Source organism: Notolabrus celidotus, chromosome 20, assembly GCF_009762535.1.
Source record: "Notolabrus celidotus isolate fNotCel1 chromosome 20, fNotCel1.pri, whole genome shotgun sequence".
NCBI classification, from domain to species: Eukaryota; Metazoa; Chordata; class Actinopteri; order Labriformes; family Labridae; genus Notolabrus; species Notolabrus celidotus.
In genome coordinates, this window is record NC_048291.1 from 20,738,093 (window position 1) to 21,024,651 (window position 286,559).

General features: G+C 40.5%; 16 protein-coding genes and 2 long non-coding RNA genes across 42 annotated transcripts; 11 read left to right on the forward strand and 7 right to left on the reverse strand.

The window, feature by feature from the left end:
• Positions 1-10,455: 10,455 nt before the first annotated feature.
• On the reverse strand, positions 10,456-12,456 carry LOC117831988. Its single transcript, XR_004635119.1, has 2 exons — positions 12,372-12,456; positions 10,456-12,267 (listed from the first exon to the last, which is right to left on the reverse strand). It is a non-coding gene; the product is annotated as an uncharacterized LOC117831988 (long non-coding RNA).
• On the forward strand, positions 11,912-31,253 carry LOC117831987 (collagen alpha-1(I) chain-like). Of its 2 annotated transcripts, none has more exons than XM_034710919.1 (49): positions 11,912-12,157; positions 14,145-14,336; positions 14,707-14,729; positions 15,093-15,128; positions 16,429-16,521; positions 18,029-18,097; positions 18,202-18,246; positions 18,754-18,807; positions 18,894-18,947; positions 19,056-19,109; positions 19,209-19,262; positions 19,356-19,409; positions 20,287-20,331; positions 20,450-20,503; positions 20,616-20,660; positions 20,823-20,876; positions 21,322-21,420; positions 21,513-21,557; positions 21,763-21,861; positions 22,064-22,117; positions 22,229-22,336; positions 22,954-23,007; positions 23,134-23,232; positions 23,322-23,375; positions 23,468-23,566; positions 23,689-23,742; positions 23,847-23,900; positions 24,065-24,172; positions 24,261-24,305; positions 24,761-24,859; positions 24,953-25,060; positions 25,372-25,533; positions 25,645-25,698; positions 25,808-25,915; positions 26,037-26,090; positions 26,189-26,242; positions 26,326-26,487; positions 26,646-26,753; positions 27,031-27,138; positions 27,238-27,291; positions 27,524-27,631; positions 27,749-27,802; positions 27,911-28,018; positions 28,111-28,164; positions 28,279-28,386; positions 28,489-28,768; positions 28,885-29,075; positions 29,189-29,431; positions 29,664-31,253. In XM_034710919.1, the coding sequence occupies exons 1-49, from the start codon at positions 12,076-12,078 to the stop codon at positions 29,808-29,810; spliced, it is 4,344 nt and encodes a 1,447-aa protein (XP_034566810.1). In that variant the 5' UTR covers positions 11,912-12,075; the 3' UTR covers positions 29,811-31,253. The 2 variants fall into 2 exon arrangements, with proteins under 2 accessions (XP_034566810.1, XP_034566811.1); XM_034710920.1 differs by lacking the exon at positions 11,912-12,157 and adding an exon at positions 13,456-13,661.
• Positions 31,254-31,994: 741 nt separating this feature from the next.
• LOC117832209 (transcription factor 7-like 1-C) lies at positions 31,995-40,189 on the forward strand. 5 transcript variants are annotated; one of them, XM_034711247.1, is made up of 9 exons: positions 31,995-32,184; positions 35,485-35,763; positions 36,837-36,923; positions 37,482-37,546; positions 37,737-37,802; positions 37,931-38,066; positions 39,203-39,310; positions 39,429-39,475; positions 39,713-40,189. In XM_034711247.1, the coding sequence occupies exons 2-9, from the start codon at positions 35,551-35,553 to the stop codon at positions 39,714-39,716; spliced, it is 726 nt and encodes a 241-aa protein (XP_034567138.1). In that variant the 5' UTR covers positions 31,995-32,184; positions 35,485-35,550; the 3' UTR covers positions 39,717-40,189. The 5 variants fall into 5 exon arrangements, with proteins under 5 accessions (XP_034567138.1, XP_034567136.1, XP_034567137.1 ...); XM_034711245.1 differs by lacking the exon at positions 31,995-32,184 and adding an exon at positions 32,373-32,620; XM_034711246.1 differs by lacking the exon at positions 31,995-32,184 and adding an exon at positions 34,437-34,616.
• Positions 40,190-40,475: 286 nt separating this feature from the next.
• lrrc71 (leucine rich repeat containing 71) lies at positions 40,476-49,571 on the reverse strand. 6 transcript variants are annotated; one of them, XR_004635168.1, is made up of 18 exons: positions 49,268-49,297; positions 49,121-49,192; positions 46,914-46,952; positions 46,722-46,841; positions 46,408-46,490; positions 46,251-46,326; positions 46,100-46,174; positions 45,921-45,989; positions 44,175-44,334; positions 44,006-44,089; positions 43,693-43,872; positions 43,548-43,611; positions 43,331-43,430; positions 42,870-42,943; positions 42,751-42,777; positions 42,544-42,646; positions 40,979-41,076; positions 40,476-40,740 (listed from the first exon to the last, which is right to left on the reverse strand). XR_004635168.1 is itself a non-coding variant. In XM_034711238.1 (17 exons), the coding sequence occupies exons 1-17, from the start codon at positions 49,283-49,285 to the stop codon at positions 40,621-40,623; spliced, it is 1,467 nt and encodes a 488-aa protein (XP_034567129.1). In that variant the 5' UTR covers positions 49,286-49,568; the 3' UTR covers positions 40,476-40,620. The 6 variants fall into 6 exon arrangements, 4 of the variants coding, with proteins under 4 accessions (XP_034567129.1, XP_034567132.1, XP_034567133.1 ...); XM_034711238.1 differs by lacking the exon at positions 43,331-43,430 and having other exon boundaries at positions 42,544-42,649; positions 46,401-46,490; positions 49,273-49,568; XM_034711241.1 differs by lacking the exon at positions 43,331-43,430 and having other exon boundaries at positions 42,544-42,649; positions 46,401-46,490; positions 49,268-49,568.
• On the forward strand, positions 48,922-54,479 carry LOC117832212 (hemoglobin embryonic subunit alpha-like). Its single transcript, XM_034711251.1, is given in 6 exon segments — positions 48,922-48,984; positions 53,717-53,945; positions 54,028-54,214; positions 54,216-54,236; positions 54,350-54,457; positions 54,459-54,479. Coding segments are annotated over 5 exon segments (495 nt in total). The 5' UTR covers positions 48,922-48,984; positions 53,717-53,787.
• Positions 51,961-52,907, reverse strand: LOC117832210 (hemoglobin subunit beta-2). Its single transcript, XM_034711249.1, has 3 exons — positions 52,553-52,907; positions 52,251-52,473; positions 51,961-52,166 (listed from the first exon to the last, which is right to left on the reverse strand). The coding sequence occupies exons 1-3, from the start codon at positions 52,642-52,644 to the stop codon at positions 52,038-52,040; spliced, it is 444 nt and encodes a 147-aa protein (XP_034567140.1). The 5' UTR covers positions 52,645-52,907; the 3' UTR covers positions 51,961-52,037.
• Positions 54,480-60,901: 6,422 nt separating the features above from the next.
• LOC117832211 (hemoglobin subunit alpha-2-like) lies at positions 60,902-62,355 on the forward strand. Its single transcript, XM_034711250.1, is given in 5 exon segments — positions 60,902-61,739; positions 61,820-62,027; positions 62,128-62,170; positions 62,173-62,199; positions 62,202-62,355. Coding segments are annotated over 5 exon segments (429 nt in total). The 5' UTR covers positions 60,902-61,641; the 3' UTR covers positions 62,255-62,355.
• Positions 62,356-64,213: 1,858 nt separating this feature from the next.
• Positions 64,214-83,240, forward strand: nprl3 (NPR3-like, GATOR1 complex subunit). The gene is given in 15 exon segments (XM_034711740.1): positions 64,214-64,651; positions 65,856-65,925; positions 70,979-71,001; positions 71,004-71,107; positions 73,906-73,961; positions 74,720-74,735; positions 75,981-76,134; positions 76,254-76,335; positions 76,420-76,557; positions 77,228-77,384; positions 80,195-80,301; positions 80,497-80,626; positions 81,330-81,519; positions 81,611-81,803; positions 82,845-83,240. Coding segments are annotated over 15 exon segments (1,779 nt in total). The 5' UTR covers positions 64,214-64,458; the 3' UTR covers positions 83,011-83,240.
• Positions 83,241-84,794: 1,554 nt separating this feature from the next.
• On the reverse strand, positions 84,795-87,883 carry mpg (N-methylpurine DNA glycosylase). 2 transcript variants are annotated; one of them, XM_034711329.1, is made up of 3 exons: positions 87,713-87,883; positions 85,659-85,863; positions 84,795-85,480 (listed from the first exon to the last, which is right to left on the reverse strand). In XM_034711329.1, the coding sequence occupies exons 1-3, from the start codon at positions 87,860-87,862 to the stop codon at positions 85,014-85,016; spliced, it is 822 nt and encodes a 273-aa protein (XP_034567220.1). In that variant the 5' UTR covers positions 87,863-87,883; the 3' UTR covers positions 84,795-85,013. The 2 variants fall into 2 exon arrangements, with proteins under 2 accessions (XP_034567220.1, XP_034567219.1); XM_034711328.1 differs by lacking the exon at positions 87,713-87,883 and adding an exon at positions 86,656-87,309.
• Positions 87,884-108,320: 20,437 nt separating this feature from the next.
• On the forward strand, positions 108,321-156,218 carry rhbdf1a (rhomboid 5 homolog 1a (Drosophila)). Of its 4 annotated transcripts, none has more exons than XM_034711575.1 (19): positions 108,321-108,892; positions 143,846-143,990; positions 144,089-144,228; positions 144,680-144,787; positions 147,161-147,374; positions 147,980-148,186; positions 148,360-148,482; positions 148,598-148,761; positions 150,279-150,530; positions 150,652-150,763; positions 150,853-150,927; positions 151,019-151,180; positions 151,286-151,386; positions 151,478-151,541; positions 152,585-152,679; positions 152,784-152,859; positions 152,950-153,050; positions 154,869-155,022; positions 155,162-156,218. In XM_034711575.1, the coding sequence occupies exons 2-19, from the start codon at positions 143,874-143,876 to the stop codon at positions 155,579-155,581; spliced, it is 2,685 nt and encodes an 894-aa protein (XP_034567466.1). In that variant the 5' UTR covers positions 108,321-108,892; positions 143,846-143,873; the 3' UTR covers positions 155,582-156,218. The 4 variants fall into 4 exon arrangements, with proteins under 4 accessions (XP_034567466.1, XP_034567467.1, XP_034567468.1 ...); XM_034711576.1 differs by having other exon boundaries at positions 108,405-108,892; positions 144,683-144,787; XM_034711578.1 differs by having other exon boundaries at positions 108,417-108,892; positions 144,570-144,787.
• Positions 156,219-157,032: 814 nt separating this feature from the next.
• LOC117832458 lies at positions 157,033-161,703 on the forward strand. Its single transcript, XR_004635186.1, has 3 exons — positions 157,033-157,649; positions 157,799-158,713; positions 161,593-161,703. It is a non-coding gene; the product is annotated as an uncharacterized LOC117832458 (long non-coding RNA).
• Positions 161,704-162,455: 752 nt separating this feature from the next.
• On the reverse strand, positions 162,456-173,364 carry mgrn1b (mahogunin, ring finger 1b). 6 transcript variants are annotated; one of them, XM_034711584.1, is made up of 17 exons: positions 173,008-173,364; positions 170,171-170,289; positions 169,941-170,029; positions 169,708-169,854; positions 169,004-169,121; positions 168,020-168,116; positions 167,178-167,221; positions 167,048-167,095; positions 166,638-166,706; positions 166,387-166,546; positions 166,168-166,277; positions 165,450-165,655; positions 165,034-165,145; positions 164,886-164,931; positions 164,695-164,799; positions 164,372-164,417; positions 162,456-164,214 (listed from the first exon to the last, which is right to left on the reverse strand). In XM_034711584.1, the coding sequence occupies exons 1-16, from the start codon at positions 173,093-173,095 to the stop codon at positions 164,377-164,379; spliced, it is 1,599 nt and encodes a 532-aa protein (XP_034567475.1). In that variant the 5' UTR covers positions 173,096-173,364; the 3' UTR covers positions 162,456-164,214; positions 164,372-164,376. The 6 variants fall into 6 exon arrangements, 4 of the variants coding, with proteins under 4 accessions (XP_034567475.1, XP_034567476.1, XP_034567472.1 ...); XM_034711585.1 differs by having other exon boundaries at positions 168,050-168,116; positions 173,008-173,363; XR_004635184.1 differs by having other exon boundaries at positions 164,372-164,799; positions 168,050-168,116.
• Positions 173,365-178,360: 4,996 nt separating this feature from the next.
• On the forward strand, positions 178,361-186,015 carry cdip1 (cell death-inducing p53 target 1). 2 transcript variants are annotated; one of them, XM_034711595.1, is made up of 5 exons: positions 178,361-178,492; positions 180,694-180,843; positions 181,078-181,221; positions 181,493-181,769; positions 184,041-186,015. In XM_034711595.1, the coding sequence occupies exons 2-5, from the start codon at positions 180,768-180,770 to the stop codon at positions 184,150-184,152; spliced, it is 609 nt and encodes a 202-aa protein (XP_034567486.1). In that variant the 5' UTR covers positions 178,361-178,492; positions 180,694-180,767; the 3' UTR covers positions 184,153-186,015. The 2 variants fall into 2 exon arrangements, with proteins under 2 accessions (XP_034567486.1, XP_034567487.1); XM_034711596.1 differs by lacking the exon at positions 178,361-178,492 and adding an exon at positions 178,734-178,856.
• On the reverse strand, positions 186,005-190,317 carry polr3k (polymerase (RNA) III (DNA directed) polypeptide K). Its single transcript, XM_034711598.1, has 3 exons — positions 190,051-190,317; positions 189,808-189,895; positions 186,005-186,380 (listed from the first exon to the last, which is right to left on the reverse strand). Exons 1-3 carry the CDS (start codon positions 190,159-190,161, stop codon positions 186,253-186,255), a joined length of 327 nt encoding a protein of 108 aa, XP_034567489.1. The 5' UTR covers positions 190,162-190,317; the 3' UTR covers positions 186,005-186,252.
• Positions 190,318-190,524: 207 nt separating this feature from the next.
• Positions 190,525-193,842, forward strand: snrnp25 (small nuclear ribonucleoprotein 25). The gene is made up of 5 exons (XM_034711597.1): positions 190,525-190,953; positions 192,888-192,978; positions 193,181-193,286; positions 193,381-193,455; positions 193,552-193,842. The coding sequence occupies exons 1-5, from the start codon at positions 190,744-190,746 to the stop codon at positions 193,607-193,609; spliced, it is 540 nt and encodes a 179-aa protein (XP_034567488.1). The 5' UTR covers positions 190,525-190,743; the 3' UTR covers positions 193,610-193,842.
• A 3,571-nt stretch (positions 193,843-197,413) lies between these two features.
• On the forward strand, positions 197,414-199,981 carry LOC117832453 (cell death-inducing p53-target protein 1-like). 2 transcript variants are annotated; one of them, XM_034711593.1, is made up of 6 exons: positions 197,414-197,431; positions 198,597-198,746; positions 198,880-199,014; positions 199,083-199,160; positions 199,345-199,492; positions 199,634-199,981. In XM_034711593.1, the coding sequence occupies exons 2-6, from the start codon at positions 198,605-198,607 to the stop codon at positions 199,740-199,742; spliced, it is 612 nt and encodes a 203-aa protein (XP_034567484.1). In that variant the 5' UTR covers positions 197,414-197,431; positions 198,597-198,604; the 3' UTR covers positions 199,743-199,981. The 2 variants fall into 2 exon arrangements, with proteins under 2 accessions (XP_034567484.1, XP_034567483.1); XM_034711592.1 differs by lacking the exon at positions 197,414-197,431 and having other exon boundaries at positions 198,582-198,746.
• A 5,501-nt stretch (positions 199,982-205,482) lies between these two features.
• Positions 205,483-223,035, reverse strand: mrtfbb (myocardin related transcription factor Bb). 3 transcript variants are annotated; one of them, XM_034711572.1, is made up of 14 exons: positions 222,272-223,035; positions 218,519-218,584; positions 213,951-214,006; positions 213,791-213,866; positions 213,401-213,607; positions 212,763-212,932; positions 212,240-212,374; positions 211,130-211,374; positions 209,547-209,679; positions 208,595-209,434; positions 207,574-207,684; positions 206,919-207,050; positions 206,760-206,820; positions 205,483-206,675 (listed from the first exon to the last, which is right to left on the reverse strand). In XM_034711572.1, exons 1-14 carry the CDS (start codon positions 222,369-222,371, stop codon positions 206,224-206,226), a joined length of 2,784 nt encoding a protein of 927 aa, XP_034567463.1. In that variant the 5' UTR covers positions 222,372-223,035; the 3' UTR covers positions 205,483-206,223. The 3 variants fall into 3 exon arrangements, with proteins under 3 accessions (XP_034567463.1, XP_034567465.1, XP_034567464.1); XM_034711574.1 differs by having other exon boundaries at positions 213,401-213,562; positions 222,287-223,034; XM_034711573.1 differs by having other exon boundaries at positions 213,401-213,562; positions 222,272-223,034.
• Positions 223,036-260,971: 37,936 nt separating this feature from the next.
• shisa9b (shisa family member 9b) lies at positions 260,972-279,218 on the forward strand. 2 transcript variants are annotated; one of them, XM_034711587.1, is made up of 4 exons: positions 260,972-261,632; positions 264,152-264,258; positions 274,903-275,043; positions 277,676-279,218. In XM_034711587.1, the coding sequence occupies exons 1-4, from the start codon at positions 261,121-261,123 to the stop codon at positions 278,056-278,058; spliced, it is 1,143 nt and encodes a 380-aa protein (XP_034567478.1). In that variant the 5' UTR covers positions 260,972-261,120; the 3' UTR covers positions 278,059-279,218. The 2 variants fall into 2 exon arrangements, with proteins under 2 accessions (XP_034567478.1, XP_034567479.1); XM_034711588.1 differs by having other exon boundaries at positions 277,679-279,218.
• The last annotated feature ends 7,341 nt before the right edge of the window (positions 279,219-286,559 follow it).

Genomic DNA, 286,559 nt, shown 5'->3' on the forward strand with positions numbered 1-286,559 from the left:
TCACAAAGTTCATAATGCTGCAAGTCACAGTTTAGGAAAATATATTTTATTTCTGCCAATCCCTATGAAGGTTTCCAAATGCAAAAAAAATTAAATGAAGTTTGAACTAAAGGAAATGATGTAAGATTTAGGAATTATTCTTCTTAATGGGGATTAATACAGATAAATGTGTTCAAGTAGTCCAAATTCCTGTGAGCTAAACCCTCCATTTCCCTCTCCATGCACCCACCCACACATGTACCCATGTGGCTGTGTGCTACATTATTCTCAAAGTCTTGGATTCAAAATAGAAGGATAAAAATGTATTTGTAAGGAATTTTATACGTTTGAACGACGGTTCAACTTTCTCTTTAGACGAGCCAATGGAGTCGCAGGGCCGAGTTGGAGCTAATTTAAGGGTGTTCATTGTGTTGTTTGTGAATTGTAGAGAGTTTGAGGCACTCTTTAGCTCCTAAGTTTCGCTTATAAAAACAGACTGGTTCTGAATGTAGTCTGGTATTGTCAGCTTTCATCTCAAATATCATCAATCACTTCACCCCCTCATAGCACATGAAAAGTGCAGGGGGGAAATGCTCATATGGAGACGTACATAACAGGTTATTACATCCAGCCAATCAGATTAGAGGAGGGGATTCAGTAATATTTTTTGTACATGGCTAGCTGTCTCCTGTTCAAACATCTTCATCTATAACTGTGATTTATTGAGAACAATTGTATCTTTCCTCCTCTCCGTTCCTCCCTTTCCATTCCTCCTCTCTGCATCCTGCTGTCATCCCTCATTTTCACATTCTTCCACCCACCTTCCTCACCTCAATGCTATCTGTTTTTTAACGACACAGTCGGGGACTAATGTGAAGACGAACCCCTCTCCCAGGGGGAAACAGCTGGGAGGAAGACAAGATGAAGGTTTAGGACCCTCCGTCCACCTCACCACTTCCCTGGATCCCCCTCCTCATCTGAGTCTGCTGAAAGATGAAGTAGAAACCAAAAAACACCAACACCTGGACCGACAGCTGCCCATCAATTACGGCTTTGTAGGTGTTTTTCTCTGTTTCGCAACATTTTAGAAGCTTATCACACAAGAATACAAACAAACAACAATATAGTACATATCACATACATATATATCCACCACACAAACCTTCGTCCAATTTTTGCTTTTTACTCCAGTTTGGTCGATATCATCCTCAGAGATAAATATCAGACTTTTCAGCATATAGACACTCCAGTTTGTTACCCAACTGTGTCACTTGATTCTGATTGGTCAAACCCCAAACAACAATGATCAATTCCCAACAGCAATCTCATGGACAACCTGATCACACACATATAAAGGAATCTGGCACGTTTCAATCCTGCCTGTTGACACTGGCAAAAATATTAGTTTCCTTTAGCATTTGAAATCATTAAATATCCAAGCAAAAGCATTAGTTTGCATCTTAGGCTGGTCCTGAGAGTTGGGAAATAATTACATTTACTGGGCACAGATAAGAGCATTCACAAGAACTATTGGGCCCCAACTACCCCTGATAGGGAAAAGTGGAGCAACAACCTGTCCTGCAATTCAGGTAACAGCAGCAGATCTGGACTGCTGATTGCTGTAAAGTAACTTAAACCATAAGAGGTGACGAAGAAAGTGAAATGTTATAAGTTGGCTCCTAACTCCTTCTGAGAAGAAGGAGAGCTGGATGATGACAGAAATGACATCATAAATATTGCTGCGGGAGTCCTGTTCACCTTGTCTACCTCTGCTTCACATCAGGGTCCTGCTACCCTTGTCGTGGTTCTAATTTGCACCTATTCAATTCATATTATCCCTAAGATACTTCACCAACTGGTCACTGACTTTTTCTGTCTACACAGCAGAGTTTGCAAAGCTCTACTAACTCTTTACTCAAGTAGAAGGATAAAGATATTCATTTGGGATGAAACAGGTCTAGGTTCATAAAGATGATGAATAAAAAAGAAGTAATTAGCCCCCTTAATTCCACAAGGAGCAAAATGAAAAAACCTCTCCTGAATATGTAAGAATGAGAATATATTTATGTTAAATTGAGGGGTACAAAGTGGCCAGAAAATTATACTCAAGTAGAGTACAGGTATCTGAAATCCGTGCCTAATGTTAATACAGTAAAATTAAAAGGATTTGTAATTTCTCACTGTGAACTCTCTTCAACAGTCAAAAATAACAGGGAGTGTACACTTGGTTTGTTCATTCTTGTCTATTGCAATCACCGGCCTCTCAAAATCGATTGATGAGAGCAGAGAGACTGAACCAAGACTGTGAATTGTTCTGGGCTGATAACCAAAATAAAAAGCTTAAAGACACCAAAACTGTCATGAGTTGATCTTGGATTCTTGATCCCTTTGTTTCATTTTAGTGTTACTTCATGCCCTTGTGTGTTTCCCTCCTTTTTGATTAACCTCATACGTTTCACCTTTGTCCCGTCTCCACACCTGTGTTAATTCTGTGTATTTAGTTCCTCTGTTTCCCCTGTCTTGTGTTGGGACACGGCACATCTTCATTGTGTTCTGTGTGTTGCTTTCTCCCGGTGTTTCCTCGTGTTCCCTGTGTTTTATTTTGGAGTTTTTGGATTTAGCCTCTCAGAGCTTTGTTAAGTAGTTTTTGTTTGTTCTTTTATTTTCAAAATCTTGTTATGCACATGGGTCCTCCTCCATGTTTCCCCTATGTGACAAAAACACTCAATAGAAAAAAGAAAGGATCAGAGAAAATGAAATGTTTCTCTCCAATTGTAACACTAATTTGCTGTATTTGCTGATTCTATAACGTAATAAGGAGGACTCAAATGTTGCTTTGCAGCGATTTAAAATCAAACAGCACACTGAAGGGGGTTTACATTTGTCCCAAAACAGCTTCCATGGAAAAGGTCAATAACAGTGCTCTTAAACCTACACTACACTCCATTGTAAACCTCCAGATGCTCTCAGATGGTCGTGTGGCCCCTTTAAATTATTTTTGCTTTGATGGTTATTATTAACACTATTGGTACTATTACTGTTATTATTCTCTGCTCAGCAACAACAACCCCTCATCTACCAAAAGTTTAGCATTTCTGGAATTCTGAAGCAGGGTCTCGTATTCAGATGTAGAAGTGAAGAACTCTAACATAACTTACATAACAAGCTTTGGACATGATTTATAGTCCATAAGGTTTGTTTCAAAGAAGATTAGACACATGCTTTTGGGGGGGAATTCTGTCCCCTGTCAATCACCTTTACTAAATTAAATATGGAGTACCTGTGGGAAGAAGTAAAACAGGTCTGGGTACTGTGCATGGTCAGAAGGGCTTAGGAGGCTTTTGGACAAGCATGTCTGATTCAAGTGACTCTTCAAATATATTTTCCAAAATCAGGTAAGTGATGAAAGAGAACCAAAGAACCCTTTTAATGACATGAAAAGATAAAATACAACTCAAAATGACAACAAAATGGACATAATTCAGATTTAACACAACTCTGGGGAGACAGAAAACAACCAAAAGAGACACACAAAGGACCAAGAGACACCAAACTAACCAACAGAGACATTGAAAAACTCAAAAGAGACATTAAACAACCCAAACAAGACACACAATTAGCAACTATTAAATAAAAAAGAAAGGAAGTAGAAAAGGACACACAATGACCATAAGAGAGATTCTGAATAACCAAAGAGACAATCAAATATTTTTTTTCTGCTACATTTCCTTACATCTATAAAACTGGAGTGGCTCCCTTAAAGTTTCATGTTTGAGCCTTAAATCGGTTACAATACCAGCTTTTCCCAAGTGAACCATTTTCTAACCTCTTGACCGAGACCAACAGGTGTCCTGTGAGCAGAGCTGTACTTTGTCATAGAGTCCCAGCCATTTACCTTCTGTCACCAGTTATTCTGATATTATTTACAGGAATGTTTTTAGGATTTTGAAAATGACATCATATGAATGTAGAATTTTGGGCTTCATCTTCAATCCTCCCACACTGAGTTTTAAACTTGTGCCAGGACAGGTAGAGACCAATAAACAACAGGCACAGGAAATCACACTGACCTGGTTTATGTCCATTAAAAATAGACAAACAAACAAACAAACAAATACAAGGGTTGATCTACCTTTGCTGTGATCTTAAATGTGTTTTGTGTTTCATGAAATGTATTGTGGTTTGAACTAACAAAATACAACTAAAATCACCCTGAAATTCACATCAGTACATACTGACAACCAGATAATACTGGGCACTGACTTGGGTGTTAACTACATACTACTGTGTGTGTTTGTGTATGTGTGCGAGTGAGCAAGTTAACGTTTACGTGTCAACTGTATCACAGGTACAAGTGAAACTACATTCACAGCTTGTTAACAGTTGTCTCTGTTTTTCACTTCCCTCCGCTGTAGACTGACGATATACTTTCACATGAGAAGTGCAAACAACGTACATCACTGGGCTACCTAGGTGCTTTTATTTTTGAGAAAGTGTTCAAGAAAAGTTCTAATGAAACCTTTGACTTGTTATTAAAATAAATAATGATTATATGATAAATGAAGTCTTGGCACAAAACAATTTTTTCTTCATGATGCTCTTTTTCTTGGAATTCCTTGATATGAATATATAACTACTTCACAAAATTCAGATGAATGCAGTAGCTTTTAATCATGTACAACTTTAATATTGAGGACAACATATAGTGAGTTATTTTTCACAAGCATATCAGCATTCAAGTGTGCTTAACTTTGCCCCAGTGTTCTTAAAAGAGCTGACAATTATTATTATTTTTTAATCACAATAAATCGCTGAATGTAAATAGTTAATCCATGTTTAAAATTCCATTATTTTGTATTTCAAGAGTTTTAGAGTCCATATTAACAATGTGAACCAATGCACCATTAAAAAGCAGAGTGGTGTTGTAATTTTTCATCACAGCAGGAAGCAGAAAGACACTGCGGCAGCTCAGCTATGGTGCACCAAAAGGGAGAAAACAGCATGTGATTGAAAAATAATGAATGTATTGATATCAGACCTTAATTGTAAGTAATTAACAGCTTGTATGGCTTTATTCAGAGACAAAAGGTCAAGGACTATAGCCTCTGAAAATTGGGTGTGCAACTAAACCACTAGGCCAAACCATTGCCCCACAGCCCTAGTTCCTAACCAAAAACAAACCTATAGGGTTGATATCAAGAACTTAAGTTCAGAGTTCATTCTGTCCCTGCATGATGGTTTGACCTTTACCAGTGTTTAAAATGAAAGCCAATACTGTTTTGGAATAACCTCCATCAGATGTCTTAAAAAGAAGCACCAATAGCTAAATAAGTCTCTTTGCTGCTTTGAGAGGTATTTAATTTTGAATCTGAAAAGTTTTATTCAGTCTTGGCTGGATTTTGTTTGTCTGTTATCCTGTAATATAACATTCTAAATTGGGTTTAAATTGGATTACTTTGACCTGTATATATCTCATTGAATTGTGGTAAATCATTACTTTGGGCTGTGAAAGGAATTCCTTAAAAATGTGCTACTGCTTCCTCAAACTCTTTGTCAGAGATTTTCCATGAAAAAGAATTTGACTCTTCTTCATTTCGCTCACTTCAGCCAACAGTTCCATCTCCTTTCCTCACATCAGGCCAGTTTCAAACCTGTGCTCTGTCCCTTCATTCTTCAGCGTGGATTTTGTGACACGTCTCTGTTACCTTTCTTTCACCTTTTCAACTGTCTAACAGAAAATACAATAGAATATTGTATATTTTATGGAAAAATGTAATTATTCTCCATAAGAACACATTATATGGTTTCAGTCAAGTCAGATAGAACATCTTATTTTTCTTTTTTATACATATAGTATAAATTAATGTAATCATTTTTCCTGCTTCTTAGGGTAGTGACAAAACCATAGGATATAATAATGCATACACGAGGTGAAAAGAAGAAAAGTAGCAAGCCATAACAGCAGCATTACAAACATATAGTGCTTCTGTTGAAGAATAACAGAGTTCAACACCTCTGAGGCTAGTGTCAGACTTTCATTAACAAGGGCTTTGGGCATGGACAGGAGACTAGATCACATCCAAATCCCTGACCTGAATGCATCTTAAACACAAAGCTTTAGGACTGCCATCATTGATAATGATGCCCTTCAATAAAGCAAATATGATTTACATTTGTAGATTTTAGCAGTACAACAGCAACTCCCTGATTGTTCCACAGCTCAGACATGGGGCTGTGTAGATGGAGGTAAAATAGAAGAATAAACTGGTGGTGTTGTAATTTTTCATTACAATGGGAAGCAGGAAGACACTGTGGCAGCTGAACTACGGTGCACCAAAAGGGACAAAACTGCATTTGATTTAAAAATAATTTATGTATTGATATCAGACCTTAATCGTGAGTGATTAACAGCTTGTCTGCCTTTATTCAGATGATGATGTGCTTCAATGAAGCAAATACTGGGTACATTTGTAGATCTTGCTTGTACAAAATGCAGTTTTGTCTCTTTTGGTGCACCATAGTTGAGCCGCCGCATTGTTTTCCTGCTTCCCGCTGTGATGAAAAATTACCACACCACCAGTTTATTGTTCTAGTTTAGTGTTCTAGAACAATAAACTGGTTTAAATCTTACAAGTATGGGACTAAATTACAGTATTTCTTCTTGTTAAAGAAAACTGAGCCATTACAAGCTTCATCTTTTTATCTTTATCAAAATGAGTACAGACAAATGGTTGGTGATAGCTTAACTAGCTTGCTGTGATTCTTAGCGTTGGACTCAATCGGTTAATGTATGAATTGTACATTAGCTAGCTAGCAGGAGGAACAATGATAATATTGTCTGTATCTGTATCATTCAGTCTTTGTCTTCTCTCAAACAAAATTATTCACTCAAGTACTTCCCATTGTGTCCTTTCCTCAGTACAATCAATGTTTCAACACAAAAAAATTGTTACCAAACTGGTTATTTAACAAGTTACATACTGCTTTGAATTAACCCTGAGTTTATCCTTGCCACATTGCAATAGCCCAAAATCACCTCTGGTATCAAGGTGGTCCTTGATGGTAAAGAAATCCCTTATTGAAGTATCATTTTCGTTATCAGGATATGTTTTGTCATGCTGTGATATGTTTTTCTCCCCTGAGTGTCTACCTTCTCTTGGCCTCTAGATGTAATTAACGTGACATCAATGTTTTTCTTTTTGTGTAGGAATCACAAACATTTCAACATTTTTTTTGTCTGACTGTTGTTCCATGGAAACGTTTGAAATTACAGAGTTGAATTCTTCGCTCCTCTGACCACGCCAACTTTATTGCTAAATAGCTTTGCAATATGCTTGAATTAGATTCTAGTTAAATGTATGCACTGCAGCTCTCAACGTGTGTGTGTGTGTGTGTGTGTGTGTGTGTGTGTGTGTGTGTGTCTGTGTGTGAGTGTGTGTGTGCGCGCTCGTGCGTGTGTGTGTGTGTGTGTGTGTGTGTGTAGTTTGTCTCAGGGGTCAAACAAACCTTTCTGCTTGTAAGACCTGGCGTGACCTTGCAACATGCTAAACATAAACCCCTCCGGCTGACCCAGCGGCTGAACTCACGGCTCAAAGCTCTGTGCGTGTTATGACTGCTATGCACAACTTTTTAGGAATCAAACCCTTAAAGCTTAAAGCCAAATGTACATTATCCTGTGCTCTTTAATTAGGGTCAGAATGTTTTTAGGGATGTGAAAACAATCATTATCTCCACAAATACAACACATTTGGACCAGACTGCAAAGAGGCAAAATACTTTGCTTTATTGTGCTGCAGCTTGACCCACATTTGCCTTAACCAGAGTTTACGTTAAGAAATCAACACACTCTTAATTGGAAGTTTCATGTCTGTATTGAGCTTCATGAACTAGAATAGCTATTATATAGAAAATACATGTATAGAGCAGTTTCATGTTGCATATAGAAACCCTTATGTTGGTAGTTTGATCAAAAATGTGTCCAGTTTCTGACTTATACCAGTTGTTTGTACATGTGATGCAGTGAAGCACAAGTCATTGTACAAGACATGCAGGAGCTTATGTTTGCTAGATTTGTAGATGGTGCACCGTTAAAAAATAATAAATGATCGACAATGAATTACTCTTCTTCTTGATCCGTTTTGGTCTCCACCATCTGTTGTGAGACGTATATGGATGTTTGGCTCTTGGGCTGTATAAAAAATAGGAGCAGGGAAGGTTATTGTTAAGATTTTACCGATACAGCTTATAGATAGTGATACTTATCTTATCGGCACTCTTTAAGTGTTTCTAATTGGCTATTGAAGTCGTTAACTTCAAAAGACAAACCAGAACTTGCTTTTCAGCAGAGGTCAGTATGATGTATGAAGTGAGATTGACTGACAGGACACACAGTTGGAGTTGCTCTTCAGTAGATTGCACACCATTCTGTAGAAAACACAGCTGAATAGTGATGAGTTAAGTCTCTGTCATTTGCTTCTGAAATGAGCTGAATATGTTATTTCTATTAGAGATACATTGGAGCTGAAACCCAATGTGAGTGCAAGTGTGTGTGTCGAGTGTGTTGCTTTGTGACTCTGAAGATCCGATCAGAGCTGGAGGTCGAACCAGGGAATGATGAGGTGGCACTTTCCTCCCTTTCTTCTTCTTTTTCGCCTCTCTTTCTTCCTGAAAGACGGCTTGCATTCCATCCTCTTCCCTGTAAAAAAAAAAAAAGGAACAGGCAGACACATGGATAATGTGAAGGTATCTGCAGTGTGTGTGTGTGTGTGTGTGTGTGTGTGTGTGTGTGTGTGTGTGTGTGTGTGTGTGTGTGTGAGAGTGTGTGTGTGTGTGTGTGTGTGTGTGTGTATGAGAGAGAGAGAGAGAGAGAGAGAGAGAGAGAGAGAGAGAGAGAGAGAGAGAGAGAGAGAGAGAGAGGAGGAGTGAATTAGAGGCTTGCTTGGCCAGCTTCAGACTGTGCAACGTGTCTGCTGCTGCTGGTGGATCAGATGGCAGAAAGCTGCTGCTCTGGGTCTCCCTGCAGCTCTTCTGCTCCATAATGTCTGCTTTCTGCTTAATTACAGCTCACCTGCAGCCTGGACGGCGCTGCACACAGCCTTCTGCAGGGGGGGAAACCAGAGCATCCCACATATAAACCTTTACTTGGACCGGGGGGGAAACTGCAGACGCTTAAAAAAGGGCTTTTATTATTCAGAGCAAATAACAATCATAACGTCTGCAAACCCCGCAATTGTGCAGGTATTTCAGGCAGGGGCAGCTTCAGCCAACTGCAGCCAGTCGTTTAAAAAATGCTAACATCTGGTTCACTCATAAGAAAGCTCTTTTACACCTGTTTCCCTTAGCCAGGTATCTATCTATCTATCTATCTATCTATCTATCTATCTATCTATCTATCTATCTATCTATCTATCTATCTATCTATCTATCTATCTATCTATCTATCTATCTATCTATCTATCTATCTATCTATCTATCTATTCAGAACCATCAAAGTGTTGTCAATATTGATGCCTCTAAATGAGCTGCACAAGGAAACAGGACCACCAGCAACATGGCTGATCATTTCTAGTTTGGAATTATTGATGCCTGAATCCACTGCTGGGTGGGTTAGGTGTCAGACAAAGTCAGTTACAGAACACACCAAAACAGTGTATCATTTTTGCTGCAACATTTTTCAATGCATTTGACCTTAGAGGAACAGCAGGAGGTGTTAAAAAAACACTACCAAAACATGGGCATGATAAAATCAGCAATAAGGTTTCCCTTTGTCGACAGGGGGCGCCAAAATCTACACAAACCAAAAGTTCCTTACAGGAGCTTTAACCAGGAGATTTATATCTGTGGTTTTGATTCTGCATAGGAAATGTTTTGACCCTTTCACACATTATTTCTAAATAGACCCAGATCTTTGGGATTGAATTAAATCACTCATTCTTCCTAATGACAAAATAATGTTAATTTAGAATCTCTTCAGTAGAGAATCAGCCCTATATTGCTAACCAGCAAACTATCTCCCTGAAGTATAAACCTGTTCGCAACATTGGGGTTAGAATATTACTTTGAAACTTTTTAGGCTCCCATAAGTCATTTCTTGACAGTTTAATTTCGACTCCATCGCTCCATCATTCCAAGACAAGAAGACAATGAAATACTGAATTAAGTGCCATTAAAACTACATTACTTTACATCAGCTATTGTAACGGTCAAAGAAAGAACCACTCAACCTGCAGGTTGTCAGCTTGCACTGTGGGTAATGAGGTAATGACACAAAAGATTACAAACAAAATAGAAACAAATGGAATATTTCAGTTATATAACTTTTTGCTATACATAGTTTTTTTTACCAGGAATATAAGTCTGGACGTTAAAAGAAAACTGTGTTACACAAACACATAAACTTATAGAAGTCATTTAAAGATAACAGGTTGTTGCAGAGATCCCCCCGGAATGTCATAGGCAAATTAAACAGGCACTCCATGAACTTAGTATTGCACTTTAATACAGTTTGAAAGTTTATGAAAGACAGATTTTAAAATAATTGTTTTTATTGAAACACCAGACACAAACTTACTGAATTTCAGCCCCTTGGATGGGCTGAGCTCGAAATAAATAAATAAAACCAGCTGGATCCTACAATTCCAAGTTGTACCAATGTGATGTAAAACTGAGCTGTATGCTGAGTTAAAATCATTGTTTTGCTAACTGGGCTGCCAATTTACACCTTTGATCCATTCTCAAAGCTTGCATAGCCAATTTAAAGATGATGTATTAATGACACATCTATAGAAACCCACTGGATCAGCAGTAAACAGAGTTGACAGCTAGATAAAGAAAAAAAGTTGAGCATTTTGCAGGTAGAGAGCTAATTCCCACAGGCTGGTGGAGACCAAAAGCAGAGCTTAAGATAAGCTTAAGTCAGTGACATGACTGAACAACTGCTTAAGTTTTCCATAATTTTAAGTTTTGGATGACACATTTTTCATTCTAACTTGGGAAATAAAGATATGAAGATAAATGTTTGTTTAGAAATTGTTTCTGTTATCCTCAAGTGCCCAGAGAAGTTTATTTTCTGCATGGCTTGCAGAAAGTAAATCTCCCAGAGTAAAACCGTTCCAACAATTTGTTATAAAAACTCTCCAGTGAAATTTGGATAAAGAGGCTGTGTAACAATTCTTATCATGAACTCAATTCCTTGAAAGATATATCAACAGTGGGAACAACAAGGGCCTACAAACCTAAGAACTGTCAAGTCACCGTAACTAAACCAGCAACAGAAACAACAATATTGCAAAGCCAAACCAAAGTAAACCAAACACTTCTAAGCCTGCAGCCATGTTCTGCCCATTAGGATCAGATACCTTAAACTCTGGAAAAACTTTGGAAAAGCCCAAAACAACTATGAAAATCTTCAACCATTTTTAAAGGAGGAGCAGTACTTTAAAGCCTGGGAAAAACTAAACTTGATGTTCTGAGACATAAGCAAATAAACCCAACCTTATCAGCGACTACAGCTGTTTTTAAAAACTTAAAACTAAAGACAGAATTACAGATGCTGTCTAAAGATCAACTGAAATAAAAGTGAGTCAGGAAGTAGACCAGGACCAGAAATAAAACTGGATTAAACCCATGGCTGCTGGAGGAGGAGATCCTCCTCCGACCCTCTGATGCTCTTCAGGATCAGGTTTCCTCCTGCTCAGCCCCCCTTCTTGCTCTGATCCAAACTCAGCTGTGGAATTATAGAAGGAGGGACCTTCTGATTTTCCTTCTTCTGTTCTTCTGTTTTTTTCTCTCTTTGAAGGAGGGGTCCATTCTTGTCTTCCCTAAACGTGAGCGGCAGCAGCTGGGTAATGAGGGTGCGTCCCCACTCAGTCCAGTCCCCAGCACCTCCCAGTTCTTCAGGCTCCCATATAAAAACCCTGGTGGAAAGTTCGTGTAGGCAGTAGGGAGTTTTCTGCTGGGGTCAGGAGGACTGTGAACAGACAAGCGGACCCTGCCCCAAACACCCGTGTATGAGTGGAGTGTAGCAGAAAGAGAAAACATCCCCAACTTTTTTCCTCTCTTGCCTCAAAGAGTCTACATGTCTAGTGGCATCTAGACATGTTCAGCTTTGTGGATTTGCGGCTGGCGCTGCTGCTCAGCGCAGCAGTGCTCTTGGTCAGGGCGCAGGGCGAGGACGACCGTAAGTTTCACCATTGTTTACTGGACCTTCTCAACCCATTTTTTTGTTTTTTGTTTTTTTACTGGTTTTTGAAGTGGATTTTCTCTTCATGGGTGGACGACTGCCGAGATCTTAGAGAGGAGAAGAAAGGAAAAAGTTTGACATAGAGATAAGAACTTTGATGCTATTGCCTCCTTTATGCATAGGTTCACAGATAAACAGAGCAACAGATTACCTTGGAGTTTAGACAGTACAGTGTGTGCGTAATGCATTGGGCATCCCAAGGAGGCCTCCCTCTCCACCTCTCTCCTTGGGTTTGTTAATGTCTCTCAGCCCCCCCCCCCCCCCCCCCCCCCCCTCCTGTGCATGCAGAGCGAGTTGCTGCAGGTTTTCCTAGCTTTCCTCTAGGCAAAGTTTATAGCAGAGTATGGCAAAATTGCACGATTTAAACCCCAAAATGTCTCGTATCTTCAAAGAAATATCAGCGTATGGTCTGATTTAAAAACCTGATCCCTCCACGGCATTTTGGCAGAACTCGAACCTCTAAAAGGTTGACATGGGCCTGAAATGTCCACAGTTTTGAGGGTAAGACTGAAGAAGGAAGGAAAATGGATTTTGCACGCCAACTTTAGCAGAAATCCCTGCTTTCCTCCAGCAGACACGAGGTAGACAGGGAAAGTGCTTCACAGGCCTGATTGATGTGGCAGAGAAATTCACTGCCTGGAGCCAAGTGAAGAGTTGGCCAGGTGAGAGAGAGAGAGGAAAACAGAGGGAGGGAGAGGCAGCAGGCGTAGTCTTGTCTAATGGAAACATTTGACCTCTGCAGCCTGAGAAGCCTTTTTTCCTACAATTTAGACCTTTTAAAGTAAGTCACTGATAGAGAAGTGCCACAGTGTAGATACCCTGTAGATACTTTTTCTTCCTGTAAGATGACAAAGAAAATCAGCTCAGCTCTGAAAACAAGAACCAAGAGGCAGAAATGCAGTTTTCCAGATGTTCCTCTTGTCTGGAAAGGACTCAGCTGTCTGCCTGCCTGTCTATCTGAAGCAGATGTTGTTTGACCCTCTGAACGGTCTCACAGCGCCACCTAGAGGCTCTTCTCAGCACCTGCAGACACATCTGGCCGCCACGTCCCCTACAACGCCTCCTCCTCCTCCCTCCTCCTCTTCTTTTCCACTCTTTTTTTTGTTACCTCTAATTACAAGCATATGCGGACTGTTTCCACCAGCAGCTGCCAAGCCAACAGTCTGCTATACTGCTGCTTTTCCCTCTGAGCTCAGCACTGTGGCATGCTGGGAGATTTATAAGCCTTTGAAATGAGCCTCGCTTTGGGTTTGCTAAGGAGCTCACTGAAGTGATGAGGCTCAAGTAACTTTAGGGTTGTAGGGCATAGGAGCGCTGAGTTATTCTATCGTGGTTACATGGAGGTGAAATCACAAGGAGACGCGTAATCTCCGTGCGTAATGATGATGTGCATCCAGACGCAGCGCGTCGGTGACCTTTCTGTCACCTCAACCTCTTTCTGGTGCGATTTTGAGGCCACTTCCTGTCCACCTGTCCCCATTCGACTAGCTTGATGTTTTTACATTTGTGCCTTGAACAGGGTTTTGCTTTTCCTGATTATTGTTTTGTCAATGTGTTAAAGTTTTAGGTCTTTTCCTAACAGGACGCACTTTAAGTGTGACAGCAGAAGCAAAAGAGCGTGCAGATCACTACTATAAGATTATGTATTTTAGATATAATTTGAAAATTACACTGCAATGAAGTCACTAGTTGACTTTATATGAGCTTAATAATTATCAATGATGAGTATGAGAGAACATGGTGTTTGGACGCTTTAAACGTTTAGACATTTAATTTTATGTCATAATATTTTGTTTTCCTTTTTTCTAATTTTTATTCTAAGCAAATGTTAATACCAAGACTTGGTATTTCATAGGAATACTTATTTTATTTATTTTTTGTCAGAATGTGTCCAGATCTCTCATCACTCTATCTCCCCCCTAAGGTACGGGCGGAAGCTGCACCTTGGACGGCCAGGTGTTTGCGGACCGGGATGTGTGGAAACCAGAGCCATGCCAGATCTGTGTGTGCGACAGCGGCACGGTGATGTGCGATGAAGTCATCTGCGAGGACACAACTGACTGCCCCAACCCCGTCATCCCCCATGACGAGTGCTGCCCCATCTGCCCCGACGACAGTACGACCCCTCAGTCTTTGCCTATGTCCTCATTTTATCCATTTGGTTTTACCACTTCTTCCATTTTTACTAGACACAACACCTGCAGTCATTTTTATGTGTTTTCTCCTTTTTCTCACATATTATTTTTCAAGTTTTTACACAAAAATTAAATTCAAAATGTCTTTCAGTCTGTTTTCCTCTCTTTCTCTCATTTCTCAAACTTCACCTGACACGTTATACAAAAACACTCTTCCTACTCCTGTTCTCACATGTAGCACTAAGCTTAACTTCATGCTAAGCTAATGCTACGTTTTGTCATCTTCCTAGTTTCATTTGGATGTTGTTCAGTATTTTAACCCCCGGTTTGTCTTTCTTTTTCTCTCTGCAGGCTTCAAGGACTCTCAGGTTGAGGTAAGCCTACATATTGATCACTTTATTGATTTCCAGCAATTCAGACAATTATCATTAATTGTATAAATCACTGCTAAGTACTGCCTTTCCTTTGCAATATATTTATCATGACCATCAACACATAGGCTGCATAATTCAATGTAACAAAAACAGCTTGTTACATCTGATTGTATTAGTTATTGATCATTGATGGAAAATAGATGATCAGCTGTTAGATGTTGGTGCCCTAATTGGATTTATGCAAATGTTTTGGTTTTTTTCCAACAAGAGCAGACGCATTTAATACATTTATTAAATCACTTCATTCACTACATCAGATGCATAACTAAATATGTTCTTTATTTTTCTTTGTTTTCCTCACAGGGACCCAAGGGAGAGCGTGGACCTAAGGGAGACAGGGTAAGTGCACACTGTCCGCCTGTTGTTCATATAACTCTTTGCTTTCTGGCCAGCTGAGGACCTGGTGGTGTGTTCACTGTCTGAGGTGAAATCCTGTCTATTAAGCAGCTACACTATAATGTGGTCAAATACAGGCACATGTGGAAACATGACTTAGATCATCTGGTGCTGTGAAGTTTCCATGATCTTTGAGTGAAATTTGAGAAATAATCGATAGACGAGCTGGTGGACATGACTTCAGATTGTTTGTTTTACTGGCTTTTGTCATGCTCAAACACTGTATATGATCATAGATTTTGCATGTAAATAGTGTATGTCTTTCCTGCAGATTAGCTGCAAAAAGTAGATGCATGCAATGAGCCCCAAAACCAGAAACACACACATGCACCAAAGAGAAGAATTTGTTCTTCCACTGCTACATAAAGTCACTATCTTTAGTTTCAAGATGTAGCAAGAAATTTGCAGTAACAGGGTTCATTATTCACAGAGAGCAAGGTAAAGATGTGTGAGTGAAAACATGCTGAGGTCAGTTGAGACATGCAAACTGTGGGTGAAGATGTTTGGAGCAGGGGGGGACAGAGTGGAAACTTTCTGCTCAAAGTTGGAAAAAGTGAGGAGAGGGTTCTTCTTTTAATTCAACAAATGAAAAATATTATTTTATTAAATGTTTGAAACTGAAAAATCAAACTTAATGTTGACTTAACTGTTGACTGGCATAAAGAGCACCTCAATGTGAGTTGTTGAAAAACTGGTGTTTTGCCTACTGGTGAGGGTAATTTTATACAAATGTTGGACTTGCCAATTTAAATGTATCATTCAATATTTGACAGATCTTAACAATAATTTTCAACATATAATGTTTTGATTTAGGCAGCTGTCCAGTTGAATTTGAAGTACCTGAGTCATTTAATTTCGTCTTTGTAGCAATGATTATTAAAATCTATTTATGAAATATTTTATTAGGAATAAATACCTCCCATAATTTATTCAAACTTTTTGATTATGTTGAAGTTAATTTATACAGAGCAGGTCTTTTCCCTTCCTGTATGCTGATGTCACATGACCACATGATCAGTCTTAAAGCAAGTTGCATATCCTCAGATGTAATGCTGATCTCCTCACCATAGGGAAAAATAGCCCTGGCAGGACACATATAGGAAATAAGATATTAGTCATGTGACTTGGGTGGATGTCCCTCTCTTTGTGTATGTGTCTACATTGAAGCCCTGCACTCAAGTGACCCTTTCATTTTGGATCATAAGCCTGACATCCTCTGTCGGTCTTGTCCCCAAATCTGCAGGGTCTTCCTGGTCCCGCTGGTAATGATGGTATCCCCGGCCAGCCTGGTATGCCTGGACCTCCCGGCCCCCCTGGACCCCCTGGCCTCGGTGGAGTAAGTTATGATTTTTTATTAATTTTTTTAAATGTTCTTGTTTTTATGTAAGGTTGATTAGCTCTGAGCCAACCATGTGAGGAAAACAGACTTTACTTTGAATGCATGACGCTCATGCAGAAGACAGGTGCGGCTTCATATCAGATCTCTAAAGTCAACAACTTCTTCTTACAACAACTTGTCCTGTAGTTTTTTGGATCGCATTGTCATCACACAGCCTCAGACAATTTCAAATGTCTATCCATTTTCATATCCATTTTAAGCATCACAATAGACCTGTGAAACATAAGATCATAGAGGTGCGGGAGGACAGAAAGTTCTGGTAAACTCAAATCCAATCTCCAAGCTTGGAGAAAGCACTTTATCCATAAGATGGTCCAGTCTGGGTCAGTAGGTCAGAAACTTAGAAGCTAAATGCTTATTTTTTTTAGCACATGCAATATATTTATTGTACCAATAACACATTGAAATACTTAATATGCTAAGCTAACATTGCCAAATACACTCTATCCAATATAGCACTGTGTTACATTCAACCATCAATTTCCATCCTTGTTCAGTAGCTATCATTCAGTCATTCATTGAGCTAAAATAACCTCACTAATAATTGTGTTGTATTTTGACTGACATGCTAACTTGCTAGGCTTTGCTAACATGACATATCAAGAACCAATCAATGACTAGCATGCTAATTTGCATCTAAAACATCATGCTATGATTCAATTTACTGCTGACTTCTGTAGTCATTTTGTACACAAAAGCCATGTTTGAACTTCCTTTCTAGTTAATGATCAATCTCCTGTATGTGTAATATTTATCTTGGACACAATTGCTAAATCCCCACATTTAGCTAGCATGACACCTTAGCCCAGGTTGTCTCTATGACCTTTGGCTTACATGCTCATTTAAAAGTTTTAGAATGGATCATTCTATAATCCAGTTGGCTAAAGACATCCATCCTTTATAAGGCTAGCAAGACCTTCCATTGTAGCACCGTGCAAAGCTAGAAAAGACAACAAGCCAAGATTGTATACCTCCTTTGACTGCAAGGTGTGTAAAGCCTGATATGTGACTCATGTGGTCACATAACAACAGTAGCATCCAGAGTCTTCAATGAGACTAACAAATCCTACATCAAGTCCGAGGTCATTGGAGCAAAGTTGGCTTGTAGCAAAGTGAAGGAAACCAAAAATTTGACCAGACAACATGATGAAATATTGTGGAGCATAATAAGAAAAGGAGGTAGAGAGTATGGTTATCATAAAGCACACTCATTTTGCTATTGGACCTGATGTTTTTCTTAGATTTGTATCTTTATGAATCATGATCTGGATATCCTTTTTGAATGATTCCTTATCCATATTAAAGTTTATTCTCTGGCCGATACATACAAACGAATGCATCTTGGCTTTGAATAATAATGAGTCATTAAAACTAAAATGTCAGTTTATACGAAACACGAAACATTTGGATTCAAATTTTTACACCTCTCTTTGCTCTCCCCCAGAACTTCTCCCCTCAGATGTCTGGTGGCTACGATGACAAATCCCCTGCCATGCCCGTGCCTGGACCTATGGTAAGTAGCACACACAGAAACACACAAACAAGCACTATCTATGTGTATTTCACCAACAATCATGCAGATCTATAGTGTCTGACCTTGCCCTTTTTGATTGACAGGGCCCAATGGGACCCCGTGGACCCCCTGGATCTGCTGGTGCAAGCGTAAGTACATCATTTCCTCCTTTCAACTCATGATGTTTTAAATTTAAAGCTTCAAAAAATGAGGACAGTGAGAGTTTTTCACACATTATGACCTCACTGGGTCGCTGCTGCAGTCGGCATCGCTGCATTTCCTGTAGCTGACCTCCAAATGTAGTTGTATCATTGAACAATCACACAAACACAGCCTACATGTCTAGGTGCTAGATATCTTCACACATCTTCCACACCTGAGTTTCACTTGTAGCTCCCACAGGCCACACCTGAATAGCACAGTACATAGATGTGCAATTTTAACACAACACTTAGCTAGCACTACCTCACATTAGCAACATCCAGCCTCATTCAAAATTTTTAGCTACTGGTTGAGCTTTCAACTCTGCTACTGTTCCTATCCAAGTGGCAAAAGTATCCTGACATGGACTAGCCAAAAGGATGCATTTAAATCTGATAGAGACTGTTGTAATGCTGGTTTTCTGAATTGTGTTTATGTCTGTTTGCCAACCACAGGGACCTCAGGGATTCACTGGCCCCCCTGGTGAGTCTGGAGAGCCTGGAGCTTCTGTAAGTATCAGAAACATGGAAACAAATATCCACCAGCAATAGAAGTGTGTCACCATTCTTACCTTTTTGCGTGTCTTTCTTTACAGGGTCCCATGGGTCCCCGTGGAGCTGCTGGTCCCCCTGGAAAGAACGGAGAGGATGTGAGTACAGTAGACTAGATATTCGCTAATTCGCCATCTATGTTTCAGTTTGGATTAAAGACAGACTCTTATCACTCTACTGATCCCCTGCTCTTCTTCTTCCTCTAGGGTGAGTCTGGCAAACCTGGACGCGGTGGTGAGCGTGGACCTTCTGGCCCACAGGTAAGTTGCAAGAGCTGTGTATTAATTCTCAGGGATGTCATGAAAAGTGCAACAACTGAGCTGTGATAATAAATTTTGTCTCCTGTCTCTTTCCCTCAGGGAGCTCGTGGTTTCCCCGGAACCCCCGGTCTGCCCGGCATCAAAGGACACAGAGTGAGTCAGAGCTTTCATCTCCTCGAGTGGAAAAAGACAAATCAAAGGTATAACATCTGAATGAAACTAATCTGTGTGCCTCTTTCTCTGTAGGGATTCAGCGGTCTTGATGGAGCCAAGGGAGACTCTGGCCCCGCCGGCCCCAAGGTGATGTCTCATCTCTTAACTCCTCTTTTAGACTCTGACACTAGGTGAAAAAAAAATCTGTTTTAACAGCGACATAGGCTCCATGACAGAGGCAAAAATAGACTTTTTAGCATTAGTAATTGTAGCTGCTAGGATAACAACAGCAGCAATATCACTTAAAGCATCAGGAGTAACAGCAGCATTGCTAAAACTTGTCATAGAAATATTAGCTTGAGTTGTATAGTAGTCCTCGAGTGAATTCAATTATGCTTTTTAAAAGTCTGGAAAAGTTTCCACAAAGATTTATACAAGAATGAAAACAGTGGAGGCAGCAGAAGCTGAGATATCCTGACTTTTAGCCCCTAGATTTAGCTTAAACATGCTACTACATTTCGCATAATGCTCATTCTCGTTGACAACTCTTCTGACTACTAAACAAATGTGTAAAATTGGCAGTCTGGCCATTTAAATAATTCTAGGTGTAAATATACATTTTTGTTACAGCAGTGTCATAAATAGCACAAGGAGCAGCCATAGCAGCAATATTGGCTGTGTGTTAGCCTGCAGCAGTCATGTTGACTTTTCCGGTCATTTTAGTACTTTTTGGCTAGCAGCAGCGGGAGTAGTAGCTGCCTGTTAGCTAATAGCAACTGTTTTGGCTAGCAGCTGCAATAATGGCTACTTATTGGTTAGTTGTAGCTATTCTAGGTATTTATTGGAGTGGAAGTGGAAGCAATGTGGGCCAGTCATTGGCTAGCAACAACCATATCAGCCATATATTAGCTAGTTGCAGCTACGCAGGCCACTTATTGGCAAAAAGCAGCCATGGTAGCTAGTTAAAATCCCATTTTGATGTCTGTTATTCTCAACACCTGCCTGTTTGTTCCCATGTGTTCAGGGAGAGGCTGGATCTGCTGGTGAGAACGGAACCCCTGGAGCTATGGTGAGTAATCAACCCAGCTCTCCTCCATATTTACCATAAAGTTACCATTTTGGATTTACCCTCCTTTCTGTTTAATTCAAACGGTGTAGCTGACTGACTCTTTATTTCTCTGTCTCAGGGACCTCGTGGTCTGCCTGGTGAGAGAGGTCGCACTGGTGCCAATGGAGCTGCTGTGAGTTCATAAACACAAACCCCAAAACACACACAGCCCTACTACAACCAACCAATCAGTTATTACGGTAATGAACAGATAATCCAAACTTATTTGTGTGTGTGTGCTGCAGGGAGCTCGTGGTAACGATGGTGCTGCTGGTTCTGCTGGACCTCCCGTAAGTCTTTTATTCTATAGAAATTAAATAAGGTTCCTGAACTCTTATTTGTTTAAAGATGTAGCTGTAATCTATGAGGGTTTAATCAATGCAGTTTTGACTCTTTTTGTCATCAAATCAATGGACTTTCTCTGAACCCTTGTTTCTTTTATTTCTAATCAGGGTCCCACTGGCCCCGCTGGACCCCCTGGATTCCCTGGTGGCCCTGGATCTAAGGTACTGCTGCAACCAATATCATCCACCGCACCATACAAAATAACATAACACTTCTTTTCTTTTTCCTCTTTTCTTCTCTGCTCTCTGAGAGGTGTAGCTCTCTTTAGAAAGATACAGACCCGACTTAGCTGCATGTCTTTGAATTTATATCCGACCCACAAATTTGACCCCAGTAGAGGTTGAATGGGATTGGGGTTGCTTAAGGTCATCCAAGTTGCAAACTGACATACAGTTGTGATCAAGTTTGCTTCTTTTGTTGATAATCACTCAACATAATATCATAAATTCCTTGTGATATGACCATGTAGTGGGATCTTTTGCCTTTTATTTACACTTCTTTTCTATAACTTGTCCTCTTTTTTGTCATCACTGCGCCTGTCATCACATCTTGCTTTGCTCATGATTATTTCACTGAATCCTGTCCCTTCTTTTCCCCCTCCACCAGGGAGAAGCCGGAGCTCAGGGTAGTCGTGGAGGCGAAGGCCCCGCTGGAGCCCGTGGTGAGCCTGGTAATGCCGGACCTGCTGGCGCTGCTGGACCTTCTGTAAGGATACATAATAACTTCCTCCGACAGACTTTTGGGGATTTAGATGAATTCCCAACCATTTTAACATCTTTCTCCTCCTTCTTTCTCAGGGAAACCCCGGTGTTGATGGAGCCCCCGGAGCTAAGGGAGCACCTGTGAGTACCTTCCTTAACACATATACATTATACATTATAGATGAACATGTCAGGGTGGAGGGTTTGAATCCCATTCTATCTAAAAATGATGAGGGGCTGATAAAGTAGCCCAGACTGTAGACTGTTTTGTTTTTAATTAAGCCACAAACACTCAGACCTTGCAGCATGATGTGACTGTTTTGTTGCTGTCTGCTGCCCCCTGCAGGGTGCTGCTGGAGTTGCTGGAGCACCCGGTTTCCCCGGACCTCGTGGACCACCTGGACCTCAGGGCGCTGCTGGTGCCCCCGGAGCCAAGGGAAACACTGTGAGTAGAGCTCTCTTAACAATTAAACGACGCAAATGTTGATGCTTTGGTCAATTTTTTGTTTCTTTAATTAATTTAATTTTATCAGAACTAATCCCAGTTAATGGTTTTTATCTTGTCCTCCTTGATAAAAACAATTAATTAGCGTTGAGATTTTATTTGTCTACATTTATATATGGTTGGTTTTTTTCATCCATTTTAGGGTGAAGCTGGTTCCACTGGATCCAAGGGAGAGGCTGGTGCTAAGGGAGAAGCCGTAAGTTCACCACTTTAAGAACGGAGCGCCCCTTCCTTAAACACACATATGTGAATACACGGTCAGTCTCCGATGCCATCTTATTTGTGGGATTGTGTGTTTTTTCTCAAGGGTGCTCCAGGAGCTCAGGGACCCCCAGGACCTTCTGGTGAGGAGGGCAAGAGAGGATCAAGAGGAGAGCCTGGTGCAGGAGGAGCCCGTGGAGCCCCCGGCGAGAGAGTAAGAATCTCACCTTTTTGTATGTATGTGACAGAAGAAGCACGCAGGGAAGAGGGCCGGAGTGGCCGCCTAGTAGTGGGATCTTCTCACCACGTAGATGATGAATCAGAGTTATAAAAAGTGTTACCCTGTTTTTTTGCTACTTCAAAAAGGGAGCTGTTTTATTTCCAACCGAGGGAATTTGAAATCATTCTTACTTTTGTGCAGGTATAAACTTGAAATAGACATAAAATATGATCTGTCTGTTTTATAAATGTATGAACAAAGAAGGTCACAAATGTTGCACACACACACATCAGGCCCATTGTCAAAGTAAACAATGGTGCCCCCTACAGGCCAGAAGAAAAAAGCTGAGCCGCTACACCTGACATTGTCATAATAGCCATATCCCAGGATGTTCTTCCTGTCACTCTCTGCTCTGCTCCACAGTACATCATGTTTTTGCTAACATGTGGCTTTTAAATCACTTTGTAATAATTCTTTAAAAAATCCAATTTGCAAGCATTTTGGGGTTTACTTAGGGGAGCACAACAGGAGCTAGCATTAGTGCTACAGGTGCAAGCTGTAGACTTGTGCTAACAAGGGCTAACCTGAGATGTGTTTGATTCTTTCTACAGGGTGCCCCTGGTGGTCGCGGTTTCCCTGGCTCTGATGGCCCTAGTGGACCTAAAGTGAGTCAAACACGCTGACATGTGATGCACCCTTCAGTGTGATATACAAGCCAATGACTTACTTCAGAACAGTTTATGATAGAACTCATTTTTTATTTTGGTTCCCTCTTGTCTCTCTCCTAAAAGGGTGCAAATGGTGAGCGTGGTGCCCCTGGTGCTGTTGGAGCCAAAGGTTCCACTGGCGAGTCTGGCCGTACCGGTGAGGCTGGTCTGCCCGGAGCTAAGGTGAGCGTTCTGTCTACCACACATTTTCTGCATCATTATTTATTTGCAGCAGAAGCCTGTTTCTCACCTTTGACCTCCTCTACATGCAGGGTATGACTGGTAGCCCTGGCAGCCCTGGACCTGATGGCAAGACTGGATCTGCTGTAAGTTCATGCCCATTGACCTGTTTCCATCAAATCCATCATGAAGAAACCATAAACCTTTTTGTTAATCTTCAACAAATCTGCTTTTCCAGGGAGCTTCTGGACAAGATGGTCGCCCTGGACCCCCTGGCCCCGTTGGAGCCAGAGGCCAGCCCGGAGTCATGGGATTCCCCGGACCCAAGGGAGCTGCTGTGAGTGATATTTACTACTTATCTTCTACTTTTGCACAGGATCAACATTTGGAAATGAGAAGTAGGCTCAACTGACGGTCTCCAGATCTGTGGTAAATGTGTTTTTCCTCTTCTGCGTGCAGGGTGAGGGTGGAAAGCCTGGTGAGAGAGGAGTGATGGGACCCACTGGCCCTGCTGTAAGTTGACTACACTCTCCTTTTCCTACTGGACTCTTTTGTTTACATGTAATACATAACATCAAAAGCCTGTGTGTCTCAAAGTTTGCCATCCTCCTACACAGGGTGCCCCAGGAAAGGACGGTGAACTTGGTGCTCAAGGTGCAACTGGACCTGCTGTGAGTAAAATTACCCACAAACCCCCACAGTAACACATATCTGACTATCACCTCATAAGCTGGACAGTCTTCTACTACAATAACTCCACAAGTCATACTCAAAATCACCTTACCTCTGGTCACTTTCTGTTAGCTGTAATAGATGTTCTCTCTTTCATTCTTAGGGACCCTCTGGTGAGAGAGGAGAGCAGGGAGCTGCTGGTGGTCCTGGATTCCAGGGTCTTCCCGGACCCCAGGGTGCCATTGGTGAGAGTGGAAAGCCTGGAGAGCAGGTAATAACCGAGATAGGAATAACTAGTATGACTTTTATGACTTTAATATTTCAGAGTTGACTCATAAATTGCCTCTCTTTGTGTTTAGGGTCTGCCTGGTGAAGCTGGAGCCCCAGGACCTAATGGAAATAGAGTAAGTAGCTTGCTAATAAATCGATACATTCACAGTTTGCTCCCAGCAAATGCAGCCTTTCAAGAGTAGTCTATGTACAACTCAAAATACATTCATTTTCAGGACTTAAATGTCCTCAGACAGCAAAAAACATTGGTGTTTTGCTTTTTGTAATACACTGCTTCAATTATAGACGCTAGTTTAAATATGTTAAGCTAAAGCTTGCAAATAACAGAAATGCAGAAGGATGTTGGTTAGCCTGCATTGCTAATTTTGAGCTTATATTTTCAAAATTGAACAAAAAAGAAATAACTGAGGGTGTACAATATGATCATAGGATAGATCCTTTGTGTTATAGGTTGGATATATATTATAAATATGAGGCCTTGTTTAGCAGTTACAATGTTAAGGAGGTCTGATTTAAAATTTATGCTCTGAAAAGAATCTCTAAAACTTCTCTAACCTTCCTCACTCAGGGAGACAGAGGATTCCCCGGTGAGCGTGGTGCCATTGGCCCAGCTGGACCTGCAGGTGCTCGTGGATCCCCCGGGTCTGCTGGAAATGATGGTGCTAAGGTAAATCCCAGGAGGCTTGAAGATTACAAGATCTTGTACAGTCTCTCTGATTTAATGCTTAACCTCCTCTCTCCTTTTTCCTCTTCTTCTTAGGGAGATGCTGGTGCCCCCGGTGCTCCTGGAGCTCAGGGTGCCCCAGGACTGCAGGGAATGCCTGGTGAGCGTGGTTCCGGTGGTCTGCCTGGACTGAAAGGAGATAGAGTGAGTAATTGATATTCTTAGTGCTTTCAATATTTTCTGTAATTAGTGATTGTAGAGAATCACATAACCCTTCCAAGATTGACAGATTTTATGCCTTTATGCAACAAAAACACTTCCCTGTGATCAGTTTAATGAGTTTAAACCCCTTGCCACAGCTTTCCAGATCAATATCCTCACCATCACACCAACTGCATTTTCAATGAACCCATAATAGGGACCAGCACTTTTCCCATTGAGGTCTTTGTTATACAGGATGTCACGTATGATCTCCTTTTGTATAACTCACTCTCCCACTCGATCCAAAAACACAGGGTGACCAAGGAGGCAAGGGTGCTGATGGTGCTCCTGGTAAGGATGGACCCCGTGGTTTGACCGGACCTATTGGACTTCCCGGACCTTCTGGATCCACCGGAGACAAGGGAGAGCCTGGCCCTGGCGGAGCTGTTGGACCCTCTGGAGCCCGTGGAGCCCCTGTAAGGACCTGTCTGTTATACTTTGAGGATCTGTAGATGAATCCTCAGCTAAAAGTTCTCCAGTTGAGTCACACTCTTGCTTGACTCTTCCTTTTACCCTTTGTTCCTCAGGGTGAGCGCGGAGAGGCCGGCCCACCTGGACCCGCTGGATTCGCAGGACCTCCTGTAAGTCTTCTTCTCTCACTAACTTTTTTTCATTGTTGTTGCTTGTGCTCAAAGTTCGGTGAGACCTTTCCTAAGAAGTCATGTTTTGCTTCATCGTCCTCCAACACAGGGTGCTGATGGACAGCCTGGTGCTAAGGGAGAGTCTGGAGATAATGGTGCTAAGGGAGATGCTGGTCTCGCCGGCCCTGCTGGACCCACTGGCGCCCCTGGACCTCAGGTTTGTAAAGGCATACATTTGCAATTGGAATGATTCAGAGTGAACTCCAGAAGTCTGTCTGGTCACTTAGCCTGGTACTGGCTCTCAGATGTTTACTGACACAGCGTTGTGTCTTTATCAGGGTCCCGCTGGAAACAATGGTGCTAAGGGAGCCCGTGGACCTGCTGGACCTCCTGTAAGTCACTCCTCTTTTGTTTTTTGTTGTTTACATTGACTTGATACCATTATTTTCCCAGCCAAAGTCAGTTTATGCATCTCCATCTGTTTCCCTAGGGTGCTACCGGATTCCCCGGTGCTGCTGGCAGAGTTGGACCTCCCGGCCCCTCTGTAAGTCATTCTTTAAAGTTCGAGCACGTTTGCCGGAAAAAACCTCCAGGATGATCTCCAGCATTATTGTGTTCTTCTCACAGGGCAACTCAGGACCTCCCGGACCCGCTGGACCTGGTGGCAAAGAGGGACCCAAAGGAAACCGTGGTGAGACTGGACCTGCTGGTCGCACTGGTGAGATGGGCGCTGCTGGACCCCCAGGAGGTCAAGGAGAGAAGGGTAGCCCTGGTGCTGAAGGTCCTTCCGTAAGTTATCTTTGATTCATGTTCATCAAAACAAAATTTAGCAAAGATGATCCTCTAAGCTACAGTCTCCAAGCTTTCAATGAGCTCAAGCAAACCTTTATATTTCTGCAACCCCACATCTTGATGTCTCTCAACATATCATCTACTGCCCCCTGCAGGGTGCTTCTGGTCTGCCAGGACCTCAGGGTATCGCTGGATCACGTGGTATCGTTGGTCTGCCTGGACAGAGAGGAGAGAGAGGTTTCCCTGGTATGCCCGGACCTGCTGTAAGTACTTGGTGTCACTCTAACAACATTTAAAAACAGAAACCTCATAGGGAATTTGATGGAGCCAGAATCCAGAATGCTTTGAAATGGCTTTAAAGATATGGATCAGACACAAGTCCAACTCCAGAAATGTTGAAATCACTTCTTAAAAAAACACTGTGACAAAATTGTATTTAGTACTTCGTCTTACAGCTGTAACACTCGCAAAGCTAAGCAAGCCCTGATAAAGTTGGATTAGTTGGAAAATCTTGACCGACTGTGTCTGTATCACCCACAGGGAGAACTTGGAAAGGCTGGACCCGGTGGTCCATCTGGTGAGCGTGGACCTCCTGGACCCATGGGACCCTCTGGACTGGCTGGAGCCCCTGGTGAGGCTGGACGTGAGGTATGAAGAAACGACTGACCCGTGCACCAAGACCACGCTTATGTATACCGTGTGTATATCTGTGTTCAAGTGTCCTAATCAGTGCACCTTCCTTTGTAGGGAAGCCCTGGAAACGAGGGATCTGCTGGACGCGATGGACCTGCTGGACCTAAGGTGAGTTCAAATTACGCTGCTGCTAAGTAGAGAGCTAACACATTCTGCAGAATGAAATGCTTGATAGCTGAGCTAGAGCTTGTTTCCAAAGTGGAGATTACTTGGATTCAGTTAAGTTAGCTCCAGGATATGTCAGATAAACAACCAGCAAAGTTAGCAAACGACATGCACCAGTCACATCCCTCCAACATAGCACAAGTAAGAGCAAAATGTCTTTGTTATTGTGATTTAGGGAGACCGTGGAGAGTCTGGCCAATCTGGAGCCCCCGGAGCCCCTGGACCATCTGGTGCCCCTGGACCCGTCGGACCCGCTGGAAAGAGCGGTGACCGTGGAGAGTCCGTGAGTGACAACACTTTATTTTGATCGGTTTAATCTTCTTCAGTTATCCTGTACTTTTGCTGTCGGTGAGAGCACAAAATGTGTTTAATTCCTCAAACTAACCTTTGGATTTTTCAGGGACCTGCTGGACCTTCTGGCCCTGCTGGCCCTGCTGGACCTCGTGGCCCTGCTGTAAGTAACAACATCCGCTGTGTTAAATGACTTCTTAAAAAAAAAAAATGAAGAGTTTGCATAGGAGAGAAAGCAACCAAGCCTGAGTCGAGCTTTTCTTTCTCATAGGGCGGTGCTGGACTCCGTGGAGACAAGGGAGAGGCTGGAGAGGCTGGAGAGAGAGGCATGAAGGGACACAGAGGATTCACTGGAATGCAGGGACCTCCTGGACCTGCTGTACGTAACTCTGCACTTTTAACTACGAGTAAACAAAAAATGCATGTAGAGCACGACTTAACTCCTGATGTCTGTTTTGCTTTTGAACACAGGGATCATCTGGAGAGCAGGGACCCGCTGGCACTGCTGGACCCACTGGACCTAGAGTGAGTAAAAAGTCCTGAAGCACCTCGACACAGTTTGAAATGTATTGTTTCTTGTAAGGTTTTGGAGGGACTGTGACACAAAGTCATAAAGTTTCTACTTGATGCTGATTTCAGGGCGCCTCTGGATCTGCTGGTTCTGCTGGTAAAGATGGTATGTCTGGCCTCCCTGGACCCACTGGACCTCCCGGACCTCGTGGTCGCTCTGGAGAGATGGGACCTGCTGTAAGTTACCTCACTGGACAGATGTAAAGGTTTTGATTACCTCTAATATCAGAAAAATAACCTCCTTCTTCTCTCCCTCCTCCTTCCTGTCTTACCTGCCAGGGTCCTCCTGGACCTCCCGGACCCGCTGGAGCACCCGGTGCCCCTGGTGGTGGATTCGACCTTGGCTTCATCTCCCAGCCACAGGAGAAGGCTCCCGATCCCTTCCGCATGTACCGCGCTGATGACGCCAACGTTCTCCGCGATCGCGACCTCGAGGTTGATGGTACCCTGAAGAGCTTGAGCCAGCAGATCGAGCAGCTCCGCAGCCCTGATGGAACCCGCAAGAACCCTGCCAGAACCTGCCGGGACCTGAAGATGTGCCACCCTGACTGGAAGAGCGGTGAGTGAAAAAGGGGCTCAGAAAAAGTGCAACGCAGGAGAGAATAAGGAAAGAATACTCTGTATTCTAGATCTGCGTGTTCTGATCATTTCCTTTCTTTACTTCTTGATCTCCAGGACAGTACTGGATCGACCCCGACCAGGGCTGCGCTCAGGACGCCATCAAGGTTTACTGCAACATGGAGACTGGAGAGACCTGCGTAGCACCAACTCAGCGTGAGGTTGCACAGAAGAACTGGTACGTCAGCAAGAACATCAAGGAGAAGAAGCACGTCTGGTTCGGAGAGGCCATGACCGACGGCTTCCAGGTAACTCATCTGTTCCTTCTTTCATGTACCTTCTCTTTCTCTTCTTTGTCCTTCTTTCTTCAGCCTCTTATTTCAGTCAGTAACATTACTCTCCTTTTCTTTCCCCCACACAGTTCGAGTACGGAAGCGAGGGCTCTCAGCCTGAGGATGTCAACATCCAGCTGACCTTCCTGCGTCTCATGTCCACCGAGGCATCCCAGAACATCACCTACCACTGCAAGAACAGCGTCGCCTACATGGACGCTTCTGCCGGCAACCTCAAGAAGGCCCTTCTCCTCCAGGGCTCCAACGAGATCGAGATCAGAGCCGAGGGCAACAGCCGTTTCACCTACAGCGTCTTGGAGGATGGATGCACGGTGAGGAAACTTGTGCTTATAGTCTCCAATAAACCCCACTTATGACAGAATAAGCGTGCTAAATGCTAAACCCTGCAAAGTCCCAATAAGCAATTTTGTCAGATAGCACAGAAATGGAGGAGTAAACTTGACATCATGAATGCATGGTTGCTTTTGCTGCTACAAGGAATCACTATGCAGCAGCCATTGTTGACATTGATACTAATACATATATCTTCTTCCCTCCCTCCAGTCACACACCGGTTCATGGGGCAAGACAGTCATTGACTACAAGACATCGAAAACATCTCGCCTCCCCATCATTGATATCGCTCCTATGGATGTTGGTGGTCCAGACCAAGAGTTCGGCCTTGAAGTTGGACCCGTCTGTTTCTTGTAAAAAGAGAAATCTGGACTTGAAATTGTTGTTGTGTGCGTGTGTGTGTTTTATTTTTCCTAGCAGTCATCTCTCTCTAAGAAAAGCCCCACCAAAACGTTCCTCTTATGCCATTTTTTCTGAAAAATCCCACCCTTGGCTCGTGATCTGACGAGTTTCCATTTGGCCGTTGTTCCAATGGTCCACTTTGCCTGAAACCTGCACTTCAACAAGATGGCGGCAATGTGGCAGAGTCTGCATCGCCGTGTTCGGGACCACTACTTTTTTTTTGTTTCTGACTCTTGTTTTGTTTTATTTTTTTTCAAATCATCACCAACACCAAGGATCCTGTAAAGAAGACGTTTTGTTTCACTGGCAACAAGAAAATAATATATGCTTCTGTAAAGTGTAAAAAATTGACTTCCCCTCTTCATCCAGCCGAACCAGGCCCCTCTGGAGTTTACAGAAACCAGCAGAAACACAAAGGCGACTTTTGTATTTTTGATACACCACTGCAGTGAGAGGAATGAAAGGACAGTCCCAACAGACAGAACCCAATTGCTTTGTACCACGTTTCCGGTGTTGATGAATAAACGGTGAAACTGACAGCCATGTTTGTCTCTGTTGTTCTGCCCCCCCTCCACCTTCCCCAGACAACTCTGACAACTCCCCCCTCTCCATCCGCTGATGTTGTAGCTGTTGTGATTTGTTTGTTGTTGTGGCCGCTTTATTGTCTGTTCCTTTCAGCTTTATCCTAAAGAAAAGTCACATTAAAACCACCAGCAGAGAAACATGGGTTTAACCTCTTTTTTGAAATCCTCTGGCTACCTCAGAAAAGCAAGGATTGTGTGTTGTACAGAAAAAAAATGGGGCCCTGTGTTTTTTTGAAGTGATGCCTGCAGCTGTTGTGGCGGTTGGTTGGGTAGTCAAAGTTTACCCACACTTTAACAGAAGCAGGAACAGCTAAGACTTAAGGTGCTATTCTTTCTTTGAGGTCACTCTGACGTGGCAGGGCCCTCTTTGGTGCTAAAATGAATCCGTTCATTTTATTCTTGAAGTCTAGGTAGAGACAATCTTTCTGATTTGCAGCCTTGGTAGAGCTGACGGTCAATTTCTCGCTCTTGTTTGAGCTCCAGTGACAACACTTTTTTTTTTTGGTTTGATGTTTTCAACCTCCCCACCGCCTTTCTGTCATTCAAATTCTTCTCCATCTCTTCATCCACAAAATCTGTTGTAGTTTGTTTCTTGTTTTCGTGTTTGGGTGAATTTCTCAGCAACAACAAAAAGAAATTGCAATCGCAGGGAGAGTTTTTAAAATGCACAAAAAAGAGAGCCATCAGGAAAGAATTTGTGAGAAGAGACAGATGGAAACACCACAAGGATCTGTACCTATTTTGTATATGTATAATAAATTGAGATGTTTTTAATTATTTTGAATGCTGAAATAAAGCATGTTAAGTGGTCTAACATTGAATCCTGCCTAATTCCCTGAGTGACTGGCTGACTGCCCCCCTACTTCTTGAATTAAAGCAGCTTTTTTACCTAATTTCCAGTTGTACAGTGACTGATTGAGGAAACATCTCAGAAATGTTTTCCTTGTTAGTTGAGAGTTGTTCATTTTAAAAAGCTAAATAAGGTTATTGGTGGTCCTTGTTTCCTTAAAAGCATCCAGAATGGATTTAAACATAGACTTTTTGACATTTTTTGACAACTAAAAGTATTTTGAACCTTTTTTTGCTTTCAGAAGTTAACAGTCCAAAATGAACACCTTCTTTTTAAGTTACCAATAACCTTCCTCCATGCTTTAGTCTGAAAATTGATCCCATATGATATAAATAGTTCGATGTGGCTCCTAACTTGGCAGAGTAACTGTGGCCTACCTCTCATTTGGTGAAGACTCCTTGTTGTCAGGCATTCCCAAAGAGTTGGTGATGTTTCATCCAGGCCATTAAATCCAATTCAAAAATTAGCATCCTGAATATGCATAATCCAACGGGGAAACACATGTAACTCTCATAATCCAGTGTTATTGAGGAGGGCATTTACCAGCAATAATCCAGTGTTTCAACAGCTATGCAGACCATCTGCACTGCTCAGGCGGCAGGACTGAGTGCTACTGCACTGACCTGCTCTGGGCTGAGCCTGTTGGCATCAGCCTGGCTTTACAAAGACACTGATTGTCCACCTTTAGGGGGGCAGCTACCCAGGAACAGGGGGATAGGTTTGCAGTCCCAGCGGGAATCTGAATTATTTTTGCAAGAATTTAGGTCTTTATTTGAGGCCTAAGCAGAGGAATGCTGACTTCTCTGGTTGCAGACACAGAGAGGGCTCTGTTTGCTGGGAGGGACTCAGCAGCTGGCTTTACACCCAGGGTAAACATCAAAGTGATGTGGATAAGGTAAGGCTGAGTGAAAGAAAAGAAAAAGGGGAAGAATAACACGTTAAGTTGGATTTTAGTGTCACTTAACGTTTAAAAAAGACATTTGTGTTAAATCGTGAGCCCAGATTTTGAGAATCTGCTTCTGAGATTTTTAAATCATCACTCCCTGTAACTGCAGAAGAATGACACGCAGCACAAAGCATTGAACATTACATAAAGAGTACAATAAAACAGTGATAATGAACACAGTCAGAAATAGTTTTCTGACACCTGTTTCCACCCTAAAATGCCACACTGCTTTCTCAAATGTGTCATTCTTTCAATGAGCCTCAGTTTTAGCAGCAATTGTGTCACTGCATTTCCCTGTGAAATATTAGCTTAGCTGTTGTTAAATGTTGTGTGCATGTATTTTTTAAGAAGCTTGTTATTTCAGCAGAGCACTAATCATTTACAAGTAAGTAAAATTCATTTCAATTTTTTTTTGCAAATCCTATCACTGTAAACTCTAAGCTAGCCAAACACTGTTTAGCTAGCTCACTCTAGTTTTCTTTTAGCAGCAGTTTTAGTCATGTAACATTCAAATCAATATTTGCATAATAATGGAAAGCATCCACAGCATGTGCACACAGCTCAGTGAGTATTTTGAAATGACTGATGATAAGAGAGTAGGGGCCTGCATGCTAACAAATGATTAGCTTAAATATTAGCTTAAATCTAAACTCATAAATCTAAGTATACCTGGGGCAGTTACACAATGTAACACTGGAAAGCTGCACAGTCAGACAGCTCCAGCAGAATATTGAATAATGTAGTGTAAATATGCAAATTTCTCCACATCTTTGGTGTGCATATTTTGTCAAAGTGAGCAAAAGGTCTGAGCTGACATAGATCATTAGCAAGTGCATCATGGGGTTCCCCAAAAATGCATGCAAACAGTTAGCTCCTTAAAGCCATATGATAAGAAGTAAAGATTGTCTGAGATGATTTGATTGTTAAAGATGAATAGATAATAATTCTCATTTAAATAAAGTGTGCTGGTGAGCTGCCATTGTGATCACATGTAGTCAAATGAGGAATCATAACATACGAGACAATTTTGTAAAAACAAGGAACAAAACGCATCAGTAAGAGATTTTACCACAAGGGAAGGATGTTAAATATTTATGTCTGCTAAATAATGCAAAGCAAGATTTATTTTATTTTATTTGAGAGTATCCACGTTGGACGAAAGTGCTATTTGACCAGACCGTCCCCTGCTATGAAAACACTAAATGGCCAAGCTTGTAATCACTAGTGATGGGCAAATGAAGCTTCATGAACCATTAGTTGTATTTTTTGACTCCTCTAGATGGTGCTCTTGATTTAAAAATAAAGGCTCAATGAATGGTAATTTAGTGTGCTTTCAACCCTTTGTTGAACAGAGAGCGCTATTCAGAGGGCTCAACAAGCACAAGGAAACAGTCATGAAGCTTCATTTCCCCATCACTAGTAATCACTATGGGAATCCTGTCTATAATATTTGAACTCTACCCTGATATTCAACTATTACCAGCTTATCAATCACCAATGTATTAGCAAGCAATATTGATTACAAAGTGCTGCATCTCCCTACCGTGGGAGCTTTTGCATAAAGAACTAATACACTGGTTTATCTCCATTTAAAGTATTTCCATTTTAATGCAACCAAAGGCAAGATGCTGGATATTTGGTAAATAGCTTAAAACTTAAAAGGACTGCACTCATCTGGCTACAATGAAAGATGGAGAGCAAAACAAAACAAAAATAAAGAAACATTTAATCCTGAAGCAGATTAGATGTCAGTATAATTAACTTGTCATTTTTTCCCCCATTGGATAATGATGAACAGCCAAGTCCTCTGGAAAATATTACAGACTTCAATCTGATTTAATTTTATCTCCTAAGATATCAGTTCACAAAAAACAGCATTAATCAACTAAAGTGGCAGAAATGGTGACCCATGAACCATTAGCAAGGACAGAAGTGTAGCTTAACAACAAATCATCCAACTTCTGCTGCTTCTGGGATTTTTGAAAACATTTTTTGGGTGCTTGAAGAAGTTTTAATACTTATACATCCATATATGGATATATATACTGATTTATGTGCATTTATAAAATAAATGTGTTTTCATCTGAAAATCTTACTAATCTGAAGTTTATCAACAGTTTGGAATGTAACAACCTGAGAATGGAGTGTCATATCATAACTGTGACATAACAATAGTAACATTCTACTGAAGTTTATAAGACAGTCAAAAAAACTAGATTTAAATCATTTCAACTCAAGACTTCAGCCAGTGAGCCACAGTCGTAGTGAGAGCCAAACACTTGTGTAAAACCACAAAATCTGCAATATTGCGAGGAATTTCAAGCCATATTTGTGACCTAAGCCTTCAGTGAACTGAGTTAGCAAAGTAAGTATTCAAACAGGTAACTTTTAACTGATGGGAACAGTTGTAGTTTGACATGTAAATTGATTAATTACTTAAAGTATTAGGTTTATATTTAATTCAATTAAAAGTGAAGTAGTATTATTTATCAACAATATTTTCTAAAAGTACTTCGAGTTGAAACACTGTTTTATTAGATAATCTGTAATGCAACACATTTTAGGGGTCGATAAAAAGTATGTTCAAAGAATGTCATGGAAAGTTAAAATGATGATACTGTAATATTTGATTTCACATATCAGTACATCTTTTGGCTGCCTTTAATTTAACTAAATGTATGTAAATATGTGTTAATATAGTCTCAATGTCCTTGAAGCTCCTGGGAGGAAATTTTAGGTTGTATCAATGTTCGCAACCCTTGTGGATGAATGAGTCATCTCTTTGCTGATCTTGTCCCGTCAATGTGTTTCCAGACAAATATCCTATCTTAAATTGAAAGATTAAAATGTTAAATTTGAAAGTCCCAATTAATCTTTGGTGTGGAAAATTATGTAAATGGTTGTTGCTTCAGTGTGTTGTGAATCACCTTGTCTGACACCTATCCTGTGGCAGGGGTGACGGGTGTAACAGATAATAACATTGAAGTAATTAGACATTAAACACATTGAAAGTGACATTTTATATCCTCCAAACTAGACTTTAATGGATATATAGCCCACATGTTGATGATCAGATAAAGGAAAAGTTAGCCCAAAGCATATTATCTATCAGTATTTGTACTGTAACTTTCACAAAGGCTAAATGTGAGCATTCAGATATAAACTGCTTGTATTATTGAGTGTAAAATGAAGCTCTTCCCATGCAATGAAACTGTTCTGAAAACATTTGTTTCTATTGTCGTGTGACAGGAGTCCTGATACCACCAGATACTTCTTGTGGAAAATTCAGAGACCACAATCTGCCACAAGAAAACCATGTCTGCCTACAACATGGACATCATTGAATCTTTTAACCAAGCTGTCAAAGACATGCAATGGGAAGAGCTAGTTTCTACTGTCAGACTGGCTCTCGATGATGTATTGGCGGAAGACGCATACGCTTCACTTCCCACATTCACTCCACCTGCACCTGCCCCTGTCCATGCTGGGTTTGAGCAATACACCGATACTAAGGCTGGTGAAATGAAGGTACAGGGACTTTGGGGATTTTGAGCCCTCTGAAGCAGTTACGCTGTTTGATCTAGACAGCTCACGGTCTATCCCTGCTCCTGCCTTGGTGTACAAAACACTGAGACATGAAGACATTATGGAACAAAGTCATTACCAGGCCAATGCAAACCAGGAGCAGGTACGATACTGAGTAGACACACAGATTTTCAATATTCATACTATTTTCAGTGGCGAAAGTTTTGGCTGGTCTTTCTCAAATGGAGTTACTCATACCTAGTGGAATTTTTTTTAAATCCAGATTTCCAATACCAAACATAAGTTCTATTTATAACAAAGCATGTGGTATGAATTCATGTAGCCTATGATTTAATGAGCTGAAGAGAAAGATTTTATCAATTCACATGAGAAGGTTATATCATTTTAACATAATTTGTATTTTTTTCTAATCTAATGTCACCTCAGAAACTTTTAACACGTGATTATTAAAACAAAGCAGCACCATGAAATGTATTAAAAGCTGTAACTCGTCCATGACATGTAACTCCATGATAACTCAGCTCAGCAAATTTGACCAAATGGGTTGTTTACACGGACCTTCACCTATAGGTGGTGCTAAAAAGGCTTTGAAAGATTGCTGCTGTGGAAGCAAGTCACAGATAGCAGCACTCCTGTTTATAATGTTAATTTTAAAATTATAAGTCAAGCATACTTCCTACAATAATTTAACTTTGTATTATCTGTTCAACTTAAAATTTTAAATATTTTTTAAAAATAAGATTACAGTTCCTAACTGCTGTGCAAACATGCTACAACATTCAAGTTTACACTTGTTTGCTATGTTTTGTTAGTTTGCATAAAGCAAATTTTGATATTTAATGATAGGAAAAACAGGTAAATTAGTTTTGGGTTGAAACATAGACGCAAGACAGCTGTGATTAAGATAGAAGTTTTAAAATCCCACATAAAATAAGGATTATCAGCATTAGGAAGCTGTTTGATGCTCATTTGAAACCCTGCCCAGACTATGAAAAAGGTAAGAGTTTAGTGTTTGAGTTCATAACAGCTGGTTAACCTCTCCCTTCTCTCTGCAGTTGCTGTCCCATCAGTGGACTGTGGATAATGCTGCAACAGTATCCCCAGCTGCCAGTCAGCCTGTGAGTGCTGCTGCTCCTCAACAAGTAAGATACCAGTGAACCTCTCCCTCTGTTGTTTCACTGATTGGTTGCAGCACAAAGCAGGGGCATGTCTAGACTTTGTTTGACTGGGGTGGCCAAACTGTGGGACTGACTTATGCAGGGGTGGCATGAGGGAATGCGTGCAACACTCAAATAGATGAATATCATCATTTAATCATTTCTGTCCCAATCAATCATATCTAATATAGCTTAGATACCATACAGATGTCATTCTCTTGTGTATATCTTTGTAACTTTAAAAAGTAGCAGAGTGGTGACAGATTGCCAAAAAGGACTCAAAAAGCAGATGTTTGTCCAAAGTCAAAGTGTTTAATGCTAACAAAAGGAAGTGCTACGTTTAACTGTGATTGTCTCATCTTTGTATGCATTCACATCCCTGACCTCTTTGACCCACTGCTGCAGTATCCAGACTTACTATAAGATCAGTGTGTTTTTACTTCATTTGTCGAAGCAGCTCATTTTGGGGGAGACTGACACCTAGTGGACCAAAAACATCACTGCAGTTCATCTAATCACCCTTTGTTGTGTTTGTGTTTCTAGTTCGTCAATGGACTGGAGATAATCTCTGAAGAGCTCATGAAGCAGCTGCAGCCTGTTGGAGAGTAGTAAGTAGCACACATTGATGTAGACACACAAGATATCTCATGAGTTTCTGTTATTTTTCCCCCCTCTCTCTCTCTCTCTCTCTCTCTCTCTCTCTCTCTCTCTCTCTCTCTCTCTCTCTCTCTCTTCTCAAACTCACAAACTTTTTCTATTATCTATCTAACTTTTTGTGTCCTTTTTTTATCTGTGTAGTAATGGGACTGTGATATATGATGACTACCGAACAGTAGCTGCTCCTCTCAACACCACAGTCTCAAAGTAAGTTCTTATTTAAAATGTGTATCATCTAGCAGGTGAGCTAGAGTCTGGATTCCTTACTTCTTACCTTACAGTTTGACTCAATGCTAACATGAGCTGACACTCTGTTTTTTTTGGTACTCCAACAGGAAGAGAAAGCGTGAAGCCACTATAAAGAAGCCACTCAACGCATTCATGCTATTCCTGAGGGCCCAACATCCATTAGTTGCAGATGACATAGCTAAAGGAGGGAGATCAGCAGTGACTAAGCACCTGGGGGCCATGGTAAGTGTGTTAGCTCTGTAAAGTGGTGACAGTCAGTGTCATTGAATGTGATGAAAATACAGTGAAACTAAGAAAAAGTATGATATATCTTTATAAAGATTTATGCTTTTCAGTTATTCTCACAACAGAGCAGAGACAAACTGAACTTGAAGGGTTTTTTAAACAATAAGTTATTTATTTTGAATATGCTGAATGAGACAAATGTGGTATAAACGGAAAGCTGAGAATGTCTGCTGTAATTGAGTTCTTAAAGCGTGTTGATAGGACTAGCCGTTCAAAAGTTATCAAACATTTAAAAACAAATAGCCGCCGGTGGCAGTCTAGGTCTTTGAGGGTTAACTCTTCATTGATACCTGCTAACAATGCTAACAGATCAATAATAAAATAGCATTAAAAAAATAGAGAAAAGATTCTTCCGATGGCCATGTTAGTACAATAAATTCTATAGCAAGACATTTTATTTGTGTGATATTTGCATGAAAAATCCCTGAAAAGCGGAAACAACACAGACAGAGGTTAAGAGATAAAGTTCAAAAACTGAATTAGCGAAGTAAACAACTAGCATGTAGTTAGTGGCAGACACCTGTTAAACAGAGCAACCATACCCATAACCAAGCATTTCTTCAATCAAACAGATGAGTGCTAGTAATCTCTGTGTAATATGACTTCATCAGTTGTGTTTTCCAGCCTGAGTTACGGTCAATGGCTAAGCTAGCACAAATGTTGGCCGTATATTGAATTTAACAACATGTTAAATGTTTGTTAGTTATACAGCTTCATAGTTATTTGAATACTTGAACCACATATGAAATGTATTACCTACCTATGTACATTGCTAATGCTGGCAGGTGAGCTCTGCTATCATATAGTCTTAAGAGCTGCAGTACTATTAGGGTAATATTGTATGACCAGTGAGCTCACGTCACATAGTCAAAGATTCTGCCCAACTTAGTGTACATTTGGGTATTTTTCGCATACTTTGAATTTTGAGTCTACAGTGTACTTGATATGATGTTGATTTATATGTTGATTACTGAGGATTGACTCACTTTGGGGCAGCCCCAAGTGGCCAATTTGGGAACTGCAGTTTCAGTGTGAGTGTTTGTTACTGATGATATGCTGTCATGTACTCACAGTGGAAGTCGATGACAAATGAAGAGCAGGCCAAGTATTACACTCAGGCTGATGCAGAAAGGCGGCTCCATGCTCTGAAATACCCTGAGTGGTCCAATTTGGACAGCTATGTAAATATAAACCTCTCATACTCATCTCATCTCCTATATTTTTACATCACTGCAGTTGTTAATACACCAGATCTTCTTCAACACAATTATGATAACAGAATGAATGTTCTTGTTGTAGGGCAAAAAGAGGAAAAGGGTCAGGAGGAGAGGTTCCTTCAGCCAAAGGTATGGAGATATTTCTATAAACTGCAAGTTTTCATGTAATTAATGATACAGTTTGAGAAAATGTTATTAGTTTGATCACAGAGAGTTATATTACATTGATAAAACCAATATTTTTTATCATTCTTTTTGAATAAAATGATTAGATTAATATTTTTTTTTTTTAGTGCAGGTTACCAAAGCAACATCTTGTTTTCAAAATTTGAATCGACTGATTGTGAATTTGTTTGTTTCTGACAGATGAGATGAATCCCAATCACTCACAGACTCAAGCAGATGTGCCCGCCAACACTGGTGCCACAGAAACCCCACAATCATATGTGATGGAAGGGTCAGACCCGCCCCCAGCTTTAACAGGGACCACAGAAATGAGTCCCCTGCAATCTGTTCTGGTGCTGCCTCCGCGAACAGAGACGGGTTGGATGTCACTGCAAAACCAGTCAACCCAAGTTCAACTGCCACACAGATCCACTCCACTCCCTTATCAGGGCTGCCACACTTGTCAGATGCAACAGATGTATAACAACATCCCTGGTCCAGCACTGTCAGGAGTAGCGACCACGTCCTGGGCTGTCCGACCTGCACATGGACAGCCCTTTTGAAAAATTCAAATAAAACTTGAAGCATAGATGTTTTTTGTTGTTGTTGTAAACTGATCATATACCCAACATTGTGTTCAAGTTGTCAGTTAAGTGAAACTAAACTAAATCAAATTCATAACTTTAACTTGCCCTTATATTCTTGAGACACAGCATCTTTTCTTCTGATGTCATCAGCAGGGACCACAGCTAGGTAACAACAATTCTGGCACAATAAATAATCTATAAATATCAAATATCTAATTTTTAATTATATATTATACCAACAAGGTGGGTGAGTAACATTTTGAAGTCAGCCATCAGATCAAACCCTCCAGGTTAACATAAGTTTAATGTTTTTTAGCCAACATTTTATTCTCTTTGAAGCAGCCTATATAATTATTTACTGAAACTATTACAAAACATATATAACAGCAAATTTATTGTTTGAAGTCTTGAAGATTGAAGGAACACACCAATACATCAAAAAATACAAATTAAAAATCAAACAGATATCAAGGAACAATAGGATTTTCTTTTTTTTTGCAAAGAGAAGCTTCAGGTATATTATTAGAGTGCCGCCTGCCCCTCCTCTTCTTGATTCTCAGAGTCGAAGAGGAGTTCAAATGCCAGTTCTATCAGCTCCTTTATCTTCACATTAGACTCACAATTTGAAGGGAAGTGGTTTCTCTGAAAGAGAGATCATAAATCAGGTAACTAATTGTCTTCCTTTTCTCTGAAACTGTACATACCCTGTAGATTTAATCAAACAGTGGTGTACCTATGGTATGCAGCAAAAACACAAAGCTTTTTAAAAAGGTTGAGGGTACACAAATGTTAGGACAAGAGTTGTTCATATTTTTCCCTAGCTTGAATGATAAAAACTTTTGCTGTAATGTTTATGTTAGGGAGTTCATTGTGCACACACCTGCAGAGGGAAACGGATCAGGCCTCCTCTTTCTACTTCACTCTGCCATTTCAGCGATTTCAAAAACAGAGGCAACGTCTTCTCTGTGATTCTGTTTCCTGCGCAAACACACAAAACATACCTTCTACATTAAGTAATTTAATGGTTTCAGTATTTTTTTTCTACAGAGCCCTGGGGGACATAGCTGCTTATTAGCAGACACTGCATGAAGCAAAGGAAAAACAGTGATTTCAAAAATATGATGTGGCATGTAATAAGAAATATCCTTGAATAAACCTCCTTTGTATTAAAGATAAGATTATACTTTATTGATCCCTTGGGGGAAATGTGGTTGTTGCAGTAACAGACATAGTAGCAAGTAGTAGTACAAGAATAAGAGAATACAAAAAATGGAGTAGGGGAGAACGGGGTTGGTTGTCACACGAGTTGGTTGGCCCACTCGTTATATCTTGCCACCAGAGGGCACTGTCTCTCAAATTGGGGTATGGACATTTCCAGAATTAGGATCAGAGCTCACCTTCATTGGAGTAAGACAGCTGAACTTGAGGTGAGAGGACTTTTTGTGTTTTTCATGTCAAATTGTAAATATTCAGCTCCTCAGTATTTTTCTTCTAGGCTTTTAAACGATGGGTTTATAACAAAACAAGTGCTACCCTTACAAAGTTTGAGGGGAAAGCTATAGTTTAGATTTTTATTAGCTAGCTAAGTAGTTGTTAGATGGTTGTTAGCCTTGACGCTAGCAAAAAAATTCCAGTTGGGGTTGGTCGTCACATTCTCACAACCGGCCCCTATGTTGGCATAGTCACGCATGGTGAAATTAGTTGGAGTGCACACAGACACTTCATTCGCCATCACTGTAAGTCAGACAGTGACTGCATGTAGCCTAGTTGAGTAGGCCATTATTGTTAGGCCTATTTGTTTTGTTCTGTATGTTGTTATATAGGCTGGCCTAAAGATGTTTTTCCTGTTCGTGCTCCTTGCTCATTTTATGTTAAAATGCATTAAGTTATGTAGGCCTATCACTTGTCAGTGCAATTAAACTTTCAAATTTAGTTCTGCCTTCCTGCCCTTTTTAAAAAAAAAATCCAATTGAAATACCATTGTGACAACCAACCCCATAGTTTGTGACAACCGTCCCAATGATAGGGTTGGTTGTCACAATGTTCCTTTTTAAAAAAAAGACTTATTTTAACAGACTTAAAAAAAATACACTCCCGCACACTGAGTGTGAAGAACTCACATAACTACTGTCTGTGTTTGAAATTCTGTAATGTGAGATTAAAAAAAAACTCTGTTGCCAGCGATGAAGACGTGCATTTTTTTTGTAAACATAGTGGGTTCCAGTCTTTCTGGTATTAAAAAAGTTTTAAAATAAGTGTTTTAAAATATCTGCCTGTAAAGAAACTTTTAGCATAAGTACAAAGCCCTCCCATCTATAATCCAATGAACGACATCCAATTAGCATAAAGCTGAAATGCTCAATAAAGTTAGAGTATCTCAAAATGGTAACTGAGCAAACATACATGGTTACAGTACGGTACAGTCCTCCACCACCAGATACTGACCAGACAGATCAAGGGAGAGGAGAGCCGTGTTTCCAGGCAGAAAAATCTCTCCGTCCCTGGCCTGCACTGATTTGTCCAGCAGGGGGTTCACTGTCTCCTCTGCCTGCTCAGGAACGACAAAGAGAGACATAAACATACAGCATGTGCAGCAGAATCAAAGTAATCATGAATAAATTCAAAAAAAACATGAAGTTGTATTCTGCAAACCTCAGCCAAAATAGTACTGGATTTTTCCTGCAGAATGAAAAACAGAAAAACAACTTCAATTCAGTGCATGTCTTAGATGTTTATATTTCACACAGATGCAGAAAGCATGTCTCTAGTACCTCCATTGCAGGTACTCGTTTCTCTTTGCCTCCAGGCTTGCTACCTTTACTTTGAGGCCCCTTCACATCAGAAGCTAAAATGGATTGAAAGACACATAAGCTGAATTCAGATTTGTATAAAACTCCTGAAAACTTTCTGAAATGTTTTGACCGGGCGGCATGTGTGAATGCAAACAATGAATCTGTCACCCCAACTCTACCCACTATTCTTCCCTCCTAGTAAAATTTGCATGAGCGGATGTAGGAAAGCATCAGAAACTGTTCTAGAAAATGAATCACAAGCAAGTGGGTGGGGGTGGCATTTACATCATACGACCATTTCCAAGACGAGAACATTAATATGTACCATTGATATACATGAAAAAGCTGTAGCACAGGCCTCTGTTGCTTCATCCACAATCCCTAAACTATGGGTTTCTCAGCTTGATCAGCCTTGTCATATCCTGTCTCCTGAGACTCACCTACTACCAATGACCTCTCGTGTCCAGCAGAGACAACTTCAAGCTGTGAGGGTCATCGGGCAACTTTGGAAAATTTCGGGACAGTTTAAGTAGAAAATTTCTAAAATTTCCGGGAGGCAATTGTGAAAGAGGCTTTAAAGAAGCATACTGTATATAAAACCTTGCTGATGGATGTTTAAGAACAAGCGTTTATATTCAGTATAATAGAAGTAGTTACGTTTTTTGCTAGGCTTTTGGTTGTCCTTATTAGACGCTGGTTTCTCGCCTTTTTTGTCTGTTTCCTGAAAGAAAACAGATGCTGTGTGAGTTACATAATAAATAAATTTCCTTTGCTTATGTCACTGTTTCCTTTTTAACATTACCTTCTTTTTGCCCTTGCTGCTGCTCAGTGAAGGGATGCTGAGTACTGAGGGGAGTTGATCTGCAGGTGATCTGTTGGAATCAACCACAAAAGACGACTGCAGGGATGACTGCCTTGTCTCCCATAGCAGCTTCCTCCGCTCCACAACTTCTTCATGAGTTAGGGCAAACTCCCCCAGTGTCTGTAAAAGGCCAGGTTTAGGAGTGGAGGATTATTATATAACATAATAAAGAGCAGAATGTAATTTCAAACAACTTAACCACTCATTTAGATGCATTATCTCCCAAATTAAAGTATATAATGTAAAAGGTTACCGCAGCCAGATGGGCCACTCCTGCATCTCCGATGTGATTGTTGGACAGTGAGAGTATGGTCAGAGTACGGTTAAAACGCAGGCCCTGAGAGACAAAGACAACATATACATACTCATGTGACGGGAACATATGGTAAAGGGGGACACATGGAGTCAGTTTTCGGTATTACCTGCGCGATATGTTTTGCACCTGCATCACCGATAGAATTAAAGGACAGATCAAGTGTGTAGAGGTTCTTGTTGGCAGATCTGGTTGTTGAGAGAGCCAAACCAATCAGGCGAGCACCTTCATCTCCCATGCGGTTGTTTCTCAGGAATAAATGATTCAGGCTGGAGCAAAGAGAAGAAGAAAAGTGTTATGTGAAGATGAGTTTATGTTGCATGATAATTGGATTAAATGAAAACAAAACAAAGAAAAAGGGTTTATTTGTAATTTGAGGTGTGTGTTTATGGAGCAATGCTTAGTGTTGTGTATGCATGTGTCTAAGCGTGTGTTTGTGTCATCAAAGCTGATCAAGGGCTTGCTGTTTGTGTGTCAAAAGTTTGGGCAGATATATTTGTGCATGAATTTGTTTATGTGTTGTTTTTTTGTCCATGTGGGTGTGTGTTTCCTCTATTCTGGTACATGTTTTCTCTATCAGTGACTATGTGTGTTTTTTCTCTTCTAGTGTGTGTGTGTGTGTGTGTGTGTGTGTGTGTGTGTGTGTGTGTGTGTGTGTGTGTGTGTGTGTGTTTTAAGGCTCCACTAGCTGTAACTGAAGCTATAACTTGGAAAATATGTGAGAAATTCTTCTTTTAGGTCCTCGAACTCAGGGTGTACTTTCTGATATCTGGAACTGTTTTTATCTTCTCTACACTGGCTCCCCATAAAATCTAGAATTGAATTTAAAATCCTTCTTCTGGCCTACAAATCTCTTCATGGTCAGACACCTTCATATCTTACAGAGCTCATAGTCTCATATCACCCCTCTAGAACACTACGCTCCCAGCATGCAGGCCTGCTCATCCTACCTAAAGTCTCTAAAAATAGTATGGGAGGTCGAGTCTTCAGCTATCCGGCCCCTCTCCTTTGGAATCATCTACCAGACAGGGTTCGGGAGGTACACACCCTCTGTACTTTTAAGAGTAGGATTCAAACTTTCCTTTTTAATAAAGCTAATAGTAAGGCTGGCTCAGGCTTGGACCAGCTCTTAGTTATGCTGCTAAAGGCTTAGACTGTCAAGGGAACTGACACAGTGGGATCCTGTCTTTCCCTCTCTGTCCCCTGTCATTACTTTAACTCTTCCTGTACCATTAAAGTTACTAACCATGGACCTTTCTGGGAGTCCCTGAGCTCCCTTGTCTTGTGGGTTCCTCTTGATCGCTGATGCAGACGGCCTGCTGCTGTGGACATGTCAGACTCCAGCTGCTACAACTACTACTTTCCATCTCACCTCGATCATATCCCTCTCTTTATCTCCATCTACCCCTCTTTCCAACCCCAACATGGTCTCAGCAGATGTGTGTCTAACATGAGTCTGATTCTGCTCGAGATTTCTGCCAGTTGAAGGAAGTTTGTCCTTGCTGCTGTAACTTGCTAAATGCTGCAAAGTGCTCTGCTCATGGTGGATTGAGATGAGACCAGACTGAGTCCTGTCTGTAAGATGGGACTGGATCTTATCCTGTCTTGATGCTGGGTCTTTGTTAATAATACAACATAAGAGTACAGTCTAGACCTGCTTGGTTTGTAGAGTCTTCAGATAACATTTGTTGTGATTTGGAGCTATATAAATACTGATTGATTGATTGATTGATTGATTGATTGATTGATTGATTGATTGATTGATTGATTGATTGATTGATTGATTGATATTACCTCGCAAAAATATTCCTTTTCTGGTATTTTGGGCATGATGTGAGGAAGCGTAAGGACTCACACGCTGTCTTCAGAGAGGAGGAGGTGGTAGCTCTGCTCTGGAAGAGGATTGCCCTCTAACTTCACATGCCTAAAACAAACATTGGGAGAAGAGTCAGTGTGCTAAGTTTTAGTCTGCTTTAGTCTAATTTCTCTCTGCTACTCTACAACACAATGCTATTGACAGTAGAATCCTCTCACCTGAGGCTGGAGCACAGAGATATTGTGTTCATGAGGGAGATTATTTTTTCATCTGTCAGCCGTGCCTGCCAAAACCTACAACACAGAGATTGAGATGTCACAAACCAACAAGAACAAAGCTGTAACCGGTCCCTGTGACACCCTCTCTTACTGAAGGCTCTGTAGTTTACTCAAGAAGGGAAGCATCTTCTGTAGCACAAGGGCAATCTGATCATTCACCTTCCATCCTATGGATACAAGACAGTTATTGTTACACACTACCTTAGTATTATACTGAAGCATGTCAAAACATGCTTCTTACCAGAGACCTTCAGGTCTTTGGCGGAGAAGGGATCTTCAGTCTTCAGCTCGACTTGGAGGCGTGGCTTCCAAATCTGTGACTGGCTGAGCGCTGGTACAAGATATAGATGGATCATTTAAAGTGAACTAAGGTCCAAATTCTAAAAACACAATAGCCATAGGTATGTTACTCTAAGCTGTGCAGTAAAGTACAGAATGTTCTTCAGTCTTCGTGTATCATTTCCTATGTATAATTTATAAAGTACTCATTGAGGTCTCTTTGTGTACAGAATATAGGGGGGAAAAATATTCAAGGTACAGTTTAGGACCATGTCTCTTTTACCTGTTTCAGTGTTGGATGAGCCTTGTCCCCTGGTGCTGACAGCTGGGATGTCCTTCATGTCCAGGAGAGCACAAAGCCTTGGAAAGTCAATCTCCACATTGCCCGTGCACTGATATTCATCTGGGAGATAGTGGGGTTTAAAGCACTGGCTATGTGACTCTCATCTACAGACAGAATGATGATGTTACTTACCAAGGGTCTTAGCAGGCAAGTCTTCATTTGGAGTCAGTCCTAAAAAAAAAAGAGAGGCTTGGGATCACACCGAGCAGATTTCAAAAGTGTGTACGCTTGTGACAAAGCAGTTGGTGATTGAGAGTCATCCCTGACATCTGAAAAGTACTGCCTATCGCCAACTGAGTCAAAAAAAGGGTTAATACTGATATGATATTGCGATGTGACAACCGATGGGTCTTTAACAACAACTCATTGACCTGTTGCCCTCATGTCTAAATGTAAGCATGCTGAGGTGCCCTCTTGGACTCTGCAGTAGTAGATAAATTACAAATGGCCATGTCTGGTGCACTTTCAGTGAGAAAAAAACAAAAAAAGGTTGCCCTTCCAGGAGTAACATGTAAAAAAGTTATTTCTGGATGCATCTCCAATGTATTAATCATAAAAAAAAGAAAAAGGGCCCTCCGGATGCCCTTCTAATGAACTAAACATGGAAAAATTCCCTCTGAATGCCTTTACAGTCAATAAATTGTTAAAAAAAGTGTCCTCTTGGTTCCTCTTCATTGGATTGAATGCGCAAAAGTAGCCTTTGGATGTATCTCGAGTGAATTAAATATTGTTTAAAAAGATCCCTGCATGCTTCTTTAGCGAAAAACATGAAAAAGTGGACTCTGAATACCCTTTTATTACATTGAATGGGAAAGAAGAGCCCTCCATATGCCCTTCTGCTGAACTTAATGTGAAAAAGTACCCTCTGGGTATCAAACTTCAGGTAAGACAGGGTGCTCGAGTTGCTATATTCTGGAGAAAATGCTAAAAGGGCTCTTTAGATGCCCCCGTATTAAATTATGTTATGTTAATTATGTAATGTTATCAATAAAATATAAATATATAGTTTTGTTTTTCTTTTACATAATTCATTTTCCACCACAATTGGTCACACAATTATTCACCATGCATGATCCAGGGAAGTGTTAGGTAGTGGTGGGCGTATCGATTCTGCAGTATCGATATGTCGATTCTCACACACTTTGAGTATAGATTACTCTAACAAAATATCTATGCTAATTAATAAATGCAAAAGAAAAGTGCATGTGTCACTTCTGATTCTTTTAGGGTAATTTACTCCAAAGTTTTGTACCGAAGAGGCAGTTTTAAGATTTCCACTCAGATAATTTAAGTAAAGGATGTTAATTATTTTTGTGTTTTTCAAAATGTATTTCATTATTTAAAAAAAGGCCACCGAAGGATTTGCATATTCAAGCTGTTAAATGTTAAATGAACAGTATTTGTCATGGGAGTTGTCTTTCAAGCATTGCATTTTATTATTATTTTTAAATCACTGAAAGTATCGGCATCGGTATCGGGTATCAAATAAAGTGCATCTTATTACCCGGGTTTCTTACTGATCTTCCGGTTGTGTAAGAAGCTTGATTCTAATTGGTCAAAACCCCTTGACGGCGGTTATTAACATTCACTAACATGAGCAACACCAGAGTCAAACTGATCGCATGCAAGAGTTCAGACACCATGGAACGCTAACTGGCATGTAATCACTGGGATTATTTTTTTAAAACAGAAACAAAAATAATTTTGAATCAATACATTGTACCTTACCGAGTACACATATGTGTTCTTTAATGTATTTGCATTGTACAAAAATGCTTTCATTATCAGTGGGCATAAATGCGTCTGAAATGGGTGCAACCCAAATATTTAAAATTAACATATTAATACAACATTGTAGTCATTAATGCCTTTAGAAACATGTTTTTTTTGGGAGGTACAGTAGTGCACTATAGGCCCCTGTGGCACAGCCTAGGCTTTTGTCCTTTTGCATTTTTTCCCCCTTACATTACTTTTACTTTTATACTTTAAGGAGTTTTGAAATCAGTACTTCTACACTTTTACTTGAGTAAAAAGCTTGATTTGATACTTCAACTTCTACAGAAGTCTTTTTAAACCCTAGTATATACTTCTACCTGAGAAATGATTGTGAATACTTTTGACACCTCTGATGTTAATTCACAACTGAGGCAACAGTGAGTAGTTGAATAGACACTGACAAACTTATGTTCAGTCAACTTTAACAGTGAGAATTTTGGCATTAATCAACTTATTTATGTCATTTTTAAATAATTGTACAAAGCTGCATCATCAAGAAGGCTGAAGAGACGAGCCATCAACGGTTGATGCCTTATCTCTCGGTTAAAGACTCTCTATCTCACCTGTGGTTTTCGAGGATTCGTCCTTGGTATTTGCCATCTCTGCTTTCTCTTTTTGTCTCATTCTCGGCATTACTGTGGGAACAAAGTAAACAAAGTAGAAATATATCAAAACTTAGACCTGCAGAAAAGAAAGATATGGACGCTTACCTTACCGTTGGTGTTCATTTGAGTTTCTATGGCAACCAACTAACACTGAAACATGTTAGTTGCTCTATTGAAGATCTTATTTTTGGTACTGAGGGCGCCCAACCGCGCCCAATACAAATTCACACTGCCGCCTAGAGGCAGTACCAAAATAAAAGCATCATAAAGCGATACAGATATCTCAATCATAGTCTGTCAGTACCATAGACTGTAAATAAAAAGGTCAGTTCTGACTCCTACGGGTTATAACAGGTGGTGTTGTATCGAGCTCTGTTTCCTCTTCGAGATATGTTTCCACTAGTCCCGCCCCCGTCCGAAATGGCCCGAAGGGCGAAGGAAGCGCGCGTTCACTAAAAGCTCGCCCCCGAGCTGTTGTGCCCGTACCACAGAAGCACCGTGGAGAGATCTAAGGTTCAAAACTGACTTTTTTAGCGAGTTTCATTTGAAGATGTTGTATTGTAGAAGTGAAATCCAAATTTCATGACTATCTAGTTATATTTTTAAACTGGGACACCAGCACATATGTTTGTGTTTCTATGTCTTTATTAACACAACCAACTAATGTTATTTATATCAATAAAAAAAATGTTGTATTTGTGAGAGACTTTTCATTTTGAATATAATGGACATTTGGAAAAAAGTGTGCTCATTCATTTATAGGCTAAATATAAATTGCCATTTTATCATATTTCGCATCCAGCTCCATTATAGCAAGTAAAGCACATCCTGACGGCTTGGAATATTACTGTCAGATACTGTTCCCTAGGAAAGGAGGCTCACACATCTTTCAAATTCATACTACTGACTTCTGTCCCCACAACAGATAGGTCCTGTGATTTTCAGGCTGATATCATCAGATTTGACCATTTAAAACAGGGGGAACGCATCCTGACAGCTTGGAATATTACTGTCAGATACTGTTCTCCCTCTGTTCCCTAGGAAAGGAGGCTCACACATCTTTCAAATTCACACAACTGACTTCTTTCCCCACAACAGATAGGTCCTGTGATTTTCAGGCTGATATCATTGGATGCCAAATATGATAAAATGGCAATTTATATTTAGCCTATAAATGAATGAGCACACTTTCTTCCAGATGTCCATTATACTCAAAATGAAAAGTCTCTCACAAATACAACATTTTTATTGATATAAATAACAGTAGTTGGTTGTGTTAATAAAGACATAGAAACACAAACATATGTGCTAATGTCCCAGTTTAAAAATATAACTAGACAGTCATAAAATTTGGATTTCACTTCTACAATACAACATCTTCAAATGAAACTCGCTGAAAAAGTCAGTTTTGAACCTTAGATCTCTCCACGGTGCCTCTGTGGTACGGGCACAACAGCTCGGGGGCGAGCTTTTAGTGAACGCGCGCTTCCTTCGCACTTCGGGCCATTTCGGACGGGGGCGGGACTAGGGGAAACATATCTCGACGAGGAAACAGAGCTCGAAACATCAATATTACTGTCAGGATGCGTTCCCCCTGTTTTAAATGGTCAAATTGAATGACATCAGCCTGAAAATCACAGTACTTATCTGTTGTGGGGAAAGAAGTCAGTGTTATGAATTCGAAAGATGTGTGAGCCACCTTTCCTAGGGAACAGAGGGGGAATATCTGACAGTAATATTCCAAGCTGTCAGGATGCGTTCCCCCTGTTTTAAATGGTCAAATTTAATGATATCAGCCTGAAAATCACAGGACATATCTGTGGTGGGGACAGAAGTCAGTAGTATGAATTTGAAAGATGTGTGAGCCTCCTTTCCTAGGGAACAGAGGGGGAACAGTATCTGACAGTTATATTCCAAGCTGTCAGGATGTGCTTTACCTGCTATAATGGAGCTGGATTTAAGACAGACATGATAAAATAGCAATTTATATTTAGCCATAAATGAATAAGCACACTTTTTTCCAAATGTCCATTATATTCAAAATGAAAAGTCTCTCACAAATATAACATTTTTTTATTGATAGAAATAACATTAGTTGGTTGTGTTAATAAAGAAATAGAAACACAAACATATTTGCTGGTGTCCCAGTCCTCTGATTTTTCAGTCGTATAATTTCAGTGGATCAGAAGGGACAAATATCCCCCAAAATACAAGTTAAAATGTCACAATGGGAAATAAACTTTCACTCATTAGTGAGATCAAAAACAAAAAACAAAAAGCACACATAACCTACACTTTATTTGAGCATCAAACCTTCGTTTCTTGCATTGTGGTGAATTTTGCATGTATTTGTGGTGAAAAAGTCTTTATTAGGGTAAAGGAACTTAAAGGGATATTTCTGGGTTTTTGTAAAGTGAGGGTTGTATGAGTTTTATGTCACTAATAATTGTACTAGTCACACCGAATTGTGGTCAGTTCGACCCTATTAAGGAGAATCTTTCTCATCAGTGCACCGATCAGCTGTTCAGGTCTGCAGCTTCAAAGTGACAAAAATACAACTAATCTAAATGATGAGTTATTCTGACGTACTCAGTATCTTATCAGACTTTTTTTTTATTCATTCATTCATTCATTCGTGTATTTATATATTTATTTTCATGGTGCTGTGAGAATAAACATATTTTAACGAATACATTATTTCAATTTTCTAATCATTTATATATTTTTTTAAACATTATCAGTGTTCCTTCGTCTGTGCTGTGGTAAAAAAAAAAAAAATTTGCGCATCAACACAGCTGTAGAGCTTCATGGTTTTGACACCGTTTATTTTGCCATTGGGACAAAGACAGATTTGAAACAAATTGGATATTCTCCTCTAGTGGTACTGCCTGCCCAGAGAGGTCACCACCACGGCCAGGAACTTCTGGAAAGCTGCCTGCACTTCACCAGTGAACTCATTACCCAACTTCGCAGCAACCACAACGGTCAGGCAGTCAGACAGCAACTGCAAGACAACAAGCACCAGAGAACATCAGCAACATGGAAGGCGGGGTGTTGCAATAGTTTCATTAGATCCCCTATACTTTACCTTGAAATTGTCAGGGTCCACGTGCAGCTTCTCGGAGTGCAGCACGCTCAGTTCCGAATAGGTTTCCTTGATGTTGTCCATGTTCTTCACAGCCCGGTCCATGCCGTGCAGGATCACTTTCCCGTGAGCTGCAACCATGGGGTTTGAAGTGATAGCATTGGCGTTGTACAGGTTTCCAAAGTTACCGAAATACCTCTGAGTCCAGGGGTAGACAACCAAACACCTGAGGAAACATGTCAAAACATAAAAGTTACAGGGTTCGACTGAGAGAGATGTAACATTTGAGCGAACAGTTGTCACACCTGGAAAGAGCTGTGGGGCCCACGACATCATAGTCCATCTTGGAGAAGATGTCCTGAATGGTGGCACGCTCGAAGTCTGTCCATTCTACCATGTTTGCAGCTTTTCAGTTCCCTGTGCAGGTCGACAGATGCTGCGCACCCTTGCACCAGATGCACCTTTTAAAGATACTCTGCCCCCCTCTGGAAGCGTGTGATAGGATGAGCAAGTGCGTGATTGGATGAGCTGTGGGCCGGTCAACATCTGTATTGTAGTTTTCTGCTCGGATACGATAACCGCACATGTGCACTTCTTATAGACTATCTCCCATAAAAGAGAACATAACTCTTATCTGGTTGAAGAATTACAACCACATCACAGCACCACAGGGCGCAGCCGTATAGAATGCAGAGCAATACAAAGGGACCAAGTTTAAGCACCTTGGACAGCGATCAGGTTTAAATCTTGCGACTCAAGTGAAAAATGTGAAATGTTTCAATCAATCAATCAATCAATCATCAATCAACCAATCAATCAATCAATCAATCAATCAATCAATCAATCAATCATCAATCATCACAATCAATCAATCAATCAATCAATCAATCAATCAATCAATCAATCAAGCTTTATTTATATAGCACCTTTCATACGAATCAAATGCAACCCAAAGTGCTTTACAGCGATTGAAAACAAGAAAGAAGCAGAAATGAAACAATGGCAAGATAATAATAATAGAATAGAATAATAATAAGAAGAAGAAGAAGAAGAAGAAGAAGAAGAATACAAATTAAAAATAAGAACAACATAAAATAAAATAGAGACTAATGCACACCAAAATAAATATGTGTAATTAAAACAAGGTAAGCATCAAAATTAAGAATAAAAATAGTTAACTAAATAGATATATTGGATCATATATGAAAATAAAGCTTGCAATCCTTGGACCATGGTTTAGCCAAATTTTAAAACAAATTGGGAAGTTATCTTTCTGTGGATTTCACTGCCCTACTGTGGCTTAATTCATTTGAGATTTTTATTTGCTAAATCCTGAGAGTGATACTTCAAGTTCTTTCTTTTTAAAGTAAAGTAAATAATTGTAGCTGATTTCAATGGCTCGCGTCACTTGATCTAAATCAAACGCATCATCATGCAGCATCTTTTTCTTTATCTCATGGGAGCAACAGCCAGATGTGGAACGCCTCGTGCAGCCTATCTTGCACCTTGAGACTGCACGGGCGTGTCCCAGCTGTGTTCCATGCATAAAAACCCCGCACGGTTTCGGACTCATCGCAGCAACTCTGAATCAACCTGCAAGATGACAAGTCTCACTCCTAAGGACAAGGCCACAGTCAAAGCCTTCTGGGGCAGGGTGTCTTCAAAGGCGGATGATATTGGCTGCGATGCTCTGGCCAGGTAAAAAGCGAATGATGTTGCCTGCTTAAGCTCCAAATAAAACGCTTATGATCAACTTAACCACGTTATTTTCTGAACACAGGATGCTGATCGTGTACCCGCAGACAAAGACTTACTTTGCGCACTGGAAAGACCAGAGCCCCACTTCCCCGTCTGCCAAAAAGCACGGAATCACCGTGATGTCTGGAGTTGCAGATGCTGTGGGCAAAATCGACGACATCAAAGGAGGTCTGCTGACCCTCAGTGAGCTGCATGCCTTCACTCTGCGGTGTGGACCCTGCCAACTTCAAGGTACAGAGACAAAGCTTTGAACACGCACATGACGTTTGCTTTTCTGTCGAAAAATCTGCAAGAACCTAAAAACTGAACTTGTGCTACTTTTACGCCATTGCCGCCTTTTACAGATCATCTCCCACTGCATCCTCGTGGTCATGGCCATCATGTTCCCCCAAGACTTCACCCCTGAGGTCCATGTCTCCATGGATAAGTTCCTGGCTGTTTTGGCTCTGTCCTCTGGCTGAGAAATACCGATAAACAGCAGGAGAAGAAGACGGAGACTGCAGCATCATTAATTTACTCCAGATGTTGAAAATAAAAGCAGAAACGCTGAAAAGGAAATGTCTTTTTGAAATGTTTTTTATTTGTTTGATGAATATTAACAAGGGATTACGATAATGAATCCGTCAAGGAGAATCTCCTTGACTTTAGCAGAACGCCACAGAGGTCAAGCCAGCCTCCTCTATATTCTGCAGTGTGCGTAAACAGGCATTACGATAATACGGGGAAAACAGTCAAGGATATGGAGCTTTAACTTTTATCAGTTCTCCTAAGAATACGAATGCATCTCAAATATATTGCAGAAGGAGGAGAATTTGTGATATGTGTGATATTTCCAACATACAACAGTTCTTAGACACAAGGGAGCAAAAAAAACAATGACAGCTTTTTATTGTTGTTCATTGATCATTCTTGTGGCTCCGTCAACTCAACACACTTCTTACTTTGAGGGGCACACAAACATTATATATGCTTTGCTTAACTTTCAATGTCCACAACCAGTGAAAATAAGAGTCTTTTGATTGCTGTTCTGGTGTGATCATTAATTTAGACAAAAATCAATTTAATGTAATGGATAGTTAAAATGTATGGATTTTTGTTTTAATTTGAGAGTTTTTTTCTTTCTAATACATCAGTACATTCTGTGATTAAAATAATTAGTCATCTTAATTCCAAATAAATAAATAAATACATAAATAAAAAAAAACAACAAACAAGCAAAAAAAACAAAAAAAAACCAAAAAACAAATCAATTTTCATTTCATAGATCCTGTTTGTGTTATTCATTCACATTACAGTTACATTAATTGATCTCACAGGGAGTTTGTATCCCTCACACCCACTCTGATATGGTTTACACTTGTCCACCATACACCTTCACCGACATATAGACTCACACCAACACACACACACACACACACACACACACACACACACACACACACACACACCACACACCACAACACACACACACACACACACAAACACTTACACACACTTGCGTTACATTTGAGGGGGGTTCCGTAGAGTTTATGGTAATCGGGTGATTTGTGGCTTCTCTCAGTCAGAGCTCCATAATCTTGCTCCACATACTGTCAAATAGTTTTCCTTTGTTGCTATCTTCCGATGTTGTCCTTTCAATGATCAGATAAGATTTCATGAGTGTTTCCCACATTTGAAGCGTAGGTGCAATCCTTATTTTTTCCAATTTTTCAGAATAAGTTCCTAAAAACTAATGATGGAAACAGAATTTGACATCCTGAAAACAGAATTTGACATCCTGAAAACAGAATTTGACATCCTGAAAACAGAATTTGACATCCTGAAAACAGAATTGCATCCTTGAGAGATCATTCTTAAGTTCATATTTATGTGATATTTTGATACATTAAAATGAAATGTTTCTTTTTTTATATTACAGTTTTCTCGATTGTTTACACACATTTTCTGAAAGCATGCCTCATACTCTCAGAACTCTACCACAAATAAAAAAACACACACAAGGGGGCAAAACCCCTCAATTCTCCTGCAAAATGAAACTTTACATTCAAAACAAATGTTATTTCTTCTCAAAATTGTATTTTGTTTTCAAATGACGCACACAAACCATCATATAAATAAACATTTATAAGAACCAGTTGAACACTGATGTGCTCAAAGTAAACACAATGATGATTGGAAAACGCTCCTTCTCCATTCATCATAATGACTTAGGCCTTTTTTTGTTCATTGTTACACTTACTACAGACAGTACATAGATATTGAGATTACATAGAGATTTTTATACTCAAAACACACAAATACACAATAACAAATATATTTTATTTTCCTCCCCGAAAAAACAGTGTACACAGTGTACATCCAAACCAACACAAAGTTGCACATACAGTGGTCTACATACAAAACAACAGAATAATTTACTGTATACAGTTACAGTAAAAAAAAAAAACTATGCTGCATCCTCTCTTCTGTTTTGGCCTTGCCACAGCACCTCATCCACATCACAAGCAATGTTTTCCCTGTCCAAGCAGCGGGGGAAATAAAGCTCTGATTTCTAATTGTAAAACTGTGTGACAGGTGTTTGCCCATGTGATGAGTCAGTGTGCTACTAGTAGGGCAATTAACTTTAGATTTTGAATGCCAGTGTGTTCTGTGAAAACTAAAGATTTTCTTCATGAAAATTGTGCCACATGCAGAGAATTGTGTACTGTTTTGAAAAAATTGTGTTTTAGAACTGCAATTTGAGTGTAAAGCAGGAATTGTGCTTGTAGTTTAGCAGAATTGGTTCAGGGGATTGGTAGATGGGTTACATGTTGTGGTCATTGTGTCTGAAGTACCAGTATTTGTATGTAAACAATTTAGAAAAACTGTAACAGTAATATGTTCCCAGAGCCTCTACTGTCACAGAATAAATAATAACTTAATCAGCTCTCGTAGACTGCTTCTTGTTTTGTAAAACTACTCTGCCAGAGGTAATAATAATTATAATCTGAATTTGTTGACAGTCCTATGGTTGATTAATCTGACAAAATGTATGTACAGGAGACAAAAGATGCATTACAGGAGCTGTTGATTGCCGTGGAAGAAGTTATAATGATATAAATATTTTTATAGAGCACTTTTCTGAATTCATGTTATAAGTGCTTTTCAGTAATAACAAAGCAGGCAAGTAAACAGATAAAACTAGTACACCGAAGTCCGGAGAAGCTCTCCAATAAAAATCTGTTTTCAAATGAAGAGAAGCATGGATTACAATAAGTGACGTAATCAGTTTGAGGGGCTGGGGTGATAAAAGGGGGCACCTCCTTTCAACCCCCTAATACTCACAGGGCCTGATCTACTAAGATCCCAAATAACGAGCGCTAATTTGAGTGTGCAAATAATAATTTTGCACGCGCTATTTCTGGGCGTGTTGCGGGTAATCTACAAAGACTGCGTGCGCAAATGATAACGAGTGCAAAAGTGGTGCGGACCGCCCTATTTTAATGAGGATTTTGCGTGTGCTATCGGCTGTCACCATGTAGAGTTTGAGAGAACAGAGTGGTCTTAAGCGATAAATGAAGTTTGAAGACAAGGAGTTGGAGGTTTTAGTGGAGGAGGGAAATAAACACACTCGGTGAACTCCAGCAGACATCTCAGCGTTAGAAACGCGATTTGGGAGGCCATCTGTGAAAGGTGAATGATGTGAGAAAAAACAGAAGATCTACCAATAGAAATAAACGCATCTACTCTTCTCCAAAACGCAATCAGTGTTTGATGGAGTTTAGAGAGCGATTTGATGAGGCTTAGTCTGCCACTCTTGCTCTAGAAAAGTTAGGCGTCACTTGGATGAAAGACAGTCACCCCACTGTCCTAGGGAGCAACTTTCGGGTGAACGTTTTCAATGCCTGAGATCATCATCCAGCAACTGTCCCAAAGATTCACCAGCTTAAATGGAACTGGGAACATGTTTGAGTCAATTCGCCCCAACACACTGCTGCAAGCACGAGATGAGGAGTTACGCAGAGCTGCCTGGCGCAGCTCAGTGAGCGCTCATTCACATTAAAACTAACTAAAATCATGTTATTTATTGAGAATGACCGATCAAAGAAAATGGACATACAGTGCATCGTGGACAAGTCCGCGGAGCTTAAGCTTCGTCCAAACAGTGTGAGTATATAGCCGAGTACTTCGTATTGATTTTTTGTTTGTATGTGAACATGTGGGCCGCTGTGCCAATTTTACTAAACTTTATAGCTGTTGATACAGTGACCTACTGTGCTCTCATTAGTTGAAAAAGTTAAAGTGGGTGTCAGAATGATGCGGTCGCTATCCGTGGTGCTGAACTGCTTTGAATATGTGTTGTTTTATCATTATTATTTGTTATCTTGGTTTGATTGACTAAAACATTTAGTATGTTTGTAAGCCCAGCTTTTGCGGGCATTTTGTAAAGCGATGTTATGATGAGCTTTACAGTGACCGCAGCCAAGTGTGCGTACGCTGTGCCAGTTTTGCACCTGCCTTTCAAACGTGGCTAATATAGACGCAAATACAGCGCGCGCTATCTGCTTCAGGTTTGATAGATCACATTGCGTGTGCTAAATGATTACATTTGCATCTCCTCCTCCCAGTATGTTGCGCGTTCTGATGATCTACACGATGATCTACATGTATTCTGCATATTCATGAAGGCAAACACGCTAAATGATTTGCGAGTGCTATTTTGCTCATTTGACAGACGCAATCCTCGGTGCTCCCGTTAGTACGTCAGCTTTGCGCGCGCTATCAAGTTTGCACGTGTTTTTATACACGCAAACCTTAGTAGATCGGGGCCCACAGTGTAGGGTGAATTTGAATGTATTGATGCAGCGGTAACAAGAAGGGCGGCTGTGGCTCAGTGGGTAGAGTCGGTCGCCTATCAATCGGAAGGTTAGCAGTCACATGCCGAAGTGTCCTTGAGCAAAGACACTGAACCCCGAATTGCTCCCTCTGTTGTTCAGAGGTGTGTGAATGTGAACGAATGAGATGAGCTAAAACTGATGGTCTCTTACTGTAGCAGCCTCTACCTTCAGTGAGTGAATGGTATGAATGGGTGAATGTGACGAGTAGTGTAAATAGCGCTTTGAGTGGTCAGAAAGACTAGAAAATGCTGTATAAGTAGGCTACAAGTCCATTTACCATTTACCATTTGGTAGTTCCCTTGATCGTTAGCTGTAGCTGCCCCCAAGCGGTCAATGTGATCATGTCAGGACCACGGACAGCTCCCTGGTGCTCGCTGTAAGCTTCAGGATGAGAAGTCCAACCGATCCTTTCACATATAACTTGTTATTGAAATTTGGACTCACATCAACAGAAATCACTATCAGATCACCTCAGAGCACGGATGTGTATTTTGAATTATAAAGACGTTATTCCTTTATTCCTTTTTCCTTAATTCAGATCCCCATTAGCTGCCACTAACGCAGCAGCTACTCTTCCTGGGGTCCACATAAAACAAACATAACATACAAAATATACATGAAATACACAACTTAAAATGCAACAAACATGAACACAGGAACAGAAAAATGCAACAAACATGAAACACAAGAACAGAAAAATGCTACAAACAGAGAATACAAAAACTGAATATACTACAAATGTAAGATGCAACAACTGAATATACTATAAATGTAAGATACAACAACTGAAAAGGCTACAAACATAAGATAGAAAACTGAAAACTTAAAATGCTACAAACAGGAAATACAGCAGCCGGAAATCCTTCAAACATAAAATAAAAAGCAAGATTGTTCACTAATTGTTACAAAACTGAATGTGTCGCAAAGATGACGGTTTCATATGCAACATAACCGTTTTATATATCACTTGAAACCAGTGATGTTTTCACATATAGCCCTACAAAAACAATATGCCTTCTAAATTTACACGTGGCTCATTGAAAGTCATGTTCATGCATTTAGCCTTTTTCTGAACTGTTTTGTCACACGCGTTAATAATAGTCCTTGCTTATTAAAACATGCAATGATTGTTTAGCCATGATATCGTAACACCTGCCCGTCCAATCAGCAGCTGCCCTGTACACTTAGTGCTCACGTATTGTGTAAACTCACTTCACGCGTTAGACATGGGCAACAGCCAGGAGTATTGACGTATAGAACTGGGATTTGCTTTATCAACTCAATGCACTGACCCATGCAGTGAGGTTTGATACTGCCCCATGTTGGCTGAATTTGATTAGTCGTGGATTGGAGGATTTCTCAGCTTCTTCTTGTTGTAGCCCCAAATCAGGGAATTTTTTTGCTGCAAGAGGTTACTGGAGTTTCAAGGCCAATGGTGTTTTGGGGCGTAGTCGAAGTGATGGTCCGGTGATTCGCGCTGTTGCAAGAACTTGACAGTAAGTAATTACATCATTTGGATTTTTCCAGGAAATACAATACTTACGTGTCGATATACGCTTCCTATTTGTAATCTGGTGACGTAGAAAAAAACAGATGGAGTTACTAATAATGAACAAATAGGCGCGCGTTATCATTTGATTGAATGGGTTTTAATTTTTACCTGAGAATGGTGGAGGGGTCCTATAACTCTGAGCTCCTGTTCCTTCTTCTTTGACTGTGTGAGTGGTGTCTCGTGCCAGACTGGTAGACAGTCTATTATTGCTTCACGCCCATGTCATGTCCTTAAAATACTCCGCCCAATTTCATTGAGAAGAATCTCTATGAGCCGTGACCGTGATCAACGTGGATACTGTATCAACACAAAAGGCATTGGATGGGTTTGTAGAAGTAATCCACAAAACAAAAATGTCCAGTACGCATGACACACCCCTGATGGACAAAATAAAGAGCAAATCAAATAGAAAGTACGCACACATGTACCCACACTGTATCACTTTCATGCTTTTAAAACTTTAGTCTATGATCCCCTCTGAGGGGATCCTCCCTTTCAAGACTGTACGGCCCAAGAGATAAGCCTATAGTTACTGGCAGTAATTTCACCGCATTGACCCCTATGTTATTATCAACAGATCAACCAATCCTGTAATATTCAAATAAAGAGTCTAGATATGCAGGCCTGGAAATTCACTGCAGCGTATATGCTCCACGTTCCTACAGTCATATTTTTGGTTCCATTCTCATGAGTATAACCTATTGATAGATTTCCTGCCTGACTTGTGAGGAGCTGTTTGAAACTGTATCCTTCTGAATCCGGAAATTGTAAAGATTAGAGTCATTAGATCAGGGTCAAAGGAATATCTTAGAATAAAAATATTCAGCTTGGACACAGGAGTCATGGCTTTTTATTGTCGAACTTGATTATCATTTCTGGCCATGTCTTGACATGTTTTACTTTGTTTGGGTGCTATCACTTGGAATGTTGTGTTCAGGACTTTTTCTTCTTCTTTTTTTATTTGTCCTGAATTCAGTGAGATTCTTCATATTGTAGGACTTAATAACAATTTAATTGTATTCAGAGTCACATTGAGAGGTCTTTTTAGAGTTATCTTATTCAAGCAGCAAGATCTGGGACCGATCCCAATGCCACGCAGCCTATCTCGGAGGTGGGCCGGTGTTGCCCATGCCATGCTTGGTGTATAAAAGCACCCACAGTCCAGTGCTCTTCACGGCATTCAACCTCAACCACAAGAACCAACAAGATGACTTCTCTCAATCCTAAGGACATTACCACAGTCAAGGCCTTCTGGGGCAAAGTGTCTGGCAAGGCAGAGGAAATCGGCGCTGATGCTCTGTCCAGGTAAATATCACCCCAAAGAGTCTCATGGCCTTCCATTTGCCCTCTTTTTACTCATGAACTCTGTGACATTTATTTTCCAGGATGCTGGTGGTGTACCCCCAGACTAAGACCTACTTCTCCCACTGGAAGGACTTGAGCCCCGGCTCTGCCCCAGTGAGGAAGCACGGAAAAACCGTGATGTCTGGAGTTGCAGATGCTGTCTCCAAAATTGACGATTTGACAGGTGGTCTGCTGAGCCTCAGCGAGCTGCACGCCTTCACTCTGCGTGTGGACCCTGCCAACTTCAAGGTACGTGTAAAGGGTTATTATTTTTTTACATTAAAATGAGATCCAATGTTTTCACAGTGATCAATGAGTTTAATTTGGTTTTATTCTCCTTTCTTTTCAGATTCTTGCCCACAACATCCTTGTGGTCTTCGCCATCATGTTCCCCACGAATTCACCCCTGAGGTCCATGTGGCAATGACAAGTTCCTGGCCGCCCTGGCTCGTGCCCTGTCTGAGAAGTACCGATAACGGTAACCAGGACGCAGGCATGCAGCATGAAGGACGGCAGCTTGGGCTTGGATTCTCTCTGTCAGTCTAAATATACAAATAAAAGATTAAATGCAATGGAACTCCTTCTGTGACTGTTATTTTTATTTTAAACACACACACACACACACACACACACACCACACACACACACACACACACACACACACACACACCACACACACAATTTGATGAGTTAAAGTTAGAGTTACACATCAAAGAGCAGAGAATGTTTTGTACAATGTCTTATAAATAGATCATGATCGGTATAATGTTTATGTATAGCCTATGTATTGAGGGCCTGTCTTAAGTGACCTCAGTTGAAGATTTTTCTCATCCAAAGATTAAACAACAAAAAAATGTCCTATTCCAGTATCGCAGTCTTATGTTTACATTGCATGCATCACATAATTTGATTCCTGTTGTTAAATAAGTTGGAATAACGCTAGTATTTCTCTTCTTGTGTTATTGTTTGTGATCACTATCACACTTGATTTTAATGTTCTATATTTTATCTGGGTTTAAGAGAGCAGTGAGGTTAATCAAGCTCACAGGATAAGGTCCTGCCTTGTTTGGACCCATCAGTCCTTTCTGGTTAGTGTCCTCATACGGCAGACTTTCTTGGTCTTCTTCTAACTTCAACAAGTGCTCATTTTAATCATTTTAGTGTATGACCATGCGTTGGCAGCCCACTGGGTCTAAAGCAGACGCTGAAGGTTACCTTGTGCGTTTTTCATGAGACAGTGCAGTAAAAAAAAGTATGGACACGGTGTAAAATGTTGATTAAAACAGATGATGAAGTTTCCAAATCATTCAAACTCTATGCCTAATTAAAACGTGGTTTACTCCTCTCCGAGAAATCTCCGCGCAAATTGCTCCTAATGGGATTAAAGTAGTCATCAAAATCAAATTAAATTAAATTACATTAAATTACATTAAATTACATTAAATTACATTCAGCATATTTGAATGTTTTTATTAATGATTTATAGTTTATTGTTATTTTCGCAGTGAACAAGCAGAAACATGCAGTGGCACCCTGAACAGCAGAGATCACACAGAAACTAAAGTAAACACATTACAATTACATGCATACAAATATCAAAATAGATTAAAAAAAATAACAACAACAAATACAAAAAACCCCCCTCCCCAAAACCAGATGCCTGGACAGCTTAAAAGTTGAGTTTCTTGTCAAATTCTACCTTTTCTGAGTTGGAAACTTCAGACAATAAAAATGAGTGATACTGCCCCCACTTCAAGTCATACTCCTCCACCTTAGCTAGAAGTCTCTATGATAATCGTTCTAGTGCAGCAGGCTGACCAAGAGAGGTTACCAAGAAAAACTCTGGTTAAAACCACATGGAAGGCATCCTCAGCACCAGTTTTAACCAGAGTTAGGGGATATCCTGGCCAGTATTTTTTTCTACAGTGGTATGTCCAATAAACTATGTTTAGAATGTTAAACTGTATCAATTCTCTTGACATGTTTTTTCAATTCCTAAGAATTCGACCCCATTCTGCCTCTGTAAAGGGCACCTGTAAGTGAGCTTCCCATGATGATTTAAGGGACCATTTATTGAGATCTGATGCGCTAAGGATCCTAGACTAGTAAGCAGCAGATTCATGACCACGCCCAGATAACATATTTGAATGTTGAAACTTTAGACATTTCATTGTTTTATCAAAATATAAACACATTCCACATTTTTTTTCCCAGTACGTTTCAAAAAGTTGGGACAAGGACTACAGAACACATAAATGTTTTTGTAATATAAAGATAAAATTATATATAATATATATATATATATATATATAGAGAGAGAGAGAGAGAGAGAGAGGAGAGGAGAGAGAAGAGAGAGAGAGAGAGAGGAGAGGAGAGAGAGAGAGAGAGAGAGAGAGATGAATGAGGCGGAACCTTTTACTTAAAACATTTTGTTCCTGTCGACTCCTTATCAATGTAACACACCACAGCCACAACAGTGCATGGATGTCAGTATTTACCGGAGTTTGGGACCTATTTCTGACGAGTTAGACCGACCTTAGACCGAGGCAGCGGTTTTAAAGGATACACATATAAGCACGAGTAACACAGGTGGACTTCATTAGACCGGAGGTGACGTTACAGAGCACGAGCGGCTTGATAGTGTCGCAGCTAACGTAGGGTTAGCAAGAATGCTAACAAGATGTTCAACCCATCAGCCGGGTTACCAGATGAGCGAAAATCCATGTACAGTCAGTCCCAGCACAGTGTGTACAAAACTGGAGACAAAACCAGCCCCATAAGCGTCATACTGGTTAGCTCTGGCAGCCGAGGGAACAAACTCCTCTTCAGATACCCTTTTCAAAGAGTGTCTGACTGTCCGTCATCTCTCACAGGTAGGCGTAACTTCATGTGCAAGAACTTAATCCATTACTTCATATCTGTTATTTGTTTTTGGGGAAACTCGAGCTGTCATGGTCGTACTGTCATACTATTTAACATATACTGTATGTGCAGGTGGGGCAACGAACTGTCATTCAGTATGCCATAATTCAACTCAACTCAAATGTATTTATAGCACCTTTCATACATAAAAACATGCAGCCCAAAGTGCTTCACAGAATAACAGAGAGACAGAAAACAACAGCAATGGTAAAATTATAAGATGTATGATTGTAAATAAAATACTTCAAAATAAAATAAAATCAATACAGTAAAATTAATAAAATAAGTAATAGTGGAAAGAAAAGTTTAAAATAAGGTCGCGTTAACAAGATCAGATGAATACAAGAAATAAATAGATAAATAAACAATTAAATAAGATAATAAATGTTAAAGCAATGATTCAGATAATAATGGTTAAAATAATAATACAAAATAATACAAATAATAGTAATTACGTCCATGGCTAAAAATAAATTACCCCAAATTAAAAGCTAGATTAAAAAGGTAAGTCTTAAGATTACTTTTAAAAAGACCCAGAGAGCTCGTTGTTTCAATGTCCAGAGGCAGAGAGTTCCATAGCTTAGGCTCAAAAACAGAAAGCTCTCCAGCCGGTGCTTGTGTGAGACACAGGAGGAACATTTAAAAGGGAAGAATTTGAGGACCTCAGTGATCGGGTTTGGACATAAAATGACAGGAGATCAGTGATGTATGGAGGAGCAAGGCTGTTAAAAGCTTTAAAAACAAATAAAATTACTTTAAAATCAATTCTAAAAGAAACAGGGAGCCAGTGCAGAGTTTTAAGAAGAGGGGCTATGTGATCAGGTTTCTTTTTTCCTTGTTAAAACTCTGGCAGCTGCGTTTTGAACAAGCTGCAGTTTCTTGAGAGACTTTTTGGGCAAACCAGTAAAGGGAGTTGCAGTAGGCAATGCGACTTGTGATAAAAGCATGAGTTAAAATTTCGGCATCTAAAAGTCAAGCAACATATTTTACCACAATCAAATCTGAGGTTTCATATAGCAGGAGGAGGAATATGTCTTTGGCACATATTTCACACTGAAATTGTTTGACTCAATGTGTATTGATTGTTTTTTGCTCCTCTGATGTATGTCTCAAGAAAATGTATCAATAATGATTATTATTGTTTCTGTCTGCAAGCAAAACAAAGAAGTCCATATGCACTGAACACCAATGGAGAGGGTCCTGAAGACCAGGATGGGGATTCAAGGTAAAAATAAAGACAGAAAAGAAGGAGAAGAAAATTTCAGACTTCATTGAAACTGATGGGCTTATGAAAATACATAGTTTCTGTAGTCATGTATCAAATAACAAGCATACACAACCTAACTCTAGATTACTTTATTTTGTGAGCTTTGGTAGTATGAACATGGGGTACTGATTGTTTTGACATGTAGGTTATGTGATGCATTGTTGAGCTACTGTACATCAGACATTTTCAAGCTAATCACAAGTGGTTGAGCAAGAAACTGTCACTCATAAAAAAAGGTAAGACCCCAAACAAATTGTTGCTTCAACAGATGGGATGACTTTTTTATTTACAGAGAAGAAGAAGAACGAGCAGAGGTGTTTTACACTGATGCAGCAGACATGATGTCCACATCTGTCCCTGTCACCACACCATGTGTGATTCCTTTTGGCTTTTACTATTAAACTGAGCTCTATCTGTTATACGGGGAATAAAATCTGCTGGTGATGAGCAACATCAGGATAGACACAAGGAACTTTTTACAAACATGCAACATGTAAAAAAATAAAGGCCAGACATTTTTTTATTTACAATGGAAGGTTTGTTGCAGAAATGTCATTAAATATGAGCCGCAAATAGACAATGCTAAATTATGACCGTTGACAGTTTTCTCCAAAATAAACATAAGCAGGTTAAATTGAGACATGCGTAATACATCTTTATGTTCCTGCTTAGACAAGCTTTATAAATTTAAAGGGATATTTCTGTACATTTGAAGTGGGGTTGTATGTGTTACATGTTACTAATAATTGTACGAGCCAAAACGGATGCTGGTCAGCTAGGCCCCTTCAATGAGAAACTGCCAGGAGAAACAGCACGCAAGCTAGGCTTCAGTTTTCTACAGACAGGTCTGAGCCTGCCACATAATTTACCTAAATGTAAAAGACTCCAGTCTAGACACTAATCTCAGTTTAGGTCTACGCTCTATACTTTTTTCAGCACTTTACTTTGCCACCAGAAAGCTAAATTGTTTTTGCACTATTTGCAGACACAACACAGACATGCTCTCCAGCATGCAGCGCACTAATCAGCTGCTCGAGTCTGCAGGCTTCAAGGTGACAGAAATACAAATATTTCGCACACTTGGACCCGTCTGCAGGAAACAGTAGCCTAGATGTGCGTGATGTTTCTCCTGGTAGTTTCTCTTTGAGGGGGTCCGAGCTGATCGTCTAGTACACTCACTAGTGACATGTAACTAATACAACCCAACTTCAGAAAATACTGAAATATCCCTTGAAGTTAAAAGCAGAAATACAAATGCTGTCAAAGTGGAACAGGAACTGAATTTGTTAGACCCAGCAGAATTTGCAAAACGATATGAACCCCTCCCTGCAATGTCAAGGTTTTTAATGTCTCTTTCTGACTAACATGTGAGACAGTGTGGCTGATTTCAAAGTTAGCTTTATAGAAATGTGATATTGAAGAGACTACACTCAGGAATATAACAGTGAACAGCACAACAGAGCCATTTACTTCACTTCATTACACACATTAACTTCATTTAACTCAGGGCCAGCAAGCTCAGTAGACTACTTAAAGAATGAAAGGAACAGATACAGTTTGAATTATTTTTAAATCAACAAAATTTTAAGACAAGTCAAAAAGTGCATTGTTTTATTTTTTGAAATGAGGTTGTATGAGGTACTTGTCAATAGTAAGTGTACCCACAAAGGATCCTGGTCAACTCCGCCTAGTTTTTGAGAAACGAACAAGAGAACTCTCATGGAAGCTAAGACATCAACTGCTGCAGACAGGGTCAGCTCTACCATGTACTTTAGCTAGCTACTTAGGCAACACATGCATATTAAAGGTGACATATCATGCAAAATGGACTTTTTAATGGTTCTCTAACTGAAATATGTGTCCCTGGCATGTCTACGAACCCCCCGAATTAAAAAAATCCATTCTGCCCCTGTTTTGATTTCTACACCTTTCTGTAAATGTGTCTAAAACGAGCCGTTTCAGACTTCCGTGTTTTTGTTACATAACAACAATATCCGGTCCGTCACGGAGTCAGAGCTCAGAGCTTATTCAGCCCATAGACTGTGGATGATTTTTATTTATCATGGATAAGTGCTAGCGCTAGTTAGCATAGCCACATAGCTACATGTTGGTAGCTGTGTACCAAGACACATGTCTACATACTGATGAATAAAACAACAAGAAACACAGAATATGTGACCAATCGTTCAGAAAGGTCCTGCTACAGGCGCCTCTCTGTCAGGATCAGATTCTGGATCAGATTCAGAGGGTTGAAGTAACGTGATCTCTGAGCAGCCGTATATTCAGCCAACATGTAAACATTAGATCAACGTGCCGGAGAGCCGAGGGCACATCCACTTCCTGAAGGGGTGTGGTCAGAGAGAAAACAGAGTGTTCTGAGGACTGCTGAAGAAGAGGGATTTTCAGGCAGACCAAAATCTGATTTCAAAGTGTTTTTTTGAGCATAAACTTTAAAGACATGTTTTGGGGACCTCTTAGACCAATATATATTGATGAAAAAAGCGTGATATGTCACCTTTAAAGCTAGGCAAACACAGTGTATTTTTGTGAGGCCAAAATATGCAGACCATGGGCTGTGTTGGAACAAAGAACAGCAACAAAAACAGTGAGAGCTGAAAACCTAATTTGAAGACAAACTGCGATTCAGCTTGTCTAGTTTTCTCATTTAACTTCTAAAATTCACCAAAGTTTGTAAAACAGCGTTCAGTGAGGCAGAGAACTCTGGATGGTAAGTGATACGAGCTGCAGTATGTGAACCGCTGGGTTCCTCTGATTCAGAAAGATCCTTAAGGTACTGTTGTTACTGAGTCCCTCTCATGACAGCAGCAGCTCCCTTGGTTCATGGTCATGGATCTCTCCTGCTCCCCAGTTAGCACAGAAGCTTCTCCCTGCTCTCTTTCAGTCTGTTGAGACTCACTCTCAACTCAACTCAACTCAACTCAACTCAACTTTATTTATATAGCACCTTTCATACATAAAAACATGCAGCCCAAAGTGCTCCACAGAATAACAGAGAGACAGAAAACAACAGCAATGGTAAAATTCTAAAATGCATGATTATAAATAAAATACTTAAAATAAATAGATTATTATTATTATATATAGATTTTTTTTCTGTTTGCTGACTGAAGCAGATACACAATTTTTTTCTGTTTGCGTGTTTATGAATATCTGTAAATGTAGGAATGTTGCAAAAAGATGAAAAAAGCAATACAATTGTCAATAATAAAAAAAATCAATACAGTAAAATTAATAAAATAAGTAAGAGTGGAAAGAAAAGTTAAAACTAAGGTAGCGTTAGCAAGACCAGATTAATACAAGAAGTAAATAGATAAATACATAATTAAATAAGATAAATAATTTTTAAAGCAATGATTAAAATAATAATGATTAAAATAATAATTAAAATAATAATGATTAAAATAATAATTAAAATAATAATGAAGTCCAGGTCTAAAAATAAATGACTCCATATTAGAAGCTAGATTACAAAGGTGAGTCTTAAGTTTACTTTTAAAAACACCCGAGAGCTCGCCGCTTTAATGTCCAGAGGCAGAGAGTTCCATAGCTTAGGGGCGTAAAAACAGAAAGCTCTCCAGCTGGTGCTTGTGTGAGACACACGAGGAACATCTCCCTCTGTTGCTGGCGGAAGAGCATGAATGTGATGTAAAGTGGCTTTTTGAAGGCAAAGTAGAGCACTAAAAAAATTCTGAAAAGAGCGTACACTTACTCTGACAGGATAGAATTGACATTGTCTGCAGCTGCTGATAGCCTAGCTTCCATCCTGGATCTTCGAGTGGTTTCTCAATGAAGCAGCCGAGCTGACCGGGATCTCTTTTCTAACCTTTATTGTAAACCAGCTGTGTTTTTCTCCTCTTTTTGGGGGTACAAGATGGGTTGTGTACAGAAAGTCATTTTAACCAAGTTGCAACAGTTTCACAGCATATTTTAGGATGACTGTATTAATTCTGTTGAGATGGCATTTAAGCTCATGCATCCATTTCCCAACATTAATGAAATAAATGCTGTGTTCGAGGAAACTGGTTATTTGCTTGCAACCAAATGCAGTCCAGCATTTTCATGTCACTATACCACATGTTTATGTCTCTGTTTGGGTTGTTTGTTTTTTATGTCCATTTTATGCATTCAGCCCAACTGTGTGTTGCATTTTCCCTTTTGTTTGCTTTTTTTCTTCTTTTTTTTATGGCCCAATTCCCATTTCAGACAATCTCCACTAACTGACGAACAGTTGGTAGCAGGGTAAGACCAAATCATTCTAAACCACCTTTCCTTCGCTTAGATCACCCCTGTCTTTTTTTACTCCCTTCTCTCCTTTTTTGTGTCCTTTATGGATCTCCCAACCCCTGATCTCAGTTTACTCCTTGTAAATTACCAGTCGTAGATCCAGTGAATCGATGCCTTGGTTAATTCCTGATTTCACTTTTACTTTCCTCTGTACTGTTTGCTTTAGAAAAAACAACTCTTATCAGTTTACAAGTTTAATTATCATTGATTATACGACTATTAGCATGTAGACTCAGCAGTGCAAGCAAATTCAAATGACAATAAAACAACGACAGCTCTGTCTTTTCAAATTGTGCTGGCGAGGTAAGTCTATAATGTGTTTCATTTCTTTTTATTTCTGGAATTTAACGCCTTGATTTTGATCCCTTTGATTGCAGCATGAGTTAATTAAGAGAAACCAGCATGAGTCTTTCACATTCTTCATTCATACAGCGACTTCACTGTTTCTGCAAGGAGGCCTCTCCTCTTCTCCTCTCTCAGTAGCCACACAAGCTTTTTTTTTTCATTTGTACTCTTAATCTTGAATTATATTCCAGGCAGATGCATCTGATTAACACAACACCTCTTATAGACAGGAATGTGAACAATAAAGAACAATCAGAGCTAATTTTAATTTATCCCACACGTCTCAGCTGTTTCTGTTTCCGGGGCTCTCTCAGCCTGCCCTGCACACTTGACTTACTGAGTCTGCGCTTCCTCTCTAAAGGTTCTCTGACATCATCCTGGCCACCTGGCCACCAAATCAGACATATGTGGAAAGAAGTTTGAACTGAAGATAGATAATGTTCGGTTCGTGGGACACCCTACTCTTCTTCAGCATCCTACCATCATTCAGGTACTAAAACATGTAAAGGCATTTCTTACTTGATCCAAAGTTCAAAGTGTTATGTAATTCTCTTTGTGAAATAAACTCCTTGGCACCGTTTGGCCAAAGAGGAAGTGATTCATAGGGCACAGGAAAAGAGAATCTATTTTTGCAGACATGCATCATGAAAAATGAAGTAGGCCCAGTTCAGGAAATATGTGTAGATTTTCAGAATAAGGCCCAAAGTTGAATGACAGGAAAAAAGAAGTATGAATTTATGAGAAAAAAAGTCCTGATTTGCCTATTTTTTTATTTTGAAGTGGGACATCTGGAATGCAGCCTGTACTCAAATTAGGATTGTGGAGCGTCTTGTTAAGTTATACTTTTGTAAAGGTGACATTAATAACTGAATACTCAGTCTTTTAGCACAGGGGTTCCCAAACTTTAGTCTGCGACCCTGAAAATAACAGTGCCAGAGACTGGAGAACCCCCCTCTGTCCTGAGGTGGTGAAATGTTGCTCACAGTCGCATGCAAGAACTCGATTAGTACACCAATACAAAAACAGACTTATTTCTTTGTCATTTAAGATAGGCTAAAAGCAGCATAATTTCCTCAGGGGTCATGTGGCCACAAAGTAAAGAAGAAATTGATGCCATTTTTCTTTATTAGAATCAAAATTGAAAATACTTATTTGCTGCTATGTGAAGAGGTGCTAAACTGCTTTCGATTGTTTCACAACAATGACAATAAAGATCTATTCTCCTTTATCTATCCCGGGGGAAAATCAGTAAAATGGGGGTATTATCTAAAATTTTGCTACATGTTTTAGTATACATTTTTACAACAATGGATAAAATATGCAATTTTAGATCCTTCTAAATATGTATTGTTTTTTAAAAATTTATTTATCTATTTTAGTTATTCACACACATCACAAATGTACATCTATATATATTCAGTAAATATTTTCACAATGGTTGGAGGTGTGGAAAGGGGTGACCCCAAGGAAGCTATTTAAAGCTTTGAGGGGGCCCAATTTCCCACAAATAAAGTGGCAACAGACAAGATACAACAACAGCATACTAACAGACAACAAACACAAAAGACAATCCCAATATTGTGGTTACATGCGTAGATTAGTGGGCGCATTGATATGATCAGTAAATTAATCATACATTGCAAGAAGTTGCAATTTTAGCTTTGTTTTGAAGATCGAGATGGAATGTGACATTTTTAACCCATCGTCAAGCTCATTCCATATCTGGGGCCCTTTAGCATACAATGCTAAAGCTGGTACATTTTAACCTTAAGGCATCTTGCAACCCCCCAATCAGTGCCTGGTGACCCCCCTTTGGGGACCACTGTTTTAATACATCAGCTCCACATTGTCAGAAGTATCAAGATTCTCATAAGATCGTGCAAAAAAACGAGTCCATTCTGCAGACGCATGGGCCAATAGGCAGCATGTGCAACCGCTGTTTGTCGTCAGCTGTTCAGTATAGCTTCCCTTCATGATCCACACTCCTCACTGCGTCCCTAATATCCTACATGTTATTTTGGTGCATCCTCTAAGATTACATAGGTATGAGTTATACATAGATTTGCATTATTTGGGGCAAAGATAAGTTGATGAACAGGTAGGTGTGGTGTTGGCATGCTGAAAGTTAAGTTGAGTCTGTGTTTTCAACACAGCATTCGCCATACTTAGATGGGTGATGTTACAGAAACAATGACCATGTTTCAGAGAGTGTATTCAATGGCTCAAAAAACTGGTTTTTGTTTCTTATACATTTGAAGGACGAAATTAGCAAAGCCATAGCAGGTAACACTTTGTCCTAAGGCGATGCCAAAACTGACACCAACCAAAAGCTACTCATTGGAGCTTTAAAAGCACCAGAAGTAGATAGGAATCATAGAACCAGATGCGTTGTATGATTTCACTTGTTCAGGCGACGACGTCATCAGAATAGGAGCACACTAGTTGTAGTGGATTCTAATAGTTTGATGAAAAATTTGAGGAGAAAATTGCCAGAAACAGAAGAGTGATGCTGAAAAACGTATTCAGAATAAACAAAATGTGACGGCTGTTTTTTTTTTTGACAGATTTCTCTTTTTTTTATTCAAACTTTTCTTTTTAAAGGAAGAAAATAATACAAGTACAAAAATGGCAAAAGCAATAAGTACAAAAAGCAAACTTAATCATCTTCTAAATACACATGTAAAAGCAGGATCATTTTACTGTGAGTAAGAGTTCTGTTTTCAAAATGTATTATCTAAATTTTAACATTTAGCAGTTTGAATTAACATTACACAATGAAAATAAAACCCGGCTACATTTACATTGTGCATTTATTTATATTGTATTGTAAAATTCTGATGCGTTTCTTACCTAAGAATGAATCCCAGATAAGAAAACTTTGGGTAACGAGAATCTTCTCGACACCTGCAAGGTTAAGAAGGTTAAGAAGGTTAGGCGAATGAGGCCCATTGTTAGCGTCATTATGTTTTGTTACCCTGTTGTCTTAAACTTGATGGCGCATTAGGAATGATGAGTCGCTCTCTGGGTCGTCAAGACAAAGCTATCTCGAGAGGAAGGGGTGCAGATGGTGATAAGAACATGTGAAAATTCAAACACAAAGTAGGTACGTGAACATATTCCATTATAAGGTTTGAAAAAAACAGGGACAGTTTACACAGTCTGCAGTTAAGAAATTGAGCATTAATTACTAAAGAGCTCATCAACACATCGCTGACACAGTCACATGTTTTTGTGAATTTGTTCATTTTCATGCATCCTGGGTAATATATTCTTTGTCTGTTTGTGCAGGTTTCGAAGACTGATCCTTCACCGAAGAGAGAAATGCCAACCATGATCTTATCAACGTGGTGTTTGCTCTGCGGTATGAAAAACATTTTACAATTACGACTTAATATGTCATGTTCCAAAAGTCCCAAACCAGTATTACAATTTCACCCTGCATCATTATTTCAATACAAGCACAACAAGGTGAGCTGACTGTGGGCGGGATGAGTAGATTTTATATTTTGTTAATAGGAGGCATGTTTGTGAGTGATAACATTCCAGCATACTCTATCTGTGAGGGCAGTGAGAACTCAGAGGGAGGAGGGGCAACTTTAAACTACCTAATCATGCTGCCAGCAAGGGCCAGCATGGTCCTGCCCATGCTGAGTCATTGTACTCAGTAAGCCTCATACAGCTGGGTTGGGGTCTGAAAATGGTTTGTCACTTTTTGTCAATCTGACCAGCTGCTGTGGTGCCTGTATCCTGGGAGTAACCCCTGTGGGTTTTTCTAAAATCTTAGCTTGTTTTTACAATCAGACGTTATTCCTGTTTATTTTATACGAGAGAGGATGTTTCCCAGACCTCATTACCTATCGAAGGAACAGTATTAGAAAGACCTGATGGTAAATTCAACTTGTTACAAGAAGGGCAAACTCTGCAGACGGGGTCCCCAAATAAACTAGCGTTAAGGCTTTTCATTGATAGGATTTACTCAAGTGTTTCTGTTCTTCATAGCAGTAAAAATAATGATTTGTGAGGCATGTTAATTGTTGACTCCTGTCTGTCGGCCTGGCTTAATAATGCCAAGATTTAAGGAGAGATGGCATTCTGCTTTAAGTATTGTATTTGTTCTTGTTATATGGGTTGAGTGATGTGTTAAATTCATATTTTTAATTCCCATCATCCTCAAGTCCACATATTTATAATATATATACATAAATAAATCTAAACCAAAATTTGTGTATTTATATTATATAATAAATATATATAATATATATATATATATATATATTGTGTGTTGTTTGTGTTATATTATGTTTTATATCCACACATATATATAAAAAAACACACATATATATATATATATATATATATATATATATATATATGTTGTGTATATTTTTCATATACACATATATACATAGTGTATAATATTATATTTATGCAAATGATATGTATATCAATATATGTAATTAACAGTTAACAGGTAGGGATTGGGTCACGATATTTGAATATTCAAATAATCAAATAATCATGTAATAATAAAACATGGAATCATACATGTTACCATTGTCTCATCTTTAAAATGTATTGTTTCTGGTGTTTTTTTTACTAGCCCCTGGCTGTAATGCAATTCAACCGCTTAATGGTGGTTGTAAGGCATCTAAAAGCTGTTCGCCTTTTGCCATTAGATCATTTTGTAATATTCCAAATAATGTAAGAAAGTATAAGTGCCGGGGGGCTGGTGGCCTAGCAGTCTAAGTGCCAACATACAGCAGCTATAGTTCTCGTTGCAGAGGTCGCCGGTTCAACTCCCGGCTGCGACCATTTGCTGAATGTCTTCCCCGACTCTCTACTCGCCACGTTTCCTGTCTCTCTTCGGCTGTCCTATCAGTAAAGCAAAAAGTCCCAAAAAATTAAAGAAAAAAAGCAAAAACTTTGCACAGTCATCAAATGGGTCTCTCTCCTTATGTCTGGGGAGGGGAACTATTTGAATAATCGGGGAAAAGTTAGCATTGATTGTCGAATAGTATTTCTACTTGAAATGTCCATCTCTATTAACAGGGTTGTTGGTTAAATCAGCCAATTAGTCCTTAAAGCCACACAGAAGATGACCTGGGTTGGATTTGTTCAGTTACCACCTGTGGCTGCATGTCATTCCCCAGTTTCCTTCTCTATCCACTGTCCTGTCTCTGAATAAAAGCCTCAAATATTCTTAGATAGTAATGATAAGAAGAGCTAGCAGGCTGGATATGTTTGATCTGAATGCTAACTGAGCCACAACTTAAAGCACTAGTGTGGTAAAACAGTCTCATTTGTGATCACTCTGCTGTTTACATGTTTCTGTTTGAAAACATCTTGTTAATCCTCCACTCAAGGCGAATGCTGACCCGTCCGTCATCAGCTGCATGCACAATTTGTCCCGCCGCATCGCCATAGCTCTGCAGCACGAGGAGCGCCGCTGCCAGTACCTGACCAGAGAGGCCAAGCTGATGCTGGCAGTGCAGGACGAGATCACCACCATGACTGAGAGTGAGACACACAATCTACTCCACTCTGCTATTGACTGCTCTGTCTGAATCAATCTTTAGAAAATGTCTCATTTTACAGAACGTTGTGAAAATGTTGTATCTTTTTTGTTTTAATCTTAGCGGATGGCACCCCCCAATCCCCATTCAGACAAATCCTCCCCAAATGTAAACTGGCCAGGGACCTAAAGGAGGCTTATGACAGGTGTGTGATAAAGCATGTGTTGATATTACCATGCAGAGATTTGTATCGCTCATACAGCTGACTCCAGGGTGTTTGTCATTTCAGCTTGTGTACGACTGGTTTAGTGAGACTTCATATAAACAACTGGCTCGAGGTGAGCTTCTGTTTACCGCACAAGATCCACGTGATTGGTGGCACCTACATCCCGCCTGAGGCATTAGAGCGCTGCCTTAAGGCGATACGGTGGGTCGATTTGTTTTTTACTTTCTACTCATTTGTTCTGAAATAAAACTTTCTGGGGTTGACTGGCAGGATACCAGGAGAGTAAAGCACGCAGGACAGACTTTAGTGTTTACATGTTTTTTAATCTTGGTTTACTCATCAGGCCACACCTCAATCAGCTCCTCTCGACCGTAAAAGGCCTCTTACATCTCACTTCAGATACTCAGCCCATTTCTTAAAGTACACTAAATGTTATACTTCAAGTGTTCTAAGTAGACCTGTCTATGAATACAGTCTTTATAAATCTTTGTTGTTATGCTCTCACTGTTGAGCCACAGCAGGTCAACAAGCTTTACAAGAAGTCTCAGACTTTTGAGACTTCAGGAAACCCTCCAACAGCTTGTTATCTCAAAGGAGTTTTGTGTCTTTAACAGCTGATTAGGGGCTCAGTATTTTCAACAGCTCATAGCTGACTATTTCTAAAGCATCGAGAGAAACCATGTGAAGTTTGCTGAAGGTGACACTGCCACCTATTGGTACTTCAGCATATCGACATCAGATTTGTAACCAATGTCTACCTCTCTCTTATTTCTGAAGCCAAATGAAAGACACAAGACATGATTTGTGTACACTCAACTGTGTGATCAAGAAAGAGCTTTAAGGCTGAGCTTAATTTGATTTCATCCCGCAGACCCTATCATGCCCTTCTGCTGCTGGAGAGCGAGAAGGCCATGCTGAGCCAGCTTCCTGTGGACTGCTCGCCTGCGATGGTCCGCCTCATCAAAACGTGCTCAGCGGTGAAAAACCTGCAGCAGCTCGCTCAGGATGCTGACCTGGCCTTACTGCAGGTGCACACCAGTCACTCGGCCTATATCATCACTGCACTTCACAACACTGAGTTTGAAACTTTATGTATTAAAAACACATCTTAAAATTTGAAGCACCATGTAATAAGGAAACTAGGAAACTAGAAAAAATGAGGAAACCATGTTGATAGCAAAAGAAAATGATCAAAGTATCTTCCTATATTATTTATGATAGAGGGACAAATTAAGGTTCCTTTGACTGTAAAGAACCATTAGACTTTGAAATGTGGCATAAATAATCCAAATTAATTTTGTCAAAAAAAATTAAAAGCTGTTTACTCAGGTAATGTTCTGCATTGGTGTTGTTTTACTGCCATCTAGTGGACAATACATGTACACTCAAGGCAGCTCTGACAGCACAAGTCTAAGCAGTACAAATAGTTTGTCTAGTGTTTGCTTTTAATTGCAGAGCTCATTGTCATGTGCATCATCTTGTGGTGCACATGACACTGATTACTGGCTTTAAGATGAATTAATTAATTGCAAGTACTTGCAAATATTTATTATACACTGTAAGATGCATTGCATTACAGCTAGACATATTACATAACCACACTTCTAGATGATTATTACTAACTCCCACATTTTAATGTTACCTTTAGTCAGTGTTGATTCCCAAATTAGCCTATTGCAGTGCGTACACCCTCCACACACATAAGTCAATGTAATGTAATTTAATGCAGTGTTGGGGCGCCCCCCCCAACAGCGGACCCCGCCCCCCTTGGAAGTTCAGTAAATTTTATTTTCTATATAGCGCCAGATCACAGCAGAAGTAATTGAGGGTTACCTCTCATATAGATCAGGTCTATAACTTGTTCTTTTATTAAACAGACTAAATATCCTTATGTTATTTATCTTATTTACATGACGGGATGTCATTATGCTCCTCTGCTCTCTGTATCACATGGCAGCGTTCCGCTCAATGCGCACACAGACACACAAACACGTGCGTTCACATACACACATCACAAAGATACGATAAATGTTTATCAACAACTCGGTTTTTCCAAAAGAAAACGAGACTATGACGAGCTGAAGTGCATCACTGATAATACAAACTCTGATGAAAACTTAAGAAGGACCGTCGGACATGAACAGTTCATATTTTCCCCGCTGTGTGTCTAATCTTTAGAAATTAAAGCTATGCATTCCTGTGACAGGCTGAGTTATTATTGGGGGGGCTCAGTGTTAGCTTGGTCTCTACCTGCAGCAGGTGTGCTGTGTGAACCAGTCTCCTCATCTTCATTGAGGATTTTTACCCCCCGGTGTGCGTTAGTGACAAAAACACAACCGGGGGACGTCTGTTTAATATTTGACGTTTTTGCCGCTCTCACTGTAAAAAGCTCTGCGTCTACAGCTTGATTTAATCCAGTTTGGTGAAACATCAGACACATTTAGTAAGTTTTGATCAACTCCTTGGCATCAAAGAGTGCCGTGAGCTGACTGTTTGTCCAGAGCGCCTGTTACTGCAGGTGCATTCAGGGACCGTCGTAATAGTGCAATGTGAGAATTAGATATAGTGTTCACATGAAGAATGTTTTCTTTTGACTTTTTTGCAGGCTAGATTATTTAACATAAGATATTACAAAAGCAAAAGTGTTAAAAGAGTGAAATGTTGACGATTTTAGTACTTGGTAGATAGATAGATAGATAGATAGATAGATAGATAGATAGATAGATAGATAGATAGATAGATAGATAGATAGATAGATAGATAGACACACAGACAGATAGATGGACAGACACACAGACAGATAGATGGACAGACACACAGACAGATGGATGGACAGATAGATAGATAGATAGATAGATAGATAGATAGATAGATAGATAGATAGATAGACAGATAGACAGATAGATAGACAGATAGATAGATAGATAGATAGATAGATAGATAGATAGATAGACAGACACACAGACAGATAGATAGACAGATAGACAGATAGATAGATAGATAGATAGATAGATAGATAGATAGATAGATAGATAGACAGACAGACAGACAGACAGACAGACAGACAGATAGATAGATAGATAGATAGATAGATAGATAGATAGATAGATAGATAGATAGACAGATAGATAGACAGATAGATAGACAGATAGATAGATAGATAGATAGATAGATAGATAGACAGACACACAGACAGATAGATAGACAGATAGACAGATAGATAGATAGATAGATAGATAGATAGATAGATAGATAGATAGATAGATAGACAGACACACAGACAGACAGATAGATAGACAGATAGATAGACAGATAGATAGATAGATAGATAGATAGATAGATAGATAGATAGATAGATAGATAGATAGATAGATAGATAGATAGATAGACAGACAGACACACAGACAGATAGACAGACAGATAGACAGATAGATAGATAGATAGATAGATAGATAGATAGATAGATAGATAGATAGACAGACACACAGACAGATAGACAGATAGACAGATAGATAGATAGATAGATAGATAGATAGATAGATAGATAGATAGATAGATAGATAGATAGATAGACACAGACAGATAGACAGACAGAATGTAAGACCAGTGATGTGCAATATTCGAGTGTGACTAATTTGTGTTAATCTTTCCAACTTGTTATTTTTTTAATCCAAATGAACAAGTGGATTTGACAACCTTAATTTTTTATTTTTGTTTATATATCTTTTTCCTTTTTATTTATTGATTATTTTTTCCTTTTTTTAATTTTATTATTATTTTCTTGTAATTTTTCCCTTTTTTTCCAACCCTAATTATTTGCGAATAATTTCCCCTCTAGATCTTCCAAATTGCTGCACACTTGGTGTATTGGGGCAAAGCGATCATCATCTACCCACTGTGTGAGAACAACGTCTACATGCTGTCTCCTCACGCCAACATCAGCCTGTGAGTACTCATGATGTCATGAACGTCAAACCATAATGTTGCAGAGCTCTGAATTGAGATTTCAAAAGTCTGTATGTCTAAAATCAAAACTCTGTTAAGAAAGAACTAGGTTTGATCATTTCTTGCCTTTTCTCAACAACATTGTGCAAGATGGAGGAAGTCTGAGAATAAGTTGTGCCTTCTCTCTCTGGACAGTTACTCGCCATTGGCTGAGCAGTTTGCCCAGCAGTTTCCTGGCCATGATCTGCCCTCAGTGTTAGCCAAGTTCTCACTTCCTGTTTCACTGGCGGAATTCAGGAACCCTCTGGAGGCTCCGGCACAGGAGGTGAGACTGTTGTAGTAACTTTACTCCTCCACACATGAACACAGAGACACACACTACACTCATAGACAGCCTGTAGACCCCTGAAATATACATACATTTACAATACAATAACTATACTGAGCATGAAATAAATAGGATTAATTGTTGAAAAAGACTGTGGGAAAACATGCACTCAGTTTTTAGCATATTCTTCCTTGTGTTTGTGAAATAATCCTTATTGTCGTTCACAGAAATAACAAAAAAGTTCAAAACTTTCTTTCAGTTTACTTCAAATACTCCTCACTAGGTTGTGTTTACTTTTCCACTGCTGTAATAAAAAACAAACAGACTTCTTGTAGACGTTTTCTTCTAAATCCTCAGAATACACCGGGCTATTAATGTAAATTTAGAGAGTGTCTTGTAAGAGCAGAACCATCTGGTGTTCTCCTATGACCCATCTCGTTTTGGCAGAGCTGCCGCAGCGTTAGTGATGAATTATAAATGGCAGAGGGACATCAGCTCGAAGCTCCTGCAGCCTCCATTTTTTATGAGAACAAGATCAGGGCCATGGCTGTTACTTTTGGCTCTATTTTGAGCCTGACTGGTACCCACAGCCCTTTTAAAACTTGCGCACCCCCCTGGTTAGAGGGCATGAGAGTGTTCAGTTTAACTTGTTTGTCCTGCGCTCCGCTGAGATGCACTTTGCTGCTCCTCTCCCGAACAGGCTCAGCTGATCCAGATGGTGGTGTGGATGCTCCAGCGCCGCCTGCTCATCCAGCTTCACACTTATGTCTGCCTGTTGGTACCGCCCAGCGAGGACGAGCCCGGAATGAGAGACGAAGACCTGCCACTTGCCGCCAGAGTGGGAGGCCGCAGTCTCAGTACGCCGAGCGCTCTCAGCTTCGGCTCCCCGAGTAAGTCCTCACTCAGCTCTCCTCTCAGCCAGATTCTCTAAGATGTAACAAGGTAAAAATAGCTTTTTGGTGCTGTGTCTACTTCCTACAGCCAGCAGTGATGACATGACGCTAACCAGTCCTAGCATGGACAACTCCAGTGCAGAGTTGCTGCCCAGTGGGGACTCTCCGCTGAACAAAAGGATGACAGAGACGCTGCTAGCAAGCCTGTCAGAGCACGAGAGGCAGGTTATTCTGAGCATCCCTGCTGCACAAAATCAAGAGGACCTGCGGATGTTTGCCAGGTAACAAAGCACACCTATAATTACAGTTGTGCATAAAGTTTGCTCAGCTCGCTCTGACTATCCACTTTTAGAGTCTCAGATAGTACAACCCTTAACAATGTGGGAGTTTGGGCTGTTTGTGACAGACATTGCCGTATCATGAGGGCTTAAACAGTCCTTCTTGCAAAACTGTGGGCACAAGTCACAAAGAATTGGCGCTTGTACAAGTAATGACAGCCTGAATGGTAAAATTTAGGGCTCCATTTTCACAATGAAACTCCCACTCTAACCCACAGCTACCAACCGCACAATAAAGAGCACTAGATGACTAATGCCTCATTTCTTAAGAGTCATTTTTTTAATAGAGTTTATAAAAGCACACAAAAAAAAACAATAGAGGGACGACAAAAAGCGTTAGTGATACTTCTCTTCATTGTTTTTCTGTGTTTTCAACACATTAAGAAGTATTGCACATGAAGTGATGACATTTCTCAGCTCTCATGTGCTTTCTTTCTGTCCGCATCACACTCTTATAATTTACCACACATCATTCCACAGTCCTCGTGCTGATTCTGCAAAGTCTGGCACGACTTGAAAACAGATTTTATCAGACCTGTTTTTCACAGCAATCTCCATAAACTTGCATAGCCGCTGATGTCACTTAGTCTTAAGGCGCCGTAGCATCAGTGTTAAATCTTGGTGACTCATGATGTTATAAATCACTGCAGAAGCCATGTGTCTCGGGAAAAAGGAAGATAAATAGGCACTGTTTTTGAGAACAATGTGGATTTAATTGCATCTATAGAATGGTGTAATTTGTAATTAAAAGAATCAGCTGGCGAATCAAGATAATTTGCCAGCTGATGTTGTGTGTATACTGCAAATAGAAAATGCATAGCAAGAGTACCAATCCAGTCATCAGTGTTGTGTTTCTGCACAGAAATTAAAAATGTCTTCACAGCAGGAAAAAACACTGTCTCATTGTTGATTTAAACAACTAATGACTCAGAATAACCCTCGCTCCTATCTCATTTGTCTGTCCGGTGTATCGACTCCTTCCAGGCTGCTTCACTATTTCCGGGGACATCACCACCTGGAAGAGATTATGTACAATGAAAACATGAGACGCTCGCAGCTCAAGACTCTGTTAGACAAGTTCCGCAGTGTCCTTGTGGTGACCAACCACGAGGATCCCATTATTTCAATCTTTCAGTCACCCATGGAGTAACGGTGCAGCAGCAGCAGCAGCAGCAGCAGAGACGGTATCAGCTCTCAGCTAATGGAGGCGACGTCGGTTTGACAGCGCTTAAAAGCCTGCTGTTCTCACAGCTAAGTGCTATCAGTCAACCAGATGAAGTGACACATTAATTGTGTTAATATGTGCAAAGTGAAGAAGGAGCTTTCTTTTATGAGCCTCGTTTGTTTACAGTATTAAATTATTTTGTACATACCAGAAAAGCCTTGAGTGTTTATTCTTTAAGCTTCAAAAGTGTTTAATTTCTCACTTCAGATGTGTGAGCTCATCTGCACTGACCACAGAGGGGCACACTGAGTAATGATTATTCCAGACCTCTAGCTACCTCTCCTCAGGAATCCCAGAGGTGGGGAGAGAAAGACGGCAAGAAAGGACGGACTCTGAACATCAGACAGGCTGTTTTTTGCACAGAGGGAAAGAGAGAGTTCCAGACATCTGTGAAACCACTGAGAGGAGAGATTCAGATGTAAGACTTCAACAAGAAATACTAATGAGTGAACAAAGGTATATTTCAGAAATTATGATAAATTAAAGCTCCTGTGAGGAATTCAGTGCTGTTCATGTAACAAACTGAAATTAAAACTGATGCCTCTTTATAACCAACAAAAGCAAAGGAGACCGTGACCGATAAGGTAGATAATTTCTATGTAGTTATTTTTTATGCCACCGCTTTGAAACCCATCTCCACCCCAGCACCTCCTTTATGCTGTGTCTGATTTCACCAATGTCATATGTATTGCCACTGATGCTCGCTCTGTTCTGTACCCAGGGGGTCTTTGCTGCTGCTCTCCCTGACTTGGCTTTTCATGCGCACACATGAAAGAGATAGAGGAGGTGTGCTCTCCCCACTTCAGGCTTTGGCATTCCACTTAGGCACATGGAAGGGCAGGGAGCTCCCAGAACAGAGCCATACCACTAAATATAACTTATTGCATGCAAATAATCAATCAATCAATCAATATTTATATAGCGCCAAATCCCAACAAATGTTATCCCAAGACGTTTCTAAACAGAGCAGGTCTAGACCGCACTCTGTTATTATTAACAAAGACCCAACATCAAGACATGATAAGATCCATTACCCTCTTACAGACAGGACTCAGTCTGATCTCCTCTTAATTCACCATGAGCAGAGCACTTTGCAGTATGAGCAAGTTACAGCGGCAAGGACAAGCTTCCTTTAACGGGCAGAAACCTTGACAATAGTCATGTTAAACATCCATCTGCCTCAACCGTGTTGGGGTTGGAAGGAGGGATAGAGAGAGATGATAGTGGGGAGACTGATAGTAGTAGTTGTAGCAGCTGGAGTCTGGCACGTCGACCTCAGCAGGCTGTCTACAGCAGCAATCCAGAGGGACCTACGAGACAAGGGAGCCCAGGGACTCAAGAAAGGTCCAAGTAATTCCTTCTTTTGAAGAGAGTGGTCCTGACTGAACAGCCAATGCAAAGATTCTCTGTGAGGGGTGCATCTGTTAAGGGAAAGCAGGATATTTGTTGTTAAAATTTACTTACACGTGTACAGGAGAAGATCAGTAAAGAGAAGTCCTGTTAGTCCACGCCAAAATCAACACAAAATGAAAGACCCTCATGGATAAGATCTTCATTAAGTAGACTCCTCTGAGGAGTTTTAAGCTGGTTACAAACCAGACTGAAATTCATGCCGATGCCTCTTCATGACCTTTAAAAGCAAACAAGACATCAGTGTGAAGACTAGGTATTTGTTTAGTGTCAAAATGAATAGAGCTTTACAAAAAGAATGAGAAACATTTGATTTATTTTCGATGCATTCTATTTTGAAAGAGCCTTTAAGGTTTTCCTACGATTTTAATGTACAAAACTATAAACATTTTTAAATTATTTAAATCTATTTCATTTGTTTGAGGAGTAATCTGCACCAGCTGACCAGATTGAGATTCATACGTCTTAATCCTGGCTGAACAGTGAAGCTCACAAAGGAAACAGATGGCAAAACAGTTTCAGTGATGTTCCTGTGAAGTCCGTATGACATTGCGCTGTCCTCTGTCAGACTCTACATCTGAGGGACCCAAATTGTTCATTACATTTCCAGACAGAGACTCTCTTTCTGCCTCTTTATTCACTACGCTAACACAGGGATGTCCAAGAAGATAAAACCGCCACGGCTTCTTGGCCCATTCTCCATGGGACTCAATTCCAACACGTGGTGCTGATACAATATCTTTATTATCAGCTGGATCGCTGTTTGGGTCCCTCTCCAGCCACACCTCTGGATCCGAGGCGAGGTCTCGACGGTCAAAACAGCGGGGTATATCCAGAGCCTGGCACAGCTTGGAAGGCCCGTTGCAGAGTTCTTTGTCCTTCAGTTGCCGGGCTCCCTCTTTGCGTCTGGCCGACCTCAGCTGCTTCATGGTGGGAAGACCCTGCAGGGGCTCCAGAGAGCGCAGCAGCACGGCAGCACCCTCCCCTGAGAAAAATGTCACAATATGCATCAGTCCACAAGGCTCCACTCTGTCTCCTTCCTTTCGCCCTTCACTCACTGATAATAGAAAACACTTCTGTATCATTTTAGATGACACACATGGAGGAATGCTCATGAAACCACAAATAACTTTAAACTTCAACTTTGGCGGCTGTGCTTTTACCTTCACTGGACACATTCATACAGAGGTAGATGCCATAGATCGGATACACGTAGATTGTGCCCGGCTTCATGAACATGGCCGTGTTCCTCTCGGTGCGTTTGCCTCCGGCTGAGTGTGAGGCTTTGTCCTCTCCTCCGAGGTAGGCTTCAGTTTCCACTATCCTCCCTCGCAGCTCAGTACCATCTGCACAGGTGCGCGCCAGCACCTGCAGGGACAATGAACCAGACAGATATGTTGCAATAAATGCATTAGTCAGCCACAATTGTCATGATGGATGGGACTATTTTTTCCATAGCATAGTTATGTTTGATTTGACGACAATGGATCTGGAGGTAGGAGCCTGGGCTCTGAGGGACAGTTCCCTATTTGGTATCACTGTTTAGAACAAAATGTAAAAGCTTGATTATTAAATGAATCCTTAATTTCAGCAGAAATACCTCTGTTGTCTTTCAAGTGAGAGTTAAAGATGCTGAACTAACAAAATGTGTTAAGCCACACGTATATCCTATAAAGCAGGGGTTCCCAAATCTTTCAGCCCCAAAATATAGGCGCAGAAGACTCTGCTTCATACTTTAATTAGCTGGTCTGCAGAAAATGTGCCACCTACATGCACATGTGGCTGTGTTTCCTGTACTGTTATGAATTAACCTGCTGCTACTGATGCCAACTGTTAAATAACCCTAACCTCAGGAGTCATCTGGCAACAAAGAAAGGCAGAAAACTAATACAGCTTTTTTTATTTGCAAGGTTTATTTCAAATGTAACTATTCTTTGTGTCTATATTTTTACAATAATGTGTAAAATACTTAGTTTTAGATTACTTAAAAAAAAAAAAAAAACATTGTGGAAGACCACTTGCAACCCTTCATCGGTGTCTCGCGACTCCTCAAAGGGTCCTGACCCCCACTTTGGGAACGCCTGCTCTAAAGAATGAATGATTCAGAAGGGGCACTCTCAACCCTAAATTTAAAATTGAGATGGCAGTAGCAAAATATACCTTGCCCAGGAGTTCTTTGGCCAAAGTGATGCACGGTTGGTTGAAAAATCCCTCTCCCAGTCTGTGCTGCAGGTCAGTCTTGGGCGTAAAGTAATGGCTTCGGTCTGTCTCAGCACTTTCACTATGAATGGGCTTCTTCAGCGTTAAATCTCTTCGGTTTTTATGTTTGTTTACATCGAGTTTAGGTGCCACTGCTGCTGTCAGAGCTACCATCTTTCTTTTTCTTCCAGACATAATATACCGCGAAACACTTAGGCCCTAAAAAGTCCCTGTATATCTGTCAGATGTGTTTTTAGACTGTTTACACCGTTTAATACATAAGCAAGCTGATTCTGAACGTAACTCAATGCTAACGCAACCAGGAAGTAGGAAGCTGATGATAGTGTTGCATCTCTTAAAGGGACCGCGCAACGTGTCAGCCTGCAACTGCAGTTCCTCGAGTGTAAAATTATTGCTTTTTACATAAGAATTAAACTTCTTTGATTTTTATTTCAACCCTTCCATTATCCTTGGGGTCAATTGGACCCCATTCAATGTATAATGTCTCTAAATTAATGACTAACATAATTTTTTTTGGCTTCATATTTCATGACTTTTCCTAATTTAACCAAGAGTACCCTACTGCAGGCAAGATGGCGCCGCCACAACATCCACACCGGAAGTCCATACCGGAAGTCCATACCGGAAGTTACAAAGCTAAAAACGTTGCAATAACATCCGCACCGGAAGGCCATACCGGAAGTTACAAAAATAAAAGCCTTTTACGCGTAATTCTATGAACTTTTTTGCACTTACATTTTAATCGTATCAGTATTATTGACTAGTTGATTGACTCCAAAAGTGTATAGGCTGTTGAGAATTCAAGTTACTTAGAAGCCTGCACGAATCACTAAGTTATAGTGTTAACGTCTCAGCCATGCACAGCCTTTTGTTCCGAGTGTGTGTTGAAATTCTTAAAGCTGATTATGATGCTGCCGTGATGACATCTGCATATGCCTCTCTTGTTTTGTCTGGGTCATATGTTATTTTATGTTGTGTTAGCCTGACTGTACCTCACCTGCCCACCAGTTCCCTGTGGTGTGTGTCCTGCCCCTGCACACCTGCATCCCTTTGACTGATTCCCCCAGTGACCCCTCTTCCTTCCTGCACAGCTGTTCCCCACAGGTTCATTATGATAACTGTGCAGCGTGCAGGAGTCTCTTTCCATGGGGACTTGTCACATTATCTAAGTTTGCTGTAGTGTTTGTTCCAAATTACCTTGCATGCTGTCTGCCTATGTGATCACATGTATAGATTAATGAATGAATGAAATGCAGATCCAGAGTAGATCCACAGTCACGAGAGAAGAGCAGAATGTTATCTATGGTGCAGGGGCGAGTGGAGGAGGAAAATGTAGAGGTGTGTGGTGACTGTTTCTTTTTTAACATAATTTGTAACACGTTACAATGACACAGTGACAGGGGTGTTCATTAACCACAAGAACAAACGGAGGGAATGGTTTCTCCTTCTATTTTGAGACATTAGATGGGCGTAAACACTCTGAGCTTCACAAACAGTTTTATTCAGATTGAATGCTTGATGCATGTACACCAATGTCTTAACAAGATCACTTTATTTGGCGTCCATGAAAACATTGAAGTTGGAACCTTCAATTAGAATGACTAGAAAAACTGCAAATGTATACATAGCTACTGTTTCTTTCCATCCAACCCCTACTTGAAATGTAGAATTATACTTTATTTTATGTTTTTTTAATGTTATATGTATGATGTCTTAACCCTTTTGTATTGATAATGTTGTACTTGAAAATGAACAATGCACTTTTGCTATTACAAACTCCAAATCAACATAAAATATTAGGACTAAAATATTTCAACTTGAGGCACCACTGTCAGCCACTGATGATAGATGTACAGTACACATTTCTGGGGAGCCTCTGTTGTTTTTGTGGTGAGTATAGATCTCTGTGTACAGCTTGAGTGTATTTTCCCTCTTACTTACAGTCTTTTCCTTCTCATCCCCTCCCCCCACACACACTAACACTCTACATTATTCTGTTCTTCATACACAGCGGGATCTCTCTCACTCACTCTCTCTCTCTATCACAATTAGCTTTCTGCTAATTGATTTAGCAGCGACAGACTAATGCAATCAATACGCTACACGAAGAAGAAACTTCCAGTTCGAAGCATCCGGCATTGGGTAGAGAGGGGGTTAAAGAATCACTTCCGGTATGGACTTCCGGTGTGGACTTCCGGTGTGGACTTCCGGTGTGGACTTCCGGTGTGGACTTCCGGTGTGGACTTCCGGTGTGGACTTCCGGTGTGGACTTCCGGTGTGGACTTCCGGTGTGGACTTCCGGTGTGGACTTCCGGTGTGGATGTTGTGGCGGCGCCATCTTGCCTGCAGTAGGGTGCCTCTCAATTTAATGGTGACAACTGTGAAAACATAAAAAAAAATAAAAATTTTACATGTTCCAATTTCCTGTAAAAAAAACAACCTATGCATTGGTGTTCCTTGGGGTCAATTTGACCCCAGGCTGTTTGAGCTGTATAACATAAGAAATATCAACATTTTACGCACATTTGTTTTGGTTGTTTTGGATGATATTGAGGTCACTATTACCAAGGACACTTCCGCATGTGACTGCAGGAGCTGGTATCGAACCGCCAACCTTTAGATTGAGATATAATATTTCCAGCCACCATGTCTCTAATGACATTCAATGTTGGTCCTGTGTCATATGTTTTGATAACATATAAACAAGGCAGGGCTGACGAGAGCATGACAAACTTGCAGCAGTATGATGTTCTGTTTTGTAATTAAAGTCCTTCTAAAAGCTTTAAATTGTGTTTATGCTTGAAATATATTTTATTTAAAGGGCTATTTAGATAGTGAACAAAGAAACATAAAGTACCTGACAGATAAACCTGGGTAACAATCAGTTTCTGGAGGTTTAAAATGCTCGGATCAAATTGACCTCAAGGATGAAATATGTTAGTAAATTTGAGTGTAACAGGAGGGTTAAATAAAAATCACCTGTTTTGATAATATAAAGATCATGATTTATGCATAATTAAGAATGCGGCTAATTTGGCTGCCAGGTGGGCACATTGTTGCTTTTTGCTAGACTCAAGGCTAACAACTGCCACTTTTATTTTTCAAGTTGTTGCAAGTGGGTGGGATCCAGGATTTCCAATATGGTGTCTGCCATGTTTGGACTTTGTCACATTTCTTTGGGACCCAACACAGTGTATAGTGCGACTTTGATTAGTTTGTGGCACTGCGTTTCTAATTAAGGATACCCATCACATGAAAAATGACTTTGCAGTTCAGGATTGAAAATGTTTTTTCCTGCCAGATTTTGTTGATTGGTTAAAACCTTCCAAACATTGACCTTTTCCTGCTGCTATCTTATCATTTCAGCCTTGTTTGAAAACTGGTCTGCTCTAATAAGAGGTTATAAATAGGGATGGTGTGCTAATGTCTGCCTGCGTCCAGGAAGTGGATGGCGCCAGTTTAGCCCCAGGCAAGGACTTTGGGTCCATGTGGCTTTCTGGAAGACTAACTGTTTGTGACATGGTGCCATGCCACTGACTGCAACTTTATCAGGGGAGTACAAGTTAGCTGTTGTGATCACTAAAAAAAAAAAAGACTGTAATGATTCTGAAGCTCATGACTGCACTGAAACAAGAATGTATATAATGATGGGAAGAATGAATGTACTGAGGGAAAATGTACATTATGTGATTTCTGGCGGATTAAATCAAGAAAGCTATCTTTAGTCCATAAATATTCTTCAAACTTTTTTTTAAACGTGGTACTTAAGGGTGCCATAGCCGCTATAGAACCAGACTTAGTATAATATTTGTTTCCATTTTTTATTTGTAGTTTTTTACTGCCCCTTGTCTGTTTAATAAATTTTTACTCACTCGTATTTGTAATATTGTGCTATGATTGCCAGGTCTCTCCTGGAGAAATTTTAGACTCAAGGGTCTCCCTGAATAAATCAAGGTTAAAGAGGTGCATGCATTTTAGAATAACAGCATAAAAAATGCAAATAGCTGGTAGTTCATTCTGCTTTGCAATTTAAAACTATTACATAAAATGTAACTGCATCCAAATTGCATCTAATTTACAAATCAAAATACCTGTTTTCTTTTCAGGATAGAAATCAATGAAACAAACAGCTATGACAACAACAAAAAAGGCACAAAGCAAGAGTAAAATGTTTTATTTATATCAGATAGCTGTTGGTCTTGCTCAGCTAAAATTATTGTTGTTTTAATAAAAATCAGCATGAATAAGTGTAACCAAATGCATCATGCCTGGAAGCAGGGATGTGTCCAGAGGGGTGGCAGGGGTGACAGCCCAACCCTCACCTTGAAATCTGGTTGCCGCCCCCATAATTCGAAACTGTCATCAGATATTTGCCCTTTTAGACAAAGTATTCATGTTATAAATTAAGTGTTAGGACTGTTGCAAAAGGGTATTTGTAGTTTTCTTTGCAGTTCAGTGTAGGTTCATTTATTTTATTAGCACTTTAAATTGTGGGAAAGTATTTCACTTATCTCATTCATAAGTAAAGTGCGGATAGGAGATGAATCAGCACATCACAAAGCTAGCAAACTCCTGCATACTGTCTAAAATATACGCCCAGAGGATTTTTATGTTGCCACATGGTTGTGTTACATTTTGAAGTTAATAATTAATGCACAAGAGTCTAACATCTGTATGAAACTTTAATGTTAGTAGTTAAAGTTGATGTGGTTTGTGGAGACAGAAAGGGGAAATAAATGTCTTTCAGTGCCTTGGTTGGGGCACCTGACTGCAAGGGTGCAAAAAGTTTTCCTTGAATGTTTTGCTTATTTACTCAACAATATATATATATATTTTAATAACAGTTACTTTTAGTTGATGAAGAATTTTCAATGTTATTTTTTATTCAAAGGCAAAAAAAGTATTCTCTCCACAGAGGTTTAGGGCCTTCTTCTTGGCTCAATCTCATAATTGGAGAGGTGCCAGAGAGTAGTGCCTTGTGTGTTTGTGTGCGTGTGTGTGTGTGTGCGTGTGCATGTGTGTGTGTGTGTGTGTGTGTGTGTGTGTGCACATCTTACATTGCAGAAACAAGTGATTCCACACCATTCAGTGAAAGATAAGTGGATTTATTACAGCGATGTAAAGCTCAATGCCAACAAAAGTTCCCCTTTTTAAATATTTGTTTTGCTTTATTGGATTGTATTGCATTCTCTCTTGCTTTTCTTTTATATCTTTTCTCAAAAATTAGTGTTAGAGTTTCTTCACAGAAGGTGGGTATCATTATGTTAGTGTAGAATCACAGTAGAGGTATTTCTAATGAAACCAGCTGCGCCGTTGTTTGAGACATACAGACCTTAGCTGACTTTTTGAGCCAGGATCTGATCCAGACAGAAATCTGCTGAGCATGTTCAGTAGAAGAGTCCTGGCGTTGGCTGTTGACTTTGTCATGGCTGCTGGACCAGTGAAGGCCATTGTTTACTTTGACTGTGTTTCCACTGAATGTCAGCAGTTGATGGGGAGCTCTAGGCCGGGCAGCTTTCTTTGTTACTGCCTCTGATAATCTTAGCAGCCACAGCTTGGCTGTAGTTATGCATTCTGGATCACTTTCAAATCCAGCAGGCAGCAGGCAGTGATAGTGGAGCTGATCGGGGACCAGGGACTTGTCTGTGTGTGCAGATGGACGAGCAGAATGCAGAATCTTACTACACCATGAGTCCCACAATCCTTTGCAGGATCTGCTGGGTATAACTTATCTTAATGTAGTTTTTAAGACAGGGAGTTACTTCTATATTTCTTTTTTGTTTAAGTTTTATTGCAATGAAGTCAATATTATTGTATGCATCACATAGTTCTGACCTTATATGGACTGTTTTTTTTATGGTCCTATGTCTAGTTCTCTGACCACTCAAAGCGCTTTTACATTACATGTGACATTCACCAATTCACATCACATTCATACCTTGATGGTGTAAAGCAGCCCGTCACTATAAGCTTATCCTGCTCACAGAGGGTAGCTTTTTGGGGACCAAGGACACTTCCTCATTTGCACAGCAGGAGCTGATATCAAACCCCCAACCTTCCAATTGAAAGATGACGACTACCACTAAGCCACAGCCCCTCCCCCCTTGCATTAGTCTGTATATGTATGCAGTGTATATAGTTTCAATACAACATTAGCATTGCTATCTTTGGTTTATATCTGGGTATGCCAAACAATAACATCCAGCACATGGCTGAAATGGATGAATGGATCTGTGCTGCCATGTTTGTGTTATCTGAGGTCTGAATTCCAGCAGCATCACTGCAGAAGTCAAAGAGTTTTCCATAGTTAATTGACACTTATAAGAAAGTATTACCATTTTATGTATTTTATGAGATCTGTACTTTATTATTTCCTTTGTGACTGTAGGAGCAAATTTCACTCGGGTGACAAACCACTACTTGTTTCCAAACTAACGGTAACCTGTGACAGTTTGGCACAAATGTCCTCAAACAGTTTTAGTGTCATATGGCACAAAAATAGAGAGAACTGGCACGGAAGCTAGGTTATTAACCGCCGCAGACGAGGTCAGCTCTACCACGTAATTTAGCTTATTTTAAAATGTACCGTTATGAACCAGAGTACAGAGAGGAAGAAAAAGACTGAAGGACAAAGGAGAGAGGGGAGAAAGTTGTGTGCTAATGGGAGAGCAGTTACCTGATGTAACAAGTGTGTAAACTGTGAGCCCATACCCACAAATGATATGAATTAGTGGGTGGATTACTTTAAATGCAATGCATTCATGTAATGTGGTGTATTGGGTTTTATTGTCATGCTATCATGATGTATTGTTTCCATTGACCTGCTGGGGACTATAGATGAAAAATTAGCCTTATGGCTAACTGGCTATTTACATGAATGCTATGCTGAAATCTTCATTAATATGCACTGTCCTTTTAAATAAATAAATACATAAATAAAAATGCTTGTTAATACAAAAACAAGAAAGTACTAAACACAAGATCAGAAAATCAGCATACAATAACACGGTTAAAAAAAAACTGTGTGGCTTGCATATCCCTGATTCTCTCCCTCTGTTCACCTGGGACTCCCCTTTCTAGCTGCGTGTTCTGTGGTTACCCCCTATGCCAAGGAGTGCATGTAAAGGGGCAGCAGTATTGACATTTACATGGATTACCAACATGACTTAACACACACTGTAGTATACAACAAAATTGGCTACAACACCCACTTTCTTCAATTTTTAGAAGTTAGATTAAAGAACTAGAAATTCTGCAAACATTGCTGCGAAAGCACAACAATGTTTTGTAATTGTTGTTTAAAATGACCTCAGACTAATATGAAAATGTATAGTGTAACTATTAGCAGTAGAAGCAAAACTGAAGTGCATTCGTGCATCATAGAACAGCAGACCAGTGCACTACAGATGGAGGAACACGTGTTACGTCCACGAAACGGTGCCCATGAGGTTTCTGATTTGGTCTGATCTGGTTAGCTTTCTGATGGCAAAGAAAAGGGCTGTTACACTCAATTTCTAAATATAGCGTACTCTTAAAACAACACCGCTGTTTGGGTCAAACTGTCGTAAAGTTAGCTATATTACATGGTAATCAACCGTTTCAGTTTCTCAGCAAAGAGGCGAGCTGACCGGCATCCTGTAGGTACTACACTTACTATTTGCAAGTGCCTCATGCAAACCCACTCCAACTAAATGTAATATCCCTTTAAGGATCCTCTTGTCATATGATAGTCTTCTCTCACATTAATGTTGTCCTGTTCTCCTTTGAAAGCTGATGGAAGAACTATAAATGAACTTAATATTAACACAAAACTCCACGTCATCTCTCAAAGTGACTCACATGAAAGACTTCTTGCCTCATCTTTAACTGCAATCATCCGCTTTTACCTTGCCAATGAGCGACAGCACCTGGTAGCCATCTGCATTTTCAGGGTTTGATGGGATTAATTATTAATTGATGACATTTAATGATTCATGAGTCTCTTCTCTTGTCGGCTGTGCAGGTGGCTGAATTCTCACCGGGAGGGGGAAGCTAGAGGATTAGCCCATGGGAGAGCAGAGACATTATTATGGATAGACACATCTGGGATCTCATGGACAAAGATGTTCACTGGTGAATGAATTTTATATGCATATGTTATTTTATTAACACCTAGAATACACATTTCATGTTTCACGTTGGTTTTGCATTATAGAATATTGCACCTTTCCTGCAGAAACATGGCTGCAGAATCCACTGTTTATACCTACAAAGTGTGGTTGATGCACCAACAGTTTGTACAGCAGTTTAAAGGCCTGATTGTGAATGCCAATAACAGTTTGAGGGCCGTTTTAGTGGATCATTAAAGAAGGAAACTCAGCCTTCCAGCCGTTTGGTTTGTTGATTGAGCCTGCCACAATCTCCCGCCCCCCTCTGACCTTTCCCTGTCTGCTCTGATAACAGCTTCCTTGTCTCATCTCACACCTGTGGCTCTCAGAGGGAACAAGCTTTGAATCAGGCCGGCAGAGAGCGAGAGAGAGAGAGAGGGAGGGAGGTTTGTCTGAAGGATCTCAGAAAAACAACAGTTTAAATCTGCTCAACATGACCAAGCAGCAAAAGTTTTTCTGCCGGATACTTTGCAGCAGAACACTTACCGTTTTCCCATAATCTAGCTCCTTTTTGTGTTCCTTATATGAAAATGTTCACTCCTCCATTTCCCTTGGTTGAAAAAGGGAGAAACAGTTTGACGATGCCCTCCTGGTTAAACATTACCCTTACACTCAACCCTTTTATCTGTGCCTGATTGATGGGCCTTCAGGGGGCCTTGAGTGCTCCTACAGGTCCTGCGTCGCTTCCTAATTGCTGCCTTTGCCCCAGCTTCAACCCTCCTGGGGGAAAACTTTGCCATTAATTACCACAACTTCATGGTATATCAATCAGAGAGTCCCAGCAGGCCTGTAAACACTCCTCACAAAGCCGAGCATGAGTAAAAGAGTCGATGACATCCTATAAAGTCAGTCTCATGGTGGAAACATCATCTTTTGACACGTTTAGGAGCTTGTCTCAGGTTTGTCTCTGTTTGCTGTCAGTCATGCCGGCAGGGACAAGACCCGTGGGTGGAAGACAGAGAGGTGACTTGAGATTAAAGGAAGCTATAGCCTTTCATACACTGGATAACATGTGAGACGCTTTGTGCCTGGTGCATTCCTTAGTTTACAATCACATTTGAAACAATATAATGTATTTTCAGTGAAGCTATTAAAAAGAAAAGAAGAGTAACAGGATGTTTCTCTCAACAGATTTGACTTACCGTAAGGGGAGTGGAGCTGCAGACGTTCTTTTTTTGTGGAGGAGCTGCAGAGGAGGTGTCAAAATTTCAAACCCACACTCATTACACTTTTTTTTGGTTTTTTTTTCCTGTAGCCACAATCCTTTCATATTTCATATTTTCACTTCTATTCTTGAGGAAAAGCATAATTTCAAGCAGTGTTGTAGTCGAGTCCCCAAATCCGAGTTCGAGTCGAGTCCTCAGTCCTCTGTGTTCGAGTCCGAGTCCGAGTCCAAGTCACCAGAGAAAAATACGAGTCTGAGTCCGAGTCGAGTCCTCATGACTTGAGTCCGAGTCCAAGTCGAGTCCTCACCGATAATATTATATATTACAAGGAGGGCAGCCGTTTGAATCCAAACTATTGACTGTTAGACTGGCTGTGTGGGACCTTTTGGATGTGTAGGAAACACATTTATTTAATTAACATTAGTGTTGGAGCTATTTCCATCATTTTATGCCATAAATATAAATTATTCTAATATATTCATAATCATTTTACTTTATGTCATTTATGTGTTGTTGTTTGTATTAAGGGCAATGTCATGTGCATTATCATTATTTTATTTTAGTAAGCATTTTGATAGTTTGATTGTTTTCACCTGGATGGGCAGATAAGATAGGAGGGGCGGACACAGGGAGAGGTGGATGTTGTTGTTTTTTTTTTTTTTTACCAGAAGACGTTAGAGCACGAGGACGCTACAGACTGTTTAATGAGAATCTATCTTGTTTAATAAGACTTCAGAGAATCTGAAGTTTTTACTGGACATTTGAAATGTGTCCGATCCTGTACGATCCGCTCTCCCCCAGCGCTGTGGCCGGTTTGATTTTCAGTTTCGATTTTAGTAAATTGACGAGGTCTGCCTGCCCCTGCAGTGAGATTCTGATGAAATCCGGCCGGTGTGTCTGGAGATTAATTTATGAATGAAGTCACAGCGTTGTTTGACGTGCGTAAATGCGCTTCAGCTGCGCTTCAGTTGATTAGGGGACGCGCTCAGAGATTCTGCTGCACTGGGATCACTGCCGTTGTCCAATAAACTAACAATAAATCAAACAACTTAATAACTTTGGTTTGGTTATTTTAGTCGCTAATATTACCGTTATACTAACACAGTAAAGTGATGAACGGTCTCAAGAAACTTTAGCATCACTCTTACTTTTCGGTTCATCCTGTACAGATGTCTGTTAAAGTTTGAGCTGGTCTCTTTCTTTGATGGGTCTCTTAAATCTCCAACATGTCGCTCTGCTCTCGCTGCAATTACTGTGAAATCTTTGAAAGAAAAATGCACGGCTGGTAGCGTCTTTTAATCCTGGCAGACGTCACGTGTACGCGCATGCAGGCGAACACTCATGCCAGCCCTCGCTCTGAACGGAATACATTTTATGAAACATACAAAATCTAACATGAACATTAAAACAGTCTGTATCAATATAAAAGCCCGAGTCGTCCTCTCTATCATCCGGGTCCTTTTGCAGCCAATGCTCGAGTCCGACCCCAAGTCCGAGTCATCAGCGCTCGAGTCCGAGTCAAGTCACGAGTCATCAGTGCTCGAGTCCAAGTCCAAGTCACGAGTCCTGCAAAACGTGACTCAACTCGGACTCGAGTCCGAGTCCTGGACTCGAGTACTACAACACCGTGCTAGATACACATATTCCATTACTTGACAGATCCTAAAGCTCCTGTGGAGTTTTTGGCTAGTTCTGAAACAGCCTGAAATTAATACTGATGCCTATTTATGATCTTTGAAACAACGTGAGATCATCAGTGTAAAGACTGACTATACCTGTGTAGTTATATTTCATGTTTAAAGCCGCTGGAGGAGGGTAGGTGAGAAAGAAAAAGATGCTAATTGCAACATTTATCGATTACAACTGAGTATTAGGGCTTTATTAAGGAAGAAAAGAAAATATGTCAAGTATAAAGTCATAATCGAGGAAAATGTTGAAAGAAAGAAGTGTTGCCGGACTGAGCATGCGCCTGAGAGTGTGATGGATTATGGGTAGTGGAGTAGACGGGTAGGAAAGAAACAGTAGAAGAAGAGCTAGAGAGAGTAGGAGAAGTTGAGATGAATGTATGTTCTGACAGTGTCCTGAAATAAAGAGGTGACCCGGTTCTTGCAACTCGTCTCCACTGCAAGTTATTGTAAGCAGCCCGGACTGCTTGTTACCAGCACTACAACGAGCCAAACAGTAGTGTCGTTTTCTACGGCAGACGCCACGGAGCTGAAAAGGTAACACTGGGGGCTCGTCCGGGATTCGGCTACTCAATACCACAGCGGCGGTCGGGAGTAAGTTTGTTAACTACCGGAGTCAAGGGACCCGTAAAGGTGATGAACCCCTTTCTGTCAGATGTATCAGAGACACTAACCGATGATATTGAGAGATATCATCGGGAAGAGGGACATGTTTATGAGCCCGCCAACCCATTCCTGGCTAGCACGGAGCTAACGCTAGCGGCTTCGGCTAACCACGCTACGACACCGCGGCACGAGATGTATCGGCAGCGCCATTCGGCGCCACCTGTGTGCACTAACCCCTTCAGAACACCAGAAACGGCAAGTGGCGGTGAGTTTGTGAGCACTGGCCAGCCAACATGGACGGACTGCGTTACATCAACCCCATCAACATCAACCCCAGGGCTGCCCCGAAAGGAAATTGTGATCTCGCTAAGCTAACCGCTCCGTCCACCCAAATGAACTATGCGCACACCCAATATACCCCTGTGTCAGCCCAACAATCTCACCAGACTGTGCCATACTTTGCACCGTGTGTGCTGCAGCCCAACCAAGCCTGCTGTACGGTGGCAGCACACAGTCTAAGCACCTCAACACCCCACAAAGCTGCACCACCACAAGCGAGAGCCTATAACCTGTGTGAGAAAGAGCAGCACAGTGCGAAACGTCCCAGCTCTGTGTCTCGCCGTCGCCCCTCACACACGGTTTTCTACAGTGATCCTACAAACAGCAGTGATGACGAGCAGCGTGGAGAGACAGAAAGGATCCCAACACTGCGGCCAGGCAAGTTTGATGGATCCGGGTCCTGGAAAGACTTTCTTTATCAGTTTGAAAGCTGTGCTCAAGCCAACCACTGGACTGAAAAGACCATGGCTGTTCAGCTCAGATTCAGCCTGACTGGTGCAGCTGGTGCCATAGTGCATAAAAACCCAAAGTCTTCTCGCTGGAGCTACCAGCGCATTGTGGAGGAAATAGAGGGTGCGTATGGGCCATGCTCAGAGCATGCTGCAGCCATCGGAATCGAGCTGAGGCAGAGGGTCAGGAGGCCAGGTGAGGCTCTACACACACTCCGTGATGACATCTATGAGAAAGTCTCCATTGTCTACGCTGACCGGAGGGAGACAGAGCAAGACTGCATCAGTGTAGAGATCTTCACTAACGCTCTGGCAGATGCTGAAGTGGTTCAGAAGCTGCTGGAGGAACAGCCCCGCACCCTGGCGAAAGCCTATGACATCGCACACAGGTATGAAGCCACAAAAAGAGCTGCCAGGGCCGTAACACAGTTAATGCGTCCAGGGGGCCGCAGTTACACAACCCAAGGGGGCCGTACAGCTACAGTACGTGAGCCTGTTTCTGCACCCAGATGTGAAATCACTGAATATAACACCAACCAAATACCCTACAACCCCCCCCAAGGAGCGCAAAAACCCTTCCAGCAGTGGCAGCCAAGCAAAAGCAGATACACCAAGAAAAGTACAGGTGAAGTGATTTGTCACAACTGCTCTGGTGTTGGACATATTCAGAAGAGTTGCCCCTCCCCCCGCAGGCCACAGCAATCCGCTAGCAACGCCATCCCACATTCAGGCCCTAAAAAAAAGCACAGTGGTCATAAGCTCCAAGGGCCAGGAGGAGGAGATGTGCATTATGGTAGAGATACATGGGGTTGCGATTTGTGCTTTGTTGGACTCTGGAGCCAGAAAGAATGTGCTGCCGCTCCACCATTTCAACTCCATCTCTGCAGACATTAAACCACCAATCCAGCCATCAGATACACAAGTTATACAAGGCATCGGACCTGAAAGTTTGACTGTGTTGGGCGAAGTTGTCTTGCCTGTGCACATTGATAGCAGGAGTACCGAAGTGACTTTTATCGTAGCCGACACTGCTGCGACCACAGAGGTCATCATGGGCCAGCCATTCCTGAAACAAGCGCAGGCCCGCCTGGACTACGGCCGGAGGGAGATAACCCTCTTCGGGGAAAAGGTTCGTCACTTCAACCCCTGCCTCCAAGCTGAAACACGCCTGGTCAGGATTGCACGCACAACGGTATTGGAGCCAGGACGTGAGTATATTGTGCCTGGTGCCTCACGCCACCACCCTGCTGTTGAGAGAGACATGATGCTGAGTCCTGCAAAGAACTTTATCGAGAGACACCTCGTGTTAGTGGCCCATGCTGTGGTGCAGCCGCAGGGATCCGCCAACATCCCCATCAGAGTTTTCAACCCTGGCGCAACACCTGTCACCTTAAAAAGAGGAGCTGTGGCCGGAGTCCTTCAGCCAGCCCAAGTGTTAGAGGGGGCGGAGCCATGTGCTATGAGAAGTCCTGATGTGTTAGAGCCCAGTAACCCTGTCCCTGTTTCTGTCCCCAGTCACCTACAGACCCTGTATACTGAGAGCTGCCTCTGTCTGTCTGAGGACAACCGCAGCAGGCTAGCTCACCTGCTGCAGTCCTACGGAGATGTCTTCTCCACCAGTCCCACTGACCTTGGCCGCACCAGTGTCGTGCAGCATGACATCCTAACCACACCTGGGCCACCTGTTAAACATCCACCTCGCAGGATGGCCAGAGAAAAGCAAGTAGCAGCTGATCAACAGATGCAGCAAAGCCTGGACACTGGCGTGGCCTGCCCTAGCAACAGTGGTTGGGCAGCTCCGATCGTGATGGTGAAAAAGAAGGACAAAACTCCCAGATTGTGTGTCGACTACAGACCCCTTAATGAACGGACTATCAAGGACGCTTATCCCCTGCCACGCATCCAGGACACACTGGACACACTGTCCGCTGCAAAGTACTTCAGCACACTGGACTTGACATCAGGTTACTGGCAGGTGGAGATGACACCCCGGGCACGCAAAGCTGCTGCTTTCTGCACTCGTAAGGGCCTCTTTGAGTGGAACGTGATGCCTTTTGGACTGTGTAACGCACCAGCCACGTTCCAGCGGCTTATGGATCGTGTGCTGGGCGGATTGCAGTGGGAAACGTGTCTAGTGTACCTCGATGACATCATTGTCCTGGGCCGGGACAGCGACCAAATGATGGAGCGGCTTGGGCAGGTGTTTTCCAGGCTGCGTGAGGCCAACCTCAAGCTGAAACCCTCCAAGTGCTGTCTGTTCAGGGAAGAAGTGTCTTACCTTGGACACATTGTTTCTGCTGACGGTGTCGCTACTGACCCCCAGAAGATCCAGCAGGTCAGAGACTGGCCCACCCCTCAAAACGTCTCAGAGGTGCGGCAGTTTGTGGGCCTGGCCTCCTACTACCGGCGGTTTGTAGCAGACTTTGCCTCGATTGCAAAACCACTACACGAACTGACTAAAAAGTATGCACGCTTCAACTGGACTGTTGAATGTCAGCAGGCGTTCATAGAGTTAAAGAGGCGACTGATTGAGGCTCCTGTCCTGGGCTACCCACTCGACAAAGGGGAGCTACTCCTCGACACCGATGCAAGTGACTTCGGCATTGGGGCTGTACTATCTCAGGTCCAAGGGGACGAGGAGAGGGTGTTAGCCTATGGGAGTAGGAGGCTGTCTGCTACGGAACAAAACTACTGCACTACCAGACGGGAGCTTTTGGCAGTGGTGGAGTTCACGTCTCATTTCAGGCAGTATTTACTCGGCCGGTCATTCACAGTCCGCACCGACCACAGCAGCCTGCGCTGGCTAACCAGGCTAAAAGAGCCCGAGGGACAGCTTGCACGCTGGCTGGAGAAATTGGCTGAGTATGATTTCAGAGTGGTTCACCGGCCTGGGAGGGACCACCAGAATGCAGACGCACTCTCAAGGAGACCCTGCAGAGACTCCTGCCCTTGCACAGTGCCTGATCCCTGCATCAGTAGTACCCACAGCCAACACAAGGGTGTGCAGTGTGATTTGATCAGTGATGCTGCTGTGACAGTTGCTGCTTTGTTTCCTGCAGGGCAACCGCCAGTGGGGGTAGTGGGGCCTGAAAGCCATGCAGACAGCAAGACAGCAGAGCCAGAGTTATCGATAGTGGGGGTAACGGACAGTGTTAGCAGCGGTAGTGGTGCCAAAGCTCTCCCAAGCATCAACCGGGTGAGTGAAGCAACCCACACTGAACTGTTTAGTGGTTGGACTCTAGAGCAGCTCAGTACAGCCCAGGAGACTGACCCTGACATAGCGCCAGTGTTTGCTTGGGTGGAAAACGGGAGGACACGACCACCCTGGGCTGATGTTGCAGCTTGTAGCCCTGCCACCAAAGCTTATTGGAGCCAATGGAAAAGACTGTATCAAAAAGATGGAGTGTTACTGAGAAAGTTCTACTGCACTGGAGGAAAAGTAAGCCATCCACAGATCCTGCTTCCACATGCATTCCGCAAACCTGTGATGGAGCAGATGCATGACGGTCCTGTGGGTGGGCACTTCGGTGCAGAGAGGACTCTAGCCCGCCTCAAAACCAGGTATTACTGGTACAACATGAGAGATGATGTCACCTTGTGGTGTCGCACTTGCAACAGCTGTGCTGCAAAAGCCCGTCCAAAGAAAACCCCACAAGCTGCCATGGGCACAGTCAGAGTCAGCACGCCCATGGAGAGGATTGCAGTCGACTTGATGGGGCCTTTAAGTGAGACTGAGAGATACAATCGCTATATATTGGTTGTGCAAGATTACTTCAGTAAATGGGTGGAAGCCTACCCAGTCCCTGACATTCAAGCATCTACAGTTGCAGAAAAGATCGTCTCTGAGTGGGTGTGCAGGTACGGAGCCCCATACTCCCTCCACAGCGACCAGGGCACCAACTTCGAGTCAGCTGTTTTCCGAGAGATGTGTGAGCTGCTAGGGATCGAAAAGACACGAACAACTCCCTTTCATCCAAAGTCCGACGGTCAGGTGGAGCGCTTTAATGCCACCCTGCAGAAAATACTGGCCTGTGTTTTTGCTACTGTTGCAAAGTAGTGTTAGTTTTTCAGTATAATTTGTTAATTTTGTTGACTACCTAAGGGACCGGAGTACATTGTGATGAGAAAAACTGTTTACCTGCCTGCTTCCTAAGATGCCTAAGCCATAGTTTGATGCTCAGACAAGTCGGAATTCTTCAAGGATGCCCCATATTTGATTATTTGTGTGCACTAACAATGTTTCTTTCCAGCTCCTGCAGTTTTGCTATGGACATTTTATGCTTTATATGCCTGGGGGTATGTGAAATGTGCAATTTTTGTGCCTGTGGACTCTATAGGGGCATTGCCTCTATTTGATGATTTCTTCCACTTAGGATGGGCTGTTTATAGTCAGCTGGGTGGGATGAGCTAATAAGAGGAATGTTCTGTGTTGGGAAGTCCTGTGATTTCTTTATTGGTATTTGTGGTATGCTGGAGTGATATTAATGTTTTCATTATCATCCAGAGTGGGGGTAGTGTTGCCGGACTGAGCATGCGCCTGAGAGTGTGATGGATTATGGGTAGTGGAGTAGACGGGTAGGAAAGAAACAGTAGAAGAAGAGCTAGAGAGAGTAGGAGAAGTTGAGATGAATGTATGTTCTGACAGTGTCCTGAAATAAAGAGGTGACCCGGTTCTTGCAACTCGTCTCCACTGCAAGTTATTGTAAGCAGCCCGGACTGCTTGTTACCAGCACTACAACGAGCCAAACAGTAGTGTCGTTTTCTACGGCAGACGCCACGGAGCTGAAAAGGTAACAGAAGATCAACAAATTCAAGAGAGTAAAGATATGGGGAAAAATTTGTCATTTTAGTCTGTATATTATTTTGCCAGCACTTTAAGAGGAATGTGGTGCATCTTGTGAAGTTAAACATCAGCACAAGTTTAATAAATAACTGAATACTCAATAATTTAACACGTCAGATTAATCAACTGTGATCAATTGTGCAAAAACACTGAATCCATTCTGAGGATGGACAGTCTGATAGGCAGTCTAAACATGCTTCTGCATCTGCTGTTTGTCTTCAGTTGTTGGGAATAACTTAACAACATGATCCACATTCTGCATATTAGTGCTGACAACTGGCTGCTCCTCTGAAATCCTCCGATAAGTTATTATATACAATTAGCCCTGTAATTGTGACCTCTCTCTCTCTCGTATTGTACGACTTTATTGTCACGGATGTAAACTCATTGTCGGAAATGAATGCCTTTATTTTCATAACTTCACAACTTCTTCCTCAAAAATGTACAATTACTTTCTCTAAAGACTTTCATTTCTTAAAATTCTGACTTTTTTCTTGTAATATTACAACTGTATTCCTGAAACTTAAATTCCTTTCTGTCTTCATGGCCCAATCACAGACTCTTAAAGTAGGTTGAGATTTTTTGATAACAAACACAGCTTACACATGTACTGGACAATATCAGCAAAGCAAGACAAGGTGTTATAACTGTATTAGTGATTGTCCAATAGTTATTTTAAAGATTAAGATTTTACATATGCTCTTATCATAGCTCATTATATATTGTTATAGATTTAGCAGCTAAAATGACTTTTTTCTAAATGCTCCACTTGGCTTAAAATTGATGCACCAGGATTAAGAGACGTAGCTTTCTGGAAGGGGCCCTCTTGCACTTTCAGTTTTAACAGTTTAAGTAAATTATGCCCTTAAAAATTATGTAATCTACTTGAATAAGAATGCAAGACTTGTAATGAAGTATTAATCTACAAGTGTGGTATGCTTCTCCTACTTCCCCTTTCTGATAGGGATCACTTTTGAATAGAAAACCTCAGGTGCTGTAGTGTTATCTTGTTCAAGTTACACCAACAAATAGTCTCCCTGTCAGCACAAAAATGGGAACAAATCCTGCCTTCCTTCATTGGAATAACAGAAACACACTGGCTGCCACATCCAGTGGAGGTTCGGTCTTAATCCCAAAGAACATCAAAGCAGCCACGGAGGAGACGTTTCCAAGAACCTGAGCTGCTTGTGCCTCGAAACCCCATCTGAGCAGAAGTGCTCGCTTGGTGCCCCCTGTCAGCACCTCAGAAACCTTCTGCTTACTCACATCCATCTCTCTCCTGGAGGATTCTCCCAGGTGGCTCAGAGCTTTCTGTGAAACCATGATGGAATGCACTGAAATGGTCTTTTCATTAGATGGAGCAGCAGCGTGCACAATGCGATGCAGACAGACTCTGTTTCACTAATGAAAATCTTCTCCATGGAATAGAAAGCAAAGTGATGCTAAAGCTGTCAGCTTTGTAGTCACTATTTATTTTACGTAACATTTAAAACTTTATTTATTTATAAAATGAGAACCCAGACATTTAAGTGACTCCAAACTGAAACACTGCTTACATGCATGCCTATATTTGCAGAGCTATTGTAGAAAATACTACATAACCATTAACAAAATATTAGAGGAAAACATCAGACACTGCGTGAGGTGCTGGCTCTCACTGAAGAGAGTGTTTGCTTTAATAAATTCCCTGTTTTTTAATGTGACAAACAAATAAACCGAATGGATTTGATCAGCAAATTCTCTGCATTTAAATCAGCTGATCTGGATTGAGAGCAAACTTGAGTTGACAACAAGAAATGATTACAGTCATTTCAATCAGAGGCCATCTTAACCACACATTCAGTAGTTAATCCATTTGTTTGTCATGCAATACCTTAAAGCCTTGTATTTTACTTTGAGCGTGGAATTCACTTATTGCTTCAGTGTCCAATTTTATTCCATGATCTCAAAAGAGTCAGAGCTCGAGTCTGTGACAGCATACAGGCCAACATGTATTGGCTTGTGTCGCAGCAGATCCCTTAACAAGCTTGCAGGATGCAGTATGTGCATGTTTATTAATTTGAAGGATGGAGTTAGATTGCAACAGTTTCTTCATTCCCAATAGCAAAACAGGGCAAGATATTCAAACGGAACTGTAACGTGAACATCCACTGATTATTTTCATGCGAGCCACTGTGTTATCATGTGTTTACAACTCCTGGCATTAGCACAAACTTACTAAATTAGATCAGAAATAAAGATTTTTGGAACAAAAGTTAACATTAGTCATTGAAGAGAGCATTTTTTTTTAAATGTGTGTATTCGTAATTCATGTCAACTGCAAGTGTTCTGAATGCATAGGCTACAGTATGTGGTCAGTGATTTATGTTTGGTCTTTCATTACACTAGCTGAAGCCTTGTTTGGCTAACAGGTCGAAATACAGCTACCGTTGTACCCAAAGAAAATAACTTATTTGTTGTACTGTGTTGTTACTACTAACTGAATAATATATCAAAGGGTTTGTTATCTTCAGGAATTTACTCTATTTAAATGTAATTTTCCACTTGTTCTAGTCTTTTATGCAGTTAAACAGCAGGCCATTGAGGCTAATAGGTGTTTTAAGCTTATTCAGACATTAGAGAGCACTTTAAATAGCCTATACTTAACAAAAACGTAATTAGCCTAATTTATAGGCCTAATTAAATTATATTGAGCAGCTAAAATTAAAGGGTGTTGATGCAACAAGGCGTCCAGTGACATTTTAAAGTTGTCATGTCCTTCCATGCTAGTTGCTTGTCCAACATGTAGCCTGACTCAGACACATAAGGGTCATGCTAATAATTAGCTCTCAGTGTTAGCTAACAGGTTGCAGAGATGACTCATAGTGAGGACAGCAGAGACAATATGATAGCCAATAACTCTAAGAATTGGTTATATTAAATTGTTATGAAAGGGACACAATGTAAAATGAATAACTTGATTTGATTTTTGATTTGATGACTTTATTTCGAACATGTAAAAGTAAAAATACAAGAAAAAAAGCAGAAAAGAAGAAAGAGTTATACAAACATACAAGAAAAAAAGAAAGAAACAGAAAGAAAGAAAGTTAAAACTTATCTAATCCTACCCCTCTATTCACTATTTTCTGCCATGTTACGAGTGCAATCCCACACTTCAAATCTTCTTATATTATCTTCATATTTACGCTAACAAACAAAAGTAAACCCCTCGTGATTCTCAACACTAGTCTTCCTCCTTGTACCTCATGAAAATCATTTCTTTGTACATCTTCTTGAATTGAATTATGTTCAGACATTGCTGTAGTTCCATATTGAGACTGTTCCACAGTTTAACACCACAGACTGAAATACAAAAACTTTTCCTTGTGGTCTGAACATCATCTTTAATCTCAACTTCCCTCTGAAGTTATAACCCCCCTCTCTTTCACAGAATAATCTTTGAATATTCCCTGGAAGGAGATTCTTCCTAGCCTTGTACACAGTTTGTGCAGTTTTACAATCTATGAGGTCAAATAACTTATTGAGGTAAAACCATAGACTGTATAAAATATGGACGTATCCGTGACGTCACCCACCTGTTTTTGAAGCCAATCGGCAGCGGCAGCCATATTGCTTCTGTCGAGCCAGTGTGACGTAAAGAGGCGGGCTTTGAGCCTCCTAGCCAACAGCTACAGTGTTCCCACAGGTAGCTGTGCCTCTCATTGGAAGACTAGTAATCTCAATATCTTCGAAATTGCCGCGTTAGAAAAAAATTCACCCCCCTCACAGTGAGAGGACATCAAGTAATGAGCTATTCAGACTACACTCATCTTTTGTACCAGGCTGTAAACATGTTTATTTCTGCTATAAAGATCGTCTTTTTCCCATTCATGTGTATGTGACTTCCGGTACTTCTGGAGCCAGCCTCAAGTGCATCCTAGATGAACTGCAGCTTTTAACACTTTCGCGTTGACTCAGATTTTTTGGAGGTTGCCGCTTGGGTAAAACTCAAATATTCAGTTTTATTCACACTGAGCTGTCGTACGGAAGAGGATTAGGGCCATTGAAAACGCAAAAAAAAATAAGATACTTTTTTTTTATTGCTGTTAATATTCTGAGAAAAAAAGTCAGAATTCTCACTATAATGTCAGAATTCTTATTGTTATCCCCAAATTCTGACTTACATCTCAAAATTCTGTTTTTTTTCTTAGAATTCTGACTTTAATCTCAGAATTCTGACTTTAATCTCTTAATAATAATAATAATAATAATAATAATAATAATAATAATAATAATAATAATAATAAAAAAATGGCCCTTAATATATTTATGTTTTTTCAATGGCCCTAATCCTCTTCTGTACTGTCGTGTTAACTCTATTGAGACATGTGTGGTTAGTGCCACCGTAGATATAAAGGGTTAAACCCCGGTTTGAGTCCCCGGACCCTTCTCCCCTTCTCTGGCGGAGGATATCGCTTAGTCACCTCCGTTCCCCGGCAGAAGCAGCGCCTCCCTGTGTACACACCGATTGGTTGGATGTCTTGACGGACTCGCCTTCTCCACAGACCGTCTCCAGTCCAGGGCGGGGCTGACTCTCCGTCAAACTGAATTAGCCTACAACCGGCAGAAGAAAACTTACCCCGGGTCGGTCCATGGAGCAGTGTGGGAATGCTCTATTCGTAGGCGGGGAGCAGAGACCCGGACGGCAGCCACATTTCGGCCACATACATCAGCCTGGACTGCCCACACTGCTGCTGCTGTGAACAGGAGAGACCAGATTTAACATCACGGCACCGGGCTGGGCTTAAAAAACATCTGCGGGTTGGAGAAAGAAGCGTGTTTATTCCTGCTGCTATCAGGATGATGTGAGAAATTACTCATTTACTACCTTGGAGAAGAAAAAATCTGTGGAACCAGGTTTTTTTTCCACTGCTGGAGATCATCTGAGCTGCTTGTTCTAAGGGTAAGTTATGACATTATTTCATGAATGTCTCCTGCGGTTTGCCATACGGAAGGCAGCGACCGGAGGAAGCGGTCGCGCGTCGTGATCTTGGAGGAGAAACGAGCTCATAGTCGATTGAATAACTGGTCGTTTGGTCGACATATGAATCCTTTACATACAGGCTGGACATAGTGAGCAGGTGCTGGGTATTTGAGCTGCTTGAAGTGGAGTTTTTAATGTAAAGTAGGTTATTTAAAGAGCTCGAGGAGTGTAGGTAATTGGGTCTTACCTATAGGCCTGATCACCTTTAAAAAGTGTGAAGTAGGCTACTCGTGTAAGAGATGCTGAAGTGAATCAATGAAGTGTGAAATAAGCTTCATTTATAAAATGACACATGCTGAGAGGCTGAATTACTTTTTTTTTTTTAATTTTTAATTGAACTTGCCCCAAGTATTATTATTTTTTTTATCTGAACCACAGTAGAGTAGAAAAAAAGCTTTATTTAATTGGTTTATTTTGGAAATATGATCTAATTTCCCTGGAGATGATGGAGGTTATCAGTGCCCTAAATATTCATTTAAGATGAAGTGATCACACATGACTGTTGTTGAACAATTTTGCAACACATCACGCTTAAAGTCACACCATGACCTCACTCATCTTTGTCATCCTCCTCCCACTCCGCCAATCCACCACCTCCTCCCTGCTCTTCCACCTTCTTCTAGTCATCACCTCCTCCTCATCACCATCCTTTTATTAATCTATCAGCAAATTCAAACATCTCACAACGTCATGTTGAGAATCCGTGGATGAAAAAAGAGCAGCCAACGTGCTTCGTTGACCCCTTTGAACCTGGAACTATTCTTTCTTCCTTGGATCTTTGTTTTCTTCTGAATTGCGGTTTTTCAAGAGCCACTAACACACAGTGACTCCAAGTGAGTCATGGCAGTCAGTCACAAAGGGCACAAATTCCACATAATCATACGCATGGAGGGGCCACCTAAATGTCTAGATTTGACTCATCTGTGGATGAAAGCTCCCAAAGTGCAAACTTGTTGTCACAGGGAAGGCTACTCACTCCAGAGTCCCACAATACCTGGCCAGACCGAAGTGTAACCGTGGACGTACTGTAATAGAAACTGCTGAGTTATTTTGGCAGACAGGACACAGGACCACATGGCCTGGTTTGTGTGCCCAGTGTTCCTGAAACTGTATCACATGGAGGGAGGGGGTATCATGGCTCTGGATGATGTAATCTCTCAGATAAAGCAAGGCCCGTATGTGTGATAGTGGCAGGCATGCCCATCCTCTGTATCTACTCCAATATTCCCGATATGCGTGTGTGTGTGAGTGTGTGTTTATGTGGGTGCATGTGGGTACGTGATACTTGGAGAGAGCCGGGTGTAGCTCTGCTCAGGCAGGTGGACCTTCCAGGCCGGTCTGTGTTGACTGGCTGGTATGTGAGTTTTTCAGGGGGGCTGCTGAAGGGGGCCACACTGTAGTCATGCCTGCATGACTCATGGCGCGGTATCTGTCTGTCTGTCAGTCTGGCCAAGATCACAGTCATGTACAACTGCTTTACAGCGTCGCCTTTCGAAAGAGCTACAGGATTTTACGCTCAGTGATTATGCAACATCTTTATTCCTTCTTCAGGAGACATCTCTTCATACGTGCATGCATCACTATGCAACAGCTCCACTGTGATGCTTTTCATATGTGGCCTAATCACTTCAAGATGATGCACCGTAAACCGGACACAGTTTTTGAACTCTGGAATGGGCTCTCTTTGCAGATTGTAGTCTTCGTTTGGATTACATAGCGGCTCCAGATTTCCTGGAAGAACCCTCTGAAACCGGCCCGTTTCTTGACCCAGGGTGTACTCTCTCTGTGATTGTTAGTCATTTTCTTCAGTCCCGTCTGGACAGAGCTCTCTCTCTCGAAAACAGACGGAATGAGCGTCACTGGGTTGAGCAGTCCCGTGTGTGTGCTGAGCACATGCTTTTCCAAATAACCCCGGGCTGTTTCACCAGCAAACACATCTGCATCACGAGTAAAATATTTGTTAACTTGAGAATTGTGTTTGCCAAGCGGCCTTGACTTAACACGTCTTACTGACCAGGTTGAAATTTGCTCTGAGAATACATTTAATAAGTAATATGTAACACGGAAGCAGTTTAACATGATGTAAGGCTGCTTTGAAGCCTGTATCTCTGCCTGTAATATTTATTGTTCTTTTACTTTGAATGAGGCTACATTGGTTGCACCATACTGAATTTCTTATTGCAGTTTGGTGCATTTTTTTAAGCTCGTTCTGCGACAATCAAACTCTAAATATTTGACATCTTTATTTAACTTTAAGGGCTGTAACCTGTTGCTTCTTTCTGTAGAAACTGCTACGTTGAACTGGCTCCTGGTGTTGATTTTTGAATATGGGGCACGGCAGCAGTACCTGAAGAGGTCAAACATGTAACCCAACTTGTTCTACGACTTTAAAAACAATATGCATGCCTTCCTGCTAAATATATTGGTTACAACCGTTCCCACAACTGCAGACGTCGTAGCTTGAAAAGCATGTCAGGTATGGTTTTTATAGGGATTGATGGCAAGAGAGCCCGCAGGCGGTGTTTGATCTAAACCACACCGGTGCTCGTGCAGCTCGTTCCTTGATTCTTTTCATGTTACGGTTTTGACAGAGTTGTCAAGTGTGGGAGCTGATTTTTTTTCCCCGCACGTCAAGCGATGTGGTATGTGTGGAAAAACAGAGACGAAATAATGTGAGAGCAAGAAGAAATGTCCGATCCCTTCCACCTTTTTATCTGCAGAGAAACAGAAGAAGGAAATGTGCATCACTCGTTGCTCAGTGATTGTAATTACACAGGTAGAAGGCTATCTGCTGCTTGTAGGCTTGGCATGGAAACACAGCACACTAAGTACTGCATCTCAGAGTGCTTTCCTAGCTCACAGCTCAGTTGTGTGACTAACAGCCCTTGCATTCAATTGTTTCACATCCCATGACATCCAAACGCTGGCATGATGCAGCGGCAGCCATGATGGTGAAGTCAGTTGTGATGTAATGCCATAATACAGCAGCAGGGCTATTTCAGGTCCACCTCTGAGCCTCCAAGGCCTCTGCCTGCCAGTTACCCACCCTGCCCCTCCTCTCAGTCAGCACCTCATATGTCATGAGCCGGACGGATCCATGTAGCGCCATTCACAGAATTTATTGGAACCCTTTTGATGCACAGGTTTGGTGGAAAATCAGAGGTGTGGTGGAGTGTAAAATACGGGTTACTGTGACTTGTTTTCACAGTTATCTGGTAAAGCCAACATCAGGCTGTAGCAGGGATGAAAACATCTAATTTTGGGGTTGCTAGTTATAGGGTGTTGCTGCTCCCATAGCTTTTTTTTTTCCTCATTGACTCTGTATCTGAGGCTGGTTAACCTCAGGACAAAGCTCATTTCCTGGGCCTGTGGGAATGCTGTGTTTTTTTTTTCTCTGAAGGCAAGCAATGCCTCTTTGAACTTTGATCTTCCGCTTTGAGAATGAAGAGGTCTCAGAGGGCGGGTTCGGAGGTAGCTCAATAAATATCTGTCTTCACCGGCTGCTTAAGACAGTAATATGTTGCTTTCTGGTGCGTTGCGGAGTTGTGGGTTAAATCCCTTGACAGGTTTTATTTCAAAGCTTACAACAGAAGGTGCGTATATTTGATGGCCAACTTATAAAAAGCCAGTTCAAAGATACGCACCTTCTGTTCTACAAAGGAAGAGTTGCACAAAGAAAAATGTATCTTCCTAAATACGTTAAGATAGTTTTTTTGGCTGCTTTTTGTGCCTTGTCAGCCTTGCAACACATCTGAAACGACTGCCAACTTGTATGGAACCGAGTCCCATTTTCCCTGGAAGTAATAAGTTACACAGGGGTAAAGATCAAATTAGTAACCTCTTACCTTTAACTAGTGTAGGACCCTTTACCAACAGCGGGATCATTGAAATGGCGTTAAAGCCAGATGTATACCTAGACTGTTTTTCACCCATTGACCTTCCTGAACTGGTTTCAACAGTTTCTTCAGCTAAACCATCGACCTGTCTTTTAGACCCAATCCCAACTAAGCTGCTAAAAGAAGTAATTCCACTAGTTAGCAGTTCTTTACTAAGTATGATTAATATGTCTTTACTGACAGGCTATGTACCTCAATCATTTAAAGTAGCTGTAATTAAACCTCTCCTTAAAAAGCCCACTCTTGATTCAGGCTCCTTATCTAACTATAGGCCGATATCTAACCTCCCCTTTATCTCTAAAATCCTGGAGAAAGTGGTGTCAGTTCAGCTCTGGGACTTTCTTAAGAGCAACAGTTTGTTTGAGGACTTTCAGTCGGGGTTTAGAGCCCACCATAGCACAGAGACTGCACTGTTAAAAGTAACCAATGATCTACTAATGGCCTCAGACAGTGGTCTTCTTTCCGTACTTGTTTTATTAGATCTTAGTGCTGCATTCGATACGATTGACCATCAAATCCTGTTACAGAGATTAGAGCAACTAATTGGCATTACAGGGACTGCGTTAGCTTGGTTTAAATCGTACTTAACAGATCGATCTCAATTTGTTCACGTAAATGAAAAGTCCTCAGTGCAGACCAGGGTTAGTCAGGGAGTTCCACAAGGATCAGTGCTAGGACCAATTCTTTTCACCTTATATATGCTTCCTCTAGGTAACATCATGAGGAAGCACTCTATTAATTTTCATTGTTATGCTGATGACACTCAGCTCTATTTATCAGTGAAGCCAGAAGAAACCAATCAGTTATCTAAATTAGAAGCTTGTCTAAAAGACATAAAGACCTGGATGACCAGAAATTTCTTACTGCTAAACTCAGGAAAAACTGAAGTGATTGTTATTGGCCCCAAACACCTCAGAGAGACTTTTTCTAATAATATAAGTACCTTAGACGGCATTAGTCTGGCATCCAGCACCTCGGCTAGGAATCTAGGAGTCCTATTTGATCAAGATTTATCCTTCAAGTCCCAAATTCAGCAAATCTCAAGGTCAGCCTATTTTCACTTGCGCAATATTTCTAAAATTAGAAACTTCCTATCTCAGAGCGACGCAGAAAAACTAGTCCATGCATTTGTTACCTCCAGGTTAGATTACTGTAACTCCCTCTTATCAGGCTGCCCCAATAAGTCTCTAAAGATTCTTCAGCTAGTTCAAAACGCTGCAGCTCGAGTATTGACTAAAACTAGGAAGAGAGAGCACATTTCTCCAGTGTTAGCTTCTCTACACTGGCTCCCAATAAAATGTAGAATAGACTTTAAAATCCTTCTTTTAACCTACAAAGCCCTTAAAAATCAGGCACCCTCGTATCTTAAAGAGCTCATAGTGCCCTATAACCCCTCTAGAACTCTACGCTCCCAACATGCAGGCTTGCTAGTTGTACCTAAAATCTCTAAAAGTAGTATGGGAGGTAGAACCTTCAGTTATCAGGCCCCTCTCCTTTGGAATCATCTACCAGTCAGGGTCCGGGAGGCAGACACCCTCTCCACTTTTAAGAGTAGACTTAAAACTTTCCTTTTTGATAAAGCTTATAGTTAAGCTGGATCAGGCTTGGACCAGCTTTTGTCATGCTGCTATAGGCCTAGACTGCCGGGGGAACTGGCACACTGACACACTGGGATCCTAGCTCACCTTCTTCCCCCCAACCCCTTCATCACTTACTTTAACTCTGCCTGTCCCATTAAAGTTACTAACCATAGACCTTTCTGGAGTCCCTGAGCTCCATTGTCTCGTAGATTCCTCTGAGCTGCCGTTGACGTCCTCCTGCTGTGGACGATCTGGACTCCAGCTGATACGGACGTGCTGGACTCCAGCGGCAACAGCTTCTACGACTCGTCTCATCACTATCACCTCTCTCTCTTACTCCCCTCTATCTGTCTTTCCAGACCCAACTCAGTCGAGGCATGATGGCTGTCTAACATGAGTCTGGTTCTGCCTGAGGTTTCTGCCTGTTAAAAGGAAGTTTTTCCTCACCACTGTAACTAGCTAAATACTGCGATGTGCAATGCTCATGATGGATTAAGGTGGGGTCAGACTGAGTCTTACCCTGTCTTGGTGTTGGGTCTCTGTTCATAATTTGACATAGTGTGGTCTAGACCTCCTATGTTTGTAAAAGCGTCTTGAGATAACGTTTGTTGTGATTTGGCGCTATACAAATAAAGATTGATTGATTGATTGAGGGGCTTAAATATGTTCTATTTTAGGGGTATAACCCCAAACAAGAAACATTTTTTGATACAATAATGTTTTTTAGGCTTTTTATGCCTTGTCAGTGTTGCAACTCATCTGAAACGACTGCTTATTTGTAAGGCAATACAGTGAGCCCAGTCGCAGTTTCACTGTAAATAATAAGTTACATAGGGCTTCAATATATGTGCTACTTTAGGGTTATAACCCCAAAAAAGAAGCGCGTTTGAATGTTTTACTTGCAAGTAAGTTAACTGAATTATAAATACCATTTGAAATACATCAAAAAAAAATTTGCAAGGCATTTTGTGCCTTGTCAGTCTTGCAACCCTTATGAAATGACTGCCAACTTGTAAGGCAATCTGGTGATCCAAGTCCCAGTTTCACTGTAAATAATAAGTGACACAAGGGCTTCAATATGTCCTACTATAATGATATAACCCCAAAAAGGTACATATGCTTTTTTTAGTGTTTACTTGCAATTCAATTAAAATACATACAAGTATTATCTTAAAAATTATTGTTCCTTGTTAGTGTTGCATCTCATCAGAAATGACTGCCAACTGCAATCTGGTGAACCCAGTCCCAGTTTCATTGTAAATCAAAAGTTACATGTGGGGCTTTAATATGACCTACTTTAGTGATATAACCCCAAAAATAAACAATTTTTTTAGTCTTTTACTTTTCAATTCAGTTTACTGAATTATCAATATCATGGGGGAAAAAAAGTAGAAACACAAACTTTGCCTTGTTTGTCTTCAAAAGGAGAAGAAACGACAATTAAACATTTGTTTGTTGTTCTGAGGAAGTCAGGAAATCTAAACACTGATGGCCTTCTGTGACAGTGTCGAGCAGATTTGTAGCTAAAGTTGACTTTTTTTCCAGAACAGATTGTTAGCTGCACTTTTATGCAGATATTTGTTAATAAAGGTTATTAAATTGCTGTTAGATCACCACTACAGGGACCTGGGATGTCATGTCACATCAAAACCCGCTGATGCGTGATTGATCAATACTAGAATTTGCTACGACAGAAACCAGAGCACTTCCCACATAAAAATTCAGCCCCCTCTCACATACTCCATGTGATGCCTAATCTGTAAATATAGACCGATTCATTAATATTGGAAGCCATCGTCTTGAACGCCGTAACAGCGCTCTGATGTGTCTGTTTACTTTCTCTCAGATCATTGTCAGGCCAGAGGACCATCTCCAAGAACACTCTGCCTGACACAGTGTGCCAGGACTGCTACAGCCGCCATGAGAGTGCAGTTTTAAATAGGATAGCCCTCCCTCCCTCTCTTCCAACCTACCCCCCACCCCACCCCTCTGTCTCTGGCACAGTCCGCCAGAGGCTGCGAATCGTCATTGTGTACCACCAGACTGTTCAACTCAAGTTCACTGAATGTAGCGCACACAAATTGGTGTCTGGACAGTTTCACAAACATCATGTACCATGCATCAAATTCACAGCTGCAGCTTTCTATGGGTGATTTGTGGAGTCCTCTGTGACTTGTCTATAATTTTTTTTTTTCCAGAAGAGGCGGATCTTAGTCAGTTTGAATGCACTTTTGTTTTCACTGCACTTAAACTACTTCAGTGTTGAAAGACCAATGCAGAAAGGGGGGTGCATCTTGAAACCTCTATCGGAAATTAGCTTTACTTCGTTATACAAATCTATTTTTGTAAATCTGTTTGACTGAGTTTGATGTTTGTCATTCACACAGATTGACATGGCATCAAGCCAGGTGCTGTTATTTGAACAAATACCTGATCCTGTAGCTCTCCGCACTCCTTTTCTCCTCCTCGTGCCAACTTTCCTTTCCATCTGCCATTTGTCAGCGCTTGTAAAGCTGCATGCCAGGGAAAATGATGTAAAGCCTTTCATTTATGGTGCCTACTTGATCACGCCCAGTTGTAGTGAAGACACAGCGCATTACTTTTAATATGTGGTGAAGCATATTCGCTCATAAGGCAGGCAAAAACAAACATTGTGAATCAAGAGTAATTTATTCTCGTAGACTGTCAGGGCTTCTACGCCCACTCTGCTGCTTTCACTTCTCTCATTTTGCCAGAATTAGTCTTTCTGTCTCCTCAACAATATTACATTTCCACATCATTTGTCGCTCCTGCACAACAATATTTGCTTTCTCTCAAAATGAGCAGAGCAAGATTGTGGCCCTACATGTTTATTCTGGGACTTAGGGGGAAAACTGACTATATTTCCATACACAAAAGACTGAGAAGGCCTCCCCCTCACTGGGCTTGTGACCGTCCCAAAGGACCTGCCCTGGCCTTCTCAGATCTTCCTGTGCCTTTGTACAGAGTTTTCCATAGATCTTTTAGCCCAGCTGAACTTTACTTTCTTCCTCCCCATCACTCGAGCTTTAATACCTCCCTGATCCCGGCTTGGGAGACCCTAAATTCACCTCTGGTTATTCCCCTGGGATGACCTTTTTCTATCAGTTTGAAGCTTGTTGAATTGTTACTGCATGAGTTTATATTGTCCTGGATGAAACAGACACAGAAAACATGGAACATTAGGTTTTATTTGCTTTGATCAAATCTTTCCTATTGGAGATTTTGACACCAGTATGAGCTTATGTGGGGATTGCACATAATGCCTGAATGCAGACATCCACAAATGCCTCAAAAAAGTCCTGCTGCTTTTAATAATCAGGGCACCTTATGCAACTTTTTAAATTTGGTGCAGTAAACCCTAAACTTCAGTGAATACACTGCAGCACATTGATCTGTGAGTGATTGTATTTATGTTAAAGGTTTCTCAGAGAATTGTCTGTGCATACTAGTTACTAGACTTTCAAGCATTGGATATTGTAACATCAGGTGCTGGCAAATACAGTCAATAGAGGGTGGGCACGTGAAGTCATGGTAGGTAGTGTCACTGCGGTCACATCCAATGAGTGGCAGAAAACACATAGTAGTAACACTGATTTGCAGTGTCAGTGATTAGCATGCATGCTACATAAACACAACAAACGTTTAAATAAAGAGCTGAGAGGTGTACTATGAAAGCAGAATTACAGGGGAAAATCAAGTCTGTTGTTTTCTAGTCAGACTTTTCAGCAATGAAGCCTGCTCTCTTTAACACAGTAAGATGCTAACACTGTGCTAACTTACTTAGCAGAGCGTATCTGGTCTGGATCAGGTTATGTTCAGAGCTTCAGCTTTACACCGGCTGAAATGTACTTTTCTTTTAGTAATCAATCAATCAATCTTTAGTAGTATAGCGTCAAATCACAACACATTATCTCAACACGATTTTACAAACATAGCAGGTCTAGACCATACTCTATGTTTAATTATTAGCAGAGACCCAACATGAAGACAGGATACGATCCAGTCCCCTCTTACTGACAGGACTCAGTCTCATCTTAATCCATCATGAGCATTGCACCTTGCAGTATTTAGCTAGTTACAGGGGCAAGAAAAAACATCCATTTAACAGAAAGAAACCTCGAGTAGAACCAGATTCATGTTAGACAGCCATCTGCCTCGACCGAGTTGGGGTTGGAAAGAGAGATTGAGGAGATTAAGAGAGAGACATGCTTCTGCATCTAAGGTAACATATAAGAGTAACTAAACCCTCACAGCAATTATTTTTTTTTAGCTTAAAACCACTATGGGTACTCAGTAGTGTTGTTGATTAATCTGGGTGTCAATATAGACGTTTGAGTACAAATGACTTAAATTCCTTTTATTGTGTTAAAAATAAACAGAGCAACTGCCCTCAACAGGTTGAAAGCAGTTTTCCTTTAAAATGGGCAGTCATGTTAAATTATGTTTTGCCCCACTGTTGGACTGGTTGGGGCGTGCTGGGCTTGGAGTGTGACGTCAGTACAAACCCTCTATACGTGGATCCAATTAGGGATGCAAATTTCAAGTATTTTCTGTGATCCATCTATGGAAATATTAACAATTAATTATTGATTAATCATTAAAAAAAATGTAAACGTTTTCCATGTCAAAAACAATGCCAAATGCGTTTTTTTTACCCTGAATCAATTTTTTTCTTCATGAAACAATGTATACATGGATTAAAGTTCTCCATCGCCACAACGTATTTCCGTCATTTGGAAAATTAGAGGGGGAAAAAAACTCTACTTGTGCTTTGTTGTGGTCCCATTATGGCCAAGTTATTAAACTGACACTGCTTTCAACAAGTACAGCTGGCCAGAGCCATTGTTTGAACCAATCAGAGGCAGAGCAGGGCGGGTCATGTGCCAATGCGCGATGGGCCCGGGTGCGAGAATCTATGGCGAGAATGCTTATTTTGCAAGAACATCAGAATCTGGTGAAATTTAACACGTGTGGAATGGTCTAACGTTATCTGTGGAAATATATTACTAAATGAGGACAGCTGGTGGGTTCTCTGAGAGCGGCTTCTACGGTACGTTTTAATTCGTTATTGAGTCTCTGTGAAGTTAATGTTGAAGAAGAGGTTATAGTAAACAATGGCGTATAGCGCAATTAACCTTTATATCTTCTTATCTTTTATGGCTTCGTGATTTTTTGGGATGAATGTGTGATAAAAATAAGTTTATGAGGACTCGACAGAACGTGTCTGCCTGACTCTGTAGCCGTAATCAGCGGCTTCTCTTTCCTTGAATTTTGACGGCAGTTCGACAGACGAAGTCTCTCCTGCCCCCCATGGTGTCTCCAGTTCCTAGTACTTTGAGTGTTTTTCAGGTTGAGCTAATTTAGTATGCCAGCATGGATGCGCTGTTTGTTGTAGAAGGCTCCGACGTTTTGACCATTGACAAAACTGTCATAAATAAGTGGAGATGGGTTTGGTTAAATGAAGAGGGGGAGAATAGACATCCTCTCGGTATGTCATGTGGATCAGGCTCATAATCTCCGTGGACATACAGTCATAAAATACTTCAACAAGGGAACTGAACAGAAACATATTTTAGACTTACAGTGTCCAGTTTTCTGTCTACTTGTTCCTATTGAGAAAAATAAGCATGTGAACATGGTCAGCTGTCAGCTGGGAGCGCAATCAAGTCATAATCAGTCTGGCAGCGGAGAAAAAAAGCGCTCATGGAGACCTGTCACTCAGCTGCAGCCCCGAACTGAGAGTCTCTGCTGTGCGCAACAACTTTAGTCAGCTGATTCACGTCAAAACATGCTTTAAACGTTTAACACCTCCCTGATAGCTGGACGAAGTATGAGACCACATGATGTTTGTTCCACGTGAGGAAAAATCGAATAAAACAAAATCTGAGTAAGTGCTTAACAATCAATTAAAGGTGACATATCATGCAAAATGGACATTTTAATGGTTCTCTACCTGAAATATGTTTCCCTTGCATGTCTACGAACCCCCCGAGAATTAAAAAAATCCATTCTGCCCCTGTTCTGATTTCTACACCTTTCTATAAATGTGTGTGAAACGAGCCGTTTCAGACTTCCGTGTTTTTGTTACGTAACAACAATATCCGGTCTGTCACGGAGTCAGAGCTCGGAGCTTGTTCAGCCCATCGACTGTATAAAATACAAATCAACTTCTCCGTTTTTCATTACCTGCAGATATGTGTGCTAACAAGGAGCTTAGGAAGGAGGCATGCTAGTTGTAGGCTGTCTTAATAAACACAAAGGTCAGTTTTACTCCCCACGTCTGCAGATTTGAAGATCTAGTGGATGACTTTTATTTGTCATGGAAAAGTGCTAGCGCTAATTAGCATAGCTACATGTTCATAGCTGTAGCTGTAGCTGTAGCTGTGTACCAAGACACACGTCGACACACTGACAAATAAAACAACAAGAAACACAGAATCTGTGACCAATTGTAGAGATCCGGTGGGTCTCCACGGGTCGGTAAAGATGAAAACAAAACTCAAAACGACTCTTTACCGTCACTGCACGTTTATTGTATGCAGGGGAAGCTTCAGCATAACTCATATGACGTTTCATAAAGAAATAAAATAAAACATAAAACGCTCTCCCTGCGTTCGGTCCAACAGCATGCTGCCCAGGAAGATGACTCAGATCTAACCCCAGTCTTGACCTTAGGTTACCATGGTAATCGACATACAACAAATGTCTCTTAAAGAGACAGTACAGAAGGTGATCATTACATAACCCCCCCTCTCAAAAAAAGGGCCGTCCTCGGGCCACCAAAAGGTAATTCTGAGTCCATTTCAAAACAGAATAAAGACATAGACGAAATGCGTTGCAGCCTGCAAGTTACTATACAGTGACCGATATACTTTTGCTTTTCACAACAGAAAAGGAGAACATTCACATCAAAAGAACACAATACAACAATGTAAAACACAGACCACAAAGGATCCACAACCTCCCCATATGGAAATACCTTAGGTACAAGAGAGTAAAAGAACCATAATAGAATAAACAAAAACCGTTAGAACCCCTAGTCCAAGTCAACATAAGTGAGGGGCCACCTAGCGGCCCACTAACCCATAACTACTTGCGGCTTATGTCTAGGGCGAAGAAAGTAGCGCGAGTTTTGAGTGTGAGGAGTAATGTAGGAATGTTCAACAGAGCCCGATGCACAACCATCAGGGAGATGAGGAGGACTTTCGAAAAGGAAGTCGAATCCATACTCCTCCACCTCCTCCGGCTCCTCTGGCTCCTCCAGGTGAGGGACTGCTGGAGCTACCTCTGTCTCGCAGCCTTGGACGTCGAGTGAAGCTTGAGCGCCACCATCCCAAGTGAAGAAGGGAAGCAAGTTGCAGACATGATGCACACCAATGTCCTGTTCTGACAATGCATCCACCAGCCTGTAGTCCAGATCTGACATCACTTGAACAACCCTGCAGGGACCTTTGAATATTGGTGCCAGCTTGGCAGCAAATCCAGCAGCAGCGTTAGATCTCGGATGAGACTTCAGTCGCACAAGGTCACCGACCTTGAACGTAATGTGTCGACGTTTTTTGTCATAGTGCTTCTTCTGTGTGTCATGACTGAGGGCCATAGTTTGCCGCACATGGTCGTAAGCATCCTGCAGCGAAGAAGTCAACTCCAATTTGTAGTCGTCCATGGACTCAGGTGCACACTCCGCATCTGGCTGAATCCACAAATCCAATGGAGTGTTGAGATCTCTGCCATAAAGGAGAACAGCAGGGGTGTCTCCCGTACTCTGATGTGGAGCTGTTCGAAGTGCGAAGGAGATATGCGGGAGAAAGAGGTCCCATTCTCTGTGCTTGGTGCCCACATAAGCCCTGATGGCAGTCTTGATTGTGCGATTGACTCTTTCTGTTTGGTTTGACTGTGGGTGGTAGGCGGTAGTCAGCCGGTGAACAGAACCCAGTGATGCAACCACTGACTCAAAGAAAACGCTGACAAACTGCACTCCCCTGTCAGACACCAGGTACTTTGGAGCCCCGTGTCTTGCAAAGACCTCTGACACGAATTTCCGTGCAGCAACATCCGCCGAAGCTTCCCGTACTGGACATATTTCGACCCACTTCGTAAAATAGTCAATGAAAACGAGGATGTACTCATTTCCCCGCGTCGATCTCGGCAGAGGGCCTACGAAGTCCACACCAACGAACTCCCAGGGATGTGAGGTCACAACTGGCTGCATGTAACCCGCAGGTTTGCGATTGGTCGGCTTCGTGAGCTGGCATGTCTCACAAGAGAGGACATATTTCTTCACCTCCCCTCTCATCCCTGGCCAATAAACGCGTTTCTGGAGGCGAGAAACAGTCTTGGCAACCCCGAGGTGACCCGCAGTTGGGTGGTCGTGAAAGTACTGCAAGAGCGTGTTGCGGAGTGAGCATGGAACATAAAAACGAAGATCCTTGTATGGGTGAAGGCGGCAGGAGGATCTCTTGTCTCTGAAGTAAATCATGTTGTTATGAAGACAAAACTCAGAAGAGTCAACACAGGACTCATTTTCCAGTTTCTCACGTAGAGCACTGATGACCTCATCACTTTCCTGGAGACTGCGTAGCTGTACCTTGTCATCCAGTATTAGCAGAGGCTGGTGACGAATGTTCAGAGACCCCACAGTGGCGTAAGGGGGAAGCAGGTCCATAGCGTCATCCGACGAAGTTGGGTTACGGGAGAGTGCATCAGGGACTGAGTTTGAAACACCTGGTTTGTGTATGATCTCGAAATCAAAGTCCTGCAGTCTAAGACACCAACGAGCCAGCCGGCCAGAAGGTGATGGGCGTGACATTAGCCACCTTAGGCTGTTATGATCAGTGACAACCTGCACATGAGAACCTTCAAAGTAGGGGCGAAAGTATTCAAGAGCCCAAATTACACCCAAGCACTCTTTCTCAGATGTAGAGTAGGCCCGCTCAGAGGAGTGCAGAGTGTGGCTCGCGAACGCCACTGCTCTCTCCCGGCCTTCACTGTCACACTGAACCAACGCCGCACCCAAACCAACGTCACATGCATCAGTGTGAATAGCAAATTTTCTTTCAAAGTCTGGGAGGACCAAAATAGGTGCAGTGCACATCCTAGACTTAAGCAGGTCCAGGGCATTTTGACATTCGTCATCCCAACTGAAGGGGGTACCCTCTCTAGTTAGAGAGATGAGGGGCTCTGCGACCTTGGAGTACCCAGATACAAAACGTCTGTAATAACCTGTCATCCCCAGGAACTGCTTGACCTGTTTAACCGTAGAAGGTGGGGGAAAGTCTTTGATGGCACGTATTTTGTCCTCATCAGGACTTAAGCCCTCAGCAGTGACAATGTACCCCAAGTAGCGCAGAGAGGGCTTGCAGAAATGGCACTTCTCAAGCTTGAGGGAGAGGCCTGCATCTGACAAGCGGTTTAGCACCTTGTTGAGGTCTTCCAAGTGCTGCTCAAAAGTTGGTGATGCCACCACAATATCATCTAAGTAGACGACACAACAGTTGTAAATAAGGCCAGCTAGCACTGTGTTCATGAGCCGTTGGAAAGTCGCCGGCGCATTTGACAGCCCAAACGGCATGACCTTGAACTGATACAAGCCTTTGTGCGAGATGAATGCAGTCTTCGGACGGGACTCAGGGGTCATAGACACTTGCCAGTACCCTCGTGCGAAGTCCAAGGTTGAAATGTATTTCCCGCGAGCCAGAAAGTCCAGGGAGTCATCAACTCTTGGAAGAGGATAGGAATCCTTGACTGTAGACTTATTGACTTTACGGTAGTCAATGCAGAACCGGGGGTCCTTAGATGGTGCCTCCACTATTACTATAGGTGATGCCCATGGTCCCGAGGCTGGCTCGATAATGTCATTTCTCAACATCTCTTCGATTTGTTGCTCTATTATCTTTCTCTTTCCCGGGGAGGCACGATATGGAGGTAGACAAACAGGTTTAGCCTCACCAGTGTCAACACTGTGTTCCACCAGAGACGTCTGCCCAAGCTTTCCCTCAAAAAGGTGAGAGAAGCTGCTCAACTCCTGAGCTAGCTGAGTCTTTTCATCCTCTGGTAGGGCAGCGTCCCCAACCTTTCCTCGAAAATCGACCACAGAGCCTTTTGACCACAAGCAGGTGATGTGACCCTCTAGTTCCTCGATGTCCCCAACCTCAAGATTTGGAGTCGGCGAAGCATTTTCTCCCAACCAAACGCTGCCTGAGGCAGGGTGAATGTGCACATCAGCAGGGATCATGAAGTCAGTGGCAAGCAAAAGAGAGCAGGAAAGATTTGGGATCACAGCAAAGCGATGAATAAATGATTGCCCTAGCAGTTGAAAAGGAAGCCAGAGAAGTCCAGTTGGGGTACAGCAAGTAGAGTCTGCAAGTTCGAGTTCCTTGAAGTTATATGGCAACACTGCATCATGTCCAACACCACAGTCTACAAGGGTAGAAGCGCGGACGGCTGACATGGAGGCACCAGTGTCGACGACTGCCACCATACGAACAGCTTTAATGTTCACCCTCTAGTTCCTCGATGTCCCCAACATCAAGATTTGGAGTCGGCGAAGCATTTTCTCCCAACCAAACGCTGCCTGAGGCAGGGTGAATGTGCACATCAGCAGGGATCATGAAGTCAGTGGCAAGCAAAAGACAGCAGGAAAGATTAGGGATCACAGCAAAGCGATGAATAAATGATTGCCCTAGCAGTTGAAAAGGAAGCCAGACAAGTCCAGTTGGGGTACAGCAAGTAGAGTCTGCAAGTTCGAGTTCCTTGAAGTTATATGGCAACACTGCATCATGTCCAACACCACAGTCTACAAGGGTAGAAGCGCGGACGGCTGACATGGAGGCACCAGTGTCGACGACTGCCACCATACGAACAGCTTTAATGTTCACATCGCAGGTAACTGATTTCCTGGGCCTGCGTTGCATAAGCTTAACAGTGGGTGGGGCATCAGGGGGGTTATTGTCACCGTTGCCAGCCTGATTGTTATTACTCCGACTGTTTCTTTGGTAATTGCGTGGCCGGGCCCCTGGGTCAGTTCTCGTGTTCCTTCCATCTGCTACTGTGGCACCAACACCCATCTCAGGGTCAGGTATATCCCGCGCTCTCTCCCTGTACCGTTGTCTTTCTGCACAGTTCTGGCAATTCTTGGTTGTGACTCCAGGAGCTGAACAGTTAAAGCAGCGAAGGTTTTGGCGCATAGGTGTAGCCGGGTTAGAAACCTGTCTCGAAGGGGGTATTGGGCCCAAAGCAGAGTGTAGCTCATGAGCCTTCAAAAGGAGGTCCGCAATGGACATTACTGCACAACCGTAAAGCGCCAGCCTATAACGGTCAGACACATGGCGGCGTATTATTTCCACTTGCTCGATCTCAGGAGGAGGATTTTTCATTCTTTTGAACTCTCTGTAATTGAAGTGACCGATCTAAACCTGACTGTAATGTGGCTACCTGTACCCTTAAGTGGTCAACTTGCTCAGTAAGGTAATGCACACTATTATCATCAGATCCCCCTGACCCAGCAGCCTCATTAACTCCTGCCTCCTTCTCAAACCAAAATGAGTCCCGTTTAGCCATATTACACTCCTGAAATAAGCCTAAACAAAATAATATTTCTCCTCTCTATCGTTAATAAAACAATAAGACCTGCAAAAGCCTCAGCAAAAACAAAAAGAGTGCCCAAAATAACTTTTACAGATCAACAGCATTGTAAACCAAAAAGCAAACCTACTAAACAAGCTTATTTGCCTAATGAAGATACAACTTTAAAGAGTAAAAGTGTTTTCTGTCCATTTAGAAAATAATATCACTTTTTTTTTTTCTTTTACTTAGCTGACATTAGATTTCAAAGTCCGTGGCTGTTGAAAAACGTCCTCTTCCTTGCTTCCGTCGGAGGGGCCTTAACTGTAAAAGTCTGTATGGAGACGTCTACCGCAGCTTTCTGTCCATCCAGAATGTTCCAGCTTAACACCGTCTTGTACGGCGGACTGCAGCGCGGAGATTCAGTCCAGAGTTACGTCCGGCGGTACAAAGTCCGTCTTCCACACACAAGCACGCAGAAACTCCGATAAAATTCCCAGTGTCTGACGAAAAAAACATGCAGCAGCCACAAAAATAACTTTGAGGAGGAAAAAACTCACGGAGGTGATCCTATATCCAAAGATGCCAGGAATTCAGACACGGTTCGGGCGCCATTTGTAGAGATCCGGTGGGTCTCCACGGGTCGGTAAAGATGAAAACAAAACTCAAAACGACTCTTTACCGTCACTGCACGTTTATTGTATGCAGGGGAAGCTTCAGCATAACTCATATGACGTTTCATAAAGAAATAAAATAAAACATAAAACGCTCTCCCTGCGTTCGGTCCAACAGCATGCTGCCCAGGAAGATGACTCAGATCTAACCCCAGTCTTGACCTTAGGTTACCATGGTAATCGACATACAACAAATGTCTCTTAAAGAGACAGTACAGAAGGTGATCATTACACAATCCTTCAGAAAGGTCCTGCTGCCTTTCTGGTAGAGGTCGGTTTTACACCCCACGTCTGCAGATTTGAAGATCTAGTGGATGATTTTTATTTATCATGGATAAGTGCTAGCGCTAGTTAGCGTAGCCACATAGCTACATGTTCATAGCTGTGTACCAAGACACACGTCGACATACTGATGAATAAAACAACAAGAAACACTAAATCTGTGACCAATGGTTCAGAAAGGTCCTGCTACAGGCGCCTCTACGTCAGGATCAGATTCTGGATCAGATTCAGAGGGTTGAAGTAACGTGATCTCTGAGCAGCCGTGTATATTCAGCCAACATGTAAACATTAGATCAACGTGCCGGAGAGCCGAGGCCACATCCACTTCCTGAGGGGGCGTGGTCAGAGGGAAAACGGAGTGTTCTGAGGAGGACTGACAAAGAGGGCTTTACAGGCAGACCAAAATCTGATTTCAAAGTGTTTTTTTGAGCATAAACTTTAAAGACATGTTTTGGGGACCTCTTAGACCAATATATATTTATGAAAAAAGCGTGATATGTCACCTTTAATCGATACTCGATTAATTGTTGACATCCCTACATCCAATATTTAAATTTTGAAGCCCCCAGTAATGTACTTCTCTCAGTTGCCTTAAACAAACACAATCTATTACCTTTTGGATGACACTAGCTACTGCAGGTATTGCTAGCAGAAAGCGTAACGACAATTAAAGCTAGCATAACATCATGAATCAGTGTTTTCTAATTCCACATTTTATGTATCTTACTGCTTTTTTGTATCTTTTTGTTCAATTTAACATTTTTAAGCCGTATAAAGTCACAGAATGAAGCAGTTTCATGATATAAATTCTCTTGCTGCACACAAGAGGTAAAGAAAGACAAGTGCCGCTAAAGCTAGCCTCGCTTATTTTGCGGTAATCAGCTTGTTTTCTGGTTTTCAGTGAACGCAGGCAGGTCCTAAAACAATGACAACAGTTATATCACATCTAAAAAGGGTCAGTAGTATGTAGTACATTATATAGTAAAGTAATAAGCAGCTTTTATGAATAATGAGAAGGGGTACCTGGTATTGACTGATGCACATATCTGGGTAGGAAAATCTGGCAAAGTATTGACCTTGATGAGTAATGAGTAAGTGTTTTTGTAAAGTTAATTTCATTCTTTTTTTACACATTAGTCTGAACAGAGACGATGTTGTTGTAAATGTATGGAAAATTGACGTGTGTGGTCTTCCCACCACATGCAGCACTTGGAACTAAAGCACATACTGAAGCTGTGAATAAGCACATTTACCATCCAAAGGTCATGACCTATCAGGAAGACTACTTTTACTGATGACTCTCTGAGCCGTATATTTTCTGTGAAACTGAACCAAATAAGTCACTTTATTTAAATTTCCTACTTATGTGGTAAATAGAAGTGGTTTCTGGACCCTATAATCTATATGGAGACCTGAAGCTAATTAGGTCCCTGCAGCTGCTGACTAAGCAAAACTAAAGCAAAATCCTCCTACCTGTGAGTAAATCCAGTTTGTACAGCATCACATGTGCTTTTGTGCAGAGGGATGATTCTGGCCTTAATTGAAATTCCGCCCTTCAGTTGACTCTAAACCAAGGCTGCGCACACCTACACAGACACACATGCCCGCTTGCCGACACACATACTCACCCGCCCACACGTGGGAATGTGTACACATATTCACACCCTGCAGTGGTAGAAAATCAATGCTATCAATAATCTGTACTCCCGGCTGTCACAGGCGTGTAAATCTGTCAGAAAGGCATTTTCTGAAAGTGAACGTGAAGGTTGCATCCATCAGAGGCATTTAAGAAATTTCAGAAATGAGATGAGGTGAAAAGTTGAAATGATTGATGAGGGGTAATAAGCTCAATTAGACTTTGATTTGAAGGTTGAGTTAACCTATAACAAATTATAGCAGCTTGAGTTAAATTACTTTCACAGTGCGGGTGATTCATGCAGGAGATAGAATAAGAAAACTTTTGATTGAACACTTGAATGTTGAAGATTAATTGCTATCCTGCGCTCTTTTTAAAAAAAAAAATATCTAATGCGCTTTTGTTTTGTTATAACTGATCTCACATTCTCCTCCTCCTCTGTTTTTGAATTGAGGTTTACTTTAGAGAAATCATGCTGGGATTTTGGGTGTGAAAGGCCAACAGCTGTTTTCAACAAGATAAAGAAAAAACAGCTGAAGTGGGGTTTTCCAACTCGCTCTGTCGCCTTTGACCAAATCTTAAAGAAAACGAAACCCAGCAGAAGACGCAGAAGATACAGTAGACTTTATTAATCCTCAAGGGTTAATTCAACTTTTTCACCCTGTTGCTGGGCATACTTCACACATCAATCAATCAATCAATCAATCAATCCATCAATCCATCAATCCATCAATCAATCAATCTTTATTTGTATAGTGCCAAATCACAACAAATGGTATCTCAAGACGAACAACAGGTCTCTAAAACATACAATATGTTAAAGTATCATCAGAGACCCAACACCAAGACAGGATAAGACTCAGTTTTATCTCATCTTAATCCACCATGAGCGTTGCACCACGCTGTATGTACTGTAGCTAGTTACAGCTGCGAGGAAAAACTTCCTTTTTACAGGCAGAAACCTTGAGCAGCACCACACTCACGTTAGACAGCCATCTGCCTCGACATAGGCCATACATGCCTGCATAAATAAAATCCAATGGCTGTTATAATGTAGAGACATTACAATGAGGAGGTTGCACCCCTAAGGGAACGTTGGCAGTGCCCAGGAAGTTAACTGGCACCTCTTCAGAAACAAGTACCAACTTCCATACTCTCTAAGCCAAGTCCCTCCAGACTAAGCTCCTGCTGCCCCCAGTAGCATAATTTTGAATGCTTACATCCCAGAGAATCAAAGCATTTATTCAACCTCAACTGAGTAATTTGTTTGCTTGTTTATGTTTGGGGAAAGACAATAAATTCAGATTTTTGCAGCCTCTAAAGCCATTTCATGCAGTGGATTACACTCCCAGTGTGCACTGACTAGGATTACAGCTTTGAAATCAGGTCTGAACATCCAAAACTTAATCCGAAATGGTTTTCAACAGGCTGAAATATGACATCAATTTTGTGTGAAAACACCTTTATGTTTTGTGATTTTGATAAATTGTTTATTTTATGGCCGAAAGGACAAGAGCAATAATTTTAGTGACAGCATTATTGCATTATTATTTCTCCAAAGTAATCTTCCAGTAGTAGTTGAAATCCAGTCTGTGCAAAAACCCAATTTCAACATGTTGTTTTCATACAACATCATAAATACAGCACTTTCAAGCTTTTTGATGCTAATAAGAAGGTTCAAGATCAACATAAAGAGCACAGTGCTACCACTGAAGAAGAAAATGGAAGACTACATGAGTGAAGGTACTTGATCTTTGTAGGACTATGAGAGAATTTAAATCCCTGGATGCGGACGTAGTTTGTTGATACCTGAAGGGACTGTGGCAGAATAATGATGCTGCATGCTAAAGGTTTGGGAAACAAATCCAGCATCATCACTGTAATGCAATTATGTTTGCCCCATATGTGAGAAAACTGCTGTTAATGTGTGAGTGTGACAGATCTTGTGACAGTAGCAGATTTCTCAGTGTAATCTGTTTTAAACATCAACATCAATGTCCAAAAGTAGTATGGGAAGAAAACTTCAACTTATGAACCAGCTTTCAACGTCTTTCCAACAAAGGCCAAAGATGTCTTCATGTTTTTCAGCTCATTGGGTTACATCTTTAGAGGCTAAGCTTTAGTGTGGTAGTATAATTAAATAAAAAGTGAGTGTAAAGTCATTCTAAGCTGCTTTTTCAAACCCTTTGACATGCAAACTCTGAGGTTGACTTGGGAAATATCTGTCATAAAAGACCTGACAACCTCCATTCTCATCTCTCCTTGAATCCCCGCTAATTCGGCTAAATCCCACAATCCCAGCACTACAGCCCACACTTCATGTGTTCTGTTCAATAGACGTGTCAGCCTCAATGTCACATTACACCCAGATCTCACCTCCAACTCTCAGGCTGCTCTGCATCAGGCAGGAGTGGGCGGCCGGCTTGACCCAGACGAGGCCCGATCTACTCTGCATATAGGATGACATTTGCTTCATCACGGCCGGGGGATAGAATGTGTATGTTTACGTGTGCAGTGTGGATGTATTCCTGTGCATGTGAGGCAGAGTATGTTGTTTCCGTGGTATGTTTGGACCGGACACACAGAATGCGTCTGGTCAGCAGTGTGTTTCCTGCCTTGGTTTTGCAAGACTCACCCCCCCACTCCACTCCTCTGCTCTGCACTTCCTTCCTTCTCGAGCTCCTCGGTAAAACAAGCAGTAAGGCGACCTCTCTCCGTGCTGGTGGTCTCACACAGAGGATGTGAGGTGACGGAGCTGATGGATGATCTCGGTGAAGGATTTTAACCCTGTTGATTGACGAGATAAAGCTGAACTCAAACAGCTGTTTTAGTAACATCACGTCCTGTTTTCATGACTTAATCAGATGACAATGGATACACATTCACACCCATTATAAAACAATATCTGTGGACTCAACTCGATGTAATCATCTCAGCTGGGAATTTGCTTAGTCCACTATTTCCATTGAAGAACAAATGAAAACTTCAGCCTGCTTTTGCTTTTCTTTTCTGCTATCAGGCCGCACAATGACCGTTGTTCAGCCCAGTCCACATAAGGACACACAATGCAGCCTTTTGTCAGCCTGATTCAGGCTGATATCATGCTGGAAACTATTTAGATGGGGATCACATGTTGTAAGGGCACGCTGTTGCTGAGATTCTCTTCTTACTCACTTAATGAGAGAATGTCAAACCTCCTGTAGACAATGTGGTACTTGTTTGGAGACTCAGGACACATCTTGGTGAACGGGGTGCTGCAGGAAACCTCATCCCAAGTGTCTTCTCTTTGGGAAGCATAAATCTCAGGTGTTGCGTACTGATGGCTGTGTTATTGATCTCCTGTTGATGTCTGGGGAGTAGTGCAAATAAAGATCTTGTATTTTTGCATCCTCCGTAAAAGACCACAGTGGTCATTGTGTCTGCCTGGTTTGACAGCTCTTGTCTATTTCTACATTCCAAGTTAGGAAAAATAAAATCCCTTGGCAAAGTAAGGTTTTGCATAACCACCTGATCACTATACATTATATCTTGCTTATCATCCAAGCGACAAACTTCAGCCTCAAAATATGAAACCTATGCAGAAGTGCTAAAACTGCAGTACATCGAGCATCCACTTGAGACTTGTTGCAGAAACACCCGAAACCACATACACATCCATTCAAAAAAGATGATCTGAACAGCAATAATAAACACGTTTACAGCCTGGTTCTTTACCTCACACTAGCTTGATAGACATTAGGTTGATTTCAGTATTTCCAATATGGCACCCGCCAACGATTGGCTTCCAAATAGGGCTTCAGAAACAGATGGGTGATGTCACGGGGACTACATTAATTTACTGTACAGTTTATGTTATTACCCCGCTACCAACGTAACACTTTATTTCCCGGTAAAGTCTCAACATTAGGGTTTTTCAGTTTTGCACTCTCAACAGAAGCAGAAATCAGTACCACCCTCCTTTTTCCTGTAACTTTTCTCTTGTCATTCTCTCCTCACTCAACCAGTTCCGTGACACAACCAAGGTCTGGTCTGTGTCACATTGTATGGTTGCTCTGTGTCTCGTCACCTTGTGTGGTTTTGCATCCATCGCTAGTTCCTGCCCTGATTTCCTCCTCACGCCTTCTTTTCTCTACTAGTCAATGGCCAAACATTAAGCATGAATCTAAAGTTTTAAAAAAATCCACTGTGTTGTTAATCACTGGTATCATAAATTAACGGATTTGCCACATTGTCAACAGGAAGAGGTGTATTCATAAACTCAATACATATGGGCCGGATTCTTTTCCTTAGATTGGTTTGATATGATGTGCATGATCTGGTATTCCAGGGCGTTGCTCATGCTTTTTCGAATCAATTAGCATTGTTATTTGATTTCAACCAATCAGAATAAAGTACTTAACGCAGCCAGGTGCTTCATAAGGAAGCCAGCTAACAAACAAAAATTGAAAAGCCGACATGTTCTAGAAGAGATGTTCAGATTTATGATCCCCTTTAATAATCTGTAACATAACAAATTAGGCAGCATGGGTTTTTGAGAGCCTTTTGAATCCACTTAATTTAATTCAATCATATCAAACATTTTTTCAATTTGCTGAAAGATTCATACTCTAATCTAATTTCTCAACATCCCTCAAACCCTGTGAGCAGAATAAACCGTGGTATTAAACATGAGGCAGAGCCAGACATGCAACCGCAGCCATATTTGACTCTCATTCTTCTCGCTGTTTGTTTAAACATCTAACACAGTTCATGTGTTAGCTTCTGACTTAAGCCAGGTCCTCCAGAGTGTCACAGGCCTGTTGAATTTCATTAGGTTTGTAAGGGCACATGCTCTCTCTCTCTCTCTCTTTTCTCTCTGTCATAGTGGTGTGGTTTCAGGAGCTGCTAAATTTTCCCACTCTGCGGTGGGCATTAGCTTCCTCGTAGGGAGCAGCTGGAGATACAGTGAGGGGGAGATAAGCTTCTATGGCAAACAAAGAGGTCTGGCAGCTGAAAAGCGAACTGGTTATCAATTGCCTTTCTTTTTTTCCAGAAGTGGTGAAGGCTGTTTCACGGCGGGCTGGTCCAACAGGGTGTTACCTGATCTGACTCAAAAGCTCATGGAGTGTACACACAAGTCTTTTGTTACTTTACAGAGCCTTATCCAGTTACTTGTGAGGTATATATAGCCCACAATGAGCGACTCTTTTACTGTCAGCCTCTTCCTTTAAGATAAGAGACACAAGCATTCAACTGAGATAAGACACAGATTTACTAAGTGAGTCTTATTTTTCCACTGAAGTGAGGACAGGATGTTACTATCTGCTGTGAGCTAAAACAGATGCGCTAACAAGCCTGAGAAAATCAAGCTAAGAGGGCTCTGAAGTGTGCACAGCAGCTTTAACAGGATGGAGGCAGTAAATAATTCACCTGTGCAGAATGGCTAAATAATTCAGTGCAGAATTAGCCACACGTATTACAATATTTTAACCTGAGTAGCTAAAGGGAGCATCAGTTTGCGCTAACTAGAGGTCATTTTAGTGTGTTCTAAACATATAACTAATTGTATATCTTGCTTTCTGTGCTCTGTTCTCACTCCATGTCATTGATTTCCTGTGCAGGATATTACCGCACGTCGAAAGCCTCTGTCCTGTGCTGATAAAATATCCAAGCACACTTTTCTATACCCCTGCAATAACGTAAGGCTTTGTAGAAGCAGACAGCAGCGATGGCGAATACAGATATCGCTTCTGGTTGTGGACTTTTCTTCCACAGAGATAATGGGACGCGTCCACTTCCATAAAAAGTAGTTTGATGTGCAGAGCTTTTGAAAGTTGCAGCCATGTTTGCTTTTAAAAGAAAACAGCCCTCTGAGCAGCGATCTGGAGCAGGATGTTTTTTATGTTGGTCTACAGTTTCATCCAGACGTACATTTACAAGCAAACGCTATAAATACCCTGCTCGCACACAGCCTGCTGTTAGGAGGCCATTTATACTTTCACGAGCTATTCATATCTCTGGCACTCCATCCTGTCGTTTACTAAACACTGTTATGACAGTGGGGGAGCCTGGCATTGGACCCGCGACAAATCTGTCACTCCAGACTGAGACCACTGAGACGAAAAGGTTAAGTCTTTGTTGTAAAACCCCACCGAGCGCTGACAGCCTCGAGCTAAGGGTGTGTGGAAAAACATGGGAAAAAGCTGGAGCTGCGCCACCCTTCTTGGCTTGGTCTGCCAGCCAGCACCCACCCACCCACATTGCCAGTCGCGGCAGCAGCAACAGCAGCCTCAACGGGCCTTCACGCCTGCCCCTCAGCTCGCTGTGACACTTGATCTCAGGGTCAGCTGCGGCGGATATTTCTGCTGTGTGTGTTTTTTAATGTCGTAAGGGCTGGTTTGATGTGACAGCCTGTCACATGTCACTTGGGTCAATTCAGATGACTGCAGCTTTGCCGGTGCTCAGTTACACTTCACTCACTGGCCTGGGGCTGCTCTTGTGGAGTTTTTTCTTCCCTGTAAGATGGACAGATAGACGCTTAAAAAGAGGTTTTAAACCCTGACTGTGGCACACAGCTCATTTTACCCTTTGTTGAAGAGAAAATTAAGCGTAAAAGTCATGGGTTGTAGTCACACTGTTTCCATCGTCGACAACAATCAGAAGATACACTTAAGAAATGCTCCAAGTAATCCTTTTGTTATCTCATGGATGCATCTCATCTTTCCTCTTTAGTCACCTGGCAACACATTTATTTTAGTGCATCTTTCTGTGTTTTCTCCTCACTTAAGTAAAAAAAATCAGTGTCTTTGTAGTTTTGTCAGCTTCTTAATTCATGCTGTTCAGAAGCACGGTGTGCTATTTTAAGATCAAAAGCATCATCCTCGCAATTAATGTGAAGATTGGCCTCGGATGCCTGCAGGAACGACACACACACACACACACACACACACACACCCACAACACACATGCCTGCAGTGTTATAAAGTGTTAAACATGAATGTTAAGATCGGTTGTTGCTTCTTCATATTGTTTCCCACACACCTCCACCCATTCACGAGAATGACTGTGAGCACTTCAACCTCCTCTAACTGAGATTTGTTTCACAAGACAGCATTCAGTGTCTCATTTGATTGACTTTAAGTCTTGGAGATCCAAAAATCACCCGAAATGATTCTTGTAATAGAAGTTAAGAAAATAAGTCAGGGAGAGTGACTGCCTGAATAGCTTAGTTCCCTCCATTGTTTCCAGTTTCAAGCATTGCCTTCAGCACGGAGTGAAACAGAAGGAACAATGGAGAGTAGGAACATTTATAGTAAATGACTAACTGGTAGAGAATGAGGAAAACCAACAGAACCTGTTTGTGTCATGTAGGTTTTTCGATAAGACAGTAAAGTGTTAATCTTGATCATCCTTGTTGTAGTATAATTTGTAAAGGAAAAAACTTGAATAGAAAACTGTCAACTCTAAAATAGCAACTGAAATCAAAGCGTTCAAAAAGTCCATCTTCAGTGGACTTTAAAGGAGAAGCAACATGCAGGAAGAGAGGGAGGATGAAAGACAGGAAGGAGGAACGAAGGCTTGAGGGCAGGAAGTGCTGCAGTTCTTCAGAATGAGGTATCCGGACTTCTCACTTCTTCAATTAATGAGGTCATCTATAATGACGCCTGCCTCTGCATGCTATGCCATAATTCCTCCCCTGTACCATCCACCCTGACTCTGTAATCCCTCTTGGTTCTACCTGGCTAGCCGTCTGAGGCCTCACCAACCTCAAAGCCACAGCTCTGTCGGCCCTCTCAGTGTGGCTGTAGCTAGCCTCTTCCTCCTGCAGTGGCGCGCACAGCAGTAGAGTACACAAAGTACCTGGAATCCAGCCAGCTCCTGTCCATAATGGTTAGACTCCATGTGGTTTCCTCCTCTGCCATTTTAGCCTGGTTTGGTTTCAGCCAGAGAGCTTGAGGAATGTGGGTATGGCATGGGCTGAGGTGAAAAATGTGTGAAGGTTGAAAATTGTGCAAATATTTCACAAGACTATCCTAGAAATGTTAGCTTCAGGTTTTTGTTAAAAGTGTGTGATGTGATAGAGCTGTGTTCACTTTGTTGAAGATATTTAAAGTAAAGAAATCTGTTTTCATCATTTCTCTACAGAAACACTAAGAAAGATTGACTAAAGATGAGGAATCCAATAGAAAACAGCCCATAGCCAGATGACTGTTTATCATTCTTGTATGGCTCTGTTGGAACAATGACCAACTGCATGGGCTTTTCTGGTGTAGCTAGCAGTTAGCTACAGATATCTTCCAATCAGGACTTCTTTTTCAATGTGCTGTATTTTTTACAGGCCAGATAGCCTGTAAAAAAGTCCCCCAGGTCATCTGAATCAGAATCAGAATCAGAATCAGAATCAGCTTTATTGGCCAAGTATGCTTGAACACACAAGGAATTTGACTTTGGTAAACTGTGCTCTCTATGTACAAGGCATAAGAATAAGGCATACAAATAAAAATGAAAATATATGAATAATAACAATAACAATAACATCAGCTATAAATACAAGGAACAACAAATAGGCATGACTAATATGTACAGACTAAAATAATATGATAATAGTGCAGTAGTGAGTAGCAGAGGTAGTTTTTACATTAAAAAAAAAGTATATGTGGGTGATAGTTAAATAATAAAATAAATAAAGTATGTGAATTCTGCTTGGAGAATTGTTACATTGTATATTTATATGTATATTTACGGAGAGTATTTATCTGACAGGTATGACACTGTTATGGTTTAGTGTTCATCAGAGTGACAGCCTAGGGGAAGAAACTGTTCTTATGGCGAGTTGTTTTGGCGCACCGTGATCTGTAGTGCCTGACAGAGGGGAGGAGTTTGAAGAATTTGTGTCCAGGGTGTAAGGGGTCAGCGATGATGCTACCTGCCCATTTCCTGGCCCAGGATCGGTACAAGTCCTGGATGGGGGGCAGGTCGACACCGATGATTTTTTCTGCAGTCCGTATAGTCCGTTGCAGTCTGTGTTTGTCTAGTTTGGTTGCAGATCCAAACCAGACAGTGATGGAGGTGCACAGAGCCTCCATCTGCCATGTATTTGTAACTAATGAGTCTCAGTTTCACTGTAATAAGTAAGGAAAACAAAGACTTGGTTTCCCACAACTCTGTACAAACCAGAAAAGGAAACCTGTTTTTCTCTGTTTTACCTCTAACTGATGTGACATAAGTTTGAGAGATCTATAACATGCTTGTTTTTTAAATTGGCATCGTATTGATAATTTCTGTTGCATTTCAGGAAGTCAGGAAGTCAGGAAATCTTAACGCTAATTGGCTTTCAGGAAATTGTGTCAAGCAATATATCTGCAGATGAAATGTGGGTCTAAACTGATTGTTAGTTGCACTTACATGCAGATCGATTTTATAGAGGTTAGAAAAATGTCTATTACAGCCAATTGGATGGTTGTGTTCTGCCTGCTTTTGCTCCCAATACAGGCTGTTTTTCCTGGATGCAACAATGCCTGCTGATTCATGATTGGTAAACACTACCCAGACTACAATATGTCTACTAATGGAAAGCAGCAGTCTCCTCGTGCTTGAGTGAGGTCCCTGAGTAGAGATTCTGCATTTTTACTGAGGTTACTGTTTTATTTATGAGTGAGAAACAAGCCTCTACACAAACTCGAAATATAAAAGCCATCCACTGAAGCAGTAGCACAGCTCTGAACTTCACTAAGCTTACTTTTCACTCTGGATTGAGCGTTTTCAAGGGTGCCATTTACTTCTGTTTGCCTCTAAGCTTCACCTGTGACAGCTGGGCCTCTGTTGCAATAAGCCAGTGGTTTTCATTGCCTGACTGGAGACCATTACTGAGTGATTACATTAAATGATGGCATGGAAAACTTCACTGGGCTGGAGTTTGTATGCAGAGCGTATTACAATGGATTGTGGCTCTGCAGACAGAGAATGAGAATGCTGGTTATGCCTGTCAGCCCCAGTCATTATGGGCTGCTGGACGCCCCTGCACCTGGAGAGCTTGTCCTCTGTGTTTTGTCCGCCTGTCTGTCTTCCCCCGCTTAATGGAGAGAAGAAGTGGCCTGCAGAGACAATGTCAGCCCCAGCATTACAAACTCTTGTGATTGAGTAGGAAGTATCGGATTCGCACAAGGACCCAAAGACGGCAGGAAGCCAGTCTTGTGCAAAGCTATGGGTGTGGGCGCTGACTCCCTCTTTAGATGTGAAACTCAAAGTCAAAACAAATGCTTTTTGAGAAACTAGATTAAATAACAGCGCTCCAGAGAATGTGAGTGCCAAATCAGTGCAGGGAATGTAAACACAGTGGGAAACTATTACACGCTTTGAATTGTTGCCATGTGACATCTCATCCAGAAAAAACACAGTCACCTTCAGAAGAAGATAAGACATTGTGGTGTATAGCTGAGGAGCTTTACAGGCCTCACGTATCCCGTAGTGTAATTTTGCTTCACTATTGCACTACAAGTGATTTTCTAACACAATCAAACTTGACCATGAACTGATAATACACACATGCACTGTTATTGGAGGTATAATCCTCCAGCTTGGATATCTTCCAAACACAAAATTCAATCATCTCTCTTTCCTCCAAGGATATCTGTCCTTCTTGAAGGACTTTCTAGCTACGGAGGCTCGTCTTTCTCAGACAACAGCCTGCGTGGAGTCCTAACTTCTCCGTGCGGTGATTCCTAATCACCGCTTGATGGAGGGAGCGACATTTAGAGCTCTCTTTCACAGTGAGAAATGAGTATTTGGCAGCCGTAGCAATCCTTCAGCTAAGCACTGATCATGCCAACTGTTCCGGATAAACTCCTCCTGAAGCACGAGTTGCATGCTCATGCCAGTCCAGCAGCCATGTTGACTTTGGAGATGGACAAGAGAGAAGAGGGAGACAGACTTCTGAGCTGTCTTTGCTTTCTGTTGGACATTGGGGGTTTACTTTGGGCTGGAACCAATGACTTTTGAAGACCACTGATTGAAGGCTAACCGAACCACAACAAAAGCTTCATGACTGCATTGATGTTTTGTCTTCTTTTAAAAGACTAATTTTACTTGTCTAATGTCAGAAAACTCTTATTGATACTTAAGACATGTTAAGTTGTGCTTCTTCTCTTGCTGTCATTTAAAGCGCTCATATATTTCAGGCACTCTCACTTCATTTCGTCAGTTGTCCTGTGAGGGGGTTTAATCTGGATTGCACCTGCCTTACAATAATCCAAAAAGTTTCCTTTAAATGGCATTCACTCACACAGAGACCACATGAACGTAACATGAGAAGTAATAGGAGACACAAGGCAGGAAAAGAGGCTAAAGCAGGAGAAGGAAGCGCAACACAGGAACAATGAGTGTTGTTGAGTTTGCTTCCGCTATCCCTCCGTCATTATCTACAGGCAGAGCAGCATCAAAACAGCCTTCAGGGAAAAAAAACACAGAGTTAAAGCAGTGGGAGCCAAAGTTAAAGCAATCAAACAATGTTTAGCACGGGGGGAAATAAGGTCCCCTCGCTGTCTGCTTTCACTGGAGTCCCAGTCTATTCCAATCTACAACAACGAAGCCCCCTCCCTGCACTGATCTGCTCTATATCAGGATCCCCGCTGTTTGAACTGATGGCGAAAGTAATTAAATGTTGGGTGTTGTGGCCTGGGGCAGGAGAGAGGGCTGCTGTGCAGAGATACTGGTGACAGATTTGCATTTCCCTAATGTTAGTAGCCAGTGCATGACAGAGATAAAGACTGAGTAGATTCTGTTTTGTGCATTTAGAGACGGATGACTTTGCAGTCTGACTTCAGAAATATGAAAAACAAGACCAAAAAAAAGAATGAGTGAAGTCACGCTGACATGACGTGAAAATGAAGCAGAGTTTAAAAGACTGTGTTTTTGCACTATGTTTACTGTTCCTCATTTGACCACCTCTCTCTCTGACTCTGCAGTAGCTCACTTTGGTGCAGTCTGCCGGGCTAATCTAGTATCACAGCCAAGGCAGTGTCATTTGAGGTCAGACACCATTAGGTTTAAAAGCAGTATAGTTGTACAAGGCAAACAGGTCCTGTGAGACCATGAATATAAGATTTTTAAAAAGCACTATAATGTTGTACCCTTAAATGTGGGATATAGTGACATGAGGACGCAGGAAAACCACACACAGTCAGATATTGCCTTCACCCATCTGTATTATGTTATATCAGAATACAGACTGTAAGAAATGTACACAAGTCAAAGTATTCTCACTTTGAGGAACAAACACATTCAGTTTTAGGACCACAGGTGCCATCCTAAGCTAATGTTTTTAGCTAAATTACTGCTTATGAATACAGTTTTGAAACCGCTAACTTTTTACTAATGCATTTACTGATCTATTTCTTCTGCCATATGAGGTATCCAAAGGTAAAAAAAAAAATATACTCTTCTATAACAAGTACACAATCGTAACCATGACTAGCTGAAGCAGCCATAACTGAAAGCTGAACAGCTGAAGTTAGAAGCACAGCTACGTGGTTTCCCGGGACTAGCTTACACATCCTCTGTATTAGCTAGAAACTCCTTATTTGTAACCTTGATAACAACTACTAATGCACATTAACAGAGGGAAACCATGTATAATTTTAAAAAAGGACAGCATAACCAGTGCAAGGATAATTAAATAGGATAGAATAGTCTTGTCAGACACATAACATGTCACAATAACAACAAAGGTCAGTCCCTTTGGGAAGTTGTGATGTTCCTGCTCTTAGAAGTCACACAAATTAAACCAACTTAAACTAAATTTAAACTAACTTTTCCGCAAATTGGACCAATCACCATATTTCCACCTACAGGTGTCAATACATTTCCAAAAACAGGTTCCCTCTATCCCACTTTCCAACCCCAACTCGGTCGAGGCAGAGCAGATGGCTGTCTAACATGAGTCTGGTTCTGCTCAAGGTTTCTGCCTGTTAAAAGGAAGTTTTCCTTCGCCGCTGTAACTAGCTAAATACTGCAAGGAGCAATGGTCATGGTGGATTAAGATGAGATAAGCCTGAGTCTTATCCTTTCTTGGTGTTGGGTCTTTGTTAATAATTGAACATAGAGTATGGTCTAGACCTGCTATGTTTGTAAAAGCGTCTTGAGATAACGTTTGTTGTGATTTGGCACTATATAAATACAGATTTATTGATTGATTGAAACAATTTGCTATTCAAAATACGCCCCCCCCCCTAGGTCTACAATGTGGTATAAACATCTGAGGGGATAGTTTACTGTCCTTTTTATCTCCATTGATAGAAACCAACTCTCAAGTTGCTAACCGTGCCTATCCAGTGTGATCATATCTCCAATGTGAGCTTCATAATCTGTACTCAAACTGCAGCGTCTTTATTGAGACTCTATATAATATATCCATAATAATAGAACCAATGCTGTAAGAATACTTGTGATTATGCATCTCTGTTGCATTAGCCACTTCCTGGTGCCTTATATTGAGTTACTGACCAATCACAATGTGTGTTCCAAACTCTCCACCAACTAGAGGCTCTGTCACAAGTAAGCACTGATCTCAAAGAGTGTTTGTACAGCGAGATAGAAATCCCCCTGTTTCTTAACAATGGTTTTTATAACAGCACAGCGCCTGAAACAACATGTAGAACAGTCTAAATACAATGAAAAACTTTTCAATTTTTGTTTGCTTATTTGGATTGCATTGAAATAGGGAAGCAGTGGAAAATTATTTAATGGCAAATTTATTTTTCTTATATTTTTTAACATTTTATTTGGCTTGCTTTTTGTGGACATTTGCCAGAGGTGATGTCAGAGATAGATTGCTAAGCCTCTAAACACTGCAACTGTCATTCAAAAAGCTCAGTTGAAATCAGTCGTTGTAGGCCTTAACAATCCCAGAAAAGCTCATTGAAAAGTCTGCAGACTGATAAAGATGCTCTGCACTGATTTATAAACATCCTCTTGTGCCACCTTTGATAACTTTATGTAGCAGAAATGTCAGCATATGATAAGGTAAGCCTACTAGTGTCCTCCTGTGAACCAGTGCAGAAAGAAACATCTGCTAGCTCGAACTCCACTGTGTTGAAATATTAACACACTGCTGATGACCTCTGCTGCCCTCAGTCTGAAGTTTCCCCCCAGTTTCTGCTGAGATCCACTGACAACACTTCCCGTCATCACTTGGGCTAAAACAGAAGCCTGCGGTGCATTAAAATTGCAATGTGAAGCAGATGTGGTCACTAGAAGCTGGTGACTTTTTCTTAAGAAGCTGGACGTGTAACGGGAGAAGTTCGGACGTGACCTGCTCAAAGTTCCTGTTTTGACCTCAAGAATTAGCGTGTGATGAGGCTGTCTTATGAGGCATTTTAACTTAGTGAGGCTCTGAAAGAGAAATAACTCACTGACAGGAAGGCATTTTTGAAATTCATTTGGTTTTGCAACAGCTCCACAGCTGGGGAGACGCCCATTTTTTACAATTTTACACATTTGGTCTCTTATTATTTTGAGCACTTCTCTTTCCTGCAGGGTGAAAGGCGGCTGCATCACACATTGTTTACTTTATCTGTTTTTTGGGAACACTATTACATTTGTGTTCTGTTAAAGTGTGAAAGAGTTCAGATTTCTAAAGCTAAAGGGTGGTAATTAAGAAAACTGATGGGAAGTGAACCACCAGGCCCAGAGGAATGAGGTTAGGTGGTAAGACAATAAAACGAAAGTGGCGATAACAAGGCTGCAGCTCCAGGCAGGCTGTGTGATGATGAGGTTTACTGCGCCGCCTCTTTAAGGGCCCACAGGCCTCTTCTCTGAAAGCATACACAGTCATTAGCCTCTGATAGAAGCAAAGAAACTTTCAGCCACACAAAAGGATTAAGTTTGATTTTAAGTGGAGGATTAAGGGATTGTTTTTAAGACTGCAAACTTCCTCACTCTCAAGCACAAATATTTATTGCTGCTTTTAAAAGGTCCTGTGGGCTGGACAGGAGAAGGAGCAGAGCTTTCAACTGTCTTTAAAGGTTTCCTCTCTCTCTATCTAAAGAGCAAAACTATAGTAATCCCATGCTTGAGTCAACTAAGGGGCCTTAGCTCCCTCTTGTGAAACAATTACGCAGCACAAAATTCTGCTGGTCATTACTACAGCTGCAAAAATGATACTAATGTTTGATGCCTGTGCATTTTATTGAGAGTACCATGAGTTAACATTTGTTATAATGTAATCTTTGTATGTTTCCCTGTAGCTGGCAGGCCTAGGGTGGGACAGAGAACATGGCTGAACCACGGCGGGAGAGCACCAGCAGCCTGCAGAGGAAAAAACCTCCCTGGCTCCGATTGGACATTCCCACTGCTCAGATGTCACTAGACGAGCCTCCCACGTTTGTTCAGGTGGGTTTTTTTTCTTTTCAGCTGAATCCCATTCTTGATTTTTGTCACCTTTATCACCAAAGCTTATGCTTCTCATCTGTATTCTTTCCCCTCTCTAGCCGGTGAAGAGGCAGGGGTTCCTGCGCAGCATCAGCATGCCAGTGGAGACCTCTCACCTCCAGTCTCCACCCCGGGAATTCTTTGACACCCGGCGGCCGGTCTTACAACGCCAGTCATCCATCACTCAGACCATAAAGAGGTAGAAGCACACAGTAGCACAAATGGCCCACATCATGATTTTCTTGATATAAAGAGAGTGTTGCATGCTTTATGGTTAAAAACGTGCAAATATCGTTAATTTTCATATTCTGTGGGGCGTAGTTTGCAGATCAGGATTGGCTAACTTTTTGTATAGCATTCCTTAGTTAAATGAAGGATGTAGGCACCTTGTGTCCCTCTTCTTTCCTTACCTTTTTCTATGACTGCATGGCTTTTTCAGATCAAAAATCTCAAGTTTATTATAACAATTTTCCTAACAATGTAATTCTGAAACAACTTGTCCTAACAATCTGCTTTGCTCTGTCTGCATGATGGCTACAGCACTTTTTCCTTCTGACTGCTTCTTGTTATCTCTTATCTTTCCTTCTCCCTCCATCTATTCCCTCTTGCCACCTTCCCTCCTTCACGCCCCCTGTTCTGCGTGGTCACAGCAGCAGAAGGGTGCACTTTGAGCGGATTAACACGGTGCCCATTAAGGGGCAGCGGGCTGCTCGCCGCAGCACCAGGAAACACCACTCGCTCTCCAGAACTCTGCTCAGGTACGACAGGAGGAATACAATGTCAACACCGACACCAGAGCTTAGATCTTTATTTACTTACACAGAGAGTGTTAAGTTTGAGACACATCACACGATTCAGTAGGATTCAAGTTTCAGCTGTGACTCATTTCATGAGCACATACATTTCTAAGAGGACCTGAAACCAAGCGCTGTTGTGTTCCTGTTATAAATTCCCCTCCATTCAGAGTTACAGTAATCACGCAACTGGCAAAAAGAGAAGCAGCACATTCCCCTCACACCTGCACACAGCACACATCACAAGACGCTGCTGCCTGACACAAATACTTCTTAAGGCTGACATGCTGCAGCTGTACAACCATGCCATTAACATGTATTTTGAGAGCAGAGGAGCAGTCATTTAAGAGTGACCCGATCAAGTGAGAAATAACAGAACTTTCCTGAACATTCACTCTGCACCTGGTAATTAGTGTAGAAACAGCAAGCTCGCCTGAACCCTCCTTTGAAGAATGTTTCCACTTCCACTTCCTGCCCTTGGGGTGCAGTAACGTTGTTTGCTCTGGTACTTATTAGGCTTTAACTTCAACAGCGTGATTGCATAAATGTTTATCACGGTTGGGTGGAATGGGATGAAGTGGAGAGTAGAGTAGAAAATGTGCTTCCACTCTGTGTTTATTGGATTTGCTGTCTGTTTGTGTCAGTTTAGATAAGTCAAAGCGGAATAAATTGGATTTATTTTTCTGCAACACCAGGGCTGAAGTAATCTCTCTCCTGCTTTTATTTTATTGGAGGATGCAGGTTTTTGGAGAGTTTGTGACAATCCACAAGGTATTCAATGTTCACTAGAGCGTGTATAACTAGCTACTTTTGATGTGCCGTTCATAAACGAGCAGGCTTTTGAGCTGACTCCTTTAGGTGAACACTTTTTTGTACACCAGAAAATTAGGGCCACATGAAAAAAATAAAAATTCAATAATAAGGTTCTGATATTACACTGATATAGTTGTGCTTTAAATATATAGTTGGCTTATATTATATTGAAGGGGGATAACAGAAGCAAAATGGAGGATTTGGGCCTAATTAATGAAAGACTTAAGGAATTTTCAAGAACCCAGTCGCAATATTACAAAAACAAAGTCATATTTTTGATCAATGGTTAGCCTAAATTATTTTGAAGGGGGATATGGGGAGACCAATCATCCACCTGCGCTTAAATGAGGAGCATGGAGTATCTTTTGAAGTCATACTTGTGTAAAGGTTTCAGAATTAACCCTTTGGCACATAAGCAACACACTTTTAGTAGTTTATTGTGTTTACACCGGACGCAAACAAAATTATTCCCCCGCTTTATTCACACGTAGGTGAGCATCCAAATATTTTGTGTTTAAGCATTTAATTCGCACGAATAACTCACTCCATTGGTGTGTCAAATTGCGTCTACACAAGTTTCTGTAGATGCGAGGCAGGTTATACTAATTGGGGAAGTGCTAACTTGCTAATATAAGTGTTAGCCTGAATCAAGTGACAGACAAAAGTTTTCACAACCTACCAAAAAATCCAATCATCAAAGTGAACTCATGTTTCAATAATAAATCAAACAAAAAATACAGCTTATGTCAAATAGTTCATAGAAGCTGCACACATACGCTATCAGATTTTTTTGTGTCGCTCTGTTCTTCACATCAAATCCTCACCAGAAGATCGCTATCCTGATTGGCCGTAGCACTGCGAATGATTAGCTGAAGATACGGTTTCTCAAATAGGCGAATGGAGTGAGTAGCGCGATGAACACAAATTCATATTCACGTCATTTGCGTGTATAACATGCTTGTATTAAACAAGAATTTGGAGTTAACGTGAAGTCCCCCATCAAGGGCTTTGTCCAAGTTGAGGGTTTGGTCTTTACCCTGGTTGTCAACACAAAATTAAAGTATAACATGATGCTCTTTGTGAGTTCTAAAGTACTCAAGGTGTACAATTTTTCAAACTTTTTTTATTCGACAAAAAAGTCAGTCTATAACACATTTTTGAAGTCACTATGAATTATAAGGTTCATTCATTTGAATAATTGAATAATTAAAAAGAGCCACATAGGAGCTGAAAACAAATCTAGCTCATTAAAAAGAGTTGAACCCCATCACTACTTGTTACCTGTCCTCCCCATGTGCCGAACATGCCCAGGCTTGTTCCCTCTACTGTTCCTATAACTTGTACTATCTGGAGCTCTTTTTTTTTACAACCTTAGAAGTGTGGGCTTATCTGTCCCATGCCTCGCTTTATGCCTTGTCCTCTTTGACAGCTTTCACCAGATAACATTTAAGCTCTCTGTGAGAAATCCAGCATGTGTGTAGGCTTTGTGACCTGCATCTAAGAGATTCATGTTTGTGGCGTCAGGGGAACAGCGGACTGGTTTGGAGTCAGTAAGGACGGCGATGCCACCCAGAAATGGCAAAGGAAGAGCCTTCGCCACTGCAGCATGCGCTACGGGAAGCTGAAACCGCAGGTGATCCGAGAGATGGATTTGCCCAGCCAGGACAACATCTCCTTAACCAGCACGGAGACCCCGCCTCCTCTCTACGTCCCCTCCTCCCAGCATGGCATGCAGAAGGTGAAGAAAAACATTCATTCTTGTCTTTACGCTTTTTTTTGTGGAATCCATATCCAGTTTATGAAAATGCCATGCAGGTTGTTGACAATTTTACTGCAATAGAAATAAAAAAGGTTTTGGTTTTTTTTGCCTACACTTAAAGCTCCTGTGAGTAACTTTTGGTTTGTGCCGATTTTGGCGGCCCCTGTGGACAAATTTTTACCTGATTTTGTCTCGTGCATGTATATTTAGGGGGTTCAGCAATGTTCAACATCCTTGCTGTGGATCACGTCAAGAAGGCAAAGAAGAAGGCTGTTTTGTGCAGTTGTACAATTCGTCTAACACCTACCCCCTGCCAGCAGTTTCAAACATTAACGATATCACGTTGAAATAACCAGTCTTAATACTGATGGCCTTCTTTGTTTTTGTAGCTCATAAAGAGCCACCAGTATTAGTTTCAGTTTGTTTCGTGACCATCAGAAAACCACTCACAGGAGCTTTAAGGGTTATGACTAAGCATGTGTTAACTGATCATATTTACAGTATACTGGTTTCTAGAGGTTTCAGTCTTCCTCTTCTTGTTGATTCATAATATTTGGCAACATCTACTGAACTCTTTTCTCCAGATTGTGGACCCACTGGCACGAGGGCGAGCCTTTCGTATGGTAGAGGAGGTAGATGGCTACAGTGTGCCTCAGACCCCCATCACCCCCGGTGCTGCCTCGCTATGCTCCTTCACCAGCTCCCGCTCAGGTCTCAACCGACTGCCTCGACGACGGAAGAGGGAGTCTGTGGCGAAGATGAGTTTCAGGGCGGCTGCAGCGCTAGTAAAGGTTAGTGGAAGGTGCCATCCTGATTTGTGCATATTGTTAAGTCCAACTGTTGGACAAATGATCCTCTCTGTACATAGTAGGATGTTTTATATTTTAAACTTTCTGTTAAGTACAGAATACAGCTTTCAATGTATTTAAGTTTATATAAGGCTTGGTGTGTGTGCATATCTCAGGGGCGCTCATTACGAGACAGCACTCTACGACGGGCCCAAAGACGGAGCTTCACCCCAGCCAGCTTCATGGAGGAGGACATGGTGGACTTTCCTGATGAACTCGACACATCTTTCTTTGCCAGAGTAAGACAGGAAGACAGCAGATACTGTTATGGTTCAGTTACTTTGTAATCATGTTTGTTAATAGATGAAAAGAAATTCAAATTTTTAAAACTGATGGGATGGTCATTCTTTCTAGGATATTCTGATGCAGGAGGAGCTGTCCACGTACACAGACGAGGTGTTTGAGAGTCCATCTGAGGCAGCCATGAAAGACGCGGAGCCCAGCAGCAAGAAGGACGAGACCGAGCTGACAGGCAGCGCCCTGGATAAGACTGAGCTGGAGAGAAGTCATCTCATGTTGTAAGTTTCTGTGAAGCCAGATCAGGCTTTGCTTACACCACGTTTTACAGATTATGATTCATTCATGTTTCTGAAAAACTGTTTCACACAACTACATTTTATCACCTTTATCTATAACTATCCAACCTAAACATGGATATTACTCATGTGGTTGATCTTATAACTGGATAGTGCCAGTAAACCTCAAAGTAATCAAGGGTAAAAAATGAGAGGTCACGCATAGTGAGCAGGTGGTTATGCAAATTAGAAAACAGGTCGAGCAGGGCACTGTCTCATTCTAAAGGGATAGCCACATGTTCATTATACATTATCCTGCTTCTTACTGGGCTACCAGCTCAAGCTTTCAACAAACTCACACAAAATATTAATTTTATGATGATTTCATTAATTTAAGATTTAATGAATGTGGGCGCTGGTTTGGCCCACTAGTAATTGAGCATGCACCCTATAGAGGCTACACTCTCAGGTTCAGCTCCAGGCCATGACTCTTAGTTGCATGTCATCCCGCTCTGTCTCTCTTTAGCTGCCCTATCTGAGGAAGGACAAAATGCCTGTACACAGCTTTAAATAATAATTCCTGGGGCACTGGTGGCCTAGTGGTCTAAGCGCCCCACATACAGAGGCTACAGCTCTTGTCGCAGGGGTCGCCGGTTCGATTCCCGGCCGGTTGACCATTTCCTGCATGTCTTCCCCCACTCTCTACTCCCCACATTTCCTGTCACTCTTCAGCTGTACTATATAATAAAGGCAAAAAGGCCAAAAATATAACTTAAAAAAAAAAAAATTATAATTCCTCTGGTTCCGTCGTTTGTTGTGCCTCCATGCAGATGATTCTTGTCTGGCTGCTTACGATACAAATTAATACTAAACTGAACATTTCAATTCACAGTGAAGTCCCAGTCAGACATTAGTATCCTTATCTGTTATAATTTGAATTGAATTGAAAATTTACATTGAGGGTAATGTTACAAAAGGTGAATAGGACTTCTGCAGAGATATTTATGATGACTTTTGTCTTCATTCAGCTCTCCTTCTTCTCAGGCTTTGACAGTTGTTACACCTTTAAAAATAAAGGAGGCAAATGTCCCAAATTTTAACATGTTGTTATGATCACCACCAATTAAAGTTTAAGATACTGTGTCGCAATTAACTTCATCAAGATCCACCCACCAGATATGCTGTTGTTGCTTGGATTGCAGGACCCAATACTGCAATACCCTCCATGGTGTTTAGCCTAGCAAATTACCAATGCTAACGCAAGCTATTGGCTTTGCTAAAGTGTCAACAGGCACTCAGACTCCTTTATCTGGATTGATTTGATATGTGTGTTATCAGGTTGTTCTTGACATAACTTATGCTATTGAGAATTAACAGCTTTAATAGTGTTTAGACCAATCAGAATCAAACACTTAACGCAGCCCATTAAAAAATGACTAGACAATGAATGACATGGAAGAGACCTGAAGCTAAAATACTTCTTCCCCTCTCCTTTATTTTTCCCATGTAATCTCTTCCAGACCTCTGGAGCGAGGCTGGCGTAAAGCCAAAGAAGGAACTCCTGGACCACCAAAGGTGCCCTTACGGCAGGAGGTGGTGAGTGTGACGGGTCAGCGGCGCGGTCAGCGCATAGTTGTACCTGTCAAGAAGCTGTTTGCCCGAGAAAAGAGGCCTTATGGATTGGGCATGGTCGGGAAGCTCACAAACCGCACCTACCGGAAGCGTATTGACAGCTACGTCAAGAGGCAGATAGAGGACATGGATGACCACAGGTACAGCCTCGCCTTACGTGTGTGTGACTGATGAGCAGTTTCTCTTTATTTCCCTGAGGAGAGGACATTGATGTTTGTTGATTGCTGATGTTGTTTATGTTTTCAACACTGTCTCCTCCAGGCCTTTTTTTACCTACTGGATCACATTTGTCCATTTACTTATCACTATCCTGGCTGTATGCATCTATGGTATTGCACCAGTGGGCTTCTCCCAGCATGAGACAGTTGATTCTGTGAGTACCGGCTCAGCTGTGATGAATAAACCTTCATGATGTTTTTATGTAGACTGTTCCCTCTCTGACTTTGATGTCTTTTGATTCAGGTTTTAAGAAACAAAGGGGTGTATGAAAATGTCAAGTTTGTACAGCAGGAGAACTTTTGGATCGGGCCGGGTTCGGTGAGCACTCTCCTCCTTATTAGAAAAATACATATGTCAAAAATTATGTCTACATTTCTACTTCATCTTTTTGTTGTCTGTCCTTTCTTAGGAATCTCTGATCCACTTGGGGGCCAAATACTCTCCATGCATGCGGCAGGACAAGCAAGTGCATGATCTTATCAGGAAAAAGAGAGCTGTTGAACGCAACTCTGCCTGCTGTGTGCGAAACGATCGCTCCGGCTGTGTCCAAACCTCAGAGGAGGAATGCTCGGTTGGTACACAGCCCTGATTCTCAATTCTTGTTCCTTTATCAATGAGAAATCAGATAAAATTAGAGTCCATCTGTAACCCTCTCTGTCCGTGTTATTATTTGTAGAGTACTCTAGCTGTGTGGGTGAAGTGGCCGAAGCATTCCAGCGTTCCTAAGTTAAATGGTACAGACAGACAGCATGGCTCTGTGTGCCACCAGGATCCCAGGTAAGGATTCTTTCATTTCAATGTGTCAGCTCTAAATGAACTGATAGTGGCTGTTAAATATAATATGCCAATCTTGTTTGACCTACAACAGGATATGTTTAGAGCCTGCCTCAGTATCACCTCATGACTGGCCTGATGACATCACAAAGTGGCCGGTGAGTACAGTGAACTCTGCCTGATAGAAATACATAAAATAAGTACTTTATGAATACAGATCAGGTCATCCGAAGAGTTATATCTCAGGAGATCACTCTCATTTAGTCTGACTGTTAGGAAACACTTAAAGGATTCATTGATTTGTTTCCAGTATTTGAATAATTCTATTTGTTCAAAGGGATGGCAAAGTTTTTTTAACCTTCCTGTCGAGGTACTTATTGATAACGTGTACTATATACATAGATGACAGAGAGCACAGTCCCTGTATGGAGAAGCTATCAATCAATCAATCAATCAATCAATCAATCAATCAATCAATCAATCAATCAATCAATCAATCAACCAATCAAGCTTTATTTATAGAGCACTCTTCATACAAATCAAATGCAATCCAGAGTGCTTTACAGCGATTGAAAAAAATTAAAATCAATGACTAAATATAAAACAAAAATGGATTTAGAAGTAGAGACTAATGCAAACCAACTGCAATAAAGTGTTTATAAATAATCAACAAAGAAATAAGTACCTCAAGTTAAACTAGGTGGAGTTTCTACACAGAAGCTAACCTTCTTACTGCTACGACAAGGTCAACTGAAACATGTGCTTTAGCCCCAAAAAACGTCTCACACGTGAGGAAACATTCCAGTCAAAGTGTATGCTGTATTTATAGATACTTTCCCTGCGCCACCTGTGGTACTATTTTTTTATCTGCGACATGACCCTGTATCCTTCCTCATGCAGGGAAATGTACTAAGCTGTTGAGGGTGAGTGGTTTGGATGCGGAGGCTAGCGCACAAGCCACAAAAAACTAAAGTGGGGCGACGTTGGCCTAGTGGTTGAATTGCCGCCCCATATACTGAGGCTAAAGTCTTAATCACAGCACTTGCTGGTTTGACTCCCAGCCTTGACCATTTGCTGCATGTCTTCCCTCACTCTCTATTCCTCACCTTACCTGTTCCTCTTCAGCTGTCCTGTCTAGTAAAGGTGAAAAGGACAAAAATATAACTTTGAAAAAAATCTAATTAGCTGCTTTCTCTTTTAGATTTGCACCAGGTACAACACAGGGAACCACACCAACCTGCCTCACATAGACTGTACCATCACAGGCCGACCCTGCTGCATTGGAACCAAAGGGAGGTGAGGACAGCCACTAATATTGACTAATATTTATCCAGAACAAGAAGGAGTCGTAGTTTATCACTGGTTTGCAATTCTCAAAACTACTGCTGTTTTTCTTCAAGGTGTGAAATCACATCTCGGGAGTATTGTGACTTCATGATGGGCTACTTTCATGAGGAGGCTACACTCTGCTCTCAAGTAAGCTGATTTCTGCTGGATTAAGTGTCATTTGGGATCTTGTATCGTCACATTTTTTCACATTTGTTAATATTTGGTTACCTTCTCCAGGTGCATTGCATGGATGATGTCTGTGGACTCTTGCCTTTCCTCAACCCTGAGATCCCAGATCAGTTCTACAGGCTCTGGCTCTCACTTTTCCTCCATGCTGGGTAAGTCAGTAGCCGTCAAGATCATCAAAGTAGTCTGACTTATTTTAGATGTGCCATGAAAGCAGGTGGAGAAAAGGAGAGATACAGGAGGTAATATTCACATATCTTTTCAATGACATTGTTGATAAGGTCTTCATATGGATAAGAGGAAAATGTTATAAAAGCCAGCTCTCTGTCTGATACTGATATGAAACATCAATGTGTTTGTACACAGCAGTGAGGAGCAGGATGATTAAAAGATCTAAATCAGAGTCAGGTTTCTTGTTCGAATATGTTTGGCACAAACAAGGATATTGTCAGTAGCTCTTGGTGTACTAACAGTCACAACAAAAGGAATGGAGAAAGAGATAAAGAGACGTTCAGTAAGCACAAAAGACAGATATAAACAAGAAGATAAAATAAAAACAGGATGTTATTGGCAAACAGTGTCTGATGAGTACAATAAGATTCCGGGCCACTATGTATATGTAAAAAACACTGACTGTCTATAAATATGGATGACTGGCCCCCGTCTCCTCCCATTGTAAAAAAAAAAGTGAAGCCAAAATACCGCTTGGATTGGTGACGTTTTATATTATTCTGTTTGACACAATGTGCAAATTATTTTGACTTGTCAACTGAGCTGTCTGGGGGTTTTCAAGGCAAATGCCCCTTTCAAAAGTGCAAAGGCATCATTATTTTCCATCATAGCAGCAGCGGGAAGCAGGGAGACACTGTGGAGATTTAACTATGATTTGGACGTTCAAGACCCCAGCTGATACAGACGTGCTGGACTCCAGCTACAACAACTACCACTACTACTACTATTCGTCTCATCACTATCATCACGCTCTCTTATTTTCCTCTATCTCTCTTTTCAACCCCAACTCGGTAGAAGCAGATGGCTGTCTAACATGAGTCTGGTTCTGCTCGAGGTTTCTGCCTGTTAAAAGGGAAGTTTTTCCTTGCCGCTGTAACTAGCTAATGACTGCGAGGTCCATTGTTCATGGTGGATTAGATGAGATAAGACTGAGGCTGTTTTCAAACGGCCTGTTACATTCTACCTACGAATGTAGTAAGCAGTAGGTACTGCCTACTACATACTGCGTTTGCATTTAGTATGAAGTATGACTGTTCTGTTGGGTTTGGTCTGCAGTATGCTGAGCCAGACGTCACTGGATTTCCGGTTTTGGAAAGCGGAAGTAAACAATGGCCATTGATTGATTGATATGGTGTGCCAAAAGGGACAAAATAGCTTACAATTGAAAAAAACTAACTGACCTTTTTTGACATCCCAGTGAACCAATCAATGCTGACAGCCCTAGTATTTCAGTCGTCTAGTTTGACCAATGTCCTATCTGTTAACGGGGAGAAGGCTGGCCGTATGACCTATACTGCTGCCACTCACCAGGGGGAGCTCCATATGTTTCAACCTCACTCTCAGGGAGAGGTTGTGCCGTCCATCTTTATATACAGTCAGTGGTACAACGCTTGTTCTCAGTGGTCACTTGGAAAATATTGCCAATATTCTTGTGACTTATGAAGACAGTCACTCGCACAAAGAGTAAACCTCAATGTGAAGAGGAGCAGTGCTTCATCTCGGAGCTGTCTGTTATCTGTCTCCTGGGTAATTAACCGAAGTGCCCTCACTACACGAACTCATTAAGCTTCAGTGAGATAGAGAGTGATTTTGTTGATGGGCTGTTGAGGGGTTTACCTCTTGTACACAGAGGAATCGTCCTCCTGACACGTGAGGCTATTCAACCAGTTACACCCACGTACAGTAGGTCACACTGCACACACGTGAGCGCTTTTTCCTCTTCTCCCCCCCTCCTTCAGGATCCTTCACTGCCTAGTGTCAGTGGCTTTTCAGATGACCATCCTGAGGGACCTGGAGAAGCTTGCTGGCTGGCTGCGTATCTCAATCATTTACATCATCAGTGGCATCACTGGCAACTTAGCATCAGCCATCTTCCTGCCCTACAGAGCTGAGGTGATCACAAAACATCATGTCAAAAATATGACAAATCATGCATCCCATTTTTTACCCAGGTTTCACCAAACACAACTCATAAATGAATACCAGAGAATATTGTAAGTTTACATTCCTGTCTCTGCTGTCTTTGTCTCAGGTGGGTCCAGCAGGCTCTCAGTTCGGGATCCTGGCCTGCCTGTTCGTAGAGTTGTTCCAGAGCTGGCAGATCCTGGCGCAGCCCTGGAGAGCCTTCACCAAACTGCTGTGTGTGGTGCTCTTCCTCTTTGCCTTTGGGCTCCTGCCCTGGATTGACAATTTTGCCCATATCAGCGGCTTCATCTCCGGCTTCTTCCTGTCCTTCGCCTTCTTACCCTACATCAGTTTCGGCCGCATGGACCTGTACCGCAAACGCTGTCAGATCATCGTCTTCCTGCTGGTGTTTGTCGGGCTCTTCTCAGGCCTCGTGGTGCTCTTCTACGTCTACCCAATCAAGTGCGAGTGGTGTGAGTTGCTTACCTGTATCCCTTTCACGGACAAATTCTGCGAGAAGTACGACCTCAACGCTCACCTGCACTGAGACATGGACAGTGTGAGGTCAACAGGAAGGCACCAGGTCAAAGGATGTGGACTGAAAAGTGATATCAGCCATTTCATGTCTCTGCCCCTGTGTGTGCGGAGGGGATCTCCTCCTTCTCTGTGAACAGTATACTTGTGTTTTTTTACTCTGTCAGTATGAATACCTATGCCACTCCTCTTAAGGACTTCCTTTAATCACCTCCCTGTTCACGGGCAGTCATTTTCCCTCCTTCACTGTCCAGTGAAACAAAGCTATGGCACTTCTGAACCTCATCACAGCACCCAGCTGCCCTTTACATGTGAGGGAAGAATTAGAGAAGCCACCACTGGTACAGAGAAAAGGAATATTTTTTTAATTTACAGCACACTTCAGATGAAAGGTTTTATTATTACTATTCAGGCAACCTCATAACAGAAGCAGGGACAAACATCATATATTGATACCTTTGGTGCCTTGTTGAAAAATGTACCAACTACTGCCATATTTTTGTTACGTTACGCTGAGCACTCGAATGTTTTCTTTAATCGGTTTATTGCTTCTCAAGAAGTGATGATGGTTCTGAACATGGTAGTGTTTTAGCTACCTGTCTACTCACATGTAACTGAAAACAACAGTAAAAAAAATCTATAAATTTAAATGGTGTGTGACTTTCTATGTGTCATTGTAAAACGCATGTGATTGTTCAGAGTTTATTTAAATAATACAACAACAACAACAACAAAAAACAGCGAAATTCTGATACAGATTTTCAGTGCACGTTACAAGTGTTCTTTGTGGTTGCATGATGCTGCCGACAGGCAGAAACCTCATATCTCCATATTTTATTATTATTTCCTTTTCAGTCTTTATGTATATAGCGCCAAATCACAACAAACATTATCTCAAGACGCTTTTACAAACAAAGCAGGTCTAGCTCATTCTCTGTTAAATTATTAACAAAGACTCAACTTATCTCATCTCCATGAGCAGAGCACTTTACAGCATTTAGCTAGCTACAGCAGCAGACAAAGAAAAATGTCCTTGTAACAGGCAGAAACCTTGAGCAGAACCAGACTCATGTTAGACAATCTTCTGCCTTGACCTAGTTGGGTTTGGAAAGAGGGGCAGACACCCTTAGTGCCTATCAGCAGGAAATTTCAGCCAATGAGAAGCATGATACAATCTTGTTATTTTAATAAACACAGCTAGTTTTGGAGATATGAGGTTTCAGCCGGACAGCGACGATCAATATGTACATCTTTGGTAACTCATCTTAATAATAACTATAGAAAGATTTGTCACATCTTTTGACTGCTGTGATCTACTACTACAAAATAAGAGCATTTGCAGCGACAGATGTATGCTTCATATCCTGCAGTTATTTCCTAAATTACATTAGAAAAAAAGGCTAGTTATTTGAAAAATAATATCAAATAAAACGAAACATAGTATTTAACTGAAAACGCCAAGATACTATTAATAACAGGAAGAATATCATTTGATATCTTATTCGGAAGACATTCGTACATTTTCGGTTTTCCGTGATATGTGATTTCTGGTTGATTTTGCGACACCTTGCTTAATTCTTCTCGTACTCTCGAGATTATAACTCTGGTTTTCCTGTGATAATGAGGAATTTAAGGGTTGTTGCCTCGAGATTTCTGGCGATCTAGAAATAGAACAGGCTGGTCACTGCGATAAACCAGACAACCACGTGCCATGCTACCATTGCCCACACTGATGAGGTAGGTTGAGCATTTCTCAGTTTTTTTTTGTGTTTTTGTAACTCAGGAGATAACTCAAATGAACTCACTATCACAGGAAAACAGTAAATGTACAGATGCATGTCCATTTACGGAATAAATGCAAAGTAATTGTTTCCCTCTCTGTGCATGACTCCTCTTGGTCCCTGCCATCCTCACACACTCATCCTTTTTCAGCTGGATAGTATGAGGGGCTCACAATTGGAGGTCCAGACAGACAGACCTTGTTAAGAAAATTGGATGAAGTCCATTGGTGCAAACTGGGCTCTGTGCCACTATCTGTCCATCTGTCAGCTGTGTCTTCCTGCCAGGAGTCCAGGTTAGAGGTGAGTAGTTAAAGGGAGGGAAGGGGTAGTGGCTGATGGACTAGCAGCCGCTGTTCCGCCGAGCGTACGCCAGCCCTCCGAGCGTGTACTCCATCTCTTGGAATTGCATGTTGGATACGGTGATGGCTGATGGTCCTTTCCCTTTGAAGCCGGCCTTGAGGTAGAAGGGCACCAGGAAGTCCTCGCAGATCAGGAGAGCTCGTCGGAGGCCCGGCAAACAGTGCAGGTACTGCAGGTAACGCCACAGGAGGATGGGGCCCTTGCCTTGCTGGCGACAGTGGCGGTGCACAGACAGCACATGGATGTGCACAGCAGAGGTGGACGGGACATGCTGAGTCATCGCCTCCTGGAGGAAATGAGCCAATTCAAACATATTAGATCAATTTAATGAAAAATCTATTGTTTATGGGTGAAATAAGTTTTGCCACACTGTAATGCACTCCTCATGTATTTTCGAAAATCCAGTCCTACCTGTGATAGCCTCTCCTTGTCCCATCCAGAGCCAATGATGAAAGCCACTAGCTGTCCCTCCTCAAACCAACCCAGAGACAGCTCAGGGCACTGGCCCAGGAAGTTAAGCACTTCATCAAGGGTAAGAGGGCACTCTCCAGACACCGAGACGAACGCTGAGGAGGGAAAAGAACCAGCTCAGACTGTGGGTCAAGCCCTGAGAGTATAATCATGATGAAGATCAGGGAAAGACTATAGGGGGAAAGCAATTTCATCTCTCTCAAGTTAGAACTGGCAGGGATGATATTGAGCACCCAGAAGCAGGGTTTGAGATACAGCATAATCCTTATGTCAAACACAGACGGTCGAGTTCTAACATGAACACACACTTCAGGGTAGTTTGATGAAGCAGGATGATGACATACCTTCTCTCTCAATCTCAAACACACTGATGGCGTCCTGTGGCGTGAGGTTCCTGAACTCACTGGCAGGGAGTGTGTGCCGTCTCTGCTGCATTGGGCTGACCACTCTCATGGGCGTCTTCAGGAAAAAAGGCTTGAGGAACGGTGAGCCGCTGACCTTCTGTGCCATGATGTCTTCACAATTCAAAAAAGGTTTGAGATTTCTCTAGGCCCCTTTCTCTAAACTGTTCAGTCCAGCTCTTCTCAATAGAAATGTAACACTGACACACTCAAGGGAAGGTACACCCTGCCAATACAACTTTGTGTTCTCTGTCCTAGAGCTGGATCTGTAAGGAGGCTGACCTCTATCTCTCCTGCCTTCTCCCTCCTTGTCTTCTTTGTCTGATCTCATACTGTAAAGTAGTCGTCTCAAAGTAGGTGGCTGTGCACGTGCCGCAAAGTCTCTAAATCCCCTACTTTCTGATGACACACCCTTTGTTCTTTGAATATTTCTTTTGTGATTTAAATCTAATCATCCTGCTTGAGGAAAAGACTTTAACTGTTCCTTTTATAGCCACTAAGTTAGACGTATTTTCGCTAAGGTTACTGACAGCAATCTCACACCTTGTTAAGAAAATGTGCGCTATTTTTAGAAAGACTTCCTGAGATGACGTGACATAAAGGCAGATTTGATAATATGAATTCTACTGGTCTTCAATGGTAAAAATATATATTAGCACATGTACAAACTGTACATTCAGGTATGTTTTTCAGTGATTAGAGGTCTCATGTGACGGGATGCAGTGTTACGCATGTTTTCAGAGATCAAGGGCGTGTGGGCTAATTTAACACTGAGTGTGTGGAGGGGGATTTGTGTGGATTGCTGTAAGGATGATTTCATGCCTCAAAGAGGGTTAGCATGCACTAATTAAATGAGAGAGCACTTGCTCAGACTGCCCTGAGGTAAACCTGTTTGCACAGATTTTGTTCTGCTGTCCGCACACAAACAAGTCTGATAGTTTTTTTTATCCTCAAGCTCTGTATCATAAATTCTCATCTAAAACTAAATATTGCCCTGTCAAGCATCTGCTATTATTTAAAGCAGACACTGTTATTAAATGTAGTCTGTTAAAAATCTGGTTCAGCCTAAGCTCTTGTATTGTTTAATGTAGCCTGAAGAGCTTAAACCAGACTACCCAGAATTGTTTTGTTTCAGGATTACTGTCACCCTACTTTTCTTTTTGGCCTCCACTCCAGGGATAAACAATGAAATCTGCCACATCATCAGCGTACAACATCATCTCTGCTCATGAGATCATAGGAGGTCAGAGGCAAATTTAATACTGTCCAGAAATGAAACAGCCTTTTTCTGACCTGTAGCTTTTTCAATCTGCATGGCCTGCGAGGAGAGGTGCAGTCTAGATTATTACATTGTGGCTTTTAAAACATCCTGCCAGACCTATCCACTTGACAAAGTTAATTTTGTATAATCACAGTTATATGTTTCAGATTATCAGGCAGAGTAAAACATGTTTTTAGGGTTTAAATGAGGCAGGACTTTGGCTCTATTGTATCACACTGTAAACGTAAAAGAGCCTTTTCAATTATACAGCATTTGTTCGTATAAATATTCACCTGCACAGTTTCTCAGTGTATTATGTTTTACAGGCAAGCTTGAGGCTACACTAATACTGAATACTCATAAAACTCTGTAATAGTGTACACCTGTTGTTCCAGCTTAGCAACAGTTAACCATCACTACTGAAGAAACAACCTTTCAGAAGCTCATCCTATGATGGATTAAACTCCTCACAGATTCAACCTGTAAGATAAAAAATATACTACCTACAGGTGTGGTTTGCTAAGTCTAGCTAACATTAGCAGAGCTAGCACCACCAACCTTTAGTCCTCCTTGCAGAAAACCATGACAATAGCACGAGTAAGGTAAAGGCAAATAACTAGCTTACCCAAATAGGCTACTGCATTAACAAGGATACTATTTCAGGACTTCAAATTAGCTGCTTCATGTCAGAAGAAGCAAAATATTAAATATTTCCAGCTAGTCAACCTCTGAACCAGATGTTTTAAAAATAGAACTATGCAAAGCACCACCAGCTGCTTTGACTGAACTTAACTGATCAAAGAGAAGCTATAATCTCAAATCACAAAACAACTGTGATTAAACAGGTCCTTATAATGTCAAAAAGGCCTTTGGGGAGTATGCTATGCATTTTTTCTGAAGTACATGTGACAAAAGTGGCGTTAAGAAAATAACCTGTGTAACAAGTGAGGTGCTCACCTGACACCAGCTGCTACTGGAAGATTACAGATTCTGGCATTCAACAGGAAGTCTTGTGACGTTTTTTTTACCTGCTTAAAGACACAAATTGAGATTGAACTTGTGTGAGTGTGTGCACGTGTGGCAGCATTCATTCACTTTGCTCTGAGTCATCTTTAATGAACCTTGTCGACAGTGCAGGTTATGTCTTCTCCTTCAGCCTTCTGTCACCAGACTTAGTTTATTCATTAGTGGAAGATTAACTAAGAGCCTGACTTTGTGGTTTTATACTGGTCCATGGTCCATGTGTGTTTTATACACTGTACTGCAATCAAACTGAAAACTACAGGCTAGTCTTTCTTCACCAGCAGAAGGTGCTGCTTTTCCTTATAAAGAACTTACTGTATGTAGGCGATACTATGCTTATACATGGTATACTTGGTTTACACAAAGTAGTTGGTAGGCTCAAAACAGCTTGAGTTTTAATGTTCTTACAACAAAATGATGCATATAAGCGTTATCATTCATCACCAAGCTGTTGTTTTTTTTTTCTTTTTCAAAACGTACATTGAGTCCTTCTTTGTTTTGTGTTTTGAATAACAGTTCTTCAATACAATCTTGAAAAACTTGCTTTAAGTCAAAACAGAGTGATGGCTGAGTTCACAATCAACACATGTAAAAATAAAAAGTAATAATAAATTAGGATTCTCACTTTTTATATAAGTGCCTGAAACACTTGTGTGCTTTTAGACATAAAAGGGGTTAATTAACACAGGTCAAGACAGTTTATTGATTGTTCTCCTCTACCCTGCAGTAGCAAGCTGGACCTGGGAGAGAGGGGAGAAGAGCTGGAGGAGCAGAACCAGTCGTGCAGGTTTTTAGTTGGTGCTTCAAAGCAATAGAAGTGGATTTAATTTGTTGTGGGATGAAAATAAAGAAAAGATCACCCTGAACTCATGTGTGGTCATTTGGTTGATGAACCCTTAAACACAGTCGTGTGTTACAATCTACAAATATATATATATATTTACATCTATATACATATACATACATACACAAACGTACGATATGTGTATGTATATATATGTATATGTATGTGTGTGTGTATATATATTTTTGTATACATGTGTGTATAAATATATGTGTATGTATGTGTACATATATGCATACTGTATGTATTTACAGTATAATTTCAAATCTTAAAGATCCCAGCACAGGCTGGGCAATTACACTCTGTCATCAAACTTGAGGAGTCAGTTACTGGTTTTTGGCACCCCCTCTGGCAAAGAACCCCTTTTTTGTTGAGTTTGTCCTGGACATGGGAAAGTAGTCCTTTTTTTTAAACAATATATCTCATCCTGCCATCTTTTCACCGTAAAAGTGTTACGAATTTTTTTGCTGTGGAAAATGTAAACAAATGTTGTTTCTTTAGCATGCTGTTAGCAAACACCTACCTTGCAGCATAAATAACAGAAAAAGATAGCTGATGGTGTGGTTTACTTTTGTAGGTCATTGAGAGTTATCAGAATTAATTTCAGCCTGTTACCTAACCATTTAAAAAAAACTAACAGGAGCCAAATCTAATGATTCCACAATATCATGATTATTACACTGGATATTAACAGATTCTGATGTGTAAAATAATAAAACTGTGATGGAGTAGACAACAACAGGCAGTTGAAGTACTAAATGTGTTCTTTATTGTTATACACATGCTGCTATACACACAAGGATGGACAGGTACTGATTTTACATAGAGCCACAAACCACCTACTGTGGAGTGATCCTGGATACCAGGTCAGTCATGGTCAGAACAGGAACAGGAAGGCACAGTATCAAGTTGAAATGGCACAGAAGAGGACCGGGGGCAGACTTAAGAACCGTTTCACTAAAAAGCAGAGACTTTCAAATCTCTTCAAAATGCACATGCAAATATGCTAGCCCAAGTCTTGAAATGCAAAGTTTGCATGTAGTGCATCGGATGTGTTCCTTCCAATAAAACAACTCAAACATTAAGATTAAATGCATATCTGATACATGATCATAACATAGTAAACAAACAGATCAATTTAATATTGCAATAACAAAAAGAAGAAACACTTTTTCCAGTAGCATGAGGTTTGCGATAGAAAAAAAGGCTCTGTACATTAGCATCAAAAATCCTGTCTACAGCTGGAGACGGTTGTGTATTGTAGCATCTACACAAACACGGATGTCCAATGCAACAAGCAGGCAGCCATATCAAGTCAAGGCACATAGATCTATATGCATGGCGCTATACATACAGGACCAAGGTAAGAAACACGAGCACCTGACCCCCTTTTTGTTGCAGCTACGTCACAGAAGCAGACACTGGCGATGCCACGAAGAGACTGTACAGAGATCTGCCACATCTACAGCAAGCACACTGTGCCATACTGTGTTAGCTTAGCATGTAGCTGGAGCATGTGGTTTATGCTTGTTGCAGGATTTAGCTATCTTTGAGTTCAGCTGTTCAGGATGTAAGTCTGTATAGATTTGAGTCTTAAATAATGTGCATTGAATCTAGCTCTATTATTACCTTTGTTATCAGATTCTTTATAAGTAATATAGTAAATGATTTGGTAACTACACAGTTATAGTAGTTGTACATAGATATTACATCATTTGAAATAAGAACAGGACATGTACAGATGTTTGAGACTGCATTGACACTTAAACTAATCTCATTATAAACTCTTGTTAAAGGAATGGATTATAAATGATTTTGTTGGAGTGTAAAATCACCTCAAATGGACACACAGACGTATAAATTATATGTTTTCAGATTTCTGGTCATAACCCAAATCAAACTCTCTGGAAAAACAAGTTAGAAAGTTATTCATGTATGTCAATGGATCAATATCCACACAACAAACGTAGTTCATAAACTCTTCTGCGTTTAGTTTCAAGCAACTGATTCAGAGTTAATTGATCTTTAAGTGTGCTTAAAAGCACCACCATGACTGGTAGTGAAATATCTCTCTTCATTACTACAAAACTACTCCGGCCCACACAACTTACACACACAACTTACCACCATCCAACAGTTAATGAAATGTTCTGGAGCAGGGGGAACAATGTTTTTTTTATCAACATTAGTCAAAGGGAGCATCTTTGTGGGAGTTAAATTTTTTTCAAACAGAGTCCTCTCTCGTCCTGCTGAGCTTCCTTTCATGGCCTTCGACAGCTCCGACCACACATGTACTGTAGGCTTGATGGGGACAAGGGATAGAAGGGCTGAATGATCTTTGTAAAGCATAAATCTGTTCTGATGGATGAGGAAGAAAATGCTGAATCAAGAGTCACGGGTTGAGGTGCTCATCCTCCAGATGAAGGCTGCTACCAGGACACAGTAGAGGCTGGCTGGAGCAGTTTGTGCTCTGACTTTTCAGGCTTTCTGTTGACTCGGATGACCCTGGAGACAGAGAGGAGACAGGTTAACAACACAGCCATGAGTGGAATTGACAATCAGATACGATAGGCCTTGTCTGCGTACCAAAATGTTGTATCCTTATATGAAGATCAGGTGAGTCATACACAGAGAAGCAGAGCAGAAACAGAAGCTTACATACCACACTTATTCCTCCATACCAATAGAGCAGGCATCAGGACCTAAAGCTGCCCAAAGTGAGGCAGTGTGAAGGGAAACAGGATGGTCGGAAACAGGAGAAGAGTGTTAGGAAACAGAGAAGCACCAGAGCACACAGGTTAAACGCAAAGCACAGACAAATTACAGATTTAGTCAAGATTTTAAGGAGAGAATCGAAATAGAAAAAGAAAAGAAAGAAGAAAAAAATGTGCAAGAACAAGGTAATTTGTAGTTGTGATGGCTTTCATTCATCAAGCTGGTTAGTTGGAAGATTTTCCTCATTTGTTCCATTGGAGGATTTCTCACCTGGCAGAGATAAGTCGCCTGCTGGGTCACTCTCTGTTTTGGTCAAGCTGCTGTGCTCACTGCTGCAGTCCTGAAGGATGTCTCCTCTAGAGGGCGTCCTGTCCTCTGAAACCCAGAGGAGAGCAAATGTCAGTAAAGCTAACCATCATAACGATCGAACTACGCTCTACTCGACTTATCACAAAACTCACCGTCATCTGGAGACAGGGACTCAGCCGCGTCCTCGGTCGCTGTGGCCTGAGAAGAAGAAGAAGAAGAAGAGGAGACAGGACATGTTTAAGTTTATCTTTGCAGAAAGGTCAAAGTTTAAATGTGAGAGGTGGTGCAGAGGGAACTTACGTCTGTGGGGGCAGGGCTGCTGGACAGAAGAGTGTGTGGCTGGGCGTCGGACATCTCGGACAACTTCTCCTCGTCTTCCTCCTGGATGGGGGAGGACGGAGACCTGAGGGTGCTTAAGGTAGGGACAAGGAAGAGAGATTAATAGAGATTGATTATTAATCCCAGCTAATTACACTGACAGATTATGTTAGCATTGATAACAGCTGATATGTTCTCCTTATATTGTGGCTTTTAGAAATTATCTAAAAGAAAAAATCTGCAGCAAGAAAGTCAACTGACTGATGGGGGAGGAAACTGAACACCACATCCCGAAGTGCTTGAGTTATACATACAAGCATGTCATCTTCCTCCCTGTCCTAACCCAATTATTTGCAGTAATGACCCTCTGTGCCTCTAAACTCGATATGACTGATTACCTGTCAGGTGACTTGCTGACTTTGCCTTTCTGCAGACCTCCGTCACTCAGATGCTCGGGGGAGCTCAACTGTCTGTTTTCACCCCCTGAGAAGTTGATGTCATCGTAGAGGGGGGCAGATGGGATGGCAGGAGACACCGACCGCATCCCGTTCAGAGCCTCCAACAGAGAGATGGGTTCGAAGCCGGGAGGGACCGAGTCTGTGCCCTGCAGAGACACGGAGTCGAGGACTAGTGATGAAAAACTGTTTGTAAAAGAATGATGAGTACTGCTAAAATGACATGCTTTACAAAACTCACATGGAGTATTTAGCTATTTATGCTTTATTCTCAAATTAGCTTCAAGTGGCTGATGCAATATTTCATGTGCATGCCTTTTCTGGCAAAGCTTCAGCCTGCCTCACTTTCTTAAACCCTGAAGCAGCTGCAGCCACAAGTGTCCACGTCAGAACAACTTGTTGCTCAATGCTCAATAAAAGTTAGTAGGAATCTAGATCACATCCTTCTTTGTTTTACTGTTAAGTTTTCTTCTTTCTAAAGCATTGGTTTAAAAATGTTGACAAGAATAACATCTTAAACACACAAAACTACATCCAAATTAAAAGGAAAAAGATGATTATGTGGCTCTCATTTGTTTCCAGTTTCTTTTGATGTCCCTGCACATCTTAGCCAGCTTCAGCACACTTTAACTGATTATGCACAGATGTGCGTGAGACTCACTGAGTGCTCATCGTGGTCCATAGTCTGAGCCAGAACGGGGCTGAAGGACACAGGGGAGAGAGCGCCGGGCTTTTTCCTTACTGCTCTGATCTGCAGCAAAGCTCTGAAAGCTGGTAAGAGAAACAGAAGCTTAAGATGAACAAAGAAATATTCAAAATGATGCATATGAACATCAGCCTTTCTTTAAGAGCTTGATTAAAACAGATAAAGACGTCTTACGAAGCCTGCAGATGGGACAGTTGTTGGCCTGGTAGCGAAGAGTGTCTGCGCAGGAGTTGCACAGACACAGATGTCTGCAGGGCAGGATGAGAGTGTCCCGCAGGTCAGACAGACACACGACACACTCGTTGCTGTTGTCGCTGTTCTCATCATCTGATGGCTGGACAAAGAAGACAAATCAAATTTACACAAACAAAATCAGATGATGATGATTTTTGTAGTTTGTGTTTGAGGCGACATGGTAACTATACCTTTGTTTCTTGGTTGTTTTTGTTCTCAATCCCATAGATCTCTTGTAAAAGATAGCTCACACGGTCCACCTCGAAAGACGCAGGCACAGGAATGTCACGATCATGTTGCACAAATATTTTAATCATATCATATACTGCTTGGATCTCAACACTTCATCAAGGTCTGTCTTCTTTGAGCTCTCTTTAATCTAAGTTTACACTCTACCGAGAAGATCTGCATTACTCTGACTCCCAGGGGTCTTGGCACAGATTTTTCTAACACTGCAGTCTAGTTAGGGTCACTGAAGCTCTGTGTAAAACATCCAGCGCTGAACATATAGCATACAGAATGTGCTTTGGGATGTACAGGCTTAGAATCAGGCTGAAGTGATGTGCCAAATAATGTCGAAAGAGATCATTCAGGAACCTACGATTTGTTTCTGCTTCAGAGGCTTGACGGAGAAACTGCCATCGACGTGCTGGAGGTAGAAAAAGAAGCAAACGTGTTTTAGCTCTTGATTCATGCACACTGAGATTGTGTAATAGGTGCATCATACATACTTTTTCAAAGGCTGCAAGGAGCACGTGAGCATGTCCGAGGCAATCTGAAATAGAACAATAAAACAATTTAAACGTCCACTGCAAAATGTATCTAACTGCAGTTGCAATCAGGATGTGAGAATTTTACAGCCTCTCATCTGATTACTTGGGGTCTGTTTGGTTACACCCATCAGCTGCTATGACTGTGCATTGGATAGTGGTGACAAACATGCACATACACACACAGTGCAAAGTGACCAACCAATTGGACGTGGCCGAGCGAGAGCGTGACAAGCATGCCGACGCTGATCTGATGGCCAAAATTTAAAAATATGTAACATCTGCTATACAGAAAATATTTTTGGTTCCAGTTACGGTGATGTTGGACAGAAAGAAGTGCCGTCTGTGCACAACATGCCTGAGATATGCCACTGCCTTTACACAGTGGAAAAATGCCTTTATTACATTTACAGACTTAAACCGTCTCTGTTTGCACTTTATTTTTTACCTGTAATTTAAAAAAAATTTGTTTGTGCAGAAATACCTGAAGTTTACAAAACATCACATTGCTCATCTTTGCATCTTGAAGGAACGCTCTTATTTTGAAGGGGGACATTTTTTTAACTGTGAAGTTACTTTCAAAATGGTGCTGTACACTCTTTATTTTTTGGTAGTTTTATAATTCAAAACTTACTTCTTTACTTAATATTTGTGTGTGTGAAATTGGAATACACTTTTCAATCTACCATTAATCTCTGCATGCTCCTTGATAACCAAGCAAGTAGACTCACAACATCATCATATTGCAATACTGTCCACAATAATGATAAAAACATGATTTCTCCAAACCATGCGGTACTGACAGAAACTATCTGGAAGCTCTGTGGACCCACCGTCTCCTTCGTCAACCACAGCCTGGATCACCATGGGGAACACGCCTCGGTCCAGGTCAAAGTTCAGCTTTAAGGGAACAGACACATGTATGGTATTACAGACTGAAATTCAAACTCTATGGCCTACAAGAGCAAGTTAGATCATCAGCATAGAAGTGGAATATTTATTTTAATGTCTGAAACTGCTGCCTTGAGGTAAGTGTCAGATTAAGTGATGAGCTACAGGCTGCTAAATTAGACCTTGTTTACATTTTCCTGGACAAAATTTCACTGAGATACATTGGACTGACCACCAAAAAGCTGGATGAGATTTGTATACCACTTCTTATTAAAATACAGAGCAAACTCTGCAAATAGATAGTATTCCAGTCCCATTAAAGTTAAGCATAGGATTTTCTGGAGTCCCTGAGATCCCTAGTCTCGTAGGTTCCTGTGAGTCGTTGCCAGAGAGGGCCTGCTGCTGTGGACTTGCAGACTCCAGCTGCTACAACTACTCCTATACATCTCACTATTAATATCTCCCTCTTTCTTCATCTCCTCTATCTCTCTTTCCAAGCCCAACTCGGTCGAGGCAGTTGGCTGTCTAACACGAGTCTGGTCCTGCTCGAGGTTTCTGCCTGTTTAAGGAAGTTTGTCCTTGCAACTGTAACTTGCTAAATGCTGCAAAGTGCTCTGCTCATGGTGGATTAAGATTAGATCGAACCGAGTCCTGTTTGTAAGATGGGACTGGATCTTATCCTGTCTTGATGTTGGATCTTTGTTAATAATATAAAATAGGGTATGGACTAGACCTGCTCTGTTTGTAAAGCGTCTTGAGATAACATGTGTGCTGATTTGGAACAATATAAATTTAGATTAGTTGATTGAGGTACCCTTTGTGCACAGGTAGAAAAAAGCTCACAGGAAGAAAGTCAGTAAATTAAAGTCACAACACTTTTTGCGTAAGATACTTACATCCTCCTCTTTCCACTCGCTGAAGTCTATTTTGTAAGACGGCATGGAGAACTGCTGGCTCACTCCTCGCTTGTAATGCACAGTTTCAGAGGCCAATGAGGGATTCTTTGGGCTGTACCTGCACACAATATGTTACAGTATGTTACAGATGAATATGTGCAGGAGGTTAAGGAATCCTCACAGTACTACATTGAAATGTAACCATGGATCTATCAAGCCTTCATGCAGCTTTCATGTATAGAGCTCTAAATGTTCATTAAATAAATATGAAAATAAGAACAAATCAAAAACAAAGCACAACAGCTCTGATATCTGATCTTCTTAAACCTGACAAACGCCTCATCTCTGTCTCATTAGAAAAAAACGACTTCTGTTACAACTGTTACTTTCATCTTCTTCCAAGTCATATCTGCAGTATCCATGGTGACTGGTGGTTGCTATGGACCAACCATATCTATTCTTGGTCTTTGTGCTCTAAGAAACAGAGTTTAAATGTCTATGTGTGACACAACGTTTCCACCAAAGCTCCTGCTGTCTGTCAGTTACTCAAAGCTGTTACAGTGCTTATGTTCTCAAGCACAGGTGGATATTTTGTTAATAAAATAAGTGCGATTTGGATCTGTTGGTTGGAGAAGCAGCTTAATGCTTTTGCTCCCCAAAAAAACACGCTTGTGCCTACATGAGTTTTCAGATCAAGTCCTTACACTGCCATCCCATTGGAGAACTCCTCAAACGCCTGGCAGTAGAGAGTGATGGCCACCCGGGCATCAGCATCAAAGGTGAACTCCACACCGTACTGAACCTTTGGTTTCTCTCCTTCTTCAACCACTGTGTCAGAGTCGTCCTTGTATCTGGAGTCAAGATGAAGAGGTCAGTCAATCTTTAATGTTATCTTCACTCACCACTGTGATTTGCATCGTTGTTGCCTCGCTTTTACCTGACTAAGCGCAGGGAGTCCTTCCTGATGTTGACCAGACTCCTCAGGGTTTTCACAGGTTCGTGGGGTGCAGGTGTCACATATGGAAACTGGTGAAATAATGAAAATGATAACATTTGCTTTGAAATCTTCAGACTAGCTAAGACTATCCAATCACAACAACAATGAGGGAGATCTGCTCAGTAATAATATTAAAGCTGTGGGAGATAACAAAGTTCTGAAGTTCTCACCTGTACAGGCCTGTTTCCAAGAAAATTCAGGTCCATATTTTCTCCAAAGAGGTATCCCTCTGGATGTGGTGTGTCAAATTTCTCTCCTCCCATGAAGAAGTGGCTCGCAAAATAATTCCCTGAAGATGACAAGAGCAAAAAAAGGGGTTCATAAATGCACTATGAGCAAGATAGTGACAAGATACTGACCTATTTCAAGAATCTGAAAAAGGACCCCTTTGTCTGTAACTCAGTTCAACTCAATTAATACATAGTCAGATGCAGAGGTTAGAGATCTCCTCCTCCATGTGAATGGCTGTTCCATCTCCCCATCTCCTGAAGTCCGCAACCTGCTAGTCATTCTTGACTCCACTCTCTCCTTCCGGTCACACATCAAATATATCACCAAGTCCGCCTTCTACCACCTGAAGAACATTTCCCGTCTGCGTCCATCTCTCCCCGATTCAGTTGTCAAGACCTTCGTCCGCGGGTTCATAACCTCCCGGCTGGATTACTGCAATGGAGTCCTATTCGGGGTACCTAGCAATGCCCTGGACAGGCTCCAATATGTGCATAACTCAGCTGCCAGGGTTCTCACACATACTAAGCCCTGGCAGCACATCACCCCCACTTTCATGCACCTCCACTGGCTCCCTGTTAAGTACCATATCGCTATAAACTCCTCCTCACTATCAAATCCCTGCATGCCTTTGCCCCCCAATACCTGGCTGACCTCCTCCACCAACACACTCCATCCTGGAACCTACAGTCTTTGGACCTGGGTCTCCTCTCTATCCCTCGGACTGAGCTGCAGACTTTTGGAGACAGAGCCTTCAGCGTGGCAGCCCCTACTATGTGGAACTCTCTACCTCCCAACATCTCCAGCGCCCCAACCCTGGACAGCTTTAAAAAGCTGCCAAAACGCACCTGTTCCTCAAGGCCTGTCCCCGTTAAGATAGTGACTCAAACCCCAAAACAATAACAGCTGGATCAATAGATCAACCTCAGGTACTGTATATTGATAGGGTTCTGGCTTGATTGTAACCATCTAAATGTATGTAAGTATCAGAGCAATAGTTTAAACCATGTACAAAAGTCATGTGATTTCAGGAACTCCATGATCATCACATCTACACCCATACGGAAACAGAGACTGAGGAGGTAGTGTGATCAGCTGAGAGGCTACATAATAATAAAGTAACCAGAGTCAGATTTTCTGGTTTCTCATTTACACACCTGTCCACATACACTATGTTACAACTCAAGGCATCCTTTTAGCACTGTGATAAGTTAACATCATTAAAAATCCATAAAATTGTTTTGATTGGATCGAACATTGTCTATCATTCAGATTGTCCATTTTTAAGCCCTAAATTATGGACATGGGATTCATGCACATCTCAACTCAATTGAGCGTGTACAAAATACTTAGTAGATTTCTGTACATTACATATTGATTCAGGATGCATGGCAATTAATGCAATTGGATAGCGGAGCTGAAATAACATCATAAACAACCAACTTTAATTGTTCTGGGGTCAGGAGCACGAAGTCGACATATTGTACGAGGTATAGGCAGCACAAAGTCACACTAACACATGCTCATACTATTGTCATGTTTCCAATCGACCTGCATACAAAATATTAACCCTCCTATTATCCTTGGGGTCAATTGGACCCCATTTAATGTTTAACGTCTCTAAATTAATTTCTAACATAATTTTTTTGGCTTCATATTTCATGACTTTTCCTAATTTAATGGGGAAAACTTGGAAACGTAAAATTAAAATGTTGATATGTTCCAATTTCATGTAAAAAAATTAATTTAAAAAAACGCATCGGTGTTCCTTGGGGTCAATTTGACCCCAGGCTGTTTTAGCTGTATATAACATAAGAAATATCAACATTTTACGCACATTTGTTTTGGTTGTTTTGGATGATATTGAGGTCCCTATTACCAAGGAGGACACTTCCGCATGTGACTGCAGGAAGTGTGTTTTGGGATTTTTTGGGGTTCTGACACTTTTGGATAATTGAATATGCCCCGGGTCAAATTGACCCAAACATTATTGCTGTTCCAGCGAAACGAACATAACATGAGGGTTAAACTGTGTATATGCCTTATTTATACAGTCTATGGTTTATGCTTGAAGTATATTTTATTTAAAGCTGCTGTGAGGAACTTTTGGTTTGTATCGATTCTAACGCCCCCTTGTGGACAAAGTGATACCTCTTGTCTCTTGTTCTGTACATGCAAAATTAGTGTCTTCAGATAACAACCTCACCCTGCTGTCTTCAAACATTTAGATGTATCACACAATGTGATTGTTTGCCATGAAAACAGCCAAAAAAGGGTGTTTCTAAATCGTCTAAATTTCTTCAATCGTCTGTTCTGACACCTATCCCCTCAGAGTGGTTTCAGGCATTAAAAATGACAACAGAGAAGGTATCAGTGTTGTTGTGGATGTTTTTTTGTATTGTGATTGATGGTCATTTAGAGGCCTCAGTATCAGTTTCAGTCTGTTTCCCAGCCATTTAAAAACTCCTCATAGTGCCTTTAAAGGGCAATTTAGGTAGTGAACAAAGAAACATAAAGTACCTGACACATAAACCTGGGTAACAATCAGTTTCAGGAGGTTTAAATTGCTGAGGTCAAATTGACCCCAAGGATCAAAGATGTTAGTACATTTGAGGGTAACAGGAGTGTTAAATTCGCTGGAGCTAATCCACCGAAATGGAAAATGTTATGAACCTAACAAGCTAGCGTTCATTTGTCTCAATGTTTCCCGTTACCTTAGGTCACACACATCACTTATCTCCCATCTGAACTGAAACAAGAGACAATGCGGATCATATACCAGATTTCGGTGGGAAACGATAGGCCGAGTTGGCCTGGATATCGATATCCTCCACTCCAGCGATCCTGCGGCTCAGGATGGACCCCATCTTCCTCTGCTGGATCGCAGATGTTAGCTACGGTTAGCTAGCAGCCGAGCGGCTAACAGCGCGTTGGCAGTTCTGCCTTCTGCGTGTATTAACGCCAAGACACAGACAACATTCACCTAATGTCAACACTGAACGTCAGATAAACATGTCACACGACCAATTAATGTGTAGCTCCGTCTCTGATGCTAACGCTAACAGGAAACAAATAGAGACAGGCTGTTGTTGTGCCAGAGCAGTGATGACGTAGCAAAGAGTCAACCTGATTGGCTCCTCAAAGAGTTCCAACACGAAGGGCGTTCATCACCATGGTGGGAACGCCCGGCAGGATAGGAGCATAGGGTAGGAGTACATGGGGGAAAGGGGTGAGCGCTGGGCCGTCAGTAGGTTCATTTTCATTACTAGAGAGTAGATGTAGAAGTATGGGTCAGATCTCTCAATAACAACAAACTGTGACTTCTGGAATCGAATCTGTATATACAACTTCAATAAAAGCGTTAGCAAAAACTTACAACTTATCCAGTATAAAACCATCCATAGGACACACTACACTGTGGCAAAACTTCACAAAATGGGATTATCAGAAACAGACAAATGCACCAACTGTATTCAAGATACAACAGACACATATCTCAATGCATTTTGGACCTGCACACCGGTCCGCCAATTCTGGCAACAAGTCATCGACAGATTGTCAACCATGCTTAACTGCAACATCCAGCTGTGCCCAACAACTTGCATCCTTGGGGACATATCGGAAATAACACAACATAATAAACATTCCACCACTCTCTTAACGGCCCTAATCATAGCAAAGAAGACTATCCTCTTAAATTGGAAATCAAAGAGAAATCTAAACATTAAGATTTGGGAGAATCTACTAATGGACCAAATATCAATAGAGAAATGTTGTGCGACAGTTAGGAAGGGGAAGGGTCCATTCATTGGCCTGCCTTTCCCTTCTGGTCTCCCCAGTTGGTTTTGGCCCTCCTCTAGCCGGCTGCGCCTACTCTGCCCGTGCCCTTGCGGCCTGCGGCGGGGGTTGGATTGGGACATCACGTGGTGCCGGGTTCCCCTCCCTGGCTGTGGGCTCCCTGCCTCCCTATGGGATCGGGTCGGGTACTACGCCCTGCCGTGTGGCTGTGGACCTTGTCCACCGCGGGGTGGGGCTTGGGGGGTCGGGGACTGCTGGAGTGCCACCGCCCTAGGGCCCCCTGAAGTGGGCATGCCGCAGGCGGGCCCTGCCTCTTTTAACGCACTACACTAGAACAGTTGGACAAAAAAAGACAATAGGGTTGGGGGTGCTGGATGGGTGGGCGGGTTTTATACCGGGGGGAGGGGCAGATGATGGTGCATTAGTGCACTAAGGCTCTCCCCCCCTCTCCCGCCTCCCTTCCACCCCCCCTATTTTAATGCACCTCACTAGACACTGATATAGGTAAAGACATAGGGCTGGGGGTGTGGGTTGGGGGGGGCGATTTTTATACGGGGGGGGGGGTTGTGGTGCAGTAGTGCACTACGGCTCTCCCCCCTCTCTCCTGCCTCCCTTGTTGGGGGTCCATCGGGGCTGGGTGGGTGGCTGGTGTCCCTGTCACCCTCTGTCCCCCTGCTGTCCCCTCCGTTGCGGGGGCCTGGTCCTCGGTCGCCCTCGGGGCTGGGATTCCCGAGGGTTCCCTCGCGGTCCTCTTGGGGGGGTGGGGTGGCGCGCAGCTGGGGGGGTGTTAATAGGGGTGTTAATACGGCAGCCATTGGGGTGTCCCTCCATGCCCCCGCGGCCTGGTCCATCAGTCGCGGGGCGCGTGTGGGGGGCGTGGCTGGGGGGAGTGGTCGGGCCGGCTGGGGGGGGCGACTACATTGGATGTTGAAGTATGGAAGCCCGTTTCCGCCAGTTTTAAAAAAAATAAAAAATGAAATGAAAATTTTATTTTTTTTAGGAAAAGTAAATAAAGGGAATTTTTTTAGGAAAAGTAAAAAAAAAAATTTTTTTAAGAAAAAGTAAAAAAAAAAATAAAAAATGCTTATATGCTTCTAGCCCATAGCCATATCATTTTTCTTGAGAAACCATCAATGCAACCACAGATGCATATTCCATAGGGCTTTAATTTGTCATAGCCATCTATATGCCATACATATATACACACTAAAAACTGCTGGGTTATTTTCATAACCCAACTGCTGGGTTCAAGCTGCTGGGTCATAGGTTGGGTGGTTTTGACCCAAAAATGGGTAAAAAATTGTGACCCAGCATTATGGGTTAACGATTACTTCGTTACCTAGCAACAGCACAAAAACCAGCGGCTGTCCTGCAGATGAAATGGTCTGGACATCGAACTGACCAGTAGTGATGTTCGATACCACCGATTTCCTTTCCGATCCGATACTGTGTAAAATTCAGGCTGGTATCGGCGATACCGATCCGATACCGATACTTTGTGAAAATACACCTATTGTATCTGGTAAATCTAAAAAAAGTAGTGTATTTCTGAGTTATTTTTTTATTTATTTTAAACTTGTAAGTATATCGAGGTAGCGGCCTCATTTACGATATAGTCGAGCTGATACAACAACAGAAAAAACAAACAGAGGACACAATCATATGAAATATGTGAAAATGGTGTTTTAAACACAAACAAAAAAGAATATAAGTAAAACAATAAAACAATTACAATAAATAATTGTTTTATTATTAAGAACTAGAACTAGTAGTTCCCACCAACTGCGTATCATTTAGACAAGATCTCAATGGTTTAGTTACTTTCCACTGTGTTCCTGTTAATGATATACACTGTCTCAAATGATTGAAGTAGCAAAAGTATCGATATTTTGATTTGAGAATCGATTTTAGAGCATAAAGATCTGGTATTGGAAGTATCGATATTTCAGTATCGATCCGCACATCACTACTGACCAGTCACTGGCCCAAGACTGACTCAAACTGCTGTCTCAAACTGTTGTGCGAACACAGTTCTATCCCCGCTCCCATTCATCAGTCGCATCAATTGACACACAGTTTCTCTGTCTGTAATTATTCTGCCCATTCAACATATTTGGTGCATCCAACTGTAGCTGTGTTGCTTGCCAAACGTTTGCAACTGATGATCTATGAAGGCATTAAGGTCTGCAAAGCTTTGTCTCAGCCTCTTCAAACTGTAGCTGCGGCACAACACACATTCAAGCCCATTTAGACCTATCTCATAACAATGACTTAGTATCTCATAATTATGACTTAGTATCTCATTATTATGACTTGGTATTTCATAATATTGACTTAGTATGTCATAATTATGACTTAATATCTCATTGACATTAACCTGGTGCAATTTTTTATCGTACAATAACTTACCTATCTATTTATCAGATAGAAGTGTACATAGTGTGTATATATCTGTAATAGTTGCCATATTTTATTTTATTTTATTTTATTTTATTTTATTTTATTTTATTTTATTTTGTTTTATTTTACCCTTGTCATTGCTATTATTACTGTTATTATATATTTTAACTATGTTAGTACATTGTTGTATTCCCCTGTCCCGTGTTGTAAGCTGCTGTAACAAAAGAAATTTCCCCCAATGGGAGACAAATAAAGTATATCTTATCTTATCTTACTATTATAACTCAGTATCTCATTATTATGACTTAGTATCTCATTATTATGACTTAGTATCTCATTGTTATGATTTACTATCTCATTATTATGAACTATATTATATATATATTTTTTCAATTTTAATTTTTTTTTTTAAACGGGCTTCCATATAGAAGTAAATACACTCATAACCAAGATAAATAAATACATAAAAAAACTTATACAGAAATATGTAAACAATTGTTTTCCTCGGAGTCTCAGGGAAAACGGTGTTATAATAGTTGATGAATTTGGTGCATTTTTTGTCCTTTTCTAAAATAAATGATTTAATACAGGACTTGAATTCTAGAAAGAAATTTGAAAACTTCGGAAGTGACTTTGAGAATTCTGTTTGTGAATGAAAAACTTGGCATATAGTATAATGAAGTTTATGAAATGTTCAAGAGCAATATTTTCCTTGTTAGTAACAAACAATGTCTTTGAGTTTTAGAGAATAAACATTATTAGCAACCGAGAAAAATTATATTCAATGTCTTTTGCGTAGTTCACATTAGAAAAAAAGGTGAGAAATTGTTTCTGTATAGTTTTTGCAAAAGTTGCACTCATTCTCAGTATCTGTAAACTTAGCAATGAGGCTGTTAATCATGATACATTTAATGTAGTATTTTGAAGTGTACCTGTGTAGCTTTGTTTGAGATACAGTATCTATAAGGGAAACGCCAGGCCCTCCCCCAGTTTATGTTCTCAGTCTTAGATCTCCAGAAAAATGTTCCTCTTGGAACCAATTTATTGTTACTTTATATATACGTAAATGTTGTTTTCATAAGTGTATTTTACTTTATATATATTGTATTGCTGTCCTGTCTTCTGTATGTATGATATGTTTATCTTATCTAATCTGTCTTCACTTGATTTATATGTGTCACTGTTTTCTACTACCTATGTATACCTTTACTCTTGAATAATAATAACTAAAAAAAACAACTCTAAAATAAAAAAGAGTAGAAGTAGAAGATCCAAATAGAACTGTAACCTGAAATGTCTTTGTCTACTTGGTCAGAGAAGCTGGTGATGAAATGTAAAACAAAAAGTTAGTTCACACTATTTTTCACCTGTTGGTTAATCACAGTTTGATTGGAGGTTCCATGTTTTATATTTATATTGCAGTTCTTGATTGAAAACACCAGAGAGCGGTATACACTCATTGTGTGGAAGAATGTTCCAGTGGATGGTAGATTCATCTCAACATCGGTAACTGGAACGTCAACATGGAAACATAATGTTTTATTTGTATTAATTAAAAATGATTAATAACGTCATCATTGAAGATTTCTGTGTTCCGATCAGTAGACTAAGGTTTGTGAATATTTAGGAATACAAGCATCAACCACCATGCATTGACCGACACTTCCGGTTTACAAATAAATTCATTCATTTTTTTAATACTTCATTGCCATGTATTTGTTAAATGGTTTGCAGCTCAAAAATAAAAAAATGCATACATTTAACAGCTAAGAATGAGACATTTTCACTGATCAACTTATCCACATCACTTATCACTCTCCCCTGCTTTGGGTGTAATCCTTTTTTTTTTACATTCATAAATGCATTTTGTCATTCATGTATTACCTGCCCCATGTTATTTATTTCTTCTTTAAATTATGTGATAAATCTGATCTATGTGTAAATCACGATTAGTGACTCTTGCTGTGAATGTGTCCGGATGTTGACGGTTATCAGAGGATTCGGAGCTGCTAACGTCAAATAACTTCAGTTTCACCACGGACAGGCTGCGATTCTCCTAAAACCAGGTAAATCAGCGTTCAGCTCCATGACAGCTTTATTATTTCTGTCGTAACCAGTAACAGTGTCAGACAATGCTATAAAAATGTAGTCAGCTGTGTTATTTGTAAGTTTGGGGCATTATCTTCAGTCTAATGTTTTTGTCGCTTGAATGGCGACGCTATAGATAGCTTACGACAGCTAGCAAACACGCTGTGCTTGGACAAACAGATCTTTGTATACCAAGTTACCTTACCATTTGAATACAAACAAAACATCAGTGGAAGTTGTTCTTTAAGTTATTTGTCTACAGGATAAGTTCTCCTCGACCTGTCGATTAAGCCCCACACACTACGCCTGATTCCGTTTTCCGTTAGCTACCGTCAACCAACGGTAATAATAATAATGACAGATACTTCTGATGATGGACCCCAAATGTAGTTAACACTAATGTCGGGTTTTCGCTAGAATTGATTACGCAACTAAGTTATTTATGGTTAGTTGTGCAAGTGGCTTTGAGCTGGATTATCAGGGAAAGGATTAAAAAACAGCAGCTAGCTAGCGAGCTAGTTGGTAAGCTAGGGAGCGTTAGGTTAGCCTTCGTGTGTGAGAAATGTCTCTTGAGTACATTGTGGTTGTTCCCTGCCTCACATCTCAAGATGTGGCCTCACATCTCAATCTGTGTTATCTTTTGTGTTTGAGTTCGTCTTTATACTGTTTTGGTTTTACTGAAATATGTTACAGGGCAGTTCTGCACCTCAGCTTAGCTATTGTGAAGGGGGACTTGTATTATTGTTGTTGAAAATTGCAGCTTGTTCTCCAATTCGAGTCGCCTCCATGCATTGTAAGCCATTCACTTTATGATGTTGAGTTTCAGCGCATGTTTCCCTTCAGAGATAGTTTTTAAATGTTTGTCTTACTGCACATTGGATAATTATTCAGTCCTGTAGCAGGTGCATTGTTTCGTCTTGTTAAAGCATCTTAAGTTAGATACATTTGTTCCAGTCATGTCAACACCTCGCTGACATGCTCTCAGTGTGAAGTTAAGAGTGGGTTTAGCAAAAGTTGAATGCAAGCAGAGGTGTCAAAAGTTGACCAGATTCATTACTCAAGTAGAAGTACAGATACTAGGGTTTAAAAAGACTTCTGTAGAAGTTGAAGTATCAACTCAAGCTTTTTACTAAAGTAAGCGTGTAAAAGTTCTGGTTTCAAAGCTACTTAAAGTATCAAAGTAAAAGTAATGTAAGGGGAAAAAATGTCATTAAGGACAAAAGCTTAGGCTGTGCCTATTTACTACCCCACCTCCCAAAAAAAAAAAAAAAAAAATTCTGAAGGCCATACTGACTATCATGTTATATTAATATGTTAATGTTGAAATATTTGGGTTGCATCTGTTTCAGCCGCATTTATGCCCATTGAAAATGAACACATTCTTCTACAATGCAAATACATTAAAGAACCATATATGTGTACTACTGAGCATTAACATGTTTCATGGAGTGAAAGACATGATGACTCGTTGCCTATAAGTATTTTAATGGTGCAAAAAGTCAAACTTCACAAACAAGCCGCAATGAAATAAGATTAACGAGGCTATTTTTTAAAATGTAAGGAGTAGAAAGTACAGATAATTGCCTGAAAATGTAAAGAGTAGAAGTAAAAAGTTGGCTAAAAAATAATTACTCCATTTAAGTATGGATACCCAAAATTTCTATTTAAGTAAAGTAACAAAGTATTTGTATTTCTTTACTTGACACCTCTGTATGCAAGCAACTATTTTAGTGTTTTTTTCCAGTCCCTCTGCTGCTTGCTACAGTCATGAGTTATTGTCCAGGCTTCACTGTAAATCTTGAATTCTCAAATGTCAGTGTTGTTTCCCTGAGAGGTTTTCTGAACACAGCTTTGAGCCGCTGCATGCATTATTTAGCTGGAGAGCGAAATCATGCTTGCTTCAGAAATGTGAACCCTGAACCAGAGAGCTCTCACTTCTGCTGTTACATGTTGTGGTTTTCTTTCTTCCTCCTAATCTCACTGTTATGCATCAGTCAGTTGCTTTTCTGTGTGTTCCCCTGTTGTCTTGACCTTTTTGGATATGTGTGCACAGTAAGACCAGCAGTAACACAAAGTACTTCATTAGCCTCTGTGACTATTGATGGAACATTTTATGACTTGTGCGAGGTCTGTCAGTGTAATGAGCCACAGCACTCATTATTTTTTAAATGCCTTGTAGAATTGAAGTCCTAAGGAGCGCTTCGAGCGGAGCTCCATTTCCAACTCCATTCCCTCGACACACATCTGGCCAGTATGTCAAGTGATCCCCCTCCTCCGTACCCCGGGGGTCCCAGCGCTCCGCTCATTGAGGAGAAGAATGGACAACCAGGTATGTTTGAGATCATTACATTTGAGGTCCCCTATATATTCTCTATTGTTGGAAGTTTCCTTCTTCATGTCTTCTCTCTGAGTCTGACATTTTTAAATACAATAAGAATGTTATTTGGAATGCTGTCTAACAATTTGTCAGGTTTTTTTGTGACAGATATTTTCACATAACTTATTTGCATTTGTAGAATCTGACTCTAACATGTCTACAACCATCTTCCCTTTTTTCAAACAGTTCCCATAAGAACTGCTCCCATACAGGGACAGCCATTACCTCCAGACTATGGTCCTCCACCCTATGAGGGCCCAGGGCCAGGCTTCCTTCCCCCACACGTCCCAGGAGAAGGACCCATGCCAATGCCAATGCCTCCACCTCCAGGTGCTGCACACAGTCTGGATGTAAAAAAAATACATGTGAAGACTTCAAAAGAGCCACTGCCAGAATAAGAGGCTATTATGAGAAGTTGTTGTAGCTACTGCTAGCAGTTCCCTTTATTTAAGGACATGATACGAGCCACTAAATCCAATATTTATCCATCTTTGTTATTACAGTAATACAAAGCTTGGTTAAATGGCTCACTACACCAGTAAAAGCTTATCTGTGTCAACAACCATGTACAGTCGATTGAGTGTAATTCCATGCTTTACAGGTGGCCACTATCCACCCCCGCCCGGTCACTTCCCCCACCCGATGCCGGGACAGATGGGTCCAGGTCCTAGTCACTTTGTCCACATGGGAGGCCACACAGCGACTGTCCTGGCTCCTCCGGGAGCAGCCACCACTGTTACTGTACTGCAGGGGGAAATGTTCCAGACCTCGCCGGTGCAGACTGTGTGTCCGCACTGCCAGCAGGCCATCGTCACCCGCATCTCCCACGATGTTGGACTCATGAACACACTCTTCTGCCTCTTCTGCTTCTTCGTGGGGTGAGTAGATCCAAGGACAGGGTCCAAAATGAAAAGAGGTCACATGACTGCTGAATGGATTTGCTGCTTTTAGTAGATTTGTGTAACCTCCACAACCCCCTGCTTTATATGATGTTTCAAACACATTACACTGTGGAAAGTACTGTACCTTTTTTCAACTATAAAGTGGGCTGTGACCTACATACCAGTGCCATTAATATACCAGTATAAAATATAGAGTGAGGTATGAAGATGGTGTTATAATCTAGCAGTTCAAATTTAATTTCCAGCCATCAGGTGAGAAGAACTGTGGTGTCAGCTGATGCAAGGATGATCAAACTTGCCGGCAGGTTTCAAGTTTATCTGCAGTTCACCAAAGATAAGGAGGAAGTGAAACGCAACTCATGTTGTGAAATAATTTCTCACAAGGGGGAAAAAAAACCTCCATGGACGAGCACATCAGCAGTTATCGAATCAAGTCATCAAATTAAACTTTTTCGCTTTGACTGCTGCTCTGGAACAGTCATCCTCCTCTTTTACTTAAAGTAGCCGCGGTGAGTGCAACCAAACTTTACCACAAGACCCGTTTGTTAAAAAAAGTAATCCAGGGTCGCTGGTGGCCCAGCGGTTTAAATGCCCGACATACAGAGGCTACAGACCTCATCGCAGAGGTCGCTGGTTCGACTCCTGACCGCGGCCATTTGCTGCATGTCTTCCCCAACTCTCTACTCCCCACATTTCCTGTCTCTGTTCATTTGTCCTATCAAATGAAGGCAAAAGTCCCATTATATTAAAACAGAAAAGAAAAAAAGTGTTAAAATTAGCAGGATAAATGCTGATATGATGTATTGGGAGCGAGCGGCAACCTCTGGTCTCAAAACATGAAGCCCATGCAGAAGGGTTATAAACTGCAATTCATCGAGAATCCGCTTGAGGCTGGCTGCAGAAACACTGGAAACCACTTACACACCATTCAAAAAAGATGATCTTTGCAGCATTAATAAACATGTTTACAGCCTGGTTCCAAAAACGGCTTTGGTCTATGTCGCTAATTTCTCTATCGACACACACTGTACGGGGAGTGAACTTTTTTTTTAACCTGACGGTGCAGAAGATATTAAGATTACAAGTTTTGGCCCAAATAAGTACATGACTGACTTGATTGACAGGCGGGAACACTGTAGCTGTTGGCTAGGAGACTCAAAGCCCGCCTCTTTACGACACAATCTTTTGGATGAGTTCAGCATTTCCAATATGGCCCCCATATTGGCTTCAAAACAGCGCTCCGGGACAGATGGGTGACATCACGTCCATTATTTATACAGTCTATGATTGGAAGTCAAGTCAGTAAAATGACTGTCAGGCCTAGGCAAATAATTAGTTCATAATCATTCATTGAAAGAAAAAGGTGGCAAACTGTTTGGTGAATAAATCTCGGGGAGTGCTCGTATAATTGTAGACTTCTAAATTCTTTGTGGGGTATAGCGTGAGTCTCAGCTGATTGGTCATGGGCAGTGGGTTGGTCCATACCTCAAAACAATCACCACCACCTTAGACTGGTTACGGGTATCACGTGGGTAACTAGCAGGATGGCTAAAACAGATTAAAGAGAGCTAAACATCACCACCACTCACTGCATGTATCCTAACACAGCTGACGACTGAGTGGCAAGAGTCACGGGCAGTGCGTGTTTACCTCACAGCTATCAAAGTCACCAAGGAATGTAGTAAGACCTGTATTGTGGATTTGACTCTGGTTAAACAGTGACAGCAGTTAGGAGACATAACATTTGGAACAGGGTAGAAGAATGAAGATGCACAAGGCTTCTGCACATACCACACTTCAGAAGTCATGTGTTCTTTCTCTGTCTCAGGGTTAAACCTTCGAGTCATTATGATTATGAAAGAGCTGTATGTTAAATACTATCTACCAGACATCAGAAGTCAAACTCAGGATCTTCACGGCAGCTAACACTCGGACAGTTTATATGCAAATCACATGCTCTTGTTTATAATGTGCCGCATGCAAATTTCAAAGCTACTGTGGAAGAAGAGATATGATTATGCCGTTACCCGCCAACATTTTTGATCTAGTAAATGTTTTCATCTCCTTTTTTTCTGTTGTGCATTTGCATATGTTGCATACAGAGGTGACTGTGACCTCTGGTGCAAGCAATACTTTCACAATTACAGGCTTCGTCTACATGCTGTTTTTCTCCCCTCACGCAGAAGCAGTTCTTCTTTCCTGTGAAGCCCTGTGCGACATTATTAAGCGTCTGTTCCTCTTTTTCAGGTGTGATCTCGGCTGCTGCTTGATTCCCTGTCTGATTGACGACCTCAAGGATGTGACACACACCTGCCCTTACTGTAAGGGTTACATCTACACATACAAACGTATATGCTAACCACCGACAGCTGTATGCGACAGAGACATGCACATGCACACATACACATTCACTCACAGCTCCTCCTGCTGGTAGTGACAGGCTTCTCCCTCCCATTTTTGCAAAGTGTCGTGTAAGCCCTCTTAAATTGTAAGTGCGGTTTTTCTCATCAGTTTACCGAATATTTACTGTATATATCTTTCATCTTAAGTCTCTCATGTATAAATATGCATTCGAAATGTACAAATCTCACCGATCGGATTATTGTAGAGCACCGAATCATCCGCGGAGATGGATAGACAGCAGTGCACAGGTACGTCGGATCTTTGGTTGGATACTGTAAGAGACAAGCTTAAGATATCACACTTGTACATGAAGAAAAAAATAATAGTCTCTGTATAGAAGAGGAGCCTTGGTTAGAGAAAGCTGTGAATAACGGTCACTTTATTTAAAATCATCTGTGAATCCTGCCGAGAAGGAAGCATATTCAACTGAAAAATGCTGGGTTAGCTTTGTGTTCTTCTCTTATTTATTTAATATATTTTATCCACTGTTTTAACGAGTTAATATTTAGAACTGCAAATATTTTTTTTGTCTACGTTTGATAATTTGATTCTAACAGACCTTGTTTTTCTCCTTTTATTATTATTATTACCCCTTATGAATGTTACCAAACTAACAAACCATTTACAGATCAATGAAGTGATGTATCTGTCTTTGGGGGTGATCAGGATTGATATAACTTAAACAACGTATATTAATCTTCTGGGCTTCAGTTAGTCACATAACTTAGTGATTTATTGTTGACACATTCAGAGCCCGCTGTCTGTGATACTTTTAATTTTAATAATTACGCCAAGATTTGCACTTTAAGTTGGAGTTAAAGCCCCCCCCTTTGATGCATTCTTAAAACCATCAACCTCAGCTGTCACTGGTGCTTTAGACATGTTAGATTTGAGGGAAAACAAAACAACTTCATGAGTACAAGCAGCTACTACTTTTGGTTTCTACTTATGTTTGTTGTCAGCCAATCGAATCCAGCCATGTGCGCTCTTCTTCAGAGTATATCGGAGTCAAAGTGGAGCTTGTTGGCAGCGTGTTACTGGGGACACTTTGCATGACATCTCAGCTGTTAAGTGTCCTCTCTGTGTGTCAGACTGATGCTCCACATTATATTCTTACTAATACTGTTGGCTGATTGTTTGTTAGGTGCCGGATGGTACGCAGGTGGCTAATTAAAAAAAAAAAAAAAAAAAAACAGTGTGCAGAAAAGTGTCTGCAAACTACTAACAGTAGTGGCACCATCATCACATCTCACTGTTTGGCCTTTAATCCTCCTAATATGACATCAGCCCTTAAAGAGTACCTGCATTGCTCAGATGCATGTTAGATTACTGAAAAAAAAAGTATTTGAACTAAATAGAGACCTCTCCGCTAGGAATAAGCTTCAGATCAATGATTGTATCACACATCTTGCAAAATAACATAGTGATTCTACTGAGATTACTACTAACAATGAATCGAGCATTGTTCCAGCACAGCATGCCGAAACTGCCATTCACATTCACTCAACCAGTGCAGCGTTAGTCTGCATGGACCACACAGAGTAAAGAATTCTCACAACAAGCAAGGTCCTTGACTGTATGCGTTTTGATTTTACTTTCATTAAGGCTAGCTAAGCTGTGCAAGGAAGTCGATTTTACGTTGAAGGATTGCATTGAACTTTTAATACAAAGTACTGTATGCCATTGTTGTGGATAATGCTGGTATGCATTGCTCTAAATGTCTGTGATATGTTTAACTATGTAAGTCAGAAATTTGTTTGACTGTTGTATACAGTTACTATTTTATCAATAAAAGTCAGAACATGATCTTTCATCCAAACTCATTTTATTGTTTCGAAAATGATTTATGCATCGAAAGAAAAGCTGTGTGTAAGTATCTGCAAAGACCAGGAGAAAATTAGGTTGTCCTCCCCCTTCAAACTGAGCAGAGACAGCACATCAAACAGAAAAATCAATAAGTACTAGAGTCTGTTTATACAAGCTCAGGAACAAGGGTCGAAGTAAGAGTGTTCTAATCCAAGTGTGTATATATTACAATGTTTACAGTCCAAAGGGTTCAGTCTCTCCATCGGTGCCCACACTGAATATTGCAGCATTTATAGAAAGTGGTCATCGGCTCATCAGCTGATCTGGTCTGGATCTGCATGAAATACGCCCGCAGATGTCCACACTTTGGACACGTTTCTGTGAAGACAAATGAGTAACGTGTTTCAGTCTGAACTTACAACTTACAACTAACATCGAAGACAAGAATATACATCTGCAAAAAACATTTGAATTACTACAAGAAACATGTCTGAGAAAATAAAGTTTAATCTGTGTGAGCAAGAATGTTCTTGTGGAGTAATTTAAAATCAGAGCATTTTTGGTAAGTATGATGAACACGACATGAACTTTGTGAGAATTTACTAGAAGGTAGCAGCAACAGTGCCAGAATGAGGGCTCCCCATGCGTGTTCAAGCAATTTAATCTGCTGCAATATATTATTATGTAGAGATTATTCTATTATTTTCTTGTTTCCTTAAAAATATTAAATTCAAATTAAAAAGAAAGAAAGCACCTGCAGAAATGTATAAACATCCCTTTAACATTATATTTTGCATTACCTAAACGTACTGAATCAGAGGAATTTTAAACTGAATTTTCAAACATTGAGTATTAAACTTGAACTTAAGTAAATTGTATTTATGTATAGCTTTTCACAGACAAAAGTCACAAAGTGCTTTATAAAGACAAGACATACAGAAATATAAATAAAACAAAACCGATAGGCAGCATAAAAAGTGCAGTGGTTGCATGATTCATTTAAAGCATTCAAAGTTGTGCAAAAGCAACTAAATACCTACTTGAACAAGCGTGTTTTTAATAAAGACTTGGTATGTTTGTAGGACTTGTTAGCAATGGTGTAGATTTGTGTATGGACCATATGGACATTTCCCTACCAATCTCAAACGATGGCTGAAATGTCCCCACCAATAAACTTCTACCAAAAATAATAAACATCATCAACTCTGATGAACCTCTCACATTTCACTCTGTTTTCTCACTCTTAATGGCGATCGATTTGTTACTTTCACTTCACTCAGATGACAGAAGGAGCAACACTGTCCCCTTTGTCAGACAGTGGTGGAGTGGCAGGGTCACAGCAGCAGGTGAACTTGAATAAGGACATAGTGGTTCATTTATTTTTAAGTAATATTAAAAGTAGGCCGAGTGAATGCTACTGGTCTTCTCCAAGATTTGAGTCATGCCGAGTCACTGCTCATGACATCAATATTTTATTTATCAGGTGACAGAGAAATCCTGCTCAGATAGGGAGGATTCAGGGATACAGGTAAATTTGACAAGGTGCTATACTAAATGTTTGACTGCATATGTACAGTAGGTAATGCATCGTACAAAGTTAATGTCAGGCTGGCATGGGGTTATTTCATTAGGGTCACCCCGAGTGGTGAGGTGTATACATGGAACAGTTAAAAGTGTAACATGTTGACCTGAGTGGGCGAGTTAGCTGGTAGGGGTGAAGGAATTCTGACAAATATTCTGGAGCCTGGCCGTGTAAGGATCAGTAAGGAAGTGTGAGAATTTTGAACTGGATTCTTAAAGGTGAGGGGGAGCAATGAGGTAAAATAACAACAATGGATGTCTGAAGATAGCGTTAAGAAGATGGCAATATAGGTTATCCCAGCATGTTATTAATTACGAGGCACTCATTGTCTTATCTTTATAATTTGTTTGGTCATTTAATAAATATGTTTGACAAACAGTATCATAAAACAGATGAGTTGTGTAGCCATATATCAAAAATCTATAAAATGCCAAACAGCTGATTCACTCTTGACTGAAAGAGACCGAACATGTAACTCTGTCTTACACTTTTTCAGATATCAAGGATTTGACTATCTAACCTTTATTTTACCAGGAATAACCAGCTGAGATAGCAGAATAAAAAAGTTTCGTACAGAAGAACAAACAACTGACAATAACAAGCAAAATAATAATAATAATGATACTTTTATTTGTATAGCACTTTATAATGCAAGTAACAAAGTGCTTCACAAAAACAATAAAAGCGGACAATAGCGGGAGAGAGGCAATAAAAGCAGACAGAGAATAAAAGCAGAGGTGAAATGTTAAAAATTCAAATAAATTCACAAAAATAAAGGCTTTACTATAAAGGCGTGTCTTTAGTAGTGAAACAAAATTAGGGACTGACTCTGCGAGTCTGGTTTCCTCTGGCAGGCTGTTCCACAGTCGGGGGGCTCTGACAGCGAAGGCCCTGTCGCCTTTAGTTTTCAGTTTAGACCGTGGAACAGCCAGCAGAGCACTGCCAGAGGTTCTCAGACTGCATCCTGGTTTATGGGGGATAAAAGCTCAGATAAATATTTAGGAGCATGTCCATGTTGTGCTTTAAATGTGATTAAAATAATCTTAAAATGAATCCTAAAAACAACAGGTAGCCAAGTAGTGTAGGGATGCTAAAATTGGGGTGATGTGGGAATTTTTTGTTGTTGTAGTTAAAAGCCAAGCAGCTGTGTTTTGCACTGTTTGAAGTCAGTGGATTGATTTCTTGTAAGACAGGTAGCTAGCTGCAGTAGTCAAGATGAGAGAGAAAAGATATTTCTTTATTGATCCCCCGAGGGGGAAATTCAGTTGTTACAGCAACCCAGACATAAGTACAATCAAGAAGAAGTTTCAATAAGTAAAAATGAAATAAAATAAAATACAATAAAATAAAAATAGAATAAAATAAAGATAAAATACAATTTAGATATATACAATGTTACAAATGGAATTTAGATTAAATTGCAGTAATTACAGGCAGTATTAAAAATGGTTCAGTAGTGACAGGTTGGTGTGATTATAGTTGGTAATGACAGATTAAGCAATAAATAAATAAATATGGGTATGTAGTATGACGGTGAGTTGTAGTAAACAATGATAATGTAATGTAATATAACATAATATAATATAGTATAATATAATATAATATATCAAGATAATTATATAATATTATATATTGCATATATGTATTATAATGCCAGCAGCAGTCAAGAAGACGGTTGGAAATAAAGGCGAATGAGTTTTTCTAAGTCTTTTGGTGAAATAAATGCGCTTTCTGCGCTGATAAAAACAGGACTGGACAAGTGTCTTTATTTATGGCTCAAAACACAAGTCCTGCTCAAAAATGACTCCAAGATTCTTTGTTGATGGTTTTATGTGTTTTGCTAATTCATCTAGATTTTCCATGAAAAAATACATCAATAGATAAATAAATCCAGTATTAAGCACTGGTGAAATGATGCTTACTCCTGGTTTTAGGATACCAGCTAAGAAAATACTCTTTGCACTGTAAATGCTTGATATACATGCTGTACATCAAGATACAGCGATTCTGCGATCAGTGGGAAAGTGCAGGATTAAAGTCACAGAGTAACTGGGAAGAGTCATAATGCAATGAAACTGTGAGTAAAATTAGAAGGGTATTCTGATTGTTGATATTATGTCCCACACTACAGATTTAAATCTCCAAAGGTAAAAAGGAGTTGTAATTACTCTGTTACAACTGCAACCGTGATGACACACTGTGATGTGTTTAAATGCCGCTTACCTGGAGTTGAGTCCACGTTTTCCCAAGCTGCAGCCCCTCCAAGAACATCATCCACCTCTTTTAACTTAGGATACTTCCTGTTATTAACCTGTGGAAGAGAACAATATGTCAACTTAAATGACCTAAAGTAACATGTGAACGTAGGAGCAGCATATTAGTCAAAAGAGCTATACGTGGATAGGAAAATCAGTCAAGAATAACACGTTGTGTGGTGATTTTTCACCCTGATGCAACTTAACTCACCTTTCTTGTAATGTTGTGGACATACGGACAGGTGTTACAGGCGAATCTCATACACTTCTGTCCTTCCTCCACGATCAACACATTCCCGCAGGTTGGACAAAAAAGAAGCATGTCAGCAGGGGTATGTGTAGCCTGTAAACAGCTTCAAATTTTCAAATTACTCAACATTAACACAACTTAAGTCGTAATATTTTGGCTACATGTGGAGCGGCGGAAAGGACGCTGATGAAACCAGGTGCAACCCTTTTCGAAGCTCGGCGGGAAACAACGTACCGAGGCAAAGTAACGTTTTAACAAAAATAATTAATTAAAATAAAAGGAAGACAGAACAAATGAGAATGAAATCGTGTAAATTAATGAAACTATGATTTTGTTCTGCAGTAAAATTAATTAAATTAAATTAATACGGTAATTTACTTAGTCTGGTAGTGGGAGCCATTTGTAATACACCAAGGTTTCCTTCCGGTAAGCAATATTAACCGTACACATTGTTTGTTTACTACACGTCTTCTTGCTTAATGACGAGTTTCCATTAAAAGCGTATGTTGGCTGTCTTCTTATCTGAGATTTCTGACCTATGTGGAAGCTTTAAGTTATTTTTTTAGCTATTGAAAACAGTTATATTTTTGAATTCCCCGCCGGAAGCACCGGGCAGCTGTTTGTACGTTAAATGTTTGTAATATCAGACCAGTGATGGAGGAGAAACGTGAGGACACCGTTCCAGGAGAAGTGTCTGTAAAAGACGAAGAGGTGGAAAAAGAGGACCTGACAGAGGTGGAAGGCCCTTACATGGAAGAAGAGGAGGATGAGGAGGCTCTTCCTCACTCCGAGATCCTGGATATTTTCGAGGAAGGACTTGCTCGACTTGTGCAGGATCCTTTGCTTTGTGATCTGCCAATCCAGGTTGGTTTGGCCTTTGCATAGTGCACTTTAAAAGCAGAGTCGATTAAATATCAAGAACATGTGCATCCAGAACATGTGCAGCACATGTACACATTTAGGTTGTTTTTATCTTACACATAGGGTGGCCTGCTTCAGGTTTTCCAGTGACTTCACTACAGCCTGGCTGCTTTCATTTGATCCACTGGATTGATATTCTCATCCTTAGTTTTATGAAGTCCCTACTCTTCACTGTGACGACAGGAATTGAAACGGTGCAATTAAAATCAGAGAATAAATTGGAGGCGAGATTTCATTTTCCAAGTTTCTGCAAAAGAAAAAGTTTTTATTTTTTATTTTAACGTGACAAATATTGATTTTTTTACATTCTACATTTTTTATTCTACTTAATGTAATTGGTTTTGGCTGAACCATCTACTTAATATTTTTGTTCTATTATTATTATAAAATTATTGTAAAGTTTGAAATTCAAATAATTTAATACATTTCGAGTTAATAAACCGTATTCATAATGATTTTTTTAAGTTATTCCTCTGTCTGGAAAAAAACACATTTGTTTTAATTTTTTGAAGTTTTACTTTTTTGCTTCTTCTCTTCCATGTTTAATTCAAATTTTGCACATCACATGTGAACGGGCGTCGTTTTGGAGGAGCTCTGAGGGAGGAGGGGAGGGGTTAGATGGAGTCATGAGGAAATGCTACATTCAAATTCATGCTAGTTTTCCGAGACTACCAACCCCAGCTTTAATTTGGAGTTTTTGTATTATCTAAAAAAAAGAAAGCGGGGTGTGGTTCTCATATAAGTCATTTATTGGTTTCTACTAGGGATGTACATTTTAAGCCATGAGATCCCTTTACTTAAAGGAAAGGCTCATGACATAATTGCGTTCACCTCCTTAATAGCCCGGCGTCTTATACTTCTTTCCTTCACCAGATGGATTACAGATGCCATGTATTTTCTTAAACTTGAAAAAATAAAATATACCTTAAATGGTTCCTTACACAATTTTAGTAAGACTTGGACCCCCTTTTTAAAATATTATGACAGCTTACAAGTCCCTCTAAATAAGAAATGAACAATAGCAGAGTAGAAGAATGGATGCCACTGTTTTTTTTTTTTTTTTTTTTTTTTTTTAATTTGATTTATTTATTTTCTCTTCCTTTTCCAACTTCTTGATTACTATTTTGTGTGTGTGTGTGTGTTTGTGTGTGTGTTTACTTATTATTTTTATTTACATTTTTTACTAATGAATTATCTTATTTCCCCTTTTGCTTACTTACACATTATGTAAAATCTGGGATGTGGGGTGGGAAGGGGTGGGATGGGATGGGACAGGGTGGAGCATGGAAGGGGAATGGCAACCTTAAATACTGCAGCAGCTGTTCTATGTTTTGGGGTTTTTTGTATGTGTTTACCAGCAATGTATGCTGCAAGAAAAATGTATCATGATTAAATCTATGGAAAACTCAAAAAAGTTAAAAGGGATGTACACTTTTAAGTATTTCCCATGATCGATTTTTGAAAATGTTAACGATCCATTATAGATTAATCAATTAAAAAAAACATTATTATTCTTATGTCAAAAACAAGGCCAAATACGATTTTACCCTAAATTATATTTTCTACAGCAACAACATGCATATAACTGACGGTATTGAATACGGGTCACTTGTTTAACACTGATTATCAACGATCAGGCTCAAAAATATTCTCAGCAGATATAGTCTTATAATGTGAAGACTCATAATACTAACCCTCACACACGCTTTTATATTCTCTTGTTTGCCTTATTGTTGTATCTTATTTTGGTGTCTAAATAAACAAATCTATTTAGATTAGAGTTATATAAAGATATTTTACTGCAGATCAGAGTATTTACTGGTATATAGATGAGGAGTGTTTGATTTTCTTGAGATCTGATCAATGTTTTTCTTTAGGTGACTCTGGAGGAGGTGAACTCTCAGATTGCGTTGGAGTATGGACAGGCCATGACTGTGAGGGTTCTGAAGGCAGATGGTGAAGTAATGCGTAAGAAATTAGATTCTTCTGATTAATTTTGAGGCATAACTAAAGTTAGGTATGCAGTGTGTGTGCTGTATGTCCTGTTGTTTGTTTACATCACTACACATTGTATTGATTTCATCACCATTCATTTTTCAACAAAAATAACATGTTTTATTGCTTACTTACTATAACTAAAAACTATTTAAAAAACATCTTCTCTCTATAGCCATCGTGGTCGTGCAGAATGCCACAGTCTTGGACCTGAAGAAGGCCATTCGCAGATTCATGGAGCTGAAACAACAACGTGAAGGCGGAGTGAAACATGTCGGCTGGTAAACACACTCAAAAACACAACAGCATTCAAGTTGTTTCAATATTAACAGCATGTTTGTTTCATTCTCACTGCTTGCTCTCTTGATTTCACAGGAGGTATGTGTGGAGAACGTATAGTTTAGTATTTCAGGGGGAAAAGGTGGAAGATGACAAGATGAGGCTGAAAGAGTGAGTGCATAGAAGAATCTCTTCCATGAGTTGTTGTGCTTGGTTTTAATCAGCACTGTTTGACACCCACCTATCTGTGTTTACTTTTGTTTATAGCTACGGCATTAGGAACAGAGATGAGGTGACGTTCATGAAGAGACTCCGGAAAAAGTGAAGTCACAGCTGACATATTCAGTGGGGAAATAAACCAGCTCTTACAGGCATGAAATAACTCTAAAGATGTCTATGAACCAGATTTATTACTCCACAAACTGAGCAGCATCTCAAAGAGGGTGCATGTATATACTGTAAAATATGTAGAGGTTTGTAACCTCTTGTTTGAATGCATCAGTGTAGTGATTGTATATAACTTTCTGCAAATATTAAAACTTTACATTTTTTTAATGATTTTTGTGTCTCTTTTCACTTTGAGCAGCATCATCCAACGTTTCCCCGAGAGCTCACTTAGAAACCTGATGATTTGAATATTTCCTGGTATAACTGCATAATAAGCCCTTGTTGATCTAGTTTGAGTATTATCTGTCGCGGATACACTTGGAGCAGTAGAGTGAAGCAGGTGATACACATTATTTTTTTATATAATAATCTTCTTTCATGTTGTTTAAATTAAAACTGAAGTTATTTTGATCTTTAAGTTTTGCTCTTAACTCTTTACAGTGTAGCAGTGAGTAGATTTACTGTTCTGTAGATATGTTTGCACTGAACGTCTGCTACCAGCGTGTGAATGGTTGAATGTGTCATGTTATTTATAACTCTTGAGTGATCGAAAGACTAAAAATGCTCTATGTCACTACAGACCATTTAACAATAACACTTTTTATTAGTGTCTTTTGGTCAGAACTCTTTTTTGAAACAAAAATGAATATCTTCTGATAAGTGCTAGAAAGCAATTTAGCCCCTTCTATATTCTAAGAAACTAATCAAAGTGTCAGGGAGGTTATTTATCCTTCGCAGTTACTTTAATAGAAGTGCTGGATTTGAAAAAAGGACCAGTGCCAAAAGTTCATTTATTTAATTTACCTGTGTCACACTTTTAGTTGGGATTTACATTTTTTAAATGCACTTTTAAATATTTTCTTGTTAACTGCTAAAAAAAAAAACATGGTTCAAACTTTGCATTTCTGTGTTAATGACAGGCTCAAATACAGTGGATATCAAAAGTCTACACACCCTTGTTAAAATGTCAGGTTTTGTGATGTAAATAATTGAGACCAAGATAAATCATGTCAGAACTTTTCCACCTTTAATGTGACCTATAACATGAACAATTCAATTGAAATAAAAATGGAAAAACTTTAGGGGGAAGAATAAGAAATAAATAACTAAAATTATGTGGTTGCATAAGTGTACACACCCTCTTAAAACCAGGTATGTGGCTGTGTTCAGAATTAACCAATCACATACAAACTCATGACAAATAGTAGTCAGTATACACCTGTCATAATTTAAAGTTACTTTGATTAATCCCAATAAAGATCAGCTGTTCAAGGAGGATTTTCCTGACATTTCATTAGTTGCATCTTACAGCAAAAGCCATGGTCTGCAGAGAGCTTCCAAAATGGCAGAGGGATCTCATTGTTGAAAAGTGTCAGCCAAGAGAAGGGTACAAACATTTTCGCAAGGCATTAGATATACCATGGACCACAGTGAAGACAGTCATCATGAAGTGGAGAAAATATGGTACAACAGTGACATTACAAAGAACTGGTCATCCCTCCAAAACTGATGAAAAGACGAGAAGAAAACTGGTCAGGGAGGCTTCCAAGAGTCCTACAACAACATTAAAGGAGCTGCAGGGATTTCTGACTAGTACTGGCTGTGTACTACATGTGGCAACATCTCTCGTATTCTTCATATGTTTCGGCTATGGGTAGGGTTGCAAGACGGAAGCCTGCACATCACATAAAGAACACCGTACCCACAGAGAAGCATTGTGGGGGCAGCATCATGCTTTGGGGCTGTTTTTCTTCAGCTGGAACCAGGGCCTTAGTCAAGGTGGAGGGAAGTATGATCAGTTACAAATACCAGTCAGTTTTTGCCCAAAACCTCCAGGCCTCCGTTAGAAAGCTGAAGATGAAGAGGAATTTCTCCGTTCAACATGACAACGAACCAAAGCATACATCCAAATCAACAAAAGCATGGATTCACCAAAAGAAGATTAAAGTTTTGGAACGGCCCAGCCAGAGCCCAGACCTGAATCCAGTTGAATATCTGTGGGGTGGTCTGAAGAGGGCTGTGCACAGGAGATGCTCTCACTATCTGATGGATTTGGAGCTTATTTGCAAAGAAGAGTGGGCATATATTGCCACGTCAAGATGTGCCATGCTAATAGACTCCCACAAAAAAAACGGAGTGCTGTAATGAAATCAAAAAATGCTTAGTTAAAGGGTGTATACACTTATGCAACAACATTATTCTAGTTTTTATTTTTATTCTTCCCCCTAAAAGATAAAAAAAATAAATCAATTGTATTGTTCATCTTATAGGTCACATTAAAGGAGGAAAATGTTCTGACATGATTTATCTTGGACTCAATTTTTTATATCACAAAACCTGGCATTTAAACACGGGTGTGTAGACTTTTGATATCCACTGTACACATTGGGTTAATTGATTGGATCTATGACACTTTTTTCTCCCCAAATGATTAAAGGGCTGGATGGAAGCATCGACCGTTCATAACAAGTTCTTAGTCTCAGTAACATCATTGATTCATTTCTAATGAAAGCTTCTGCAGCTTCATGATGGCAGGGGGCGTATTAGTTACGCTGACTCCAACTAGCTTTCAGTCAAAATGAACGCAGGCAGAGAGGTGGGGCTGAGGCAGGCTTTTGACCTCCTGACAAACAGCTGCTTCCAAGCGGCAACCTCAAGTGTTGAACAATGAAGCCAATACAGAACGATTAAAAGCTGCAGTTCCTTGAGTGTCCAAATGAGACTGGCTGCAAAAGCCAAGGAATACCTGCTAAAACCTGGTTTATATTTGTGTCGAATTGACGCTGTTGCCTACGTCTGGTTCTGCATGGCCCTGTTTCAACGCAGAAGCCTACGCATTGAGCTTGACGTGCATCTCCTCTAAAATGTTACTTTAAGTTGAAATGACGCAGAGCCTTTAAATTGGTCTGCTTGACAGTACAGTATTTCCTGCATTTACGGCATGCCCAGAATCGCTGTACACCTTATGTTCATTGGCCGTTCATTCCGTCTCCTCTGATGTCTCCTCCTCACAGTGTAGGGTCAACGTATACAGTGTAAACCAGGCATCAGCCCAATGGTGAAATGTCTGTCTAGCTAACTTTGCGATATAAACTGTGGGAGGCTGAATTTTTTTCAACTCATCTGTTTTGATTATACTAAGACTAAGAGTGCATAAATTGGGGGCATGGACTTTTTAATGGTTCTCTACCTGAAATATGTTTCCCTGTCATGTCTACGAACCCCCCCGAAAATTAAAAAATCCATTCTGCCCCTGTTCTGATTTCTCCACCTTTCTGTAAATGTGTGTGAAACGAGCCATTTCAGACTTCCGTGTTTTTGTTACGTCACAACAATATCCGGTCTGTAACGGAGTCAGAGCTTGAAGCTTGTTCAGCCCATAGACTGTATAAAATACAACTCAAATCCCCCCCGTTTTTCATTCCCTGCACACGTGTGCTAACAAGGAGCTTAGGAGGGAGGCATGCTAGTTGTAGGCTGTCTTAATAAACACAAAGTTCGGTTTTACTCCCCACGTCTGCAGATTTGAAGATCTAGTGGGTGATTTTTATTTTTCATGGAAAAGTGCTAGCGCTAGTTAGCATAGCCACATAGCTACATGTTCGTCGCTGTGTACCAAGACACACGTCGACATACTGATAAATAAAACAACAAGAAACATTAAATCTGTGACCAATCGTTCAGAAAGGTCCTGCTGCAGGCGCCTCTCCGTCAGGATCAGATTCTGGATCAGATTCAGAGGGTTGAAGTAACGCGACCTGTGAGCAGCCGTGTTGTTCAGCCAACATGTAAACATTAGATCAACGTGCCGGAGAGCCGAGGGCACATCCACTTCCTGAGGGGGCGTGGTCAGAGAGAAAACAGACAGTTCTGAGGAGGGCTGAAGAAGAGGGTTTTTCTGGCATGCCAAAATCTGATTTCAAAGTGTTTTTTGAGCATAAACTTTAAAGACATGTTTTGGGGACCTCTTAGACCAATATATATTGATGAAAAAAGCGTAATATGTCACCTTTAAGTGAACCACATCATTTGTCTTGGCTCAGAAAAGACAGCCGCCTCTTTCCACTCTCAAACAGCTCTTTATTGTACCATTTTGGCTTTTGGTATGAACTATGATTGATATGTGTGCATTTATTTCACTGAAACTATCAATTGTAATAATAATAAACAGTATCAGCCCCCCCCCAAAAAAGATTTGCCATGAATACTGTTCACTGACTGTGAAGCTTAAAGATTTAGAGCCCCCTCTGTTGACTGGCTGCAGTATAGGTCATAAACCCTGCCTCCCCATATCAGATGGAATGTATGTGAAACTTTAAAATCAAAAGACATCTCAATAAATTATATATTTTTTCAGACATGGTCATTATAGGTAGTTCTTAGTATGCGGATTCATGTCCAAGTGGTCTTGGGGGGGATGTGATATCAAGATTGACAGCTTTGTTTACAAATGTGGCTCCTGCACAAGAGTCATCGTACCTTCTGTTAGAGCCATATTTGTATCCATGTATTATGTATGGAATATTTATTGTAATTCCTTATTGCCACAGTAGGTGGCGGGTGTTATGGGAGGGTACAAGTAGAGGAAGAAAAAAATTCACCCTGTGTGCCGTTAGAGAAATTAGCTTTTCAGACAAAAGCCGTATTTTGAACCAGGCTGTAAACATCGTTATTATTGCTGCAAATATCGTCTTTTTTGAATTGCTGTTGATGTGGTTTCCGGTGTTTCTGCAGCCAGCCTCAACCGGTTGATCGATGAACTGTTTATAACGCTTCCACATGGGCTTCTTATTTTGAGACCGGAGGTTGCTTTTTTGTTAGCACTCAGAGGGGCGGTCCTTTGGCTTAAAACCTCATGATGGAGGGAGATCAAGACACATTATATAGTCAATGATAAAAACAATGGCTTCCCACTTTCATTTCAGGATCCACCATGACTTCTTCCAACTCCAGAGTGAAACAGATCTCTGAAGAGCTGAAACACATTTCCTTCAAGAAGCATCAGCTCATTGAAAAGAGAAAATTGCAGTGCATTCTTGAAGAGCTGAGGAGTCGTACTCAATTTGAACAAACGGGTAAAAAAAAGAAATCTCTGACAGCTTCTGAGACAGATATCTGCAACCAAAACACTTGAATTTAGTTAGCGTCCTTTGGGTCCAGAGAGTGTGGTGCTCTGATATGTATGACTGTACTTTCTATTCCAACCAGAGGAGGCAGCATCGAATCATAATGAGATATGCAGCATCGACGAAGAACTTAAAAAACTGACAGAGAGGAAGTCTGAGCTCCTAAAAAGCCTTGAAAACAATCTCGATGTTCAAGATAAGAATCATGACAAGAAAGGTGAGTCTGTGGCAAATCGTTACACTATCATACTTCATTTTTTTAAACACATTTTCTCTTTTTGGTAGACGTTAGTGTCCCCTCTGGTCCAGAGACTGATCCTAGCTCAAATATTTTCTTCATTGAATCTCCACCTACTTTCCCGGGTGAGTCAGTGATGCACAAACGCTCATTTTGCATTTTTTAGTGTGAGAGAAAGAACTGCGAGTGAGAAAGCCTTTAACCTTACCTGTGTTACATTCTTCTATCAATCCTCTATGTGCCTTATTTGGATTTGTAAAATCATTTGTGACACATTAGAAGTCTAATGGGAGAATTCTGTTCTTACAGCTCCTAAAGTGTATCTGGACTTGGACAACCTTCCTATGACTCCATGCAAGACTCAGTGTCCAGAGTGTTGTGAGTTTGTCGTGACTGAGACTTTCACCTCCATCAGCAGTATCACCTGGATGTTGTGCGTCATGACAGCTTGCCTAGGGTACGGCAGGGACATATTTGCATAGGAATTATTAACGGATCTTTATGGGGTTGTTTCTATTTGTGCTGCCATGGTTGCTTCCAGGTTTGTTGACTTTTCATTTCATGTCTGTTCCCTTTTTCTTTTTCTTTTTTTCTTCAGCGGCCTGGCGGGTTGTTGCCTCATTCCCTTCTGCCTCAAAAGTTTAAAATCCACCACACACAGATGTCCTCTGTGTCGAACATCAATTCAGACAGTCAAAAAGCTCTGAGGGAAAGCTGGAAAACTGGATAGCGTTGACTCACTGGTGAGGATGTACTTCAACAGATAGGCTCCCTCACTGAGTGACTCTGTTAGCGCTCACTGTCAATATGATCACTCCTCAGGACGCATAGATAATCAGTTTGTCCGTGTGCATTCACTCATAAATGAGACATATGTCAAAGGGAACATTTGTCACTGGGGCTAATACTATGCATGTCTATTAATGGGTATTTTATAATTCGAAGTCTGTATATGCAAATGTACCTTTCACTGAATTAAAAGAAACAAGTGTAATAATATCACACTACTTCAACCCTTTCACTCCCTGCACAAACTTTTACAAAACCACATTTTGAGTCACTTATCTTATTGATGTTAAATTCAATACAACATGATCACGCTACGTCTTTGCTTAAAAAATCCACCAGACGTCACTATTTCTTTAAGACTCTCTTCAACCAGGACATCCAAAATAAAAAATCTCTCTTTCCACATGAACTCTGCCTGACAAAGCATTCAAGTGTGAGAGGCGTGACTTAGCTGCATTATGTAACTTCTCCATCCATCTCCATCTCCATCTTCTTCTGCTTATCCGGGTCCGGGTCGCGGGGGCAGCAGTCTCAGCAGGGAAGCCCAGACACTCCTCTCCCCGACCACTTCCACCAGCCCTTCTGGGAGGATACCGAGGCGCTCCCAGGCCAGCTGAGAGACATAGTCTCGCCAGTCTCGTCCTGGGCCTTCCCCGTGGCCTCCTCCCAGTCGGACATGCCCGAAACACCTCCCCAGGGAGACGCCCGGGAGGCATCCTAACCAGATGCCCGAACCACCTCATCTGGCTCCTCTCGATCCGGAGGAGCAGCGGCTCTACTTTGAGCCTCTCCCGGATGTCTGAGCTCCTGACCCTATCTCTAAGGCTGAGCCCAGCCACCCTGCGGAGAAAGCTCATTTCGGCCGCTTGTATTCGCGATCTCGTTCTTTCGGTCACTACCCACAGCTCGTGACCATAGGTGAGGGTCGGAACGTAGATTGACCGGTAAATTGAGAGCTTTGCCTCATTATGTAACTTAACACATACAAAATAAACTTCTAAAGAGTCTTTTTATATATATATATATATATATATATATATATATATATATATATATATATTATATATATATATATATATATATTATATATATATATAAACGTCCTCTACCAAATGTTTGATGTGCCATTGAAGTAGGTAAAATGTCTCTTGTTTGCAACTTTCTTTTCAAACACATAAATACACTGCTCACTAAGGTCAAATCCTGTATTGGTTTTCTCTATCATAACAATCCTCCTTCACGCACTCTGCTAAACAGCTTCTGGTTAAGATGACAGTACTCCCAATTCTCGACTACAGTGACAGCCTACAGGTCTGCTTCTAACACTCCTCCTTCACAAACTGGATGCCATTTACCACGCTGCTATCAGTTTTGTCACTGGAGCCTCATTCACCACTCACCACTGTCACCTGTACTCTCAGCTGATCTGGCCTTCATCTAAAACCCTGTTATATCTAAACTAATCCAAATTCACATCAAAAACCATAGCCTGTGCTGTAGCCTTGTTTTTTTTATTCATTTATCATGCAACCTGTGTTGACTCTTTGCCCAGTAGGTCCTTATTGTAAATGAGAATTGGTTCTCAATTGACTTACTGGTAAAAAAAAAGGTAAAAAAATATATTTATATATAAATAAAGAAAAATAAACTGTGTTGAAATGAAAACCCCAAAATGTTAATAAATGTAATAAAATGTCAAAAATAAAAACAGTTGTTTATTTCTTATATAAAAAAAATGAATTTTATTTACTTATTTATTTTTGACAACACATGTTTGTATTTTGTCACTTTTAACATAAAACATTAATTGAGATTGAAATAAAAAAAATGTAATGTCTGTTCTGTAAAAACAAAAAATAAGCCAAAAAAACAACCAAACAAACAAACAAACAAACAAACAAACAAACAAACAAACAAAAAAACTTACCATTCGTCACTTTCAGTGGCACAAAAGTAGAAAAAATGCCCCAAAAATATGTACATAACTTTTTACTTGGTGTCAAGTAAGCATGTCAACATTCAGTTTTCTGTTTAGGTTTTAAAGATTTTTTCACAGATTTTTTCCACAAAAGCCAACTTAAAGCCTTTTCTTTTATAGTTTTCAAAGAGTAATTAATAAACAGGGGATGGCTGTAAGCCGGATGTGCAATCCCAACTGATCTCTGTATTCATAAGATGACTCCCACATTTAAAGGTAATATTTGGCATATAAAAATATGCCAAATATGGCATACAAGTCAAGCAACAATGTGTTTTAACCATAGACTGTAAATAAATACATATACAGTCTATGGTTTTAACAGCCTAAAATGACAGTGTTTCCTCCTCCGTACTCTCTTTAAAGCCCTCCAAACAAAAGGTTTTAACATATTAAGCTTGCCAGTGGTGAAACTTCAGTCGTCCATGCTATGAAAGACCAAAATAATATATTAGAGTACTAAAGTCAAAGAGACAAATTATCTTGGAATCAGGTGTTGGCAGTCAGGGGGGAGATACATCCAAGAGTGGAGGAGTAATCAGAACACAAAGTTCTGAAGGGAGACATTAAGAAAAAAAGGAGGAGGAGAAATAAGCTCAGACACTCAGGGTGATTGTTCCACAAGAACTTGGCTTTGTTGGACAAGGCCTCCCAGCTCACTAACGACTTCTTAAATCTGTGGATAGACAGGAGCCCTCCACATAATGACCCTGAAGTAATACGTGGTTTCTTTATTGGAGGTTAAACCACTGAAGTCTTTAAAAGTCAGAGCTCATAATAGCATGATGAGATGTCAGGATGTAGGGGAACGGGACACAATTTTGCAGACTGAGAGAGGGATTCTGAAAGTTATCCCACAGGAATAACTGCTACTATCTCAAGTCATGAAAAAGGAAAAGAAGACAAAAATAATGAGCTAGAAATAACCAAAACAAAGCTTGGGTAAGGCAAAATAAAGCACCGCTGCAGAGAAGCTGACCAGGAAGCAAACTCTCAGGGAGACCCTGGAGAAACTCATTTAGGAATCACAGAGATAGAACAAGGGGCTTAAAGGGTGAACTAAATAGGCCCAGCAGCAACCCACTCCCGTACTACAGAAACTGGAGACGGCTATCCCTCACTATCTCTGAAGGTGAGACTATGAGTCAGCACGGAGCACTGACACTCCCAGGTATATATAAGCTACTCACACCTGGGCTCAATCAGGACCAATCAGCCTCACATACACCTGAATCTGCTCTGGGACGATTCCCCCATACTCAGAGAGGAGCCAGAGTGAGAGCCCATCACAATGATGGGATTAGGAATAAACTATATTCAGGATTATAAGCACCAGAAATGAGCAGAGGCCTCAATCAGGGCTGTAGACTTTGACTTTATGCTTCATTTACATTCTGACAGGAAGCATAAAAAATGACCACAGTGAGTTTTACAAATATTCAATCAACATGGAGTTAAGATAGTAAGAAATGCAAAGGATAACATACAGAAGCAGACAGTGTTTTCCTGGTTATTATTGTGCATTAACACATCCTGCTGCATCATGCTGTGCAGGATGGACGTTTTGTCTCTGAGTTTGATCTTCAGACAGATGTCAATGTGCTGGTTATACTTAAAGTGCCCAGCAGATGGCACTATAATACAAATCAACTGCACTTCATCACAGTTGTTTAATGTTGAAGTAATTAATTATCAATTAAAGGCAGCTGTTAACACTGATGGATTTGTTTTTTTTGTGTCTATGTTTGTTGTTATACTGCACAGAGATTGTGTTCTGGTATTTTTGATATTCCAGTTTCCTGTATTTGTGCGTCTGTATTTGTATACACTGATGAGACTTTTGTTTCAGTCTGGATGTCTTGATGGTGATTGTCTGTTCTTGAGTTAAAGCACATTCATTAAGTCACAGAGTTTTCTACCTTACTCTGTACTTTTTTCTTTTTCACGGGTGGGTGTCTTGTGGGCCATTTTCTTTGTTTGAGTGGATAAACTGTACTACTGATTTACAATTTCAGATCTTTGATCTATTGTCACATTTCATTCTTTGATTATTTAGTCTTTTAGACCCTTAATGTCCATTTAACAGTAATTTCTTAATTCAATATTTGGATACAAATTGGATTGCTTCTTTTGTTTAAGTAACCTTCTTTGTAACTCTTCTTAAGGAGGCATCTGTTATTTAATGTATTAGTTTATTGACTCAGACGTTATTCTCATCTTCCTCTTGATCCCGCAGACTCTCTATTGGCTTTGGGTGAATTGAGTTAGCTGGCTAGTCAAGCACAGTAATATCCCAGTCAGTATCCCCTATGGTGATAGTTGTGGCGATGCGGGCAGGTGCTAAGTCCCGCTGGGAAAGAAAATCAGTATCTCCATAAAGCTTGTGAAAGCATGAAGTGCCCTTAATTCTCATGGAATGGTATATGGCTGTGGACTTGATAAAACACAGTGGACCAACACAAGCAGATGACATCTTCATAGAGTGCAGAGACTTCACACTGAACCTCAAACACCTCTGAGTTTGATGATTCTTGATGCACTGACACCAGCCTAAGTCCACCTCTTGTGAAGCTCTCCTAAATTCTCAATTCGACTTTTCTTGACAATCCTCTCAAGGCTGCAGCCTTCCCAATTCTTGTGCACCTTTTAATACCACACTTGTCCCTTTCAGTCAACTTTCTATTGATATGCTTCATTGCAGAACTCTGTGTACAGCCAGCCTTTCCAGCAATGTCCTTCAGTGGCTTACCCTCCTCGTGAAGGGTATTGATAATCATCTTCTGGACAACCGTCAAGTCAGCAGTATTCCCCATGATTGTGGTCACTAGACCAATGATCACACAGTATTTTTACTATCTTACTTGAGCTCAAAATGAAATGTTCTAACTTTTTGAGATTTTTCTTTAACTTTTTTTTTTTTAGCTTTGGCCATAAATTACCAAAACTAAAGTTGAAAAATGATTAAAAATTATAGTCTATGTGTAAAGAGTCTATTACATTTTCACTTTCTTGAAAAACTGATGGAAAATGTGACACTTTTTTTGTGGTATTCTAATATTTTGAGATGCATCAGTAATTTTCAAAGTTCAGCAGTGTGCATGTGTTTGCATTTTCTGACTGAGAATATGAAATCATATTTAGACCCTTTAGAGTCAGCTTGGAAGCTATTGAGAGCATTGAATGATGCTCTTTAAACAAGTTTTCATAGGTCATTAGCATAGAGTATTGTAGAGGAAGAGCAAATTAGTTGTGTAACTAGTTGCCACCAGGGGGAGCCAGGGGTGAGGCCAGGGGTGGCCGTGACCCATGAAATCTGAATGGCCACCCAAGTGGCCACCCTGAACTCATAAAATATGATTGGCTATTTGCATCAAAGGCCGCACTTATATTTAAAGCAACTATTGGGATTGTATTTAACAGACTGCTTGCAGCTTAAAGAATTAAGTTCAGCAGATGAAAATGTTGCCCCTCTGTTGGGTTTCCATTCAAAGTTGAAAATCCTACAAGAATATAACATTTATGGATTTTTCTTCTATAAGAAGTGAATGTAGATGTGAATAGCAGATATAGACCTAGAAGGCTTTTGGTAAGCCCCTGATGTTCACTATGCCTGGCCACACCTGTAAAAGTTAGTGCATCAGTTTGGCCATCCCCCCAAAAAAGTCTTGCTCTACAACTGGTTGCCTCAAACTGTAAGAGAGAACTTGTTTTACAAAAACATGCAGTGCACAGTGTATAGATGAATACAGGAGATGGCGAGGGGTCGTTGAAAGATGACGCAGTGTTGGAAGAGTATTGTCTTTTAGTAAATATTTGGTTGGTGGGGCAGGTTTAGTGAGGCCACTCTTTGCGATCCATGACCTCAAATTAGTTTTTACACTTCTGATTCAGTTGAAGTTCTTATTTCAAAATGTACATACACAGGGAATATTAAGCAGTAACAGTCTTTAAGTGATAACCTCTCTAAGAGGCTTATTGAACTATAAAACAGCTCGCAGGTTTACAGTGTTTCTCCATCAGTTCTTCCACTGGGATGGAGCTGTTTCCCTGGTCATTTCCCACCAGCCATAGAAGGTTGAACATTCACTTAGATCAGATGACAAATTAAAACAATAAAATTAGAAGAGACAGAAAACATAACTTTTAAAGCTACTTCCACTGTCCCTTCTATCTCCCTGTACCAGTCCTTCTTAATGCCAGTCTCCCTGTTTAACCACAGAGTGACAAGATCTCAAAAGAAGCAATGCAGCAACTTCTAAACTGACTACTGAGCGTTTTAACAAGCAAAACAAAGCTGCCCCATCCTCCAGAAGCTTGTATCTTTCAGCATAGGAAACAGAAGAAGTCCTCCCTTGTATAAAAAAGCGAGTTTGTCTGATATGAAATGGTCTGGATGGTGCAAAAATTCACCTCTACAGCCTTCATTCCCAGTTCAAGTGCAGCTCATGTGAGTTCAGGAAGTCAGAGGAAAAGACGCCCACTGGTGCTGACATGTCCAAAGGGTTGACTACCTCTGCTGGCACAGACAGGGTAAGGTCCAGCCAATCCATATTCTCCATGTTGGTGTTTTCATTTAAGTCCAGCTCCATGGTGACAACAGATGAGTGTAGCTCCTCCATCAGCTTCAGTGTGTGTGGTTCAGCTTCAGAGGTGCCCAGCGTGCCATCCAGGAGGGTCTCCAGCTGGGGGTCAGAGGTCAGGGCTCCCAAGCTGGTGGATGTAGTGTTGAGTGGTGACGCAGGCAGCTGGGCCACTTGGACCACAGGCGGAGGGCGGGATAGAACCGTGTTGATGGGAAGGGTGGTAACGCTGGCTGTCACAGGATGAGGCTTGTCCAGGCTGGGGGGATCCTGTCTGATGAACGGGGAGATCTCTGATAGAACAAGCACAGAGAAGCCCAACATCATAAGCTGATTTTCTGTGATCCCTGAAGAAGTAAAGTTGCATTAATCCTCACCTCCACTCTCGATCAGCACGTCAAACAGGTCATCCATCTGCTGGCTCGCTGCAGAGGGACCCTGCAGGAAAAGAGAAAACAAAAGCAAGTGTCTAAGAAACTACAGTGACAACCAAAAAGATTTACTAAGTTGTACTAAACTGTGTGTTTGTGCTTCACCTGAATAGCTGTTAGCATGCCACGTGTCTGTTTCACTGCATCCTCATAGCGCGGCGGGTCTTTGCACTTCAGTTGGTTTGTGAATTTTGGCTGCTGCATGATCAGAGTCGTCTGGCTGGTGCAGGAAGTTTTCTGAAAACAAGATGAAGGTCAAATTGACCCTTTTAAAGTCTATTTTAGGCAATATATCCCTTCCAAACCAGCTAAATGCAGCATAAAAATCTGGGCAGCATGTGTCATTTTATTTATCAACATCACTTCATAAAAAAAAAAAAAAAAAAGTAAAATAAAGTAGACAAAAATCTATGTCATGTAAAACTATTGTATTTATATATTTAGGGCTTTCCAATGTATATTAAAAAAAAGTTTAAACATGAATTTTAGTGAAAAATGAGTGAGCTATCCTCATTGAACCATGATCTGTGAGAATTAAAGAACACCAATGGACTAAATCTTGATTTAAATGGTTAGTAATGGAGTTAAAAATTAGATTAAAAAAATATATTTTGGGATTTTTGGGGGTTCTGACACATTTAGATAATTGAATATGCCCCGGGTCAAATTGACCCAGGAACATTGTTGCTGTTCCAGAGAAATTAACATAACAAGAGGGTTAATAAAGCAAAGTAGAAGAGATTGAAGTGTCATCCTCTACCTTTTCTTTAAGTTCTACAGAAGCAGTTTGGCTCGAGGAAGCTCCCATGGGACATCCAGTGGTTTGGAATGTGTTGAGTAAGCTTTGATCTGCAGCTTCCATCCTCCACGTCTGTGCAGAGATAAAGCATAGAAACATTATTTACATTATATTTAATATAGGTGTGCAAAGAGGCTATTTTCTACTATATTATATATATTATCAATCTCCTCAATCCTCATCGTCAAAAAGGATGAGAGAAAAGGGGAGAGAGAAAGGTAGAGGAGAGGATGAGGGAAACCGAGAGAGAAAGAAGAGGATGAGGGAAAAGAGAGAGAAAGAAGAGGATGAGGGCGACAGAGAGAGAATGAAGATGATAGAGGAGAGGATGAGAAAAACAGAGAGAGAAAGGGGTGAGGATGTGAGGAAAAGAGAGGAAGAAAAGGACAAGGGAAAACGAGAGAAAGAAGAGGGAAAAAGAGAGTGTGAGGTAGAGGATGAGGGAAAAAGAGAGATAGCGGAGACGATGAGGGAATGAGATAGATAGAGAATGAACGAGACAGAGAGAGAGAGAGAGAGAGAGAGAGAGAGAGAGAGAGAGATGATAGTGGTGAGACAGATAGTACTATCCTGGACTTAATCCTGCTAGCCCCTCGATAAAATATTCAGGATTAGGGAAAAAGAGAGAGAGTTTCGGTGTTCCATGTGTCTTTTTGTTTGCAGGTCTGTAGAAGTTCTGCATCTAAATGATAAAACCGTGTAAAACAAAAGATATGTATAACACCACAGAATATTCATAGATCAGAGGTCTTGATTTTATTGGTTTCCTCAAAAATGTTCCCCCCTAATGTCACTGATGTTTGATGGGCAAGTAGTATGATATGCAACATATTGTGAACATTACATAATACAGCATTATTTGTTTTTGGTGCATGCACGTCAACTTAAAGGATGTTTGTTAAAGAATGATTATTAATGAAAGTGATGACTGAATAATAAACAGTCTGAAGCAGCCCTTGCATTAACTACTGTGTTGTCTTACCTTTGTCAGAGGCTCAGTCTGAGTCCTGCAGGGCTGTTGTAACGCTCCTGAGGCCTCTATTTTCTGTGGCATCTGTCCAGAGGTCTGGAGGAGGCTTGTGGTTGCACTGCTAACAGTAGTGTGTAATTTCATGCTGTTGGCAGGGAAAGATGCAGACAGGAGGACCTGAGCTTCAGCCTGTACTGGCTGCAGAGTTTCACTCTGGTGGCTGATTACAAATTGATTTTGAGGAGCTAAGTGGCTCTGATCCGCAGCCTCCTCCTGCTTGATCAACACTGGCACACCAGGAGAGCGACAGCAGCCTGATGGGCTCCTGTTTTCTTCTTTGACCTGGCTCGCAGCAAGAGGGCTGAGCTGAGGTGGAGAATCTCCTTGCTGACTCCTCTTCTCCACCTCCAGTTGCATCTTCAGCTCCTCTACCAGCCTCTGCTCCCGCTCCAGCTTCCTCATCAGCTCCTCAATTTGGCGCTCCTTCTCATGGAGACGTTTGTCCTTCTCAGAGGACCTGATCACGTTGGGTGAGTCCTCTGGTTGAGCTCTATGTGGGGAGTTTGCACAAGGAGCAGTTTGTGTTGGAGATGGATTGTCTGAAAGCTTTGTGGCAATGCTACAGTCCTCTATGCCCAGAGTGGACACCCTGGAGGCTATCGGTGACACAGGCGGGGTTAATTTCGGGTTGTCAGACTGTAAGGCTGCTGGGCCAGCTGTTGTGTCCATGGCAGCAGCAGCAGTCTGGATGTTTGAGTTCTCCTGATACAGCTTCAGTCTCTCTATCAGATCTATCTTAGTGCCAGAAACAGGCAAGGATCTCAGCTTAAGTTCCATTTTCAGCTCAGCAACCTATTAAAAAAAAAAAATTATTAATATAAATACTTCTTCAAATGTAGCTTATTCTCTTTGCAACGTGCATGAGGTACACATAGCGACTCTGTGTGAGGCAGCAACATGTCACCTTCATCTCATCCAGATTGACTGGTAATTGATCCAGTTTGCGGTTCGTCTGAGTGTGCAGAGGCTGCAGGGGGGTCGATGCAGAGTTTCCACTCACAACAGTGGAGCAGCTGGTTTGCACTTCAGTTGCTGGTCTGTTGTAATGAGATGAGAGGGAAAAGGGAGTACAGATTAAAGAGGGGATCTTAAGTATCAAGGGGACTGTTATTTATTTTTCATCCAAAGAGTCGGTGCAGGAAATAAGAAATATTCGAGACAAATAGCAGCTGTGCATTACTTTGTCTAAAACTAATTCGGAACTATTTGAAGTTGTTGGATGTAAATATCTAAATATCTTAAACCTAAAATAATGAAAAACTTTTACTTTAGCGTCATTTCAGTAGTGTTCAGAATCTTATGTGCTTACATTGGCCAAATGTGTGCATTTCAATGTCGCAAATTTCCCTATGCTACTGCTTTAAATTGCTCATTTTGACAAACATCTTTGGGATTAAATCTTTAAGATTTAAATGTTGCTTCTCTGAGACATTAAAGTTAAAAAAGTACAAACAGGAATATTACACCTTTTAACATGTGATCAGTGGTGATGGGCAGGTAGGTAAAGGTGCTTTTTGACAGCAGGAACTTGTCCTAGGAACTTACCCTTGAAAAGTCCCTGCCTGACTACCCTGGGGGTAGTACTTTCCAAAGGTCCAGGAACTTTAGGGGGCAGGGCCTGCAATGCTGATTGGTCGAATACCTGCAGTGTTTGTACATTAACCCCGCCATCAACACTAACATCACAAACATCTGCAATTCACTTCATTTAATAAAGTGACATTAGTTTTCTTTGAGCTTGATAGCATAAATGTGTCTCTGTCAGCTCCGAGTGTTATAGTATTAAGAGTAACCTTCTAAACTGCCAACCTTCAGATGAATGTATCAGTGGTTATCGATGTACAATAGCTGTTGAAACACTGAGGAGTCCTCAGGAATGTATCCTTGTTTGTTTTTTTTATTAAAATATCAAAATACACTCATCAGATATGTATGCAATGATAATCTAAATCCATTTGTGTGGAATGCATCCAAAAGTCGCAAGTTAACAGGCTCACTCTTAAAACCGAAACACCGGTCGATCTGTGCCTTGGCTTTTAAATCACGTCTCCTGGCTTTGAGTTGAGTATTAGGGCGTTTTGAATCTGCTTTGTCACTACCGCTTGTCTCCTTCCAAGTGTTGATTCAACTAATCCATTTGCAATGCAGTAAAGCATCTTTGCTGTATGGCCTTGGTTTTTTTCTTACTGCCTTCTACTGGTCTGGCGATGTAGAGCAAATGTCACTGGTGTCCCTTCACAGGGCTTCAGACTTCAATGATAACAACCAAGATAACAATGGGCCACAAGAGCCATTTAACTATTTGAAAAGAAGCTCCTGCTAAAAGATCCTGGTACCTTTGTTGGAAAAGCACCTTCACCACAGATGGGCAACCCTATCAAAAAAATCAGATCACTGATGGTGATCAGCTTTTACATTTAGAGTTTGTTGAGACAGTCCTATCTTTAGCTGTGTGTGGAGTGACTATGTGGTTAAACAGGGACGTACTTTGGTGTTGCAGGAGTGACAGTCGGATAATTGTACTGCTGCTGCTGGCTTAAGATCTGGAGCTGCAGAAACTGCTGCTGCTGCTGCAGGAGCCGGGCATAAGCCGAGTCCATCGGCATTTCATTGAGCTCCTGCTTCTGGTCTGGAGGAATATACTGGTGGTACTTTAACTTTTTCACCCGTGGCTTGGACTCTCTGCTCCTTTTGCTGCGGCTTTTCTCACTGGGGAACTTGGGCAGGCTTTGCTGCAGAACACAACACAGAAAAAAGGGAATGTTAAACCAGAGTGTACCATCTGGAGGATATTTGATCCCTGTGACTGATCTGAGTCCAGTTTATCAGGTAGTACAGTCAAGCATTGCCAGTACCAACAGATCAGACTTGGCGCGGTTACCCGATCTTGATAGCTATTAGCATTAAGGCAGAGCAGTGTTCTGACACCTGATGAGAACTGCAGGATGAGGAAATGGGTAGTGGAAATGGGGGCCTATTGTTTTTACACCTGCAGTTGCAGGATACACATGAAAATGGCTTGGCATAAGAGCTGCGGGTTCTTGCAGAGAAACTAAAAACCAAAGCTCGGTCAAGCAAGCACACACCCTCCAATTTGTCAACCTCATTCCTCTATGCCTTTCCAAGGAAGGGAGGGTTCATCTTATTCCCAGAGGACAGCTGGGAGACGATAACAGCTCAAGATTTTTTTTTAACCCAATCCTTTGAATTTTGACTTACATCTTAGACAGCCCGGAAAAGGAAAGCCAGCTTTTCATTGGACCAGAATTAAAGAAAAATTGTTGCTGGCAGAGACTTTGACTAAAGATTTTTGTGAAATGGCTTTAAACAATTTTGTTCTTTGAGGTGCATTGGACTTGTCCACTTACAAACATGCAGTTCATTCTGTGGTTTCTTGTGGTGTGACAAACCATTTCTGATATCACATTGCGTGCACATTCTCAAAGGAAAGTGTGAGGTAAAGCGGTCAAAAAAACAGAGTGACAGAGGGTTAAGTGCTGATTTTATCTCACAAATTTAAAATCATCATACTCTCACACCATGTTAAAAAAAGTATTGGTCAAACTTGCAGCTTAAAATAGAAACTCTGAAGCCCACCTTCATAAGAACAGGCCCTGTCATGATACCAGGAACAACAGTGTTGATCGTCTGAGGTGAAGAGACTGGTTGCTCGCTGGTGGAGGCAGGCTCGACTGAATCTAATCGTGACTGTGAGTCAGGTGGTGGGCCCGGCTAAGAAAAACAGAGACAGAGAGAATCCACATGATCCATTCAGTAAGAACACTGAAGCCGCCACGCCTGTTCCGCATCATCCCGTGCGAGAGGAGATAAGCACTAATATAACTAAAACAGATTCATAAACTCTTTAAAATGAGAGGAATGAGAACAAAATGTTCCACTATATCAAAAATAGGGTACACACAGAACAATTTGGGCTAATACAGAAAAAAACGTTTACTGAAAAAGTTTAGATTAAACATTTTCATTTTCAGTTCTCAGCCTGTTTCTTGAATATTAAAACAGGTGTTTAACCTTAAAATCTGTGTGATTGAACTACTTGTCACTAGAGGGCTAGTTTGTCTGGTTCTATAAATATGAAAGGTTAATGGTATTGATTTACCTGTACAGGAGACTTCACCTGAGAAGAATTCAAAGGTGACTCAGTCCCCTCAGACTCTCTTGGAGAGGTGCAGTCGGGAGATTGTTGGCTAGCAGGCTGTTTGGGTGATGGAGCATCACTGCTGTCCTCGTCAAAGCTGTAAATGTCTGGTTGCTTGTTCGTCTTATCACCTTTGTGAAGTACATCAAGCAGGTGTTCAGCTTGTTTCTTAAAATAATGTATCATTCGAGACTTTTTTTTAACATACTGGGGTGTTATTCAATTTACAAGAAAAAAGCAGAACAAGTTTTAGCATGTTTTCGCAGATCAAAAAGTGGCCTCCAGCATGCCATATGCTGTAAAGTGACTTATTCTTTTTCCATTTTAAGTACTGTCCTAAGCCCAAAGAACACATTGAAAAAAAGTCAGATTTTTATATAATGATGGTGCTAAAATATCACCTACTGTATGTGAAAGCACTGGTCTTCCACATCTGGACTCAGTACTGTATTAGCATGTGCCTTCAATACTGGTTTGATACAATACTGTGAAGTTGCACTGTTGGCTGTGAAAGTTGCCCCAAAGTGGGTCAAACAAACAAAGAGCACTGTCTCAAGCCTGCTTAAGATGAGGGTGTAATAGTGTCGATGAGTATATACCATTAATAACCTCTTCCGCAGCTGACTCAACAGGCAGGATGTTCATCTCCACCAGCTCCATTGGTCCAGGCCGCTGGGCGATCTTCTCGTTGAGATCATCTGCCAGTCTGGCTTTCTTCAGCTTCATCTGTGTGGCCTGCAGGGAGGGTTCTGCTTGCGTCTCTGATAAACACACAGAGGATCCCCAGTTGTGATCCGGCCAGCCTCCTAACAGTTTTGTCAGAGTGATTCACTGAAGGCTCTGCTGGACCTCACAAACTAACGCCAACCTCATAAATGTATCTGGCTCTAACTTATTTGAACAAATTTATACAGGAAATAAGTCTCATTAGATGAATAAGCACCTTACTTATTTCTCTTATCTAGTCAGGAACACACAAGAAGATTTACCTTGTAGGATGTGCATTCGGACCAGCTCAGAGCGCTCAGGTCTGCTGCAGAGCTTGTGTTTTAAGAAGTTCCCAGTCTGTAAATATAGAGGATTGTTTGGTAATGAGCACGATCTAAGGCGAATAAGCTTCATCATGATGATCTTAAACTGATGTCTTACCCTTGCTCTCTCCAGGCTGCGAATCTTTTCATGAAAGGCCGCAGGTGTCTTCAGAGCTGTGAAAAGGTGAATCAGTAAAACACAAAAGGTTTTAGGTCATAAACTGAAACAACATGTGGAGAATAATGTGAGCTGCACAATATTTTGACTGTAAACATAATTTAATGGAGGCACTGTTTGAAGTTATCAAATGTTTCCTGAGAAGTACAAGGCTTCATTCCTGAGTACACTGCTGGATGTTTACATGTGGTAAATGGACTGAATGGAATGCACTTTAATAGCTCTCTTTTCTGGCCACTCAAAGCGCTCTTACGCTGCATGTCCTTGTCATCAGTTCACACAACCTTTCAACATTGATGGCAGAAGATTCTATGTTCAATGCCTATTAGTATTAACAAATCCCATTCAAACTAATTTACACACCACTGGCTATGCTACCAGGTTAGTGTTAGGGTAAATAGAAGTCAAATAATGAATGGTAAACGGACTTGTACTTTTAAAGCTCTTTTCTAGTCTTTCTGACCATTCAAAGCGCTTTCACACTTCTCATCACATTCACCCATTCACACCACATTCACTCACTGATGATTGAGGCTGCTATATTGTAAGGGACCATCGGTATTGTGTCAGCAGGAGCCATTTGGGGTTCAGTGTCTTGCTCAAGGACACCTCGACATGTAACTGCAGGAGCTGGGATCGAACCACCAATCTTCCGATTGAGAGACGACTGACTCTACCCACTGAGCCCCAGCCGCCACCACCAGGACAAAAAAAGGACACATCAGCAGGACCTGGGATCCAACCACAAACCCTCCACTACCACTGAGCCACAGCCGCTCCAAGTTTATTAAAAACGGAAACCTCTGGCGTAAAAATATGAAGCCAATCCGGAAGTGCCAAAAACAGCAGTTCCTCAAGTGTCCACTGGAGGCTGGCTGCAAAGGCTCTGGAAGCCACATATACACCCATTCAAAAAAGCCTGTCTTTACTGAATAACTATTTTTCTATTTACACACACTGTGGAGGGAAGAGGGGTGTTTTTTTCTTCATAACTCATTAGTTTTGAAGACATTAAAGTTATGAGTTTAACATAATTAGGGGCACAGCTGACTTAAATGACAGGAGGGCACACTAATGCTGATAGCATTGCGGCTAAAGGTCCCCCTCAGCTCCGCCACTTTACTAATGGACTTTAAACTCTGCTTCAGATACCAATGGGTGATGTCACTGCTACTACACCGTTTTATACAGTCTATGGTGTATTACTAGGCTGTGTTGAGTACTTGATTCTGATTGGTCAAAACACATTAACAGCTGATTAGTGATTAATTCTCAAAAACAAAGCCAGTAACCTGATCACAAACTCAATTCAAACATAATTGGAGAGTATGAGTCCAGCATATTTTAACTCTGCCTGTTGACACTGTGGCAAAAAGGTTGGTTTCAAATAGCATCAGTGAAAAACATGACAGATATTTTTTAGTATAACTCTAACTGTATTCATTTATGTGAAGAGCAAAAAAAAAAAAAAGATTTGTGTTTAATTCTGACCAGTCACCCACAATGATTAGAAGCACAATAAAAATGTTCCGCCTTATTTATGTGAAGAGGACAAAAACAAGTGCTGTGTTGTTTATTTCTCCCACCATGCTTGAGTGTTTTGGTCCTTGTTGTTCTGCATGAGTGTAGCGTTATTAAGCAGGAACTCATGAGAGTCAAACAGGAAGTGCCAGCTTGACTGACTCAAGCAGTGAAATTGCTCAGTGTGGATTTACTTTGATCTTGCAGAATAAACTCACTCAGCTCTACACAAGAGTCTGGCTCACTGACCAGTCACCTCTGCTATGACGAGCGCTGTTTGCTTTAAGGACTCACAGACCTGAAGGGGAGGGGGGTGTGACAGCAGAGCAAAGCAAAACATTCCTGCTCATCACCTAAATCCCACTGCATACCTAGCTTAAGCCTGAAAGTGTGGGAGCAGCAGAGAATGGCCTGGGAGGTTTGTGAGCAGGCCACAGAGGGGATGACTGACCTCCTGTGAAGGCTCAGTCGCTGACTCATGGGCCTGTGTGGAGCCAGAGAGGAGCTGAAAGCATGACCGCGGGAGGATTCTCTAAGGAGAATGGGATGAATAGGAAGAGCTTTGGCGTTTTCTTTGTCTACCTTTCTAACTATCAGCTTGATTCTGTCTCAAATTTGACTCATCTTTTATGAGGTGTAAGAGGGGGGGCTAAGTCGGTCCCACTTTTGTCACATCAAAGGCTGACTAGTTTAGATGAAGAGCTGCTGAGTGTCTCTGTGCTTTGGTAGTCATGTGCTGCTTGACAGTTTATCTGTTTTAGATCTTTAAATCATTTGCTATGTCAACATGAGTCAAATTATAAGACAATAAAGCCTCTTCCATGTACAGGCAACTTCAGGGGCAGAGCTCCTAAAAGTTTCTAGATATTTTTCTAGATGGAGTTCTGCCCTGAAATGTCATGAAGTTGCATGTCCACACATCCCTTACAGTGTGGAGCCCTATTGGAAGAGGGGGTGGGTAGCAGGGGGAAGAGAGGTAAGTCTCTGTAGGCAGGACATGACATCATAAGGCAAAAGCCACAGTGTAATATTTACAACATGATGGCAGACGCTGCAACAGAGACAGACGCTGACAGTTTTTGCATTTTTATCAGTCAATAAAACTGATTCTTCTTCTTCAACATGGGATGTTTTTAGTTATGTGACACTCCTCAGGGTTTGGTAATATAATATAAATGTCATCACCCCTTCCCACTCACTAGCAGAGAATTTTCCCATACATTTCCTGCTGCTCTCTCACAGGGACCCCCCCCCCCCCCGAACTTCATGTGAATATTTTATCGAGGGGCTAGCAGGATTAAGTCCAGGATAGTACGATCTGTCTCAACACTATCATCTCTCTCTCTCTCTCTCTCTCTCTCTCTCTCTCTCTCTCTCTCTCTCTCTCTCTCTCTCTCTCTCTCTCTCTTCATCTCCCTCCATCCCTCTTTCCAACCTCAACTCGGTCAAGGCAGATGGCTGTCTAAAATGAGTCTGGTTCTGTTTGAGGTTTCTGCCTGTTAAAATGAAGTTGCCATCGTAACTTGCTTAATGCTGAAAAGTGCTCTGCTCATGGTGGATTAAGATGAGTCCTGCCTGTAAGATGGGACTGGATCTCATCCTGTCTTAATGTTGGATCTTTGTGAATAATTTATCATAGAGTACAGTCTAGACCTGCTCTGTTTGTAAAGCATCTTGAGATAACGTTTGTTGTGATTTGGCTCTACATAATTAAAGAGTGATTGATTGATAGTCAGGGTGAAAATTTCAATTGTATGCAATCAAACCGGCAAGCCCACCCTAAAAATTGTGGACGTTTTAAGGAGTTCTGTGCATCATTACAGCTTGAGTAACTTTATAGAGTTAATCTGTTTAATTATGTGCAGACAAACACTTTCATTACAGCGGCAACCTCTGGTGTTAAAAAATGAAGCCAATGCAAAAGTGCAAATAAGTACGGTTGCATGTGTGTCCACTTGAGGCCAGCTGCTGAACTAATCATGTTTACACCCTGGTGCAAACACAGGTTTGGAGAGTTTATGTCTTTATTCATAACCGCTGTTGATAGCATTTTTTATAACTCATTCATTTGGATTATATTAACCCTTAGAGTTCAGCATAACTATGTTTATTTCGGGGAATAGATGATTTTGTCTATCACTGACTGGATGTTTGTGGACAACCTGGTGCTTAATGGCTTGCAGGTGACCCTAGATTGGAGGCGGCTGTGGCGCAGTTGGTCATCTCTCTATCAAAGATTCGTGGTTCGAGCCCAGCTCCTGCAGTCACATACCAAAGCATCTTCGCGCAAGACACTAAACTCAAAATGAGTCCCCAAGGCTTATGTAGTATGTGCGTGCATATGAATGGAAATTTAATATTGTTTGTAGGTTTCTTGCACATGTAACATTTTTAATAAAAATCTTCATTTATATAGCACTTTTCAAAACAGGGTAACAAAGTTCTTTACAAATAAGAAAGAAACTAAAAGACTATAAAAGAGAAATATGAGGATGACAAATGAAAGGAAATAAAACAATGTTGGAAGAAAAACAACAACAAAAGATTAAAGATTAAAATGATCAGAAATGAAAAATATAGAAAATATAGAAAAAATATAGAACATATGAAAATATAGAACATATGAAAATATAGAACATATATGAATATATAAAATAAAGAAAATATAGAAAATATAGAAAAAATCAAATAAGAGAATAAAATAATGGCACAGCAAAGTCTCCAAAGCAGTCCAAATCCCAATGAAGATTTTTTTTAGTAAAATGTTAATAAAAATGTTGTTTGATTTTTTATTTTATGTAGAAAAAAGGAATGAAAGATTAAAGATTGTGTAAGGAGGTTTTGAGAGAAAAAAAACAACGAACCATGTTAGTACTTTTCTTTATGAAATGTCTTATTCTGTCTAATTCTGTATGTGCTTTATCCATCAACCCTGGTCACTTTTTAAGCATAACTTGTGTTTGTTAATGTGGGATGTGAATACTCACGTGGCATGATGCCTTGCTCCACAAGCTGCTCTCGAGTCCTCCTCTGCTGCAGACAGAGCTGGAGGACTGTGAGAGTGCAGAAGAGACACAGAGGTCAGAGTTGAGCTTTACTGGTCAGAGCCAAGTCTGCTGAGTCAACCATGAACCATCATGCCAGACGTTTAACAAAACAAAGCACTTATTATTTCGCAATCAATACGCCACCTCACAGTAAACCCTGGTCACCACCACAGACATCCTATTCACTTCCTGTGTGGTTTTATTTGGGTTTTTAAGGTGCCACAAGTTTTACGATGGTTACTCTCAAACAGAGCAACATAACATGCTGAAAACTGTCTCAGTGAGAGTCAGTGTATCTGCACGGGATGCAAATAAATAAAGGCATGAAACAAATTGCTGCAGTTGGAATAAAAACAGACAAAGAGGAAGTAAAAATAGGTCTAAAGGGGTGCAAAACCCAAGATAGCAAAAGCCCTGTGAATCTTAAAGTTTTAAAGTTTAATGTTTATATAAATGGTTTCAGCAGTGACACGCTTTGTAAAATCCTCCCCCTTTGAGTCCGTCCTGCAAGCCCTACGTGCAGTACTGGGAAGATTGTTGGTTTTATTTTCCCATCAACATAAACTGTGGCAAGATCTCAGTTTAAACATGAATAAACAAGTGAGCGTGGATGTGTTACTTCAGCAGGATAACGCTGCATGAAATCAAACAGTCTGAAAAGAGTTGGTAATTGGTTACTATCACAAATTAGGCAGCATTGTGAAGTACATTGGGCCCACATTGTCCCAACTGTAGTGGAGCAAAGCCGCCTTAGCTAGACTTACTAAATGGCTCAGGGGAAACAGCTACTCCCACTCACTCACAAACACACACTCATACACACAACACAGACCTGCTCGACCCTCCTGGGAAAGGCGCTGCGTCTGAACAGGCCTCTGTGACTCACTCTAGCAAAAATAAACTGGGCAGCTGTGAGAACAAGGCCTGGGAACTATGAAATTTGGGGGTAGTTAAGGGGGTGGGATCTTGGGTTGTATGAAGAGACGAGGGGACATTCACGGGGCTTCCACTGGTGGGCAAGGGAACGCAGAGTGACAAGTGCTGAAGCGAAAGGGTGGGAGGCAGCGTCTACTTCAGAGCAGCCCAGAGAACACACTGTGCCTGCCCTGCCTGCTGTGTTTCCTATTAGAAACCCGGGCCAGGGGGGTGTTTGTGGTCAGTCTGAGAGATCAAACCAGGAGATTGTGAGAAATGGGCATTACTTCGTCTCTATATTCAGATCCTTAGTGACTTGGGGAAAAATGCAATAGGAAAGAACATTAAGTGGACACAACTTTATACCAGTAACATCAAAAGCTGCCCTTCAGGGTTTAATATGAGCACCAGTTTTGGGGGTACACCTCATGCCTGGGGTCCTCCTCACTTGATGTCATCTTGTGCTTACTCTGAACCCTGGCTAACCTCCTTGTGATGCAAACTGGCTCCGCTCTCCTGCTCACCAGCAGAGCATAAACAGAGGTTGGGGAGGGAGAGAGAGAGGGGGGGGGGGTTGTCTGAAATCCCTGCCCACTGATGTAATCTCTAATCTCAGACCCATGTTGTTCTCAGCAAATCATCCCTGGAGGTCTCCCATCAGAATTTAACTTTTTGGAAACAGTACCAAAAAGCTGTTTGGCGTGACTACAGATAGTTCTTGTCCAAACAAAGCTGAATAAGTTTAGAAACAGACTAACACTTCATTGAGCTTACTTTGATGTATATCCCATACTCCAAACACAATCTCATTTTAGAAAAGATTGAGGCTCCTATTACTGGAGACGAGTAAGGGCATGTGTCCACTAATGGCATTTTTTGCAGCATCCACAACCACAACTTTAGAGTGCTTCTCACTGGCGCTTGTTGTTGCTAGGCTATAAAATTTGTCCCACTGCACCTCTGCTCCTCTTAGTAGTGACAGTTAGGTCTGTTTTAAAATTGCTCTGTATGCTTCATATTTTCTTTTATTTAATGGAACTATAAAAACAAAATGTAAAATCAATTGATACAATTGTAGTTGTAATATCGGCAGCATTTCTAGATCTGAAAATTGTACTTCCAAAAAAACAATAGTGGTAGTTTCACCTCCACAGGGACCTTTGCCATAGTGGCTGACAAAGTTGATACGAGAAGTCCGACCTCTTTTGGATTTTGATGGTCATTGAGGGAGAAGTAACATTGATGAGCATGGCAGTGTTCCAAAAGCTGATGCCAAGGGTATCATTTGCACTAAGGATTTTGAGTGCTGAAAATGCTAAACTAGATTGGTTTTGTATAAAAAATAGGTGTCACCAGCACAAACAATGCCGTCAGTGCAGGCCCTAAGCCATGAATAACTTTTTTGTTTGCTACTGTAAGACACTAGAAAAACAACTAGTTATTTTCAAAGGTTCACATTTACCAGATGATTTTAGTACTGAGAAATGTACATATGTTGTCTTTTAAAGGCAGTGAGTGTAAAACAGTTTATCTAATGACTGACAATAACGTAAAATGCTGACATGGGTTGAGACCATCTGATGCAAAGCTCATTTGTTACCATGTCAGCTCCTTGAACTGTAGATTATATTTTCCCACAGTTTAAGGAGCTATGTAAAGGCTAGGTTTAAAGTGATGAGAAAACACATGAGGTAGCTTCCACATGCGTGGGCGTTTCCTCCAACTCTTAGCCAGCAGACTTTTACAAGACTGGTTAAGCAGTTATATTTAGTCAGGTCATAAATAATAATTAAGTGACGTCCACATTTTTTACACATTTACATATTGCATGAAGGCCCTAAAGGAAATCAATGTAGACATATCCGATAGAAAACGAGCTTGACATTTGAGTTTTACTATGCTGGGGGCTATCCCAGCTGTCATTGGGTGAGACTGCCTCTTTATATTTTTCATTTTTAACTAATTTTGACTGACTACATTTTGGGTAGTTTTGGTGGTTTTGTAGTAATACAAACTTTTTCATGTATTAAGAAAGTGGTCCATAGCCATTAACTGGTTTCTACATGCTACTCAGTTGTGTTCCTATACTCTTTTGAAAAAAAAAAAAGATCTCAATCAACATATTTGGTGACAAAAAATCTGCTTTCAAAAGTTAGTCATCTACCATAGTTTCTCACACTAGCACCAAGGGCCATGTCCACAAAAGGGGTTAGGGATGGGATGGGAACATTTTGGTTAAATGCTATTCATTTGTATATGTGTCCACATACTTCATGGCACCCCGGTCAAAAAGTCTCAACATGCTTCTGTTAGCAGCTTGGGATTCATTCCTTATCACTTTAAGACAGCTAGACTCCATATTACTAAAGATCTCGTCAAAAAAAAAGTTGTAAACAAAGTCAACCAAGTTTGAATAATGCAAAATACTAGAACCTTGATCAGCAGCCTGTTTGTTTTGTACTTCAGTTGTATGAAGCTTATTGTGTGTGCCTACATCACAGGTATGAATTTATTCTAAAGAGACATCATACAAGTGTTCCAACACAAACAAAGTGTTGACAGAATAAATGAATGAGTAATGTGTCTGTAATCTCTTTGGCAGGAATCATGCTGATGAGCTTCAGTGTTACCCTGTCATTTCCTGTTAGGGCTGCATCTACGTCACTACAACCCCCCACTACTGCTGCTCACATCAACCAGAGTCAACAAAACTTCACAAAAGATAATCAAACAAGACAGGAAAGTGCGTAAATGTTAGACAGAACAAAATAAAAGCACCTGGTTTGAATTTACCCCTGCAGATGGAAGGGGTCTCCACATCAAGGCAGGCCATAGAGGACAGAGGTGGTTTGCTGGGCGGCCAGGTCTGGAGTCCCATGGAGGGATGAGGCAAGTAGAGGACGAGGGGAGTCCAGGGGAGGAAAGTAAAGACCCAGCTCTGAGCGAACGACAGCTGGCTCCAAGGGTTGCAAACAGTCCCTCCTCTCCTCTCAGGCTGTGTGCTTGCCTCAACGGGGAAAGCGTGTGTGTATGTGTGTGTTCAGTCAATGTCAGGCAGGAGGAGGGAACACAGCACTGCTCATGTTAACCCTCGCTAGGTCAGAGGACTCATCAAACTACGACTCAAAACCCACAGGAACTGTTGACATTTATCCACAGCGGGGGAGCAAATCTTTTACTGGTTACCAATGTAAAGTTGATCAAAACAAGCTGTTGGCAATTCTCTGTGAGAAACAGTTTCAGAGTTTTTTTTTGCAGCAGAAATTTTTGTAGCACTAAATAATAAAGACAAACACAAACACACTGGGTCTTTTGGGAAACACAAGGTTATCTAACAAAAACATTTTTTCATTATTAGTTAAGAGTTTTCACAGAGTCGTTAACATTTTCAATGCTGTTTTTTACTGTTTTTTTTACTGTTATCATTGATATGTGTCAATTTTAACTTGGCTTTGGTTCACCTAAACTTCTAATAACGTATTTAAAGACAACAATCAAAAGCATGACATTCTACTTAAACATTTAACTATATGCAGACGATGTGTGTGAAGATTTTTGGAAGATGACAACAAGGAGCAGATATAAGCTGCTTACAGTTGTATACAGATACTTTTAGTGACTAGACACATGGCCCAGAAGTGAGAATGATGGAAACTACATCAAATGTAGGGAGTTCTGTGTTTTGCTGTGGCTCTAGGATGACTTGTTAGAAAATATTTTGCTATATTTATGACTTTTGGGATCCCAAAAATTGCATCAGACAAAGCAAACAATTGATTGATAAAGCCAAACATCACTGAAATCAGGAACAAGGTGTTACAATGACACATTGCTAGTATTGAACAATGTCAAGTAAAACCATAAGAGGAGCTGGAGCATATGGATTGTAGAAAATAAAACTATTTTTCTTGTGTTATAGTGTTTGTAAAGAAACAAAAAAACGAAATTCTTTCCACATTTTGTAAGAGTTGGCTACAGAAGCTAAACAACGATTTTATGAATGCCTTACACACCTGCTTGCTCCCATAATCAAAGCCTCAACAGTACTGTTTCTCATCTTCAGCAACAATTTCAAAGTCTAATCTCCTGTCTCAAACCACAAGGTAGCTTTTATCAACTCAAGATGTGTTTTATTCAAACCAAAATATGCTAAAAAAAAACGAGACTCACCACTTCATTAGAGAAAGTAGAGTTTGAAATTCAACATGTGTCTAGTAGTGCAACAAAGACACTGCACTGACTGTTATAAATAGCCATTTCAGCTTAGTGATTATTACCCTCATTACAGTATTACATCCATCTGCTCCCCACCGGCCAGCTGTTTCTAGTTCTCTGTTCACTTCATAATCACTCACTTAAGACTAAAGTGAAAACATACGAGTTCACTGTCACTAAGCAGTGTTTCATTCATGATGCATGTTTGAGCTGCGTAGGAAGATCAAGTTCTGTAAATTCCCATCGATGTCTGAAGTGTTCCAACAACTATGGGAAGTTTTTTTGTATTGTAACAGCTGTTCACTTTGTTCTGACCAAGAGAAAATATTACATTAGTGGCTCCACTCTCTTTTGTGTCTGCATTGACTCTTAAATAAATAAACCTGCAACTCAACCACATGCTGATGATGAAGACGAGATAGAAACAGAAGTTATGTTTTTTTCCACTCTGATGTAGTGGTTACTCGCTTTGTTAGTAGTTCAAAAAAATATTGTTGGCTTTAAAAAACTCATTCCAGCCTAGGTCTGAAAAGCTAATTTCAGCTACTGTCTCTTTAAGGCACTTTGAAGCACTCCAGAAACCTCCTCCACTGTTGCAATGCTGCAAATTCATTGTTAGTGAGTTAATCTTTGTTTCTCTGTTCAAAAGACAAACTATGAAACATGGCCATATGAACTGGAGCCCAATTCTGACCTGCAAAGTTTGGAAAGGGACAAAAGATCCCCAGTAAAAAAAGAACAGGTGAGTTGGTTGCTGTTGGCCTGGAAGTTTGGCTGCGCATCCCAGGTGCAGAGGCGCTGGTTCGACTCCCATCAATGACCATTTACTGCATGTCTTCCCTCATTTTCTGCTCCGTGCATTTCCTGTCTGCCTTGCTTTAGGCGAAAATGCCTAAAAATGTAACTTAAAACAAACAAAAAAAAGCACAGGTAAGTGTTACATTGTTTATGTCTTGTTAAGGAGAATACCAATAAAGTGATGTCATGATTTGAGCAAATATCTCCTTAGTCCTGGTATGCCTTGTTGAACAACCTGTTCCGAGCAGCCTGTGGTCTCATCCTGGGATTACTCCAACAAACATAAACCTCACAATTTGGAACTTTACCCACGTTTAGTATTGATATCCAACACTTTAACTTAATATTTGTAAAATATGGAAAGAGCACAATACCACCTCTTTAAAGAATGGAGTATATAGATCCAGTATCATGCATTTTATGTATCACTAAGCCCATTACTATCTCACACTGTGGCATAAATCACCCATTCTCCCCACTTCCTACTAAAACATTTTCTTTTACTCTAAGTCACAGTGACACAATCACTTATAATTCAAAGGTACATATCTTTACATTCATTAAGTATTGCATATCGCTTTTTATTAACTGTATCATGAACATTTTCACAGACTGGGTGTTGTTTCTGGTTGTCCTAAATGATGTGCGTATGATTGATCTTGCTATTCCAATATAACCACCATCATGCTTGTTTGTTAATTTTTTACCGATGTAGTAGCAAGTAAGATTTATCTTCCCTCTATGTTGTTTCACACGTTGAGCCATTCCACTGTTGTAATTTTAATATTAAGTTCCCTCTCCCACTTAGCCTTAATGTACATAGCTGAGGAGGCTTTACAATCTCTTAAAGAGTTGTAAGCACTGAGTCTCCCTTGAATTTCTTACCACTATGTGTCAGTATCATTACATCCAGCAGTCCATTTAAGGCAGTGGTGTCAAACATAAGGCCCGTGGGCCAAAACCGGCCCGAGGAAAGACTTTGTAAAGTGAAAAAATTACAGAGAACTGTACTATTTTAAATTTGTTCTCTGGGGGTCGCATAAAATCATAGTGCTGACGGAGCGCACCTGCCATGGCGCTTTTTTTCAGGACTTTTTATCCAAAGTAAGAAAATAGATTACTTGCTGTTTGCATAATCTGGATGAGATTAATAAAGACTTTTTAGAGCACTAAAATGATCCACTAACTACTAACACTAGCACTACACCCCTGCATACAACACTGTCCAGCAAGCAAACTGTTCATGCTGGAGCTGAGGGGTCCAGAATAATCAACTTTACCATCTTCATTATTATAATCTCTGTTCTTTTGATGTTAACATTACAGTCTGTGTCAGGTGACTGGGAAACCTGTGTGTTTGGTGTGTTGGCAGCAGGTTTCAGGGTTAAAGAGGAAAATATTCGGCCCACTATGAGACTCATTATGACAAAAATACAACAGCTCTTTTTGTAGAAAGATAGTTCATTAAATGTGAACATTTTCAGAATGTACTTGTACTTTTTTGCGCTAAAACAAAGAGGAACATTTGGAGTTTTCATTATTCATAGGTTATCATGTTATGATTTTACTGGTCCGGCCCTCTTCACATCAACTTGGGCTGTATGTGACCCCTGAAATGAAATGAGTTTGACGTCCCTGATTTAAGGCTTTCAAGTGTTGTATTTCTTCTCAACTGCAAATATCTAAAACAAATCTAAATTCTCTCTAGTCTGAAAACTCATTATACTTCTAATTTTACTTATTGTGCATACTGCTGAGACCGCTGTTTTGGTCCCTCAAAGTTGGTTTAAGTTTTCATCACAGTCAAGGCAGCTCAACAGTCTCACTTCCCTTTCTAATTTTGTTCTACTTTATTATAAGAAAAAACTATTTTAGCTGTTCTGAAACATACTGGATCCATTAAGTCCTGTAGTATCTCCCCATGTTTAATGTTACCAATAAGTGACTGGACTTGGACATCTGCTGTAATCCTCTCAGTATCTTTCCACTTATAGTCTGTCACACTATAAATGAGTACTTTCCACACTTGTTTGTTGGTTGGGACTCATAATTGACCCCAGGGGGCACACCACTCTCTGTTAGGACAGGATTAAGTATTAGCTTAACATTTGATATGTTTCTAAATTCACATACTTGTCTTTTTCTTATGTTTATTCATGTAAACCACACAGTTGTGACCCCCCCTGGCGGTTTTGGTTGTTTACTCTCCAAGAGAGCCTGATTGCAGGACTTTGGTTTTGGTGTTAATCTGCTTTAAATAGCATTGATATGACACACAACTATTTTGGACTGCTTGGAATAAACCAACACAAGCAAACACACCAAACGATACGGGTTCAATGTGAAAAAAGAGTAAAGCTTGTTTTGCGGGTCACTAATATATTCTTTCTCATCCATAAATAGACAAAATACAAGACAAGGGACAAAAATAGTTTTTTAAGAGAGCCAGAAAAAAAGTGTTTGTTGGTAATGCTTTTTCAGTTTTATCCTGAGGCTCCTGAGAACATACTTTTCATTTCAATGTGAAGATACCCATGTTGTGTATAGTGGTTATGTATTGTTGTGTAGCTGTTTCTCTTTAACAGAGGCATTGTCTTTGTCTCCTACCCAGGGACTACATATGTAAATTAGCTAATAGCTAACTCTGGTACAGCTAAATGGCTGTACACTGTCCCTGCCGAAATAAACAAATATACAAATAAATGAAGTATTTAATGGAAATTCAGGATTATATATGTAGAGGCTGATGAATATATGTTGTGATGAGTGATGAAAATGGAGGAAGGATGTTGTGTGTAATGCTGGTCTTGGAGGATGTAATAATGGTCTGAAAGAGGAAGACTCAGGATGGGGGTTCTGTCCCAGGAGGTTTTCTGCTCAAGCTGATCTTGGCCCAATCCAGACCAATAATTGGACAAAGACATGGAAGAAGGAAACACAGAGTTGACTCGGAAGGGATGAGGAAGGAGGGTGAATGAAGGAGAGGAAGGGAAGAGAGGATGTACAGTTAGATGACTATGTATAAGTAGACATGGTGATAAAGGTATTGTTTAGGTGGGGATCTTCTCCAAAACGCAAGCTAATACATTAACTTCATGAGTTCCCAAACCTTCGTCATAATCAGTAAACCTCTATTTAAAGCTGTATGAAAGTATCAAGTCAAAATAAGTCTATGAATTTAAGTTATGTTGATTCAAAGCAAAGGATCTCAGTGACGTAATAAGGAAAGAGTGCTTTGCTGATAATACATGATGTTCCCAAGAAAAAACACTTAACTGCTGTAATTATACTAGCTTCCAAAAACAGTTCTGATCCAATTCCTAACTTTACTGCAAAAACAAAGCGCTCAGAAAAGTTTTTCTTGCTCTAAAATGGTCAGAAATACAGTGAATGCGACCAAAGTCTGAGACTCTAGTCACTGTTTTAGACCCTGTTTGGATTCACTCACCAGTTTCAGACTACTTGAGGAAGCAGAGACACATCCTCTGGACCCTCATAGTGACGTAGATGAAACAGTATCTGTGTTTCTGCTGGGAGAGGTTTCATATATATTAATAATGTTTACTGTAGCATATATTGTTTGTCTATGTGTGTGTGTCTGCTATGGCTGTTTATTGAGGGTAAAAACATAGATATGATTATTCCATACAAAGTAATGCATGGGAAAATAGAGATATCACGTTCTCAAGGTAACTCAGTGTTACTCTGAGAGATGTTGTTGTTGATTTATTAGAATTGTATATTTGTCCATCTACTGTATATCACACTGTATGATCTACTTAATGTACTGTAAAATATTTAGACTATGCGTTCATGTGAAATCTGAAACACAGTGACAGTGGGATGAGTAGTTTCTGTGACACAGAGCCAAACATTGCACGAATCCAGTTTGGGCCTCCCCATGTAGATGACAATCTCTGTAATTAGGAGCTGCAGATTCCCCGAGGGTGGACAACGCCACATTCATCCCCCTGCTACAACAGTGATATGACTTTTAGAGGGAAATCAGCTCTGCTACAAGGTTTCTTTCTGATGATGAGAAGTTGAAATTTGCATGCATATATTCAGAGTTTGATGGATATTAAGTGGTGTGTATGATATGTTAAAACTCACATTAAAACTCACATCTCTTAAAATGCAATGACTCAGCTGCCTTCCCTCACACTAACCATTGTTACTGACCATTGTTCCTGATATTGAAGTAAGGTTAATAGGTAAATTGGCCTGCATTATTCAGTGCCGCACCTGATAGAGTATTTCTGTCTCTTCAATCTTGGAGTCTTTGACGTTATCCAACACTGTTGAATCCTGTAAAGTGTTCCATTATGTGTTTTTGTCTTCTGCCACCTTCAGTAATGTGGCTTCCTCTGCTGTGGCCTGTAGTTTTTGCAAACAGACTTCTTTCGGCGGATTGATACGGCTACTGTTAATCCAAATCTATGATTACAGCTGCATCAAGTGTGCTTTTTTAGAATCAACAGACATTGCTTTGGGTTATTGACCAATCAGAATCAAGTATTCAAAATGACAGTGTAATAAGGATGTTGTATCAGGGCTTAAAATGAATATTGATCACTGTGTGATTAGCCAGTGGCTGTTCACTAATTGACCGAAGGTTAAACAAAGTAGGACTGTGGGTTCCACTGAAAGAAGCTGTAGTTTTGACGCCCTTAAATTCCGGAAAAAACTCCACAGGACCTCTTGATAAAAGATTAAACTGTTGACTTCAGCAAAAATAAAAATAAAACAGTTCAGAAAAGTGTCCATTTAGATCCAAAAAGAGACTGAGGCTGTTTTCGAAACTGCCTACTATGCTAGCAGTACGCACTGATTTGGCCAAAATTCAGTACTATGTAGGAAGTAGTATGTGAACAAGAGCAAAATCTGCAGTATGCCAAAACTCCCCCGATGTCTAATGATTCGGGAAAATTTCACAGTATGCATCGGACCAGTCTGCCTCGCATACTGTTTCCCACAATGCACAGCACTTGTTCCGCTTTTTCTTTTTCCTTTTTTTTTGACAGGAGGAAATCAGATTTTTGGGTACTGTGAAGGTTATCAAATTACATAAAAACCACTTCCTAACTTTTTAAATCATTAGTGAATGCTAAAGAAACAGTTTCTCTATCGGCTTTGCCGTTGTTTACTTCCGCTTTCCGAAACCGGAAATCCAGTGTCGTCTGACCCAGCATACTACAACACAGATCGAACAGAACAGTCATACTACATACTAAATTCAAACGCAGTATGTAGTAGGCAATACCTACTGCCTACTACATTGGTAAGTAGTATGTAGCAGGCCGTTTCAAAAACAGAGAGGTAAAAAAAAACCTGCGTGGCTCCCCTCTCTGCTTGTCTAACTGCCACCTCGTTAATTAAAAAAAACTCCTCTTCTCCAGAGATCACACTTTAACAAGAGGGTGGGGTTACAGAAAGCAATGGTCAAGCCACCCATCCAACACATGACATTCTATATTTGTAACAAACCCAAGTACATTTCAAATATTTTAAATCCCTTAGCAAATAGAATTATGAACTTAACTTATACCATCTGTAAATAAATGTAGACGTTTCTCTTAATCCCTATAAAATGTATTAACTACATGAACTTAAATTATTACATCATGAAGTGTATTAAGACTCCTACAAGGACCGTTATACAAATAATAACATAGTACCAAAATAAGGATTGTAGTACATCAAACTGAAGCGGTGAAAATATTTAAATATATAATACATTCAAGTTCCTGTGAATAGTTGTTACTGGTTATGAGACGGGCTGAAATTAAAACTGATGTCACTCTATGACCTAAAACAGCAAACCAGACCATAGGGAAGAAGACTGATTGGTATTTGTTATGCCTGCCACCCCTGCTGTACTGTAGAGTAAGTGTCAGGCAAGATGAATTACAGCGTGCTGAAGAAACAGCCTTTTTAAAAGCTGTCGTCGCCAAACATTCGTTGTTACTTGAAAAGACATTTTAAAAAATTAGGATGGGAGTTTTTGTTGGGGATCAGAACTTGGGCAAGATCCTGCTTTTTTCTTAATCTTATATATTTACCCCTTCTTTATGACTAAGGAGACAAAAAATTACAAAGTCACTCTATAGGCCAATGTTTAATTCCTCAACTGCCTCTTTTATATGATATTATAGATACTAGAGTACCGCTCTTTTGTAACTCTATGTTTTTATCATCTACCTGTGTCTTTAACTAAAGCTTAGATTTAGCTCTTTCACAATGTTTCCTTTGTGCAATGCAATATAAAACCTAAGTCTGTGCATTAATGTTTCCCTGGAGAGAAAGGAAGTCAAAATGCGTCACAGTGATTCTTACAAACTCATTAGACTCTTGACCCTTTGGAACTCCAGTATTCTTCAGAGCCAAAGTCCACACTTAATTTACGCAGCTACGTGTCTTTTTGAAAAACAAAACATCAAAGCTCTAAATTACGACAAGCCCCAAGTGAGGGCTGAGAACAAGTACACATGCTTAAAATTTCAAATACCATGTTTGGCTTATTCTTGCTCATAGCATTCGAAAGTGACAAACACAGACACTTTCCAAACATCATGAGCTCATTTCAAACCACCACTATGAGAGATTGGGAGTGCGTTTTCTGTTGAAACTGCTGATGGGCACACTGTAATGAGGTTCAGGTGCACTGTGATGAGCGAGTCATCCGTACAGCCCCTTTAAGCTCACGTAGGTATTCCCTATAAAACCCAAATTCCTTGTGGATTTTCACTGGCATGTTTCCAAGAAGAACCTTACATTCTGGATAAGACACACATGTGACGTAATCTACCTTCAGGTATGCAAAGCAGACGGCTCTTTCCATAAAACAAATTTTTTGTTCAACTCTGAGCCAACACGTCAGGCTGATAGAGATTGATTTGAGTTGAGCACGTTGCTGAGAACGTGCTGGTACAGATGTTCTGTGTGATCGAACAATGATTGTCTTATTCAAAATATTCTTTGTATATATTTTTATGAGAACCAGGTGTTGGTTTGCTGATGACAGGTTCTAAGGTTATGAAACAGCGACAGTAAAAGCTCAAGAGGGGCATTGTATAGTGAGAAGTCTAGTTGTCTGCCATAGCATGATCATACATGAAAGCATTAGGTGTATCATTTTACAAGTGGATCTAAATTTAGACTCAATAGTAAATCAGGAATCTGTTGAAATAATGGGATACAAGTCAAACAGCTCCCTTTGCTGGCTCAAGCCTGACCATCAGCCTTGGAATGCATTAAACCTCAAAAAGTACATGATTTAAGATCACATATTGAGTCCCATTGCTTGTGATGAAAGAGGCTTCTGTGGAACTGTGCAGTCATTTTCACAAGGAAGTCTTCACAGCACCACTACCATCACATCCCACATCGGCCTCTGCAGATGGTGGGAAAGCCAGAAGGAAATCCCTGTAGGCCTCCAGTTTTCTTTGAAGCTACGCTACAAGCAGCTGCCTTGAGGGGCTATAAACAACCGGCCTGCATGCGGCAGCTTTGGCCACATGATCATCACCAAAACAACTAATTGCACACACTTATCAAAAATTAAGTATGCAGCATGTGCATCAGTACACATACAGCCACGTGTATGTATTTTTCTTTTGCTCTTTTGGATGTAGAAGCATGTCTTCAAGATATAAAGGCCTGGATGAACCAGCTACCAGCATGCAGGCCTGCTCGTCGTACCTACAGTCTCTAAAAGTAGTATGGGAGGTAGAGCCTTCAGTTATCAGGCAACTCTCCTTTGGAATCATCTAGCAGTCAGGGTTCGGGAGGCAGACACCCTCTCTTCTTTTAAGAGTAGGCTTAAAACTTTTCTTTATGGTACAGCTTATAGTTAGGGCTGGCTCAGGTTTGGACCAGGTCTTAGTTATGCTGCTATAGGCTTAGACTGCGAAGGGAACTGACACACTGGGATTCTATCTCATCCCTCTCTCTGTCTGTCACTACTTTAACTCTCCCTGTCCCATTAAAGTTACTAACTATGGACCTTTCTGGAGTCTCTGTGCTTCCTTGTCTTGTAGGTTCCTCTGATTCCCTGCCATAGACGGCCAGCTGCTACGGACATGCCAGACTCAAGCGGCAACAACTACTACATCCTTCTCATCACTACCATCTCTCTCTCTTTCCTAATCCCCTCTATCCCTCTTTCCAAACCCAACTCGGTCGAGGCAAATGTCTGTCTAACATGAGTCTGGTTCTGCTCCAGGTTTCTGCCTGTTAAAAGGAAGTTTGTACTTGACGCTGCAACTTGCTAAATGCTGCAAAGTGCTCTGCTCATGGTGGATTAAGATGAGATAAGAATGAGTCTTATCCTGTCTTGATGTTGGGTCTTTTTTTAACAATTTAACTTCAACTGTTGTGAAATGGCACTATACAAATAAACATTGATTGATTAATTGATGTACAACAAGGTCACGGCTAATCTATGAGATTTTTTCCCATGCTTTATCACTTGTGTGATCAACTATTACACCAAGATTAACAATCAGTCAATATTTACAACAATCAGAGAAGCAAAGGCTTGCAAAAAAATTTTTTTAACTTCAAATCCAAATACCAAGGAAACTAGATACAATATGACAAAAGTAAAATGCCGTACTTCTAGAGGACAAAACTGAGTCCTAACGGCAGTGAGAAATGTATCTACTTTCCCCAAAAGTGAATAGATTTGGTTGTGTATGGTAGACAAGAGGGCAAGTCCATTTATGATCATGTGGATCTTCATTTGAAGGTCAATGTACAGTGGTAGATAGATTCAACCATCATTAAGTTGATCTAGTTTCAAGAGCAAACAAAGATAACAGATGGTTTAAATGATTAATGAGGTAAGTCGAAACAAGGAAAGAAGTTTTAAATTGAAAGGAAAATGTTTAACAACTGAGGTACTTACTATAGAGAGAAAAATGTATCACATTAACCAGAGATTAACTCAGCAGGCAGACTGTGTAGCTAAAAATAGCTGATTGTACCGCCAACAGCTGGAAGAGTTTTTTGTGTGCGTCTGGAGGTATCATAGTGTCCCCACAGTCCATACATCACGTAAGGAAACAAAATGTTACAGCTTCGAGAGGCGAGACGCAGGCAACTCTTTCACACTTCCTCTTTAACATTCCCTGATTTCAACAGCCGTAACTTTCCAGTAATTAACCCTCTGGTGGCTGTTACTCAGAGCAGTTACACACATCTGCGGCCTCCCCGCTTTCCTCACGGTTACACACAGGCTGCAGTGTGCTTGGCAGGGGGTCGGTGAGGGGGCGTCCGTGGATAAAAATAACCTCTTGTTTGCTCACTGGCATGCTGCGACCCTTGTTGTTGTTCTGTGAGCCAGACATGGACACTGGGTTTTTGTTTGGTATTATGGAGGAAACCTGAAACCTCAGTGAGAGTGATGCTGGATGAACTGTGAGTGGCGGCCTTGAGAAAACATGAATAAATGTGTTATTTCAGGGGTTATCAAATCATTTTTATTATATGGCTGTGTAATGGTAAATGACAATTGCACCTATATAGTGCTTTTCTAGGCTTTCTGACCACTCAAAGCGCTTTTATACTACAAGTCACACAACACTCACACACTGATGGTAAAGGCTGCTATAGTAAGGGAGCATCAGTATTAGCTAATCTCATACACATTCACACCGCTTAACAACAGCAGGATCAATTTGGGGTTCAGTATCTTGCCCAAAGACATTTCGGCATGTAACTGCAGGGATCGAACCGCCAACCTTCTGATTGAGAGACGACCAACTCTACCCACTGAGCCACTGCTGCCCTGTTTAAGCTGATCACATTTATCAAATCAATTTGAAGAAAAATGTCACCTCTGCCTGTTGACTCTGTGGCAAAAAAATGTTAGTTTCTGTTCACATTCTGAAGCAATAAACATTGTTACTTTAAGTGGAAATGTTCAGTTTAATGTGAACTGAAACAAATTAGCAGGCTAATGTTTTAGCTTGACCGTAAACTGATAATATTCAGCTTTATGTTTAATGCCCTGCATGAGAGCCAATAACAATCCACTGCCATGGAAGCATTAGCGATATTCAGTTTTATGTTGATTTTCATGTGTGAGGGCCAATAACCTTTCTATGTGGAGTTTGCATGTTCTCCCCATGCATGCGTGGGTTCTCTCCGGGTACACCGGCTTCCTCCCACAGTCCAAAAACATGCTTACTATGCTGCAATTTTCATTAATATGCACTGTCCCTTTAAATAAATAAAACAATAAATAAGCTTAAACAAGCAGTCATCCCTCCTGAGTGATTATGTGCACATATATGTTATTAATGCTATATTTAAGTGAAACAAGTAGATACAATCTTATTGATAAGATATTTTAAAGTCTAGATTAATCTTTAAGAGCATTTTTTAACATCTTCAGTAGTTTGTTTTTTGCATTAGAGCTGTGGGACAGCTAAGTAACAGAATCCCAGTAACTTTGCTGACTCAAGGGGAAAGTTTCATATGTAATGCCAGCCATCATCTTCAGATCGCATTAGATGTATGTGCTTTTAATTCAAATGACACTAGCAGAAACCTTGGCCCACTCAAAGCCTGATGTGATGATGTCATCAGACAGTTTTGAGGATCCTTGGAAGGTGTAAAGAAGTCATTAACTCAAATCACTGAGTGCATCGACTTACGCAGAAGTGAGGCGCCAAAGTTTGACACCACAGAACCTTTCCGTGTGGAAAAAGACATCGCCCCCATAATTCAGTTTGGGATGTATATTTTAAATTATTTTAAGGAGTGAATAAATCTTCATTTCAGGAGAAAAAAAAACCCAGTATGCAGATTTCTGTAACTCTATCTTTAGTCTTTATTTTTGGAAGCTTTTCTGCCTAAATTTTCCAACAGTGCAACCAACCATCAACACATCCAGGCGATATGCGTGCCATTTTGTGTCACCAGAGACAAATCAAGCTTAGGAATCGCTTATTGCAATAACAGGCAACTATGAGTCTCTGGAGACACAGACAGTGAGAACAGCTGGCTCTGAGAACAGAGTCCAACCATGAGGGACACAATAAATGCTCTTTTTATTTAAAGTTTCATTATTTAAATGTAAAATCAAATTAAGTCAAATAAAAATTATATTCATTTTCTAACAAATACAGAATCTGGTATAAAAACAGAAGATTTATTTTTCCTGCACTGTAATCACACACCTGGTAACTAAAAGCTACCTTCAGTGAGACCCCTCTTCATTTCTATCAGACGATCACCCTCTATTCATCTTCTGTCATCTCGCTGCAACTGATTTACTTCCTGACTCAGCTCTGGGAAACACTGAAGTTACCCTGATTACAGACATTTCCTTCCTCCACCATTCACAGCAATGCCTGGAATGGCTGCACTATTTACTCAAGCCTGAAGCAGTACACTGCTGATCCCACACCCACATGGCATATGTATCATGGGCTGCAAAGGCCAAAGGTTCCTGGGAGAGTATCCAGACTGAAAAAAAAAGATATTCTTTATGAAGAGACATGATATCATAAGATAATCTTATCAAACCTCTGCTGCTCTGCATGATATTATTGGTACTGCAGTGTGACCCATGATAGGACCCAAGTGTAAATCTACTAACCAGATCCATGCAGAGGCAAATCATCCCTCTGACACTGGGCCCCCTAAACACCACTCCCCCATCCCCATACTCCAAACTTTACCCCAAATGAAAACAACAATGTTTGGATCTGTAATGATCTGGAAAGGCCACTCCAAAAATTACCCTGTGACTCCTGCAAGTTAAAGTAATCTCACCCTGGACCCAGCATCAATTACAAATATCTCTATGTTCATACTATTAAATTTAGAATGGCAAAACTATGATGCAAAAATGAACAAAATGCAGATGCAGTATTACAATAAAGACTTGTTTTATGATTAAAACTAAGTAAAAGTTTTGAACATTATCACTTTGAGACTCTCACCATAGTGGCACTTTGAGCTCATGCTTCTTATTTGTTAAGCCATCCATCATGATCAGGTTTATGTAACATGTATGGAAAAGGATACGGCTTCTCCCTGTAGATCTACTCATGGTAATTTTGTACACCCAATCATGTTGAGCAGTTCCTGAATCTGACTTACCCCAACAACCATTATCTGAGAACACTTTTTAAAATTTTACTTTTGTTGTTTACGTATTTGTCCCTTTTCCCCCTCTCACTTAAAAAAGACGTGTTTTAAACAACCCCTATATTTACATGTTATCTCAAGATGCTTTTACAAACATAGCAGATCTAGACTGTACTCTATGTTATATTATTAACAAAGATCCAACACCAATACAGGATAAGATCCAGTCCCATTACAGACAGGACTCAGTCTGATCTCATCTTAATCCACCATGAGCAGAGCACTTTGCGACGTTTAGAAAGTTACAGCGGCAAGGACAAAATTCCTTTGAAAGGCAGACACCTTGAGCAGACCAGACTCATGTTAGACAGCCATCTGCCCCACCGAGTTGGGGTTGGAAAGAGGGATAGAGGAGATGAAGAGAAAGAGAGATGATAGTGGTGAGACGGATAGTAGTAGTTGTAGCAGGGACTCTCCTTGATTCCCTGGCCCCAATTTTTCGACACCAGACCACACTGTGACATGAATTAAATAATAACTGAATCATTTTCTCATAATGGCCCCTGTCGATGCATGGGATATGTAAGTGAACACTGTGACCTCTAAAAGTTAATGTGTTTAAAGGAGGAAAAATCAACAAGCACAAGGATGTGAGTGACTAATGATTATTAATTTATTTTATTTTGGTAAGCTTAGTTTCCGGTCTTGAGTTTTAACATCTTATTTTTCATCCAGTGTTTCCTCATTAAGATATCATGACAGTGTTTCCTCAGTTCATCAGCAGCTTCTTTATTAATGTTAATATTGATTATGTTCTTAACCTTGCATATAGATTGTAGGGGGGTTCGGAGGTGGGGCTGGGGTTGGGATGGGGGGGGGTCTTCTTCTTTTTTTGTGTTTTCAATTTATTCTATTTCATTACTCCAATTATTATTATTTTGAACAGCACTTTGTGTCACAATATCATGTATGAAAAGTGCTATACAAATAAAGTCTGATTGATTGATTGATTGATTGACTTAGATGAGGGCCTGTAACACTACCTGAAACACTGTGGTCAGTATCTCCCAAATGTGGTTCAAGGAGGGTAAAACCAGGGACAGGATCATTGATGTGTGTGAAACAAAGCCTGGGAGTCTTGAGATGCTGTGACCATGAGAGCAAGCAGGTATAGCTTATGAGTTGATAAATGGATTACATCGCCATCTAGTGGATAATGGGAAATCTTTACAGGTGCATTCATTTCCAATACAACGCAAACCCACTGGTATAATCTCTTTAAGGTCATAGTAAAAGGAAAGCCAGGGAAAGCAGTCAGAGATCATCATCTAAGCAGCTGGTGACGTTTTTATGCAAAAAAAGAAGGTAGCTCCACAACCAATCAGAAACACTGTGTCTAACAAACAACAAGAAAAGCAAGGGGCAGAGCACATTTATTCACTTAAGTTTGCTACATTGATAAGCATGAAAAGTATTGTTCTAATATTTCACATGCAGAAGTCTGTAAAAACTAGCGTGTCCAGACAAGATGGCCCATAACCAGAGAAGACTGAGGTATTATAATGATATCGAATATATCTCACAACAGTCATCACAGTCCTCTGTACGGATTGAACTGCAGACCGGGAGCTGAAGTGTACTTGGAGGATTGGTTGTGTGCCAGTGAAACAGTTGTAGAGTTTATTTCTCCTTATCTTTCAAAAGTAGAAACAAGTTACTAGCCTGAATTTAATCACAGACACAGGGGGCAGAGAAGTCTTCATGAGGCGCAGTTTTATAAGTTGGCTCCTCTGAATCTGGGATGTTAAAATTATATCTGAAGTGTTGCTTCAGTACCACCCGGAGATAATTTTAAAAAATCTTTTCAGTCCATATGCCCTCCTTTCATCTCTGTCCATATATAGAGCTGAGATTGAAGCTACAAGAGAAGGATAATATTAGTCAGTGATTGTCTCCCCCGGAGGCGAATGGTTGGAATGAATCCATCATGTTTCTGCAGGACATTATCTGCTCTCAAATATCCCACTATATTGAAATGAAGCTTGCTGAGGTACTCCTGAATAAGATACTGCATTTAAATCCCAAGCACATTTATTTTACGTATATCATCTTCATAAAGTACGAAAGTTTTATTGAAGTACTTCCTTCATCATACTTAAAGATTTTATGTCAATTCAGTGCCTTTCTTTTAAAAATAGGGCTTTATACTGGATGTTATATAGATACTGTCTTTAATGCTGCTGTTCTCCATTACACATGTCAAGGCTAATCAATCCAACGCAAAATAGATGTTTCTGTATCAACTTGAGCTTTTACCTAATTGATTGACCCAGAGAAATATGCTGAGTCATAGTATATGTATGTTTCCTGTGGAAAAGAAAATATCAAATGATGTAAGAGAGACTGAAGAGGAAGGTATCACTCGATCAATCAATTTGTATTTGTATAGCGCCAAATCACAACAAACGTTATCTCAAGATGCTTCTATAAACATAGCAGGTCTAGACCATACTCTATGTTATATTATCAACAGAGACCCAACACCAAGACTATATAAGACTCAGTCTTATCTCATATTAATCCACCATGAGCATTGCACCCCGCAGTATTTAGCTAGTTACAGCAGCAAGGGAAAACCTCTTTTAAACAGGCAGAAACCTCAAGCAGAACCAGACTCATGTTAGACAGCCATCTGCATCGACTGAGGTATGAAAATTTCAGATCAGTGACTGTTACATGGGGCACTCTTTGGTAGAAAGGAAACCAAATGATTGAAATTAAGAAGACAGCATGGATCAAACTTTATTACATAACGTTCTGCATGGAAATGATTAAGATTATGAGTCATGTACGACTGATTTTCATTGAAAACAGAGGTAGTCTAACAATGACTACAAGAACTCCCATGATTTAAAGAGACTTTGTTGCATCAACAAACATTAATAGCGATTAAAACAAACTAAAATCATACTGTGCACCAGGACCAGCTAAAGTGTATAAGGGCTTTGCTGTCACAGCAGTCTAAGTTTATCACGTAGCTCTGGGTCAACCAGCAAGCAAAATGTCAAAAAATAAATTAAATTAAAATTAATAATTAAAACACAAAAAAGCTATATTGTGAGGATTAAAAACTACTACAAGTAGACATTTTCTAAATACACTTAAAATCTTATATCTTTGTTTTTGTAGTTATTCTCGCATTTTCCTGTGCTCTAAAAAATACCTAATACAATGATTTAAGGACACCTCCAGAATTCTATGTGCTCTTGTCTATGCCCACAGAGAGAGTTATAAAACAAAGTTCCCTCCATTTGTCTGATTTGCTGTTCTTCTCTGTGACTTCACTTCAACAACACTAGATGGAGCTGTAAAGGCCCTCACTACTGTCATCTATCTAGGGTCAGACTCATTATCTACCCAATGTATCACTAGCTTATCAATCTCAGATGCTAGAGTATATAATTCCAAATTTGGGAGGGTCAATCCTTACGCTCTCTTTTAAGACTAATTCTGCTTTTTTCCATTACATTCATAAACTCCTTGAGCAGAAGATTATACCGTCCTTTTGGAACTGAGACTTGAACCATCACTGATATGTAATGACATTGTGGAGCAACTGTTATCTTAATTTTTATTTATTTAATCTTATTTAACCAGGAAAACCACATTGAGATTAAGAATCTCTTTTACAAGTGTGCCCTGTCAAAGATCGGCAGCAGCACGTTCCAACAAAGTTATAGACAAACAACACAGAATTCTAATCGATGACATTAACTTCATGACATTTGTCCAGATCTGCCTTCATTTTTACAATTATAAAGGCCATTTAATAGGAATTATGTTTTCTAGTTTTGGACACAACTTGATATCACATTTTTTTATCCTGATATATCCTGAACTACCATGTGTGAAACATTAAGAATTGACAATATAGGGTCCTTGATATATAACACAAGGTTGTCCACATAAAGATACATTTTCTGTCCTCCACTTACTACCATCCTCTGTAGTACAGAGGCCAGGACATCAAGCATAGATTGTATAAGACGATGGTTGACACAACAGCTCCCTAAAAGTGAAGCCAAAACATACAGAACTCCCCCTGCTGAATGGCTGAAAGATAGGTCATAAAGCCTGCCTCGTCCATGTGAACAGATGGGAAATGGGTCAAACTAGAAAAATCTAAATACAGGACAAATATTTTTTTGTCAAACATGCTTTCTGTCATGACATCATCATGCTGATCTATGAGCAAGTGTTACATTTTTTGGCGAGAATTACTTTAAATCAATTATTTGACTCTAAAACGAGAGGATATGATATCATGATTTGCAGCTCTTTTGACAAATGCAGGCTCATTCAGCACTTTACTTTCTTCCCTGGATTAGGGAGAAAACATAACGGACACTAACATAAGAGTCATTGAAATTTCCATAACCATAAGTGTATGCTTCACCCATGATGGTGGTGTTTTGGCTTCACTTTTTACAATGGGAAGAGTTGGAGGGGCATCGTCCATATCTATAGTCAGTGGGTTCAAGGAAAGGTGTGGAAAGACTGAGGGGATCAACTTGTCTGGTTCTTTGCGTTAGTTTAAAGAAGGGCAATATTTCCCCATTTGTTATCAAACCCGCCCCAGAATCTGAATAAATTCAATGAACCCAATTGATGAAACTTCACATCCAGATGTTGTAGGAATGTTCCCACACCACCCAATTGAATGCTATTTGCACATCCAAAGAGAAGATCACTATTGTAGCATTCTCACAGTTAAGTTTCACACTGTCTGATGATAACTTTCATTGATCAAACTAACAGGTCTGTAACTTCCTGGATCAGTGGAACCTTTATCCTTTTTGTACCAATGAGGGAACTCAAGGCTTCTTCAATGTTTCTCTGGGAGGAAAGGATTCTTCATAGACATTTTTAATTTAGTTTGTTTAGTTTTAATGTGCAGTCATGTCGATGTTTTCTAGAAGCAGTCCAAACTGAACTCTTCTTTCAACCCGTAACTTAAACACTCATTTAGTTTTCAAACAGTATGTCACTCTTTCAGTGTGGCTGCAGTTCAGTCCTCAGAGTCTGCAGCAGTGATTAAGGCCCATACAAATAAACCGGCCTCGACTTGGCTCCCTCTGAATGTAAATGTCAGGACAATTTGAGGGATGGGACTCTGTCATTTGGCAAAAACTGCAGTGGCACCACCGAGGTTTCTGAGCGCTATCATCTGGAGAAGCATGACATTTGTTTTAAATAGATAAGAGTCGAAGGGTTGATACGAAAGCCCCCTGGGATTAGAGACTGAAAAGCTTAGTAGCCTTTTCCTTGTTTCTATCAATAGCAAGTAGTTTATGGTTTTTCATTAGTGTGTCTATAATAACTCTACTTTGACACGAGAGGACACTCACAGTTTTAAACAAACAGCTATCTGTTTAAGGAGTATTAGACACATCACAATAATTCTCTCTGTTTGCTTTTGCACTCTGGTAAGCTTATTTCATACATTCAGACCTTTTCAGAGGCTCTTCTTCTTAATTGTTTCTAAGTTGCTTGTTTACACATGTCCCTCACAGTGTGAAGTTTTCCCTGTTGAATGAGTGGATTGGTGGCCAAGGGGAGGGGAGAGGGGGTGGGGTAAATGTTCACAATATGATGGTGGATGAAGCAATAGAGACCTATGCTACAATAACAGTTTTTGCATCGATATCGATGCTGTGTGCAGATGGACAAAGGTGCAGACATCCTCTCTGTCCTCATCTTGAAATTGTTTCTCCTTCGTCAACCTTGAAAGTTTTATTCATTTGGTTCCGGTCTTTCTTTCATTCCTTGTACCTTTTTTTAAATTTTGAGGAGTCATTGAGGGCATGCCCCATTTTAAAATTACGTTGAGTGTCCAATCAATACATCCATAAACACAAAAACACAAAAAACAAACCAAAATTTAAATAATTATGTTGCAAAAAGAAAAGGAAGAAGAGCAGAGTTAAAAACATCTAAATGCCTGAGCAAAGTCGTTATTGATCATAGTTTTAAACTTAACTGTTGTAGACCTTCTAACCTTCTATTTAGGCAGGAGTCTCCCTCATTTCAACCCATTCTCCTGCTGTACTCCTGGCTTGTAACTTCTACCGATTATCTCCCTATTTCACGTTGATCAAAACGGGTGTTCCTCACCTTCTATGTGTGATGTGTCATGAGACCTCAAAACCCAAGTAGGCAGAGACAAGCATGAGCAAACCTGGACCGCTCTAGCTGGCATATGAGTGCATCACTTCTCACTAGAGTGGCTCACTACTCTGGCTTGCTGTCCTAGATGGCTGAAACAGGCTCAAAAGGATTCATTTTTAAAATAAACAATAAACAGATGTGACATCTGTTTATTGTGATAGTGACTATTGGACCAGTTCAATAAAGTGGTGCTTTAAAATGGTTGCTCCAGGCTGCTGAACACACGTACCTTAATAATATGGTGAAGTGAATGATGCAGTGAGCATAAGAATAAGGAAAAGAAAATAGTTACCGAATTATTGCACAGCCCTGATTAGAGCTGTTTAGAGTATCTGTGCAGCTACTTATGAATTAGTTTGAATTTAGAATTTAGTGCTTGTGTTATGAAGGTGGCTTCCATGATCTGCCATTCTGCACAGTAATCCAATTATATTTATTTTATATTTATATTCTAAATTTTGTTGTAAGTGAATCTTCCAGGTTTGCACAGGTTGTTAAATATAAGTCATCCGCCCTACCTGCTCAATCGTGTAGAACTTCCCTGATTATATCCTGTTGCATTTTCATCGCATCAGCTCACCCAAACTTCTACAGAGTTTACAAGGAGGCTGGCAGGAGCAATTCTAGGTAAAGTCAGGGATAAAATCTTGCATGTGTGAATACAGCAATAGTGTTTTCACATAATTGTAGATGAGGATATTCTCGGTAGTACTGGGACTTAACCTCAAAGGGCAAATATAGCCTAAATTTGGTTTGAGTTACCCAGCCAAGTGTCTGCTGTGTGTGTGTGTCTCTTTGTGCTTGTGTGTGTGTGTGTGTGTGTGTGTGTGTGTGTGTGTGTGTGTGTGTGTGTGTGCATGCACACTCCAAACAAATTCTCCCAGAGTGCATGTTAGGGGAGATCAGCTTTGCTCCAGTAAAACGTGTGGGCTGAAAATAGGCCTGATCGAAGAATAGTGTTTCATATTACATTGCACAGGAGACCCATGCAGGCAGCTGAAGCGCCTCCTGATGTCCCCTTCACTTTTCTAGACGGAGGTCTCCACTTCTCCTGAACTGCAGGAATTGGACTCTTAGAGGACACCAGTCAGGGTCATGTTATCACAACGGTATACAAGACATTATAGTAAAGACAGTAAAATAAAAGTATCGATTGTTCCTTTTGAGGGAACCCTTTGGTTCTAGATGGTTTGATGTGTTTAATAGTGTTGATTCTGTTATTTTGCTACATGCATTGAATGGTTAATGGTTATTATTTAAGTTATCCTCAGGGTTATATCAGTCAGCGCAGGGGGTGCACCGACCCCTTTTTAGTTTTACCTAAAAATCAAGCATAGCGTTAGTTCAGGCTGAATACAACGTCGAGCTCAGGCCATACAACATCAGCTGCTTCAACACCAGCCCTATCAGCTGACAGCTCAGCTGGTTACATCCAATTGGCAAGCCCTTTGATTGGTCCACTCAGCAGCATTGTATTTCCAACATTTACAGCACTTCCAGGATCCCTGCCCATCGGCCACACATCGGCCGTATATTTCAAATGCTCATCTCTATTCTTCATGTAATCATGTCTGTACGATAAACAGCAACATGTGTCAACTGTAGATTAACATAAAATGCTCTGAATCGCTGTGGAAAAGTAAACAGATACCATAGCGGGGCCGGAAACAGGCGACCGGCTATCAGAGAGACCAGACTGCCCTCAAGCATTTCGTCGGAGAATTGCTACGCGTCAAGGACACATCGACGCACAAGTATGTGGTGCTCATGTCAGCCTTTATGTCAAAATGAACTCTTTGGACTGAGCTGTAAAAGTCTTCTTCTTCTTTCCTAATGTTAGTACTTTAAATTGTTTTTCTTTTGGTTTTTAATTAATTTACCTTAAAATGTTGGACAACAAATGTCCGTAAGAAATGATGAATTATGTAATTACAGCTCAGCTCAACTTGACAGTACAGTGACTGCTTTAAATTCATATTAGAATTAAAAAAAAAAAGTTCGACCTTGCTTCTCATGCTTTTGCTTTGAAGCCACTAAAAATATAAAATCAAAAAAGCCACCAGCCCTGTAAACATTGTAATGGGCAGTTTGAGGGCTGGCTCAGCTGGGACTGGACATTTCAACATTATTGTTACAGTCGAGTCACATTTCTCTGCGATACGTGCCAAGGCTGGCAGCCCAATTTGGGATATCTGTGCTGTGGCAGGTCCAGTTTTTTTCCCCCCTCCAAGCTGCTAATGTTCCCGACACCAAAAGCATTATGACCACCCAACAGACCCACATATCTGGGTCACTCACACATAATGCAGTGCCTGCAGCAAGAATGTTTTTGAAAGGCAAGGTGAACAGCCAATGACATCTGAAAATAGCCACCTACAGCTGTGATTCTTGACATGGTAGAAAATGAGTCAAGCTATGAGTGAAACTCTTGTTTTACAAAACCTTTAAATGTGTGGCAGGGGGGTCACTTGGGTAAACGAAAATGTAACATTGATATAATGCATTTGAATGAACAGAAGACAGAAAATATTCAAAGTGATTCCTCAAAGCAGAGGTCAAATGGGGAATTGTGTTGTTATGATGACTCTGATTGGCTGCATGACTAAGATATGAATAACCTTGTTTGTTTAAATAAGCTGGGCTATGTTCTACGACTTACGTTAGCAAAGAAAGGGCTTTATAATTATGTCTCGTCATCACAGAAGCACAAAATAACCATACTTTCAAAGCACACAAAACCAAATACCAACTATGTATACAACATTTCACACACATCACTTTGTTGCACTTACTTTGTCAAAAAAGAAACAAAATGTAGAATTATGTCAGAAAGACCACAGGTATTAATTTTTTCATACCCATCAAGGGAATGGAACAGTGCTGCTACTGTTGTGACAGTCAGATTGAGACCTTCCACAGTCGAGGGGCACTGGTCTTCAGAAAAAGATTTATCAAAATGTAAAACCTGTGGTAAACGAGTCTGGTTCTGCTCAAGGTTTCTGCCTGTTAAAGGAAGATTTTTCAATGCTGCTGTAACTTGCTAAATGCTGCAAAGTGCTCTGTTCATGGTGGACTAAGATGAGATCAGACTGAGTCCTGTCTGTAAAATGGGACTGGATCTTATCCTGTTTATGTTGGGTCTTTGTTGTTATTTTTATATAGAGTACGGTCTAAACCTGCTTTGTTTGTAAAGTTTCTTGAGATAAAATTTGTTGTGATTGGGTGAAATATAAATAAAAATTGATAATAACAATTGAGTGGTTGATACCACTGGGGTATCGGCACACCAGTTTAACAATAAGCACATGCTGCTGGCCCCCTGTAGCATACCATACCATACCATACCAACATAGCACACCGATGAATCACTGGTATATGCCACTCAACTACTGGCACATCTGTACCGCTAGTGGCGTACAAAGGACCATAGCACATGGCACTGAACCACAGGCACTACTGGGACATGCCACGGGCCCCCTGGGGGCGTACAGGACCATAGCGCAGGGCATGAATTTCGGCGCAGGATTGCATGTATCCAGCACAAAATATTACACAACTGCAAGTCGTGCACTCATAATGCGGGGAAAATCTTGCTTTTATTTAAAACATAATATTTTGAAATGAACACATATGACACAGACAGTCTGGATTACGTGCAACGAGCTCTCTCTCTCCTCTATACATCAGGGCAGGGTGAGCTGTGAAAAGGGAAGGTGACTGGCTAGCAAGGGAGCATCGTACAAAAATGACAGAACCGTCATTACTTTACAGACTTTGTGTAATATTAGTTATTAGCTACATCTGATCAAAACAACAGCAAGGCAACTTATAATTTGAAATCAATTGTTCAAGAGCCTCTGTGCAATCAATCACATGCTGAATGGCTGAAGCCAAGACTTGTCCTACCCACCCTTTTAGACTTTTTACTTTAGACTTTATTGTCCCCTTGGGGAAATTCTTTGCCACAGCACCTTCCTGCATTTCCACAGCTATAGACAATCACAAGAACATACACTGTAAGCTCAACAAACTATCCACAAAGACATCAACACTCAGACAAAGTTGTATCATTCAGCGAGGCCTTTTGTTCAGGCTCGCAATAACAGCAGGGATCAGGCTCTTGCCAAGGCGAGCCCTTCTGCACCTTAGTGCTCTGTGTCTGCGTCCTGAGGGGAGTGGGATGAGGTGGGTGTTTAGTGGATGTGTGATGTCCTGTTCTATTTAGATAACATATGCAGCATAGGCAACCCTGTACTGCCGTGTTAGGATTCAACAGGTTTCCTTTCAGTAGCAGTTGTTTCATGGATGCATAAATCCAACTTCAGCTGAGCCTAATCAGCTACCAATCTCATGTTATAAAACTAGTTTAGCTTAGAGTTTGCCGCTATTGCATTTTTGTTTTATGGATAATGTTTGATTTCAAATAATTGTTTTTCTTAATTTTGTTTTGTTGTGTGGACCCCAGGAAGACTAGCAATCACACTGTGGAAGCTAATGGGGATCCCAATAAAGAATAGAGTTTGTAATCTTGTTTCCCTATGTGCTGCAGGTCCATTTTTAACTTATTTTGCTGAAGATGATCTTGGAGGAGGAGGAGCCCTCTGCAAGGCAGTAATATCCACAGTCTTAAAACAACAGATGTACTTCTTAACAAAGAGTGAGGTATCTCCTGCTCAGTACAACCAGAATGATGCCAGCAGCTAAGTGTTTACTCTCAGTGGTCAGGAGGCTCATTATCCTCTGTGAAGCTCTCATAGTTGGAATAGAAGTAAACTCTCATACCTCTATAATGAGCCTGCCATACCACTGAGACTTGAACATGAAGCCGGCCAACTTGAAAAGGCAGCCGCCCTGTTGCTCGGCAGCTGAATGGGGGAAATGAGCAGAGCTTCTGATGGCCAGCTGAATGGTCTGTGAGGTATCTACTGCCAGACATCACTGCTGACACTTCTCTCTGTGGAACAGGATGACCTGACTTCCAACAAGAATGCACTCCTCCATTAGGTTTTTTTCTGAAGTTGTGAAGTGTCTGATAGGTGTTGCATCATGAAGTTTGTCCGACGGAAAAATCACCCTACTTTTTTTTAGTTTGCAATGAATCTTACCCTCAGGTTTATATAGTATGTAATTCATAAACAGCTCCTTAAGTACAGCTGCAGCAATTTTAAGGATCTTAAGCTGAGAGAAGGTCAGATTTCCCACAATCATGGAATGTTTTTGGAGTCTGTATTGTCAGCAGGATTGCAAAAACAGTGCCAAGGGGTCTCATCATCCATGGGGGGCTTCAAATTGTTGCAAGTGTCTGCCTACTCAACGGACAGGTGTCTGCATTCTGATAAATATTACCAAGGTAATGAATGTGTAGTGTTTGCCACCTTACCTGTGCATCACACTCGGACCACCTCACTATATTTGTCGAGCTATCTTAGCATATAGCAGTCCTGTAAGCACACTTATACCATTATTAAGTCCAGTGGTCTTGAGGTGGTCTAATGCAACATACGGCTGATGAACCAAGTCACCAGACACATGTACGGTGAGGGAGAAATAGAAGGAGGTGTGGGAGGTTGGTGTGTGTGTAAAGAGAGGAAAGGTGGGTAAATGGAGCAAGGTAAGCTATGATAATTTCAGATTAAAGTCTTGTGTATTGAATGAAACAGGGTCTTAATGCTACTGGTAATTTATTTTATTTTAGTTATTCTTTTTACGGACATCTTTATGAAATTCATTCATAAATTAAATTCCTCATGCCATATTCATTATATCAGACAAAGTCACAAAGTTACTCATATTTTCTCCTTACAAATCGAGGTTGTCAATTCAAATAATAACTTGTTGCGGTGATGTTTAGAGGCACTGTAAATTCATTGTGTCTGGTAGGGGGCGGGTCAGACTTAAACTATGCATGCAAAAAACATGCGCTCAGGTTTTCAGTGAAATTTGTGAAGCAGTCCAAAGAAGTAGATCTAAAACAGTGTATCCAACATAATGATTCACCCATATTTTTGATATCAAGGCCCCCTTGGCTGTGGAATATCCTCCCTTCCTCTGTTGACTCATTCGAGTTTCGCCTCGAAACTCACTTTTTTTTATCCTTGCTGTCTTTTTAAAGTGCTTTATCAAAAAAAATGACTTGACTTGACTTATAATTCAAAAATGTATCCAGCTATTTCAAACACACAGATCAAGTATCCTTGAGGATTTGCATCCCATGGAACCATGGATTTTTTTCCTTGGTGAAATCCTTAAAATGTTTTCCTTTATTTTTTGTTTGAATTAAAATATTTACCATGTGACTCTAATTTTGTCTGAAATTGTATTTTTGTTTTGTTTAACAGAAGTATAAAAATGTGCTCCTGTGATGTTTGCTGTAACTTGTCTACCATATGATCTCAACTGTAGCCAAATATTGAAGTGTTGTGTCAACACTGCTTTCCGATGAATGAAATAAATGTAAAATAAGCGAACCATGTTTAACAGATATAAGTTTCTTAAAAGTATTTTGCTCTGTAGGGTAAAATTGATTTTACAATAAAAATGGCATGTTTATAGGTCTAATTATCTCGCTACAAAGTTATCAAATACTTGGATGGTAAAATAAAAAAAATAAAAAAAATAAAAAAAATACATTTTATTATTAACTTAAAATAACATAGTTTTATATTTATTTATTCAAATTTTATGGTGTGTTAAAACAGCGACTCTAGTGTCAGGAAAACAGCAACATTAAAAGAATGCTACAAATAATAATAATAAAAAGTATACAAGTGTAGTAAGGAAGTCCTATCCTCACTTTTAGAATAAATTGTGTTTAATTGTAGTTCTAGCTACTCTTCCTAATAGGCAGACATAAAAACAAATCTCATTTTTTAAAATCAAAACACAAAGATCAAATATGCAAATGTCTTTAAAGTCTAAATTTGTTCAAAGTTATAACAATAAATTTGATGAAGTGATCAATGGAGTATTTTCTGCACAGCTGTCTTTCAAAGTGCTCTACTGTTATATTTAGTGGGCTTCAGCACTCACAGTCAAAACACTGACTTTTAGACAAGTGAACAAAAACATCCACTTCATTGAAGAAAGAATAAAGAAAGGACAGAAGAGAGGAATCTAACTTCTAAAATAGCTGTTTACAACAAAGATAATAAAAAAGTTCCTCCTCAGTCTTACGACAGCTTTAAACTCAGAGAGGGTTTGAAGGCTATTTCCAGCTACAGAGGAGTCAGGTGTTATAGAGTCCTTCGTCTCTGTAACTTAATGTTGACAGGATAATAAGAAGATTAACCTGCAGGCATGTCAGTGACCAGACATATCAGCAATGTTCAAATGTTTTTGGATTTAACATATTATTATTCTTTCACAGAATACCTCCGTCTGAGACCGAGACATTCTGCACTAAAATTACATTACAAAAAATGCAATTAAAGTATCATGATTTATCATGAGAGGTTGAAAACTAATCTACTGATGACTATATGATTAAATACTCACTAAACTAAGCTTTTGTAGGAAAGGGGACATTTGAAAAAGTTCGTTTTTCCTATTGCATGAATGTGTATCACATACAGATCAGCAGTCGCCATCCAAAATCACACAAGCCCGTAATTATAAATCATTAAACTTCCATCTGCTTTAATGTGACTTTTTTCAAAGATGATCATTTTGTCTGAACAACACAAGACTACTAGAGTAATCCGATCAATGCTTTTGTGAGCTGCTAGCCTGTCACATGATCACTTATGACTGCACAAGAAAGACAAATTATGCATCTTTCTTTGTCGCACTTGAGCTAAATTTCAAGCAAACACACTGCAAACACTGAAAGATGTAACATTTGGGAAATGGGCCACTTTGACAGCAGTGACTTCACAGAAGACAGACCCAACGCTTGCGCTCTGCCAAATGCACATTAAACATGTTGAACAAATGTATTGACAGCACACCCTGGTGAAACAGTAATCTTAAGACAGTGAGTGTTCCTTAAAGAAGCGACTTTGACTCTCATATGACTCTCTTACTTCAACATCTTTGACATCATGCGGAAATCTCAAAGTAATATCCTGCAGATCTGGTATCAGGTGAAGAAATAATTTCGACACTATAGTACGCTATCAGGGCTGTCTCACTCATGGTCAGCCTAGCTATTTTTTTCTGTTACCATGACAACGCTTCTCTGCACATGCCTTTTGATTGTGTGGAAAATGAACATGGAGACAAAGGGAAAATGTCAGATACTGAGAAGCAATCATTGAAAATGGTCAAATAGTCACTACTGGCTGGCTTCCGCTACAAATGACTTACTTAAGGCTCAAAGTATTTCAGATGTTAAGATGTGTATCGCAGCAGTTTTAGTCTCTGTCTTCCCAGCTATCTATAGTCAGGGAAAGTGTGTCGCTCCATCTTACAGGCCAATCCCTCACTGTCATCCTGCATTAATTAAACCAGTCAAATGGGGAGAAAAACTGAGGTCTGGTTTCAAAGGTTGATTTGGACTGTTACATACTGATTGATACATTTCCATAGTCCATTAATCAATCAATCCTTATTTATAGCACCAATTCATAACAAATGTTATCTGCAGACGTATCAAAAAAAGAGCAGTTTATCTTTGTTCACACTATTTACTAAGATTCAACATCAAGTCATGACAAGATTCACTCTTATCTCATCTTAATCCACCACGAGCAGAGCACTTTGCAGCCTTTAGAAAGTTACAGTGGCAAGGAACAACATCCTTTAAACAGGCAGAAACCTCAAGCAGAACCAGACTTATGTTTAACAGCCATCTGCTGTGACTGTGCTGGGATTGTAAAGAGGATAGAGGAAGATAGAGAAAGAAAGAGATGGATAGAGAGAGACTCATGGCTTCAGTGCCAATAATACGGGTAATGAATAGACTGGTCATAACATACATAGCAGTTGAAGTCAACAGCATTTACAATAATTATGATGATAATAGGAGCAGGTATGATATTATTCAAAGCAGTTGTAGTCAAGTATGATTAATAAATATGATGTACCGGCTACAGTTGATGCTAATTTGTTTATTTGCGGCAACCACTGTCCTGTTTCAACAATTTTACAAGGTTACAAACAAAACGCAAGAAAGTAGGACTAACACTCAAATGTTTAAGTACCAATCAAAGACATGCTGTAAACGCAGCTGCATCACTTTAACAGCAAGCGGCAACCTCTGGTCTAAAAATATGAGTCCACTGCGGAAGTGCTAAAAACTGCAGTTCATCGAGGATCCGCTTGAGGCTGGCTCCAGAAGTACTGGACACCACAAACACACCAATCAAAAAAAGACGTTCTTTACAGCAGAAATAAACATGTTTACAGTCTGGTACAAAAGACGAGTGTAGCCTGGGTAGCTAATTTCTCGATCGGCACATACTGTACGGGGGGGGTGAATTTTTATCTAACGCGGCAATTTCAAAGATACTAAGATTACGAGTCTTTCAATGAGAGGCACAGCTGACTTGACTGACAGACAGGAACACTGTAGCTGTTGGCTAGGAGGTCACAATTGCTTGCCAGCAGCAATATGGCTGCCGCCAACGATTGGCCTCAAAACAGCGCTTCAGAAAGAGATTGGTGACGTCACGGATACTACGTCCATATTTTATACAGTCTATGGTTTGGGGTCAGATTCCGGATCATATGTGTAGTGTATTGGTGCGAGTTCTTCTGGAGCGCTCGCCAAGTTTGTTTTGGTGCCTTTTCTCCTCTGCATCAATGTGCACCTGTCTGCACCGTCCATCCTCACACGGCACTTCCAGCAGATCTGTGTCCGGTCTGTCTCCGATCCACTTGGGTCCAGCTGCGTTCCGAAAAACGCAACCAGTGGGTGTTGACAGCTGGAGTCATGTGACCTAGGTTTTCCCATGGTAATTACTGAATCAACAATTATCCTACTCCTCCTCTCCTCATCCATGTTGTCTTTTGGGCTCTGAAAACCTCTGACCTGTTGACTCCAGGCCTGGCTCTGCTCATCATGACATTTTGGTGCCTGACTTCCTGTCCCGCTCCATCTGCTCTGTGCATATTGATGGATCGTGCTCTGGCATCCAGCAAAAATAGAAGTCTCGCATATCTGATCCGTTTGTAACGGCGTGCCGAATCAGAGACGCAGCAGGAACGCAACGGAGTGGATCCAGTGGAAGATAACACATTGACCAGAATAGAAACCTATTAGATCCAGTGCTGTGATGGATCGGAGACGGGCCGGACAACGATCTTGTGGAATTTGGCCATCAGACAACATTCAGGCAGCCAATCAGTACAGTGTGTCACCATCATAGCATCCCTGCTCACTTTAGATCTGACGTGACACATTTCACCCAACAAAATCTAACCCTACAGTCCTAATTTCAGTTAAATTTATGCTACAGGATTTTGCTATTTTTTGTGATAAAAAAACAAAACAAAAACATCTCTTTATCATTAATAGTATACATCTCCACTAAGACTCAACATTTTCTCTATATAAGAGCATTTCATACAGAAAACGTAGAGATGAAGAGCACCCACAGATTTGGTGATATAAGGTCATGTACATTTTTCATGTCTCACTTTGAAGCTGAGAGCTTCAAGCCAGGCCGACATGAATAACTCATACAGCTGCAGAGGCCATAACACCGGGGTCACAGGACAAAAGTCTGCGTGCATGACACAAACTGTGTTGAACTGTTGCATTTTACTGCTGTGACAAAAATATGGGTCACTTTCAAAACGCAGTGACAGAAAAGTTGAACTTGTATCCGACTTAAGAGACAGCAGAACATGATGCAGTAATGAACACTGATATTCAGAAAGAGAAAAGGTCAGCATGCTAACGGCAACATTACCTGAGCTAGACGTAACTGTAGGTGGTTTTAGAAGAATCTATACATTGTACATGTTTCAATACGACTCTGGTCTTGGCTGAAAACCTCAGTCTGCTCAAAATTCCAGAGAGAAGTTTCAAATGCTTGTAAAAGATGTAGTTGTATAAGGGCTCCTTTTATCTTTGAGTTTATATTACAATAATCACAAGTTATTTTAGGATTGTACATTTATATCACAGGAAGAAATGTTGATTTACGTCTTCAGTAAAACTGTATCAATCTTATTCCAAAAAGCCACCTTTGAAATCTTATTCCCTTGAACTCAAACATCATTGTTAAAGTGACAAAATGTTAAAGCATCTTCTTAAAGAGAACAGATAAATATAGAGCACAGGAGAAGAAAAGACAGGACTTAAAAGAGAACACAGGCAGACAAAGAAGTGATGTTTCAGGAGCAACTCAAAAGTAGATCAAAATCATTGTCACAGAAAAGTTTGAGTATGACACAGCAGCTTTTCCACTTCCATGACATCTTGAAGAACATCAAAAGCATGTCAGTGTTTCGTCAAGCTTCTGTTGATACTTGTATAAATGGTAATGTGACCCCCTGCACATTTCTCAAACAGTTTGCACTGTACCATATTACAACTTACCTGATCCTTGACTCCTTGACTAAAAATCGAGAAATAGGGGACTACCTGCTGAGAGAAACGCCTCCTTCACCATTTCAGCGAGCTCTAACTGAGATTTCAATGCTGAAAATTGGTTGAAATCAGGCTTCAAGGAGTCAAATCTGGCTTCAGGTCAAACTACAGTACAAAAACTTGAAGTTGTAAATGAAAAAAGACAATACTCAATTGTACATCTCTGTTTCACTAAAAAACCAAGCTGCACTTTGATCCCTCTTTACTTTTCTATCTGATATTAATGTATGGATCAGCAAGAACTTTTTCAAACTAAATGGAAACAAAAAGGAAGTCTTTAAGTGAAAAACAACCAGTAAAGAACTACAAACCATGCTGGGAGGACTGAATAATCAAGTTAAATTGGGGAGCCTTTGGCCTAGCCGTCTAAGCCTGCGCCCCATGTACAGAGGCTGTAGTCCTCGCCGCAGCTGTCCCCGGTTCAACTCCCTGCCTCTACCATTTGCTGCATGTCTTCCCCCACATTCTACTCCCCACATTTCCTGTCTATCTCCAGTTTTCCTATCCAATAAAGGCAAAAATGCCCCCAAAACACACAACTTTAAAAATAATCAGGTTAAAACAAGTTTTACACAATAAGAAGTGGTTTGAAGTTGTGATTTGAATTTTAATGATCATTCTAACAAGATAATAAGTACTTAATTTTATCATCTTGAAAACATTGCTTAATTTAGACGCTGTAATTTGAACTAACGCTTTTATCACCTGTTATATTGGTTATTTGAACTCTCTTCTTCCTGGTTTGACCAAAAAAGTCTTGGAGAAAACTAATAAACTGAACTCAAAATGCTGCTGCCAGAATCCTAACAATAAACTTTAAAATACATGGAAGTGTCAGTGACGTCCCATTGGTTCTTGAAGCCTATCACCAGCAGTCGCCTTGTTCAAAATGCTCACACAAACTAGCTTTGGGTGGAACACACAACAGCCAAAGAGGTGGAGTTAGCCTCCTCCCCTATGGGATATTCAATTAGATTAATATTTTTTTGTTTTTTAATCATTTTTAAGGTTAATACATAACACAACAAATAATACAGGAAAATTTAGTCCAAGTGTCCATGCTGTTTTTTCATGGCAGACTCCCCCTCCAATGCACTCCATGGTAGACCACTGTTCTTGAGCCTGAGTCACTCCATGATGAGACATGTTGCATTACTCAAATCACTCACATAAGGGCTACAACAAACCAACTGCGTGAATGTCTAATCCGACTCTCTGCGTGTCTGAGTAGATCAACAACAGTCTCGACTGCCCACCTGCTCCCAACCAAAGCATGGCGTCTTTGGCAAAGATTCAGCTGCAAGAGTCATGCAGCTGTCATGCTTCAGCCAAAAAAGAAAGAATATTGAATTCATATTGTATAATTGTAGTCTCGATCTCTTTAGTTTTTTTAAACAAACTCAGATTTGTTCAGGTAAACTTGTGTTGTTGGGATATCTGTCAATCACCTGGTCCATGACTGGTTTGGACTCTGGTGCTGTTCTTCAGTGTGTGAGGAACACAAATAAATAAATAAATAAACCCTGGGTCTTTATGGTATCAGTTATGTAACTTTGGCATGATTTTAAAAGCTAAACTACTCATATTTCCATCTGTTGATTGCTAAATCTGTTCAGGAAGCTCTGCATATGGCCATGTATGTAACCTATTTCGCTGGTAGTCATGGCAACACGTGTGCACGTCAGCATGGCTACATCCCTGATTAATAGGTCAAAAGCTGTTAAAACTGTTGTGCTTGTATCTGACTGGATACTTTGCCAGATTATTAAGCCCATTAAAAAAAGTGTGTCACAGGAATAATAACCCCCAAATTACCACACTGTATAAGATCTAGTCTTCTTTTCATACTTTCTTTATGTATTTATCATTATTCACAACATGTAGCCTGATTAAGTCTGAATAAACTGAATGTTTGGAACAATCTTTTAGCTCGTTGTGACACCAAACTAGATCAATTTCACACCATAAACATTTAAAGGTAACTAAAAATCATGTACTAAAGTGGTTCCTCATGATGACGGATATCATTCCCCAAAGCTTAATTCCTGCCAGGCTTTTTAAATTATGACTTCAAGCCCTGTTTGTAAAAAAGTGTGACGTGAAGCCTGTGAGCAAGCAACCTGAGCTGCACTCATTTCACACTTAACATGCATCATCTCACCAATCACCTGCCAGTTGCATCCTCCTCATTGTTGGTCTATTTAAGCTGCAAGGTTTACGGTCAATCCCTCTGCTCTGCCACGCCAAACATCGACTCAGCATCCACCTGCAGGCTGCAGCTGGTTTAAGGTGTTAGCTCATCACTCCCTAAAATTTCTGCATGTCGATTTATAAATCTGTGAGGAACATTGACACCAAATACAAACAACATTCTGATATATAATGAGCCAATAATGGAAATATTTAATCATTATTTATCATTCAGATTATGTAATTATCAGCAAGCCTACATGCTCGACACAGTAGGTGGCAGTAGGTAAACCACCGTTACATACACAAATAAGGAAGAAGCACAGCCTCAACAAACTGATGAGAGGATAAAAATGGCATCACACATGGGCGCAGACTTAAGGCTGATTTGTACTTCTGCGTCGCCTCTACGCAGTAGGGGCTGACGCGGACATGAGCACCACATACTTGTGCGTCGATGTGTCCATGTCGCGCAGCAATTCTCTGCTGAAACGCTTGAGGGCAGTGTGGTCTCTCTGATAGCCGGTCACCTGCTTCCGGCCCCTCTACGATCTCTGTTTAGTTTCCACAGCGATTCAGAGCGTGTTATGTTAATCTACAGCTGATATATGTTGCTGTTTATCAAACAGACATGATTACAAGGAAGTATAGAGAGGAGGAGAATTCATGGCCGATGTGCGGCCAATGAGAGGGATCCCGGAAGTGCTGTAAATGCGGGAAATACAATGCAGCCGAGCGGACCAATTACAGGACTTGCGTCCGCGTCGATTCTACACGTAGTTACATTTTGGAGGAGGTGCACGTCAGGTACATGTGTAGGCCTCTGTGTAGGTACGGGAGCTTCGATGCAGAAGTATAAATCAGCCTTTAGCCTAATGGTTAAGTTGGCTCAGGCTCGATTCTAGCCTGCGGCCTCTTTCCTGTATGTCTTTCCCCAAATCTCTCCCAGTTTCCTACCCTTTCCACTGTCTTCTCCTCTATAAATAAAGGTGTAAAAGCAGCCTAAAATATATGTATATATATATAAATATATGCAAGCCGTTCAGGAAATAATATATTGAATGAAAGTCTATAAAGACCGGAAGTTGTCATCCCAGTTAAAACCACGTCTATAGAACTGATTCAACAGGTATTTGAACTTAAAACTGAGGCGCAGGTAACTTTTTTGTATGCAACATTCAATTGTATTCATTCATTGTTGACTTGGATGATGTAAATTCAAAATGACAAATGAATGCATCATGCACAGAAAAATTGGCAACATCCAGATTATTTGTATAGTAATTAATTTAATCCAAACTAGCTGAGTTGATAAAGAGTAAAATAGAATTGAAGATATTTTATTTGTTGTTTTTCTGTGAGGTTTATGAGAATATTTATGCAACAAGGGTTACAAGAGCAAACAAAACCATGTGATGCACGATAGTGTAAAAAAAGTGACTCATTATATTTTAAAGTGTTTTAGAAGGTGTCATTTACAAAGCAATAAAACCAACTGCTGTATCGTAGTATCAACAAAACTAGAATGTTTGTTTCACTCAGCTGTGACTCATCAGTTTACACTTGAACAATCAAACCTTTAAATTCAAATGTCACTGTCTTTAGTTTATCTTGTTTCATAAAGCTATAGTGTTTCATTTTAGAAGAACTCTCAAGTTTCATCCTTAGGGACTGTGCACAACTATTTATAGGGAGCTTTAAAGATGCACAAAGACGAGAAGAGCAAAACATCCCCTGACAGCCAATTGTAAATAAAACTAGCCTCTCATGGTGAAGACGATTCAACATCAAACAGAGATTTCTCAAGTGGCAGATGGTGAGCCTCCTTTCTCTAATCATAATTTTAGATGAAAAGGTTCCTCTAAAAATAAAATGCCGACTAGCTCTTTTGCTGATCCCTGCTTGTCAAGGCCTCCTCATCATCTGTTTCAGTTTGTAAATAAATGATCGGTAATTAATAGCTGAGGGTTCATGGTCCATGCATAATTTGTTGTATAACACAAACTCTGGATTAAGGTGATCTGCATGTGATTACAGTAGACAGCTGTGAAGGTTAATCAAACTATAATTCAAATCATAATAAAGCAAAAACACGTACCAGCAGTTACATGACTCTAGGGCTCATATAACAGTCAGAGGTCATATGCTGTAATTTCTTAAAGGTACTTCTTAAATAATAAGGATTCAGAGTGTGTGAGTTAAACCAGTTGGTGGAGTGTGTGTCATTTTGCCCAACCAGGCTGATGGTATTTTCAAACAAAGCTTGACCTGCACAGGTTGTTGAACAGCATGCAGGGGCTATTATTAACCGCCATACTGCGTGACCACACCGCAAAATAAAACTTGTGTTTCAACAATGTGGGAGAGGTGACTATAACAGATCCCAGTAGGGCTTCATCTCTTAATAAAACTGTTATATTTGAACATATTCTCATTGTGTTGACTTTTAGGGTGAGATAACTTGTGAAGCTTTACTCCTCTGTTTCATGCAAATATAATGAGTTTGATATTTTGCTGTTAAAATGCGTATATTAACATCATTTTTTCACACTGTTCAATTTTTTTTACACATTATTTTTTATCACACTGTTGCACAATGACACTATAGATTAAAGTTGATATTATCAGACAGATTTAGTTTCAGTCATGGAAGATACGTCTTTTTTTAAATGTTTTTTTAAGTTACTGATAATGAGGATGCAATAACTTTACTTGTGTAAAAATAGACATTAAAACAAAAAATATTTTCTTCAAGTTATAAATAAGTTTAAAATCTGCTTACCAAATGCCAGTGGAAGGGGACCAGTGTGTTGAAATACCACTCCAAGTTCAGCTCAAGATTAAAAGTACGTGTTTTACCTGATTAAATGTTTAATTTGCAGAATAAAAAACATTAAAAACTAAAATAGCTCCCTGTCATTTTCTCTCCTACAATTTCAAGATTAAAGCTCCTGTGTTTGTGTAATTTTTTGGCATCAATTTTGTATCAATGCTGGCAACATTATTCTAAAAAGTTGGGGTCATTTTAAATGAGAATGTTCTCATAATGCATAAAAAAGGGGTTTCAGGGCTAGGCAGACTAGTTTAGCACCAGTACTCAGGGCTTGGACCCAGAGAAGTTGCCGGCATTTCTGCATTATTTTTATATATTATAGCTACTTCTTTGTATGGTACAGTTTTAAGCTGCATTTTTGCATGCAGTGTCAAAATATGCTCACAGACAATACTTTTTGTAAATAATTTTGAGACCATGCAGTGAGTTTCACAACAGAGTAGTCTGTTTTCCATGCAGTGCCACCCGAGGGCCCAAATATCACAGCCATCCAGTATTGGTTCTTGGCCTTGAACCTTTGTACAGAGATTTTTCCAGATTCTCTGAATCTTTTAATAATATCATGTACTGCTGATGGCACAATCCCCCAATTTTTGTAACATTTTGCTCATGCAGTCTCTCACAGATTGACGAATCTTCTCCCATTCTTTACTTCTGAGATATCAGGCCTCTCTGGGATGCCCTTTTATATGTAAAAAAAACAATTGTAATGCAAATTCATGTAATTAGTTGGGATTCCTCCAGGTGTTTCATTTTTTATTTTCAGAATTTCACAAGTGTTTTGTTGTCCCTGTCCCAGCTTTTTTGAAACATTTTGCTGGCATCAAATTTAAAATGCACATATATTTTTAACCAACTATTTGTTTTCCATTTCAGAATTTAATGTGTTGTCTTTGCACCATTTTAAATTGAATGGACGCTCTTAATAATTTGCAAACCATCTAAATCTATTTTTATCAATATGTTGCACAGACATTTTGCACTTTTTTGGAATCAGGGCTATACAAGTATCAGGAGATTATGTCTAAGAAATTTACATGAGAGTATAAATAACTTCAAGTGACCCCACACAATCATTTTCAAAATGTTAATTTTCTTAATAATGCGCTAACAAGTATGTTTACCTTTTAATTTAAAACATAGTGGGTTAAAAAACATAAGTATCTCATATAACCACCACTCAATCAATGTAGCAGCACCTACAGGTTTAAATCCTGTGATGGACTTATTGTGTGAACTCCATCTGGATCTATACACTGAATAACAGATGTGAGAGTTTTAGAGTTACAGCACTCAGCTCTCTCACACACTATTATTGGCTCTCTCTCTCTCCCCCTGATTCCCCTACTCATTGGCTATCTACTTGTGTTGTCTCTCTCACTCTCTGTGTCTGTGACCAGCTCTGTGGAGAGAAGCAGCCTCAGAGGTGTCTGACGTCCTCCATCACAGTCAGGTGCATCACTCCAGTGAAGCCAGCCTCATCAACAACTGTTTGCACAGGTGACCAGCCCTTTGAAAAAAAAAACAACTGAGATGCAATTCCACGAAAAATAAATATTATATTGAAGGAGGGAAGAGTCCAAGGACGCGCGGCACTTATACGCATGGAAGTTGGAATCATCTTTGTTGAATTTACGCATGGCTGTGTCTCGTCTCCTGGGAAGATGCGTCTGGGCGCATGAGAGCTTATCGGGGCGTCAAGAGAGGTAAAAAAAAAAGTGCAAAATGATGCGGGTGAATGAGCTGCTGCTCGGTTACTTTCTGATGAAAGTTGTGCTGTGCGACGCGGAGGGGGAGCAGGGTCCGGCCGTCGACGACTTCATGTTTGTTACCGGGTTTAACGACTCCAGGGAAGCGGAGAGCGCAGTCACAGAGAGCCCGCACATGGAGGACAAGTGCCGCGGCTACTACGACGTGATGGGCCAGTGGGACCCGCCATTCGTGTGCAGGACGGGCAGCTATCTGTACTGCTGCGGCACCTGTGGCTTCAGGTTCTGTTGCGCGTTCAAAAGCTCCCGTCTGGATCAGACCAACTGTAAGAACTACGACACCCCGCCATGGATGATGACAGGGAGACCCCCGCCAAAAGTGGACCCGGCGCTGGAAACCGCGAAGGATAAAACCAACCTCATTGTTTATGTCATATGCGGGGTCGTGGCTATAATGGCACTGATAGGGATTTTCACAAAGCTCGGTTTGGAAAAGACACACCGCCCGCAGCAAGATGATATGCCGAGGTGGGTTCTGACTTTATTTTCGTTCTTGTTGATTTCCTTAAAGTAGCTCTTTACACTTTTTTGAATTACTCAACTTCCTAATATGCTGGCTCTACCCATCAAAACACCCATCACTTGTTGGATTTTACTGATCCTTGCGTAATTGTCGTGCGCAAAACCCGTAATTTGAATTTACAGAGCAACAAGTTAAGAGAAGACATGAAGTTACACCTATAGTTCATGCTCAGATTGAAAACAACATGGGATTTGGTAGGGAGACTAATCGGTTTCTTCTAATTAGAAACCAGTTTATTCTCACTTGTCACTTGCATTTTTAAAAGTCATTAACTTTCGTGTAGAACTGAACTGTAGAAATGTCAGGCAACTGCAAGTGAGGATGTGACAGTTGTGTTGATTTTCTTTGTCCTACTCAGAAAGCCAAGATGGCAAAATTTTAGTATGGATGAAGCCGGAAACATGTCTGTTCTTTTTCTGCATGTTACAGTTGGCACCAGAGGGGTCAGCTGCACCACAAGCACAACAAAACATTTTCTTCTTATTCATTTCTTTATTTTATCTGAAAGTATTTGCAAGAATAACAACTGGGTGTAAAGTTATGACTATTTTCAAGGAAATTCAAACCTGTAAAAGAAAATGTTTCCAAATCTGTAATGCAACTCTTACAGATTCAAAGGTGCTTATTACCCCCCTGCAGCCGACTCAGGATACTAACACTGCTGGTTCCAGGTAAAATAAAAGCAACACGTTAAACAAACAGAAAAATTCTCCACGTTGTTGTTGTTGTGCACACTGCATCTCTATATAATTACTTCTACACTATACATCTGATTATTGAGTATTTCCCCATGTTCTCGTTCTGTAAATCTGAGCTGACACGTGACAGAAACGTCACCTTCCTGCCGAGCAGCAGGGTATAGAGAGGGTTTACAATCAGAAGCAATCAAAGTCAGCCTTTGAGTTAAATACGCTGGGCACATTGAGGTGTGATACCCTTTTTGAATCTCCCCTTGAGCCTGTACTTACCATATAGCATCTGTCAAGTGGCTTTAATCATCAAGCAAAGAGCAGATACTTAACAGCATGACTCTGGCTTTGATTGGTGTGACTTTACTTGATTCACTTTCGGTACTAAGTACTGTAATTTTCTCATCTTTGGCAGCCATTGCCCTCTACAGCAGGCACAACTGTTGGCTGAGCATCACAGTGATGCAGTGTTGACCAGGGGTGGGCTGCTAATTGCGAAATTTAGTTTGAGTGAATAATAAAATTGCTGTGTAGAATCTCTGACTGAAAAAGAACAGCTAAGGGGCACTGGTATGGTTTCGTGGTTGAAGCGTGCGTCCCATGTGCAGAGGCTATCCTTGTTGCAGCAGTGGTTGGTTCAACCCCCAGCCTCTACCTTCTGCTGCTTGTCTTCCCTTCCTTGAGTTAAATTGATCAAACTGAACTGTACCATGCACAAGAGGCCTGGATCATATTTCTGTATTGACTGTACCCTGTAGCGTTACCATAGTGGCAAATGTCATTGTTAGCACAACATACTTGTGGAATGGAGTGTCCGTGTTGCTCTCCAATACTCCGCCTAAACGCCAGTTGGCAGTGCGATTTATCCATTCGGGTTCTGTTACATACTTTGCCTCTTGTGCACACGAAACCAGACTGAATCCAAGTGTTGGAGTTGGAGCTGATAAATGGTGCACAGCAGTTGATCATACAAGTAAGAAGAAAAGAGAGGAGATGCCGGAGGAGATGGAATGCATGGCAGCGGAGTCAGTGTGGGCGGCAATACCCACAATGTTGTTGATGTAGGAAATTACGATGCTACCCAGTGGACCAATCACAGGGCTTGTGGTCTGCATTGCATCAATACGTAGATACGTTCTTAAGGAAATGCCCGTCAGGCTTCGTGCGTAGACTTCAGGACTACGCAAACCTACGGCTTAGATTCAATGCAGAGGTATAAACCAGGCTTTCATCTGGGCCACCACAGTTGACCCCTTTACCCTTACAGCAGTTTCATTTGAACGCTGTTGCCTGCTCAGTCATCTGACCTACGATGCTGTCCTACAATCTCACTAGCTTCTGCAAGGACACTTTTAGTACAAATATATCTCTTGACCCCCCCAAGATGAGCACAATTAGACTTATTACAATAATACACATGATCAATAGACAAAATGTTTGTCATAGCTGTCAAATACAATGTGGCATTCATGATGAATGACACTTTGGTACAGTTATAACATGGTTTTGGAGAGAGTTCTGTTAAGCCTGGAGAAAAACCTGATGATTGCGTGTTCAAGAAATGAGCGTTAAATTTAATTTGGGGTCATGTCTCATATAAAAGCCTCCCTCCTCAATAATAACAAATGGGACATTTCTTAATATTATGTTGGCATATATCTGTTATGTTTTCATTATTCCATCAAGTTAATGGTTTGTTATAGAGGGCTGGCCTTCATATACAAAGTTTACTTATTTACTGATTGCCCTTCAAAGGTTGTTCTTTTTGTTTCCAGAGCTCTTGCACACGTTATCCGCCACCCTGCCTCGGAACATTCGGATGACATTGGACTTGGCCAGCACTACGAGAACATTCAGACCAGAGTCACAGTCAACAGCCTCCGTAAGTACTGTGACAACAGCTGACAGAACACCTAGCTGCACACCTACATACACTGTAATCACATGACACGCTGGTTTGTTTAATCATTTGGTTCCAGACCAGAATCACCGACCTAAATCCAACTGCTTTTTACTAATACTCAAACCTAAATTCCAAGTCAGGTACGAGAATGTTTGCCTCATGGGTCAGAATCCAGAGGAAAGATGTTCATTCACACTCCTGTCAGCACGTGAAGCCATTAGTAAAGCCCTCTGCAATCACTTAATGTACACACTAATTACAGACAACCTGGAGCCAAACTTGTGATATGTAGTAAGGCCTCACACATTATATCACACCCCCATTCATCAACACCAACTCCGGCACACACCCACACAGACAGGCAGTCTGAAATAAAGAGTTCTTATAAATGCTTACCTGCTCAGTGTGCTGACAGCTCCAGTCAATGAAGGCCTCTCTGCATCCCTGCCTCTCTCTGCAGGCTGGGTAATTACGGCAAATGACATCTCATTTTGAAATTTAAAGATAGAGTCGGGCGGCGTATTCAGGTTCATATTATTTCTTTACACACAATACACCTCCTAAAAAGTCATATTTTTTAACGCTCAACTGAAGATTTTGATTTAATTATCACAGTGTAAAAAGAACAACTCACATCCAGTGATGACATGTGCCATGGAAGTTTGTGTGTTCTCATTTCAGCTGAAAAGAGCAGCAGGTGATACACTGATTAGTCAGGGAGGTTTGCTAATTAGTGAAAAACCTGGTGTAATCTGTGCTCGCAATGAAAATCTGCCTGTCCCTGGCACACATGGCAGAAGACTGCCATTCTCTAATTACGCCGTTACACATCACCAGGCTTTAGCTGTGATAATATAAAAACATTTTCAATGAGCAGACCTTTACTGTAATTAGTTTGAAACTATAGTATCTCAAATGCATGTGTATGTCTTATTATGATAAATGCATCCAAAGACGGTAAGGTTGTGTAATCAACTTTGAAACCCAAGTCAAACCTATTCACAAATATGAGTGCAAATTTATTTTTCAAAATGTGCACATCATTATATTAAACCTCTATGTAGTTTAAGGAATGTACATAATTGTTCATTGTCTGGTTGCAGAAATGGTATGTGCAGGTGCAAGTCAAGACTTTTTTGACAGGAGTAGAATAAAGCATGTGTGCAATTAAAAATATGGTTTAAAACAATCAAGTCTTGCACAACTTTTTGGAATTGGGGTTGTATTTTGATAGTGTTCAGGAGTTTGCTTGGAATTTTTGATAGACAAATTTCCCATGTATGCACGTGTCTTATGAAACAGTTGTGCAAATTATTTTTTCCCCAAGTACAAGGACCAGCAAAAGAGAATATGCCACACTAAAATGCAAAGAAAACTACTAGCAGCCTGCAACACTGTGCAAATAGTTAACTTTTTCCATTAGCATTGTCTCCCAAAAGGCAAGTCGGCAATCATAGTTCAGAATTTTGGCATGGTATCTAAGGTGGCCAATCAGATCACAATGGGGGGCCCATACCATACCACTGCTACTCCTCTGGTTACGCCCCTTGGTATAAAATCAACTGATTTAATACCAGGACACAGACTGTTTTTAAAGTTTGCTACAAGACCACAGAGCTTCATCAGGAGTGTACGTAATCATTCTACCTTAAAAAATTGAAAGCAGTTCTATTTTGAGAGCAGATATCTTTTTTCGTTTTACCTGAGAATTTTTTTTTGTTCCCTTAAATCAGCTGAGTGGAAGTGTCAGCACTGACAAGATAATAATTAATCATTCTAAAAGCAGAGCACTTTCTGTCCTACCTTACCTTCTCACAGAATAATTTTCAGTTCATTAAAACGCATTGACAGGACACTTTTTTTGTAGTGTTATTTAGCCTGTACAATGTGAAGATCAGTACTTGGGTCTTATTTTAGCAGTTAAAGCACAATAACAATGAGCAGGAATAGAGCAATAGGAGAGCAATATTATGCAATAACAGATGCGTAAAATTCTCAGTACATATAATTTTTACATCGTCCACTTCCATATTTAAGTAACTGTATTTTTAAAGTGTATACTTCTTGTGGTTTTTGTGGGTACAGTTGTTTTCTTTTATATTTTGTAAAGCTGATTGCTGAGTGACACACACACATGCCCATGTACCTGTGCTGCCCTGTACCTGCGCAAATAGTAATGAACATCTGTTCGGTTCCATTCAAGTGGAAAAAAACACTCATGGTAAGACTAAAATAGCCAGTTAAGAACAAAGGGTTGAGGTGTCGGTACAAAACTTTTTGAAAACAGCATGTGTGCCAACGCATTGTGTTTTAAACTCTTTGATTACAAAAGCTTTGGTGAACTCACAGAGGAACTTGTGTCCTGATTTTAAATCCCAGTTTTCCTGCCTATCCCTTGGGTAAATAAGGAAACATTGCATTACTGCAATACAAGTGCATCTACTTAAAAGTTATGCCATCTATGAAAATCAAAATAAAATTGAATAGACTTGTAAAATGTGTAGACGTCACTCACCTCCTCTTTTCTTTGAGTCAGAAGATGAAAATATAAATATTTTTTTACTGATGATAAAAACATATTTATGGTTAAAAGGATTTGGTTTGAGTTTAAAGGCTGCATTAGAGCCACAAAGATACTCTAATGCTTCATTTCAACGGTGTTCATATTTTGCCTTTGTATTCAAGTATTTGTACATTTATTTATTTAAGAAATTATTTGACAGAGGCTACTCTTGTTGTGGAAAACCTCAGACAAGCACATTTAAATTATGACTCTCTATTCTAATGTAAAATCTGTTGGCAGTGGGACACAATCTGACACAATCTGCTGTAATGACAACTGGGTCCTTTTCTGCAGCACTCTGACAGCTATCAAAGATATCTGCATACCACTGCATCTAAGAGTCAACTCTAGATCTGAAGTATCAACTTTAGAGATGAATCCGCTTGATGCTAGTCTACGTCAAGTCGATCAGGGTTTCGATTTTCCATCTTCCTGAAATGCATCAGAGATGATTGATCAACTTCCATTCAACAAACAATCCTTTTTACGGTTGTCTTCTTCTCCTCTTAAAGACAAACTGGAAAAAGCTTACAGTTTTACCTTTAATGAATCTGCATCATTATGTTTTGGCAAACCTAAGAACAAGTAGCAAGACAATCAGGGTCACAGTCAAACATATTTTTCAGGGTCATACCGCTAGAGTAAGCCAGAATGAAGCTTCTGTGCAATCCACACTTGACAGTGAAACTTGGGGCACAGATTTAGCCTAGTGGTTAAGTTCCAGCCTGTGGCCCCTTTCCCGTATTTCATTCCCCACTCTTTCCCGGTTTCCTAAGCTATCCACTGTCCTCTCCTATCAATAAAACTATAAAAAGCCCCCAAAAAATATTTAAAGTGAAAATATTTAAGTGAAACTGAGACTCACCAGAAACATAAATTGATGCTACTCTGCGAAATGAAATTACCAAAGAAATAACTGAAAAGTTTTTTTCAGACCCATCTTGAGGAGACTATTTCACTTTACATTTGATCCAAACACGGTCAGTCTTGGCTTGAAGCCATTTGTTGCTAACTGCTTACTACACCAGAAAGGCTGGTAATTTTGGTCATCTTTCCCAGAGGCATTTATCAACATCAAATGGGTAACAGCCAATGGGTTTGAAGATAAAGTACTGTATATGGTAAAAAAAAGTTGTTTGAATTTTATTTGGGTATTAACATTTTTTAGCACATCACTTCTCTGTAGCAAGAAATGTTCCATTTATTTTTGTTGTGTGACCTTTGCTGTGAAAATCCAGGGCACACAGAGGAGGCTTGTAACACAGTTGGCTACAGCCAAGGGATAATTATTGTTTTCTTGACAGCAATCCGTGCAAGGTTACTAGAGGTGATATTTCTTTTTTGCCACAAGGATCTGTAGTGAACTTGTCCTCTCCAGCTGTGTGCCCTAGTAGCAGGTGTGACTTTACAACAGCTACGGTGATGCTCGGCAGTGATTGGTGCCTCTTTTCACTCATCTTTTGCCTGTCAAAGATAACATAATCTGTTCATTTGGGCTATAAGCACTCATTCTCCTCAAGACACCAGTGAAACAGATTTGTGTGAGCTGTTTTTTTTTGGCCACCAGCGTGACTGTGGCCCATGTCCTGCTGGTTGAGTGTCCATGGGGCAATAGTGAAGTGTGGCCTTTTTTTGCTCTAGGCATTCAGCCAGAGAGAACAAAGTCTAATCTTGGTGCCAGCACTCCACTGGTGCATGTCAGACCATTTCCTCACTGCCAGATAGAGATGTATTTCAGCAGCATTACCTCTGACAGCAACTGCAAAGTCAAATGTAGAGCTTATCAGGGTCCACCTGCCATATTATGTACACTGAAGCCTGTGATCTTTGGGCAAATAACTACAAACTAACAACACAGAGAGGTCAAAAATATCTAAATGGTGATGTTCCAGTTGTTGTTTCAGTCTTGATATAACCCCAACCCCCCCCAAAGTCAAGATGTTCTGTAAAATGTTGATGAATACAAAGTTTGATGTTTTTTGAAGTGTTCAAGAAACAAAGATTCTGATAGTTTGCAAATAATTTAAACCTTTCTTTTAATTTAAAATAGTGCAACATCAACATTTCAAAAGTTGATACCAAAAGCTGTTATTGTTCATTCCAAAAAATGTTTGAATTTTAAATTTGATGCCAGCCACATGTTTCAAAAATGTTAAAACAAAACATTGAAAAAGTTTTAAAATGCAACAAGAAAAAAGAGAACGAGAGAAAGACAAAGAAACACCAGGAGGAACATCTCTCTACTAATTAGGTTAATTTGCAACAAGTTTGAAACATTTCTGGGTATAAAAAGGGAACTCTAGAGAGACTTGGTGAGGAAATAGTTCAGCAATTCCAGAATAATATTCCTGAGTGTAAAATTGCAAAGAAATGTGATATTTCATCATCTACAGAATATGATATCATTCAAGGATTCAGAGAATCTGGAGAAATCTAGGTATAAAAGGGAAAAGAGCGATAACCAGTATCGGATGGGTCTGACCTTCCGTCTCTTAGGTGTCAATACTTTAAAAACAGACATGCCTCTGCAGTGGAAGTCACTGCATGTCCTCAAAATCACATCCAAAGACCATGGTCTGTGAACAAGTTTGTACTTGCATCCAAAAATGCAGGTTAATACTGTACCATGCAAAGAGGAAACCATACAGTAAACATGATCTAGAAATCTGGCGACTTTGTCAGACCACAGAATAGTTTTCGTCTCAGTCTATCTTAAATGGCCTTGGTCCCAGGGAACAAACAGAGTAGCATTAAAACATCTTCTACCTTTTATTTTCTAATGACTCAGAAAGAACATTTTTGTCAAGTTGGAACAAAGGGTGACGTGCTACAATAAGAATGCAAAGAAAGCTGGGTCAATGCCACCCCAAGCCCCGTCTCTCGACACACCCCTGTTCAAACACAAATCAATAATGCAGACCTTACAATATGCTTTGTAAACACAATACATAATATCGAAAAAAATATTTGGATACAGCACAAATTTATGTCGGAGTGGAGTTTGATTTTAAGACTTTCAAAAATTGATGAAATGACATGATATTGACTCAAAGAAAGTAGGCTGTCTGTAAACATGAGCGCCATTCTACTTGTACCATTTATTTGGGGGCACACGGCTCCCAAAATACTCTCTTAAATCTTTTATGAGTTCTAGGGAGGTGTCTGTTTCTAGAGAGTTAACTTGCTTATTTCCGGCAACAACCGTGGAGTCTTTAACCTTACAAGTCTCCAGCAGTGGCCTACTTTCTTCAAGCTTTTGAAATGAAAAAAGCGTCAATTCTGACAACAGTAAAAGCAACAATGACACCCTGTCATCACAAAGTCAGAGAGCCATTAAAGAGGAAGATAAAGAAATGCATACAGCAGCACCTCAGTTTAAATTGACTTTGGCATCCTGAAAATAGAAATTTTGCACCGCATCTTAACAAAAGCACTGTCCTCAAATCTATTCTCATCTTAGGCTAAAAATAGAGGAAATCTGAGACATCCGGACTGCTTTAAAAAATAAATGCCTTCAACAGTATTGAGATAAAAAATACTTTGGACAAAGCATTGAGTATTCTTATTGAAATGGTTGATTATTAAATTTTTCTGTTTTCGATGGCACCTTGACAGAGTATCAGATAATCACAGGTCAAGTGAAACCATTCTAATGCTATATCTTGGTGAATGGCGCAACCCTAAAGCACAATAAAAAGTATTGATTTATTTGATTCCACATTTAGCAGTGCTTCCATGGTAACAATATATTTTCATCAAGCAGCAACCTCAGATGTTAAAAAAGGAAGCCAATGCGGAGCTGCCAAAAGCTGCATCCCCTCAAGTATCCACTTGAGGCTTGTTTCAAAACTTTGAAACCCCAGTGTACAACCATTTACATGTTTAAATTTTAATCAGTTTTTACTGCAACATTTGGAATTATTTACAGCCTGATATAACAAACAGTTTTGGTCTGAAGTTTATTAGCTTATAAGCTAGCTTATTTCTCTATTCATTCAAACTGTCCTTTTTATATTGTGCCGCCTTTGATTATTAGAAGGCCAAAAGCGATGCATGAATTTGCATAATAAAGGGCCTGGTTGAGTTGAATCACAGGCAGGTATGATATAGCTCTTTGCTATGAGGCTGTAGGGCTGACCGAGCACCTCTTCAGCTGTTTCCAGGAAGACCAAAAGTTGGGTTTGGACAACATTTCCAATATGTTAACCGCTATTATTTGGCTTCAAAATACCTCTTTAGAAATCATTGGCGGATGTCAGTGAAAGTATGTCCATGTGTTATTAGCCAGCTTTTGCTTTTTTACCACAGTAAACTTCACAATTTCATTCATGGCAAATCAAAACATTAGCATTTTGAGCCGATATATAAAATGGCATAAGCACCTGCTGTCCGTTGACATTATCTTTTCACTCAACAGGTCCTTTAACATTACAAAAGCCCATATCATGTTCCGTTTCGTGTTTTCTTCATGTCTGTCTCTTTTTCTTTTCTTTGCTAGTGACTGGTCAGCAATACTCAACTAATCTAAAATGTCATGCTCTCCAACTAAATTAAAAGCAATATTAAATATCCTCAGTGTTGTTTATCAACTTAGGATGCTATCGCAAACTAACGTTTTTGCCACAGTGTCAACAGGCAGAGGTGAAATATGCCTGACTGCTTTCCTCAGCTTGATTTGATTTGGTGTGTGTGATCAGGTTGGCCCTTGCAACATTTAGCTATTGAGAACAAAAACACAATTATTATAGTAATTAACACAGCTGGATAATAAAGTAGATTTGATGAATTGTGTGGAAGTAGACAGTCTAATTGGACTTTTCGCTTAAACAGGATCACATTAAATGAGAGCATGTGTGCATGGCCCACTTAAGATGAAATGTATGAAACTGAAACAGGTCAACAAGCCCAGAAAGGAACCTGATAATGTAACACATATAGAGCTGATGCAGAGAACTCTGGTTAACTGTTTGGACATTTATCAATTTTTTTTTGTTAGTAACAGTAGTAACAATGCTGCCAGATATGACAGGAAAATTCAGAACAATTCAAATGGTCTGGTCAACTGCACATAACCCTGTTAAACACTTAAGGTAACACAAATGTATGTGTTTTTGATGACCTTTATCTCAGAGTTTGCTCAATTATCTGTGCATTCTAAAATGCTGTCTCTCTCTAACACCTCCAGTTATTGATAAGGCTTCGGTTAACACAGGGTTCAGGTAACAGGAGCTTGTCTTAAAGGGAACAGAGCATCACCACCACTTTGCTACCTTGAATGACCCTGAAATCTGATCACAGCACAAAACCATCAAAGCTGTCCTCTGCATCATTTCATGAGACAGCATTGATAGTTTGAGACTTTCTAAATTAATTAGCACAGTAATAAAGTTTCTTGCTGACCAGTGGGGAATATGAGCCCAATTAACCTATTTTCTGTAGTAATGATCTGTTTTTATCAGACGCGGTCAGAACCAAGTGCTACTGGCTCCCTCACTCTCAGAAGATTATAAACTCTAGCCTCTAACAGCACTGATAAGTTGATTCTGCTGTCGTCATGATTTTATGACAGGTCAAGTTGAAAATGAACGATAACTATACACATAAATCTACTGCTCTACAAACAAGCTGAAATCAGTATTCAGATATATTTAACACACAGCACTCGAGTAGAAACTGCAGCTTGCATACTGCCATGGTCCTCTCATGTCCTCCAATCTAACCGAGGAGGAGACACTCTGAACATCTGTTTGCTGTGTCATGCCAGAAGGCAGGGGGCCAGTCTATTTGCTGTGCAGCCTTTAATTTAGCAGATGTCTACTGTAGGATTAGTACAGTTCGACAAAGAGCAGTCATGAGTCCCCAGCTGCGTCTCCAGAAAAGCCTACTTAGGGGAAAGTGGCACCACAAAGTGAGAGACACAATGATTTTATACTCACATCAATCCATAAAGTTGATTTAGATCCTGGGGATTCGACAGCCATTCAAAAGAAACTATGAGTTAGAGGTAAGAGACAGCTTTAAAATGCTTATTCTGTCAATTACAGTATTTATTTATTATTATTTTTCAAAGGATAACACTGTTACACACAAGAAATGTCCAGGAGTGCATGTACAGAATGTGCAGCACTCCAAAATAGTGCCCTGCCAGCCTTTGTGATGCAGTTGCCCACTTACATCAATCTGATTGGCTGCACATGCAAACCAACAAAGCAAAGTGGTGTCGGAGGCTGTTTTTGAAACCTCCTTCCATACTAGCAGTACATACTGATTTGGCCAAAATTCAGTATATAGTATTTATTATGTGAATAAGAGCGAAATCAGCAGTATGCCATAACTACCTAGATGTCGTATTGATTCGGGAACAATTCCCAGTATGCATCAGACCAGTCTCCCTTGCGTACTGTTTCCCATAATGCACAGCGCTAACTTTCCGCTTTTTCTTTTCTTCTTCTTTTTTGATGGAGGGGGGGGGGGCTGTTTGTTTTTAGCTGCTGTGAAAATTATTAAATTCCATATGAACTACTTCTTAACTTTTTAAATTATAAGTGATGCTGAAGAAGCAGTTTTTCTATCAGCTTGGCCGTTGTTTACTTCCACTTGCCTAAAGCGGGAATCCAGCGATGCCTGACCCAGCATACTGCAAAACAGATCCAACAGAACAGATCACACTACCTTCAAACGCAGTATGTAAAATGCAGTACGTGCCAGTGTTAATGCAGTACGTACCAGTGTTAATTTCGTCAACAAAATTATGACGATAAATGTTCATCAACGACTAATTTTTTCATGATGAAAACAAGACCATGACGAGCTAAAGTGCATCACTGATAATAAGAACTCTGACAAAAATATGTTTTGATTTCGTTTTGATTTGGTTGACGAGACGAAAACTTTAGTGGCAGACCGTCCATGTTTCCACCCACTGTGCATCTAATCTTTAAAAAAAAAAGTGATGCATTCCTGTGACAGGCGCAGTGTTAGCTTGGTCACTACCTGCAGCAGGTGTGCTGTGTGAACCAGCTCTCCCCACCTCCATGCCAAGACACAACCGGGGGACGTCTGTTTAATATTTAACGTTTGCCGTTTTTTGCCGCTCTCACCATAAAAAGCTCTGCATTTGTTCCAGTTTGGTGATACATCAGACACATTTAGTAAGTTTTGATCAACTCCTTGTCATCAAAGATGCAGATGCATTTCAGAGTGCCGTGAACTGACTGACTGTCCAGTGCCTCTGTCGCTGCGAGGTGCATTCAAGGACCGTCGTAAATGTGCAATACAGCCCTTTCATGGCATTTTCCTGTGAATCAAGATAATCAAAATACAGTCACAGTGGTCACATCAAGACTGTTTTCTTTTGACTTTTTAGCACGGCCAGGCTGAATGATTTCGCTTAAGATATTACACAAGAAAAGTGTTAAAGGAGTGAAATGTTGACGATTTTTAACACTTGGTACAACCCTGATACCGATATCTGATCAACTACATGAATTATTTAAGGAGTGAAGATGTTTTGGCAAAAATCAAACACTAAAATGTTTTGAGTTTCCGCTGACTAAAACTAGACTAAAGTGTTTTGAGTTTTCATCGACTAAAACTTGACTAAAACTATAAAGGGCTGAAAAGACTAAAATGTGACTAAAACTAACAGGCATTTTCGTCTAAAGACTAAGACTAAGACTAAATCTAAAATAGCCACCAAAATTAACACTGGTACGTACTGCATACAACATACGTAGGTAGTATGTATCAGTTGTGAAAACAGCCATTATTTCCCATCATGGTGGCAGCAGGAAGCAGGAAGACACTGCAGCAGCTAAACTACCGTGCGCTGACAGGGACAAAAAAGCACATGATTAAATAAATAAATAAAGTGCTAATTTCAAGCATTAACTGCATTCGAATTAAAGCAGCCGTAATAAAAAAGCTTTACTTTTGGTATTTGTCATATTTGTACTCTTGTTTTACTAATGCAAATGGTATAGGCTAAGTTGTTGCGGCAAACAACCTCAACGGTGTCTGATGTTTCTGCCTTAACAACATGTTTTTGTTTCTTCTTGTAGATAGCAACCAGATGAACAACCTGGTGCAAGCATCGACTCTGATAGCGCAGCCTTACCCACCTATGGGACAGATCACCAGCCCCTATGAACAACTGAAGCCTGTCAAGGATCTCAACAAGTATGCAACACTGAAGGCTGTGGGTAAGGAGATGACTAAGATGTTCTCTGTAAATACAACAAGAATATTATATAATATTTTTAACAGAGCCTTTAATCTGAGAAATCCTTAATAGAGGTTTATAAGTTTACGAAGCAGAAAAACAATCTGGAATGCTCCATGAAATTAATCATTGGATCGAGGTGGAATAAAATGTGCTTAATCTTGTCTTAAATATTTCTTATAAACACTAAGAAACACAGAGTCGTCTCACTACTTTAAGTTTAGTATAAAACCGATGTTAGACAATTTGGCTATGAATGTTTTCAGTCTGCAAGATGACTTCTTCACCAACGCTTTTGTGTACTTTGAAGCCGTCTTTTTTTATAAATAGAAATGTAGTTATTTTGAATCTCCATAAGATCTCTGGCTCACAGACATCCTTGTCAGTTAATCATCAGTCCATCAATGCCAAAAGAGAGCGGAGCTGCAAGTTTATTTATGGAAGCAAGTTTGTTGTTCTTCTCTTGCGCTAATTTTGGAGAGTCTGCAGCTAGCGTCTGGACAAATTGAACAATAAATACTGTCTTAAACTGCTGTTTCCGAAAAGGGCTTGGATTAATACATTTTATAATGATGAAATTAACTTGAGTGGACTGACACATTTGAAGAAATAAATAGAAGACATCAAAAAAGTACCTCCCATAGAGATGGTGTTTACATTTTTTAATTTGAGATAAAAGATCATACTTAGATACATAAATACATGTTCTCTATTTTGCCAATGTCTTGGTCAGGGCCTGTTTCTTTTAGTAAGCTGAAGAGAAAAAGTAAATGCAAGAGAGATGCACAGTCCAAGTGAAGCGTGAAGGTATTTGTGGATCCGTATTTGATGCTATTTAGCTCAGTGGAAGTCTTTTTATAGATTCAAGAAGGATCAATTGGCTCTGTTTGACAGACCTGGCCATAGACGGGATGTCAGCTATCAGCCTGCATGTTGTGGGGTCCAATCACACAACCCCAAACTCTCTCTCTTTATATTTCTTCTGTGCAGCAGAAGCTTTTCCACTGCAGTGCCGTCGAACAAGCTGACCATTACGGAAAATAAAAATAGAGCAAATCTTAGCTAATGAGACTGGGGACGAGACACAATCAGGGACAATCAAAACACTAATGAGGTGTTGCCATGAGACAAGATGCAGCTTTAATGTACATAGTGAGCTGCTGTAAAAAAAACACAATGCTTACACTGTGATCCCCAGCACAACACAGCCTAACGAAGACTAATGCACAAGTTTGCTGTGCTCAGGCTGAGTTAGTGCCCATACATTGGGCTTATACTGTATTTATACATTGTCTGCAGCTGATGGAAAAAAAACAAAAAAACACTGCTAAATAAAATGCAGCAGATGATAATGGAAGGAGAAATGGCAAAAGACAAGATATACTGTGCACTGCTCTACTGGCAGGCATCTTACAATGAGACCCCACTGTCTTTATGAAATAATGATAAAAGTATTTGCCATCTTTAAGTTGGCACAAATGTAAGTTTACACAACAGCTGACAATAAAAGAACAAAGTCAAAAGGTATATTTCAGCATGTTTATACTGTTTAAGTCGAAGCTTTCACATTTTAGTAAACAATATTGGATTTCCATATTACTGGGTACCAAGCTTGCTTGACAATTTATATGTATCTTTTAAGTCTTGAAAGCTTCTTAATCCAGAATCGTCTATAATATCACCCAAACATCGTACTCCCGAGTCGTACCACTGATGAGAAATAAAATGTGAACCCCCAGATCTCAATGAGCAGTTATAGAACAATGGTGTGCTGGCATGCCATTTAGTTTTCCAATGGTACAACTTGAAAATTTTTCTCAAATTTTCAATAGCATAACTTATGATTTCACCATTACTCATTCTACATTTACCAATTAAAAGTTGAGTAAAAAAAATGTCTCTCAATGCAGCTGGAGCCACCAAATCTCTCTCTATTTTAATCCACAGTGCGCTGGTGTTGTATTTTGTGCCAATATTTAAGAGGAGGTGCTAGAGATAATTGTCTTATTGTAGGCTTCAAATGCCAGTCATATGTTGTGTCTCAGTCATAACGCAGCCACATAATACTTGCAGGGCCTGTAGATCTAGTTAATGGTTTCTGACACAATGCTATAATGCCTTACTATCCAGATGCAAACACATATAGATGACGGATGGCTAGTATGTATATGTAGGCTGTGTCTGTAACCACCACAGGAATGCGGACATTAACCTGAAGGAGGACGGAAAGCTGGTGGTGCTAGCTCTGCTAACTTTAGGCACACTCAGCAAATCCAATTTGAAATTGTTCACCCGCAGACTACGTGATCCCATTTTTGGCAGTGTCAAACTGTGCTCAGTGTTTTCTTACCTCTAGACTAGTTGGTTAGTCAGATTGTAACATTTTTGGTTAATAGGACTAGGAAACATCACTAATTAAAAATAAAACACCTTTAAATATTATCAACATGATTTTGGTTTTTGTGAGAACACAGCAGACTTGCAATTTCTTTCTTTACAATGATTTTGGGTTCATTTTAATTGCCTATCAAGTTCTGTTTATAGGATATAATGTAAAGGCTAATGAAGGTGAAAATGAAAAATAACCATCATGTTGTTTATATATTTGTTAGCAGAGAAAGCCAATGATAGCTTCTACAGCAACCGGCGGACAATGATCGAGATGACAAGCAAAAGCAGCCTCCCCATGGAAGCCATGGATTTGGAGCCAGCGCCCAGTAACCCCTACAGCCCACCGAGGCAGGTGTCTGGGAAGCAGAATGGTCACAAGTACAAAAGCCCCAGGAGCCGCAGCTCCCAGTCGCTATGCTACAGCACCAGCACGGCTGTGAGCCCAGGGGCACTAAGATCCTGGGAAAGCAAGGACGTAGTGGGACTCAGACAGAGCTACGGCCAAAAGAAACTGTGCATCATAGAGAAGGAGCTGCACACCACCCGCTACATGCCTCCACAGCCGTACTTTGTCACCAACAGCAAGACAGAAGTGACAGTATGAGGGACGGGGTCAGAACAACAGGATTAAAGGAGCCTGTTTTTGAGAGAGACAGGAGCTGCTGACTGTGGTGGTGTAAGAAAGCAACATGGACTGTAGCATCTGCATTTAAGGGCAGCATTAAAGACACTACCTACAGGTAAAGGGCACTGTACAAGGACTCGGTATCAGTCACTGAGCCTCAGGTGGGTACAGTTATGAATATGTTTTCATCAGTATTTATATTACCACACTTAAAACAAATCACAAGTTATGTTACTCAAATATACGTCAATAATTACCTTTAAAGTAAAGTATACAATTTCTATAAAACACTGTTTAAATGAAAAAACTTTTCTTATTTACCGGTATCTTAATAATCAAGGATGACTTGTCTATGATGACCTGTGAAACAATTATATGTTTGACCAGATCTAAAGATACTGTATATGGCACTGCTACATTGCTAGATGTTAGAGTTCAGCATCTAAAGTTATTATTTTGGGATATTTTCCAAAATAAAACATTAACCAGCCCCAAGCTATTTGACAATGTAGGTCATTTATTTATCTTGGATTTTTTATTGAATCACACAAGTCTACAAAGAAGAACATTTTTACAGTTAGATAAGGATAACCAAACAATTTATCTTAAAGCTCCTGTGAATTACTTTTTGTCAGTGTTGATTTTGGAGCCCCCATGTGGACAAAGTAATACACCTTATTTCTTTGCCGATTTTTTCTTGTACATGTGTAAGTAGTGATTTTCAACAAAAATCTCATCCTGCTTTCTTACGCCACTCAGATGTAGCACTCATGAATAATATAAGCTGTTAACAATGTAAACAAAGGCTGTTTCTGCAGCTCTCTGTTATCATTACCCCCCAGCAGTGGTTTTAGGCATGACAAATGACTGTGTGGAAATAGTCAAGCTTTGTGCTGATGGTCTTGTTTGCTTCTGTGGCTCATATAGAGACACTGGTTTTATTTTCATTCTGTTGTATAATCAGCTAAAAAAATCCTCACAGGAGCTTTAATCTTCATAATGTTAAAAAAATTCAACTATATCAGTCTTTCAAACCAAATTGAGATGGCAATGACTGTAACTGGCATCAGTAAGAACTGATATAATCTGATGTAAAGACTTTTTCAGGTGTCCAAAATGCAGTACATTTATTTTGGAGAGGTTCAAAAGTTTATCATTCTGTTTTATATATACATATATATATATATATATATATATATTTATATAGATAGATAGAGAGAGAGAGAGAGAGAGAGAGAGAGAGAGAGAGAGAAGTCAGCATAAAGGTGTTAAGAAAGTCTATTATTTTTGAGGGGTTCTAGTGTCACTTTTTAAAAAGGTAGAAGGCCTTCTGAATACTTTAAAATCAAGTCACTGCCTATAGACAACCTGCCAATGCATCACATTCTTTTACCATAGGAGATGTAGCTGCAGAGTGTTTTACCAGTGATGTATTGGTGTAATAGTGCCTCTCATCAGTACCAGCATGTGTGTGATTATCTTAGAATAGACTGTAGAGGAAGCCCCGGTATTAGTGTGGAGGTTGGTCTTATTCTTAGTAATGCATTACGCCCTCAGAAGTCATTGTAAGTGTGAAGATGGTGTCTCCAAGTTTGCACATTATTTAAAATGCTCAGTTCTGATTAAAATGTCTTTGTTTGAAAGTATACATCTTGAGGATTTCATTCAAATACATGTCAAATAGGTCATTTTCCAGAGGCAACACAATTGTTAGTGAGCCTATGGCTCATTAATGAGAGCACATGTATTCATAGTACTATGATCTGGGTCAATGGCCACATTGCCCCAGAGACAAACACAAGTAGTGAACAGGTTTGTGATGCATTTTCCATAGTGGACAACAACACAACTTAAAGCTTCAGTGAGGAACTTTTGGTTTGTGCTGACTTTGGCACCCCCTGTGGCCAAAGCTGATTTTGTCCTGTAAATGTACAAGTTTGTTATTTTAACAACATATGAAACTTTTTTAACAGTCAAATGAAACATTCTTCAAGAAAATCTGATGTGGGAAATGTAAAAAAGACTGTTGCTGCAGTGAGCAGTTAACCACTTGGTTTGACACCTACCCGCTGTCAATGGTCTCAGACATAAACATAATTACAAAGAGATAAACAGTCATGATGCTGAATGTACTATTTGCTTTTTCAACTCCTAAAGAGACATATATATCAGTTTCAGTCTGCTGTGTCACCATTAGAAAACTACTCACAGGAGCTTTAACTGGTGTCTGAAGTTGGGTATTGCTTATTCTGGTTAGCAGGCATTGTGGGTTAATGATTTCTATTGTTTAGTTCCATAAATGTCAAAGATAGTGAAATAGAGGTCTTGGATGTTGTAACTTTTGTCAACCAATCAATCTTTATAAAAAAAGATCCTTTATACTAAAGGACAGACCTAGACTAAACTATCTGATTATATTATTTACAAAGACCCAACATCAAGATAACATTTATTCTCATATTACTTAAAACCTCACTCATATCCTATCTTGATTTCCCCCATGAACAGAGCACTTTGCATTATTGAGTAAATTAAGAGTTGCTGGAAAAGCTTCCTTTAGCAGGCAGAAACCTTGAACAGAACCAGACTCATGTTAGACAGCCATCTGATGCAATTGTGTTGGGATTGGAAAGATGGACAGAGGAAAAGCAGAAGAAGAAAGTGCCAATAATAATGGTAAAAGTATGTTTAATATTTACAGGAGAGATAATTAAATCATAATAGACTGATCTCAATATTTATAGCTGTTGTTGCATTCAACAGATCTAATAGTAGCATTCATAACTATGAATTACGATGATAGGGGTAGCGATGATAATAACAATTAACTCATTAGCATTATAACATGGATAATAATGGTGATACTCATATTAATAGATGTAGTAGCTGGAGTCAGGAAGGTAGAGAAGCAGGCTGTCGGACGCTATGATGCAAAAGAACCCACAAGACAAGGGAGCTCAGAGACTCCCAGAAAGATCTGGTCTACACATTAGCAGTCAGTTTTTACAGTGTTGGAGATTAAAAGTTTATGAGCGTTGTCTGTTGATACTAAATAAAATGGGTAGAGACATTTAAACAGCTGATTGATCCTGTCAAACTACTTTATTATGAATATACCATCAATGGTGTTTTGGTTCACTGTTCAAAACATATTTGAATATTGGTCCGCACTTTTCACAAAGTACAACTTAAGTACCTAAAGGACTTGAAAGTGAAAAGGAAACACTTCAGTTCCTCCTTCTCTGGATTACATGTTTTTTTAACAGCAAGGTTGTCTGAAGTGATGGATCATTGGTTTCACTGGTTTCCAAGCCAAGCAGTATACAGGGTTCCCACTCACCTTTGAAATCAAATTTAAGAATTTTTCAGAATCTTTTAAAGACGTAACAGAAGAAAAAAATACATTTTGTTTGCAGAGCAAACGGCAATTTACACAGATGTGGTGTAGTTCAAAAGCATATTTAAATACTTTGCGACTAACCATAATTACCATTTTTCCTAGGGATTAAAGCCAGAATAAAAATATTTAGACTGAAAATGTACAACATTTATAACAAATTACAGAGCCCAAGCAAAGTACAAGATAATTACTTCAAATGTGTACAGTACTTAGTAAATGTATGTGGTATAGCTGTTTATATTTATGTTCTACCACTCTACCACTCATTTGGGCAACAAAGTAAGCTAGCACTAGATGTTTTAGCTATTGTATCGGAACAAAAAGGGGTCATTTAGCAGTTAGCGTAAACGGGATCTTTATTGCGTTGCTCTGTAAAGCAGTTGTTACTGTGTTGAATCACCTGCTGTGTTGGTGTGTTTTCCTCATTAACTAGAGGATTTAGATTTGATTAAGTATTCAGACATATCAATGTGCCATCTAAAATTTGAGACATTTTAAGACATTTTATGGCCTTACATTTTTAAAACCTGACTTATGACTTTTTAAGACTTCTCAAGGGTAAGCAGGAACCATGAATATAAAAAGAAGATCTCGCCTGCCTGCACGTACTCATGTGGTGGACTATTTCAAAATGCTGGTACTAAGGTGTGAAATGGGAGACATAGTTATAAAGGTTTATTTATATATTCTCAAAACAAAATCTCTTAATACTCAAAACAAGTGTATGCACAATTTTCCAACATGTGAATATTTAGTGCACTGAACTGTTTGTTTACAGGGTTTCACCATTATATAAGATGAATTATCCACACTTCATATCAATAGTAATTTTTTATGCAAAAGTATTGTATGGTGACTACCATTGAATGTTAATAATTTTTGTGAATGCAACTTTTCCCCCCTTAAATACACTGATCTCACTGATAATATATTGAGGTATATTCACACATAAAGATCTGCTGTAATACTGCCAATTAAAGACATAATGTGTATAATACCTGTTTGCTTTTGAATATCAGAAAAACAATATTATATCTTGGTGACATTCAAAGGAAAGCCCCTGTGGTACATGTTTTATACAGTCCAATATGATTGCAATCTAACAGAACCTTTATCTAAATAACAGATTGATCTATTGAGTGCCGTTAAGTCTGTGTAGAACAGAACATTTTTATTTATTACATTTTACTAAAGCTCTGTGGTTGACAATTCATATCCTCAAGTTATCCTGGAAAATAACTGACATTTAAATGTTTTTCTTTCATTCATCAGCAGTGTCTTGCAAAATTTTGAGCCACTTCAGTAGTATTTAATTATAGGAATTTACAGTGAAACCTGCTGCTCTGTTTCATTGTGGTATTTTGAAATAGTTTGAGTGCTATCATGAAAAAAAAAAAGTTCTAGGTTTATGAGACGTTTTCAAAATGCGGAAAAACCGTACAGCTGCCTTTTCGTGTGCTGCCACCTTAATTTCATGTTTTATATATGCTGTGAGAGTGGACTGTTGCTGAACTTATGGACCTTCATTATTCAATATTCCTGATACACAAACCAGCGATCCTCCCACAGCTTTTAGTAACTGATTTGTCCAACTGACCTCTTCGTCTTACTTACATTGAAAAAAAAACACAATCTGATGCAAAGATTCGAGAATAAAAGTAAGAATGAAAAAAGAAAACAGAAAAATCTACAAATCAAAAAAGAAGTTCCTACAAGAATAAGCCATCAGAAGAAATGTTGGTACTTAATTCAATCTTGTTTCTTTTTTCTCCCTTTCTAAATTCTCAATCTGGCTGCTTCTATTAGCTGCCCCCTCCAACACTACACCAGATGGTATCATAAAAATATAAAAGCACACTTAAGTGCAGCCAAGGACTTCTTCTGTTACATAAACTACAGTTGATTGGACTTTCTGTTTTAGTGTGCTCCAGCTGTACAAATTGAAATGTCATCATACTGTATACATTAAAGTATTTTTAATAACTCTCCTTCCTTAAGTCCTGGTGTATTTTGTTCTTCCCATGGTTGTGTTAAGCACTGGATATGATCCACCTTGCTGGTCAAGTATCTTCTATTAACAGGGTCAAACCTGACCTGGGATGTTGAAGGGAATTTGCATACAAGCTCATATCATCACAAAACATAATGCATGAATTTTCTTGCAAGTAAACTGCAAATAAAGGACAGCACAACACAGCTACTCTGTGATTTCATTGGCCCCCTGGTCTCATGGAAGAACCTGTCAAATATGTCCAACTCAGAGATTCAGAGTAATTTTATTTGAGTTATTTTGTAACTCAATTTATCTTTCAATCAATTTCTTTTGCTCCCTGGTGAGTATTTAAGTATGTGAGATAGTGCAACATGAGCTCAAGGTTTATGAATGAACTCATCTCCCGGTAAGTGTTTTCAGTTGATACTAAAGGGGGTTAGATTCAGCAGCTCGCAACTCTCTTTTACTGAAATGCTTTCGCTCCAGAGTAACCCTCTCACCAACCACCAACAGCCACTCATAAAAGGAAGTACGTATCAGAGGAAAACTATTTTGTGTCCTGCTAACTTTCCCCTTCACATCTGTGCCATACCTGGCTCCACTTCTAACCCCTGATGGCCAAAATGAATGCCCGGTATGCCTGGAGGTTTTGAGCCATGCCTCTGGCAGAGGCTCCCAGCTCCAAGCCGATCTGTGCTGTGCCAGCCGTGCTGGATTGTTCAAGCCTGGATAATATCAGGCTTTATGTTATTTAGTCGTTTAGGCTGGCCCCTGCCGCAGGTTACTTTTTCTCAACCATACATCTGGATCTCCACAAAAACAACATTGATAGCAGAGCCTTGGTTTCTACTGTTTGCAGAATGCCAGCTGTCATGGTGTGGGGGGCAGCATCAGAGCCAGCTTTTACCTTCCTCATTGTGTCACCTGATGAGGCCTTCAGCACTTTTCTGCATGATCAGATAGAGCATAGTTAATAATCCTGCAAAAGCAGGACATCGCCAACCTTCTGGAGAAGGATGCCATCCAAAGAGCAGATCTGCAGACACAGCAAAGTGGGCTCTATACAGATAATTATATGATCCCAAAAAAGAGAAAGAATTTTACTCATTTCCTTTTAGCTCTACATCAAGACAGTCCTTAATGATTAATGTTCAAAGGCAAAAGATAACAGTTCAAGGTTCTGTCTTATCGCTCATCGCCCAACGTGTCTTGATAGGCACGTGCAGGACGGACTGGCCAGACTGTAATCGTACGCTATGCAGACGATTTTCTGATCAGAGCTCTAACACAGGAACAAGTGAAGCTTCAGAATCAGAATCAGAATCAGAATCAGAAATACTTTATTTTAAATTCAGTCATTACAGTTGCTCCTATACACAATAAGTAAGAATATGAAATAATATTAATAGAAGAAAGTAATTAATAAGATATAAATACAAATACAATGAAAATAATGATAATAAAATTATGCACAGAAGAGAAAATAAGCTATGTACAAAATACAGGGTTGAAGTATGTTGAAGGGACTCTGGTGGTCTGTCTGGAGTCTGGCAATGGCAGCGTTGAGAACGTTGGACGCCGTAGCCGGGTTGGCAGAGGGGGTATGTAAACAGCTACCAGTATGACATGCAAGATCTCCCTTCGCTGAAAACATGGTCGGAGGCCCACAGCGCACTCGGTGCTATCCCGGTCTGCCCAGACAGTCTGGAAACCGTCAACGGAGACGTTGTGGTCGGGAATATTCGGTGTGCAGCCACGTTTCCGTGACGCACACCATGCTACATTCCCGAAACTCCGTCTGACTCCTGGCTAGTCCTGTTAGCTCATCCATCTTATTAGGCAGAGATCTCACATTGCTCATGATGAGAGAGGAGAGACACGGCCTCTATCTCCTATCCATAAACCTTGTCTTCTTATACCAGCTCTCCTCCTCGTAGCTCTATGCCTCCTCTGCCTCTATGCGTCCTAAATCTCCAGAGTTCTGCAGGAATATCCAGCGGTTCGGCCGATGAGCCGGCCTGCTTCAGCTCAACTAGCTGAGCGTGAGTAAAAACAAAAAGAAAGCAGGGTATCCGGGCAACAGTAATGCAAGTAAAAGTTAGAGTTGGTGATTTCATTGTGAAAAACAGTCTATAACTCTCACCAACGGAAGGCCAAAAGAGGTCACAGGAACAAATGAAGCTTGATACAGTCCTTTCAATTCAGGCGCCCAGACAGGATCACTGTGAGTCAAGTCCTCACTTTGACAGCTTCAGATCAACGTGCCTGCCAAAGAACATTACTGCCATGACTGCTCATGTTAGTAATCTGAGTGTAGAGTCCATCTAAAGCTGGTAGAAGAAATATGGCATAAATACAGAACAGCAGAGGTAGACCTTCGACCACAGAGTCCCTCTTTGATTCTCCTTGATGTTAAGGGTGACTAATCCTCTCTGATAAAGAAAATATTTCTCCCATTACAAGTCTGAGAAAAGTATTCTTATGGTGCATTTGAACCCATTTTGAGGTCATGGATGCATATTTGGTGGAGCCATAGCTGGAGGATAAGATCTCACTTCCACAGGAACATTTGGATCACTTTACCTTCTAATCTAAAACAGCACTGGTGTGATAGTTCAATATATTTTGCACTTGAAACAAGAATGACTACTGTTTACAGTCATGATTTCTTTCAAAAGTTAGGTTTTCACAAGCCTCTGGGAGCACTGTCATTTTCTTATGAACGCCAGGAGACATTCTTGTTAATTAGCAAATGATGTTTCCTTCCACTAGCTTGGTTCCCTCTGGAAATTAAATCAGCACAATAACCTAATTCAGTCAGACAGAGGGACAGAGCCATGTCCTGGTGTGTGAAAAATCTTCATATCAAAAAACCTGCTCAAGTTTAAAAAGTAAAAGTAAAAGAGGGCTGAGCTCATGGACGAACATTTTGAATTCACATGCAAGAAGGGGAAGAAAGAAGACAACTTTGTGGCAGTGTGTGGTTGCTAGCACAAGAAGCATTTGCTCAACCTCGAGCTTCACTGTGTTGGTACAGACTTGTGCTTTTCAAAGCAATTATTCAAACTCACAACCTCACATCCTCAC

Bases quoted from the DNA above. Each gene is read 5' to 3' on its own strand.
- rhbdf1a (XM_034711575.1), top strand. From the start codon at position 143,874: ATGGCTGAACCACGGCGGGAGAGCACCAGCAGCCTGCAGAGGAAAAAA. The intron at 151,542-152,584 runs GTGAGTACAGTG...TTTCTCTTTTAG, and splicing joins ATGACATCACAAAGTGGCCG to ATTTGCACCAGGTACAACAC. The intron at 153,051-154,868 runs GTAAGTCAGTAG...CCCCTCCTTCAG, and splicing joins TCACTTTTCCTCCATGCTGG to GATCCTTCACTGCCTAGTGT.
- shisa9b (XM_034711587.1), top strand. From the start codon at position 261,121: ATGATGCGGGTGAATGAGCTGCTGCTCGGTTACTTTCTGATGAAAGTT. The intron at 261,633-264,151 runs GTGGGTTCTGAC...TTTTGTTTCCAG, and splicing joins CAGCAAGATGATATGCCGAG to AGCTCTTGCACACGTTATCC. The intron at 264,259-274,902 runs GTAAGTACTGTG...TTCTTCTTGTAG, and splicing joins AGTCACAGTCAACAGCCTCC to ATAGCAACCAGATGAACAAC.
- mrtfbb (XM_034711572.1), bottom strand. From the start codon at position 222,371: ATGGGACTCCAGACCTGGCCGCCCAGCAAACCACCTCTGTCCTCTATG. The intron at 218,585-222,271 runs GTGCTTTTATTT...GCACTCTCACAG, and splicing joins CAGGGGTAAATTCAAACCAG to TCCTCCAGCTCTGTCTGCAG. The intron at 206,676-206,759 runs GTGAGGATTAAT...TTGTTCTATCAG, and splicing joins CGTGCTGATCGAGAGTGGAG to AGATCTCCCCGTTCATCAGA.
- LOC117832453 (XM_034711593.1), top strand. From the start codon at position 198,605: ATGACTTCTTCCAACTCCAGAGTGAAACAGATCTCTGAAGAGCTGAAA. The intron at 199,015-199,082 runs GTGAGTCTGTGG...TCTTTTTGGTAG, and splicing joins TAAGAATCATGACAAGAAAG to ACGTTAGTGTCCCCTCTGGT. The intron at 199,161-199,344 runs GTGAGTCAGTGA...CTGTTCTTACAG, and splicing joins ATCTCCACCTACTTTCCCGG to CTCCTAAAGTGTATCTGGAC.
- lrrc71 (XM_034711238.1), bottom strand. The intron at 46,953-49,120 runs GTGAGATAGAGA...TTTTTTTTTTAG, and splicing joins CGAATCCTCGAAAACCACAG to GACTGACTCCAAATGAAGAC. The intron at 46,327-46,400 runs GTAAGAAGCATG...TTGTATCCATAG, and splicing joins CAAAGACCTGAAGGTCTCTG to GATGGAAGGTGAATGATCAG.
- LOC117832209 (XM_034711247.1), top strand. From the start codon at position 35,551: ATGTCTGCCTACAACATGGACATCATTGAATCTTTTAACCAAGCTGTC. The intron at 37,547-37,736 runs GTAAGTAGCACA...TTATCTGTGTAG, and splicing joins CTGCAGCCTGTTGGAGAGTA to TAATGGGACTGTGATATATG. The intron at 38,067-39,202 runs GTAAGTGTGTTA...ATGTACTCACAG, and splicing joins CTAAGCACCTGGGGGCCATG to TGGAAGTCGATGACAAATGA.
- LOC117832210 (XM_034711249.1), bottom strand. From the start codon at position 52,644: ATGGTAGAATGGACAGACTTCGAGCGTGCCACCATTCAGGACATCTTC. The intron at 52,474-52,552 runs GTGTGACAACTG...ATGTTTCCTCAG, and splicing joins GGCCCCACAGCTCTTTCCAG to GTGTTTGGTTGTCTACCCCT. The intron at 52,167-52,250 runs GTAAAGTATAGG...GTTGTCTTGCAG, and splicing joins TGGACCCTGACAATTTCAAG to TTGCTGTCTGACTGCCTGAC.
- mpg (XM_034711328.1), bottom strand. From the start codon at position 86,889: ATGTCTGGAAGAAAAAGAAAGATGGTAGCTCTGACAGCAGCAGTGGCA. The intron at 85,864-86,655 runs GTATATTTTGCT...TTGTCCCTGCAG, and splicing joins CCAAAGAACTCCTGGGCAAG to GTGCTGGCGCGCACCTGTGC. The intron at 85,481-85,658 runs GTAAAAGCACAG...CATTTTTCTCAG, and splicing joins TATGAATGTGTCCAGTGAAG to GGGAGGGTGCTGCCGTGCTG.
- mgrn1b (XM_034711581.1), bottom strand. From the start codon at position 173,095: ATGGGGTCCATCCTGAGCCGCAGGATCGCTGGAGTGGAGGATATCGAT. The intron at 167,096-167,177 runs GTATGTATGATG...TTCTACCTCCAG, and splicing joins TCCTTGCAGCCTTTGAAAAA to CACGTCGATGGCAGTTTCTC. The intron at 166,547-166,637 runs GTATAGTTACCA...TTCTTTGTCCAG, and splicing joins AAAACAACCAAGAAACAAAG to CCATCAGATGATGAGAACAG.
- cdip1 (XM_034711595.1), top strand. From the start codon at position 180,768: ATGTCAAGTGATCCCCCTCCTCCGTACCCCGGGGGTCCCAGCGCTCCG. The intron at 180,844-181,077 runs GTATGTTTGAGA...TTTTTCAAACAG, and splicing joins GGAGAAGAATGGACAACCAG to TTCCCATAAGAACTGCTCCC. The intron at 181,770-184,040 runs GTGAGTAGATCC...CCTCTTTTTCAG, and splicing joins CTCTTCTGCTTCTTCGTGGG to GTGTGATCTCGGCTGCTGCT.
- polr3k (XM_034711598.1), bottom strand. From the start codon at position 190,161: ATGCTTCTTTTTTGTCCAACCTGCGGGAATGTGTTGATCGTGGAGGAA. The intron at 189,896-190,050 runs GTGAGTTAAGTT...TCTCTTCCACAG, and splicing joins TCCACAACATTACAAGAAAG to GTTAATAACAGGAAGTATCC. The intron at 186,381-189,807 runs GTAAGCGGCATT...TTGTCTTCACAG, and splicing joins AAACGTGGACTCAACTCCAG to AAACGTGTCCAAAGTGTGGA.
- LOC117831987 (XM_034710919.1), top strand. From the start codon at position 12,076: ATGTTCAGCTTTGTGGATTTGCGGCTGGCGCTGCTGCTCAGCGCAGCA. The intron at 14,337-14,706 runs GTACGACCCCTC...TTCTCTCTGCAG, and splicing joins CCCCATCTGCCCCGACGACA to GCTTCAAGGACTCTCAGGTT. The intron at 29,076-29,188 runs GTAACTCATCTG...TCCCCCACACAG, and splicing joins CCATGACCGACGGCTTCCAG to TTCGAGTACGGAAGCGAGGG.
- snrnp25 (XM_034711597.1), top strand. From the start codon at position 190,744: ATGGAGGAGAAACGTGAGGACACCGTTCCAGGAGAAGTGTCTGTAAAA. The intron at 190,954-192,887 runs GTTGGTTTGGCC...GTTTTTCTTTAG, and splicing joins TTTGTGATCTGCCAATCCAG to GTGACTCTGGAGGAGGTGAA. The intron at 193,287-193,380 runs GTAAACACACTC...TTGATTTCACAG, and splicing joins GGAGTGAAACATGTCGGCTG to GAGGTATGTGTGGAGAACGT.